Source organism: Erinaceus europaeus, chromosome 1, assembly GCF_950295315.1.
Source record: "Erinaceus europaeus chromosome 1, mEriEur2.1, whole genome shotgun sequence".
Lineage (NCBI taxonomy): Eukaryota > Metazoa > Chordata > Mammalia > Eulipotyphla > Erinaceidae > Erinaceus > Erinaceus europaeus.
The window spans coordinates 76,937,706-77,226,063 of NC_080162.1; the positions used below are offsets into that span (position 1 = coordinate 76,937,706).

The 288,358-nt window shown below is 41.6% G+C and overlaps 3 protein-coding genes across 8 annotated transcripts in view; 1 reads left to right on the forward strand and 2 right to left on the reverse strand.

Annotated features, from left to right (window-relative positions):
* The first annotated feature begins 6,049 nt into the window (after positions 1–6,049).
* On the forward strand, positions 6,050–100,173 carry RALY (RALY heterogeneous nuclear ribonucleoprotein). 5 transcript variants are annotated; one of them, XM_060188626.1, is made up of 9 exons: positions 6,050–6,203; positions 47,341–47,423; positions 92,704–92,968; positions 94,289–94,361; positions 94,927–95,093; positions 95,837–95,950; positions 96,157–96,407; positions 98,066–98,114; positions 99,828–100,173. In XM_060188626.1, the coding sequence occupies exons 3-8, from the start codon at positions 92,713–92,715 to the stop codon at positions 98,108–98,110; spliced, it is 906 nt and encodes a 301-aa protein (XP_060044609.1). In that variant the 5' UTR covers positions 6,050–6,203; positions 47,341–47,423; positions 92,704–92,712; the 3' UTR covers positions 98,111–98,114; positions 99,828–100,173. The 5 variants fall into 5 exon arrangements, with proteins under 5 accessions (XP_060044609.1, XP_007522734.1, XP_060044613.1 ...); XM_007522672.3 differs by having other exon boundaries at positions 6,056–6,513; XM_060188628.1 differs by lacking the exon at positions 6,050–6,203 and adding an exon at positions 6,874–7,281.
* A 5,736-nt stretch (positions 100,174–105,909) lies between these two features.
* Positions 105,910–130,750, reverse strand: EIF2S2 (eukaryotic translation initiation factor 2 subunit beta). Of its 2 annotated transcripts, none has more exons than XM_016187963.2 (9): positions 130,588–130,750; positions 124,392–124,572; positions 120,941–121,044; positions 115,987–116,122; positions 115,131–115,231; positions 114,057–114,205; positions 109,950–110,006; positions 107,085–107,170; positions 105,910–106,380 (listed from the first exon to the last, which is right to left on the reverse strand). In XM_016187963.2, the coding sequence occupies exons 1-9, from the start codon at positions 130,600–130,602 to the stop codon at positions 106,205–106,207; spliced, it is 1,005 nt and encodes a 334-aa protein (XP_016043449.1). In that variant the 5' UTR covers positions 130,603–130,750; the 3' UTR covers positions 105,910–106,204. The 2 variants fall into 2 exon arrangements, with proteins under 2 accessions (XP_016043449.1, XP_007522733.1); XM_007522671.3 differs by having other exon boundaries at positions 124,392–124,569; positions 130,588–130,749.
* A 138,003-nt stretch (positions 130,751–268,753) lies between these two features.
* The window catches only part of AHCY (adenosylhomocysteinase), a 21,473-nt gene continuing 1,868 nt past the window's right edge, over positions 268,754–288,358 (reverse strand). The window contains exons 2-10 of the mRNA XM_007522670.3: positions 280,386–280,576; positions 278,812–278,887; positions 278,523–278,672; positions 277,276–277,388; positions 276,515–276,722; positions 276,334–276,421; positions 276,122–276,239; positions 271,802–271,996; positions 268,754–269,620 (exon numbers count right to left, since the gene is read on the reverse strand). Coding sequence (XP_007522732.1) covers positions 269,489–269,620; positions 271,802–271,996; positions 276,122–276,239; positions 276,334–276,421; positions 276,515–276,722; positions 277,276–277,388; positions 278,523–278,672; positions 278,812–278,887; positions 280,386–280,576 — 1,271 coding nt within the window. The 3' untranslated portion in view covers positions 268,754–269,488. The remainder of the gene's footprint in view (positions 269,621–271,801; positions 271,997–276,121; positions 276,240–276,333; positions 276,422–276,514; positions 276,723–277,275; positions 277,389–278,522; positions 278,673–278,811; positions 278,888–280,385; positions 280,577–288,358) is intronic.

Consider the following 288,358-nt stretch of genomic DNA (forward strand, 5'->3'; position numbering starts at 1 on the left):
TTTCAGATGGCAGATTGGCTGATGGCTGATGGCTGCAGATTTGGACTCTCTGTGTATGGTTTCTCCAGCATCACTTCTTACAAGGTAGTTCAGTGCTCCCAAGGACAAGATTTACAAGAGGACAAGCCAATATGTAAGAATTTTTTTGTCTCTATTTATAGCCTGTTTGCTGATGCTCTATGAACCAACGCTTGTCATATGGCTAAGTTAGGAAGAGACTTTATCAGAGTGTGACATCAGGGAAGTGTGGTTCATTGGAGGTCTCTAAAATAATGGCCTCCCATCACCATTTTCACCTGCAGTGTGAAATTTGCTAGTTCCTGAGTCTTTTTGTTCAGCATTCTCTCCTGATGAGCTGAGCCAGAATCTGGCATTTGCCTTTGATTTGTAGCTTTGTAGTTTTGTACTGGCAAGACCAGATTTTCAGAATCCAGATTAGGTCTCAACTCAGAGTACTAATCCAGTGATTGATATGTGTGGAGGAGGGTTCCATAGTGGGAACAGGGACAGAATGTCATGAGTGGTCAGGCCTGGTGAAGGGAGAGAAGAATCAGTTAGCTTAGAATGCATCATAGTAATGTTAATAGTGACATTTAACTAATGTTTACTATGTGCCAGGCTTTCTTCTAAACACTCACGTGAATGAACACATCTAATCCTCTTAACAGCTAGCTCTAGAAGCTTGATATTTTTCTCCATGTTTCTAACATGAGGCACAGAAAAGTTAGGAAACTTGCCCAGATTCACACAGCTAGTAAAATGGTTGAGTGAGGATTCAAACCTAGGCAGTTTGACTTTAGTATCAATATCCTGTATGTCTTGGACTGAGAATGAGTATGCAGGTTCATAGAAAAACTAATATCAAGAAGAGGGGGAAATGTACTGTGCTGGTAAAAGCAGTATCTGAGGGAGTCAGGTGGTAGCGCAGTGGGTTGAGCACAGGTGGCGCAAAGCGCAAGGACCAGCATAAGGATCCCGGTTGAAGCCCCCGGCTCCCCACCTGCAGGGGAGTTGCTTCACAAGTGGTGAAACATGTCTGCAGGTGTCTATCTTTCTCTTGCCCTCCTCTCTCCATTTCTCTCTGTCCTACCCAACAATGACAACAACGATAATAACTACAACAATAAAATAAATAACAAGGGCAACAAAAGGGAATAAATAAATATTTTAAAAAAGTAGTATCTGAAGAGGCCTGGGAGATGGTGCAGTAGATAGACTCTCAGACATGAGGTCCCAAGTTCAATCCCTGGCATCCCATGTGCCAGAGTGATGTTCTTGTGTTCCCCCCATTCATTAATAAATAAATACATCTTTTAAGAAATTAGTATCTGGGGAGTTGGGCGTTAGCACAGTGGGTTAAGCTCAGGTGGCGCAAAGTACAAGGACTGGCGTAAGGTGACTGTCTTTCTCTCCCCTTCTCTGTTTTCTCCTCCTCTTTCCATTTCTCTCTGTCCTACCCAACAACAATGACATCAATGACAACAACAATAATAACTACAACAATAAAACAAAAAGGGCAACAAAAGGGAATAAACAAATATTTAAAAAAAGAAATTAGTATCTGAAATCCACAATCACCTATAGGTACCCATAAAAATATGATGTGTTATTTTGCATACAATTCAAAAAGATCTATTACGTTCCTTATGCAAATGTTTGAGTACTTTCTTTACATCAGTTGGAATTCCTGTAGTCTCAGAGGTCCTGGATTGAATTTAAAACTGAGAAGTTCTTAGGCTGCTGTGGTCAAGAATTCCTGAGGCACAGTCAATAAGAACCTCTGATCAAGAACTCTTAAAATGATGTGGTGAGGAGGTAGTTGGAAAAACAGAAAGAGAATATATATATATGTAATGACTTCTGCAGAATGCACCTGGGTGGTCAGGATGAAAGCAAGGCTGTTTGAAAAGTACAACTTTTATGAATATTGGGGGCAAGGTGGGGGTGAAAAGTCTCATGTTATCTGTCATATTCTGGAAACTCAATTCATTTTGAATATGATGTTCTAAAGATGGGTTTTCTCATTAGGACAAATGCCACAGATGCAAAGCCTTTCTCTTTTTATTTCTTCTAATGTGCTTCTGCTTGAGCAAGTGAGCCCTTAATGTCAATTTCAATTAATGCCACTGCATCTAATCTCTGTCAGATCTTGGTGCTGTTGTTCATGGAAGGGACTGAGGGAAGATTGCTGGAAAGTGGGATGAGTATCTCCTCTTGCTAGAAGGCTAGGAGGCTCTGGTGATGGAAGCATTAGCAGAGAAGGTATGGAATGATTTGTTCCCTACTTAATGAAGACCACTAAGATGATAAAGATGCCAGTCTCTTAGCACCTCATTTCCAGCAACAGCTGACAGAGGCTAGGTGACCTGACTTCTATCTATATGCACATGGTCTCTGGTCTCTCACAATCCCTCCATCCCCCTCCAGCTTTCTTACTTCTGCAAGAGTTTGGTTTTTTTTTTTTTATGGTGGTATCTTTTTTTTTTTTAATTAGGGGATTAATGTTTTACAGTTGACAGTAAATACAATAGTCTGTATATGCATAACATTTCCCAGTTTTCCACATAACAATACAACCCAGGGTTCAGGTCCTGGAACATGATGGCAGAGGACCTAGTAGGGATTGTATTGTTATGTGGTATTTGGATTTTTGATTCTTGCTGTTGAGGAGTCATTCAAGATTTTGAGCAAGGGAGTGATAAGAACTGAGCAGTGAGTAATGTTTTGTGTGAAGGGTGATTCTAGGACATGGGTAGTGGCAATTACTCTTCTATACACATATTTTTAATGAAAGAGAGTGATACAAAGAGAAAGATACATAGGGAGAGACCAGAGCATTGCTCATCTCTGGTTTCTGGTGGTACAGGGGATTGAACCTGGAACTCTTGGAGCCTCAGGCAAGAAAGTCAGACAATTATCCTTTCAGTTGAGCAGAACCATGGACTCCATCTTTTGGGAAATGTTTCTTCCTCTTCTCTGACCATATGGTTCCTGTGAGGATTGCCATCTTCTTAAATACTTCACCTCTTTTTGTATTCACCATGACAGGCATTTGGCTTTAGCTGGGCCAGTCAGAATATCGGGACCATCAGTCACAGGTGATTGCACTATAAATGAATACTGGCTTGTGCTGAACCAATTAAGGTGCTTCCCTAAAATGTCATCCTTAGGACAAATACATTGGAGAGTTGATAGTGATGACAGTTGCTGCAGCAAGATGTCCAGCCTTGAGGAGAAAAGCTCATAATCAGAAAAGGAGCCCATGACTGGGGGAGTGGTAAAAACATACAAGTGTCTGTTCCTATCACTTCAGTTCTCTGAACCTAGTTCACCAGATTCTAATTATTCTGAGGGTTCCCAGATGCCCTCCTGTTAAATTTTGTTTCTTTTTTGCCTGAATTCCCCCCCCCCCCCGAAATCTGCAACCAAGAACCCTGGCTATATCCTGGGGGCTCTCAGGTAATGCTGGGACTGGGACTCCTCACCCCAATCAGGGAGAGGCTGAGAGTAAATTTATTGTCTTGCAAGACAGGAAGGAGGGAGTGCCATTAGCCTGGGAGAGAGAAATCCCTCATTACTGATTTTCTGCAGAACCTTAGGCACATCTCTTCGCCTTTGTGGTTTTAATCTCAAAGTGGTTTTAATTTGCATTTCTCTAATGGTAAGTGATGTGTATTTTTCATGTTTGTGGGCCATCTGTATATCTTTAGAGAACTGTATATTCAGATATTTCACTTCATTTATTCATTATTTCTCAACAGCACTGCTCAATTCTGGCTTAACTTTGGTAGTGCTGAAGAGTGAATCTGAGACCACAGAGCCTCTGTTCCGAGATGAAAGAATTTTTGCATAACCGATACGATTTCTCCCCATCCTTTGCTTTTTTTTTTTTAACATGTGTGATTTCTTTGTATATTTTTAATATCAATCTTTTTTGTCAGATATGTGGTGTGCAAAATAACTTTCCCCAGTGACTAGGTTGCCTTTTTAACTTTTTTTTTTTTCCCCCAGAGCACTACTCAGCTCTGGCTTGTGGTAGTGTGGGGATTGAATCTGGGATTTTGGAGCCTCGGGTTTAGCAGTCTCTTTGCATAACCATTATGCCATCTTCCTGCCCACCTTTTAAAATCTGATATAATCCCAATTTTTTTTCTTTTTGGTTATTTTTTTGAAATATTTATTTTGATAGAACAGAGAGAAATTGAGAGGGGAAGGAGATAGGGAGAGAAAAAGAGACACACCTGTGTTCCTGCTTCACCACTTGGGAAGCTTCCCCCTTGCATGTAGGGACTGGAGGCTTGAACTCTAGTCCTTGCATGCTAATGTATGCACCACCACTTGGCCTGTTAATTCTTTCTTTAGTTTTCCTTGCCAATGAGGTTAAATCTCTAAATAGTCTTTTTTCCTTTTTTTTTTTTTTGTCTCTTCGAGGACCCTGCTCAATTTGGTCGCTCCCTCCTCGACGCTCCGCTTCTGGCCCGCCTCCCGCTCCGCAGCGATCTCACCCCCTCTCCCCCATCAGGTGCGGTCCCTCCAGCCTCGTCCCGACTTTCCTCCAACCTCGGATTGAAACTGAGGCTTGGAGCTTCAGTTTGAAAGACTTTTTTTGCATAACCATAGCGCTATCTACCTATCCCTACCAAGTATGTGTGATGTTAAGGTTAGACCGTTCTTTTTAAAAATAGATTTGGATTTTTTTTTTTTTTTTTTACAAATATTTATTGAGACAGAACCAGAGTACCACTTTGGCACGTAAGGTTCTGGGAACTGAACTTGGGACCTCATTTATGCTTACGGGTTCAGTGCTTTACTGTGCCATCTCCTGAGCCTTGAACCCACATTGATTTAAAGGCATGAATTGGCTGGCACAGACCAAACCCAGTGTTAAGATGTGTTTTTTTGGACAGCATAATGCTTGATTTTTCAAAAAAGCTTTATTTACTTTGAGAATGGCAGAGAGCTATCTGGAGTATGAGATGCCAAGGATTAAACTTGGGGCCTCAAATATTGGAGAAATGCACTGCCGACCACCTCCCTAGTTACCTTTTTTCTTCTTCCTTTTAGAATCTAAATTAGGGCAGACTTCTTGCCTGCCCTTCCTTTCCGGAGGGTGTACTATCCTCTTAAACTCTATTTTATAGTCCGTCTGCAGTGCTTTTTCTTATTCTGAATCAAACTCACACTCGGTGCTTTCTTTCTTTCCTTAATTATTTTTCACACTTCGTGGAGCTTGGAGTCAGGCTTCCCCCGTTGTTGACACTTTTTTTTTTTGAAACCGGAGCACGGCTCAGCTCTGGTTCATGGCGGAGCAGGTGATGGGGACTGAACCTGAGAGCTTGGAGCTCCAGGCATGAAGAGTTTCTCTGCATGACCATTATGTTATCTCTCACCCGCCCCCCGCCCATGTAACTATTGAATTTTAATTATCAGGTGGGAGCAGCACCTCCTCCTGAGGCTCCGCGCAGGCTCCTTCACAGCAGGCCAGACCACGCGCCCGGCTCTCGGCAAAGTGAAAGGACCTGCTGCTCCAGCCCGCTTCGCCTCTTCCGCATCCACGGCGCCGCCTACTCCAAGCGCTACCCGCGAGCTCGCCCTGGGTCCCGCCTCCTTCCGGCTCCTCCCGGGAGTGACCACCTTAGCGCCCCCTCCTCGACGCTCCGCTTCCGGCCCGCCTCCCGCTCCGCCGCGACCTCACCCCCTCCGCCCCCTCAGGCCCGCGGTCCCTGCAGCCTCGCCCCGACTTTCCTCCAACCTCGGCTCCTCCTCCCGGCAGGCCTCGCCCACGGGCCCTCCTCTCGCGAGGTGCCCAGGCTCGCGCCCCCCGGCGTCCCCCGCCCCGCCCGCTTTCCCTAACGGTCTCGCGCGCCTCTCTTCGTCGTCGTCATCGCCCTCCGGCCCCGTCCCGCCTTCTCCTCCCGGGGGTTTACTGGTGAAGGCGACCCGCTCCTCCCGCCCCGCCCCTCACCCTCCCGGCCAGGCCCCGCCCCCACCCCGCCCCCGCCCCCGCCCCGCCTTCCTCCTGTCCCCGCCGAAGCGCGGACGTTTCTACCGCGGGGCTGACGGGGTGGGGAGAGCGCGCGCGCTCGGGGAGTCGGACGGTGTCGGGACGGTCTGCGGGCTCCTCGAGCTCCCCGGCGCCGAGTCCTTCGCGGGAGACCGGGGCTGAGGGTCGGGAGGACCCGGCGCCAGGGCCGGAGCGGCGGGTAGGGCTGAGCTGAGGGGAGCCGCTCGGGACGCCCCCACCCCCGGGCGCCTCAGTGGTGCGGGCCGAGGGAGGGACTCGCGGCTGCGGGGCTCGCGCCGCTGTCAGTGCGGCGGGGCGCGCGAGCGGCGCGGGACGCTGAGCCGGCGGAGCCGAGGGGGCGACTCCGGCGCGTGTGCTCGGCTTCGGCTCCTCACGACGCGGCGGCGGGGGCGGCCTTCCCGCTCCCCCCTCCTCCTCTCTTCCGTCTCGAGCGCAGCGGCGCCGCCTCCGTCCCCGCGGCGCGGCTCCCTCCAGACCTTCCTGCGCCGGTGAGTGGGGGGCCGCGGGCGTCGCCCTGGGGGTGCGGGGGGCGGCCCCGGCCCCTCTCGGGTCACCCGTCTCTCCGGCGCGGGCCGCTGCCTATTTTTAGAAACTCTTTTCGGGCCCTCGGGTGACTCCCGGAGCCTGGGTAACTCCCGCCGCCTCCCCCCGCCCCGGGCTCGGACCCGGCTCTCACCGCCCCCCACACCCCGCAGTGTCGCCGCCGCCCCCGGCCGCCCCGGCGCCTCCCGCCGCCTCCCGCCGCCGCACCCCTGCGGGCCGGGCCTGGCGCAGGAGTTGGCGGGGTGGGCCCGCACCGCTCGGAAGTTGGAGTCTTTGTGCTCGCGCCCCGCCCCGCCCGGCGAGGGGAGGGAAGGGAGGGAGCGGAGGCCGCGGGCGGCGGGCCTGGGCTGGGCCCCAGCACCCCGGGCCGAGGCGAGCGGCCGCCCCCTCCCCTCCTCTCCCCTCCCCTCGCCTCGCCCCCCACCCCGCTTCCTCCGCCCCCGCTCCTGGGCCGGGTCTGCGGGCTCTCGCTCCCGGAGGCGCGAAAACCGGGTCTTGCTTCCCGCCACGGCCCGAGCGGGACCCCGGCCGCGCACCCCCGCCTCAGCCCGGACCTCGGACCCTGGGCCGGGACGTGCGCTCCGCCCTGCCCGCAGCCCCCCCTTCCCCACACGCTCCTAGAAAATGGGCGAAAGAAAGAAAGTCGCCTCCCGAAGGTGTTTCGTGGGCCCGGGGAGGGAAGCTAATGTGAGAGAAGCGCTTAATACCAACAGGTAACATTTAATGAGAAAGGACCCGGGAACTTTTTTTTTTTTTTTTTTAAGCCTTGTTTGTTGTAATGCTTACAACAGCTTTCGGGGTTTATCCCCGCTGATAGAAACAGAGATCAAGGTGCAGCCTGGGCCGACGTTTTTTCTTCCACGTCAGTTACTTATTTTTAATTCTTTTTTTCATCTTTATCTATTGGATAGGGACAGCCATAAATTGAGAGGAAGGGGAAGACATGAAGGGGGAGAGACACCTGCAGCCCTGCTTCACCACTTGTGAAGCTTTCCTCCTGCAGGTGGGGGCCAAGGGCTTGAACCCGCGCTCTGTGCGCTCTACCAGGTGCGCCACCTCCCGGCCTGGTCTCCTGGAGCCGCTGCCTGTTACTCGGCTTACCCTGTTAGCTTGTGTAATCTACTAGCCAAGTGAGGATTTGACATGCTCTTGGGTCACACCATTTGTTAGAGACATTAACTTGGCTCTCTGTGGACTCCTGGGCCAGTGTCACCCGATCTTTGGTTGAAATCCCATTCTGGGGCTGGGTCCGAGAGGAAAGTGAAGATGAATTTTTCTCTGGTATTGTCTTTAGAAGTTGATGGATGCAGGGGACTCCAGATCTCTAGCACCACTCAAGTTCTCTGGGGACTTAGCTCTACGAAGTCATAATAGAGAGGACCATTCTTTATTTTGATAATGCTCCTTCTTTCCCTCAAACCTTGCTTTTTTTCTGTGATGTTTAAGTTTAGAGATCCTACTTGGGGGAAGAGGTGCAGGAATTTGCTCAAGTCAACTGCTTCAACTGCCTGTTTTCAATGAATAAGGCTTTATCTTGCCTGTTTTTCAGATAAGGTCCTGAAGGGTAAAAGCAGAAATTAACTTTGGCAAATGTTCTAGTTTTCCAGTTTGTTTGATCCCAGGTGTAGGGATTGTCTAAAAATTAGGTGGGGTTCTTCGGGTTCAGGCCTTGAGGAGTCTTCTGATGTTTCCTCTAGTTCTTTTGAATCTGGAGTTCTGCTGTTCTGCTTTTAGCAAGAGTTTGGATATAGGACTGCAAAGGAGTCTTATATGATCTGATTCAGCTTTATCTGTTCACCCCCTTCTCTGTGAACTGAATCTTGGGAAATTGTCTAAATTCAGACCCTGCTTCAGAGATAGAATCATAACTAGAATCCCCAGTCTTCTGCATCCCATTCCTACAGCATTTATATATATATTTTTACCACTTCTTCCCTCCTCAAAAAAGGGCGCAAAACCATTTATTCAGGTCTTAAGACTTAGAGTCTTGACTAAACTGAAGTCACTAGGAAGTTGTGTTGTATCAGCCACTTTTCCATGTCTCAGAGTTTGTGGATAAGCATACCAGTTCTCATAAGTTGTCATTTTTATTGTATAGTACTTTATGGATTACAGTACTTTTTTTTTTTGCCTCCAGGGTTATTCCCAGGGCTCGGTGATTCCACTGCTCCTGGAGACCATTTTTCCCCTTTTGTTTTATCATTGTTGTGGTTATTATTGTTGTTGTTGGGTAGGACAGAGAGAAATCAAGAGAGGAGGGGAAGACAGATGGGGAGAGAAAGATAGACACCTGCAGACCTGCTTCACTGCCTGCGAACCGACTCCCCTGCAGGTGGAGAGCCAGGTGCTCGAACCAGGATCCTTACACCCGGTCCTTGTACTTTGTGCCACAAGCGCTTAACCTGCTGAGCTATCGCCCGACTCCCTACAGTACTGTTAAGTAACCATTATTTGATTTTGTTTCTCATCCAATTCTTTGAGGAGATGCTTGAGTTTAGTTTGTATCTCCCTTTTCACAGCTGTAATTGAAACTCAGGGTTATGGCCCTAGCCTTAGATCACCAGAGTAACTTAACTGGTGAAGGGAGAGACTTCTCATGGGCAGAGAACTTGATGTGGTATTGTGAACTGAATCACTCATTGTGGGTGTCTGACCCTGTTTCCTTATCTGTAAACTACCACAGGGTTGTTTTAGGCACTGTAAGAAATGACCATGAATAACAACAACAATAACTACAACAATAAAACAAGGGCAACAAAAGGGAAAATAAATAAATATACAAAAAGAACCTAAGGAAAAAAAAAGACCATGAAAGTGCTTTGTAGTAATATAATTTTAATACAAAGGTAATTGTATAGGAATAATAGCCAACATTAGGTACCTATCATTGTATCAGTGGACTAAGGGATTTTTGTGAAGTATCTCAGTTCTGAGAGCAATGTGTAAATTAAGTTACTCCTGTTTAGAAGATGAAAAAATAGGCTTATAGAGGTTAAATAGCTTGTCATTGTTGTGCAATGATAATTTAAAAGCTATATGTTTTTTAGGGGAGGGGTGTTAGGGGGTGGGAGGCAGCTTACCTAGTAGAAGACACACTTTACCTAATGTGAGGACCTAGGGTTGAGCCTCCAACCACCACATGAAAGTACCTGTACAGAGGAAATTTCACCAGCCTTGAAACAATGTTGCAACGTTCCTTTCTGTCTCACTCTAAAAACAAACAAAAAGTCAGTTACCTGTACAGTGTTAGAAATGAGGCTCATTCTCTTTGTTTCTTCTTTCTCATGAATAAATAATTCTTTTAAAAAAATCGAAGTGAAGGATTTGTGCAGGTGTGGAACCCCAGAGGTAACCCTGGTGGCAAAACAACCCCCCTCCCAAACTGACTGCGTATCTATTATCTTGTCTATCTTAACTAGAATACTGCACAGCTTTGGCATATGATGGTGGTGGTTGAACCTGGGAGCCTCAGACAAAATTTTTTTAGAAAAATATTTTAACGAGAGAGGTAAGTATACAGGCATACTCAGCTCTGGTTTATGGTGATGCTGGGGATTGAACCTGGGACCTCAGAGCCTCAGTCTTACTGTCTCCCCAGCCCAGCATGAACATTTATTGCATGACCATTGTGTTTTCTCCTTGACCCAAAGCTACATTTCGTTCTATTAATTTTTTTTTAAATTATTTGTTGGATAGAGACAGCCAGAAATAGGGAAGGGGAAGTAGGGAGGGAAAGAAATAGACACCTGTAGCACTGCTTCATCACTAGCAAAGCTTTCCCCCTGCAAGTGGGGACTAAGGGCTTGAATCCAGGTCCTTGCACATTGTAACGTGTACTCAACCAAGTGTGCTACCACCCAGCCTATTTTACTTTTTTCGATACTGTGAAAGAAACAAGACCAGATTTTTTTTTTTTTTTTAATGTGGTGGCGGCTGGACTCAAACCTGGGTGGCGTACATGGCAAAGCAGTACTTTCCAATTGAACTGTTTCATGGTCCCCAAAGTTTACTTTTTTTTTTAACCCTGAATCAAAGCTAACAGTTTGTTAAAATTGTTGGTTTCAGGGAGTCAGACACAATGGGTTAAACGCACGTGGCACAAAGCGCAGGGACTGGTGGAAGGATCCCAGGCTCCCCACCTGCAGGGGAGTCACTTCACAGGCAGTGAAGCGGGTCTGCAGGTGTCTATCTGTCTCTCCCCCTCTGTCTTCCCTTCCTCTCTCCAAGTTCTTGCTGTCCTATACAACAATGACGACATCAATAACTACAACAACAATAGAAAACAGCAAGGGTTTGAACCCAGGTCCTTGTACATTGTAATGTGCGCTTAACCAGATGCACCACCACCTGGCCCCTGAACGTCTGTTAAACATACATACTATATCCCCTCACCCGCTCAAAAAAAAAAGTCTGAATTTGACTACTCGAGATACTTGAAGTAAGTGAAATTATGTATAAAGGGGCAGAGAAGAGAAAACACATATTTTTACCAGGACACCCGCTCAGCTTTCTGGTTATGGTACTGCTGGGGTTTGAACCTGGAATCCTTAGTGCCTCAGCCATGAAAACCTTTTTGCATAAGTATTAATGCTATCTTTCCAGCCCAGAATTTGTTCTTTTGACAGTGCAAAACTGTCCCTAGGGGCCAGGTGGTGTGAGCATCTGGTTAAGTGCTCACATTACTGTGTGCAAGGATCTAGGTTCAAGCCCCTGGACCCCACCTGCAGGGGGAAAACTTTACAAGTGGTGAAGCAGGACTGCAGGTGTCTCTCTCCCTATCTCCCCCTCCTCTCTCAATGTCTATCCAATAATAAATGTTTATTAAAAAAACAAAGTCTTTAGTAGTGCCTCCCTTAACCTGAGTGCTCTGCATATGCAAAATTATTATTAGTTCTTTGTAGCAGGGTGTGGGGTGTGCATGTGCGCAGCTCAAGTAGGAACTCAGACCTAGTGTACCTCTGGCTACACTGCTTCCTGCTTCCTCCTACCCCCAGTTTATCATTGAAACTTTTTTTTTTTTTTTTTTACTAGAGCACTGCTCAGCTCTGGCTTCTCTAATCTTGAAAGAGAATCCAGATAACTCCTTCCCTTTGTTTATGCTGGCATTTCAACTTATTCAGAGTTTGGTCATATGGGGTTGTAGTGATCAAGAATAGCTGCTGTTAGAGCAGCTGGAATCAGAAACTACTTAGTAAATGAAATGTTCTCTCTCAGCGCCCTCCTCTTTCCATATAGGCATGCAAGAGGGACTTTGTGGTTTTTGCAAGAGGGTGTTTATGGATTTTTACTGCTTGCAAGAGGTTAAGGAGAAGTTTAGTTTTGTATTGAGCTTTTTAAAAGATGATTTTGGGGTTGACAGTTTCCATGTCAGATGAAGGGTGAGATATAGTTGTTGTTTTTATTTTTGCTAGTTTTGTTTTGGCTTATTTAATTTTTTATTATAATCTTTATTTATTGGATAGGACAGTCAGAAATCAAGAGGGAAGGGAGTGATAGGGAGAGAGACAGAGACACCTGCAACCCTGCTTCACCATTCGTAAAGCTTTCCCCCTGCAGGTGGGAACAGGGGCTCAAACCCGGGTTCTTGTGCATTGTAATACATGCGCTCAACCAGGTGCGCCACCACTGGCGCCATTTATTTTGGTTTTTTTTTTACCAGAGCACTGATTGCTGTGGTATATTGTGGCACCTGGAACTTTGAAGGCTCAGGCATGAGATTCTCTTTGCATAATAACCATTATGTGACTCTTCTGGAAGAGTGGGATTATTTTCTCTTAGTTCTAGTCTTTTCAAAGAGAGAACCCTTTTAAGTTGAGTCCACTGCCTCCTGCTTTCTGCTTTCTACACTGGGGTAGGGGATGGAAAGTTGTAGTTGGACAGATTACTTAAGGCTCAGGCAAATGTTTGACGTATCCCACTGGCTATTTTTTTTTATTGTTGTTTGTTTTTTATGTGCAAGTCTGGTCATATGCCACACTCTGCAATTTCACTGGGGGAAAATAATATTCAGTGGGCTTTTGATGTTTGCCAGTTCACATTAATTGCAGCTACTAAAATATTCTCTGTGGTCCCATTCTTTTGTCAGTGAAACAGCAGTTGGACTACATCTGAATTTCTGTTTTTGTGGAAGTGGCTTAAGGATTTGTCTTTAGGAGAAATGACTTTGCTAGAACACTGGGAATACCTCAGAGGGTTAAATTTCTGGGTTCACTGATACCTTTCAGTATGCAAACAGATGGATATTGCTTTTTAGAGGGGACAGATTGCTGAAAAATTGCTTGTGAGATGAATTTATCAGATTGGCTGCTGAGATCTGTTATAAACTTGGAACTGTTGTCCCGTGGGATAAAGTTAGAGCCCAAGACTATAAATTATACTTAAATATGTCACAAACTTTATTGTATAAAGGGAAAATAATGATAATAATAAAAACCACTATAAGATTCCCAAACAGAACTAGTACTGGAAAAACACTAGACCAGAAATATGCATTTTCTTAGAGCTTTAGTTTTATGAACTAGATACCTCTGAGGTTATCTAGTCCTTGAAATGCCATTTGTAGAGACTGAAGTGTAGAATTGTAGAGACTGTTTATTTGTTAGAGTCATTGCTTCATTACAATTAAGTATTGACTTACAAAAGGTCAGGTTTGGAGGCTTATGTTACTGAGAGGGTTTTCTTCTATCACTTGTGAAGCTTTCCCCTTGCAGGTGGGGGTTGGGAGGTTGAACCTGGGTCCTTACACATTGTAACGTGTGTACTCAACCAAAAAAAAAAAAAAAAAAACCAAACATGTATGTCTTAGGTATAAAGCATTCTTTGCTACTTACATATACTACATCAAAATATTACCTATTGTTTTATTAAGACTTCTGGTAAAGACACTATCTACATATATCTGTTGATCTATTTAACTAGTTTCCTTTGTAATACTTTGTGCTAGTTAGAGCAAACTCTGCAGTACTATGTATTTTTTCTCAGCAATAGATTTTTTTCCCCATTTGTTGCCCTTGTTTTTTATTGTTGTTATTGATGTTGTCGTCGTTAGGCCAGCAAGAAATGGAGAGAGGAGGGGAAGACGGAGAGAAAGATAGACACCTGCAGACCTGCTTCGCCGCCTGTGAAGTGACTCCCCTGCAGGCGGGGAGCCCAGGGCTGGAACCGGGATCTTTACTGGTCCTTGCCCTTCGTGCCACATGCGCTTAACCCACTGCTGCGCTACCGCCTGACTCCCAGCAATAGATTTAAAATAATAATTTCCGTACTCATTATTTCTCTAAGTCTAGAATGTATGTGCTGCACTAGGAAGTCAAATGTTGTCATGCTTACACGAACCATTGTAAGGCTTTGGGGTTTTGTTCTTGCATGTGTCTGTAAACCATTAATGAGGAATGGCACTTAAATTTTTTAAAAAAAATTTTCCCTTTTGTTGCCCTTGTTTTTGTTGTTGTTGTAGTTATGATGCCGTTGTTGTTAGATAGGACAGAGAGAAATGGAGAGAGGAGGAGAAGACGGGGAGAGAGACACCAGCAGACCTGCTTCACCGCTTGTGAAGCGACTCCCCCGCAGGTGGGAAGCCAGGGGCTCAAACCGGGATCTTTACGCCAGTCCTTGCGCTTTGCTCCATGTGCGCTTAACCCGCTGAGCTACTGCTTGACTCCCAGAATGGCACTTGTGATGTATTAATGATAGTTCCTTGAATTAGTTGAGTACAGGAATAACTTTTCTTCACTTAAAAAATATTTATTGGGGCCGGGTGGTAGCACAGCAGATTAAGCACAAAGCTTGGCGCAAAGCTCAAGGACCGGTGTAAGGATCCCTGTTCGAGCCCCTGGCTCCCCACCTGCAGGGGGTGGGAGGGTTGCTTCACAAGCGGTGAAGCAGGTCTGCAGGTGACTGTCTTTCTCTTCCCCACCTCTCTACATTTCTCTGTCCTATCCAACAATGACAGCAACAACAACAATAATAATAACAGCGATAAACAAGGGCAACAAAATGGGGTAAATGGCCTCCAGAAGCAGTGGATTCGTAGTGCAGGCACTGAGCCCCAGCAATAACCCTGGAGGCAATAAAAAAAAAAATGTTTTAATGAGAGATACAGAGAGAAGGATACAAAGAGACCAGAGCATTGCCCAGCTCTGGCTTACAGTGGTGCTGGGGATTGAACCTAGGACTTCAGTGCCTCAGACATGAATAACCATTATGCTATCTCCTCAGCCATTTTCTTCAGACTTTAAAAATTCACTCTAAACTGATTGACATAGCAATCAAAATTAACCTTACTAAAATTAGGGTCTTAGAGCTATCTAGCTACTGTAACATAATTATACTTGAGGTATGTTTTATCCTTTCAGCCTTTCATCCCTAAATTCGACCATTTATTTTCAGAAAATTGCAGGACATACATGTCTTGCTGTAGAAAAGGACTGGGGAGATAACTCAGTAGTAGCTCTCCTGGATCATATGCCTGCTTTGTCATGTGCACAGCCTGTGTTGGCCTAGCTCCCACTGCAGTGGAGGAAAGAAGCTTGTGCTGTGGTTGTACCCTCCCCTTCCCCCTTCCCCACCCTTTGCAATCTGAAAAAATGGTGAAGCTGGCAGTGACAAAATGAATAAAGGAAAAACTAGCAAGACAGGATTCCTGGCCTCAAGTTACTTTCAGTCTTGAGAGGATGACAGATAAGTACAACAAATCTTAACATCTGCTGCTGCCCTGGCCTACATATTTGGGCTGTGGGTTGAGACTGCAAAAAGCAGAATTGATAGATATGTAAGTAGACAGGGAAACCTGTTTGATTATCTGATTTCTAGTTTTTAGATTTATTTATATGGGGCAATGATGGAGTAAGACTATAGACAGAACAGTTTGGGGATTGCTGCACAATCTCCCCAGCACCACATATGCCAGAGTGATGCTATCTATGGTCATTCTCTCTCTTCTATTTATGTATATGTATATATATGTATGTATGTATATATATATATAATTTATTAATGAGAAAGATAGAAGAGAAGGAACCAGATATCACTCTGGTACATGTGCTGCTGCTGGAGATTGAACTCTGGACCTCATGCTTGAGAGTCCAATGCTTTAACCACTTCACCTCCCAGACCACAAGAAATCCTTTTAAAAAAATAAAATAAAAAATAAAAATTCATACATACCAACCAGAGTTGCTGAACATAAAATTTTAAAAATATAGACTGTTAAACATTGAGAAGACATGGAACAACAGGAAATCTCTTATACACCATTGATGAGTATGATCTAGTATATTTTTAAAAACTGTCTGGCAATAATTACCAATATTTAAATTGATCATAGATAGCATCACTCTGGCATATGTGGTGCTGGGGATCAAGCTTAATGTCATCATATGCTTACAAGTTCAAAACTGCCATTGTGCTACTTCCTGGGCTGCTAGAAGAGAAGGAAGGAGGAAAGAAAGAAAAAGAAAAATTGGGTGGTGGCTCACCTGGTTGAGTGCACGTTATAATGTGCAAAGACCCAGATTTGAGCCCCTGGTACTCACCTGCAGGGGGAATGCTTAGAAAGTGGTGAAGCAGTGCTGCAGGTGTCTGTCTTTCTCCCATCTCTGTTATATTCTTCCCTCTTGATTTTGGCTGTCTCTCCAATAAATAAAGATAATGAAAAAATCTAAAAAAAAGATATTGTCACGAGAGATAGCATAATGGTTATGCAATATATTCCAGTGCCTGAGATCTCAAGGTCCCAGGTTCAATGCCCTATACCACCAGAGTCAGAGCTGAGTAGTACTGGTAAAAATAAAAAAACATATATATAAAATACATAATTAAAAAAGTTTTTTTGAGAGACAGACACCAAAGCACTACTCAGCTCTAGTGCTAGTGTTGGGGATTGAACAAGGGCCTTCAGACATGCAAGTCCTATAGTCTGTTGCACTTAACTGTCTCCTCAGTGTTATATGATTTTTTTTTTGTTTTATTAGTAATTTAATATTGACTTACCTGATGGTATGAATTAATTAAAAAATTTTTTATCAACACCAAGGTTATCACTGGGGCTTGATGCCTGCACTATGAATCATCTGCTCCTTTCAGCCATTTCCCCCCTTTTTTCTTCCTATTTTTAGATAGGACAGAGAAATTGAGAGGGAAGGCAAGGATAGAGAGGGAGAAAGAAAGACATCTGCATGCCTACTTCCCCTCTTGTGAAGCACCCTCCCCTCGTGAAGATGGGGAGCAGAGGCTTGAACCCAGGTCCTTGTGCTTATGTGCACTCAAATGGCTGCACCACCTCCTTCCCTCTGAATTTTAAGAATCAGTACATTCTCTTGGGGTAGCAGTACCATAAAGTGATCATATATAGGAAGCCCCACCCTAATTTCTCACTTGTTTGGTCATATTTATAAATAATGGAGCACCAGTATTAGTGTGTCTGGACTGTTATATCTCAGAAGCAACATTTAGGTAATCTTTGCTCAGTTGCTATACTTTTTGCTTGCTCCCCTCCCACATTTTTTCCCCTAGTGAGTATAGTCATAGGATATTTCGGCTGTGAAGATGTAGAAAGGACATTCTGTGAACTGCTTGAGTAGAACTATGGGTGAGTGACTCCCAAATCCCTGCTAAAGAACGCAGTGAGGGCTGGGGAGATGGCATAATGGTTATGAAAGCAACTTTCATGTCTGAGACTCTTGAGATCCCAAGTTCAGTCCCCAGCACCACCATAAGCCAGAGCTGAGCAGTGCTCTGGTAACAACAAAACACGATGGAGAGGCAGGATGTGATATCTAACAGCCTTCTGGAGCAAGTGGAAAAGGCCATACCATTCCTAAATCAGTTTGTATTTAAGCAGGATTAAAGCATGACAGTGACCTCTTTGCCTTAATAATATCATCTCGGAAGCATTTAATCCAGTAAATCACTGCATGTGGAAAGAAGTTTTATTTTCTCTTAAGGTGGAGGAGAGAGGGAAAAGCCAAAGCTTGAAGAGCTTCATCTCTCAGAGTTCGCCTATTACATTTGCTCAGGTTTCCCTGCCATTTCTTTGGCAGTTTTTATCCTGCCAGGTGAGCCCTAGCTGGATGTTTATTTTCTGTAGTTTTGCCGACTAACTTTGAAGGCTGGCATGAACAGTGATGTTTCAGAGCCTCTCTTCTTTGTTCTGTCAGCAAATATTAGAAAATGTACCTTAAATTACCTGGTTGGGGGAAATACGGTGGCCTTGTCTACTCCCAGAGAGTAACACTTTCATGTTAAACATTAATCAGCTCCTGATCCTGTGTTAGGTTGGGGATCTTTGTTAGGAGAAATTGGGTGTGTTAGAACTGCCACAGGGAACATTACTAGAGGGTAACCAGGAAATCTGACAAGTTTTAGACCTGTCTTTGCCTTTCATATTAATAATAGGTACCATGAATTGGATGCTCACTATGTGGAGATAACATGTCCTGTGTGCATGCTAATAGATTTGATATTTACTGAGAGTTACTTTGTATGTACATGTGAATATATTTTTAAAATAAAAATAGCTTAGAAGATATTTTACCTATAAAACATACTTAAATATTTCATTTATGTGTTCTATAGGAGGTACATATATACAATGTTATATCAAAATTGTATTTCTCAATTCACAAAAAATCTATACACTCTTGATCCTTACATATAGATGGGAATCTGAGAGATTTAGAGGTTTTTCTTTAATTAAATTTATTTTGAATAGAGACAAAGAAATTGATAGGGAAGGGGGAGATAGACCTGTAGCTTTTACTGTTTGTGAAGCTTCCCTCCCCCTTGTAGGTGGGAGACAGGCTTGAACCCCAGGCCTTGGGCATTAATGTATTTGTGTTACCAGGTTTGCCTTTCCCTGGTGTGTGCTTTTTACTAGAGCACTGCTCAGCTCTAATTTATGGTGGTACAGGAGATTATTGAATTTGGGACTTTAGAGCCTCAGGCATGAGAGTCTCTTTGCATAACCATAACCATTATGTTATCCACCCCACCCTGATTTATTAGAGTTTTTTTTTTTTAATTTTATTATCTTTATTTATGGAGACATCCAGAAATTGAGAGGAAGGGGGAGATACAGAGAGGGAGAGACAGATACTTGGCAGCACTGTTTCACCATCTGTGAAGCTTTCCCCCTACAGGTGAGAACTGGGGGCTTGAACCCGGATCCATGCGCATTGTAATTTGTGTGCTCAAGTCAGGTGTGCCACCACCTGGCCTCACCCTGATTTAGAGTTTCTAAAGGACATTAAGAAATTTGTCCATAGTCATACTGCTAATAATGGAGTTGGCAAAATTGAAAACTTAAAACTATTCTCCTCCTCCCTTTTTTCTTCTGGTGTATTGGGCATTAAACCTTGAACCTTAGGGGTCATCTTTGTTTTTATTTTTTTCCCATTTGTTGCCCTTGTTTATCATTGTGGTTATTATTGTTGTTATTGCTATCGTTGTTGTTGGATAGGACAGAAATGGAGAGAGGAGGAGAAGACAGGGGGAGAGAATGATAGACACCTGCAGACCTGCTTCACCGCCCGTGAAGCAAACCCCCTGCAGGTGGGGAGCCGAGGGCTTGAACCGGGATCCTTATGCTGGTCCTTGCACTTTGCACCATATGCGCTTAACATCTTTGTTTTTAATATGGATATTTTCAAACATACACAAAGAAGACAGTAGATTCATAAAGTACTATCATAGTCTTTGTGATAACCCTACAAAATGTAGATATTCTTATTTTGAAGATGAGAGTACAGAGTGAGAATGGGTGACTTGTCCAGTCCTCGTAGCAGCTTTGTTTTTTAACAGACTTAGTACTTGTCTTCAGAACCATTGTTCTTTCTTTTTCCCCACTCACCTGTTCTGTGTGAGCTTGGGCATCATTTTAAGTTCTCTGGGCCTTGGTTTCTTTTGATATGTACATTAGTCTTTTGAGTAAAACTATCTTGAGGAGCATGCAGGCAGCCAGGGACTGAGACATTACTACTGTTTCATTTACAGAACCTACTTTGATTATTGTAGGGGCTATAGGATCATTAATCTTCCACAGGAATCTCCTAACTAGTCTCTGTATCTTTTTCATGCAATGCTCTTCACTCTTACCAGGTAACATTTTCTAAAACAAAGAAAAAACTTTTTTTCCCCCTCTGCTTATAAATCTCCCTGAGTGACCTAGTAAAAAAGATAGTTTTTCCATCAATAAACCTTCCTTTCTTGAATTAAGTCACTGTTTCAAGGGCCATTCCCCTTGGCAAAGGTGCCATTGCTTTTATGGGAAAGAATCTGGTAATGATAGAATAATCATGGAGTGAAGCATAGAGAATGCCATCTTGCTTCAGGGGAGAGTATATGTTTAGCATTTTACTGTTTTCACTCCCAAGGACATGACTATAATGGGGCAATTGTGTTCTTTTGCAAAGAAAAGGAACTTTTTTTTTCCCTTTCTTTCTTGATAGTGAGATACTTGCAGCATTGTTCTACCACATGTGAAGTTTCCCCCTGCAGGTGGGAACTAGAGGACTTGAGCTAAGGTGATTTAGTGAATGGTGATGTGTGTGCTTACCAGGTGCTCTACCATCTGGCCTCTGCATGCACGCATGTGTATATATACATACATACACACACACACACACACACACACACACACACACACACACACACACACGTATATATCCATCCACCAGGGTCATGACTGGGGCTCAGTGCTGATACCAATTCCAGTGGTGGCCAGTTTTCTCAGTATTTTAGGATAGAGAAATTCAGAGGGAAGGGGGAGGTACAGAGAGAAAGAAAGACCCTTGAAGACCTGCTTCATGGCTTGTGAAGCATCCCCCTTATAGTTGGGGATCTGGGGCTTGAACCCAGGTCCTTGAGCATGATAATGTGAAACTTAACCATATGTACCACATGCACTACTGCTTGACCCCCCTGCATATTCTTTTTTTAAAAATTAAAAAAAAATTTATTTATTTATTCCCTTTTGTTGCCCTTGTTGATTTATTGTTCTAATTGTTATTGTCGTTGTTGGATAGGACAGAGAGAAATGGAGAGAGGAGGAGAAAACAGATAGGGGGAGAGAAAGACAGACACCTGCAGACCTACTTCACCCCTTGTGAAGCGACTTCCCTTACAGGGTGGGGAGCCGGGGGCTTGAACCGGGATCCTTCCGCAGGTCCTTGCGCTTAGCGCCATGTGCACTTAAGCCACTTCAATACCGCCTGACTCTCTGCATATTAGTTCTTTAAGCTAACATTAGACCAAGCATCTTTGTTCTAAAATCTATCAAAGCCCACTTCATTTCCAATTATCTTTTTGATACTGATGTTATGGCAGTCACCAGACTACCACTGTTGCCTTTGAACCAGTTAGATGCACTTACTTTCCCCATCTGCTTGGTATATATGGGTCAACACAATTCTAGATGGAACTCTTTAATATTGAAGAGATGTTTTAGTTTTCTGGGACTTAGTGAACTCTTCATTTTGCTAGGTCATTTTGGTTGTTGGCTAGTAAGTTTGCCTGACCTGTTGTACTTCACAAGGTCAATAAATGAGTAAAGATTCAGTGAACCTTGTCTTTTTTTTTTTTTTTTTTGCCTCCAGGGTTATATACTACAAATCCATTGCTCCTGGTAGCCATTTTTTTCCATTTTATCGGATAGGACAGAGAAATTGAGAGTGGAGGGGGAGACAGGGAGAGAGAGAGAGGCATCTGCAGACTTGCTTCACCACTTATGAAGTAACCCCCCTGCAGGTGGGGAACTGGGGGCTCAAACTGGGATCCTTGCTCGGGTCCTTGCTTTACATACTATATGTGCTTAACCTTGTGTGTCACTGCTTGGCCTTCAATCTTGTCCTTTTAAAATTAATAAGTTTGTTTGTTGTTTGTTTTGCTAGTAACACAAACTGGGGGTAAATAGTTCTGATGCCCCATGAAAGAAACTACAATATTTACTACAAATTAAAATGTATTTGTGAGTTTGTACCTGGCCTTTCCTTTATTAAATGCAAAGAGGTATGTATTGAAAGTCAGTGACTTTTTAAATAAATAGTTTTATATTTATTTTCCCTTTTGTTGCCTTTTAAAAAAATATTTATTTGTTAATGATAAAGATAGGAGGAAAGACAGAAAGAACAAGACATCACTCTGGTACATGTGCTGCCGGCGATTGAACTCAGGACCTCATGCTTGAGAGTCCAATGCTTTATCCACTGCGCCACCTCAAGAGCACTATGGTGGTTTCTGTGTCAACTGATAATGGTTTCTCAGATTAAAGGAGAAAGCTACTAAGTACTAGGAACTTAAAAAAGGGGGTGATGGTGGTGGTGGGGTGTGTATTGAACTAAATTCGTGTGATGTTAGTGGAATTTTTAGATGGAAAGGATTTTTCATCAATAACTGCCTATTTTAACTTTTTTTCTTTTTCTTTTGTTTATTTTTACCTCTACCGTATATGACTCCCCCTATCCCCAACAACAATATCCCACTGGAACATGAGTCCCATGAAGACAGAACTTCCCTCTCCCCCCCCATTTTGAGACCAACCAGAGCACTGTTCAACTATGGCATATGTGGTAAACTATCTCTCTAGCCCCACCGTCTTAACTAATATTTCCCTCAAGCCTGCTGTGGGATCTAAGTATTGGGTTGTCGGAAAAGTCATGACATGTTTTTCTTCTTTTTTAAAATTTTTAAATTTATTTTCTCTTTTGTTGCCCTTATTTTTTTATTGTTGTTGTAGTTATTATTGCTGTTGTTATTGATGTCATCGTTGTTAAATAGGACAGAGAGAGAAGGGGAAGATAGAGGGGGAGAGAAAGACTGACACCTGCAGACCTGCTTCACTGCCTGTGAAGTGACTACCCTGCAGGTGGGGAGCCGAGGGCTCGAACCGGGATGCTTACACTTGCCCTGGTACTTTGCGCCACCCTGCACTTAACCTGCTGCACTATCGCCCAACTCCCTGTTTTAATTTCTTTATTGGGAATTAATGGTTTACAGTCAACAGTAAAATATAACACAATAGTTTGTACATTTGTAACATTTTTTCCAATTTTTTTTTTTTTTGAATGAAGAAGCTATGTTGGACTTTCTGTCAAACTGCTTTAAGACTGCATATTGAATGAAAGTCTAACTTTCTGAGGTCAATGTACTCAGTTTTTTTGGAATCTGATTCATTTAAATATTATAGCTAAGGGCTGGTAAGACAGCACAATGATTATGCAAAGAGCCTTTCAAGTGAAACTAGATGGGGCCAGGCAGTGGCGGAAGTTTGAGTACACATATTATGTGTAAGGACTGTTATGAGCCTCTGCTCTGCCTGTAGAGGTGATGCTTTATGAGAAGTGAAGTATGTCTGCAAGTGTCTCCCTTTATCTGCCCTGCCCCTCTTAATTTCTCTCTGTCCTATCTAATAAAATAGAAAGTGAGGGGAGGGGGAATAAAAATGGCCACCAGGAGTAGTGGATTCATACTGCTGGCACTGAGTCTCAGCAGTAACCCTAGTGACAATTAAAAAGAGAGAAGCTAGAAATCTAGTAAAAAAAAAGAGAGACCTGAGTTTTAAATGTTGGTGGTTAACTCAAGCTTTAAAAATAATTTTGTGTAGGTCAGATTAAAACAGGTCCTTGGACTTGAACATCTGTGAACTATAAGATAAAACGGCAGGGGGGGGAGTCGGGCTGTAGCGCAGCGGGTTAAGCGCAGGTGGCGCAAAGCACAAGGACCAGCATAAGGATCCCGGTTCGAGCCCCGGCTCCCTACCTGCAGGGGAGTCACTTCACAGGCGGTGAAGCAGGTCTGCAGGTGTCTGTCTTTCTCTCCTCCTCTCTCTGTCTTCCCCTCCTCTCTCCATTTCTCTCTGTCCTATCCAACAACGATGACAACAACAATAATAACTACAACAATAAAACAACAAGGGCAACAAAAGGGAATAAATAAAATAAATTTAAAAAAAAACGGCAGGGGGTCGGGCATTAGCGCAGCGGTGCAAAGCTCAAGGACCCCGGAAGGATCCCAGTTCGAGCCCCTGGCTCCCCACCTGCAGGGGAGTCGCTTCAGCTTCACGGGTGGTGAAGCAGGTCTGTAGGTGTCTATCTTTCTCTCCTCTCTGTCTTCCCCTCCTCTCTCCATTTCTCTCTGTCCTATCAAAAACAAAACAAAACAAAACAAAACATCATCAATAGCAATGATGATAATAACCACAACAATGATAAAAACAACCAAGGGTAACTTCAAAAGGGAAAAAATGGCCTCTAGGAGCAGTGGCACCGAGCCCCAGCAATAATCCTGGAGGCAAAAATAAAAAAATAAAAATAAAAAATGGCAATCTTAAATTTATTTTTCTTTTTTTTTTTTTATATTTATTTTTATTTATTTATTCCCTTTTGTTGCCCTTGTTGTTTTATTGTTGTAGTTATTATTGTTGTCATTGTTGTTGGATAGGACAGAGAGAAATGGAGAGGGGAGGGGGAAGACAGAGAGAGGGAGAGAAAGATAGACACCTGCAGACCTGTTTCACCACTTGTGAAGCGACACCCCTGCAGGTGGGGAGCCAGGGCTTGAACCAGGATCCTTATGCGGGTCCTTGTGCTTAGCGCCACCTGCGCTTAACCTGCTGCGCTACAGCCCGACTCCCTTATTTTTCTTTTTTAAAAGACTTATTCATCTATTTTGTGTGAGAGAACAGACACTATTCAGACATGGGCAGTGATCTCAGCCCTTTGAGAGTATCATATTTTCCTCATTTTGAATATGAAACTAAGGTCCAAGAGAAGGAAGTGGCAGCCATAGGTCCTAGACAGACCCTGCTTCATGTGCACTCTACTGGGTGTGCCATGGACTGGCCCTGACAGACCCTGCTTTATACTCTGCCTCACAGTACATTAGGGCATTGGACAAGGGAATTCTGGATTTTTGGGGATTATTGGTAGAGCTGGGTGAATTCTAATTCTTAATACAGATCCATCCTGAGCAAAGGGAGAGTTGAGTAATAGTTATATGTTCAGCCTCATCTTGGTATCAAAGGTCTGGTCTGTTTCAGTTACTAGCATCAAGTTGACATGATTATACCTAGAAAGGTGTAGAGGGGCAGCTCAGCAAATGTGCCTCTGTGCCAAATTAGATCTGTTCCTCCTTGTGCCTTTTCTTCTTCCCTTCCAGTTCCTTCATACTTTGTGCTACCCTCTCTTCTACATCCCACCTACTGTGGGCTTGTCAGTCACCTCACTTTGCTATCTACTGTCAGCAGCACAGTGCTTGATACATACCCACTGTTTGCCTATGTTCCTGCCTTTGTAGAAAGCTCTACCTCCCAGTCAGTCAGTCTCCTTTACCTGGCAAAGTCTTCATCTTTTCTTTCTTTCTTTTTTTTTTTTTTTTTAATAAAAAGGAAACATTGACTAAACCATAGGATAAAAGGGATACAACTTCACACAATTCCCACCACCAGAACTCTGCATCCCATCCCCTCTCCTGATAACCATCCTATTCTTTAACCCTCTAGGAGTATAGACACAAGGTCATTGTGGGATGCAGAAGGTTGAAGGTCTGGCTTCTGTAATTGCTTCCCCGCTGAACATGGGCGTTGACAGTCAATCCATACTCCCAGCCTGTCTTTCTCTTTGCCTAGTGGGGTGGGGCTCTGGTGAAGGGGAGCTCCAGGACACATTGGTGGGATTGTCTGTCCAGGGAAGTCTGGTCAGCATCATGCTAGCATCTGGAACCTGGTGGTTGAAAAGAGAGTTAACATACAAATCCAAACATATTGTTGACCAGTCATGGACCTAAAGGCTGGAATAGTGCAGATGAAGAGTTGGGGGCCCTCCATTTTGTAGATAGCTAGTAGGCATATTTTCGTTATATTCCAAAGGGCCTGCAGCTATACTAGTGTTTTTTTGTTTTTGTTTGTTTGTTTTTTTGCCTGAGCTTGAAATCTGATATGCAGGTGGATCCTAATTATTGTCTGGGGAGGTGATGTCATGGCTGGCAGAAGGACCAGAAAGCTGGATCAGGGAAGAGAATAGCTCCTAAATATGGGAAAGGTGTATAAATATTGTTGACTGTCCTTATCTTTTCATATCATTTCATATGCCACCTCCTCAAAGCAGCTATCCCTGATCACTATAAGCAGGATTAATTTTGATCTTAGCACTTTGCTTCTACTTTTGTAGTTGTACTCTGCTGTATCATATCCAATCCTGCTCTCATTAATGAAATTGAGACCTTATAGGCTGAGGGACAGTGTAATCTTTAGCTGCTTCTCATGTGCCTCGGTAATACTGAAATAGGTCTAGCACAAATACTACTTGTAGAGTGAATGATATAAATGTATGTATACTAGTAACCATGTTGTTTATTATCTAATCTGTTAATTGGGATGATTTCTATTCATCTTGAGTTATGGTGCTTTAAGTGCTGCATCTGTCTGAAGGGGCATTCTTCTGTGTAATCCTTTTCCCCTGTAGACTTGTGGAGGATAGTGGAACACCAACACACAAAGTTACCATTTATACATGACTAAAGACTGGTGATTTTACTGCATTCTAAGAATTTCATATTCATTAACCAGGAATTGAGGTTCTTTTCTTTTTCTTTTTTTTTTTTTTTTTTTTTTTACCAGAGCACTGTTCCACTCTGGCTTATGGTGGTGCGGGAGGATTGAACCTGGGACTTTGGAGCCTCAGGTATGAGAGTCTGTTTGCATAGCCATTATGCTATCTACCCTCCGCTGAGGTTCTTTTTTAATTAAAAATTTTTTATTTGATAGGACAGAGGGAACTTGAGAAGGGAGGGTAAGGTAGAGAAGCAGAGAGACAGAGAAGTAACTGCAGTACTTGCTTCACTGTTCATGAAACTCCCCCCCCACAGGTGGGGAGTAGGGGCTCAAACCCTGGTTTTTTAGCATAATAATGTGTGTGTTTAACCAGATGTGCCACCACATCATCTCTTGAGATTTGGAGATCCTTCATAACCAGTATATTAAAAAAAATTTTTTATTATCTTTATTTATTGGATGGAGACAACCAGAATTCAAGAGGGGAGATAGGAGAGAGAAAGACATCTACAGACCTGCTTCACTGCTTATGAAGCTTTCCCCCTGCTGGTGGGGACCAGGGGCTCGAACCTGGGTCCTTCAGCACTAACGTGTGCTCAACCCGGCCCCCAAACAGTATATTCTTTAAAAAAAAAAAAAAAAAGGTCACCTGCCAGGAGCAGTGAATTTGTAGTGCCAGCACTGAGCTCTAGTGGTAACTCTGGAGGGGGAAAATCATTAATTTCCAATTTCACTTTATTGAAGGTATGTTGATTTACAGGATTGTTGTCAAGAGAACATTTGCACAGAAAAAGGCATGCACTTATAGGGCAGGGGGATGTTATCTCTGGAAAGGCTAAAGTTAAATGTTAAATGCTACAGGTAAATTAAGACAGTGCTCAGAAAGTGAAAGGAATAGATAATTTCCAATTAGGAGCCTGGAAGCATCTTAAATAAATACCCGAAGATTCAGAAGCGTCCAAGTAGGCAAGGATGTTAGGAAGAACACTCCAGATGCAGGGAATAATGACTAGAGTAAAAACAATGAGAAAGTAAAGAATTCAGACCTTACTTATTACTGTACCCTTTGTTTTATTCAGAATTGCTGGATGTGTGAATTACTAGGTTAGTGAAAAGGAAGGTTTCTTATTTCTCTTTTTTTCTTTATTTTTTCTCCTTCCTGTTTCCTTGTCTCTTGTAACTTTGTCTCATTTTTGCTTCTTTTAAAAACCTTTCCCTTTGTCTCATCTTTGCATTAAAAAAAACTTTATTGTTTATCATTATTTATCTACTTTTTGCATTTTTCCTCAATCAACCTAGGGAATCCAGGCCTTTCATTTAAGATGTGAATCAGCTATACACTATTTAACACCGAGTAATACCTTCTCTAGTGAAGCCAAGAAGTAATCATGGCATAATTGCTTCTCATCTGTCTCTTGTGTTTTATTTTCATTGACTTTTTCTAACCTCCCACCATGCTGGAAGTGTCATTATCATTTTATTTTATTTTTTAGTAGTTGTCAAAATGTCAATTTTAATGAGAATTCTTTGTAGACAGACATGTCTATGAGTCTTCAGGCAAAGCCAGTACTGAATGAGTCAGAAAAGCTTATGAATGTACTTTCTCATGCTTATAGGTGTCTAGGCCACAAGCACACACATTCCCTCCTTTCCCTACAGGTTTGTATCCTTCGCAACACACCAGGGAGACAGACAGCTCAGCGAATACATGATGTATACATTGTGTGCCTGATTGTCCAGATTTGGCCCCTGATTCTTCAGAGATGAGTCGTGTTTTTTTTTGTTGTTGTTTTTGTTTTTTTTGGTCTCTGTCCTCTCTTTTCTCTTTTATTGCCACCAAGGTTATCACTGGGGCTTGATGCTAGCACTACCGATCCATCACTCCTAGTGGCCATGTTTTCCTTTTTCTTCTTGTTTATTAGATAGGACAGAGAGAAATTGAGAGGAGGGAGAGAGAAACAAGACACCTGCAGACCTGCTTCGCTGCTTGTGAAGTCCCCCCCCACACACAGGTGGGGGGCCAGGGGTTCAAACCCAGGTCCATGAGCATGGTAATGTTTACACTCAACTGGGTAGGTGACTTCCTAACCCCCTCTTAAATACACATTTATTACAATTTTCTTTACTCTTTGAATTTACTTTCCCCCCCCATCCTTTGGTTTTCTGTGCAGATAATCTGGATTATGTGTGCCACTAAATCTCTGCAAGCTTGTCTACCAGATACCACACTGTTCATTTCCCTTCTGTGTCCACGCCAGTTCCTCCCTACAGATACAGTCATCTGCCCACACTCCAGGTGCCACAGATTCAGTATCATGACATCTCCTGTTGCTCCTTACACACGGCCCTTCTGTTTGCCTAACATTTAGACATTTTTGCTTCAGACTAGTTTTAAAAAGCAATGTCTTTGTTTACATCCAGTTTAGTGAACTATCTGAACTATTTATGACTTTTCTGTGTGTCCCTAGAGTAGCCCTGTTACATGGGACTTAAGGATCAGATCAGACTTTAGTATCCATTGCTTCACAAGGATACTGTTGTGACCCAAGATAGATTTGAACTTAAGTTCAAACTGGGTTCTGTGGTCTCAGGGTTCAGTTTGATTACATGCTTAGCAAAAGGGCTTGGTACAAAGATCCAAATCAGACTATGTGGTGAGAGAAAGAGAACTGTTTTTCAGGCTGGGAGTATGGATCAACCTGTCAATGCTCATGCTCAGTGGAGAAGCAATTATAGAAGCCAGAACTCCTACCTTTTGCACCCCAAAAACAACTGATCTATACTTCCAGTGGAGGAGAATTGATAGGATGAAGATAAGAGAGCTCTAAACTTCAGCTCCATCAGCACCCAGAGAGAGAGAAGGAAAGGGAGAGGGACATATGAAGGTAGTTATGTTGTCATGAGTGGCTTGGAGGGGAAGAGAGGATTGAATCAGGAGAAAAAGGTGGCAGATATGTGTAAATATGACAAATAGTTATAGAGATAATGGTTAGCCCATGTCTACAACCTTAGGGGAACTGTGGTGGATTGCAGTGGGGAGACTGAAGATTCAGAACTCTGGTGGTGGAAATGAGGTGGATTTAAACCCCTGTTGACATTGATAGTGTAAAATGAAAAAAGAAAACTTTTTTGTTGTCACAGGATTTCACTGCTCTAAGCTAACTTTTTCAGATAGGGACAGGGAGAGAGGAAAAGATACTATAGCACTGAGGCTTCCTCTAGTATAGTGGGGGCTGGGCTATGTGTGTAACAAACTATAGAAATGATCTGCGGGTTAAGTGCATATGGCACAAAGCCCAAGTACCTGCGTAAGGATCCCTGTTCGAGCCCCTGGCTCCCCACCTGCAGGGGAGTCGCTTCACAGGTGGTGAAGCAGGTCTGCAGGTGTCTGTCTTTCTCTCCCACTCTCTGTCTTCCCCTCCTCTCTCCATTTCTCTCTGTCCTATCCAACAACGATGACATCAATAACAACAATAATTACAACAATAAAAAACAACTAGGGCAGCAAAAGGGAATAAATAAATAAATAAATAATAAAAAAAAAAAAAGAAATGATCCCTGAAAGTATAGTCTTTTGGGCTATGTGTGTAACAAAGCAGACATACTTCACAGGTAAACTATCTTGCTGACCCAGACAACTGGTTCCTTTTTTTTTTTTTTTTTTTTGCCTTCAGGGTTATTGCTGGGGCTCAGTGCCTGCACCATGAATCCACTGTTCCTGGAGGCCATTTTTCCCCCTTTTGTTGCCCTTGTTGTTGTAGCATTGTTGTGGTTATTATTGTTGATGTTGTTCATTGTTGGATAGGAAAGAGAGAAGTGGAGAGAGGAGGGGAAGACAGGGGGAGAGAATGACAGACACCTGCAGACCTGCTTCACTACTTGTGAAGCTACTCCCCTGCAGGTGGGGAGCCGGGGGCTCCAACCGGGACCCTTCAGCTGGTCCTTGAGCTTTGTGCCACATGTGCTTAACCCGCTGCACTGCTGCCCGACCCCCCCAACAACTGTTTTTTTTTTCTTGAATTTTCTTTAATTTTCTCTTTTCTTTTATTAGTGATTTAATAATGATGAACACGATTGTGGGGTAAGAGGGGTACAATTCTATACAATTTCCACCACCAGAGTTCCATATCCCATCCCCCTCCATTGGAAACTTCCCTGTTCTTTATCCCTCTGGGAATATGGACCAAAGATCTCTCTGGGGTGCAGAAGTTGGAAGGTCTGGCTTATCTTTGCCTAGTGGGGTAGGGCTCTGGAGAGATGGGGTTTCAGGACATACAGGTGAGACTGCTCAGGGAAGTCAGGTTGGCATCATGGTAGCATCTGCAATTTGGTGACTGAAAAGCATCTGTAGTTTGCTTTATATTAAGATATAAAGCAGAACAATTTCTTTAGTAATCAGGAACCTGAAGTTAAGAATATACCAGGTAAGATTTGGGTTCTTCATATTGGAAGAAGCTAGGAAATTATTTTAGGCATATTCCAAGGGGCCCGTGACTTTATTAATTTTGCCTGAGCCCAGCAGCTAACATACAGGTAGACTGAAAGTATCGTCTGGGAGGATTGTGTCAGAGTTGGGAATAGGATTAGAAAGCTGTTCAGGGCAGAGGGTAGCTCCCAAATATGGGAAGAATATATAAATACCGTTAACTCTAATAAAGCCCATTGATCTGATATAGGGCCCATGTCTATTCATAGCACAGGTGCCTGTGTAAACTCTGCATCCCTCTTGGTCTGAACTTGCATCCTGTGGTCATAGCTAGGAACATTCTAGGCTACACTCATTTCATGACCAGTCTTCCTTGGTTAGCAGAGTATGTTGACCCACTAACTGTATTTCTAACAGGTCACTTGAATCCACTATTGTGTAGCCTCATTGGGAAACACTTAACCTAAAGGAAAGAGCTAATAGTAAGAACACCTGTGTTATTGTTCCTTTACCATCTTGAACTGAACAAGTTTCTTTTCTGGACTTCATTTTTCTCAGCTATAATATAGCAAAACTCAGTCTTATAATTGACTTGAGTTTAGTTTACTTTCACCTCAAGTGTATCCATTTTCTGGGTCTGCTCTGATTAAGGCATGTAGGGCTTTGGTTAGAGGCAAGCCAGGCCTTGACTGTCTGTCATCTCCTAATTAGAAATGGATCAATAAGAGCCTACAGCCAGAACTAGGGAGCTGCGAGGAAGCCAGTGGAGTGTTGCTACTAGGAAGAATCAGATTACCATGAAATGGACCTGGTTATACTTGTCAGCATAATAGTTCTGCTGGTATAGCTCTTCTCTGAGTAGTAGGCAGGATAGTAGGTAGGACTGCTCTGAGCAAATGGGGGAATATTTAATCTGCATTTTCCTCTAATCTGAATTCTTCACCTTTACAAATGCGTACATAACATTGCTAAGTACAGTGGCCCTAAGATGGAAAGATCATTGTTAAATATTGGGTTAAGCTTGGCATGTTGCTCCAAAGTAAAAGACTCTGGGGTGGGTGGGTGGGGGAATACAGGTCCAAAAAGGATGACAGAGGACCTAGTAGGGGTTGTATTGTTATATGGAAAACTGGGAAATGTCATGCATGTACGAACTATTGTGCTTACTGTTGAATGTAAAACATTAATTCCTCAATAAAGAAATTTAAAAAATATATATTAGGTTAAGCTTGTTTATGGATCTGTTTCTTTTAACAACCATAGATGGTCAGTTTGGAAAAGGAAACCAGCTCAGTAAAGTGAAATGGCCTGTTTGTTTTATGTCATAGCATGCTCTCCTTTTATTATAGTACTTCTGAGCACTTGCAACACTGACTTAAGTCATATGAGCTATTTTCTTTTTGTTTATTTGTTCTTTTTTTTTAAAATACTTTTTTTTTATTCTCTTTTTATTTTATTTTATTTATTTATTCCCTTTTGTTGCCCTTGTTGTTTTATTGTTGTAGTTATTGTTGTTGTTGTCGTCGTTGTTGGATAGGACAAAGAGAAATGGAGAGAGGAGGGGAAGACAGGGAGGAGAGAAAGATAGACACCTGCAGACCTGCTTCACCGCCTGTGAAGCGACTCCCCTGCAGGTGGGGAGCTGGGGTTCGAACCGGGATCCTTATGCCGGTCCTTGTGCTTTGCGCCACCTGCGCTTAACCCGCTGCGCTACAGCCCGACTCCCCTATTTGTTATTCTTTATGCAGACCATCCCTTACTTTTTGCAGACTGTACTGCAGCTCAGTACTTCTTCCTGAAGCCCCTCTGAGGCTGAAAGGAATTTGTTAAAACTTGTGGTAAGGAGGGTGGGAGGTGGTGCTCTGCTTGCTTTTGCTTTTCCATCTCCTTTCCAAGGTCTCAAGGAATGAGCAGACTCTAATGGGAGAGATCAATCATCATTTGGGATCAATAAGACGGCTTCCTCCTACTTGGACTGCAGAGTCAGGTTTCTGAACTGACCCTGTGCAAGGAGGAGGAAGGAATTCTTGACTAGCTGTTGCTAGGCTTGTAGAACTGAGGACTTAACATGCTCATCTCCTAGTGTAGTCAAATCATACTTCCCTACTTTTGGTCAATCAACAAATATATGTTGATGTGTGTGTCATGGCTTTGTGTTAGTGCTGAAGGTTCCTAAAAGAAGATTCAGCCCCTGCTTTAAGAGACCTTACAATCTAGCATCAGTCAGACTAGGATATCTATATCTATATCTGTATCTGTATCTGTATCTGTATCTGTATCTGTATATCTGTATCTGTATCTATCTATCTATCTACAGAGAGAGAGAGAGTCTTAGTAGAGACATGTACAAAGGATTCTGTGATTAGAGGCATGAAGGTCAACTTTCCTGGGTGGTGTGGAGTGTAGTGGAGGGGATAACTTAGAAGGAAGAAAAAGATAAGCAGGTAAAGCAAGAGTGACACTCTAGACCAGGAAATGAGCACAAAGAAAAACCTAAAGATATATCTAGCTGTGTCTTAGGCTCACATATAATGGATTTCACTGGCCTGGGTTGCTTTCCACTCAGAGAGATAAAGAGAGAGCATGGCACCAGAGCATCAAAACTTCCTCTAGTGCCATAGCCTCTGCTGAGTGTTGCTGGGGGCCACATGTATGTTCCTTCCTAGTGAATTATCTCTTTATCCATGCCCAGGAACTCTCTGACAAAGGGTATACATTACACTAGGTGCTAACATATAACAAATCATATATTGGGTTGTTAGAAAAGTCATGATGTGCTTTTGCATAGAAAAATGTCATGACAATTCTGACAACCCAATAGAAGACCCCTTGCCAGGCACAGGGCAGTAGCCATATCATGGCAATAACACAAGCACAGCAGATGGAAGGAGCTGGTTGATTTATTAAATAGCAGGTACTGACTGAAATTTCACTTTTGGGGGAGGAGTGGCATCCGTTTATCCTCTGTGCCAACACTGCAGAGCTGCTATGGGCTCTTGCTAGTGATTTGATGGTTTTTTTTGGCTCAAGCACATGATGGCTTGTTTCTCTGACGGCAAAATCTTTTACTTGCTCTACTCAGCCTGCCCCTTTTTTCTGTGATCTGGAGAGAAGGGGAGGAAAAAAAAAGTTAATGGAATCTGTTCAAAATACTTCTGAAAATGAAATTACATTTTTAACTCTAATTACCCTAATTAAAACTTGACAGCCATAATCCTGGAGTGGCAGATATGCTAAGTACCCCATGCCTGTGACAAGCTTACTTACTCAAATGAAATGTTCTGTTCTGGTCTTAGGAGAAAATTTTGTGTGTGCATGGTATGTGTGTTTCTTGCAGAAATTTAGTGTTAGGCTTCACAACTTCTCAGAGATAGTATAGCTAAACTTATGAGCTACAGACTTCAAGACCCAAAGGGACTTGTTAATTCTTGTATTTTTGAATTCTGTCTTTAACTGAGGTTGAACCTGCATGCTTGGAATCTTTGTGTGAAATTCTAAGTTCTGTACTTGTTAGAAAGATCTACTGTTTTGGGTTATGCTAAATTGGGATCAGTTGATAGCTGGCATCAAGAATACAGTTTGGTTGGGGGGAGGGGGTAAAATTTGAGGTCAGGGTAAAGAAGCTCCGAAAACCTGATCCTCCTTGTCTTTATACATGTCAACACAGTCTAGATCCGCAGTGATTAATTTTGTCTCTTATCCTATCTATTTACCTTGCCAGATTCAAGAAGTTTGATGAACCATACTGTTAGCCTTGAAATTAACTGAGATACCATCTCATGATACAATTAGAGCCAGTCATTTCCATGTTTTAGTGATCTTTCAGCATGAATCCTAGTGAGTCAGTGGATACTGGGTGCTATGTATATACTGCAAGGGGTATACAATCAGATTAGACATAGCCATTACCACTGAAAAGTTTTAAAGTTGGAGGAGAGTGAGAAAGCAGTGGTGGGTGGTGGATGGATATACATATGCATATACATATATTTTTCTCCCATCCCACCAATTGTGTAAGGCAGAACAAGCAAAGACTTGTTAACAGGCGTTGACGGTTAAGTGTATCCTTGAATAGGTAAAATTGACAAGAGTGGAGAAGGGCAATGCAGGTGCTAGGAAACAGTATGGGAAAGGGTAGTTGCGAGGTGACAGTCTACTCATTGGAGTACGGAGTGGATATGATATAAGATAAGGATAGAATACAAATTCTGTTTTGTAGGCAAGGAGGGGGTGTCTACCACTGAGGCGACAGGTAAGGTGTCTGTGATGAATTGGAGGTAGAGTGATTGGAGACAGATTAGTTAGAATAGGTGCCTGTTGACTGAATCTAGTCTGCTACTTTTCTTTCTTTTTCTTTCTTTTTTTTTTTTTTTTTTACCCCCATCCTGCTGCCTCTTTTCATTAAAACTGTTAGGAATACAGTCACACTCATTGGTTTCTCTTATCACTGTTCATACTTGATATGACACAGTTGACTTTTTTAAAAATTTATTTCTTTATTGGGGAATTAATGTTTTACATTCAACAGTAAATACAATAGTTTGTATATGCATAACATTCCCCAGTTTCCCATTTAACAATACAACCCCCACTATGTCATCTATCATCCTTCATGGACATGTATTCTCCCCACCCACCCACCCCAGAGTCTTTTACTTTGGTGTAATACGCCAATTCCATTTCAGGTTCTACTTGTGTTTTCTTTTCTGATCTTGTTTTTCAACTTCTGCCTGAGAGTGAGATCATCCCATATTCATCCTTCTGTTTCTGACTTATTTCACTTAACATGAAATTTTCAAGGTCCATCCAAGATCGGCTGAAAATGGTGAAGTCACCATTTTTTACAGCTGAGTAGTGTTCCATTGTAAATATATACCACCACTTGCTCAGCCACTCATCTGTTGTTGGACACCTGGGTTGCTTCCGGGTTTTGGCTATTACAAATTGTGCTGCCAAGAACATATGTGTACACAAATCTTTTTGGATGGATGTGTTGGGTTCCTTAGGATATATCCCCAGGAGAGGAATTGCAGGGTCATAGGATAGGTCCATTTCTAGCCTTCTGAGAGTTCTCTAGACTGTTCTCCACAGAAGTTGGACCAATTGATATTCCCACCAGCAGTGCAGGAGGGTTCCTTTGACCCCACACCCTCTCCAGCATTTGCTGCTGTTACCTTTTCTGATGTATGACATTCTCACAGGAGTGAAGTGATATCTCATTGTTGTCTTGATTTGCATTTCTCTGACAATCAGAGACTTGGAGCATTTTTTCATGTGTTTCTCGGCCTTTTGGATCTCTTCTGTGGTGAATATTCTGTCCAAGCCCTTCCCCCATTTTTGGATGGGGTTATTTGTTGTCTTGTTGTGTTGACTTTTTTTTAATCTTATTTATTTATTTTCCCTTTTGTTGCCCTTGGTTTTTTTTTTTTTATTGTTGTTGTTATTGATGTTATCATTGTTAGATAGGACATCGAGAAATGGAGAGAAGAGGGGAAGACGGGGTGGGGGAGAGAAAGACACATTTGCAGACCTGCTTCACCGCCTGTGAAGCGAACCCCCTACAGGTGGGGAGCCGGGGCCTCAAACTGGGATCTTTATGCTGGTCCTTGTGCTTTGCACCATGTGCACTTAACCCTCTGTGCTACCACCCAACTCCCAACACAGTTGACTCTTAATGCCTACAATGCTTACTATCTGGTCCTATGTAGGAAGAAATTGTGTGGTCCAACAGATGGCTCAGTGGATAAAGCACTGAACTCAAAAACTTTGTATAGGTCAAACTTGCTGAAAGTTACAAAAGGATAGTCACAAAGGGGACCCAAGAATATAGGCAAGTCCTGATTTACCATTTTTAGCTATGTGGCATTTAGGCAAGTCACTTAACTTCCCAGAAGTTCAGGAGAATAGAAAAAAACAGGTAATTCTTCCTCATGGAGCACAACTTGTGCCTCTTCTCTATACTTAATCCCCAATTTAAATATTCTATCTATTAGAGACAGAAATTGAGAGGGGAGAGAGACAGACAAATCTGCAGCTCTACTTCACCACTTGTGATGCTTTCCCCCTGCAGGTGGGGACCAGGGGGTTGAAACTGTGTCCTTGTACAGTGTAGTGTGTGCGCTTAACCAGGTGCGCCACTTGGCTTGGCCCCTTTATCCCTATTTTGCAAGTCTGAAGATTTCTGGGAATAGATATCTTAGAAACATGGGAGTCGGGCGGTAGTGCAGTGGGTTAAGCACAGGTGGCGCAAAGTGCAAGGATCTGCGTAAGGATCTGGGTTCAAGCCCCGGGCTCCCCACCTGCAGGGGAGTCGCTTCACAGGCGGTGAAGCAGGTCTGCAGGTGTCTTTCTCTTCCCCTCTCTGTCTTCCCCTCCTCTCCATTTCTTTCTGTCCTATCCAAGAACAATGACAACAACAATAAAACCAAGGGCAACAAAAGGGAATAAATAAATATCTTTAATAAAAAAAGGAGATATGGGGAACATAGTTTGAGATGAGAAGTTGGAAATGAACAGAATTTTTATCACCTAAAGTAGCTGTTGTAAGAGGGATTTAAAATACTCATATTGGGGAGTCCGGCAGTAGCACAGCGGGCTAAGCGCATGTGGTGCAAAGGGCAAGGGCCAGCGTAAGGATCCTGGTTTGAGCCTCTGGCTCCCCACCTGCAGGGGAGTCGCTTCACAGGCGGTGAAGCGGTGAAGCAGGTTTGCAGGTGTCTTTAACTTTCTCTCCCCCTCTGTCTTCCCCTCCTCTCTCCATTTCTCTCTGTCCTATCCAACAACAACAACATCAATAACAACAACAATAACTACAACAATAAAACAACAAGGGCAACAAAAGGGAATAAATATTTAAATAAATATTACACACACACACACACAAAAGAATAGGACAGGGACTTGCACCCATTCTATCCTACCCCCACAAAGCAGAACACTAGATGGGAACCACAGTGATTGTTTTTCCCTTCTGTTTACTGTGTGGCCTCAGTTAATTAGTCTCATATCTCTGACCCTTGTGCAGGCTCCAGACTCTAGCCACTTTTTGGAATTTGGGTTAATTTTCCAAGATCCTTAACCCGAGTACAGTTCAGTTTTACTTTTATCTAGAATATTAATATATGCTCACATCACAGTTACTTGAAATTTACTACCTTTGACTATGAAGAAAGTAGTCATAGTCCTGTTTTTTTTTCCCCCCTGCTGGCAAGGTTCCAGGAATTGTCACTCTGTCTAATTACTGGAGTGAAACAGACCTTGGAGGTCAGATCAAGCTGACTACTGAGGTTCAGCAAGGCATGCGGGGCAGTCTAATTCAGTACCGGCAAACATTTGGCCCTGGGTGTCCAGTGATAAGAATAGAAGAGCTGGGTGCTGATCCTGGTAACTTACACATTTTTTTTTCTTAATTTATCTCACAGCTCTGACTTAGGTGCTATCTCTATTTTATAGAATTAGTAACTGTAGAGGATCATTCAGTAGACAGCAACTGATTTACTGTATATATAGGGGAACACCCGAATAATCCCATCTCCCAAGCAGGGGAGATTGTTAGAAGAGACAGAGTGATCAAAGACTTAGGAAAATAATACATGGAAGCAGTTAAGTATTATTGCCCAAGGGTACCCAGTTTAGGGATCAGGTCCAAGACCAGGTTTTTCTACATGCTATCTGTACTATGCTATGCTACCTTCTCTCCCCCCTTTTTTGTTTAATTTTAATTTTAACTATTTTGCCTCCAGGTTTATCACTGGGGCTCTGTGCCTGTACTATGAATCCACTGCTTCTGCGGCCATTTTTTCAATAGGACAGAGACAGATTGAGGAGAAGAGAGAAAAATTTGCCATCTGTGAAGTGACTCTCCTGTCTTTTCATACTATGTATGCTTAACCTGGTGTGCCACTGCCTGACCCCCCTATGGTACCTTCTTACAAAAGTGTGGGGAGAACAGCAGACTGATGTGACTGATGTTTAAGTCCAGGTTGGCAGGTAGTCTCAAGACTGACTATTGATGGAAGCCTAGACCTTGATTTGGTGCCTATTGCTTAGTCCTAGAAGTGGGGCATATGGTCCAAGGCAGGTGACTAAGATAGGGGCTCTCACATGGACTTAGACCCATTAGTAGACCAGAACGCAATTTCAGAACACAGTTTTGTGCACACTAGAAGACGAAGCTTGGTCTGTACTTCTGATATTTTTAGTACTACAAGGGAGCCTCATAGTCAACTCTAGAATAGAAGAGGAAGAAAGCGTTGCTATCCAGGCCCTGTGGTTATGGTATAGAAATTATGGCTAAGACTTTTAAATATTTCCTGCTTAGAGTCAGAATTTGAGAATTATATTTGAGTTGATGAATTCCATCTGAAACGATAGAGCTAAGGTAGTAAGAGGCAAGACTTGTGAAAGCTAACAAGCACCATTCTTAAAGTTGAAAAAAATACGTCTTTCTACATTCTACAGGTTATTCCACTTTAGAAAGAAAAAGAAAAAAAATATTCCAGTTTAAGAATCTGAACCATTTTCTTATTTTTTTTGTTCTCTAGGGTTTTCACTGGGGCTCGGTGCTAGCACTATTAATCCATTTCTCCTGGCAGCCATTTTTTTCCGATAGGACAGAAATTGAGAGGGGAGGGGTTGATAGAGAGGGAGAAAAAGATAGACACCTGCAGATGTTTCACTGCTCATGAAGCATCTTCTCTGCTACAGGTGGGGAGTGGTGGCTCGTACTTGTATCCTGTGCAGGTCTTTCCACATAGTACTATGTGTACTTAACTGGGTGCACCACTGCCTGCCCCCCTTGAAATGTTTTTTTTGGCATGCTCTTTACAGACTGGCTTCTTTTCCCCGAGATGCATTTCTTTTTCTCTGGTCATGGTTAGATAGGCAGGCAGGCCATGACTAAGTTCGGAGCTACAGCATCTACTGCTTTATGTAGGGTGTTAAGTAATCCCCAGTACTGCTAGATTTGACTTCATATGTGAGGTAAGAGATTGGTCTAGTGGACTTAAGTTGTTGTGTTCTATACTCAGGAGCTCCTTTTATCCACCAGACTTGAAGTTTTTCGGAAGATTAGAGAGGACAGCTTTCCCACCCCCTTTCTGGAGAGCTAACTGAGCTAAATTCTAAATGAAATTCAGATCCTTTTTTGGCTTTTCCAGACAATTTTTAAGAAAATTGGCATTATCTTTTAGTTAGATCCTAGTCTTCTACCCCAGAACCAGATTCTTGAGCTAAGTTCACATCAGGAGAGCATTATATATCTTGAGAATGGGGGGGGGGGAGCACTGTCTGACCCAAGATTTGGTGTGTAGGTTATAGATTATAAAGCCTTAGATTTCATTTCCAATTCAGGAGGGAGAAGGGGATGCATCCAACTGTCTCATTAGCATGGAGAAAAGAAAACAGTAATTACTGTGCCTCCCTTGATGATTCCTGTGGGTTTGTTCTTCAAGAGAAGGCGGAGGGGGAAACTGGAGACAGCTTCAGCTGAGGAAGGAGAAATTCTGTTAGCTGCACAGAAAGTGAAATTGTATTGCATTTCTTCTGTGAACATTCCTTCAGTCAGCCTGGAAAACAACCTGGATTAAATTTCATCTATTTATGGCATACATACTATTTTCATTACATGGACATGGATTGCGCTTAAGAGAGCCTGATGTCACCTGTCATTAAGAAATCAGCTGCCCTTCGGGGTCTCTTTTTGTGATATATTGAGCATCCCGACACTTGTCTGTTGGGGACTAAAGGAGGATTTACTCAGCCATTTTGTGGCATGGCTGCATTTTAATTATGTTGAGGTCACCTCTTTAATCTTTGTAACAACATAGCCAGTTGGTTTATTATGCCAGAGCATAGACACCATGTAATAGAGCCAGTCATACGGTCAGGTATCTTTGTGAGTGGATTGAGTCTGGCAGAACTGCAAGACCATGGAGTTTAGTCAAGGCTGGGAAAATAGACTTCACAAGGGTTGAAGCAGTTAAAGACTTGAAGCCAAAAGGGTTAAACCAGGGACAGCTAACAAATAGATTGTCAGGCTTGGTTTCTAGATAACTTTCTCTGAGGCCAGTGTTGTTCTCCCTGCTGGAGTGAGTGTATTCTCAAGTGCTGACTGTAGTAGAAGTGGTTCTGAGACCATTCTTAATCGAGCCCTGCTGACTTAGCCAGGAGCTGTTATGCTATGATTAATCTCCTGAGGCTGCTCATTCCTGCCTTGGTTGCCACCCTAGAGGCCTAGAGAACCACTTTAGCTTCTCCTCTTCTCCCAAGGAAGATACCACTTCAGATACACTTGTTTCCATCAGTGTTCTTATAGGCCCTGCTCTGATCCATAAAAGTTCTCTGGGGAGGGGCCGGGTAGTGAGTGGCACAACTGGTTGAGTACACAAATTACAATGCATGAGGACCCTGGGTCAAAGTCCCCCAGGCCCCACCTCCAGGGGGGAAGCTTCACAAATGGTGAAATAGTACTGCAGGTGTGTGTGTCTTACACTCTTAATTTCTCTGTATCCAAAATAAATAAACAAACATACAAAAAATTTCTAGGGGGTATGCTTTTGCTTTGAGAAACTAAGGGTTAAACCTTGGATCTTGCATATGTATCACTGATGAGTGGCCTCCCTGGGCCAATTTAAAAATTTTTGGTTTGGGAGACAGGAGAGAGACAATAGTACTTCACCAACCATGACCTCCCTCAGATGTTACCCATGGCACTCCCACGTGGTGCTGGGACTCAGATCCAAGGCCACATATGTGGCAATGTGCTTGCTTTAACCAGTAAACTATCTTCCAGCTTTTGGGGCATGATAGATATATTAAGTCTTACAGATGTAGATGATTCCTTCTGTTAAAATCGCTCCATAGCTCTGTAGTGCTCCCATTCTCTTGTCCAAAGCCATTGCTTCCTACCCTAATGAAAGTTTTGATGTCCATGCTGCTTTTCATCCTGAGGTTTTCCCTTAATTTCTTGACTTTTTAAATTTTAGTTTTCTTTATTTATTGGATAGAGACAACCAGAAATAAAGAGGGTAGGGGGAGATAGAGACACCTGTAGCACTGCTTCATCACTCGCAAAGCTTTCCCCCTGCAGGTAGGGGCCAGGGACTTGAACCCAGGTCCTTCCTTGTGCATTATAACGTGCGTTCAACCAGATGCACCACCACCTGGCCCTTTTCCCCCATTTCTAGAACCAATAACTTAATTTTTTTTAATTAACATCAGTAGTATTAATCCTTCTTCACTAATTTTAAATAAAGGAAACTTTGTATGTCCAAGCTCCAAATAGACATGATGGGCTTAGACCTCGAATAAATCCCTCTCTCCATTGTTACCAGCCATCCCTATCAGGAACAACAAAATAGACCCTTTTGGGTCCCCGTAGGACCTTACCTTCAATTGGATCAACAACTATAGAGAATGTTCCATCCTCCAAAGGGAGGCGGGACAACAGACTCTATGCTACACCTGAGGAAGATGGGTCCTGCTGTTGGGGCAGCCTGGAATGTTCCTACTCATGACCACAGAATGTGAGCTCAGATCTACAGGGATGCAGAGGTCACATAGGCTCCTAAGCTGAATATGGGCCCCTGATCACATCAGATCAGTGAGGTTTTATAGTCAACAATATTTATACACCTTTCCCATATTAGGGAGCTACTCTCTTCCCTGATCCAGCTCTCTGGTCCTTTATGCAGCCGTGACATCATCTTCCCAGACAGTAACTTGGATCCACCTGCATATCAGATTTCAGGCTCGGGGGGGGGGGGGGAACCCAAAAGCTAGTATAGCCACAGGCCCTTTGGAATATAACTAAAATATGCCTACTAGCTATCTACAGAACGGAGACCCCCCCCCCCCAACTCTCTTCATCTGTACTATTCCAGCCTTTAGGTTCATGATTAGTCAGCAACTTGTTTGGCTTTATATGTTAACTCTCTTTTCAGCCACCAGGTTCCAGATGCTAAGATAATGCCAACCAGGGTTCCCTGGACAGACAACCCCACCAATGTGTCCTGGAGCCCCACTTCCCCAGAGCCCTGCCCCACTAGGGAAAGAGAGAGACAGGCTGGGAGTATGGATAGACCTGCCAATGCTCATGTTCAGTGAGGAAGCAATTTCAGAAGCCAGACCTTCAACCTTCTGCATTCCACAATGACTTTGGGTCCATGCTCCCAGAGGGTTAAAGAATAGGAAAGCTATCAAGGAAGGGGATGGGATAAGGAGTTCTGGTGGTGGGAATTGTGTGGAGTTTATCCCTCTTATCCTATGGTTTTGTCAGTGTTTCCTTTTTTATTTTTTTTAATTTTTAAAACATTTAATTTTAAAGATTTTATTTATTTATTAATGAGAAAGATAGGAGAGAAAGAACCAGACATCACTCTGGTACATGTGCTGCCAGTGATTGAACTCAGGACCTCATGCTTGAGAGTCTAGTGCCTTAGCCACTGCGCTACCTCCTGGACCACACCAATTTTTCCTTTTTTTTTTTTTTCCTCCTCCAGGGTTATTGCTGGGCTCGGTGCCTGCACCATGAATCCACCGCTCCTGGAGGCCATTTTTTTTTCCCCCTTTTGTTGCCCTTGTTGTAGCTTCGTTGTGGTTATTATTATTGCCCTTGTTGACGCAATTCGTTGTTGGATAGGACAGAGAGAAATGGAGAGAGGAGGGGAAGATAGAGAGGGGGAGAGAAAGATAGACACCTGCAGACCTGCTTCACCGCCTGTGAAGCGACTCCCCTGCAGGTGGGGAGCCGGAGGCTGGAACCGGGATCCTTACTCCGGTCCCTGCGCTTTGCGCCACATGCGCTTAACCCACTGCGCCACCGCCCGACCCCCCAATTTTTCCTTTTTATAAATAAAATAAATAAAAGTTTCCAGCAATAAGGTTAGTAAGACCCCAAGTCATAAGATGATAGCCCTTTTTTTTTTTTCTTTAACTTTTAAAATACCTGCTTAGGGAGAGATAGAAACCCAGAGCATTACTCTGGCACATGCAGTACTGGGGTTCAAACTCAGGACCCCATGTTTGAGAATCCAACACTTTATACATTTTGTCCTACCTGTTGGGCTGCAGATGGCAGTCTTATGGGAAGATAAGCAGCATACCCTACCCACCTTTCAAATAAGTGGGTTTTGAAGTAGAAATAACTTTAGAGTTTATTTGGTGCTTCTTTTCATGAAGTGTCTTAATAAAACAGGGCAGACCTTGAAACAAGCAGACATAAAGGATTTGGACTAAATGGCATGCTTAGCCTCTCACCCATCTTCAGTTAATTTGGCTGTGAAATGGGTATGCCATCACTTGCTTCATAGGATATTATGAGGGCTAGCAGTATAACACGTAGTCCTGCACTTAGTGCATAATAGCCTGTGTCTTTTTAATTGCTGTGCATCAAGACCTAACTTAAGTTCTTATTCCTTCTACAAAGCTTCTTAGGCTACTTGTGGCCTGCCTGATTTTATTTATCTCATTTTAAGATTAATAGCATATGTTGAATTTACCTACTATTAGTAATCTTTTTGTAGGAAGTTGCTACAACCCCACCCTACACTGCCACATGCTAAGAATAAGGACTGTTGTTAATCATTCCTGTATCTGTGACTCCTAGCAGACTTTGTGACCATGTCAACCAGGCTCAGGAAGTGTGTTTTGGCTAATTGGCTAGAAGCCTTCTATATATACACAGTGTATTGTGGCTCATAAAAAGCTGTTAAAGGGGGAGTCGGGCTGTTGCATAGTAGGTTAAGCGCATGTGGCACAAAGCGCAAGGACCGGCAGAAGGATCCCGGTTCGAGCCCTGGATCTCCACCTGCAGGGGAGTCGCTTTACAGGTGGTGAAGCAGGTCTGCAGGTATCTATCTTTCTCTCCCCCTCTCTATCTTCCCCTCCTCTCTTCATTTCTCTCTGTCCTATCTAACAATGACGACATCAATAATAACTACAACAACAATGAAAAACAACAAGGACAACAAAAGGGGAAAAATTTTTTTAAAAAGCTGTTAAAGATCTGACTAGGAGTTTCTCATCCTCCTTTTCCTTTTCTCAACTTTTATCACATGAATTTTCTTAAAATCCATGTATTATAGGCAGGAAGAAGATTGCATCCCGATTTTTTGTAGATGAGAAATGTGAGGCATAGATTAGAACTCATGCCATTTGCTAGGAAATGGATACAGAGTAAAATAAGAGTTGCAGAAACAACAAGATAATGTGGTGTACATGGCAAAGCCAGTGCATTCCCAGGAGAACTGTCTTTCTGGCTCCTTATCATTTACTGAGCAAGGAAGGGGCATTAGGAATATAGGTCTGGCAGTGCAGACCCAACCAAGCATGACGGTGGGGGAAAACTAGTGAAAGATAGACAGACTAAGGAGGTGGCTGCTGTGACAGCCTGTCCTTGTAATGTCAATAGGGTTTAAGAAGTATTCCAGCAGTGCAGACAAGAGATAATGAGGTCCTGAACCAAGAGGAAGTTGACACAGTAGGGAATAAAGAGTGGTTTGGATGTAGAGCTTTTAGAACAAATAAAAAATGAAACAAAAAACAACCCACAAGGACTTGGCAACTGTGGGAATGAGGAGAGGAGGGAATGTAGACTCAAGTTTATGCAGTCTAAATACTTAAGAGAATTTGTCATACCCTTCACTTTACTGTGGAGGCTGGGAAACTAGAGATGGTTCAGTTCATTGGCTTGTTGAATTAGAGATGATGATGGTCCTCCCTTTTACTTAATGAAGAAATCTGCTTCAGTCTATGTGTTTGCTGCTTTGTTCCAGGCCCAGGCTCTTCTCTTCCTCCAACCTTCTACCTATATCTTAGAACAACTCTTGAGCCTCATGTAAGATGCTTAGTCCAGTATGTAATGTTAGTGGTTACTAATGGTTAGTATTGGGGCTGCATCATACCTTTGTGACTATATATAGTGGCTAGAGGTTAGGGAAGCTCTGGAACTACGTGACTGAAGGACTCCGGCACTATCCAAATGGTATTACTTATGCTGGTTTATAAGTACACGGTGAGGAGTTCAGGAATGAGTGTAAATGGAGGTCTGAACCATGTTATCTTGGACTAGAGAACATACTTCTTTATTTTTCTGTTTGTGAAAATAGTATAGCATTTTGTTAAGAGTTTAGCCCCAGGAAGTTGGGAGTTCCTCGGTTCATGTTTCAGCTTTGCCATTTATTAGCTCTTTGACTTAGACAAATTTCTTTACCTTTTTTTTTTTAAATTTTTTAATTTTATTATTTATTTATTCCTTTTTGTTGCCCTTGCTGTTTTATTGTTGTAGTCACCATTGATGTCATTGTTGTTGGATAGGACAGAGAGAAATGGAGAGGAGGGGAAGAAAGAGGGGGAGAGAAAGACAAGACACCTACAGACCTGCTTCACCGCTTGTGATGCGACTCCCCTGCAGGTGGGGAGCTGGGGGCTTGAACCGGGATCCTTAAACCGGTCCTTGCGCTTTGCGCCACTTGCGCTTAACCTGCTGCACTACAGCCCGACTCCCTCTTTACCTTTTGTGTCTTAATTTTCCCATTAGTAAAACATGGACACCAGTCTTAAAGGATTGTTGTAAGACTTAACTGAATCAACAGAAATAAAGGGTAATATTACTGCTTGGCATGTGCTGCCTTTGCCCTAAAGTGATTCCCACCTCACATTCTAGAAATTTCTGTGCTCAACGTTATTCACCCAACGTTATTCACCCAACAAAAGGGAGTAAGTGGAAGAACCTGAAGTTGCTATCAGAGTGTTTGAAAATGTGTTCTCAGTGGCATCCAGGTTATTGTGGAGATTATCTGGCTTCCCCCACTCTCCAGTGAGGTGCATATGAAGTTGGAGATTGAAAACCTAAATTAATAAATATATTTTTTGGCTCCAGGGTTATCACTGGGACTCGGTGCCTGTACTACGAATCCTGGATGACTCATGGAGACTATTTTTTCCCTTTTGTTGCCCTTGTTGTTTATTATTGTTGTTGTCATTGGATAGGACAGAGAGAAATTGAGGTGAGGAAGACAGATGGGAAGAGAAAGACGGACACCTGGACACCTGCTTCACCACTTGTGAAGCGACCCCCCTGCAGGTGGGGAGCTGGGGGCTTGAACTAGGATCCTTATGCTGGTCCTTGCTTTGTGCCATGTGTGCTTAACCCGCTGTGCCACCACCCGGCCCCCAGAAGACCTAAATTCTATTTGTATTTCTGCCACTGATCCAGTTTGATCTTGGACATGTCATTTAACCACTGAGCCTGTTTTCTCATATATAAAATCTTCACATATATCTTGAACTTTATTCTTGCTTTCACTTTGTTTATATAACATAGTTTCTTTTTTTAAAAAAAAAAAAGTTCATTGTTTCCTAATTAGTATTGCGTTGGTAACACCCTGTCCTTTGCAGTGGTCACTTTTGGAGAGGCCTTCTCTGACCATTTTATTTTATCTTATTTTTTAAATATTTATTTAATGAGAGAGAGAGAGAGAGACATCAGAGTACAGCTCAGCTCTGGGGTATGTTGGTGTTGGAGATTGAACCTGGGACCTCAGAGCGACAGGCATCAAAGTCTTTTGCATTATCATTATACTACCTGCCCAGCCTGCACCCTTTCATTTAAGCCAGATCCATATTTACCCTGTCACTCTCTGCTTTATTTTTCTCTAAAGTATTTGTTACAACCTGAAATTAAATACTTACTAACTTGTCTTAAGATACTTAAGACATAGTACATAAGATACTTTCGAATGCTTGCACTAAGTTAATGCCTGTCCTACAGAGTAGATCTGAGTTTTGTCTTTGTTCCTATAGGAGAACCCTTCTCCCAGAGACAGCTGGTGTTGATCCTGTATCTCAAAGGAGGAAATTACTGACTGACCTCAGCCTTGGTATTGGTAAGTGAGAATGTCTAGGCATATTTTAACCCAGATACTGGGTAACTAGTTGGGGGGGCTTATTTTTACCTTTAGTTGAGAAAACTTATAGGTGATTACTCTTCTGCTTTATATCTAAGAGATTGAGTGGTAAACATTTGTTGAACTGAGAAGAGAGTTGAACTTATTCTTCTGGAACTGGTAGGAGATGACCTGAAATCATTTGCCATCATCAAGGCAGGACAGACTTGGTTCTTCTTGCTTGTTACCAGCCATTTTCTGCTGGGGTGGGTTGTGTCCTTAATCTAGCAGTTAAATCTGCCATAAACTCCTTTGACTATGACAGACTATATTCAGTTTCTTCATCATTCTTACAAAATGTGATCATGAGCAGTGGCGAGGATGAAATGATGGGTGTGTTATTTGTGCTTGTGTGTGGGGGGGGATAAAGTGAAGGGGAGGTCTAGAGTGAAGATTGAAGATGAGAATGAAAGGAAGTTCATTCCTTGGCAACCAACGGTATTATGAATCTCACCATAGATAAAGGAATTGAGGCTCAGAAAGTCGAAATCTGGGAACCCATAAAGCTGATATTCAAACCTAGGTCAGTCTGACTTTAAAAAAACAAAGAAACAAAAAACAAGAAACATTGTTCTTCCTGATTTGATAGGTTTTTCTGGGATTTCTCTTCTACCTGGAATCCTATTTTTTCCTTGGTTCACTTTGAGAGGCCTTGCAAGACAGAACAGGAGTATTGGCATTCTTTTGAGCTATGTCATTCGTATTGAGGTAGTCCAGGACATGAAAGATAGGAAGAATCTTCAAGCAGGAATAGACTCAGGAGAATTAAATGTGTAACACAAAAGCTCCTATAAACACTTAGATTAGCTCTGAGAAGAGTCTGGAGATCTGTGTTGGAGTAGGGAAATCTGGGTTTTTATCAGTATATGCCCTTAGAAAGTCTACTTCTCTGTGTAAAATATGTGTTGCGTGTAAAAATGGAATGTCTCTCCATACCTCACAGAGCCTATTGTTTGCACATCAACCATGCAGGGATGTAATAGAGGCTTAAATGAGAAATACAAAAGTAGGAACCTTTGTGAATTGTAAAGCTGCATGATGTAAGAGAGAGAAAGTGAATAAAAAGCATTATAAGTATCTTTGGTCTCTTAGTCTCTCTGACCTATTTGCCAACTGCCATCCTGCTCCCCAGTGGTTTAAGAGAGGATTTTTCTTTGGAAAACTGCACTGTCAGTCTTCAACTATTGTCTTTTCTCCTCCTCCTCCTGCAGGTCTTACCAGAAGCATAATCTTTCTTTAAGAGAAATGTTTCCTTTCGTAAGGGCACAGATGACAAAGCCAGACAGCATCAGCACCCATATTTGCAGCATGTGGCCTGCAGAGTACTGGCTTAAATGCACTCACTCAGTCTGGCTCCAAGGCCACTGCCAGCAGATAGTAATACAGTTTCAGGAGTCCGTCATCAGCATTTATTTGAATAGCTTAACTGCAATGTAACCTTGTTCTCTACTATCTTCTTGTAAGAGCAAGGTTATTTCATTTTGACTCAAGGCTTTCTGTTTTTCACTACCTCTTATTCTACAACTACAAATGAGAAAGGGCACTTACGCTGAAATTTCATTATCTTATCTAAAGGCATGATTTTCCCACCCTCTTTTTCTATCCTCTGGCTAGTGATACAGGCACTTTCTTCTTCTCTGTAATAATGACCATTCAGTTCTTCCTATATCTGCCTGAGGAGGAACAGAGAAGGGTCTGTCACCCATCTGGGACTCTTAGACCTCACTTTGGCCAACTCCAACCTTCCCATCTACTCTGAATCTCCAGACTCTTATGCCATTTCTTTTTGTCTGTTTAAAGTTCTACTGCTTCTGACTTTCCTGTGGCCTGGATACTAAACTTGGATCTTAGCTGTTCTTGTAACAGTTGCCCTGTGAAAAAGTCCCATTGTTGACTATTTTAAAATATAAATGATTCTAAGCAAAAGAAATGATGTAATACTCACAGTAGCTTATTTATCTACATCTTCAGCTTTCCAGAGCCCAATTGGAAAACAAGGAGACAAAGCATTGCCATCTTTAAGCCCTTGCACAGCACTAATTTATTATTTTTATGTGATGTTAAGCAAATTTAGCACTCTGATTTCCAAACCTCCATAAAATTAAAAGCAGCATATAAAAAAGGGAAGAGGAACTGCTATACTAATATCAGCTTAGAGGTGAGATCTGAGAACGAATAAGGAATGAGTGAAAGAATAAGTTAAAATGAGTACCTATGATTTAGGGATAATAGTGTGTTTCACTAAGGTGGGGCTAGTTGTAGATTTCTTTTGGATCCTGGAGATAGTGGAAGATATTATAGTGTCTGCTGTAACACCAGGTGCTATGCTGAATGCTCTATGTAAACTGATTTTTTTAAAGGATTTTATTTATTCATGAGAAAGATAGGTAAAGAGAGAAAGAACCAGATATCACTCTGGTACATGTGCTGCTGGGGATTAAACTCTGGACCTCATGCTTGAGGGTCCGATGACTTATCCACTGTGCCACTTCCTGGACCACATGTAAACTGATTTTTTTTCCCCCTTTATTTTCTTGCCACTTCTGTTTTTCCTTTTGTCCACCAGCTATTGCTGGGGCTCTGTACCTATGTGACTCTTTAACTATTAATGGCCTTTTTTTCCTCTCTTTCTTTCTTTTTTTTTTTTAGAGGTTGAGAGATAGGCAGAGAGAGAAAACACTAACATTGTCCTACTGTGGGTAAAGCATACTACCTATGCAGGTGCTTCCATGTGATGGCCAGGGGCTGGACTTGGGTCCTTGTACATAGCAAAGTGTACACTCTACTGGATGAGCCACTTCTTGACCCTACATAAATTGATGTTTCATAGCAGCTTGGGAGGCAGATGGTGATTTTCATGTTATACTGAGACATTGAAAGAACATATAAAGAACGGTTGGAAGAAGCATGCTTGAAAACTTTTGACTCCACAGAAATAGGTTATTTTCTTCTTTTCTTAAAAAAAAAAATTATGGGGGGATTAATGGTTTACAGTCAACAGTAAATACAGTTGTTGGTACATGTGTAAAACTTCTCAGTTTTCTGAAAAATACTCTATCCCCTTCCCCCACCTAGATCCTCCTCCACCATCATGCTCCCCAGGACCTGAAAGTTCCCACCTCCCCAAGTCCTTTACTTTAGTTAATACACCAAACCCAATCCAAGTTCTACTTTGTGTTTCCTCTTTCTGTTTTTACTTATTCATCTTTCTCTTCATGGCTTATCTTACTTAACACGATTCATTCAAGCTTAATGTTTTACAGTCGACAGTAAATACAATAGTTTGTACGTGCATAACATTTCCCAGTTTTCCACATAACAATGCAACCCCCACTAGGTCGTCTGCCATCATGTTCCAGAACCTGAACCCTGCCCCCACCCACCCACACCAAAGTCTTTTACTTTAGTGCAGTATACCAAGGACCAGGTTTTTTTTTTCTGCTGTTCTGTGTTGGCAGTTTTCCTGTGACCTAAAATTCTGGTTCCTTTTCAGCCTCTTTTGCCAGTGTTAGTCCTTCTACTTCTCTTCCCCATCACCACCTCCTTCTATTCCCCCCCCCCAGCTCTGTATTGATTCTATTATGCCTTTTATTTTTTTGAGGGAGGGGCTACCAAAGTTATTGCTGGGGCTTGGTGCCAGCACTATGCACCCACTGCTCCTGATGGCCTTCCCCTCCCCCCATTATATTGAATAGGACAGAGAAAGTGAGAGGAGAGGTGCTAGAGAGGGATAGAGAAAGATAGACAACTGTAGACCTGCTTCACTGCTCATAATGCATCTCCTCTGCAGGTGGGGAGCAGGGGCTTGAACCCAGGTCCTTGTGCATATTCACTTAACTGGATACCACTGCCCAGCCCCTTACTACTGTGAAATTAAAAAAAAAAAAAAAAAAAGATTCAGTGAGAGTATTGTCCATGTGCTGGGTATTGTGGACTACATTCTTTTTTTTTTTAATCTTTGTTTATTGGATAGAGACATGCAGAAATTGAAATAAAAGAGAGAGAGAGACAGACAGAGAGAGAGAAAGAGAGAGAGAGAGATGCAGTCCTGCTTTACCACTCACAAAGCTTTCCCCCTGCAGGTGGGGACTGGGGGCTTGAACCCTGGTCCTTGTTCCATGTTACCACATGGGAGTTCCTGCAGCGGGGGACATTTCATGAGCAGTGGAGCATTACTGCTGTATCTCTTCTTTCTTTCACCCTCTGTGTACAGAAAAGGAATGACCACTGGGAGCAGTGGTGTCATGCAGGCAGCCTGAGTAATAACCCTGGTGGCAAAAAGATGGGCCAGGTGGTGGCACACTTGGTTGAGCACACATATTACTGTGTGCAAGGACCTGGGCTCCACCTGCAGGGTGAAAGCTTTGTGATTGGTGAAGTAGTGCTGCAGGTGTGTGTCTATCTCCCCCTTCCCTCTTAATTTCTGGCAGTCTATCCAATAAATAAATAAAGGTGAAAAATAGAAAGAAAACAACTTATCTGAGTGAATAGGAAGGTACTAAAGAGTTCTGATTAGCAGAATGACAATCTGATGCCCATTGGGGGTGGAGGAGGGGAATCCTTACTGATTGTACTTGCTAGGACCTCCACTATAATGTTGAATAGAATTGATGAGAGTGAACAGTTTCACACCCCCCACCCAATTTTAAATAGTACTTAGTATCCATTAACTGGTTTTAACTGTATTTTTTATTTGTTTTCTGGTAGATAGCTTCTTACTAGGCTAAGTGAGTTTCTTTTCCATTTCTACTTTATTAAGTGAGGAAGCCCCACTCTGCCAGAATGGGGGATAAGGGTGGAGTCCTTGCAAGGGTTTCTGTCACTCTGAGCTCAGATTTTTTAGATGAAGAGACAGAAGAGAAAGTGAAAGACACCATAGCACTAAAGCTTCTCCCGGTGCAGTGGGGCCAGACTTGAATCTGAGCTAAGCACACTGAAAGATTTCAATATAAATATTTGTATGTTTGACTTTCTTGATTGTGTTTTTGTCCTTTATTCTCCTAGCATGGCATTGCATTAACTGTACCACTTGGTGGTAGTAGACTATATATAATCCTTTTAATGTGGTGTTAGATTTGATTTACTAATAATTTGTTGAAGTTTTCTTCATCTATATGAAGAATATTAGTCAATAGTTTTCATGTGATGTTTTTATCAGGGTCATACTGACTTCATAGAGTGAGCTGCAGAAAGATAAAATTGTTCCTATTCATTCCCACCCAGGTATTTCAGGTTTTTTAGGCCACATTTTATTATCTTGCTTTCAGAAGCAGCTGAATTTCTTGAGGGTGGTGCTATTGAGTTTAAAATTTTCCTTTCCCAGTTATCATTAAAACTAAGGTGTAACTTTTGTTCCATTTGAGCAGTGGGATAGATTGAAGACTGGTTTTGTAGTTTAGATCAACTAGAGAGCAATTAGTTCTAGGGAGGTTGATTTAGGACAGGGTCATAATCCAGGGCTTTAGATTAAGGTCAGGACACTACAAACATTACATCAGGGAACGATGTAGCAACTGTGCTGCAGTCATCCTGAGATAAGTATAAGAATAAGGGAACATGGGGGTCGGGCGGTGGCACAGTTGGTTGAGTGCATGTGGCGCAAAGCGCAAGGACTGGCATAGGGATCCTGGTTCGGGCCCCCGGCTCCCCACCTGCAGGGGAGTCGCTTCACAGGCGGTAGAGTGGGTCTGCAGGTGTCTTATCTTTCTCTCCCCCTCTCTGTCTTCCCCTCCTCTCTCCATTTCTCTCTGTCCTATCCAACAACGAACAGTGTCAGCAATGGCAATAATAATAACCACAACGAGGCTGCAACAACAAGGGCAACAAAAAGGGGGGAAAATGGCCTCCAGGAGCGGTGGATTCATGGTGCAGGCTGCCAGCCCAGCAAAACCCTGGAGGAAAAAAAAAAAAGAATAAGGGAACATATGATCCAATTGTGCAAATGTAGAGAAAAACAAAACTGTCCTACAAAGATTCTGTTAACACTGAAACTTCTTTTGAATTATTTGTCATATTATCTGGTTTCTTTTTTTCCTCCAGGGTTATTGCTGTGGCTCTGTGCTTGCACTACAAAACCACTGCTCCTGGCAACCATCTTTTCCCCCCATTGTTGTTGTTGCGTTGTTGTTGAATAGGACAGAGAGAAATTGAGAAAGGAGGGGAAGACTGAGGGGAAAGAGAGGTAGACACTGCTTCACTGCTTTCAAAGTGACTCCCCTGCAGGTGGGGAGGCAGGGGCTCAAACCAGGATACTTGCACTGGGCTATGCTTTGTACTATGTGTGCTTAAATATATTTTATTTATTTTGTTTGGCTTACCAGAGCACTGCTCAACTCTAGCTTATGATGGTGCGGGGGAATTCAGTTTGGGACTTTGGAGTCTCAGGCATGAGAGTCTCTTTGGATAACCATTATACTGTCTACCATTGCCCATATTTTATTTATCTTTTTAATGAGAGAGAAGAGCTCTACTAAGTTCTGGTTTATGGTGGTGCTGGAGATTGAACCTGGGACTTCAGAGCCTTAGGCATGTGTCATTTGTTTGACCATTATACCGTCTCCCCAGACTCAATTATCTGAATTTCTACTTTCCTCTGCCTTTCCTATATTACCCGGTTACCTCCCCAGTTAGCATAACTGTATCAAGAGTTAGTAGAGTTAGCATAATAACTCACTTGAATAGTGTGCTGGTTTACTATGTACACAACCCAAGTTTGAGTTTGGCCCCTACCACATGAAGCTGTGGTCTCTGACTCTGTCTTAAAAAAAGTTTTATGGAAAGGGGTCGGGTGGTAGCGCAGCGGGTTAAGCGCACGTGGCGCATAGCGCAAGGGCTGGAGTAAGGATCCTGGTTCGAGCCCAGGCAGTGAAGCAGGTCTGCAGGTGTCTGTCTTTCTCTCACCCTCTCTGTCTCCCCCCTCCTCCATTTCTCTCTGTCCTATCCAATAACAACGGCATTAATAACAATAATAACAAGGGCAACAAAAATGGGGGGAGGGAATAGCCTCCAGGAGCAGTGGATTCACAGTGCCAGCACCTAGTCCCAGCAATAACCCCAGAGGCAAAAAAAAAAAAGTTTTATGGATTAGTTAAGAAACAAAGGTGTAGTTCGCCTTTGGGAAGGTTAGTTGTATCTTTATGTATGGAGTTTTAGGGGGCTGGGGAGACAGCATAGTGGTTATACAAACAACTTTCATGCCTTAGACTCTGAGCTCCCAGGTTCAATCCCAGTATCACCATAAACTAGAGCTGAGTAGTGCTCTGGTTTTAAAAAAATAAAGTTTTAGGTTACATGAAGCTGGGGAAATGGGAAGGCTACTTTAAAACCAGAGATTTGAATCTTTGTTCTGGTATGAAATTATGATTTATTTCCATGTTGTCAGATTGTATAATGTGAGTATTATAACCCAGACTCTCTTACCCAGTTCTAACTTAGCTTTGGGAAAACACTTATTTCTATACCTTAGTTTCCTTGGTTCTAAAAGGAGGGAATGAGGTAGAAAGTTATGATTGTAGATGTCTCTTGGTTCTAGTCCTCCAAAGACACATTTGTTGGTAATTCAAAGGCATCAGAAAGTCAAGAGAAAAAAAAATTAGGAGTAGACCAGAGGAACAGAGACTTTAGTCTGGCTCAGGGCTTCAATAGGAAAAGTTAAAAAGAAAGAACCCTTACCTATATGGAGAAGGTATTGATAGTGTTTGGGAGTCACCTGCAGGGCAAGTGACTTTGCCTGTTATTCATCATTGGGAAAAATATCAGAGAAAATCAGAATGACCCAGAAGGTTGAAGACTAAAAGAAGTGTGAGAGAGACCATGTACTTAGAGCCTAGCTTGTACTCCACTACCTACTTTCTGGTGTTCCCAGTCAAGCTATTTCTCATTTTGCAGTTAGTTCTGGTAATTTATTTTCCAAAGGCCTCCATGACTCTCTCAAATTTTGTTATCCAATCTCATCTGGCTCGCAAGTTCTATTTGTACCCACCAACTTTTGCCCTTGGTGTTTCTTTAGCATTTTACTTACATGAAATCAAGTCATGCTTGGGGGGGAGGGCAAGCACCTGGTTGAGTACACACATTATAGTGCACAAGAACCTGAGTTCAAGTCCCCAGTCCCACCTGCAGGGGTGCCTGATCAGTGAAGCAATGCTACAGGAATCTCTCTGTCTCCCCCTTCCCTCTCAATTTCTCTTGACAGTCTAATAGATTTAAAAAAAAAAAAAAAAAAGACATGTCTTGACCAGATAGACTTTTTCTAGCCCTAGAGTACTTAGAATTCTTTTATAGCAGGGGCCAGGTGGTGGCATACCTGGTTAAGCGCTCACTTTAAATTGCACAAGGACCTAGGTTTAAGCTCCTGGTCCCTTTCTACATGGGGAAAGTTTCTTGAGTTGTGAAGCAAAGCTACAGGTGTCTCTTTCTCTCTCCCTCTCTCCCCCCTCCTCCCCTCTCAATATCTCTCTGTATTTATGCAATAATAAATAAATTAAAATATTTAAAAATTCTTTTATAGCTAGAGCAACCACTGTTTTAGGCCATCAATAATCACTAATTTTGAATTTGAGAAATGCCTTGGTCCACCTCATCTAATTCTTCTCTCATTTAACACTGACAGATTAATATGGCAGAGTAGAATGACTCTGTCTTTTCCCAACAGACTAGCAAACTCATGTTGATTTCAGTATTTTCTCTCTGAATCATAGTAGTGTCTAAAAATAAAGACAAAATAATGGATATGGGAAGCACATAAAACTTTTTTTGTTTTGAGGGGAAAAGAAAGAACTTTGCCTGAGAAGCAAAGCCACCTACCTGCTCAGAGTTAAGATCAGACCAGAGAGACTTTAGATAGTAGCTCAGTGGGTAGGGCCCATGCCTTACTGTGTGTAAGGTCTTGAATTTAGTCCTCAACATCACATGAGAGTACTATGGTTAGTAGCAGCAGAACTCCATGGATGGGGGAACAGTGCAGTGGTTTCTTTTTTAAAATTTATTTTTAATTTCTTTTAGAAATGAAAAGAGACAGAAACAGAGAGGAATGAGGAAAGGGAAAGAGAGGGAGAGAGATGGAAACCCTATAGCATTACACTCCTGCTTGTGAAACTTTGCTCCCTGCAGGGACTTGAGCCCAGGTCCATATGCATGGTATCTGGTCTCTTTTGGTCTTCTTATCTCTCCCTTCACCCAGGATATTTAAAAAAAAAAATAGGTCAGGTGATATTGTATATGGATATCCTCAGTTCATTACCCAGCACCTCATAAAGTTTATTTTTATTTGAAATTTTCATTTGTGATTATGACTGTAAGATTACAGGGTATAATAGTTCCCAGCCATACTCGCCACCAAGTTATGTGTTCCCACCCCTTTCCTGTTCCCCCATATCCCAAAGATAACTACCATAATTTAAAGACACAAACACATCTATTGTTCCTCAGTCTAAGCTTTTCTTCTTAAGAGCCAAGGTCATTTGCACCTGATATGTATGTAGAAAAGAATAGAAGAGAAAGCATGCCAGCTTTCTTAGCATCCCCACCAATAGCCTTCTCAGTTCCCCTGGGGTGTATGTCAGTAACAGGCTGTACTTGTTTTTAGAAACACACACTCCATAAGCACTCTCGTTTGATTTGCTTTGGCTAGTACAGGATCCAGATGCACTTAGAATAACTCAACAGACTCTCCATATCAGCCCATTCGCATTCTAAGCCACTCCTAGCTATGAATCTGCTGCTGGCTGGGACCTGTCCCCAAGTCCTCCCTATCTGTCTTGTAAATCTCATTCAGTCTTTTACTAGTTTGCTTTTCCTCTTGAGAGGAAATAACACTTACAGGGTGCCTACTGTGTGTCAGGTATTGTGAAATGTTCAGTGAATTTATTACCTTTTAAATACCTTCAGTGCATTTTCCCCATGAGTTGATCTTTGCCTTATCTCAAACCAACTTTACTAGGATCCACATGGTAGCTCAGAGATCTAAGTACTAAAACAGGAGGCTAGGGATTGTTGAATCAGAGGAATATTTTAAGCAATAACCTGGCATTATACTCCCAGCTCTGAAGTACAGAGAAGACTGTACAACAAATCTCTTTCAGAGACCTGGCGGAAAGTATATACTTGTAAATGATTTAGGAATATTGTTCTCATAGATCCTCAAATCTGCACTCATTTCTTAGTTTATAAAGCACTATATTTGCAGAAAATTTTCTGTGAGGAATCTGAAAGTATTTGCCTTTATGTGGCAGAACCAGGTATTAGATCCCAAGTCCCTAGTATAAAGTCCTTCTGGGAGATGGGTTCTCTTCCTCACCTTGGATCCAGCCAGTCTTCACTTGCAAAAGAGGCAGAACTCATAGTCTATGCCCTTTTTGATTCCTTTTCTGCACATTTGTCATTTTCTTTACATACTCATACTCAATTTGCTATGACTTTCTTAATGAGACCTTTTTCTTTATTTATTTTAAATTTTTTAAAAATGGAAATATTGACAAGACTATAAGATAAGAGGGGTACAATTCCCACCCCCAGAACTCTGTATCAAATCCCCTTCCTTGATAACTTTCCTTTTTTAAAAAAATTTATTTATTTATTTTCCCTTTTTAAAAATATTTATTTATTCGTTCCCTTTTGTTGTTTTATTGTTGTGGTTATTATTGCTGTTGATGTCGTCATTGTTGGATAGGACAGAGAGAAATGGAGAGAGGAGGGAGAGAAAAAGACAGACACCTGCAGACCTGCTTCACCGCTTGTGAAGCGACTCCCCTGCAGGTGGAGATCTGGGGGCTCGAACCCGGATCCTTATGCCGGTTCTTGTGCTTTGCGCCACGTGCGCTTAACCCACTGAACTACCGCCCGACTCCCTTATTTTCCCTTTTGTTGCCCTTGTTTTTTATTGTTGTTACTGATGTCGTCATTGTTAGATAGGACAGAGAAAAATGGAGAGATGAGGGGAAGATGGGGAGAGAAAGACACCTGCAGACCTGCTTCACTGCTTGTGAAGCGACTCCCCTGTAGGTGGGGAGCTGGGGGCTTGAACTGGAATCCTTACCCCGTCCTTGAGCTTTGTGCCACATGCGCTTAACCTGCTGCACTACCGCAACTTCCCTATTCTTTATCCCTCTGGGAGTATGGACTCAAGGTCATTGTAGGATGCAGAAGGTGGAAGGTCTGGCTTCTGAAATTGCTTCCTCACCGAATATGGGCATTGACAGGTCAATCCATATTCCCAGCCTGTCTCTCTCTTTTCCTAGTGGGGCAGGGCTCTGGGGAGGCAGGGCTCCAGGACACATGATGGGGTCATCTGCCCAGGGAAGTCAGGTTGGCATCATGGTTATCATCTGGTGGCTGAAAAAAACCTAGTGACTGAAAAAGAGTTAAGATATAAAGCAGAACAAATTGTTGACCTATCAGGAACCTACAGGCAAGAATATTAAAGATGAAGATTTGGGGTCTCCATTTTGGAAAAAGCTAATAGGTCTATTTTAGGTATATTCCAAGGGGCCCATGACTACTAGTTTTTGCCTGAGCGTGACAGCTACTATGCAGATGGATGGACCCAGGTTATTGTCTGGGGGCATGGTGTTATAGTTGGAAAAAGGACTAGAAGGCTGGATCAGGGAAGAGAGTAGCTCCCAAATCTGGGGAAAGCATATAAATATTGTTATATTTATAGACACCAAAGTATATAAATATTGTTATAATATGGACCCCATTGATTTGATCTGGGGCCCATAGTCAGCACAGGAACCAATGTAACCTCTGCATCCTTGTAGGTCTGAGCTCACATTCTGTGGTCATGGCTAAGAACATTCCAGGCTGCAGTAATTTCAGGACCCATCTTCCTCAGTTAGTAAGAAGAGTATGTTGCACAAGCTCCCTTCGGAGAATGGAACATTCCACACCATTGTTGATCCACATTGAGGGCAAGGTCCTGTAGGGGCCCAAAAAGGGGTCCATTGTATTGTTCCTGATTGAGATGACCAGTGACAGTGGTGAGAGGGACCTGTTAAAGAGACCTTTCTAATATGTAAATGTTACGGGGCCAGGCAGTGGTACACCTGGTTAAGCGCACACTACAGCACGCAAGGACCTGGGTTCAAGCCCCTGGTCCTGAGCTGCAGGTGTCTCTCTACCCACCCCCCACCCCCATTTTATTTTCAAACCAGAGCACTGCTCAGCCTTGGCTTATGGTGGTGCAGGGGATTGAGTTGGGAGCCTAAAGACATGAGAGTCTCTTTGCATAACCATTATGCTGTCAACCCACACCCTCTCTCTCTTTCTGTCTTCCCTTCCCCTCTTAATTTCTCTCTGTCTCTATCCAATAATAAATAAACAAACATTTTAAAAAATGAATATTAGGCACAAGGTAAAAGATAATTTGGCTTTGCAAATTCCCCAGGATCATTTGCCATAAAATGATGAAATTTTAGGGTGTCAAGAAGTAGAAAAAGACCATCATTGACAATTACCAGGCTTATAAAGAAAACTTTTTTTAAATATATAATCCAGCTTCCCACACAGAGTTGTTCTAGTTGAAATGGCATTAGGCGTCCAGTCATATTGTAAATTAATGGCAGGTCTATTGACTTTCAGCCCAGTACCCTTCTTACGTAACTGAGCTTTATGTCATCATGTCATTTCATAAGTTACCATCTGTTACATTTTATTAACATCTTGTGCCTTGATGTCAGGCTTCTTTTACCTCTTAGTATTAGCTTTCTGTGAGGTGGGCAGGCGGTGTGGATGTATGCAGGATTCTTTTGCATGTGGTTATAGGCATGTGTCAAATAATGCTTATTAATGAAACCAGCAGAAAGGGAGTAACAGAAAACTGGTGTGATGTTAGTGGGAAGACAGATGGCTTGCTATTTAATGAATATATGTATTTAATGAAAGAGGAAGAAAGAGAAAACCAGATCATTGCTCTGGCATATGTAATGCCAGGGATCAAACTTGATACCTCATGTTTGCAAGCCCAATGCCTTATCCATTGTTCTGTCTCATGGATGACCAGAGTTGACTATGTTAAAAAATAAAAAATCTGTACCATCTCAGTTTTCTACATGCTAACAGGTAACATTGCAGAGTTTTAAAGCATTTGAATATTACTCATTTGTGAACAGTAAGTCTAACTAAATTCTACTTTCCAAGAATCAAATGATTCTCAGGTGCATATTTTAAAGTGACTTTAAAATATCACACAGTCTTTTTTCCCCCCTCTTACTTACAGCTTTTGCATAACTTTCCTTAATATATCATACTGGAAATGATCAGAACTTCTTTGTAAAGCCAGGTAGAGCTGTCACAATTTCTCAGATATTTTTGCATGGCCAGGGAGTAGGTGTAATAATCAGAGCACTGGACTTGAGAGCATGAGGTCCTGAGTTTTGATCCCAGCATTGCATGTGCCAGGATAGTGTTATGGTTCCATCCTATCTCTTTCTTTAGTGTTAATAAATAATTTTTTTGCTCAGGACATTAGATTTCTTTGCTGAAATTTCTGCAAGTAGTAGCCATTAATAAGGTCTTGAGCTTTCCTATAGCGTTATTCACTGTCCTGGGGATTTTTTTTTAGCCTTTGCTAATCTTAGACTTGCCTCTTCCCTTTCTGTGGTCAAGAAGGCTTTCCCCCCAATTCTTGGTTACCTTCAGGGACAACTTAGCTATAAGGAATTAACAGTTCCATCTAAAAGTTATTGTTGAGCATAGGTTCAGTTCTTGCAAGTAAAGTAGGCAACTATTTTCATTGTGTGGTTTTGCTTCTAAATCTGTTTTGCCCATCTTCTCATCTCCGTTATTACCATCCAATGCCAATCTTAATTATCTTTTACTAGGGCTGTTTTCATTGTTTCCTAACTCATGACTAATAATTCATTGTGTCCAGAATATAGGATTTCAGAAATGCAGTATGGTTAGGGATACATTATTAAAGTAAATCTAGGGTCAATTGTGTTATGTTCAAGAGTCAGGAAATAATATTGTGCTTTGCACATAGTATAGGACATTTCTTGAAGTAAGTGAGATGCATTTGTTTGTGGATTTGTATAGCTATTTGTTAGATTGAGTGCATTTTGGAGGTGATTTTTGAAGACACCTGAGACCCCTGGCAAAGCAGATAACAAAAAGTAAAGTAGGTCAGACCTATCCTCACTCAGGCCTGAACTTCTGAAGTGTTTATTCACTAGTTCCTCAAGCCCAGAAATTAATCATAGAACACTAGTATTTGCAGGGACTGATACGTGTACACCTGTTCAGTCATCCATTCAGTAAATATTTAGGCTAGAGTAGTAAACCAAAGACTGCCTTCATGGAACTTTTTTTTAAATATATATATATATTTTTATTTTTTTAAATATTTATTTATTCCCTTTTTGTTGCCCTTGTTTTATTGTTGTAGTTATTATTATTGTTGTTATTGATGTCATCATTGTTGGATAGGACAGAGAGAAATGGAGAGAGGAGGAGGAGACAGGGGGAGAGAAAGATAGACACCTGCAGACTTGCTTCACTACTTGTGAAGTGACTCCCCTGTAGGTGGGGAGCCAGGGGCTCGAACCAGGATCCTCACACCGGTCCTTGTGTTTGGCGCCACATGTGGTTTAACCCGGTGTGCTACTGCCCAACTCCCAATATTTTATTTTTTAAGATTTTATTTATTGGTGTGGGGGTAGATAGCATAATGTTTATGCAAAGAGACTCATGCCTGAGGCTCCCCCACACCACCATAAACCAGAGTTGAGCAGTGTTCTGGTGTTTCTCTGGTCTTTCTCTTTCTGCATCTCTCTCAAAAAATAAAATAAAATACTAAAAAAAAATTATTTATTGACGAGAAAGATAGGAGAGAGAATGAACCAGACATTTCTCTGGTAATTGTGCTTCCAGGGATTGAACTAAAGACCTTATGCTTGAAAGTCTCTTAATGTTTTATCCACTGCACCACCACCCAGACCACCATAGAACTTGTTTTAATGGGGGAAGTAGAGGATGAGGAAATCATTAATTATTTGTTTTTGTTTATTTTTTTGATAGAAATTGAGAGGGGGCAATTCAGGAGAGAGAAAGACACTTGCAGTACTACTTCACTGCTTGTTGAAGCTTCCTCTTAACAAGTGAAGATCATGGGCTTGAACCTGAGTCCTTGCACATGGTAATATGTGTGCTCAACCAGGTGTGCTACAGCCCAGCCCCTTAAATCATTAATCGTTGTATTGTTTCACATGTGTTTGGAAAATAAAAGGTAAGCAGGGGTAATGGGTTAAAAATGGCCAGGAAAGACTTGAAGAGAAAAATAATTTTTAGCTGATTGAAGGTAGGAAAAACGTGAGGTAAGAGTATATTTGTAGAAAAACAAAAAGGCAGATAGTATGGTTGGAATAGTACCTGTGTGGGAGATAGCAGGAAGAGATAAAGTTCTTGAAAGGACTATTGAGGCCAGGATACCTGAAGGGATACTGAGGTACATTTGACCAGTGAGGAAATGATACTAATAGCCAGACAACACATCTCAAGTCCATAGCAGGGACAGGATTAGTATCATCCTGGTTTAGCCTTCTTTCTTTTGTCTCTCTGCTATCTCCTGGCTTTTACTTAAAGATGACCTTGAATCCTATGCAGTACATTCATTGTCCTTTCTCATCCTCTACAGTCTTTTCCTTCTGTGCTCAAGTGTCTCTGGTACTTCATTGTCCTGGTTATCTCCCACCTGCCCTCCCATTGTTTTGCTTTATCATTAACATTTCTCAGGCTCACATTTGCACATATGACTAAGTAATGGAGAGATAACTATTCATGGATGGATATCTTTTAGTTTGACCCTCTGGAGTTAGAAACTGGGAGAAGGCAAAAAATAATAATGTGGAAAAAAAAATGTGTGTAGAGAACCAAAATATCACTTTGGCTTATGAGCTTTCAGGGATCAATCTCATACATGCCGTCTGTGTGCTGTCCCTTTTGATCACTCAGAAGAGCAAGAACTTGAGCTCAAGGCCACTTACCTAATTAGTAGCAGAACTTGATTAATAATAATAGTTATGATTTTTATTTATTTCCTTTTGTTGCGCTTTTTTATTGTTGTAGTTATTGCTGTTGTTATTGATGTTGTTGTTAGATGGGACAGAGAGGAGGGGAAGATAGAGGGTGAAAGACAGACACCTGCAGACCTGCTTCACCGCCTGTGAAGCGACTCCCCTGCAGGTGGGGAGCTGGGGACTCGAACTCGGATCCTTACATAGGTCCTTGTGCTTTGCACCACTTGCGCTTAACCCGTTGTGCTACCTCCTGACTCCCAATAGTTATGATTTTTATGGCTTATGGCCATGCCATGGCTTGAACCTTGCACCTCTAACCTCTAAGCTTTAGGCATGAAAGTCTTTTGCATAACTCTAATGCTATTTCCCAACCCCAGAACCTGATTTTCTTTCCCTCCCAGCCTCTTACTTTATTTATTTTTTAAACCAGAGCGCTCAGCTCTTGTTTATGGTATTACGAGAGATTGATGCTCAGCCCTGGTTTATGGTGGTATGGGAGAGTGAATTTGTGACTTTGGAGCCTCAGATATGAGAATTTCTTTGCATAACCATTAGGTTATCACCTTACCTCTCTTTCTTTAGTGTCCAGCAGAGGAGAGTTATATTGTGGCCTATATACAGGACAAGAGCAGCTTGCATCCAAGGGTTCTCTGCCATTTGTAGAGAACTTTGGCTTTTTATTTCCTCTTTGTCATATGAGCTTATTGCTGTATTCTGGCCAGTGTCTTTGAACCCCCCTTTATAAAGACACCCATGTTCATACTACCCCCACACTTGAAATAGTATTCTGCTCTTAACTACCAGTTTGTATCTAGGCTTGTCCTTTAATTCCATCCCAAGTCGTACTTCTGGAGAAGCAGAGTAGACAATATGAGGTTTGGAGTGGATAATCTTGAATAAGTTACTCGAATGTGTAAACACCAGGCATTCTGTAAAGGGAAATGTTTTTCTTCAGTGTTTTTCTTTTCATACCTATCTACCAATTGTCATTTGTTGGGTGGGTTTCTTTGTGCCAGGAACTGTGTTAATGCTTTTTAAAAATACTTAGGACTGGAACCAGGTGAGACAGAAAGCATACTGGGTATGCAGATGGTTTTCATGCCTGAGGCTTCAAGGTCCCAGGTTCAATTCCCTGCACCACCATAAACCAGAGCTGAGCAGTGCTTTGGTCTCTCTCTCTCTATCTTTCCTGCTTACATAAAAATAAATTAAAAATATTAAAAATAATGCTTAGGGCTTGGAAGATAACATAATGGTTATTTATGTAAACAACTTTCATGCCTGAGGTTCTGGGTTCCCATGTTCAGTCTCTACCACCATAAACCATAGCAAAGTATGCTCTAGTGAACAAAATGAAAACAAAAAAAAAACCTATAAACTTATTTCTATGTATGAATTGACTGCATGATTCCACTGTTCTTATGTGGTACTGAGAGCTCAAACCTGGGTAAAATGTGCACTATACTGGGTAAACTGTCTCCCGATCCCTTGCAGTTAATCTTAACACATGGGGGCAGGGGAGATAATGGTTACACAAAAAGATTTTCTGGGGGTCGGGCGGTGGCACAGCAGGTTAAGCGCATGTGGCGCAAAGCGCAAGTACCGGTGTAAGGATCCTGGTTCGAGCCCCTGGCTCCCCACCTCAGGGGAGTCACTTCACAAGCGGTGAAGCAGGTTTGAGGTATCTATCTTTCTCTCTTCCTCTCTGTTTCCCCCTCATCTCTCCATTTCTCTCTGTCCTATCCAACAATAACATCAGTAACCACAACAATGTGAAACAAGGGTAGCAAAGGGGAAAACAAAATTAAAATAAAAAAAAGAGAAAGATTTTCTGTCCAAGGATCTAAAATCCCAGTTTCAACTACCTCAACCACCATAAGTTAGAGCTGAACAGTGCTTTGATAATAAGTAACATTTTTAAAAAATGTAACATGGGTTAGGGTTGTTTGTGCCTGGGCCAAATGCAGTGTATTGGTGGCAACTGTCCAGCATGACTGTGGCTGCCACTGGCCATTTTTGCCATTCAGTCCCATAAGCAGCTGACCTATGTGTCATCCCTTGGACTAAGCTACTGTGGTTTAATAGAAAGAGTCCATAGTCTCTGGAATTGTAGATTCGAGTCTAAAATCCCTGCTTTCCAATTGCTACATGTGTTTTTAATGTTAATTCTTATTTTTAGCGTTAGTTTCCCTGCCTGTAAAATATCACTATTGATACCTACTTTTGAGTTTAAAGTGAGAATTCAAAATAACTTAGTTAAATAAGTGCCACACAATATCTGATATTACTCTCACCAGGTAGCATATTTGAATAAGCAATATTTTTACATAGCACACATATAGGGCTTGGGGCAGGTAGCTCAGGCAGTAGTTGATTAAAAAAAAAAAAAAACACCTCTTTTGTTTCCAATAAATTGGTCCCTAGGGATTCTAGCTTTGAAATTCTGATGCAGGAAGGAAAAAATTCATTAGGCTCTGGACTCATTAAAATGCTCTGCTGCTCACCTACAAATTATTCTTGGCACTTTATCAGGAGGAATTAAGTAAACCAACAGGCTGGGAGGCTGCTGACAGTAAGTCTGATGTGACTAGTGCTGCTCATGAGTTTAGGATGTTGAGTCTCCCATATAATGGAGCACATTTGGCTCCAGAAGCTTCTCACCCCATTGTCTGAGTCTCATAAAATGTCATTCAAAGGGCCTTTTGAGACCATTCATAGATGCTAACTCCTTCAGGAGTGATTCAAAGAAAACTCAGGGTTCCAGTATTACCTTGCATAGTAGTGGTGGACCTTGAATCAGAATCAGCTAGATCTCCTGACTCACTCTTCATCAGTCAGTTTGAATCTCTAGATCCAGTATTTCATTTATTCACTGGTCAACAGAACAGACTTTCTTTCTTTCTCTCTTTCTTTTTTTTTTTTTTTGTAATTACCTGATATCTGCTCAGCTCTGGCTTATAGTGCTTCTGGAAGTTGAATTTGGGATGTTTGTTGTCTTAGCTGTGGAAGTCTGTTGTGCTATCTCCCTAGCCCAACAGATACTTTTGATACATTCTCTATACCAGAACTCTGATAAACAAAGCAGATATGGTGGGAGGATACCTTACTCCATATTAGGGGTGGTTAGGAAGACCTCCAAGTTTGAGGGTTAAATAGGAATTAGCTCAGCAGAGAAGCAGATGAATAGTGTTCCAAAGCTTAGGGACCAAGCCCTGACTCCTAGAGACTTTCCAAGAATGGAAAACCGACTCTTAAAACAAATCTATAAAATTTAGGCTGTTTAAGTTTGGGTTCTAACCACCCTAGACCTGGGATTAGGAGTTATACCTATCTATTATAATATACATTATATATACTCAGGATATAATCTTTTAGGTGTGCCATGCTGTGCATTGTGGTACAGAAATATGTATGCTAATCTCTCAAAATTGTGCCAGTATTAGCAGACTAATAAATCCTATAAGAAGTCAAGAGTGTCCTGGAGGTGGCATACCTCACTGAGTGCATGTGTTACTTGCAAGGACCATGGTTAAATTCCCTGATCTCCTGGAGTGGGGTGGGGTGGGGAAGCTTCACAAGTGGTAAAGTAGTGCTGTAGGTTGCTGTCTTTCTACCTTTCTGTCTCCCTCCTCCCACTCCATTTCTCTTTGCCTCGATCCAAGAAAGAAAGAAGTCAAAAGAACACTTAACTTCTGAGGAAGTTAAAGTTGAACTGTTTATTTTAATTTTTCTTGTCATCACTAGTGCCTCATCACTCTAGGATGACTTTTTTTTTAATTGGGATTAATGGTTTACATTAAATACAGTTATTGATATATGTATAAAAATTCTTAATTTTCTGTAAAACTTTCGCATACCTAGTCTACCTGGGTCCTCCTCTACATCATGCACCAGAACCTGAAATCGCCCCTCCCCCAATCTTTTCCTTTGGTACAATACACCAGATCCAACAATACACCAGACCCAGTCCAAGTTCTACTTTGTATTTCCCTTTTCCATTAGTGAAATCATCCTATGTTAGGATGACATTTTTAGCTAGAGAGAGAGACACACACACAAACACACTATAGCACCAAAGCTTCCTTCAACATGGTGGGAAACAGGCTTGAACCTGGATCATATACATGGCAAAACACACTATTCAAGTGATAAGAATAAAATATTTTAGTATTTTCTCTGACCTTTAATCGCCCCGTGATGTGATGACAACCACTGTCTGGTATAACTTGTGAACTGAAGTTGGTGTGCTTTTGTTTTTAAAGATTTTATCAGTGAAAAAGAGAACCAGAATATCACTCAGGTAGTGTGATGTTGGGGATTGAACTCAGGAACTCATGCTCTTAGATCCAACACTATATTCACTTATGCTACTTTTGGACTGTTGGGAGATGACTTTGTATTAACTGTTATTTGCGTAGCAATTTTGAAGCTGGGTAGGTGACTCTACATGCAGAATGCATGCATGAAGCCCCAGATTCAACTCCTGGCACTGCATATGTCAGAATAGTGCTCTGGTATGTCTATTTTTGTGTCTGTTATAGAATTAATCTTTTTTTTAATTTAAGAAACACTTTTATCATTAATCAATTGAATCTTAATTGCTATTTTATAATGTAGAAAATTTTCTTACAATTTAAAAATAAAATAAGACTCAGAGATTGAAGATTGTTCATGGCTTGCTGCTTTTGATTAACAAAAACTAGGTCTATAAATCTTGTGCTCTGCAGTAGAGAGGAGCCAAACAAAAACTGAAAAATGGGAAGATGTCATCCTTTTTATTGCCTACTAAGTGGCAAATTTCTCCATTCCTTCATTACAAATGCAGAGAATATATCCAGCGTGAGAAAAGCAGATCAAAATTTTGCTGGGGCAAAAGAAAAGGAGTTTATTTCAAGTTCTTCTCCAGAAGGGACTCCAGTGACTCATCAGCTCCAACTATTCCATTGCATAGTATTTAGAGAGTGCTGTCTCAACCATTATCTGTTGGCTATACACAGCATCTTGTGGAATGATGCGCGCCTGGTTGGCAGGTGGGCAGACTAAGGTCCATAGAAATTAACTTCCTAGAACCACTGAATATTTATGTCAGAATGAGGACTCTTGTCCAGTATCCAGGACGCTTGACTCTAAGCAGATACTCTTTAAGTCACAGACAACAAGCTCCTTTCATTCTAGTCAGAAGAGTCTTCAGTAAGGCTCAAACTACCTAGGTGCAGTGTCTTTCTTAAGAGCAGACTTGTGTTGTTTACTTCTTTGTCCATAGCCAGACATTCTTTGTTCCAAGAATGCTCTACTGTTGTTTTTGGCCTTAATCTGCCAGATGCGAGAGGAAGCAGATGGACATAACAGTTGTGGATCATGAGGGTGTGATTGCAAGAAGGACTGGAGGATGAGTTGAAAGTTCTATACTATACCATCTACTACTGTTCTGTGTCTAGTTCCTTGTGGAGGTATTCTCCACTCTGGAACAAAGTGAAACTGGCAACTCTACTCCCATCTGTTATCTCCTGCTTGCTCTCTCTGTGATACCGCCCCCTCCCCATACTTAACTGTAATATTCTTAGACTTGATACTGAGACTTACTGTCCCAATTGACCCTTTGCAACTGTCATCTATTCATGTTTCAAATGTCCCTGATTTATATCTTTGTACATTATAAAAACTCTTCATACCTGTTACTGCTTTGAGTCTTAGAGCAACTCTGTAAGCAGTGTAAGAATTATTCTTCACTGACAGATCAGGAAACTGAAGCCCAGGGAACTTTAGGGATGGTTAGTGACCATCTGATAACAATAATGGCATAGCCAAAAACAACCACAGTTCAGGAGGCAAGTCACCCTGGATTTGAAATTTGGTGTTCATCACTTTCTATCCACATAACTTTGGTCAAGTTATTTAGCCTTTCCAAGCCTCAGTTTCCCTTTCTTTCATATGAGGATAGCATCATCTACCTTTTATGCTTGTCTATAGATCAGATGTGTGGAAAATGCCAATTTGGCATAGAACAAGTATTAGGTTTCCTATCTCAGTATTTTGTGTACATTATATTCTTGGTTTTTTAAAAAAATTATTCTACTACAGTAAAATGAACGACATAACAAATTTCTAGTAGTCAGTATCATTTAAGTGCCTTACTGTGTTAAGGGAATTGGATTAGTAGGAAGAAGGGGTATTTCAGGCACTGACTTTTTTCTTAAAAATTCACAGTGGGTTAGAGCTAGCTGATAGGAACCCTAGGTATCTGTTCTACTGTATGTTTCCCAGAAGAGATGTTAATAGTTTGAAAAAGATCAGATGGAATAACATGTCATGCATTTCTTTTGTGATTTTGTATTTTGACAAGAGAAAGTGAGAACCGTAGTACCATATTAGCACTGCTTTTATAAGTCCCAAGTTCTACCAGCTGCACCATTTCTTTACTACTGACTTCTCAGTCTTAAGGACATGTGTGACTCTAGGGTGGGGGCAGTAGAGTGTGCCAAGCATACAATCTTTATTTTACCTTGGAGTGACTTTTCTTCAGAACTTTTAATGATATCTTGAGGACACTTGGTTTTCCATGGATGAGCTTGTACAGCACTGATGTCCATTTCTCCTTGGGGAAGGGGGTGAGATAGCTCACCTGTCAGGGTGTCTCTATTGTCATGGGTGTGGCCCAGGTTCAAGTCCCTGGCATACCACGTGGGAGTGCATGGCACTGAGGGAAACTTCAGTGGTGTGGTGTCTCTTCCTTTCTGTTTTCTGTCTGGGAAAAAAAAAAGTTTCAGTGGTGAAATCACATTTACATGAAACTCAAGCAATGTAGGAAGGAAGGAAGGAAGGGGAAGGAAAAAAGAGAGAAAGGAGACAGGTGGTGACACACCTGGTTCAGCGCATATGTTACAGCAAGCAAGGACTCAGGTTCAAGCCTCGGGTCCCCACCTGATGGGGAGAAGCTTCACTAGTGGTGAAACAGTGTTGCAGGTGTCTCTCTACCTCTCTTCCTCTCTGTCACCCTTTCCCTCTCAATTTCTGGCTGTCTATCCAATAAATAAAGATAATAAAAAAATTTTAAAAAAAGAAAAAAAGGGAAAGGAAGAAAGAAGGAAAGCAAGAATTCAGAGTGAATGCATGCTTCCTTCTTGGACCACATCATTGTCTGTTCTCCAATATCCTCCCTCTTTTAGCCAGCAAATTATAAAATTACAGAGAATTCTGAAAACCACTAATCAGCATTGTTAGAGTACTAAGCTTTCTGTTTTGATGTGTTTATCTAGTACAGAAGAAAATGAAACAACAGGCTTAACGACCATCAAATGTTTCCACACAGTTAGACTGAAGGTTGGGGAATTAGCTCAGTGTTTGGAAGGGTGCCTCTGATTCTTGAAGTTTTAAGCCTGCGCTTGCTTTAAGAAACTTAGGGGGGACTCACTTACGGGGTTCACAGCATAGTTCCCAATGATAAACTGTTGACACAGTTAACTATGGTAGACATCATGAGAGAGACTGGAAGATAATCCCATCCCCATCATGAAAGTCTAGGACTGTGCTGCTGGATTTTAAATCAGACCTTGGCAGAAGGAGTTGTCCTTGGTATTTGGTGGGCTCTCTCCTTGAATTTTACTAAGACTTCTTGTTTAGAGCTAGTAAAAATAATACTTTTACATTTCTACCCTAGACTTTTAAGAACATATCTGATATTAAAAAAAGGCCATGTGTCATATAAAAACACAAGGTCTCATTGAATGGTTCCTGTCAGATTTGACAACAAAGCAGTTATATGTACATTGTGTAATACAATCCTGTTATATGGTAGATTTCATGAAATACTTACTTTTTGAAGATTCAGGGGGCCAGGCAGTGGCACACCAGGTTAAGCGCACATAGTATGAAGCGCAAGGACCCATGCAAGGATCCTGGTTCGAGCCCTAGGTTCCCCACCTGTAGGGGGGTCATTTCACAAGTAGTGAAGCAAGTCTGTAGGTATCTATCTTTCTCTACTCCTTTCTGTGTTCCCTTCCCCCCTCAATTTCTCTCTGTCCTATCCAAAAAGTGGAGACAATGGCCTCCAAGAGCAGTGGATTCGTAGTGCAGGGCACTAAGCCCTAGCGATAACCCTGGAGGTTTAAAAAAAAAAAAGAAGATTCAGATTCAGCACATTGTTCATCGTGAACTTCAGGTCTTTTTATTTATTTATTTTTATTTCTTTATTGGGGAATTAATGCTTTACATTCAACAGTAAATACAATAGTTTGTACATGCATAACATTTCCCATATTCCCATTTAACAATACAACCCCCACTATGTCATTCATCATCTTTCATGGGCCTGTATTCTCCCCACCCACCCACCCACCCCAGAGTCTTTTACTTTGGTGTAATACTCCAACTCCAGTTCAGGTTCTAATTGTGTTTTCTTTTCTAATCTTGTTTTTCAACTTCGGCCTGAGAGTGAGATCATCCCATATTCATCTGTTTCTGACTTATTTCACTAAACATGATTTTTTCAAGGTCCATCCAAGATCGGCTGAAAACGGTGAAGTCACCATTTTTTACAGCTGAGTAGTATTCCATTGTGTATATATACCACCACTTGCTCAGCCACTCATCTGTTGTTGGACACGTGGGTTGCTTCCAGGTTTTGGCTATTACAAATTGTGCTGCCAAGAACATATGTGTACACAGATCTTTTTGGATGGATGTGTTGGGTTCCTTAGGATATATCCCCAAGAGGGGAATTGCAGGGTCATAGGGTAGGTCCATTTCTAGCCTTCTGAGAGTTCTCCAGACTGTTCTCCACAGAGGTTGGACCAATTGACATTCCCACCAGCAGTGTAGGAGGGTTCCTTTGACCCCACACCCTCTCCAGCATTTGCTGCTGTTACCTTTTCTGATGTATGACATTCTCACAGGAGTGAAGTGATATCTCATTGTTGTCTTGATTTGCATTTCTCTGACAATCAGAGACTTGGAGCATTTTTTCTCGGCCTTTTGGATCTCTTCTGTGGTGAATATTCTGTCCAAGTCCTCCCCCCATTTTTGGATGGGGTTATTTGTTGTCTTGTTGTTGAGTCTGGCAAGCTCTTTATATATGTTGGTTATTAAACTCTTATCTGATGTATGGCATGTAAAGATCTTCTCCCATTCTGTGAGGGGTCTCTTGGTTTGGGTAGTGGTTTTTTTTTTGCTGTGAAGAAGCTTTTTAATTTGATGTAGTCCCATAGGTTTATACTTGCCTTAGTCTTCCTTGTAATTGGATTCGTTTCATTGAAAATGTCTTTAAAATTTATGTGGAAAAGAGTTCTGCCAGTATTTTCCTCTAAGTATCTGATAGTTTCTGGTCTAACATCCAAGTCCTTGATCCACTTGGAATTTACTTTTGTATTTGGTGAAATACAGTGATTCAGTTTCATTCTTCTGCATGTTTCATCCCATTGTTTCCAACACCATTTGTTGAAGAGACTCTGCTTTCCCCATGTAATAGTCTGGGCCCCTTTGTCAAAGATTAGATGTCCATAGGTGTAGGTCTTTTTTTTCTTTAATTTTTTTTTAAATGGGATTGGAGAGTTTTTTTTTTTTTTTTGCATTGTCTTTATTTATTTATTGGATAGAGACAGCCAGAAATTGAGAGGGAAGGGAGTGATAGAGAGGGAGAGAGACAGAGAGACACCTGTACCACTTGCAAAGCTTTCCCCCTACAGGTGGCAACTGGGGGCTCAAACCTGGGTCCCTGAACACTGTAACATGTGCACTCAACCAGGTGTGCCACCACCCAGCCCCTATTTATTTCTTTATTCCCCTTTGTTGCCCGTGTTGTTTTATTGTTGTAGTTATTATTGTTGTCGTTGTTGGATAGGACAGAGAGAAATCGAGAGAGGAGGGGAAGACAGGGGGAGAGAAAGACAGACACCTGCAGCCTGCATCCCCGCTTGTGAAACGATTTCCCCTGCAGGTGGGGAGCCGGGGACTCGAACCAGGATCCTTATGCCAGTCCTTGCGCTTTGTGCCACGTGCACTTAACCCGCTGCGTTTAACCCGCTGCACTACCGCCCAACTCCCCTTGAGGTCTTGTTTTGGACTAGTGTTCTTTTCCGTTAAGCCATTAGACCCTATGATTGGGCTCCTCTCAGAGTCAGCAGATAACACAGAGGAAGGGCTGCGTATCCTATGTTGAAGGCTGACAAGGATGATGATGGGTTTTGTCTTTTGTTGCTATCTGCTTGGTGAGGACTTCATGTGTCTTCCTGACTATAGAAAGCCCAGATTCAGCAATCTCTTGGTTGCATATTTAGCCTCTTTTTCGAGCCTCTGCTTCCTGAACACCAGTAGCTCCTAGCTTGTTTTTGCCCCTCCTTTGTTTACACTCTCCTCACATCTGTCTGCAATGTTCGACTGATGGGTGAGGAACTTGCACTCATCTCTATGAACATTAAACTTCAATTATACAGCTTACTTTTATTTATTTATTTATTTTTTAAGAAAAGAGACAGAGACCACAGCACCAAAGCTTCCTTCCGTGCAGTGGGGACCTGGCTCAACCTGGGTCTCTCACATGACAAAGCAGAACATTATTCAGATGAGCTATTCCCATTCACCTTATTACTTCTTTGGAGTTTTCTTCTCAGGAACACTGGGAAATGAATTACTAAGACAGTGCACATCTATAGGATTCTTTGACCTGAGTTAGAAATTCACTGAACATATACTGGTTGCCAGGGCAGAGATGGAACCTGAGATTGCAAAGATTAATAGAGGTTTCTGACTTCAAGGAGCTCAGGTTTCCCTCCCCCTAAATTATATATATGATAAAGAAATAGAGCATCACTCTGGTATATGTGATGCCAAGGATTGAATTCATGACCCTGTGCTTGTAAGCTCAGTGCTTTAGCCACTAAGCCATCTCCCACACTGCAAGGAGTTCAGAAGGAGGGAGACAGATGAGTAGATACAAAAATGCAGCAAGTATTGTTTCTTTTTATTTTATTTTATTTATAAAAAGGAAACACTAGGGAGTTGGGCGGTAGCGCAGCGGGTTAAGCTCACTTGGCACAAAGGACCGGTTAGGATCTCAGTTCAAGCCCCCAGCTCCCCACATTCAGGGGAGTTGCTTCACAGGTGGTGAAGCAGGTCTGCAGGTGTCACTCTGTCTCTCTTCCTCTCTATCTCCCCCTTCTCTCTCAATTTCTCTCTGTCTCTATCCAATAACAAATAAAAAATAAATAAAAATAAAAAATGTTAAAAAAAAAAAAGGAAACACTGACAAAACCACAGGATAAGAGGGGTAAAACTCCATACTATTCCCACCACCAGAACTCCGTATCCCATCCCCTCCCTTAATAGCTTTCCTATTCTTTATCCCTCTGGGAGTATGGACCCAAGGTCATTGTGGGATGCAGAAGGTTGATGGTATGGCTTCTGTAATTGTTTCCCTGCTGAACATGGGCGCTGACAGGTGGATCCATACTCCCAGTCTGTGCCTCTCTCTTTCCCTTGTGGTGTGGGGTTCTGGAGAATCAGAGCTCCAGGACATATTGGTGGGGTTATCTGTCCAGGGAAGTCTGATTGGCATCATGCTAGCATCTGGAACCTGGTGGCTGAAAAGAGAGTTAACATATAAAGCCAAACAAGTTGTTGACTAATCATGAACCTAAAGGCTGGGATAGTATAGATGAAGAGTTGGGGAGGGGATGAATCCACTGCTCCTGGAGGCCATTTCCCTCCATTTTGTTGCCTTTGTTATTGTTGCCATTTCTGTTGTTGTTGTATAGGGCATAAAGAAATTGAGAGAGAAGGGGAAGACAGAGAGGGAGAAGAGAAAAATCGACACCTGCAAACCTGCTTCACCACCAGTGAAGCGACCCCCCCCCCCCCGCAGGTGGGGAGTGGGGGCTGGAATCAGGATCCTTATTAGTCCTTGTACTTCGCGCCATGTGTGCTTAACCTGCTGTGCTACCTCCCGGCCCCCTGCCTATTAACATTATCAAATACGAATTGGTTTTGGGGTGTCTGCAGGTGTCTGTCTTTCTCTCCCCCTCTCTGTCTTCCCCTCCTCTCTCCATTTCTCTCTGTCCTATCCATCAACAACAACAATAACTACAACAACAATAAAAACAAGGGCAACAAAAAGGAAAATAAATAAATAAAATAAATATTTATCAATTAAAAGAATTGGTTTTGGTCCCATTTTATTTTTGGTCCCATTTTACTTTTTTTGGTCCTGCTTTATTGGTAAAAACAACCAGTCTTACTCAGTGTTAAAGAGTGTGGTATTTGGAGCTATTAATTAAATAAATGAAGCCAATAATAATACTTGCATTTTTTCATGGATTCTTTTTTTTCTTTTTCAAGATTTTCTTTTCTTTATTTCTTTATTTTTGCCTCCAGGGTTATCGCTGGGGCTTGGTGCTAGTGCTACAAGTCCTCTTAGTGGTTGTTTTTTCCTTTTCTTTTTTTCTCCTATTTTTTTATGTAGGACAGATAGAAATTGGGGGGTGGTGGGTGCAGGCAGTGGCACACTTGGTTAAGTGCTTACATTATAGTCTGCAAGGAACCAGGTTCAAGCTCCTGGTCCCTACCTGCTGGGGTAAAACTTTGCAAGAGGTGAAATAGGACTGCAGGTGCCTTTCTATCTCTCTTAATCTCTATCACCCCCTTCCTCTTGATTTCTGGTCATCTCTGTTCAATAAATAAAGATAATAAAAATTTAAAAAGATTGAGAAGAAAGGAGGAAGGAGACAGGGAGAGAGAAAGACACCTGCAGGCAGACACGATGCAGGTGGGGAGCAGGGGCTTGAACCCAGATCATTACGCACAGTACTATGTGTGCTTAACCAGGTGTACCACCACCTGGTCCCAAGATTTTCTTTCTTTCTTTCTTTCTTTCTTTCTTTCTTTCTTTCTTTCTTTCTTTCCTTCCTTCCTTCCTTCCTTCCTTCCTTCCTTCCTTCCTTCCTTTCTTTCTTTCTTTCTTTCTTTCTTTCTTTCTTTCTTTCTTTCTTTCTTTTTTTAAAGATTTTATTTATTCATGAAAAAGATAGGAAGAGAGAACCTCACTCGGGTATATGTCCTGCCAGGGACTGAACTCCGGACCTCATGCTTGAGAGTCCAATGCTTAATCTATTGCGCCACCTCCTGGACCACTCCAAGATTTTCTTTATTAATGAGAGAGAGAGAAGGATAGAGAAATGCTTAAGACTCCCAACACTTTATTCATGGTACCACCTCTTGGGCCACCCAATAATAATACTTTTCATTAAAGAAAATTGCTTGCTGGTACATTCTCTCATTGAATTCTTACAATTATTGAGAAGGTACTGTAATATGGGTACATTATGGGGAAAAGGTATTGTAATATTTCCATTTTTCAAATGAGAAAACTAAACAGAGAGGTCAAGTTATTTACTTAGGATCATAGAGCTCATACATAGCAAAGCTGGGACTTGGAAACCCAGGTATAATGACTATAGATCCATTCTCCCAAAAGGATCTCAGAAAGAACCATTATGATCTTAAATTTTTTAATTTTATTTAGTTATTCTCAGAGTATTGCTCAGTTCTGGCTTATAGTGGTGTTGGTCATTGGATTTGAAACTTCAGAGTCTCAGGCATGAATATCTGTTGCCATAACCCTTATTCACTAAGACTTTGATATTCTTTTTTTTTTTTTTTAATTTTTTTCTTTTTTTTTAAGATTTTGATATTCTTTTACATATATATATTTAATTATTATTGCATAGGCAGAGAAAAGTTGAGAGGGAAGGAAGGTAGAGATAGAGGGAGGAAGAGAGACAGACAGACGCCCTGCTCTACTACTCGTGAAGCTTTCCCCCTGCAGGTGGAGACCAAAGACTTGAACCTGGATCCTTGCGCACTAATGTGAATGATTAAACAGGTGCTCCACCCACCACCTGGTCCCAAGATCTTAATTTTTTTTTTTAATTTTTTAATCTTATTTGATAGAGATAGCCAGATATTTAGAGGAAGGGGGAGACAGAGAGACGCCTGTAGCACTGCGACACTACTTGTGAAGCTTTCCCCCTGCAGGTGGGGACTGGGGGCTTGAACCCAGGTCTTTGTGCACTTTAACATGTGCGCTCTACCAGGTGTGCCACCACCCAGCTCCAATCTTGGTATTCTTAATCAAAGAATTATAATAATGCTGTGGCCAAGAGGCAGGTTAACCAGTAGAAAGCACATTTTACCATGTGCAAGGACTTGTGTTCAAATCCCTGGCACTACATGGGAAAACCATGCACAACACTAGAAAAAGCTTCATGGACAGTGGAGTGGTGTTGCGGTGTCTCTCTTCTCTCTGTTTCTACCTGAAATTAAAAGAGAATGTGGGGCTGCCCACACAAAAGCATCTCTAGCAAGCCTCCCCCCAAAAACAAAAATTTAACAATATGTGACCCAGAAGTAGTATAGTAGATAAATGTTTGAATCTCAAGCATGAGGTGCTGAGGTCAGTTCCTGACATTGAAGTACCAGAGTGGTGGTCTAGTCCTCCCTTGTTCTCGCCCTCCCTTCCTTATAATAGTAAGTAAATATATTTTAAAAGGTTTTATTTATTTATGATAAAGGAGAGGATGAACCAGAATATCACTCTGGTACACAGGATATCAGGGGTTGAACTTGGCTCCTCATGCTTATAAGTCCTGCACTTTGGCCATTGCAACATCTCCTGGTCCTAAATAAACACTAAAAAATTAATTTATATTTATCTATTTGATAGATCAAATTGAGGGGGGAAAGGGAGTTAGAAGGAGACATACCTGCAGCACTGCTTCATTGCTTAAGAAGGTTCCCTCCTGCAGGTGGGATCTGGGAGCTTGAACCTGGGCCCTTGTGCATGGTAACAGGTGTGCTCAACCAAGTGTGCTATCATTGGCTCCTAAATTAATATTTTTAAAATAAAGATACTTAGCAATACATCTACCACATTAATTAATTAAAAGATAAAAGTAATTAAATTATAGAATAGCCTTCTAAAAAGTGTGGTGGATTAGGATTTATCACTCTCTCCCAATCTCTCTTGGCTTTATTATTATGCAGCATGCTTTTTGTTTCTTAAAAAATGTAGCTGGGTAACGGGGCAGGTGTTGTACTGTTAAATGCTATTCAATTCAGCATACAGTCCCTGAGTACCATGTTGGGCTGTGACCTACCCTAAAATGCAAGTGGGATGCAGAGATGAAGGACGTTGTGTTCCTTGCCATATCGAAGTCTAGGAATTCACTTGGTCTAGGAGGGGAGGTAACACAGAAGCAGATCATCTTAGTGTGGTCTCCTCAGATGAATCATCACACCCCATGGCCCCCAGCTCATACCACAAATAGTAGGGAAGAGTGACTTTCTATTACCTTATTGAAATAATCATTAATTTTCTTGTCATAATTAAGGGAGTTTAAAATTAAAGGTATCAGTGTAGGAAGTAGTAGTAACACCTTGGGGTTAACAGCATCAGAGGAGACTTTAAAATTTTTTTTTTATTGTTGTAGTTTTTTGTCGGGATAGCCTGAGGGTGCTTCTTCCCAAGCAAGTGCTCTCTGGGTTGGAGAGAACTTGACTGGAGCCAATCTAGTTACACTCTGGAACTCTAGGAGCCGGAAAGCAATTCCAAGTGTGTTTACTCAGAAAAGCAGCTTGTTTATATACTCACCAAGTAGGGTGGAAACAGGATGTGAAGTAGAGAGGGTGGAGCAAAAAGAGATTGGTGAAAATCAGGGTGTGACAAAGAGAGGGGGCGGACCAAAAAAAGTATGAACCAGCGGGATTAAACCAATGCCCCGGAGGCAGGGTAGTGCTTAGTTAACAGTGGTTTATGTAAATAGAATACAGTGTTAAGCAGGGGGGATTAAACCAATGAAACAGAAGGAGTTTTAGAAGCAGAATTAGAAGCATACCAACAGTTATTGATGTCGTTATAAGATAATGGGTATAATTCCACATCTTTTCCACAACCAGAGAAGACTAGGCTTTACTCTTTTGTAAAGTGAATATAATTTAAAATACCTCCAGGTGTTGTGTGAATTTGGTAGCCTCAGTTTACAAAGGGATATAAAAACCCCACTAAAGGGTCTAGATTTGATTCTTAAACATTATTTATTTATTTGTTTATTCCCTTTTGTTGCTCTTGTTGTTTTATTGTTGTAGTTCTTGATGTTGTTGTTGGATAGGACAGAGAGAAATGGAGAGAGGAGGGGAAGACAGAGAGTGGGAGAGAAAGACAGACACCTGCAGACCTGCTTCACCGCTTGTGAAGCGACTCCCCTGCAGGTGGGGAGCCTGGGGCTCGAACTGGGATCCTTATTCCGGTCCTTGTGCTTTGCGCCATGTGTGCTTAACCCACTGCGCTATGGCCCGACTCCCTAGATTTGATTCTTGTTTGGGAGGTCCCTGAAGGGTGTTGTCTTGAATGGGAGCTGACAGGGACACACTTGCTTGATCCCTCAAGAGGCAGGCAGATGCTTAGAAGTATTTGTGGATTTAATATCATTACCAGAAGGAAAAAGGAAAAAAGTCAGAGTGACTGGCTGTGACTATGATGCTCTTCTAATAGTCAAACGTGTCTTGGGCTGATGCTTAGGAGCCCTAAGTTACATATATATAACAAAATCCTGAGAGAGTTCAGCTTTTCCTCCTCCTTCCTGTGTGGCTACAGGTATTATTATTATTACTATTATTATAAAATAGCACTTCACATACTGCCTGTAGAATCAGATGTTTGTAGTGTTGTAAAAAGTGGCATTTTGGTGTTTCCAAAAAGTATTGTTGTAATGAGGAAATTATTGATTTCCACATGAAGGGATTTTAATCATCTGCTGTTATACCTGAGGGACACAGTTTGGCTCCAGTGCCAAGTTATGCCCAGGCACCTTTGTCTGAAAATACCTCCCCAGGAAATATTTCTTCTTCATTTATGTAGCACATCGTAGATAGCAGAACATTCCTTTGATCCTCACAATATCCTGTCCTGCAAATGGACTGGAGTGGGCAAGGACTTTTATCCCTGTGTCTTAGAAGTTCACAACTGGATAAATGACATAGTGGGGGTTGTATTGTTAAATGGGAAACTGGGGAATGTTATGCATGTACAAACTATTGTATTTACTGTTGAATGTAAAACATTAATTCCCCAATAAAGGAATAAATTTAAAAAAAAAAGTTCACAACTGGAAGTCAGGCGGTAGTGCATTGGGTTAAACAGAAAGCACAAGGACCGGCGTAAGGATCCCAGTTGGAGTCCCTAGCTCCCCACCTACAGGGGAGTCGCTTCACAGACGGTGAAGCAGGTCTGCAGGTGTCTGTCTTTCTCTCCCCCTCTGTCTTCCCCTCCTCTCTCCATTTCTCTCTGTCCTATCTAACAACAACGACATCAATAATAACTACAACAATAAAACAACAATAAAAGGGAAAATAAATAAATATAAAAAAAAATTTTTTTTAAAGTTCTCAACAAGGGAGTCCAGAGGTAAACAGGAATCCACAGCTAATATCTTTGCTATGTATGTAGCTCAGGTTTGAGCCTAGCCCCTATACTACATTGAAGGAAGATTTTATACTATCTGTCTCTCGCCCCCTTCTCCCTCCCTCCTTCTCCTTTCCTTTTTTTCTTTTAAAGACATTTATTTTTGGTAGAGACAAATTGAGAGGGAAGCAGGAGGGTGGGGGTGGAAAGAGACCTGCAGCATTATTTTACCACTCATGAAGCATTTCCCCTGCACAGAGGGACTGGAGGCTTGAACCCAGGTTCTTGTGCACTGTAATGTGTGTACTCAACCAGGCTTACCACCACCCAGCCTCGTTATATATAAGCAGTTTCACTCTCACTCTGCCTCTCTGCTTCATTATCTCAAAAAGAGAGAGAGAGAGAAGAAAAGAGAAGGGAAGAAAGAAATAACTAATAACCCCTACTGCTAATCTAACTTGGGGAGAGACCTCCCCCTATTGTGTTTCTCAGACTCTTAATTCCTCTGATACAGACTGGGAATAAGGACACACATGCACTACCACGGCTTTTCTGCAGCGTTACTCAGAATCAAGTAGTCACAGAATGTACAGGTTCTGTCAGAAACAAAACAGAGAGTAGAGGCTCTGTTGCCCAGAAGAGAGCTGATCTTGCCTTTTTGGTCCTCCAGTTATACAGAACCTTCCTGGGAACTGTGACTTAGGAGCCTCTTCCTGCTCTCCTTCTCAAGTGGCATTCTATGGAACACTTTACTGTAGATACTCATTTATCTGTTCATTCAACACTTCATGAATCTTACTCCATGATCCCTTTTTATTATTTATTTATTTATTTTTGCCTCCAGGATTAATGCTGGGGCTCGGTGCCTACACTGGTGCCTGCACTACAAATCCACTGCTCCTGGAGGCCATTTTTTTCCTTTTGTTGCCCTTGTTTATTGTTGTTGTTGCTGGATAGGATAGCAAGAAGTCAAGAGAGGAGGTGAAGAGAAAGACACTTGCAGCAGACCTGCTTCACTGCTTGTGAAGTGACCCTGGGGGCCACCTGCACTTAATCTGCTACACTACCGCCCGACTCCCACTTTCAATAGTATTTTTACAGGTGTATTTGTAATGGGTTTGAAATTTAAAAACCCAAACAAAAAGCAGGTCTTTGGTAATAGATCGTTTTGAAAAAGCACTTGATTATTTAGTATGACAAAGTAAAGAAAAGCGTCTTTCTTGTGTCTTAAGTGCTACTTATAATACCTACCCCAAGGAGTTATGATAAAAAAATATTTGGGAATATTTAATGCGTGCCTTCTGCTTTACATTGTATATAAATTACCTTATTTGGTCTATAGCATAACACTAGAATGACTTTTATCATCATCCTTATTTTTCTAAGATTAAGGAACCTGCCCAGAATTCAAACCTGTAGTTGCTATGTAGGTGGAGTATGAGTAGGAGCTGACACTTTTTTTTTTTTTTTTTAAACGAGCACTACTCAGCCCTGGCTTATGGTGGTGCTGGAGGTTGAACTTGGGCCCTTTGATTGCCTTAGGCATGAAAGTCTTTTTGCATGACAGTCTGCTGTAGCTAACACTTGTAATTATTAAAACTATGCCAAGTTCTGCATAAAGAGCTTGGCACAAGGAGGGGAGGGGTTCCTCAGTCACTTTACTTTCTCTGCTTGACTCTAGAGGCCTAGAGAACTGCATTTGCATCCTACCAGTGTTGATCTTATTTTGTGACATTTGATAAGCCACTACTTTAGTTCTTAATTCTTCTAGCCTTCAGTGACAGGAACTATATTTTATGTTCATCTTTGATATTCCAGTATTTAGCTGAATAGCATTTGGCATATGGTGAGTATTGAATGCTGAGGCGATAGATTATATTAGATGCTCTCTTAGGGGTCTACACAGTCTTTGCTTTCTCTGAACATCCTAGGTACTTTAGCTTCATCACTGTTTCCTAAGCATCACATTCCTCACCTACTCCACCTGACAGCATGACCTTATTTCCTGATGGTTGTGTGTCTTAGACCTGATCCTGGGTGCTCTGAAACAGCCTGTATGATCCTTATGTTTTACTCACTTGTGAAATGTGTCTAGAAGTCTGTGCTCCACCCCCACCCCCTGTCACACTAGTAAGGGATGGAGGGACTGATTCCGAGTCAGAAATATGCTCTAACTCCACTCTTACCCAGTGGGGCCTGGACTTCAGGCAGCCCTACTAGCAGCCCTGCCAGACCTGAGTAATGTCTACAGCATAGAGCAGGGTTTTCCATGTGCTCCATCGGGGTCTTCAATAATTGGAACATGGCACCTTCCAACTTAAAATAGATGGTGGAATGAGAGCAGCATTTGTCACTGCCCGACTTCCCTGCAGGAAAGAGACTCATAAGTCACAGCTGACAAACCTTTTGATGACTTTTAAACTTCATTTACAGAAAAGAATAGCTATAATCAACCAACAGCAAGCAGTGACTAATCTTGCCACATTATCCCTGCAAGGAACCAGCCACTCAAGGAATGGAAAGGAGGAGGAGCCATCCCCACAGGCTCACAGCAAAGTGCTCATTGGCTCCTGAACTTGAGACAGTGTTGAAAAATGCTAGGAGGAAGAAGCTGACCATTTTGGTTTGTATAGGATAGCCTTCCATTCCATAGTCATGCCACCATCACCACCCCCTTTAAAAATAGAGACAGAAGCAGAGAGAGACCACAGCACTGAGGCTTCCTTCTATGTGGTGGGGACTGGGCTTGAACACAACAGAACAGCACATTATTCAAGTGAGTTATTTCATCAGCATACAGCTCTAATTTTTTCATCACTGAAATGGGCGCATTACACATCATTGCCTATCTTACAGCAGAAGATTTGGTGCAGCTCCTAACATATAGTTAGTACTCAATAAATTCAGCTAATAATTATCGTCACACCCAGGGTCATGTGGCACACCAGCAGGAAGCTGGTGTGGGTGGGGAGAAATGTGTCAGAGCAATGTAATTGAATGGGAAAACTTTAGACCCAGATGAGCTTAGAGTCTTTTTGTTCTAATTATGCTACTTACTGTAACTGTAGACAAAGGATGTTGTCTGAGCCTCATTTTCTATACCTGAAAAATGAAGATGACTGTGCTTATTAGGCCATGGTCAGGATTCTAAAAGATTTATACGTGTAAAGTTTATAACAAGTGTTCTGCTACAACTGAGCCACACATTAAGTTGTGAATTCCCTTTTTGTTTTCCCCTAAAGACAAAAATTACTAGGAGTGTATCTGGGAAAGGAAATAGCACTGAAGGAATTCTCCTACTTCAAACTTTTATTTCCACTCTTGCATTCACTTTAGGAGAAAGGACAGAAGAAAGAATGTATAGAGTAGTAAGAGGCAGGTTTTAGTTGTCATTTCTGCAGTTCCTCCAGCCAGGTATAGCCATCCCCATGTCACTGCTCAAGGGGGAATTCATCTTAAACATATTCTCTTTTTGTTGAGCCTTCTTCTTCTTCTTCTTCTTCTTCTTCTTCTTCTTCTTCTTCTTCTTCTTCTTCTTCTTCTTCTTCTTCTTCTTCTTCTTCTTCTTCTTCCTCTTCTTCCTCTTCTTCCTCTTCTTCCTCTTCTTCCTCTTCTTCCTCTTCCTCTTCTTCGTCTTCTCTCCCCCCTCCTCCTCCCTCCTCCTCCTCCTCCTCCTCCTCCTTCTCCTCCTTCTTCTTTTTCCTCCCCTCCTCCTCCTCCTTTTTTTTTTTTTTTTTTTTTGCCTCCAGGATTATTGCCGGGGCTCAGTGCACCACGAATCCACTGCTCCTGGAGGCCATTTTTTCCCTTTTGTTAACCTGGTTGTTTTTTTACCATTGTTGTGGTTATTATTATCATTGTTATTGATGTCATTGTTGTTGGATAGGACAGAGAGAAATGGAGAGAGGAGGGGAAGACAAGGGGAGGAGATAAAGATAGACACCTGCAGACCTGCTTCACCACCTGTGAAGTGACTCCCCTGTCGGTGGGGAGCCAGGGGCTCGAACCGGGATCCTTAAACCAGTCCTTGCACTTTGCATCATGTGCACTTAACCCACTGCGCTACCGCCCAACCCCCTTTGTTGATTCTATGATGCTCTTAGGTTTCTCTGCTACCACAGATTGTAGCCCAGAGCATATATGCTTTATGACATGGTGACTTTGCTGAAATAGAAATTCTCAGATCATCAGGTACCAAACCATTTTCTAGATAAATGATTGAATTTGTTAAGTAACTACTGGTCTATAGTTGACCTAGTGAGTATTTGGAGATCTTTAATTATGATTGAATAGGTAGGACATTTGGAAAGCTTCCTTGGAAAAATAAATAGGTTCTGCATTTGGGATTGTCTGAAGCTGTTATCTACCTCAATGACTCAGTGGTTCATCAAGACCTGGAGCCCAGGACCTGTGGTTCTTTCCTTTGTAGCCTCATATAGTAGTGATTTGACAGGCACAGGGGAGGAAACACCTTTATGAAGTTTGGGATTTGGTTCTAGATATTAGGACAAAGAAGAAAGCATGTGTAAGCCCCTGATTCTTATTCTAGGCAAGTATGAAACACTGGGAGACAACATGGGGAGTGGGGGAGATAGCATAGTGGTTATGCAAACAAACTTTCATGTCTGAGATTCCAAGGTTGCAGGTTCAGTTCCCTCCTACACCACCATAAGCCAGAGCTGAGCAGTGCTCTGGTTAAAAACAAAACCAGAACAACAACAGAAAAAGAATGTGTAAAGGACATTAGGGCTGGACTGATCTAGAGTGATGGGTGGATTCCACATGTTTAAATAGGACATCTAGGTTATCTTTATATTTATTTATTTATTTATTTTCCCTTTTGTTGCCCTTGTCATTATTGCTGTAGTTATTGTTGTTATTGATGTCATCGTCGTTAGATAGGACAGAGAAATGGAGAGGGGAAGACAGAGGGAGAGAGAAAGAGAGACACCTGCAGACCTGCTTCACTGCTTGTGAAGTGACTCCTCTGTAGGTGGGTAGCCGGGGGCTCGAACCGGGATCCTTCTGCCAGTCCTTACACTTTGCACCACCTGCGCTTAACCCACTGCGCTACTGCCCAACTCCCTACATTCATTATCTCTAATGCCTACCCTAATCCTGAAAGGTTAATGTAATTCTCATTTTGTAGTTGAGACACTGTGAAGTTAAGGGATATGTTCAAGGCTACAGCTCTTAAATCATAGGGCTCAGATTGGAACTAAGTCCTCTCTGTCCCCAGATCCTGTGCTTTTCCTGCTACTCCACATGTGTTCTTCCTACATTATTAGGAAACAATCAAGAAACATGCTTCTGGAGAGAGCTTTCTTGAGAAGCAAGTAGCTATTTCACCAGTCTAGCTGATTAGATTTTTTTTTTTTATGTCGGGCCTGAGATATAATTGGGGAGAAATTATTTCTGTTTCTAGAATAAGGTGATATGGCTCAGAGAACTTAAATGACTTGATATATAGGTCACTTGATTAAGTGGTGCCAGGGTCTATAACACATGGACTCCCACCCATCCCGGGAGCCCTCTTCACTGTTCAGCTTGCTAGGAACTGTGGTTTCTTTTAGGAGTGGGAATGGTCGGGAACTAAAAAGCACTCCTTGGGAAATTACTCCTGTCTAGTCAGAAATAATCATTTGGGCAATGCTAATTAATGAGCTGTGGCCCGAGGAGCTTAATGAGATTAATAGATGTTCTGTCAACCCTGACTGCCTGGTAACCAGGAGCATCTGGACCAAGGAGGGCCCTGGGCTCCGATTGGTCTAATTGCTTGATTTTCACTATAAGTAGCTTCTCTGTCGCTGATTTCCCTTCAAAGGCAGAAACTGATCATAGGGTTTAACTCTCATTCATTCCCATGCTGGAGAATAGGGTTCAGGGTGTGCAGCAAGACCAACAAAATACTTTAAATAGCTCTAAGAGAGGGGGAAGGAATCAGGACCAAGACTACTAGCTCATCCTTTGAAATGAGATTTCAAGAGTAAGAGATTTGGTGTGGGGACTATTTATAGTTGGGAGATTGTTATGATGGCTGAGTGCCTGAAAGTTTAGACTGAAGAAAAGACTTACATTCCGCCTCTAATAGGCATGATTTGGGAAGTGCATGAGGGGTGACATGAGAGGCAGAGGCTTAGGACAGGGACATGTAGTGTCAAATGTGAAGCAGGTTCAAGTCTCCTAGCTACTCTCCTCACTGTCATTGCTGATAACCTTAAGCTTTTTTGATCTAGAAAGTGGGACTAACAATGTCAGAATAGAGGGTATAAACTGCAAACTGAAATTCTGTGCAGATGTGCAATTTTAGAAGAAAAACAAGGAAGAGAAGGATGACTGGCTTGAGGGTAGACACATTCTTTTCCACAGGAATCAATACCAAGGCTTCTATTTGTATTTTTTTTTAAATTTTTTATTTTCCCTTTTGTTGCCCTTGTTGTTTTTTGTTGTTGTAGTTATTATTGTTGTTGATGTCGTCATTGTTAGGTAGGGAAGAGAGAAATGGAGAGAGGAGAGGAAGACAGAGAGGGGGAGAGAAAGATAGACACCTGAAGACCTGCTTTCACCGCCTGTGAAGAGACTCCCCTGCAGGTGGGGAGACGGGGCTCGAAGCAGCATCCTTGAGCCAGTCCTTGTGCTTTGTGCCACGTGCACTTAACCTGCTGGTATTTGTATTTTTATGGGTAAGTTTTTGGAGGCAACTAGACCTGGGTTCCTTTTCTTTTTCATGTATTTATTTTGTGGAGCTGGGTATGTACGGTCTCACTCTGGGCCATGTAGAGTGAAAGAGATACACAGAGGTATACCACAGCACCAGAGGAAAGCTCAGGTGCCATAGCACCACCAGGGTAGTGAGTGTCTAGCTTGAATCTAGTGCATGCACATCAGGATTCTGGTACCTTTTTCTGTGAGCTATCTCTGACCCACCATTTATTTATTTATATATAATATCTGAGCACTATACAAGGGTCTGGGCAGTGGCACACGTGGTTGAACATACATGCTACCATGTATAAGGACCCATATTGAAGCCCCTCTAGCCCCGACCTGCAGGGGGGAAACTTCACAAATGGTGAAGCAATGCTGCCGGTGTATTTCTCTCCCTGTCTTCCTCTTCCCCCACTCAATTCCTCTCTATCTCTATCCAATAAAATAATAAGTAAATGAGTACCATATAGTTGGCACAAAGTAAGCTCTTTTTTTTTTTTTTTTTTTTTTTTTTTTTGGTCTCCAGGCTTATTGCTGGGGCTCAGTGCCCACACTACAAATCCACTGCTCCTGGAGGCCATTCCCCCCCCCTTTTTTGCTGCCCTTGCTGTTGTTATTATTATTATTATTGCTGTTGTTGGATTGGACAGAGAGAAATTGAGAGAGATGGGGAGACAGAGGGAGAGAAAGACAGACACCTGCAGGCCTGGTTCACTGCTTGTGAAGCGACCCCCCTGCAGGTGGCGATCTGGGGGCTCGAACCGAGATCCTTATGCTGGTCCTTGCACTTTGTGCCATGTGCGCTAAACCCACTGTGCTACCGCCTGACCCACACACAGTAAGCTCTTACTGTGATGGCCCTCTGAGAACCTCATTTACTCAAAGTTCAGAGTGGTATTACTTTTTAGGGCCTAAATTATTGTTGTTGTTGTTAATGAAAGAGGGAAGAAAGAGGAGTAGAGAGAGAACCAGGGCATCACTCTGGCATATGGAGTGGCAGGGTGTTGAACCTCATGCTTGAACCTAATACCTTTAACCACTGTGCCACCCTCTAGGCTGCTAGTTAAAAGGGGGGGGAGGGGAATTACACCTCTCTGTTCACTAAGACCCTGCTGATCTGACATTGAAGAATTCTCTAGAAACAAATTTGGCTCTTTTTCTTCCTCCCTTTACCTACTTACCCCCCACCAAGAACATTTCTCTACCCACCTCTCCAACTCATTGCGGAGCTTGAAGCCTCTGGGGGGTTACAGACACCTTGCTCTCAATTACACAGTTAATTTGTGAAGCAGAGCTTGGCCTAGGGTGGGGGAAATAGCTTATCAAGTCAAGCAGCTTGTGCTGAATAGGATGTCATTTTTTTTCTAGGACTTTCATTCCAAGCTTAGGGGTGGGGTGGGGGGGACCTTAAGGAGCCAAGAAGGAATTGCATGAGGATTGAGTGGAGGTGGTTGCTCCACAAAGGGTAGTGTGTAGATCAGAGACTAGAAAATGGTGCTGGGATCTCACTCCCCAGTGTTTCCCACCATATGAGACAGGGACACAGCTCTGCTTACAGTCTCTTAGAACATTATCCTTGCTGTTTCCTTTGTCCTCAGAGGAGTGCAGACCTAGAAAGTTGAATTGGGGACTTTTTAGAGGGAGTTCAGGGGGTTAGGTATTTGGAGCATGCTTTAAGGTGGTTATTTCTTCTTGACTGCGAATTTCCTCATCTAAAACATCCATTTATATACACTTATTTTTTATTTTACTTTATTATTGGATAGAGACAGATAAATTGAGAGGGGAGGGGGAGGTAGACACCCACAGTTCCACTTCACTATTTGTGAAGCTTTCCTCCTGCAGATGGGGACTAGGGACTTGAACCCAGGTCCTTGCACACTGTAATGTGTGCACTTAACCAGGTGTGCTACTGTCTGGCCCCTCACTTCATTTTTAATTGCCAGCAGGGTTATCGCTGGGACTAGGTGCCGGCACTATGAATCCACTGCTCCTGGAGGCCATTTTCCTTTCTCTATTTTGTTTGTTAGGACAGAGAAATTTAGAGAAGATGGGGAGGTAGCAAGCATTATTCAGAATATGCTCTGGTCAGAATGTGCTTCATTTAGAAAGATCCCACAGACGGCATTGTTAGAACTGGCTAGAATAATTATTAGTTCTTATAAAGAGTTTTACAACTTCCAAAATCCTTTTATGTATGTTGTCCCAAACTATAGGTTATAGAAATGACTGAGGACTGGGGAATAGCAACTCCCTGTGTTAGAGCACAAGATTTGCATGCCTGCAACTCCCGTGTGTGTTTAATCCTTGAAACCACCATAAGCCAGAGCCGAGCAGTGTTCTCTTCTTTGAAACATAAATAAATAAGTCTTGAGCAGCTGAGAAGTATTGATTTTAGTAATACTTAGCATAGGTGATCAGCAAATGCTTCCTGCTTAGTGGTATCAGAGGTTTCTGGTAGAGGTCTAAGGAAACCCAGCCACTCTTAACTTCTGATGACAATAATCTTGACCCTAATAAGCTGTCACTTCTGTCTGAATCTACATCGCAGGCCTGGTCAGTGCCTCTTACTCCCCCTCCTCCAAGGCCTATTGCATCTCCCTGGCCAAAGCTTGATGGCATTGAATTAAATCAATTGGCAGAGAGTTATCTTATGTTCATGGAAGATCCCTCCCTTCCCCAAACTTCTTGTACACCCATGAGTGGATTAGAAATTAAACTTGAATGATTTTGTTATCCAGGTAGGAAAGAGGTTATCAGTGATAACTAATAAGGGATGAGAAGCCTAGACAAACCCATAGTCACTGAGCATTTTCTTCTAAATATAAGCAGGTATTTATTTATTCCCTTTTGTTGCCCTTATTGTAGTTGTTGTTGGATAGGACAGAGAGAAATGGAGAGAAAGACACCCACAGACCTGCTTCACCACCTGTGAAGGGATTCCCCTGCAGGTGGGGAGCTGGGGGCTTGAACCAGGGTCCTTATGCCAGTCCTTGCGCTTTGCACCACCTATGCTTAACTTGCCGCGCTACAGCCCGACTCCCATAAGCAGGTATTTTTATGGGTAGTCTGATTTAATAAAAGATGATGGGGGAGTGGGCGCTGGGTGGTGGTGCACCTAATTGAGCGCACACGTTATAATGTGCAAGGACCCAGGTTCAAACCCCAAGTCCCCAACCGCAGAGGAAAGCTTCATGAATGAAGCAGGTCTGCACAAGTCTCTCTGCCTCTCTATCTCCCCTTCCCATCTGAGTTTTTGGCTGTTTTTACCCAATAAACAAAGATTTAAAAAAAAAAAAGATAAGGTACAAAGGTAAATTGAATAAACAGGAAGTGAGCCTGTTCCTCCTTTTTAATACTTTATTTACTATTGGATAGAGACAGGGAGATAGAGATGGAGAGAAAGATACCTGCAGCATTGCTTCCACCACTCATGAAGCTTGCCCTCTGCAGGTGGGGACCAGGGGCTTGAGCCTGGTTCCTTACGCTCTATAAAGTGGGCACTTAACCAGGTGCACCACCACCTGGTCTCTAAGCCTGTCCTTTCTAAACCAGATCTAAAGCTGCCACTAGCTACTTTATCAGTAATAGCCCTCTCAGCCTCCTTTCTATTTTTTTTTTTTTAATATAGAGACAGTTTGTGAGTGGAGGGGAGACAGAAGGAGGGAGAGAGAGAGATGCCTACAGCACTGCCTCACCACTCATGCAGCCCCTACGAGCTTGAACGTAGGTCCTTGAGCATGTTAACGTGCGCTCCACCAGGTGCACCACTACCTGCCTCATAGAATGGGTATACTCAACCCTAATATAGCCACGGAATTACTGTAGTTCTCTTGGAATCAGCAGGCTCATCCTTTAATTTTCTTGAAAACAGTGCCATCTGCTGATCTGAATGTGAGCTTTCAAACCATGAGAAGAGGGGGAAAATGCCCCCCAAAACAAGTAACAACAATAAACAGACTTCTGAGCTTATATTCAACTTTTCTCAGATTTTCTGAAAAGCGCACTCTGCCCAAACTTTTTTGTTAAATAAGAAAGTGTTTAGAGTTATGTTAAGACTGGTGAAAATTTTTAGCACCTAAATGGCTTTAGGGTGGGAATTTGAGTTAGGAGTTCTACAGTAGAGTTGCAGCAACCCTTGACAAAGAGCAGAAGACTGGATCAGGAAGTATAAGTTCAAGACTTAATGCTAATCTTTTCCCATTGGAGTTAAGCCTTCTTTCCTTTTCCATCTGGAACCTGTGCCCATATAAGGCCTGTCCACAAGGGAGGAATAGTGGCAGGAGAGGTTTAGATTGCCAGAGTATGAGAACAAATAGTAGGCATAGTATCTCTAAGCCAAACAACAAAATTTGAATGAATATAAAGAAGGCTAATTCTAAAAAATTAATTTATTAAGAACAGTTCTCAGATCTATACGATGATTTATTGCCAGCTTTAAATTGGCCTTAGCTCTGGGAAGGAGAGAAGTAAAGTTGAAAGAAATGGGTCTTAGAGACCAACTGACCTGGATTTGATTGCCTGTTTTTAGTAAGTTAATGAGTTTGTTGGGAGTTTTGTTTCTGGTAAAATAGGAATAATGATAATACTCTTGGGCTTATTCAATATTGCATGCTACTTTTAGCTCACAGTGGGTGTTCAGCAAGACTGAGTTAGCTCAGCTTTTTCAAAATGACTGCCGCTAATAAAGACAGCTATATGTAGGTCCATGTCTGCACTGGAGTACTATTTGAAATGAGCATTTGTACAAGAGTGAATTTTTAAAAATTTGGAATCAAGCAGACCAGTATTCAAATTCCATCGGTGCCATCTAGTAACATCTTGACTTCAGAATGTGTTTCCTCTCTTTACAAAATATCCTGGTTCTGCTTATTATGTCAGTCACCTGGCCTGAGGTAATAAACCAATGTTATTCGCAAAAATGGGAGTCTGAATGCTATAGGGCTAAGAGTGTATAGAAGGGGAAAGGCACAGTGCAATCCAGTTTAGCCAGGATATGGGCTGACCTGAGGACCCCCCCCCCCCCATCCTGACTTTCTCCATCTCTCTTCAGGTAACCACCATGTCCTTGAAGATTCAAGCAAGCAATGTAACCAACAAGAATGATCCCAAGTCTATCAACTCTCGGGTCTTCATTGGAAACCTGAACACAGCCCTGGTGACCAAGTCAGATGTGGAGACCATCTTCTCCAAGTATGGCCGTGTGGCTGGCTGTTCTGTGCATAAGGGCTATGCCTTTGTCCAGTATGCCAATGAGCGTCATGCCCGGGCGGCAGTGCTGGGAGAGAATGGGCGGGTACTGGCTGGACAAAACTTGGGTAAGTATTTCTCTATGACGCTGATGTTGGTATTCTCTCTTTTGTTTATGTACTTATTTACTTATCTGAATAGAGACAGAAATTGAGAGCAGGGGAGATAGGGAGGGAGAAAGACAGAGATACCTGCAGCCCTGCTTCATCACTCGTGAAGCTTTTTCCCTACAGGTGGGGATGAGAGGCTTGAACTTGGGTCCTTGTACATTGTAGTGGAAGCACTTAACCAGGTGTGCCACCACCTGGCCCCTGGTCTTGGTATTCTCTAGAACAGCTGCTGATGTTCACTTTTCATCTTCTAAGCCCCAGTTTTGTTTTCCTCACCACTACCACTGATTTGAAGTATTATAACATAGATAGTGGTTATATTTAAATTGCAAATTAAGCAGTTATAAAATCAGTGCTAGTAGGGGAGAGTTTTAGAACCTTCTGGTTCTGGAAAAGCTTCTGCCTCTTGTCCTTCTCCTGCTTTCTCTATGATTCTTAATTTTAAACCTCACAGTTTCAGTTATAGATTCCCCAGAGAAGGAAAACAATGGATTAACATAAGCCATTACATTGGGCTACAGGTGACTTAGGTTAAAGACATTTTCTGAAAGCCTAGAGGAAGGGCAAGGAGTACAAGGTGAAATAGGTGCCTTTGCTTTTAATTATATAAATATGATCATGCTGGTGGTCTGCCTTGAAGTATGTACAGTGTGTGTATAGTGCACATTCTTCTGTGTATATGTATGAGCATCAATATATATATGCATTTCTGAGTAAATGATATGTGGGTGTAGCTGGACAGTAGAAACTTTGGATACATACCTAAGGTATGTATAGAAAAAAATGTAAGTCACAATATACTTAGAGTTTGTAAGCAGATATACATATATTCATTTACCAAATATTTACGGAGCTATTGACTTGCACTAAGCACTGCTCAAGACATACGTTAACTTACTTGTATGTGGGCTATAAAGTATATGATATTAGAACCCAGTCTGAGTATATATGAGTATGCTTTTTTACATATTTTGTCACCTGGATATGAAAATGTATATATGATTGTGTTTCTGGCATATGCTCACATAAGTGTGCTTGAGGATATGTATGATGTATATGAGGTATGTGTGAATGAGCATGTATATATGGATATATCTGAATTTGAACATGTAAGTAGTCATATCCACGAAATATGGGTAAACATCTGGTGTTTAAAGACCATTTGCCACATCAGTGAGTAAAGTCCATGCATACATCCATGTAATTAGTGCGTGTACTCGAGAGTGATGTGTATAGAGGCACCATGCTGTCCTGACTCTGCCTGCTTCCTCCATACAGACATCAACATGGCTGGAGAGCCCAAGCCCGACAGACCCAAGGGAGTAAAGAGAGCAGAAACTACCATATACAGGTATGATACTCTTTCTTCTCTCTTTCCATGGAGGGAAAGAACACTAGTGGTCACAGTATGCTAAGCAAAGAAAGATGGGGAACTGCATGGTCGCATACTTCCTAGTCGAGTTGCACACGTTACTGTGTGCAAGAGCCTGGGTTCAAGCCCCCCTGCCGCCCCATCCCCATCACATGGAATAAGTTTCATTGAGTGGTGAAGCAATGCTATAGATACCCTCTTTTCTCCCTCCCTCTCTATATCTCCACTTCCCTCTCAGTTGCTCTCTGCCCCATCAAATAAAACAAATGTTTTAAAAATTAGGCATTTAGAGATGAGAACCTGTGTCATGTAAGATAGTAAGCAGGCTTGGTGTTAGGGTGATCCAGGGAAGACTGCTTTCTGGAGCTGATCTCAGTTTTGCTACTCTGTTGATGGGAGCTGTAACCAGTACCACCTGAGACCTCAGCTGCTCCTACTCAACCTGGCTGGTCTGTGGCAAAGGCTGCCCATCCCTTCAACACTTTGTTGGCTAGAGCTACAGTGGCCCTGTGCTGCAGCCTCTGGTCCATTTGCCCCCTTACAGGCTCTTTGACTATCGGAACCGCCTGTCACCAGTGCCAGTACCCAGGGCAGTCCCTGTGAAGCGACCAAGGGTCACAGTCCCTCTGGTCAGGCGTGTCAAAACCACCATACCTGTCAAGCTCCTGGCCCGTTCTCCAGCCAATACACCAGGCGCAGGCAAGATCAAATGTAAGTAACTTTATCTTCTTCCTAGCTAATTTTTATTTTTGTCATTGGCAAAATAATAGAATCACATTTTTTTACATTGGAAAATAGATAAAAGAACAAATCACCCACAGTTCTGCAGCTCTATCATAATCAAGTGAGTATTTTCATGCATTTCTAAGAAAAAAAAAGTTGATCCTTGAGGTTTTTGGGTTGGTCAGTCTATTGCTAAGACATGGAACCCAGGCCAAGAAGATAGCATATTGGTTATGCAAAAGACTTTCATGCCTGAAGCCCCCAGGTCCCCAGTTCAATCTCAGGTACCACCATAAACCAGAGCTGAGCAGTACTCTGGTACAAACAAACAAAAAACATGGAGCCCAGTGAAGAGAAGGCAGATTTACATAGACGATGCTCCACATTCACTGATCAGGCACCTATTGCCAGACACCCACATTACATCTACACCTTTGAGGGATAGAAACCATACTTTAATAGATGCAAAAACATATACTTGTTCACCTCCTCTCACTTTCATAGTTAAGAGGTTGGAAGGAAGATATCCAAGTTCAGAAGTATAAGCTAATGACAAAGAGAATGGTCTACACAAAGTCTCTTGGGGCATTTCCAACCTTTTCCTTGGCCAGAAGAAAAAACTATGGACAAGGACAGCTCCTGTTACTGATTTGCCTTCCTAGTTGACAGGATGGGGGTAGGGTCTTGTACCCAGATCCCAGTGACAGCCCTGTGTTTTCCTCTACTCCCAGTAAAGAGCAGTGAGCTGCAGACCATCAAGACAGAGCTGGCACAGATAAAGTCCAACATTGATGCCCTGCTGGGCCGCTTGGAGCAGATCGCTGCAGAGCAAAGGGCCAACCCAGGTCAGTTCTGAACTTCCCTACTCAGTTCATTGAGTCAGTGCTTGGGGCAGAGTGAGGAGGATATAATACCATGGGGGCATAGAGGGGCTATGACTTCTAATTCCATTTGGACCTACTCTGCTGAGGCCTAGCTTTTGCTAAAGTGCTGCCTTGGGTAGCTGCTCCAGGCTGAGTTTTATTCTCTTTCCCACTCCTCCCTTCTCAAGATGGCAAGAAGAAAGGTGATAGCACCAGCACTAATAGTGGTGGTACCAGTGGCAATGGCAGTGGTGCCAGTGGCAGTGGCAATAGTGCTGGTGCCAGTGCCAATGTCAGCGGCAGCGGCAATGGTGGTGGAAGCAACCGACCACTGGCCCCCAAAGAGGATACAACTTCTGAAGCAGGTGTGCTCCAAGGGGAAAGACAGGCTCGAGAAGGTGATGAGGAGGGACTGCTGACACACAGCGAAGAGGAACAGGTGAGGGTATGGATGGGGAGAACCTTGAAGCAGCTGACCCCTTTCTACTCTCTTTGGGGATGGGGATGGGGATGGGGATGGGGATGAGGATGGGGATGGGGTGGGGAGCAGGGAGCATGTACCTATTTCACTTGCCTGTCATTAAGTTTCTGAGCACTGGGAGCAACTCTGCTTAAACTCAGGAGCTTCTAGGCTCAGTTTTCCACACCGACAGAAGGACTAAGGGGAGCTTACACAGTCTGTAAAATTCTAGAGAGCAAGATTGTGTGTGTGTGTGTGTGGGGGGGGGGGGATATAGAGATTGAGAAGTGGATATCCACTCCACCTGAAAGTTTTCTCAGTGTCACTGCTGTCTGAGCATGAAACAGGCTTAGGAGTAAGCTACCTGTCTGGTACGGTAATTCTGGGGAGCCATTTGGTAAGGAGCTTATATTAAATGGGAATGTGTACCAAATCTCTCCCCTTCTTCCAGAGCACTGCTCAGCTCTGGCTTATGGTGGTGTTGGAGTATTGAACCTGGGGCCTTGCAACCTCAGGCATCAAAGGCTTTTGCATAACCATTATGCTAACTTTCTCATCCCCTAGCCTTTACCTTCTAACTTCATTTAACCTTAACAACAGTTTCACAGTACAAAGTAATACTACCTTTCACATTTTACCTCTTGAGGAAACACTCAGAATTGCTCGTGGTCTTTTTGTTTATAAATTCTGATTCAGGATTACACCTCAGACTTCTCTTTCACCACTGTTGGGTTTTGAAATACGGATAGAATGTCTCATGGCCATGAATTAGTTTCTTCTTTTTAAAAATTTTATTATTTTGTCTACTTATTGGATTGAGATAGAAATAAGAGGGAAGGGGAAAGTTGAGACACCTACAACATCACTTCACCACTTGTGATGCTTCCCCCCTATAGTTGGGGACAGGGAGCTTAAACCCAGGCCCTTGAATTCATGCACACTCTACTGGGTGCACCACCACCTGGCCCCAGCAGGTCTCTTTTTTTTTAATATTTATTTTCCCTTTTGTTGCCCTTGTTGTTTTTCATTGTTGTTGTAGTTATTATTGTTATGGATGTCGTCCTTGCTGGACAGGATAGAGGGAAATGGAGAGGAGGGGAAGAGAGAGGGGGAGAGAAAGATAGACACCTGCAGACCTGCTTCACCATCTGTGAAGCGACTCCCCTGCAGGTGGGGAGCTGTGGGCTTGAACTGGGATCCTTACACTGGTCCTTGCGCTTTGCGCCACGTGCGCTTAACCCACTGCGCTACCACCTGACTCCCAGCAGGTCTCTTTTTAAAGCCCAGCTGGTATCTCTTTTGAACCAAACCTGATCAAGTATATCTATTCCCTTAAGCGTAATAGTCTCCATAAATTTAGCCTTAGAGGCTCCAAATGTGGGGAGCTTTCTCATTCAAGCTCTATGCGAAACACGCCTCCTGCCAATATCTAGAACTCATTAACTGGTTCTTTCACTCTCCTGAGAGGTCTTCCTTACCACCCTGCCTAAATTCTAAGTCAAGCTTGTTTAGGCTTATCCCCTAGTCATTTCCCTTCTGTCTCACCCCCTTTCTGAATGTTCTTCCAAATGTGCTCTGGTCCTGGGGCAGGACTCAGAGCTCACAGTGTGGTCTCTTGTTGCCTCTTTCTGATTCAGGAGCACAGCCAGGACACAGATGCAGAAGATGGAACCTTGCAGTAAACAGGTATGGAGGGTTGTCTTGGTGATGGTAGGGGGTGGGAAGCAGTGAAGTGCAGGGCATACTATGAAGTGGATCTAGCAAGATAATAGTATGTGTCCAGTAAAGACCCTCCATCCTTAGCTATCTTACCCACCCCTTTGTGGTGGGAGCTTGGTGGGCTGTAGGGTCAATAGCCATGAATGACCTAGCCAGGTTCACCCAGCATAAGTTCCCTCAGTACACTCTTGAGCTATATTGCCTCTTTTTGAGGAACTTTGAGGCTGGTGGAAGAAGGCATCTACCATTATCACCCAGCATGAGTAGCAGGATGGGTTAGAAAAGGCTGGAGATGGTAATATATAGCTGAGACTGCTCAGGACTGAGGAAGTGATATTTCTTTCTGAAGAAACAGCCAAAACGGGCACAGAGCTCTAGGATTCCTGGTGTGGGGGAAATAGCCAAGAGTTCGTGGCTAGTTCCAGTGCTGTGGAGTAGGGAGAAAGAGCTGCTTCTCAGAGTGATGATTGTGCCAGGCATAGGGGCTTGCATTTGATCCTGTTGGGAGGAAATGCTGTTGTATCAGGAGCTGCCTTAGCCCAAGACTGATTGTAACAGATGTTGAAACAGATCCTGAAGAGGGTGGGAGAGACCACGTCTTACAGTTCCCAGAGTGGTGATGGGCACAGTGTGGTTTGATTTTTTTTTTTTTTCACCAGAGCACTGCTCAGCTCTGGTTTATGGTAGTACAGGGGACTGAATTTGGGACTTTAAAGCCTCAGGCACGAGAGTCTATTTGCATAACCATTATGCTATCTACCCCCACCCTGCAGCAGTGTAGTTTTTAATCTAAACAGTGGTCTGAAGCATCAAAAGCCTACTCTTTGGCTAGTTTTCGCCACTCTGCTCTGTCACACCCTAGAGGAATGCCAAGACTTTTGGACCCATCCCTTCAGGAGGCTGTTTTAAGTTAGGCAGACTTGGGTGGAGGAAGGTCTCCAAAGTTGTCTTGAAATGTCCTGTGTTTATGCTGTGAGGTGCTCCAGCAGCAAGAGCTTCCCAGATAATGTTTAGGAAATTCTGCTCATGTAATCTTTCCTCCTGGAGCTTTATGGTATGGCTTTTTTTACTAGGGAGTTTTTCTTTTAATTTATTATCTTTATTTATTGGATAGATACAGCCAAAAATCAAGAAGGAAAGAGTGATAAGAGATACCTGCAACACTGTTTCACCACTTGCAAAGCTTTCCCCCTGCAGAGGCTCGAACCTATGTCCATAAGCAGTGTAATGTGCCCTCAACTGGGTGCACCACAACCCGGCTCTGGGAGTTTAAGTTTTAACTAAATTCACAGGCCAAGTGCTGACTGCTTACATAAGAAAGTAGATTCAGGGAGAGTGAGAAGGGTCTTAACAAAGGTTGTATGGGAGCGGGGGTAGATAGCATAATGGTTATACAAAGACTCTCATACCTGAGGCTCCAAGGTCCCAGGTTCAGTCTCCACAGCATAAGCCAGAGATGAGCAGTACTCTGGTCACTTTCACTCTGTATCTCTCTTTCATTAAAAATAAATATTTTTCAAAGGTTGTATGGCCAGAAAATTGAGGCCAGAGTCAGCATAGCCATTAATTAGCCATATTTATATTTACAACCACCACACTTTTTCTTTTTCCAAGGTTCTGCTATTAAGAACAGAGTTGCTCTTTTTCTTAGTCTTAGTTTCTCTTTTGTCTCTCTCTCAGCCTGACAGCAGCGATGACCACCTACAGGAGAAGTATATGCACTGCCTCAGGCCTTGAGTTGGGCACCCACCCCTGGACGCCACCCCCAGCGGGTCCCAGAGGAGCTGGCAGCAGGCACCTCCTCCCCCACACATCCCAGCCAGTGCCACATCCTGTGTATGTGGAGTTACCGACCTCTCCTCCCCACATACCCTGTCAGCACTGCCTAGAACAGAAGGCAGAGCACAGAGGTTTCCCCACATTCTGCCTCCCCTCCCTGGGACACTCCCAGGCTTGGGCTTTTTCTATAGATGAGGGTGGGGGGATATAGGGGGGGGACCCTGAAAATAAAGAGATTGGATTCCAACCTGCTCTGAGATGGGATGGTTTGTTTTCTCACAAAGGTATCCTGACTTCGTTATCCAAACAAAAAGGTGGACTGATGCCCCCTATCTTGTTCCTCCCTCACTCTTCCTTCCTGGGTAGTACTGTGGCGTGTGTCTAATACTGATCTGTGTGGGCCTCCCATGGCTAAATTAATGTGGGTAAGCATGGTCAGTGAGGTTATTGGGGAGGGTCAGCTGTGCCAGTCCCCATGAGAGCACCTTGCTGCTTGCAGTGCCAAGTGATTGTGACTCACTACTACTTCACCCAGTAGAGATCCAGGCTGTATGTCTTGCCTCCACTTCTCCCAGCTATAAGATAATTGAAGAATGTCATTTTTCTCTTTCTTTTTTGGTTTAGGGCAGTTTGTCTTCACCTGGGCTTTGTTCACTCAGCAGGTTTCCCATCTTTAGAACTTCTCCACACTCTATTTTATACTGGCCACTGTCACTGACCACCCAACAGTGTTATTTCTGAAATTCCATGGGAAATCCTTTCCTGACTCCTCATGGTCAGGACAAAACCCCAGCTCCTGAATGTGAGGTGTGACCCTACTTGACACTATCCTCCTAGTTTTTACCATCACTTCTCCCACCTCTTACCCATACTGAAGCTACACACAAAAAAAATTAGTAATAGTAACAATCAGTCTTGGTAGCAAGGAAAAGATTCCCCACTACAATTAACCAGTAGAAAGTTCATGTCGAAATATGAGATCTGGCTGTATCTATCCTAGACCATCTCTCTAGACATTTGCTATTTTCTAGCAAATGGCTAGGAAATTAAAATATAAGCTTGTTATTGTCTTTTATGGGTAAGGAACTGAAATGTGGGTATATTCCAAGTACCAGACAGCTCTGGTCATATAGACCCTTAAAGTCATCTTCTGTTCTGTAAGGACATTATACGTATGTTGTGGGTTCATCTTGAGACCACAGGATTATAGAAGATAGAGCAGGACAAAAGGTTCTGGGCTAGACACCATGAGTCTGAACCCAGTGTATGCCATTCATTAAAATTGGGCAAATTAAATCCTCCTGCCTGTGGACACATTCTTCTTTTTTTTTTGCTACATTCTTGATAATGAAGTTGCTCCAGGGGCCAGATGGTGGCATACCTGGTTGAGTGCACATGCTACAATGTACAAGGACCTGGGTTCAAGCCACTGGCTCCTACTGCAGGGGCAAAGCTCCACAAGTGATGAAGTAGTGCTGCAAGTGTCTCTGTCTCTATCTCCCCAACCTCTCTTCAATTTCTGTCTCTACTGAAATATAACATTTTTTTAAAATAATGAAATCACTCTACTGTAATTAATTATAAACCAGTTTTTAGTACCTGCTGAATAAAAGGCACATTTTACAGTCAACCAACCTTAGGTGGATTTATTGTAAACTTTTATATAGAAAACTTAACTCAAACCCACTTAATAAACAGGAGGAAATTTACTGTTTCACAAACTGAAAAACCTACAAGCAGAACTTCAAACTTAATAAAATTCAAGACATCAAGAACTGTCATTGGGGGCTGGTGCTGTGGTGCACCTGGTTGAGCACACCACAAAGACCTAGATCCCCACTTGCAAGGGGAAAGTTTTGTAAGTGGCAAAGCAGTGTTGCAGGTGTCTTATCACCCCCTACCATCTCAATTTCTGTCTTTCCAGTAAATAGAGATAATAAAAAAGAAAAAGAATTTTAAAAGTTTCTCTTTTCCTATTGTTTCCTCATGTTGGAATTATCAGAGTCTAAGTGGCAGCAGAGCATGGCCACAAGGCCTGTAAGGGTGAAGAAGAATTTCTAAAAGGAACATGTGTTGCTGGAAGACAAAGTAGGCTAACAGAAACAAGAGGTCCTTGTGTAGTTTTCCCCATTTTATAGCTGTGAAGTTCTAAAACATGACCTCATTGACAGGCGACCGACACCTGTATTTTTGCCCCTTTATTTGGCTTCTGTGAGGGTTTGGCCAGCAGACTGTGGTGATGGTCTCCCATGCTGTGAAGAAGCCCAGGTCACACTGATCATGTGTACATATTCTCACTGATAGCCAGTATCAACGGTCAGAAATCCAAAAGCCTTTGAAATTATTCCAGCCCACTCACCATCTGAGAACCAAATAACTGCAAAAGGCCCAGACTTACGAGGGAAGAATGATCAAATCTAAATAAAATCTTAACTCATTTTTGTGAGACCAGACACAGTTCAACTCTGATATGTGGGAGGGCCAGGGACTCAAGTTGGGTTCTCCACAACTTCAGGCTCTAGTGTTGAGCTTTGTGGTGTGGCTTGCTTTACTAGGGAGATTAATTTTTACCTCCACTCCATTAATTAATTTTTGTTTTTCCAGAGCACTGCTCAGCTTTGGCTTATTATAGTGCTGCCAAATCTGTGAATTCACATAGCTTTGCTGTGGTGTTATATATGTATTATTAGATGTGATCACAAGGTAAATGTTGAGACTCAGAAGTTAAGATGCTTGCTTTATTTGGAGGCTCTGGCTTAAGAGTACAGACTTTGTGTGAAACTATCTGTTGTATATATATATATTTTAAGTAAATGCTATAGAATATTAATTTTTAAAAAATATATACTTAATGAAAAAAGGAAAGACACTGCTGAGCTGACATGGTGGCGACTAATCTCAGAGCCTCAGGCATGAAAATCTTGCATAACCACACAACCATTAATGTTTGTTAATGAGAGAACTAGAGCATTACTGTGGTTTATAAGGTGTCAAGTTAAACTTGTGCTTGTTGTCCAACATTTTTTCCTACTGTACCACCTAATCCTGAAAATGCAGACAAGGGAACATAAAATAATTACATGCATCAGAGAGGTCTGGGTAAATCTTTATACCCAAAACCTCACGAATTCTCTTTGAAGTAGTAAGCATTTTCTCATTTTACAGATGAGAATGAATCATCGACAAGAATTGACAATGCCCTAGTTCATAGTATTAACCAAGGCAAAATGGATAGACTTTCTAAAGATTTTATTTATTAATGAGAAACAGAAGAGCCAGACATGACTCTGGTACATGTGCTGCCAGGGATTGAACTCAGGACCTCATGCTTGAGAGTCCAGTGCTTTATCCACTGCGCCACCTCCCGGACCACTCGATACTAGATTTTATGGTGATGGGATTATGGGAGTTTGATGTGTGAAGCTTCTAGTTTGATCCCTGATATTCTGCCTTTCATGGTGTGTGTGTGTGTATATATATATATATTTTTTAAATATTCCCTTTTAGGACAGAGAGAAATGGAGAGAGGAAGACGGGGAGAAAAAGATAAGACACCTGCAGACCTGCTTCACTGCCTGTGAAGTAACTCCCCTGCAGGTGAGGAGCCGGGGACTCGAATGGGATCCTTAAGCTGGTCCTTGCACTTCACACCACATGCACTTAACCCGCTGTGCTACCACCTGACTCCCAAGTATGTGACATTTCTAAAAAATTTATTATGGAAAAAGCACCACCAGCACATTCTTATGTTGGGATCAAACTGCCACATCCTGGCCTATGCAATTTTTTTTTAAATCTACTTAATGAGAGGAAGAACACAAGCTACAAAAAGCAGCTTCTAAAAATGCACTGCAAAACCTAATGTTCTGTTCAAATGTGAAGCCTTAGCATTGTCAGGTTAAAGGATCTAGAAAAGGAAGGTCAGATCAGAGCTGAGGCCTCACCACAACACTTCTAAGCTATCTAGACCATTATCTTTCCTAGAAGACTAGGAGAGAATAACAGCGGATATTCCATGCTTCTTTAAACTCATTTTTCTATAACACCTACAACTTAGGCATTGCTTATTGTAGTAATGGGGATACATGAGCAAATGAAATTTTGGGGACCTTCCCTTATGGTGGGTTGGGAGGTCAGTATTTTACATATAGAGTAGGAAGTAAACTTTTCTGTAGGCGGGGTGGAGGCAGATAAGGAGAAAGATTTTCTAAAGACTAAAGGTGTGACTGTTTTATGTGCTGTTGAAAATGTATGTCAGATAAGCATTCTTATACTACCACCCCTTGCATAGTTAGGAACACTTCTTAACATTTTAGAAACGGATTCCATTCCAGATCTTGATTCTTTTTTTCTTTTGTTGTCACCGAGGTTATTGCAGGTGCTGGTGGCAGCACTACAAACCCACCACTGGCTTCTCCCTCCTCCCCCCCCCATTTTATTGGATAGGACAGAGAAATTGAGAAGAGAGGGAGAGAGATTAAGACGACACCTGTAAACCTGCTTCATCAATTGTGAAGCATCCTCACTGCAGGTGGGGAGTAGAGGCTCAAACCTAAGGCCTTGCACATGTGTTTAGAAGGGTATGCCACCTTCTGGCCCCCAGATCTTGTTTCTTAAATGTCACTCCACAGAGTATCCCTGTTAGCTGAACTGTGATTGTCGTGGATTGTAGCGACAGAGGTCAACACTGTGAACTAGGGCAACCCATCATTTTGAGTGATTTAATATTGTTGGTCCAATTTTAACCAAATCGTACCTGTTTGGGATCAGTACTGGATGTTTTGAGAATGAAGTTAAAACACTGAATTACCAATGTAACTATGCCAACCTGCTGCCAAACAGCCCTAAGGGGTCCCCATAAAGTAAATAAATGAACAAAACACACATCCCATACACACATAAGTACTGGAGTGCTAATTACTGGAGTGCTTTATTCACGCAGTAATATCCAACACGGAATCACGTGGGTGTTGATACAAAAGAAGGGAGATGGTCACAAATAGCAGTTGCCTTATCAGGGCAGTGGTGATAATTTAGAACAGTATGTGGTTCCTTAAGGACCCACTAGGTTGAGGGAATGTGCTACTTTTCCTACCACTTTATAGCCAAGAAAAGCACGTTGCGGCCCTTGGCCTGTTAAGGGTCACAGTGATTAAAAACATGACATTTAGGGCCGAGTGACTACATCCAAGCCACCAAAAAACAGTCTTGAGAAAGGAGCAATGTCTCCTTATCCTTGCCAAGTGCACACAAGGTAGGTAGGTAGGTAGGTCACTGCAGACACCTAAGATAATTTTTCTTAGGCTTAAAGGAGAAATAACCTTTATACCCTTTTTGCCAAATCCTCATAAGGCAGAACTAGAAGCACTGTACCTCTGATTTCTCATGGTCACATTAAAAGCATTTGTGATGGGCCTTTTCAAACCCATTAGCAAGTTGGGGGTAGACAAAAGGAAGCAGCATTTAGACTCAGAAAAATTTCCTGTGCAGCGTGTCCTCATCAACAGATGTCCAACTAGGTTTTTCTTAGTGTACTAGTTAGAAGACAAGTTTTAGTCTTTCTATGATCCTTAATGGCCATAAGGAAAAATTCTAAGGAGGGGGGGGTACATAGCACCTTGTGTTCCCTCCTCGTGTTAACAGCTAGAGGACTTGGCAGTGAGGTAGTAGCAACAATCCTCACATAGTGAAAAGAATTCAAATCTATGTAATCATTCCCTGGACACTGGAAACAGGTTGTCCTCCCATATTCATGCTTTAACATGCCCCCCCCCCACCCACATGTGGAACAGTATCTGATTTCTGTATCTCAGAAGAAGCTGAGAAGGAAAATGGCTGCCCAGCTGAAAGCCTACTAATACCCAGTTTCTCAGAACAACTGGGACCTCACCATAGCCAAACTGTTTTTGTTGAACTCAGCAAGCACAGATTTTATAGGGGAAAAACAAAACAAAACTGAAAGACAAAACCAAATTGAAAGAAATCATTGTTATAATAACTTTAATTTATCTTGCATTTTCCAGAAGTCTACGAACGATTTTAAAAAAGCACCTCCTTACCCCATTTATGTTTCTTTGACAGTTGTTAAAGTAGGCAATGAGTATGACAACAGCTTGAGCATCGGCATCTTGCAAAGGTTTCAGACCAACCGGCCACATGCCAGAACTTGGCAACTCTGCTATCTTGTTTTTTAATATAATGGGATATCCACTCTGATGATAAACCTGTCCAGCCAAATCTCCACAACACTTGGAAAAAAATCAGTGGTGATTAGCAAATTAGTTAGCTTTGGCACGGAGCTGCGCTCGCTTGCCTGTGACAGCCTGGAAGCCAGTTTTGATGCTGGCAACAGAGCATCGAGAATGACAGGTTTCGCACTGTAAGAAATAGAGTCGGGTGTCCTTTTGCAGGATTGTGTCTGGTGATCGGCACGTGTGACAGGTGACATATTCCTCTGCAGAAAAACAATAATATGATTTACCTTGTGGACACAGTGAACTAGAGGTTTGTTCTCTCTGTATTACATCTATGCTGAACTTCATGTGTGCAGGCTGGCACCCAATCAGGAGAAATTTAGCTAAGCCTGGCTTTTCCAGGGCTAAGAAAAAAAAACAAGCTGTCTGCTCTGAAAGTATGAGCTCGAAGACAAAAACTCCAAATGTCCAAGGAGGCAGGATATTAGATGCCTACTCCTGATCCTAACAATAACAGAGTCACTTAGAGAAAACTTACTTTCCTAAGTGTAAACAGACCTACCAGTTTTAAGAGATAACAAAGAAGGGCCAGGTTTAAATGTCTGTTCTGATTTGGCCTTCAACCTGGAACCAACAAATAGCATTAACTGGCTTGCTCTTCATAGGAAATCCAAACCTTTCAACTCCAAGAGCCACCTAGCTAGCACTAGAATTTTTCACCAACCTCCTCCCAACCCTTTTCCCCAGCCCACTTCTTTTTAATCAGACCACTGCTCAGATCTGGCTTACAATGGTATGGAGGAGTGAACCCAGGAATCTGGAGCCACAATGCTGTCTACCCCATCTCATTTTTACTTATCTTTTAGGACAGCCTTCCAAGTTTCACTACCAATCAAATGGCTATTCCCAAAGCACTGTGTAGTATGGTAAGAACAGTAAGAGTGATGTGTTAAATTATACTCACTTATATATCTTCTCAAAACATTTTCTATCTGTTTCTGTTGGAATCTTCCTTTGATTACAAGTTGGTTATTACCATCTATAGAACCACTGTGAAAGAAAGCAACATAGTCCATTACTGTCACTTTTTCCCATAAAGCAGTAAATCCCAGGACTTTCACGTTTACTGATTTAAAATATATTCAATGATATATAATGTCCTAGAAGCAGTGCCATACTACCTGACCTACCCATATTTCTTAACATTAAATCTATTAGGCACCTAGCAACAAGTCTGACTTATAACCGATTTATAATCTTATTATTGGATAGAGACAAAGAAATTGAGAGGGGGAAGAAAAGAAGGGATGAGAGAGAAACACCTGCAGCCCTGCTTTACCACTTGTAAACCTTTTCTCCTGAAGTTGGAGACCAGGGTCTTGAACCTGAGTCTTTGCCACATTAATGTGTGTGCTTAACCAGGTACCCCACAGCCTGGCCCACTGATTTATAATAGATTTTAAGTCTAAAACTAGTTTCTTTCTTTTTTTTAAATATTTATTTATTATTATTTATTCCCTTTTGTTGCCCTTGTTGTTTTGTTGTTATAGTTATGATTGATGTCGTCGTTGTTGGATAGGACAGAGAGAAATGGAGACAGGAGGGGAAGACAGAGAGGGGGAGAGAAAGGTAGACACCTGCAGACCTCTTCACCACTTGTGAAGCAACTCTCCTGCAGGTGGGGAGCCGGGGGCTTGAAATGGGATCCTTAGGCTGGTTCTTGTGCTTTGCGCCACGTGCACTTAACCTGCTGTGCAACCGCCCGACTCCCTAAAACTAATTTCTAACTGTGCAAGATAGTGCATTCATTGCCAACAAAGAAAAAACCCAGTGTGTGTGTGTGTGTGGGGGGGGGTTGATAGCATAACAGTTATGCAGAGACTCTTTTTTTTTTAAATTAATCTTTATTTATTGGATAGAGACAGCCAGAAATCGAGAGGGGGTGATAGAGAGGGAGAGAGACAGACACCTGCAGCCCTGCTTCACCACTCATAAAGCTTTCCCCCCTGCAGGTGGGGACCGGGGGCTCGAACCCAGGTCCTTGCACATTGAATATATGCTCTCAACCAGGTGTGCCACCACCTGACCCCTATGCAGAGACTCTTAAGCCTGAGGCTTCAAAGTCCCAGGTTCAATCCCCCACAAAACTGTAAACTAAGTGAGCAGCACTCTGGTAGATAAAAATAAGAAATCCACACTTGTACTGAATGTGAAAAGCAAAGACAGGATTATTATTATGCCAGGACTTAAATATGTTAAAAATTATGAATCACAAAATGAAACAAGAATTCATCTAGGTAGCACTAAATTCTTATCTTCATAATCCGGCTTTTTAGAAATTCTCCTGTGGTTCTTCTTTAAAGGTTTATCATCATCCTCTATGGATTATAACACTGCCTCTAATATAATTGAGGAATCTTTCTTTAGTGACTCAAAAGAAATTAATATTTTTCTCAACAACTATAATTTAACCTAGCAGCTGTAGATGCACTAGTCACAGCTTGTTCTATTTTATTCCACCTCTACAAAAACAAGATTGTTCTGAGCAGTGGTTAGTTTCTAATCCATCACTTTATGCAAATTAAAGGTCATAGCAAATATACATGTAAAACATAATTCTTCTATACCTGAACCTACATATACTATTGGTCAATAAACCTAGTTTCAAGAGCAGAAAGAGAACAGAACATTTTAGTCTATTTCTGTAAGACCAGAAACCATAGGATTAAATCTTTAGTAGGAGTTTAACTCCAGAGAGTAAACAGACATGTGTCTAACTGTACCTGTAGCTAGCTATGTGACCCAACCAAGTTTCCAGACAGGTAATATTAGTCTCTCTTTCATAAAGTTACAGATCTTGAAATGGTATCTAAAAAAGTGGTTAGCATGTAACAGGTGTTCATTACGTCCGTTGCTGTCATTAAGATGCCACGAGTCTATAGTCAATGTTTCAAAGGAACATTTGGCTTCCTAGAATTTACTGTAAACTCAATGGGATGAGCTCTATGGGATCCTAAATAAGGATAAATTGGCTTGGTCCCTTCAACAGGTGAGTCCTGATGACCAGAAAGTAACTGTATTTAATCCCTGTTAAGAGTGCTTCTCCTGGGGGCCAGGTGGTGGCGCACCTGGTTGAGCGCACATGTTACAATGTGCAAGGACCCAGGTTCAATCCCCTGGTTCCCACCTGCAGGGGGAAAGCTTCACAAGTGGTAAAGCAGGGCTGTAGGTGTCTCTCTGTCTCTCCCTCCCTATCATTCCCTTCCCTCTCGATTTCTACCTGTCTCAAATAAATAAAGATAATTAAAAATTAAAAAAAAAAAAAAAGTGTGCTTCTCCTGGCCAATTTATGGGTTATTTCTTCAGTGATTCATTTACAATCTATAAAATAACTCCTGACCTAAGAAAATGGCTTCCTCTAAAATTTGTTTCATGAAAGACTACTAAAGTTGTGGTCTGGTAGGTGGCGCAGTGGCTAAGGCACTGGACTCTCAAGCATGAGGTCCTGAGTTCGATCCCTGGCAGCACATGTACCAGAGTAATGGCTGGTTCTTTCTCTCCGCGTATCGTTCTCATGAATAAATAAATTCTTTACAAAAAAAAAAAATCTAAGTAATGACAGGAAACTAAATATGGCAATCACTGTGATATATTCTGGTATACCAGTAGACCTGTTCAGATGAGCCACTACATCCTATTTCTAAGCAGGCTCCCACAGAAATAAAATTGATTTCCTTCCTTCACTACCTAAGTTCCCCTGATAATCAAGCAATCTTATGATGTGCCCTGTAAAACTACCTAACTATATAAATGGGAATAGTTATCTTACCTTGTGCCCAACTCAGCCAATAAAAATGCAAGGAGATGTTTGGGCTGACGATGTAATCTAAAAAAAGAGTAAAACATATTTTTCATGAAAATATCACCAAATTTAACTTTGAAGTAAAGGCATTTACATTTCAAAGCCCAGAAAATACTACATTATTTATAAACATGCATACTTCCCATGGATAATGTTTGCGAAGGAAAGTTAAAAATAGCAGAAAGATAAAAACTGTTACCTTTAAAAAAAAAAACTGTTACCTTTTTAAAGAAATGAAGCATCAAAGTGCAAGTTTGGCAATGGACACTTGATACCTGGGTGTTGATACCTAATGCATTTCCTGTTTGGCAATCTCATTAAGGAAAGAGCACATAGAGAAGTATTTCATGCTAGCATAATGAATCTGAACACAGCTTAAATATTCCACTCTCTCCAGACTCAAGAGTTTTCTCTGCTTTATCTCCATATGTATAAAAGTGAGTATGGGGCGCTGGGCAGTAGCGCAGTGGGTTAAGCGCAAATAAGGATTGTTTCAAGCCACTGGCTCCCCAACTGCAGGGTAGTCTCTCTTCCTCTCCTCTCTTGATTTTTCTCTCTCCTATCCAATAACAATAGCAATAATAACAACGATAAACAAGGTTAACAAGAGAAAAAATAGCCTCCACGAGCAGTGGATTCATAGTGCAAGCCCCAAGTCCCAGCAATAACCCTGGAGGCAAAAAGACAGCTCAGAGTAGTTACTATTATGCACAGAGTCTAGGATTGAGTCCCAACTCCACATGGGATTACCATAGGTGTGATCTTTCTCCCCTCCATTCTAAACAAAAAACATCTAGAGCAATGAAATGGACATGGCTCTAGCTCCTCAAGAAAAAAGCAAAGTGGCTGGGTGGTGGTACACTTGGTTAAGTACACATATGCCATGTAAGGACCCAGGTTCAAGACCCCAGCCCTCACCAGCAGGGGGCTTCATGAATGGTGAAGGGTGAAGCAGGTATTCCCCTCCTCTCTCTCTTTTTTTACCTCCAAGGTCATCACTGGGGCTCAGTGCCATCACTACAAATCCACTAGTGGCCATTTTTTCCATTTTATTGGATAGGACAGAGAGAAATGAAGAGGTGAGGGGGAGATAGAGGAGACCAGCTTTGCTGTTTGTGAAGAGTTCTCCCTGTTCTCTCTCCATGCAATAAATGAATAATCTTTAAAAATAAAAAGGCAAATGGCAATATAATTCAGTATTTTGATTTACTCAGCACTATTTTAAATTTATTTCAGTAACCATAAAAAATTTTAATTTCTTTAACTATCAAAATTCAAGTTTCCCCCCAACCCCACACCGCGTAATGAGTAAAATATAAAACAAAGGGTGGGGAATATGGGGCTAGGTGGTAGCACAGTGGGTTAAGCGCACAGACTGGCGTAAGGATTCCGGTTCAAGTCCCTAGCTCCCCATCCGCAGGGTGGTCACTTCACAAGCGGTGAAGCAGGTCTGCAAGTGTCTATCTTTCTCTCCCCCTCTCTGTCCTATCCAACAATGACAATAATAATAATAACCACAACAAGCGCAACAAAAGGGAAAAATAGCATCTAGGAGCAATGCATTTGTAGTGCAGGCATCAAGCCCCAGCAATAACCCTAGAGGCCAAAAAGGGGGGGGGGGGTGTGATAAAACAACATAATGGCAATGCAAAAGACTTTTGTGCATGAGGCTCCAAAGCCTCAGATTCAATCCCCCACAGCACCAAAGTTGAGCATCACTCTGGTAAAAAAAAAAATAAAATAAAAGGTAAAATAAGGGAGGTGGTAGTGCAGCAGGGTTAAGCGCATGTGGCGCAAAGCACAAGGACCAGCATAAGGATCCCAGTTCAAGCCCCCAGCTCCCCACCTGCAGGGATGTCGCTTCACAAGCAGCGAAGCAGGTCTGCAGGTCTCCCTTTCTCTCCTCTCTCGATTTCTCTGTCTTATCCAACAACAACGACATCAATAACAGTAACTACAACAATAAAACAGGGCAACAAAAGGGAATAAATATATTTTTAAAGAAGGTAAAATAAATACTAATTACTAGTGGGAATGTAAATTGGCATCAGATTATTAGAAAGTTGTTTGCAAATAATTGCCATAAAGAAACATCCATTTCTTTTGATTCAGTAATTTCACTTTCGGAATTTTTCCTAATGATCTATTCTGAGTTACTCCCAAAATACATGTTACAAGGATGTTCCCTAAAGGTTTATCTGATGGGGGAGGAGAATACAAGTCCAGGAAGGATTAGAGGACCTAGTGGGGGGTTGTATTGTTGTATGGAAAACTGAGAAATGTTAATGCATGTACAAACTATTGTATGTACTGTTGAATGTAAAACATTAATTCCCAAATAAATAAATGTTTATCTGATAATAAAAACCTGGGTGGGGCTACCTAGCATAATGGTTTTCCAAAGAGACTCATGCCTTAAGTTCCAAAGTCCCAGGTTCAATGCCCTACATCACCTTAAACCAGAGCTGAGCAGTACTCTAATAAACAGTTTTGTAACCAGGTTCAACTAAGGAACTAGTATGGGGTTGTAGGAAAAGTTATAATTTTTCTATATAAAATATCATGCTTTTTCCAATACTCAAGTATAATGTTCTGCTAAAAACTTATGAAGACAATTTAATGATCTATGTAGAAGTTTCACAATAGTATTATCTATTAACATTGAACATCTGATTTTTCATTTTCTTTAACATAGGTCTATATTTTTGGTAACAAGCATTTGTTGTCAGAGGCAAAAAAAAAAAAAAGTGCTATCAAAAAGGGTGGTGATACCACTCCTCCCAGGCCAACTTTCTTTTCCTCTTCATTTTAGAGGTGAGAAATGGAGACACCCCCACAGCACTGCTTCACTGCTCAGAGCTCCCCTGGTGCCCTGGTTCTCACATCTGGTATGGGGGCTTGAACCCAGGGCTCTGAAGTCCCAGGTTCAACCCCTCACACCACCAACAGCCAGAGCTGATCAGTGTGCTCTGGTTAAAAAACAAACAAACAAAAAAAACCTTGACTCATGCTCTATAGGGTGAGTCACTTCCATGTGCTTTAAGGTATAAAATCTTTTAAGTAATGCCTGTAAGCGATGAAAACAAGAGGTTATCTCTAGTGGTGGGACTGTATGTGTAATTATTATCCCCCCCACACACACACACCAGAGCACTCTTCAGCTCTGGCTTATGGCAGTTGTGGGGTGGAGGAGACAAGACACTGCACCTAGAACTTTGGAGCCTCAGGCATGAGAATCTCTTTGCATAACATCATTATGCTTTCTCTCCAGCTAGTCTCCTTTTTACTTAGTGTGTTTCCCTATTATCTGCAGTGCATATATCTTTATATGAAGCTCAAAATGGGGCCCATCCCAAACTGATGAATATTTTTCACTTCCTTAGGCTCCCATCCCACTTTTCTCACTCTCATCTGGGTAGGGTCCAATTTAGTGAGTCAGCTTGAGTGGGCTTCTCTTACCTCTGGCTGTCTGATAAAGTGAACCTTGAAACCTATGATACCATGAACAGTCTCAAAACTATAATCTTCTTTAACACTATCTTCTAGACATTCTTTTTTCTTATCTGTAACAAAGTCCATTGTTGGATAGTATGCCAGCTCCCCCTGGCTTCTGCTTAACCATATGCCTATATAGGGATAGATTTAATCCCATTCAAAGCTTTGGTCTATTTACATAAATCACTTTTACATTTACATAAAGCACTCCAGGGCATTGGTGGTTCAGTGATAGGATTCTCACCTGCTCTGCCCCCTCCTTGTCACACTCTGATTTTCACCAGTCACTTTTCTCTCCACCCTCTCTATGTCACATCCTGTTTCCACCCTACTTGGCAAGTATATATAAAGACAACATTGTGAGTTTTAGGGTACTTGAGTTTAGCTTAGCTCATCTTAGATTGTGCTGCGTCCTGCATGAATAAAGAGATACTGCCTACAGCTCAACCATGAGTCCCTAGTCGTCTGTTACCCGCCCGTGAAGCTAGCCCGGAGAAAACAACAGTCCATAATAGACACAACACAGATATACTCCATTGAGATCTAGTATTTAGTAAGGAAATTCTCCAACCAACTTACAGTTTACAGATATCTGTGAAGTTGACAAAAGAAGTTTTCTTGGTTCCTACTCGGACAACCTGTGGAGGTTTCATCACAAATTTCCTTTTTTCTCCAGCAACCATGTCTGGATTCTTCTCCCTCATGATGTTGAACACTCGATTCAGTAGCTACCGAGAAAATGATTTGCATACAAATTAACAGAAAAGTATAAAGTTCCCACTAAAGTCACTTTACCTTTATACAGACCAAATATACTGTACATTCTGCTAATTCCTTGTGAGTAGTACTCAGTTATCAACCAGAATCTCTTTTATTGTGGATGTTTAACTTTGAATACTTGGAGAGAACACCCCTCGCTCCAACTAAGTTCTGTTTAAAAAAGTTCAGGTAGGAAGTCAGGCGGTGGCGCAGTGGGTTAAGCGCACGTGGCGCAAAGCGCAGGGACCGGCGTAAGGATCCCGGTTCAAGCCTAAGGATCCCGGTTCGAGCCCCCGGCTCCCCACCTGCAGGGGAGTCGCTTCACAGGCAGTGAAGCAGGTCTGCAGGTGTCTATCTTTCTCTCCCCTCTCTCTCTGTCTTCCCCTCCTCTCTCCATTTCTCTCTGTCCTATCTAACAACAAAGCAACGTCAACAATGGCAATAATAACCGCAACGAGGCTGCAACAACTAGGGCAACAAAAAGGGGGAAAAATGGCCTCCAGGAGCGGTGGATTCATGGTGCAGGCACCGAGCCCAGCAATAACCCTGGAGGAAAAAAAAAAAAAGTTCAGGAAAGCTCAAACAAGAACATTTTAGATAGCTGTGGCCCCAATTAGCCACTCCTTTTACTGTACTTCACCTCACCCTCCCAATTTAAGGGGACTAGATGTCCTCAGGAATTCACCATCAAACAATTAAATACCATAATAACTTACATTTGGGGGGAGGTTGTCCTATATACAAGCATATAGCAGTAGCACTGATAGCTACATGAGCTCTCTAGGTTTATTTCACTACCAATGGCCTCTCCAATTAAGGGAATGTTTATCTTGCTTTTTCTTTCAGTTCTAGTAAATAGCTGAACACCATTCTCATAATAGATTTTTGTCTTACCTCCTCATATGTGTAGTCTCTTTCTGAGCCTGCCCAAGCAGGGCCTGTCTGGTTACTGAATGAGATACCATCATCTTTTTTGCTGTCCTCATCTTCTAAAGCTACAAATAACAAAAGACTATAAGAATAAGGGGGTAGGGTTCTGATACAGTAACAAAAGGGTGGGGAGTATGTGAAGAGAGAAGTGGAAGCTTCAAAAATTATGTTTTCTCTCCCACAACCAAATTCACAATGGCATCAAGCACAAAGGCTATCAAAACTTCATTAATAATTCTTTTCTCCTTATAGATGATGTTACAACTTGTATAAGCTATCCTTAATAGAGTTTTTAAAAAAAAGTTTATCTTGAAGCATTTCAGAAACCTCCATATCTATAAAAACCCATCTGCTAACTATACTGAGTATTCTCTAAAGATAGCACATAGAAACTAATGGTAACTTAACAAGATTACATTTAAACTTGTTACAGTAATTTTCCTGATAGCATGAATCAGTATGTTTTTAGTGTAATCAAAACTGAGAAATTCTCCCCACATGAAATCTTTTAACCATCAGTATCAAGTTAGATACTATTTCCTTTTAACTTTCATTATCAGAAAGTAAAGGGGTTAAGCGCACACAGTGCACAAGGGCCCAGGTTTAAGCCCCCCCAGTCCCCACCTGCAGGAGGAAAGCTTCACAAGAGGTAAAGCAGTGCCACAGGTATCTTTCTCTTTCCTTCCTTACTTCCCCTCCCTTCTCAACTTCTGTCTCTACCTAATAAAAAAAATATTTTTAAAAATAATAAAAAGGGCGGGGAAAATATGAAATTAAGACCTCCACCCTCACAACACCCTCACTCCCCAATAGTCTCTACCTTCATCTTTCTCTAATATTTCATCCTCATCTGGGAATTTGACATTCTTCCTTTTCTTCTTCTTATTGCCGAGCATAATGTCAAGATCATCCTCTGGTTCAGCTGGTTCTTGAATATCACTTTCAATTTTGAGCTCCTAAGAAATTGAGACAGTCTTATAGTCGTCGTTGGATAGACAGAGATATGGAGAGAGGAGGGGAAGGGGGCGGGGGGAAGATAGACACCTGCAGAACTGCTTCACACCATCTGTGAAGTGACTCCCCTGCAGGTGGGGAGTTGGGGGCTCGAAATGGGATCCTTATGATGGTCCTTGTGCTTTGCGCCACCTGCACTTAACCCACTGCACTACGGCCCAACTCTCATTGTTTATTTGTTTTTTTTTTTTTATTGACATGGACTTCATTTTGGGGGAAAAACAATACTCAAATATTCAAAATAGAAGTTACAGATAATTTTTTTTTAACCTTTAGGGTTATCACTGATAACTGATGCTTAGTGCTGGTACTATGAAGCCAGCTGCCACTTTTCCTTTCCCCCCTCCCCATTTTTATCAATAGGACAGAAACTGAAAGGGGAGAGGAAGCTAAAAAGATAAGACACCTACAGACCTGCTTCACCACTTGTGATGCCTCCCAGCTGCAGGTGGGGAAAAATTTATTTTATATTATATATTATTATATTATATTATAAATTTATTTTAATTATTTTAACTTATACTCAATTCCACTTACAATCAAACCTAAAAAGATAAAAGTGCCTTGGGGTGAATCTCACAAAAGGAGGTGAAAGACCTTTACAATGAAAACTATAGGACACTGTTAAATAAAATATAGAAGGACAAACAGAAATGGAAGGATGTTAGTTCCTTATTCTTAGATTAGAAGAATACACATTATTAAAATAGTGATTCTACCAAAAGCAATCTACAGTTTCAGTGCAATCTCTATCAAAATTCCAACTGCATTTTCCAAATTAAACAACTTAAACAAATTGTGTGGAATCACAAAAACAACAAAAATAGCCAAAGCATTTCTTTCTTTTCCTCCTCTTTTACTAGAACACTGATCAGCTCTGGCTTAGCACTTCTCAGAAAAAAGGAAAAATATGGAGATATCACACCCCCCAATTTCAGTTTATACTATAAAGCAATAGTAATAAAAGCAGCATGGTACTGGAATAAAAATGGACACTTTGATCAATGAAACAGAACTGGGAGCCCAGAAATAAGCCTAGACAATACAACCTCCCATATGACACAGGAGCCAAAACCATTCAATGAGGTAAAGAAGGTCTACGGGAAAACTGAGTATCTGCACATCACACTTCTGATAAATGACTGATATCAAACATCTATACAGAATTGGTACAAATCTACAAAAGAAGTAAAAATAACCCAATAAAAAAGTGGGCCAAAGAAAGAACTGAATAGTTTTCTTTTTTTTTCTTTTTTTCTTTTCTTCCTCCAGGGTTACTGCTGGGCTCGGTGCCTGCACCATGAATCCACCGCTCCTGGAGGCCATTTTTTCCCCTTTTTGTTGCCCTTGTTGTAGCTTCGTTGTGGTTATATTATTGCCCTTGTTGACGCAATTCGTTGTTGGATAGGACAGAGAGAAATGGAGAGAGGAGGGGAAGACAGAAAAGGGGAGAGAAAGACAGACACCTGCAGACCTGCTTCACCGCCTGTGAAGCGACTCCCCTGCAGGTGGGGAGCCGGGGGTTCGAACCGGGATCCTTATGCCGGTCCCTGCGCTTTGCGCCACATACGCTTAACCCACTGCGCCACCACCCGACCCCCCTGAATAGTTTTCTTAATACACATAGCCCACAAATGAAGAAATGCTCCACTTCTCTTACCACTACAGAAATGTGAATTAAAACTACACTGAGATACCATGTGAGAATGGCTTCCATCAACAAATCAGGAAATGACGGGTGTTGGAACAGCTGTAGAAAGAAAGGAACTCTGCTACACTGCTGGTGAGAATTCAAACTGGTACAGCCCCTTTGGAAAACTGTACAAAGAGTTCTTAAACGTGTAAAAATGTCACTACCTTGTGATCTAGTAATACCACTCTTAGGCATTTATCCAAAGGCTACTGAAACACTAATTAGAAGGGAATATACACCCCACTCCTATGTTCATAACTGCATTACTCACAATAGCCAAAGAGTGGGTGGACAATGTCCATTAACAGATGACTGGCTTGAAGAAGTTATGAGATATATATCTCATGGAAAACTACTCTGCAATAAAAAAAAAAAAATCCTGTGTTCTTTGGGACAAAAATATATGGAACTGGATGTGGTTATGCTTAGTTAAGTATACTGTAATCTTAAGTATACTGTAATCTTACAGTTGTAACCTACTAATGACAATTTTTTTTTTAAATGTCTTTTATAGGTGAGTCAGGCAGGCTGAGACTTTTAAACTGGGATTTCCTCAAGACATTGGTTTATCTAACATCAATGTTGGGATCTTATAATTATTGACTATCCCAAGTTTCCAAATTAGGTTAACTGGAAAGTTTTAAAAACCTCTCTCTCTTTTAAAGATTTATTAACACAAGAGAGCGAAACAGAGCATCACTCTGGCACATGTGATGTCAAGGACTTAGCTTGGGACCTCAGATCCCAAAGGCTTAGGACTCAGGCTGCAAGTTCAGTTTTTACTTCAGAAGTCAATCAAATAGTATAACCCCTTATCCAAACTTCTTTCTGACTTGGCTACAAATCCAAAAGTTCTCATAATCCCTACTTAACTCAAAGTCTAGTAATTTTTTTCAGGATAATTCAAAGAACCCAGGACAGCACTTTATTACTGATTTACTATTAAGGATACAAATAAATAGTCAAATGAAAGAGATGCATAGAGTAAGGAGTGTAGGGAGGGAGAACGAAAATTCCTATGAAGTCAGGGATGATGTTTTACTTGCTTCTGCACTCTGGCAGTGAACAACTTGTTATAACAAAAAACACATATTTGCTAAACTAACCAAGTCATCAAAACAGTGATCACCTAAACTCAGTAAAAAGTTGTATTTTCAGGGGTCGGGTGGTAGCGCAGCAGGTTAAGCGCATGTGGCGCAAAGTGCAAGAACCGGTAAGAATCCTGTTTCGAGCCCCTGGCTCCCCACCTGTAGGGGAGTCGCTTCATAGGTGGTGAAGCAAGTCTGCAGGTGTCTATCTTTCTCTCCTCCTCTCTCGGTTTCTGTCTGTCCTATCCAACAACAAAGGAAATCAACATCAACAATAATAATAACCACAACAAGGCTACAACAACTAGGGCACCAAAAGGGGGGAAAAATGGCCTCCAGGAGCAGTGGATTCATGGTACAGGCACTGAGCCCCAGCAATAACCCTGGAGGCAAAAAAAAAAGTTGTATTTTCTTGCTACAATGGTTTTTTTTTTTAATTACTCCTTTTTTATATTCTTATTTTATCATTAGATACAGAGAAATTGAGAGGGGAGGGGTAGAGAGGAAAAGAGACAGAGAGACACCTGTAGCCCTGCTCTCTATTCATAAAACTGCTACTTTCCTAGGTTTTATAAATAGATATGTAGGTTCTGATTAAGACCACTAGTCAGGGTCTTCCTAAAGAAGTCTACGTCAGGGGGTCGGGCGGTGGCGCAGTGGGTTAATCATATGTGGTGCAAAGCGCAGGGACTGGCATAAGGATCCCGGTTCGAGCCCCCGGCTCCCCACCTGCAGGGTAGTCGCTTCACAGGCAATAAAGCAGGTCCACAGGTGTCTATCTTTGTTTCCCCCTCTCTGTCTTCCATTCCTCTCTCCATTTCTCTCTGTCCTATCCAACAACGAACAACATCAACAATGGCAATAAAATAACCACAATGTGGCTACAAGGGCAACAAAAAGGGGGGAAAACGGCCTCCAGGAGCGGTGGATTCATGGTGCAGGCACCGAGCCCAGCAATAACCCTGGAGGGGAAAGAAAAAAAAAGAAAAGAAAAAGAAGTCTACGTCAATCCAGTAATAAGGCCTCAAAAGTCTCCACAAGATCAGAGAACTCTAGAATAAACTAACCTCAATGCTCTAATTCTTCTACAATTCATAAGATCACTAGTCACCAACCAATAAAAATACAACTCATCAAAAGCTCTATGGTGCTTTAAAAAAAAATCTCTATGATGCTGAGAGGTACATATATATGTTTGTATATCTTTGTCTTAATAAAGTTTACTAAGTCACAGAAATTTTGCTTTATAGAATTTCTCATATAAATAACTCCCCTCTCCCCACTTGCAGGGTAGGATCTTCATAAGTGGTGAAGAAGTATTATAGGTATCTCTCCTTTTTATTCTCCCCCTCCCCTCTCAATTTGTTTGAATTCCAAATACATAAATAAACAAAAAAAAATTAATAGAAAAAACACCTCCCCTCAACCAATTTGTCTACATTTAAGAGTAAGGAGTTAGTGGTCTGGGAGGTGACGCAGTGGATAATGCATTGGATTCTCAACCATGAGTTCCTGAGTTCAATCCCGGGCACCACATGTACCAGAGTGGCGTCTGCTCCTCTGTCTCTCCCATCTTTCTCATGAATAAATTATTAAAAAAAAAAAAAAAGGGAATAAGGAGTTAATGGCAGAAGGTACAACATATAACAACTATATTGAACCAAAATAATCAGACATAATTTCAAGAAAATAAACTGAAGCAGGTCCCAGGGTGATAGCTCAGCAGTGGTGCACACAATTTATATGCCTAAGGCCCCAGATACAAGACATGGCTCAACAATGTGCCAGAGTTGAGTGGTGCTATGGCCTCTCTCATAAAAATCCATCTGAGGAAAAAACAAACAAAAACAACAGTGATTAGATACTTAATACTTAGTAAAAGTAAAACTATAATAGTAAGCGATGAGGCAAAGAGGGAGAAATGCCAGCCATTTCAACCTTTCAAGAGAGCAAATTTTGCCTTCAAAAAGAAATTTTACCTTTACACCTTCCTCAGCTTCATCAATATCAAATATCTTTTTTGTTTTTTTCTTCTTTTTCTTCTGATTAAAGAAGTTCAAATCATCTAGATCATCAGAGGCATCTGAAAAGGGGGGAAAAAAAGCAATCAAGTTTTTAAAAAATATTTACTTATTCCCTTTTGTTGCCCTTGTTGTTTTATTGTTGTAGTTATTATTGTTGTTGTCATTGTTGGGATAGGACAGAGAGAAATGGAGATGGGGAAGACAGAGAGGGGGAGAGAAAAATAAGACACCTGCAGACCTGCTTCACCGCTTGTGAAGCAACTCCCCTGCAGATGGGGAGCCGGGGGCTCGAACTGGGATCCTTACGTTGGTCCTTGCACTTTGTGCCACCTGCGTTATACCATGTTTCAGCTCTAAATTAATCAAATCATTAGAATAAAGAGATTGGGTATAACACTGTAGTTCCTTGCCATAAAGGTACCTCTGAAAAACACAATGGCAGGTCAACTCAAAGTTTTGAAAAAGGAACCTGGAGGTGGTGCACCTGGTTAAGTGCACACATTACAGTGCATAAGAACCCCAGTTCAAGTCCCTATTCCTCACCTGCAGGGGGAAGCTTCACAAGTGAAGCAGGGCTACAGGAGTCTCTCTGTCTCTTCCCCTCTATTTCCCCCTCCCTCCCAAATTTTCTCTCTTGACCTAGTAATAAATAGATAAAAATGGCTATTAAAAAGTTTTGAAAGAAAAATCTGGTTAAGTAAGGGTCTATGTTGGGGCATATTTCTTTAGTAATCTGACCATGACTCATTGTTATTAAGGCAAAGTAAGATCTCTAAGGTAATTTCCAAACCCCCCAGCTTTACCTTTCCACTCCTACCCAATCTCACAATAGTACTTGGCTCTAGCCCTAATGACCAACTTCTAAAACTCTCTCTTTTTAAGTAGAATAGGATAGAGAAAAATTAGGGGGGAGGGATAGAGAAGGGGAGACAAAGACACCTGAAGACCTGCTTCACCATCTATGAAGCGACTCCCCTGCAGGTGGGGAGCTGGGGGCTTGAACTGGGATTTTTTTTTTTAATATTTATGGATTCTCTTTGGTTGCCCTTGTTTTATTGTTGGAGTTATTATTGATGTCGTCGTTGGATAGGACAGAGAGAAATGGAGAGAGGAGGGGAAGACAGAGAGGGGGAGAGAAAGATAAGACACCTACAGACCTGCTTCACTGCTTGTGAAGCGACTCCCCTGCAGGTGGGGGAGCTGGGGGCTCATGAACTGGGATTCTTATGCGAGTCCTTGCCCTTTGTACAGTATGCACTTAAGCACTTAACCTGATGTGCTACTACCGCCCAGACCCCAAACTTCTTAGTGTCACTATGTGTAGACCCCAAACTTCTTAGTGTCACTATGTGTAGTCTTTAAGTCCTCCCACATAGTCATTATCTCCATTCCACAGGATCTCAGACAACATCTCCACCAAAAAAAAACCCTTTCCACCAATTCGGTTAGATGCCTCCCATGGTCTGGTAATGCCTTTTTTTTTTTTTTTTTTTAAGATTTTATTTATTAATGAGAAAGAACCAGACATCACCCTGCTACATGTGCTGCTGGGGATTGAACTCAAAACCTCATGTTTGAGAGTCTAATGCTTTATGCACTGAACCACCTCCTGGACTGTTACTAATCATAGTTTGGCTGTCTAACTTCCTACTGGATACTATTAGACCACAACTTTCTCAACTAAATCCTAGTACCTAGCTCAACATTTATTGACTTATACAGCTACCAAATCAAGCAAGCAAACACAGAAGGCCTTACAAAGTATTTCATATTTATTAAAACAAGGTTGTCATATGAATAAAAAAAATTTCATCTACCATTAGTGGGTAAAAATGGGATATACTGAGTTAAGTTTTCTGTTGTCTTATATACTAGGGATGTTTTAGAATTCCTCTACTACAGAGTTTTTCAAGGAGCTTTTATGAATTTATCTTATAAAAATGATTTATTTTCTAAGTATGTCTTAAACATGTACAAGATGTTCATGCTCAAACTATTATCTGTTCTCTATACCTACCACAATGTTTCACCTCTAATAGACAAATTATGTTTACTGAATCGATCTCCTTAATAGTCAAATGGTGTGTATGTTAGAGCACATAAGTAACTAATGCTGGTGTCTTAATCTTGGGTGTGCCACTGCCTGGTCCCTTAGGTTGTAATTTTAGTCTCTCCAATACATCTGCAGATTTGCTAAAACACACTGTATACTTGGGCCCTATTTCTTCTTATATTCAAATACAACCACTATTAAAAGTAGAGAAGAGACCTGACAGGTTAGACTGGAAAACCAGCCCTGGAATCATGAGGTTTTGTCATCTCGGCAACTTGTAAATTCAGTGGAGATTTCCCTGGAAAAAGTATTATTAGAAATCTGGTATGGTCCAGCACACAGACTGCTGATGGCCTCAACTTCAGTGGAACTGTTTTATCAGGCTCAGAGGTCACAATATGTACAAAAACCCAAAACACCAATGGTTAAGAACAAGGCATCTCTGCTCAACAATTGGTTTGGCTTCGTATGTTAACTCTCTTTTCAGTCACCAGGTTCCAGATGCCATCAGGATGCTGGCCAGGCTTCCCTGGATTGAAGACCTCACCAATGTGTCCTGGAGCTCAGCTTCCCCAGAGACACACCCTACTAGGGAAAGAGAGAGGCAGAGTGGGAATATGGACCGACCAGTCAACGCCCATGTTCAGTGGGGAAGCAATTACAGAAGCCAGACCTTCTACCTTCTGCAACCCACAATGACCCTGGGTCCATACTCCCAGAGGGATAGAGAATGGGAAAGCTATCAGGGGAGGGGATGGGATATGGAGATTGGGTGGTGGGAATTGTGTGGAGTTGTACCCCTCCTACCCTATGGTTTTGTTAATTAATCCTTTCTTAAAAAAAAAAAAAAGTTGAGTCTGAGCAAAGTAACCTTCAGCACAAGCAGATTTGGTCATTTCTGAGGGGAAGCACCTGAGTTCATGAAATACAGTATTTTTCTGTAACCTCTTATGGTGGAAAAGATGGAGTGGATGCACTCTCTGTAGTCTCTTCTACAAGGGCACTAATACTACTCATGTAGATTCCACCTTCAAAAGAATCCAGTCTTCATAACTAACCACTTCCCAAAAGTACTACCTCCAAATCCCATCACACTTTCACATTGTGGATTAAATATCAATATATGTGGATTAATGTGTCCTGGAGCTCCGCTTCCCCAGAGACCCACCCTACTAGGGAAAGAGAGAGGCAGACTGGGAGTATGGACCGACCAGTCAATGCCCATGTTCAGCGGGGAAGCAATTACAGAAGCCAGACCTTCCACCTTCTGCAACCCACAATGACCAATAAAAAATAAATAAATAAATAAATAAATAAGAACAAGGCATCTCAGGACAAGTAACTACAACTGACCTTTTTTCCTACTGTCCTCTTCATCAGCTTCTACATCTTTGTCTTCAGTTGGCTCTGGCTCCACTTCCTTTGTTTCTGAGGGCTGAGTTTCTTCTGTCTGGGCATCCCCTTCCTCATCTAACATAAAAGGCTTCTTCTTCTTCTTTTTCTTCTTACTCATAGTGGGGTCAAAAATCATCTGCTTAAAAAGAATATAAAAAGTTTTTTGTTTTTTTTTTTTAACCAGAGTATTGTTCAGTTTTGGCTTATGGTGATGCTGTAATGGAACCTGAGATCTTGAATCCTCAGACACAAAAGTCTTTATTGTATAACCATTATACTGTCTCCCTGGTCCAAGTTAACAATAATAATATTAATAATGTTAACTCTTCATATTTAAAAAACTCTTAAGGATAAGTTCTATAAAACCTTTTACTCTAATTTTGTATCTGGAATGCATAGTATGGCACTGCTCAGCTCTGGCTTATGGTGGTGCTGGGGATTGAACCTGGGGCTTCAGAGCCTCAGGTACGAAAGTTATTTGCAGAATCATTATGCTGTCTCCCCAGCCCTTAAAAATTTTATTTTACTTATTACATGACATTTTCACATGAGGCAAAGAGAAAAGAAAGAAGTCAGAGCATCATTCCAGTATAAGCAAGGCTGAGGATCAAACCAGGAACCAGGCATGAAAGTCTGATGCTCTATCAAACCATTTCACCAGTAGCCCAAATTAATTCCAAGCAACTTAAATTTATGTTCAAGCACATTAAAACCAAGTTATAGGTGGGGGAAATAGCATAATGATCATGCAAAATATTCTCATGCCTGAGGTTCTGGGTCCTACGTTCAATTCCCCACACCACCATAAGCCAGAGCTGAGCAGTGCTCTGGTAGAACACACCACTACCACCAGCAGAGTTATACTAAAAGCAAACTACAATCTAAAATAAAGAGTAGTTTTCTTTTTATATATATTTATTTTATTTATTTATTCCCTTTTGTTGCCCTTGTTGTTTTATTGTTGTAGTTATTGTTGTTGTTGTTGTTGGATAGGACGGAGAGAAATGGAGAGAGGGAGGGGAAGACAGAGAGGAGGAGAGAAAGATAGACACCTGCAGACCTGCTTCACCACCTGTGAAGCGACTCCCCTGCAGGTGGGGAGCCAGGGTTCAAACCGGGATCCTTATGCCGGTCCTTGTGCTTTGCGCCACCTGCGCTTAGCCCGCTGCACTACAGCCCGACTCCCAAAGAGTAGTTTTCATCCTCACGTAATAAAGATCTTCAATGCATTATAAAAATTAAATTGACCTCATTTCAAAGTTTTTTCCCCCTACTATAACAAGGATCTAAATGTATAAATCAGTAATTTTAACATGGAGTCAGTCAGAAAAAAACATCACTTGGAAAACTTAAAAAGAACAGAAAAGGGAGACTATTCCGGAAGATGGCGGAATGAGAAGCTGCTAGTGGCTTGAGCTCCGACCACATCTACTGGAAATGCCACCAGGTGCCAGATGCCATCAGGATGCCAGCCAGGCTTCCCTGGACTGAAGACCCCACCAAAGTGTCCTGGAGCTCAGCTTCCCCAGAGACCCATCCTACTAGGGAAAGAGAGAGACAGACTGGGAGTATGGACCAACCAGTCAACGTCCATGTTCAGCGGGGAAGCAATTACAGAAGCCAGACCTTCCACCTTCTGCAAACCAAAACGACCATGGGTCCATGCTCCCAGAGGGATAGAGAATGGGAAAGCTATCAGGGGAGGGGATGGGATACGGAGATTGGGTGGTGGGAATTGTGTGGAGTTGTACCCCTCCTACCCTATGGTTTTGTTAATTTATCCTTTCTTAAATAAATAAAAAATTAAAAAAAAAAAAAGAAAGAACAGAAAAGGATTAGTAAAATAGTGCACCTGGACAGTGCACTGCTTGGCCATGTGTGCAACCCAGGTTCAAGTCCAGCCCCCACAGCACTCTTTCCCTCTGCCTGTCTCTGAAAAAGTCAGCCCAGAGCTGTGAACTCCCAGAGATGAAAACAGAAGAGCCAAAAGGAAGGAATTCTCCAAGGCTGAATTACTGGGCCAAGCAAATATGTTATGCTTCTTTACACAGATGAAGCTACAATTCACCTTCATTCCCAAATGAATGTATCTAGATTTGGCAAAAGGACAGATAGCACTTCAGGCACTATAAAATGGGTTGTCTGGAAGGACTTAATATTCATTTCTTGCTTTTTTTCAAGTATCAAGTTCCTCAAAATAAATTTAAACTATTACTTGGCAAAGAAGACCAAAGATAGGAGGGATTTTGAAGTCAAAGGACAGTCTTATGATTGCCTCTTATCCTCTGAAAAAGCACAAGTTTTTATCTATAGGAAAACTATTCTGATCAACAGTTTGGCTGAGTGTAGTAAAGAGTAATAAGCAAGCAAAGGATTATACACTGTAATAATTTAAAAAACATCACATATTTAAGACACATACTCAGCAGCTCAATTTACATTATCCAGTAGAGTTAAAAAAAATATGGACATTAGGGCTAGAGATAGGTCACTGGGTAGAGCACATGGTCCATGTCTGAGCACTGGCATGTGATGGGAGAGCAGAAGCATGGGGCAAGCACAAGTGTCATGTCTCTCCCTCTCTGGATGAAAAAGTTGCTCCACAAACAGTGACATCGTACATATGCTCTGAAAAAATACTAAAAGTAAAATAAGGAAAACATGTATTCCAAAGTAATGTTTAAAGTCAACATCCCCCAAGGATTATGTCAGTCCTAATTTAAAGAATATTTAAGGTGTTGAACTAAGGAAGATAGTACCATAGGAAACACAACAGACTTGATAAAGCCAGAGAGAACTGAGGTCCCAGGTTCAATTCCTGGCACAAGTCAGAAGTTGAGTTAGCTACCTGGTTTAAATGAAAACAAATTAATTATGTGTATATGACTTTCATATCCAACTTCCAAATTACAGTATTCCCAGTGTACATGAACTTTAGATTTGAGCAGATATGCCACAGCACTTATGGGGAAAAGTGCAGAGAATCTCTTGAGCTTTTATTTCCCCCTTGAGTTCATAACAAAGACTTTAGGTGAAGCTTTCCATTTTCCACTTCCCAATTAGGACTGGGTAAGAGAAAAAGGAGACCAGCAAAAATCACTGTCAATAGCCTCAAGTGTCACATAAAATTGGAAAGCTATCCCATCATGCCTTACTTTATAGCCACACGACTCTCAGGAGGTACGTGCAACCAGAGAGAAGCAAGGTATGCAGAGCAAAAGTGCAGTAGTGTCTGCATAGTAAGATGGGGGTGGGGGGCGAGGCACAGCAGGTTAAGCTCTCATAGCGAAAAGCGCAAGGACTGCCCAAAGGATCCTGGTTCAAGCACCCAGCTCCCCACCCACAAGGGGGTCACCTCACAAGCAGTGAAGCAGGTCTGCAAGTGTCTCCTTCTCTCCCCCTCCTCTCGATTTCTCTGTCCTATCCAAAACAATGACAGCAATAACAACAATAAAGATTTTCTTTGTTCTTTCATGGGATGTCCATTTTTTTTTTAGATTTTTTTATTATCTTTATTTATTACTGGATAGAGACAGAAATCAAGAGGGAAGGGGAAGAGAGAGAGGGAGAGAGACGGAGAGACACCTGCAGCCCTGCTTCACCACTCATAAAGCTTCCCCCTGCAGGTGGGGACTGGGGGCCCGAACCTGGGTCCTTGTGCACTGTAACACATGTTCTCAAATAGGTGCACCACCACCCGGTCCCGGGATGTCCATTTTTAACTAAAAAATTTCTTTTGTAAAACAGTTTTCTTTTGTGAAAATTTAATGTTCTGACACATTGTGAGTCAGGCCTAGTAGTAAGTAATAATTAGCTATTGATACCACTTTAAAAAGGGATGGGCAGGTCTAAAAAATACTGGCTGTCTGCAAATTATCTGATTTTTCTTTGCTAGCTATCAGACATTTCTAGAATACCACTTTGTAAATATCACTATTATACTCAGGTTAAAAGGGTTTTTTTGGTGAGTTTTGGGCTTTGCTATCAACTTTTTTTAAGTGCCTGCAGTTTATATTACTTGTGTATTAAGCTCTGGAGCATCTCTGGCAGTTTATAAACTATTTCATGTCAGTATTTCTGCTTGATCCTTATATGACCGTGAAATAGTCAGAAGATAAGAACTGACCCAAGAATACTTAACTACTGGGTTATTGGGAAAGTCTCAATGCATTTTTGCATAGGAAAACAGAAAGATACATCATGACATCCCCGACAACCCAACAGTCAACAGCACTAAAGAAACCTACCTCCAAAGCAGAACTCAGAGAATTAGTTCTAACTTGCTGTGTGATTTTGAACACATTAACTAGTTTCCTCTCTATAAAAATGCAGTTAAGACTACCTGAGAACTGCCAAGCAGGTCAATAACTTTATTCTCCTGACTCTCCTAGAATGCCAGGTTCTGCCTCTTCTGCTTGACACGCCTCAGTTCCTTCTGTAATTATGTTTTCATATTCCACTTTCTTCAGAACCTGACCCCACTTCTAAAAACAAACTCTGACACACCTAATTCCCTAACTCAATGGCTCTATTTCTACCTCTTGTAGCAATCAGAGACAGATAGACCTCTTACTTCCTCCACACTTGTGAGCACTTTACCATGCAAACTATACATATAACAGTACCTTACAATACCTCACATTAAGGCAGGTAGTGCACTTGGTAAAGTTGTGAGAGTGTACTGCACCCAAGTAAAGAACTCTGGGGTGAGGAGAAGGGTTCAGGTCCTGGAATGTGATCTCACTGTTATGTGGAAAACCGAAATGTTATACATGTACAAACTACTGTATTTTATTGTTGACTGTAAACTATTAATCCCCCAGTAAAGAAAATGTTAATAGAAATTTAAAATGGGTGAAAACGAGTGTAAAACAATGCCCATCCAGGAATATTTACATCCTCTCGACTCTCCATTTCTCTAGGACAGTGAGAGGCTCTTACAATCCCAGAAGGAGGCAGCACTGAATAGATCTGGAACTCTACACCTGGTTCACAGACCTTATACAGCGCAAACCTCAGTTCTTTGTTGTTGTTGTTGTTCTCTAAAGTGGATCTAGCACTCTCTAATGGGACTGTTAGGAAAACGAAACCAGAGTTTCATCCCCTCCAGGATAAAATCCACATTCCTTAATGTGGTCTTCAGACCCCTCCATGAACTAACCCACATTTCAAGGGACTAACTGCACCCAAGCTGGAGAACATTCCGCTTTCTGTCAGCATGTTCACGCGCCGCCCAAGCTGCTCGCTTAGGACTCCAGCAAAGTCTAAGCATCCTTCAGGGCCTTTTTCTAAAGCCCGCGCCCAGGAAAGCCTCCAGTTTTCCCTCTTCCTTCTCCACGAAGTCCTCCATGTCAAGCACTCGAAGGTGTCCCGTCGTGAGCACAAACTGGCGAGCCTGTCTGTATCTGGTGGGGCCCTGACCGGCCGGTGGCAGCTCTGCCCCCACCACCCCCGCGTTAGCGGCCACAAGCATGAAAGTCCAACCTCACTTTGGGCCGTCTGGTTTTACACGAACTGGGGTAAATCCAGACCCAAGGGGCAGATCTGCTCAAGTGCAAGCACGAAGGCGGAACGAGGTTCCCTGAGCAGCCCAGCCCGGACTCCCCGTCTCTGAAGGTTCTTCGCGGCGTTCGCCTCCCCGCCCCCGCCGCAGTCCTCCCCGGGGTCCGTCGTCGTGAGAGGCCCGGGAGGCGGGGGGTGTCTCGGCCTCTCGTCCCGGCTCCCTCACCCCTGAGCCTTCACGCACAAGGCTCCAGGCGGAGACCGGCCAGCACCAGCCAACCGGCAAAGTTTTCACCGAGGCAAGTCCCGGGGAGCCGGCGCCGGCTCCCTCCGCCCGACGAGACGCGCCGGACCCGCAGCGTCGGGAGGAAGGGGGCGCAGCCACGACCTCGCGCGGGCGGGACCTCCACCCGGCATTCAAAGCCCCTTGTCGGCGGGCGACTCAAAGTGCTCTGCCTGCCGGAAACGCCGGCCGCCGGCCTCACAGCCGCCACCGCGAAGACACTCGGGCGCCGCAAGCCCACGGCTCCGGAGTCCGCGCGGCCCCACATGGCGGCGTCCGGCAACTAGGCCGCAGGCCTCATCTCCACACTGGAGTGGGTTTGACTCCCGCCTCAGTCCCTAGCTCCCGCGCCAGGTCCAAGAGCCTCACCTCGTCCCCGGACATGGCTGCAACTCGAGTGGGTTCGCCACGGACGGCAAGTCGGACGGATCAGCTCCACGCCCCGTGGGCAGCGGTGCTCCAGACGACACTTCTCCGTCCACCGCACTAGGCTCTTGCATCAGCGAAAGGGAACTACACCCCGCCCTCACTTCCGAAGCGTGGAGAATGCGCCTGCGCAGGGTCCTCCAATGCGCAAGCGCGCAGAGGGGTCTGGCGCGAGTTTCCAGGCGACGCCGCGACGCGAGGCAATCTGGAATTTGTAGTTCGCCCGGAAAAGGCGGCTTTGGCGGAGCGAATACCCAGAGATCCGTGCGGGCGCGTGACGTCTGAGGTACTGCGGGCCGAGTGGTTTGCTCTTGTAAGCGGCGCGTCAGACTCCGGCCTTTAGCGCTACAGAGCCGATTTCCGGCTCTTTCACCCGCTCAAGGTGTGAGTTGGGCCGTGGCTCCTGAACTAGTGTGGTGGGTAACACATACCCTGGTAGCAGTTCCTTGGGACAGCTGCTACTCCGCCCTGTCCCTTTGGAGTTTTTCCGAATGTGAGGAACTCGGAAGTTGGAACTGAATGCGCGACCCCCACCGTGGGATCTCACGTCACTTGCTGGGGTCCCACCTGGGAGGTGGGAAACCAGAAGCCTTGTCCCCCCCAAGGTAGACTGAGGAAAGCTGACTGCCCCCTAAAGAGAGAGGGCCTGGTTTTGGAAAAAAGAAGTAAACAAAATTTAAAATATTTAAAAAGGAGCCAGGTGGTGGCGCATCTGGTTGAGGGCACACATTCCAGTGCTCACAGGCTCCAGTGCCTACTGCAGGGGGAAAGCTTCATAAGCGGTGAAGCAATGCTCCTGCTGCCGCGCTCCCCCCCCACCCCCCTCAATTCCTGTCCTTATACAAAAGAAAAAACGTTGGGGCCTAGGCAGTAGAGCACCTGGTTAAGCGCACACATTACAGTGCACAAGGACCCGGGTTCAAGCCCCAGGTCTCCACCTGCAGGGGGAAAACTTCACGAGCGGTGAAGCAGGGCTGTAGGTATCTGTCTCTCTCCCATTCTATCTCCCCGCCCCTCTCAATTTCTGTCTCTATCCAATAATAAATAAAAATATCTAAAAGTAAACAATAGTACATTCTTTTTATAGTTTTATTTATTATTTTTATTTTATTTATTTTTTTTTTTTTTTTACCAGAGCACTGCTCAGCTCTGGTTTACTGTGGTGCGGGGGGATTGAACCTGGGACTTTGGAACCTCAGGCACAAGAGTCTCTTTGCATAACCATTATGCTATCTATCCCCGCCCAGTAGTAAATTATTTTTTAAAAAGGGCGGGGTAATTAAAAAAAATTGAGGAAGGGATAGATAGCATAATGGTTATACAAAGAGACTCTCATGCCTAAGGCTCCAAAGTCCCAGGTTCAGTCCCTTCACCATAAACCAGAGCTGAGCAGTGCTGTGGTAAAATAATAATAACAAAGTAAGAAAAAAGGAAAGTCCTTTTGTCTGCATTGGATATAGGAGGTGAAAATATGTTTGATGTGGCATTTCAATTATTTTTTGAAAAATGTTTTATTCATTTATTAGACAGAGACAGAGAAAAACTGAGATGGGAGGGGGAGACAGGGAGAGAGACACCTACAAACCTACTTTGGCACTTGTGAGACCCCACACACACACAGGTGGGAACCAGGGGTTGAACCCAAGTCCTTGTGCACTGTAAATATGTGCACTTAACTAGGTGTGCCACCAATTGGCCTCTCATTTCATTTTATTTGACCAGTGGCATCCTTCCTCCAGTTGGGACAAAAGTGTCTCTAGACAAAATCATCCCTGAATGAAATTCACTGGTACATACACCTTTTGTATCCTCCTTGGTCTGTCAGTGGTAACAGACATTTGGGGGTATTACAGTCCCCAAATCTCCCCAAATCATTTTGAAAGGGGATTTTTTTTTTTGTCCTGGAAGTCGGGCGGTAGCGCACCGGGTTAAGTGCAGGTGGCACAAAGCACAAGGACCAGCATAAGGATAGCGGTTCGAACCCCCCCTGGGGGGGGGGGTTGCTTCACAAGCGGTGAAGCAGGTCTGCAGGTGTCTTTCTCTCCCCCTCTCTGTCTTCCCCTCCTCTCTCCATTTCTCTCTGTCCTATCCAGTAATGACAACAACAACAATAATAACTACAATAATAAAATAACAAGGGCAACAAAAGTGAATTAATTAATTAAAAAGAAAAAAATTGTCCTGTTTGAAAAAAAACCCATTTGACTGACACAAAAAGAGACAGATGAAGTGGAAAACAAAAATAGGTGGAGGGGGAGGGAGATTAGGAGGAAGATCTCAATGATTTTAGGTTTCTCCCAAGATATAGTGCCTTGTTTTCTAGGCAAAGCCAATTTCACTGGGGAGTTAGCAAAAGTCACAAAGCAGTGGTAGCTAATATCTTCCAGATTTCCAAGCAATAGATATGACTTAACCAATAAGAGCATTAGAATCTGCTCTTTGATCTAGGAATCTGCAAAACATGTAATTTTCTCCTCATAACGTAAGGGAAATAATTGATTTTCCTGTTTTATAGATACAAAAACCAAATTATGGGATCCGCAGTATATAGTGAGAAGCTCAGAAGCAGGCAACTGGAATCTTTACTCTGGACCATTCTTTATACTCTGTACCACTTGATATCTCCGGAAGTCCAATAGTAAGCTGATGATGATCATTCAGTTGTATACTAAAGTACATGTATCATAGGTTTTAAAATATCCATAGTCTCTTCACTTGGTCCATAAAATGAGCTGAAAAAAGTTATGACTTAAACAGATTTAGGTGCTGTACCTGAGCTAGAACCTAAATCTCATGATTATTTTTTGTTTCAAAAATTTGAAAGTATTTTTTTTTAATATTTATTTAAGAGAGGGAATGAAAGAGACAATAGAGCACCGCTCCTGCTCAGCTCTGGCATATGGTGGTGCCAGGGATTGAACTTTGGACCTCTAGGTCCTCAGATTTTATTAATTTATTTATTTATACTAGAGCACTGTTCAGAATTTTTCTTTCTTTTTTTTTACCAGATCACTGCTCAGCTCTGACTTGTGGTGGTAAGGATTAAACTTAGGACCTTGGAGCCTCAGGCATGAGAGTTTTATTATTTTTTTTGTTTATATTTTAAAGATTTTTTTCTATTATCTTTATTTATTTATTGGCTAGAGACAGAAATTGAGAGGGAAAGAGAAGATAGAGAGGGAGAGACACAGACACCTGTAGCCCTGCTTCACCACTTGTGAAGCTTTTCCCCTGCAGATGGGGAACGGGCTCAAACCTGGGTCCTTGTGCATTGTAACATGCGCTCAAGCAGTTGCACCACCACCCGGTCCCTGGAGTCTTTTGGTGTAACCATTATGCTATCTGTCCTGCCTGATTATTTTTTTAAATATATTTATGTTCATGAGAGAGATAAAGAGACCAGAGTACCACTCAGCTCTGGTATTATTCCATGCCTTGCCAGGGCTTGAACTTGGTACCTTTTGAAAGCAAGTCCTGTGAATTACTAGTGTACTGTCACTACAGCCCTTATGACTTAGTCCAGTACTCTTTCTTGAAACAAATTACTACATTCTTGTGTGTGATATTTAACTTACAAAAAACATTCTTAAGATAGGAAATCTAATCCACATAGAAATATAGATCTATTAAAAGAGACATACAGACTTATAGTCTCTTATTACCTGCGACTTTATGAGTTAGCTATGTGGGGTCGGGCAGTGGCACACGGGGGGGGGGGGGGGGGGTTAAGTGCACGTAGTATGAAGTGCAAGGACCCGCACACAGATTCCAGTTCGAGGGGGTCGCTTCACAAGCCATGAAGCAGGTCTGCAGGTGTCTATCTTTCTGTCCCCTCTCTGTCTTCCCTTCCTCTCTCAATTTCTTTCTGCTGAAGCCAACAACAATGGAAAAAAGATGGCTGCCAGGAGTGGATTCGTAATACAGGCACTGAGCCCCAGCGGTAACACTGAAGGCAAAAATTAATCAATTAATTAGGAAATTAGCTATGCAAGGTGCCAGTCAATGGCTCATCTGGTTAAATGCACAAGCACCCAGGTTCAAGCTCCTGGTCCCCACCTGCAGGAGGAAAGCTTCACAAGTGGTGAAGCAGAGCTACAGGTGTCTCTCTGCATCTCTCCCTATCTCCTTTCCCCTCTCAATTTCTCTTTGTCCTATTAAAAAAAAAAAAATAGAAAAAGTGGCCACAGGAGGGAGTCAGGCAGTAGTGCAGTGGGTTAAGCGCGCCACACGTGGTGCAAAGCACAAGGACCCGCAGAAGGATCCCAGTTCGAGCCTCCACTCCCCACCTGCAGGGGAGTCGCTTCACAAGTGGTGAAGCGGGTCTGCAGGTGTCTATCTTTCTCTCCCCTACTCTGTCTTCCCCTCCTCTCTCCATTTCTCTCTGTCCTGTCCAACAATGATGATATCAATAACTACAACAATAGAATAAGGGCAACAAAAGGGAATAGATAAATATTTTTTAAAAAAGAATGTTAAAAAAAAAAGTGGCCACAGGAGCAGTAGATTCATAGTAAGGCACAAAGCCCTGGTGTGCCCAGCAATAATCCTAGAGGCAAAACAAAACAAACAAACAAAAAGAATTAGCTATTCACAGGATTTATATGTAAAACAATATGTCACTAGGAGGTTTAGGTATCATCAATTCTAAGCAAGTTGACCAAGTTGTAGTCTAATAAAAACGCTATTTCAAATGCTGTCATGATGTCAGTGATTCCTTTATTCATACTCGTTAGATCTTTCTTCTGAGTTCCAGCATCACATATCCAGTTCCTGCTTCTCTATATTTGTGTGTCTCCCAGAGACTTCAAAGTTACTTGAGTTGTGGCTATTTCCTACTGTAGATCTTCCTTATTAAGGATATTGCTCTCTACCCAGTTGTGTATGTTAAAAACTCAGAGGAGTTATACCCTGGATACTTTCTTTTCCTCACATTTTTCATCGAATCCATGATTAAATCTGTTGATTCTTTATCTCCATTTCTACTAGCCCAATCTAGGCAGTTGTCATCATTTGACTGGATAGTGTAACACTCTTCCTTTGCCCTTTTCCTTCATAACTCTTGAAGTGGTGTATTAATTTATTAATCAATTACTTAATTGAGATTTTCACAATTTTACTTCATTTTTAATATAAATTCTTTGAAAATAGGTACAAAAATCTGTCTACTGTGATATTCCCAGCACTTGCTCATTGCAGGCAAGTAAATATTTATTGAATTAATTATTAAAAAATCCAGAAATATTCAGAGGCTGGGAGGTGGCACCTGCCGGCGGCCAGCCCCAGCAGGTTATTAGGGTTAGCCTGGAGAAGAAGGGGCATCGGCGAAGAATGAAGAATGAGAGACGAGTGAGTTTATGCTGAATCAAGCTCAAGCAGACATCTCTGTCTTACTTAAGCAGAACTTTATTTTTATAGTCTCATAAGGATTATATCATTAAAAAAACACCAAGATAATGATTATTAAAACAAAAATCACCAAGTAAGAACAGCACAGGTAGGGAATACCTCCTGCTTTGTGAAACATTTACATTCCAGGAGCACTTTCCGCCCTAGAGATCACATCACTGTTTCTGTGTCTTTTGTTTTTCCTGTACCTGTGTGCTAGGCAAATGTCCTATTGATTAAGATTAATATTCTACCTTTTATTGCCATTCTCTTGGCCCTATGCATCAGAAGACAATGGTTCATAGAAAATTCAAGCTTGTTATGTTTCTAGGGGCCTTAAACAAATTGAGCAGCCCAGTTTTCATAAAATCTGTTCCATTGTTTGATCAAGGAGTTTTGTTTTGTTCTGTTCCTTACTGAGAAGGCACCAAGGTGGTGCTGACCTGGCCAGCCTCTCCATAAAGTTAAACTCTCTAGCTAGAATCCATCTTCTGTGTATGCTCACTATATGACCTAGGTTCTTGTGTACTATTCCTGCATAAGGAGGTGGGAACATAGTGGTGGATAGTAGATTAAAAGGCCCATTGTAGAGGAAAAAAAAAAAAGGCCCATTGTATCTAGGCAGGTACCATAACTTTCTATTAATTATTTATGCTATGTAAGGTGGCCCCTCCACTGTGGGAACCACCAATCTTTATATTTTAGGAGGAATACTAAAGGAAGTGGTGTTGATAAAGGGGAAAACATTTTTTCCTATTGAGGTCTCCTGAAAAATTCTGCATTACTGATACTGCTTGTTCCATTATGATCAATCTTACAGAGTGCAGTGCAGGTTTTGTCATTATTTTTGTCATTTGGTCAGGCTCTGAGCCTGGCCATAGGTAAATATTATTAAGACCACACAGAGCTTAATCATGGCAAAAGGCGAGATGGTTTCAGTTTGGCCTGGAGAGTCCAGCCGTGCTGAACTTCCTGCGAAGCTGGTACCGTGTCAAGCAGCTCGCATGGCGGCGCCTACACCAGGCACCCAATAAAGTGCACACATTACCATGCTCAAGGACTTGGGTTCAAACCCCTGGTCCATACCTATAGGGAGGGAAATTTCACAAGTGGTGAAGCAGTGCTGCAAGTCTCTCTCTCTCTCTCTCTCTCTCTCTCTCTCCCTTCTTCTCCCTCCTTATATACCTTTCCTTCCCCTCTCATTTAAGACAGAGGCAGAGAAAGAAAGTGAAAGAGACCATAGCTACGAAGCTTCCTTCAATGGAGGCCACGTTTGAGTCTGGATTGCAGACATAGTAAAGCTCACTATCCAAGTGAGCTATTTCATTACTGTCCCCTTTCCCTCTAAACTGTCTGTAGCAACAAAAGAAAGGGGGAAGAAATGACCGCTGGGAGCAGAGAATTGGAACCTTTATTTAACCAAAATCGGTAAAAATTACTAAAGCTGGCCCTATGTAAATAAATATATTATCAACTTAAAGAAAAAAAAGACTAAAACTAAAATAAGTGAAGTCAGTTTTATGATATTACATCTGAAATAATGTGTTAGAATTGAAGTAATTTATATGGAACCCAGAAAAGGAAGAAACCTACCAAAATCTCACCATATTTTTCCATCCAACAATGTTCAGGATAGAGAAATTCAAAATCCAAAGGATACTGTTACGCTGGTCATTAAATAGGTACATTTTTTTCTAAAGCATAGATCTTTCTTGCCAGATACATTAAGGAAACTAGATTTCTACCTTTCAGGCCAAACCAATTCTTGTATTCTATCATAAGGATCTGTGAGACCCTATTTGGTTGAGAGCTCACCTCCTTATCAGATGTCCACTCTGAATCCACTTTATCTTTCATCTAGCCCTGAGTTTCCTTTAAAAAAATTTAGTCATGGGGCTAGATGATGGCACACCTGATTGAGCACACACATTATAGTATGTAAGGATCTGGGTTCAAGCCCTTATTCCCCACCTGCAGGAGGAAAGCTTCATAAGTGGTAAAGCATTGTTACAGCTCTCTTTCTCTCTCTTTCTCAACCTGTCTCTCTCTCTCCCTCCCTCTCTCTCTCTTTCCCCCTTCCTGTTCAACTTCTCTCTGTCCCTATACAAAATAAGTAAAATCTATATATTTTTAAAAATCTAGTCATATCGTGCATGATGATAGAGGAGGGCCTAAGTTGGGGCTGAGAGTGTTTTGTAGACACATATCATGAGGAGATGAGAAATTGTACTTGTGTCAACAACTGTTCTGTAAACCATTAACTCCTCCAAGGTGCCACTTTGCTGTTCCAGTTATCTATTTCTCTCTTCAATTTGAGCACAAGAGACAATGCCTCTCATCTTCTAAAGGCACGAGTGTCATCAGAATAACAGCTCCGTTCACTCCTGAGACAAACCGCAAGGTGACTGGCTTCAAGGATCCAGGAACCAGCAGACCACAGGCTACCTCACACCATACCTGAATCGCAACACCCAGAACACAGATTTCAAAGGGCATGAAATATAATGGTCAAACCAAAAAGAACTACTGCAGCAATGAGCCAGGACTGAAGCCCAGAAAAAAAATACAAGCCAGAAGCAAATAAGAGTGAGGAAAATATCCAAACATTAATTGATGCAGTAATCACAGGAGTGAGGAGAGCTTTTGAGTGAAATGTCATCAGAAATGGAAAAACAACAAATGGGTCTCTGAAAAAGAAAACTTGAACTATCTCGAGGTAATTAAAGAGCTAAAAGCTGAAATATCTGAATTAAATAACTGAACAAGTTAATACAGTAACTGAACATGGTAACAAAATAGCTTATTTTGGGAAGCATAGTCACTTCTGTGCTATCCATTTTGTCCCAAAGGACACAATATCATCTCATTTGATTGTAGGCTAATGTTCCATGGAATATATATTCTATAGCTTCTTTATTCAGTCATCTGAAAATGAGCATTTAGGCTGCTTCCCTTCTTTCACTATTGTGAATAATGCAGCTATAAACAGAGGAGGTACATATATCCCATTGAATTGGTATTTTCATGTCCTTTGGATAAATGCCTAAGAATGGTATTGTTGGATCATAAGGTATTTCTGTATTTCCGTTTTTATTTGTTTAAGGATGCTCCATACTGTATTCCAATAGGCCACTCAAGTTTGCATTCCCACCATTAGTGTAACAGAGTCCTTTTCTCCACATCCTTGCCAACACTTGTCATTTCCTGTTTTGTTGATGCTATTCTCACAGCTGTGAAGTGAAAAGAAATTTCAGTATAGTTTTAATGTATCTAATTTAGCTAATGATAAATAAAGTGAATCTTTTTTTTTTTTTGATAGGACAGATAGAAATTGAGAGAAGCAGCAGGAGAGAGGAAAAGAGAGACTTGCAGACCTGCTTCACTGCTTGTGAAGCTTCCCCCTTGCAGGTGAGGGAGTGGGGGCTAGAACCTGGGCCCTTGAGCATGGTAATGTGTGTATTCAACCAGGTGTACCACTACCTGGATCCCAATAGTTGTTTTTCTTTCTTTTCTTCTTCTTTTTTTTTTTCCTTCAAAACCATTGCTCATTCCTGGTTATGGTGGTACTAAGACTTGAACCCAGGACCTCTGGTGCCTCAGGCTGTTGAGCTACCAATGGTGCTTTCTCCTCAGCCAACTGTTTCTTCGTATGCCTGTTGGCTTTGTGGCTTCTCTTTAGAAAACTGTATTCAAATTGTACCACCCAATTTTTGGTGTTTTCCTTTCATTGAGCTGCATGATTTCTTTATAAATGAGTGACATTAATTGCTTGTCAGATGTGTGATGTTCACATATCTTCTTACTGGATTGCTTGCTTATCCATGTGTCATTTGCTTTCAATGTGCAGGAGCTTTTTAGTTTGATGTAGTCCTATTTACTTAATCTTGTTTTTGTTTCACATGCTCCTGGAGTTGAGTTCTTGAGGGGTTTTGAAACCCCAGCAGCCATGACAGCATCTAGAGCACTTATGAGGACCACAATAAATGTTTACTGAAGGAATGCATACTTTTAAATAAATGAAATAATAATACATATATTTTCTCTCCTCTTGGGGTAATTTAAACTCTCCCTTTGAAATTGTTCTAGATGCCATTTGCTCTTTAAAACCTTACACAATCATTTCTGGATGTGAGGGCAATCTGACTGTGACATCTTTCACCCCATCAACTGCCAAGGTTGAATCACTGGCTTATCTAACTGGCTTATCCACTGGCTAGGTGGGTTTCCCCCTTCTCCCTCACTGCTCCATGTGCATCCCTGCTGAAGCTGCAGGGACAATCTTCCCTGAATAGAGATGGGCCAGTCTTCAGTCAAGAGCTGAGTTTGAGTAGCTGTGTTCCTCTGCTAGAACCTCCAAACAAGTTCTCAAGATCTAGAGTATTTGTAGTATTGTCCTTTTCTGTCCTTACATAATACTAAACAATTTTATGTATTTAACATGTAAACTATGATATCCTGCATTGTTAATTATTTTAAGTACATGTGCCCTTTTTTTCTAAGTAGATTATAAAATCCTGGGAGTCGGGCTGTAGCGCAGCGGGTTAAGTGCACGTGGCGCAAAGCACAAGGACCAGCATAAGGATACCGGTTCCAGCTCCCAGTTCCTCACCTGCAGGGGAGTCGCTTCACAAGTGGTGAAGCAGGTCTGCAGGTGTCTATCTTTCTCTCCCCCTCTCTGTCTTCCCCTCCTCCATTTCTCTCTGCCCTATCCAATAACAACGACGTCAATAACGACAACAATAAAACAACAGGGGCAACAAAAGGGAATAAATAAATAAATAAATATTTTTTAAAAAAAGATTATAAACTCCTGGAGAGCAGAGTCAGTGTGTACTATTGCCTCCTACATAGTTTTAAATGTAGTAAGATATTTTTAAAGAAAAAGATCCTATTATTATTATTTTTTTGCCTTCAGGGTTATCTCTTTGCCTACATGATGAATCCACTTCTCCAGATTGCATTTTCTCCTTTTTTCTTCTTTCTTTTATTGGATAGGACAAAGAAATTGAGAAGGGAGGGGGAGATAAAGACGGGAAAAAAAGAGACACCTGCAGACCTGCTTCACCATTCATGAAGCTTCCCCCTTGCAGGTGGGAACCAGGGGCTTGAACTCAGGTTCTTGCACATGGGAATATGTGTACTACTGCTTGACCTCCACTCCCCAAAAAAGTTTTTTGTTTATTTAAGTGAGGGAGGATGAATATGAATAATAGCAAGAACCAGTGCACCATTCTAGCACATGTGGCTCTGGGGATTCTCTATCACTGAGTCACCCCTCTGGTTGCTTTGTAGGATATTTATTTACTTATCAACATATGAGAGAGGACCAGAATATCACTCTGGCACCTGTGATGGCAGTGATCAAACTCAGGACCTTATTATTTTTTTATTATCTTTATTGAATAGAGACATTCAGAAATTGAGAGGGAAGAGGGTGATAGAATAAGAGAAACAGAGAGACACCTGCAGCATTGCTTCACCACTCACAAAGCTTTCCTCCTGCAGGTGGGGACTGGGGGCTTAAACCTTGGTCCTTGTACATTGTAAATGTGCACTCAGCCAGGTGTGCCACTACCTGGCTCCAGACCTTATTCTTTTATTATTTTTATTTATTTATTTATTTGCCTCCAGGGTTATCACTGGGGCTCGGTGCCTACACTATGAACTATGAATCCACTGCTCCTGGAGGCCATTTTTCCCATTTTGTTGTCCTTCTTATTGTTGCCATTGCTGTTGTTGGATAGGACAGAGAGAAATCAATAGAGGAGGGGAAGACGGGGTGGGGGGGAGATAGACACCTGCAGCCCTGCTTCACAACTTGTGAAGTGAACCCCCGTACAGGTGGGGAACCGAGGGCTCAAATAGGGATCCCTACACCCTGTCCTTGCGCTTCACGCCATGTGCGCTTATCCCACTGCGCTACTGCCTGGCCCCCCAGACCCTATTCTTTTAAGCCCACAGCTCTAGCCACTGTGCAACCTTCTGGGCTGTGCCCTTGTAGTATATTTTCAGGGGGGGGGATTAGTGGTTTACAGTATACACAGTTGTTGGTACATATGTAAAATTTCTCCATTTTCTGCAAAATGGGAACCAGGGGCTTGAACCTAGGTCTTTGTGCATGGTGATATGTATGCTCAACTGGGTGAGCCACCACCTGGACACTCTCACTGTTGTCTTAATTTGCATTTATCTGACAATCAATGAGTTGGAGTATTTTTTCATATGTGTGTTGGGCTTTTATATTTCTTCTTTGGCGAATATTCTGTTCATATCCTTTCCCCACTTTTGGATGGGGTCATTTGTTTTTTTGTTGCTGATTTTAGTGAGCTCTTTATATATTTTGGTTATTAGCCTTTTGTCTGATGTATGGCATATAAAGATCTCCTATTCTGTAAGGACTCTCTATGTTTGGGTGATGGTTTCTTTTGCTATGATGTAGCCCCATTGGTTTATTTTTGTTTTAGTCCTCTTTGGCAATTGGGCTTGTGCCATTAAAGATGCCTATAAAACTTAGATGGAAAAAGGTTCTGTTAGTATTTTCCTCTAAGTATTTGATAGTTCCTTTTTTAAAAAAGTATTTTTTAATATTTATTTATTTATTCCCTTTTGTTGCCCTTGTTTTATTGTTGTAGTTATTATTGTTGTTGTTATTGATGTTGGAGAGGACAGAGAGAAATGGAGTAAGGAGGGGAAGACAAAGATGGAGAGAGAAAGATAGACCTGCTTCACTGCCTGTGAAGCAACTCTTCTGCAGGTGAGGAGCCCTGGGCTCGAACCGGGATTCTTAAGCTGGTCCTTGCACTTTGCGCCATGTGCACTTAACCCGCTGTGCTACCGCCCAGCTCCTTGTATTTGATGGTTTCTGATCTAACATCCAAGTTCTTGATCCATTTGGGTTTACTTGTGTGTGTGATAAAATGTCATGGTTCAATTTCATTCTTCTGCACTTTTCAACCTGATTTCCCCAACACCATTTGTTGGAGAAACTCTCCTTTCTAGTAGGACCTTAATGCTGTAATTTGTTTGTGATGTCACTGAGTCTCATCATTTCTACATCAAAACACACTCTCCCTCTCCCTCCCCACCCCCCCGCTCGAGAAAGGCAGAGAGAGAGTGAAAGAGAACATAGCACCAAGGTTTCATTCAATGTGGTGGGCTTGAACCTGGGTTGCATACATGGCAAAACAGCCTACTGTGAGCTGTTTCACCAGCCCCAGAACTCTTCCTTCTTGCTATTTCCAGGACTTTACTAATTTGGGATAACTTTTTTCAGGTACATACATACATACATACATACATACATACATACATAACATGAATGAAAGAGAAGGAGAAGTAAGCTTTCCCCGGTGCTGTAGAACTCTCATGTGGCATGCCAGGGCTTGAATTTGGACTCATGGCAATGTGGGTATCCTACCAGGTAAGCTTTCTTGCTGTCCCTCACATCACTGCTTTGGGCTGAGTTTTTTTTTTTTTTAATTGTTATTTATTTATTGGATAGAGACAGCCAGAAATTGAGAGGAGGAGGAGGAGATAGAGAGGGAGAGAGACAGAGATACCTGCAGCACTGCTTCACCACTTGTGAAGCTTTCCCCCTGCAGGTGGGAATGGGGGCTTGAACCTGGGTCCTTGTGCATTGTAACATGTATGTTCAACCAGGTGCACCACCACCCAGCCCCTCTGCACTGACTTTTTCAGATAGAGTAAGAGTAGTGAAGACACCACAGCACTGAAACTTCCTCCAGTGAGATGAATATTAAAGATATATGTGTATTGTCTTGTTCATAGAAGAATTAATCATACTACACAGGAGGTAAAAGAAACCCCAATATCTCTTTTCTTTCTTTTTTATTTTATTATTTATTTTCCCTTTTGTTGCCCTTGTTTTTGTAGTTGTAGGTATTGTTGGTGGTGGTGTTGATGTCATTGTTGGATAGGACAGAGATAAATAGACAGAAGAGGGGAAGACAGGTGGAGAGAAAGACAGACACCTGCAGACCTTCTTCACCACCTGTGAAGCGACTTCCCCTGCAGGTGGGGAGCTGGACGGGGATCCTTACACCAGTCCTTGCGATTTGCACCACGTGCGTTTAACCTATTGCACTACACCCAACTCCCCCCAATATCTCTTAATGCATGAATTAATTAACAAAATGTAGTATGTACATACAATAAAATATTATTCAACCTTAGGGAGTCTGGTGGTAGCGCAGAGGGTTAAGCGCACGTGGCACGAAGTGAAAGGACCAGCTTAAGGATCCTGGTTCGAGCCCCCTGCTCCCCACCTGCAGGGGCGTTGCTTCACAGGTGGTGAAGCGGGTCTGCAGGTGTCTGTCTTTCTCTCCTCTTCTCTGTTTTCCCTTCCTCTCTCCATTTCTCTCTGTCCTATCTAACAATGACAATAGCAATAATAACTACAGCAACAATAAAAAAACAATGGCAACAAAAGGGAAAATAAATAAATAAATATAAAATTAAAAAAAAATATTTTTCACCCTTAAAAAGGAGGAAAATTCTGACACTTGCTATAATATGTATAAACCTTGAGGACTAGCCACTAAGCAAGGGCTGGTAAACTAACTCACTTGGATAGTGCACTACTTTGCCATGTGCACGACCCAGCCTCAAGACCTGCCTGTACCACATTGAAGGAAGCTTTGGTGCTGTGGTCCCCTTCAGTCTTTCTATGTATGTATGTGTACTAGACAAAAGCCAGTCACAAAAAGACAAACACTCTCTGATACCAAATATGTGAGGTGCCTGGAGTAGTCAAATTTATAGAAATAAATATATGGTAGGCCCAGGAGCTAGCACAATGGTTATGTAAAATATTACAAATTTTTTAATGTTTTTTTTTTTTTAGTTTATTCATTTGTTAGAGACAGAGAAACTGAGAATGAAAGGGAGGGAGAAACAAGACTGGGTGGTAGTGTATCTGGTTAAGTGTTTCACCATGCACAGGTTTTGGGTCCCAGTCCCCACCTGCAGTGGGGGGGGGAGCTTCATGAGTGGTGAAGTTGTGCTGCAGGTGTCTCCCTGCCTTTCTCTCTTTCCCTCACCATCCCCTTTCCCTAGATTTATCTCTGTCCTATTAAATAAAATAAAGTTAAAAAAGAGAGAGAGTGAAGAGAGAGAGACCTGAAGCATTACTTCACTGCTCATGAAGTTTTCTACCTGCAGGTGGGGGCTGGGAACTTGAACCCAAGTCCTTGTGTTGTAACATGTGCGCTCAACCAAGTGCACAGTCACCTGGCCCCTGCAAAAGACTTTCATACCTGAGGCTCCAAGGCCCCAGATTCAATTCCTGGGATCACAATAAGCTGGAGCTCATCAGAGCTGATAAGTTCTCTGGAAAAACAAAACTCAATCACACACTCATCCAAAAAGATCTGTGTATACCTATATTCATAGCAGCACAATTTATAATAGCCAAAACTTGGAAGCAACTTACATGACCAACAACAAATGGGTAGCTAATAAAGTTGTGGTATATATATATATATATATATATATATATATATGTATATATATATATATATATATATACATACAATGGAATACTACTAAGCTATTAAGAATTATGAATTCCAGGGTGGGGTGGTAGCTCAGTGGGTTAAGCATATTTAACATGAAGCCCAAGGACCAGGGCAAGGATCCCAGTTAGAACCTCTTGCTTCCCACCTGCCGGGGGGTTGCTTCACAGGCAGTGAAGCAGGTCTGCAGGTATCTATCTTTCTCTCCCCCTCTCTGTTTTCCCCTCCTCTCTCAATTTATGTCCTATCCAATAACAACAAGGGCAACAAAAGTGGTAAAAATGGCCTCCAGGAGCAGTAGATTCGTAGTGCAGGCACTGAGCTTCCTGGAGGCAAAAAAAAAAAAAAAGACAAATTCACTTTCTTCACTTCATCCTGGATGGAGTTTGAAGGGATCATGTTAAGTGAGATAATCCAGAAAGAGAAAGATTAGTATGGGATGATCTCTTTCATGGACAGAAGTTGAAAAATAACAATAGAAAAGGGAAACACAAAGTAGAACTTAGACTGGGTTTGGTGTATTGCACCATAGTAAAGGACCCCAGAGGGTATAGGGAGGCAGGTCCTGGTGCATGGTGGTGGAGAAGGACCTATGCTGTGGGTGAGAATGTTTTTCAGAAAATTGAGAAAAGTTTAAACATGTATTAACTGTATTTACTGTAAAGTATTAATCCCCCAACAAAAAAAATATGTTAAGGACCCAGGTTCATACTCCAGTCCCCACCTGCAACAGGGAAGCTTCACAAATGATGAAACAGTGTTACAGGTGTCTCTGTTTCTCCTTCTTTATCTCCCCCTTATATCTTGATTTCTCTCTGTCTGTATCCAATAAATGAATAAATAAAATACTAAAAAACAAACAAACTAAAACTAAAATGAGTGTCCTGGGAGGTGGAGGTGGTGTAGTGGGCCAGCATGAGGCCCTCAGATCTATCCCCATACACATACAGTTTCACATATAGCAGAACGATACTCTAGTTCTATTTCTCATTGATAAAAAACTAAGTAAATATGGGAGTCAGGCGGTAGCGCAGCGGGTCAAGCACAGGTGGCCCAAAGCGCAAGGACCGGCCTAAGGATCCTGGTTGGAGCCTCTGGCTCCCCACCTGCAGGGGGGTCGCTTTACAAGCAGTGAAGCTAGTCTGCAGGTGTCTATCTTTCTCTACCCTTCTTCCCCTCTCTCCATTTCTCTTTGTCCTATCCAACAACAGTGACATCAATAGTAACTACAACAATAAAACAACAAGGGCAACAAAAGGGAATAAATGAGTATTAAGAAATAAATAAATAGAAGTATGTTTGCCAGTGATAGGGATAAAGATGGAAAATGGAAGTACTTATTTAAACTGTATACTGACTAATAAATTTTGTTATGTGTGTTTAACCACAATTGGAAACAACAACTTGGTTAGGGAGTTAAAAGAGCAGGGATAGATTTCTTCATTTTCCCTCCATGACTAATGAATCTTGAACAATCACTTCTTCATTTGTGCTTTTGTTTCTTCATCTCTAAACAAGATTATAAAATCTGCCCTGTTTCTGGGTTTGTGTGAGGTTCAAATAGGAAAGAAAAAAAACTCTTGTAATTTTTTAAGTTGTAGTTTTCCCAGCTTTCCAGTGTCCCTGATCTCTCTTAATGGCCTTTACAAGTTCCACATCTTATTTTATAATTAAATATTCTTAAAGATGGCTTAACATTAGCTTGTTATGTTACCACATCAAAGGATATGTATGTGAAACTCTTTCAGTTTGAGCTTCTCACCTAGTTATTTAGTCCCAGGAACACAGCAAATAAATCAGTTTTTATGAGGACTACTGATGACCTAAAGTACTAATTACTAACATGGTTTATCTTCAGTTGAAGAAATACATACTCAGTATTTTCATAATAGAACAAAAAAAGTTAGTCTCAGACATTAGCTTAAGAAGGTAAGAGGAAGAATTAAAATCTACTAAGTAAAAGACCTTGCAGCACGTATGTTGCATGCATTATCTCATTTAATTCTTGTAAGAACCCTGTCAGGCTAATATTATACACATTTTATAAATAGGAAATATGAAGTTCAGAGGAGTTAAATCACACATCCAACTTTCCACAGTAAATGGCAGCGATGGAATTTAAGTCCAGCTCTTTGTAACTCCGAAGCCCGTACTTTTTCTACTCTGTAAAAAAAGAAAAACTTCAAAATATATTTAACTATGCTTATTGTTACTAGAGCTAATGTGGTAGAATATGTGTATATTTATATAATTTATCTTAATAGGTTACAAGAAGTTAGATAGAATGTTTAGGGATAATTCCTACTACTGTACAGATGAGCAACTAAATAGTAAGAAAATTTAACTTACCTAACATCAAACAATTAAAAATAGTAATAACATCAATTGAAAATAGGTGCTGTAATTCTCAGACCCATATTTTTTCTGCATGAAATTCACAAAGCCAGAAATTTTCTGGTTCTGACTTTATGTTATTTTATTTTTTTGCCAGAGCACTGCTTATAGCACTTGGTCTTGTAGTGGTGCTGAGGACCTCTGGTGATTCAAGTCTGAAAAATCTGATGCACTACTGCTAGTGCTTCTCTCCATCCTGGTTCTGAATTTTTGAAGAAAAAAAAATTCCACCAAGCTTATCACTGGGGCTCAGTGTCTGTATGATGGATCCACCTTCCTTTTTTGATAAGAGATAGAATTTGAGAGGAAGTGGGTGAGAGAAAGACACTTGGCAAAATGGTTGCAAAACTCATGAAACTTCTTCTTCCTTGCTGGTAGGGACTAGGAATTTGAACTTAGGTTCTCAAGCATGGTAACATATGTGCTCTACCGGATACACCACTGCCTGCCTCCTGACATTTACAAATATTTATGTACTATTAAGAGAGGGGGAAGGAGGTAGGAGAAAAAAGAGAGAATCAGAGTATCATTCTGGCACATGTGATGCCAGGGGTTAAACTCAGGACCTCATGCTTGAGAATTCAAGGCTTTATCCACTCACCACACTACCTCCTGGACCTCACAGTTCTGTCATTTTTTATGAGAGCAAAATGGTGAGCATCTTGGTAGTCTTTTTGTTTCTGATTATAGTTGGACATTTTAAACACACATGCTTTTTCCTATTCTTTCCCCCCAAATCACTAAATTAAGACTAATAGTTTTGACATTAGCAGTCCACAAAGACAAAAGGAATACGAAGGCAATAGTAGATGTGGTGTATTAACAAATTTGGGCAAAGACAGAGACCCGTAGTTGAGCTGAGAAAATGGAATTCCAAATGCTCACAGAGGCACATACTAAGAAGCTTCATAATGCAGGATACTAAAAACATTAGGAATTGGAAGGAGAAGATGCTACAGAAACAGAACTAATGTAAGGAGATACAGAAGGGGGTTACTTGAATGTCAGTATGATAAGAACTACCAGATATTTTTCTTTATTTTTTTCTTTCCTCCAGGGTTATCACTGGGGCTCCATGTCTGTGCTATGAATCCACTGCTCCTGGAGGCCATTTTTTCCATTTTTGTTGCCATTATTGTCATTACTGTTCTTGGATAAGACAGACAGAAATTGAGAGAGGAGAAGACAGACACCTGCAGACCTGCTTCACTGCTTGTGAAGTGACCCTCCTGCAGGTGGGGAGCTGGGGCTGGAGTTGGGATCCTTAATGTTGGTCCTTAAGATTTACACCATATGCGATTAACCTACTGCAGTACTGCGTGGGTCCCTACCAAATCCTTTTCTTAGACACCTAGCCATCCACCTCCTTAGAATAATTCTGGGTGTTTCTGCTGTGAAAAAATTAAACTCTCATGAACAAGAGAAGTTCTAGTCTGAGCCATAGCTTGAGATTATATATGAATAGAAGGATATTTTACTAAAAGCAGATGAGTATCTCCTTAGTAAATAATGAAATTCACCCAGTCCTTTTGCTCTAATTAAAAAGGCTTACATTCTACAGGCAGAGCATCAGTGAATTAATTTTTAGAGAAACCTTAAAATGAACAATCCCAGATGAGAAATCCACAGATGCTGTTAATTATGTGTCTCTCAAAGAGATAAAAAAGAAATAGATGCCCATTTCATTATCCTGCAATAAAATTCAGCAACTTACAGACACTTCTGATTAACACAGAGCTTCCAAATATATTTGTAGCTACTTACTTAAGAACATGTAATACTAGGGACCAAACTCAGAATCTCATGTCCATAAAGGCACTATAATCACTGTACCACCTCTCAGGCTACTGTGATACGTTACTTTTAAGGAAGTTATTTATTTGTCTACTTGTTTGTCAGAGAAAGAAAGAGGATAGAACCAGTCCATCACTCTGACACATGCAATGCCAAGGATTAAACTCGACCTCATGCTCAAGAATATGTTGTTGTTTTTTTTTTCCCCTTCCAGGGTTATTACTGGGGCTTGGTGCCTGCACCATGAACCTACTGTGCTGGGAAATTGTGCCGATGCAGTCACATCTGCCATGTTGTCCCCTCAGGCTACTGCTAGTTCCCTCGAGAGTTGGGGACATTCTCGGAGTGCCTGTTCAGCCATGTTGTGCCCTCAGGGCATTGTCTATATCCCCACGATATTTGGAGTGCTTTGGTCACTCCTCCCCCCCTCCCATTCTCACGAGAGTTATTATCCTATCCTGGAGTGCTATGGTTACTCCTCCCCCTTCCCATTCTTGCGAAAGCTACTCCTATAAAAGCCCTTCTTCTTCAGCACCTCGCTCTCTTGCCAGCGCTTCACAGGAAAGGTTACTGCGTGAGGAGGCCATTTTCGCTATCTCCACGTGGCCCAACCTGCCTCTCTAGCACCCAACTCTGAGGTGCCAGCGCAAATAAAGATTTGTGTTTCCTCTTCGCTCCAGACCCCCTCTCTCTCTTCTCCGCGGCCCGCGCACAACAACACTACTGCTCCTGGAGGCTATTTTTCTTCCCTTTTGTTGCCCTTGTTTTATCATTATTGTGGTTATTATTATTATTGTTATTGATGTCATTGTTGGATAGGACAGAGAGAAATGGAGAGGTGAGGGGAAGACAGAGAGAGAGAGAAAGATAGATACCTGCAGACCTGCTTCACCATTCATAAAGTGACCCCTTACAGGTGGGAAGACAGGGCTCAAACTGGGATCCTTGATCTGTTTCTTGTGCTTTGCGCCATGTGCACTTAACCTGCTGTGCTACCACCTTACCCCACCAAGAATATGTTTTATCCTCTGTGTTAGCTCGCAGGTCATATAACTTTTTTTTCCCTTGCTACCAGGATTATTGCTGGGACTCAAGTGGCTGCACAAGTCCACTGTTCTTGGTGGCATCCCCCTCATTTTTTTCTCTTTGATAGAGAGGGGAAAAGAGAAAGCAAAGAGATAGAAAAAAGAGACATTTGTAGCACTGCTCCACTGATCATGAAACTTTCCTCCTGCAGGTGAGGACCAGGGACTTGAACCCAGGTCCTGGTGCATGATAATGTATGTGCTCTTATCAGGTGTGCTACCACCCAACCTTTTGTGTGACTTATGCACCAGGTAGTTGAGGTAAACCTTCACTACTAGAAACAGCATCAAATAAAATGGAAAATGAAAACTCAGAGGATCCAGAGAAAGAGTGAAGCTCTTTTTCAGTCCTTCAAACCTAGTTAGAAACCTAGTTGTGGGTGTCTTTCTTCATTCAAAACTTACAGTATGTCCTGTCAGTCTTTTTACACCTTTAGAGTTTTTGTTAAGAAATCATTTTGATGAGTATCCTTAGGTACACAGCTTGGAAGTCTTCTTTAGTAAGTTTATATAACTCTGTTGAATTTTGGGGTGGATTTATTTATTTATTTTACCAAATCACTGCTCAGCTCTGCCTTATGGTGATGCTAAGGAGCTTGGAGATTTATGCATGAAAGTCTGTTATTGCTGTCTCCTTGACTGAAGTTTTCTTCAAGCTTCTTTCTTGGCCCATAAGTGCAGGGTATTTCTTTTTTAAAGTTTAGTAGGGTGGGGGAGATAGCATAATAGTTATGCAAAAAAGATTCTCATGCTTGAGATTCCAAGGTCCCAGGTTCAATTCCTAGCGTGACCACCATCAGCCAGAGCTGAGCAGTGCCCTGGTAAGAAAAAAAAAATTAATACATTTTATTAGTGATTTAACAATGGCTTATACAATTACAGGAGTATAATCCCACACTGCAACTACCATCAAAGTTCTATGCATATCCCCCATCCCCAAGGATAACCACCATAGTTCTCACAAGTACAGGTGATTTCATTTGTGTTTCCACTAAATTTGATTCTCCATGAGACTCAGAGCCCTCTAGGGGGCCTATATTTGAGTAGGCCTAAGTAGTAAGCAGAGGTTTAAAGTCACAAGTGCCTGACCAAGTAGTACTGAGGTTGAGCCAAACTGGGTAGTGATCAGAAGGTTGAAGTTGCAGGTACTTCACAGGCTGGCATGAAAACAGACTCTGGCAGGCTTTGCATCATATATGGGACAGTTCTCCCAAGCTCTAGCCCCAAGGATTTTACTATGGAAACTAAATTACGGTGTGGTTGTATAGTGCTCTTTGCAAACTAAAGGTATCAATGCAACTCCTATGTAATTTATAAATAGTTCTTATTACCTGATTCCATTGTTGTAAAGTTGTAGGTACAAAAATTTAATAGAATTGGGTTGCTGGGATTTTGGCACAGCCTGTCCTATGATCACCAGATTAAAATTCTGTGTCTTGTAGCACTTTTCTCAATTGTGGCTTATTGTCAGATGGAGCAACTTTTTATCTATGATGAGAACTGGACACTGAGTTTTTGACCCTTGCTATATAAGCTTGTTTGAGAGGCCAGCCTATTTCTATGTGGAATTTTTCATGTTTGTTGTGTCTTTGTTGGTTTCTTTCTTTTATCTTTTAGATAGAGACATACAGGGAGAGAGAGAGAGAGATATCCCTTCAGTATAGTAGGGACTGGGCTCAAATCTGGGTTGCACACATATCAAAGCAGCACACTATCCAAGTGAGCTATTTCACTGGCCCTTTTGTGTCTTTGTTGTGGGAGGCAAAGGAAAACAGACTTATTATTTTTTTCCCTTTTGTTGTCCTTGTTGTTTTTCATTGTTGTTGTAGTTATTATTGTTGTTATTGATGTCATCATTGCTGGATAGGACAGAGAGAAATAGAGGGAGATGGGGAAGACAGACAGGGACAGAGAAAGATAGACACCTACAGACCTGCTTCACCACCTGTGAAACAACTCCCCTGCAAGTAGGGAGCCGGGGGCTTGAACCAGGATCCTTACGCTGGTCCTTGCACTTTGCACCACATGCGCTTAACCTACTGCGCTACCACCCGACTCCCGAAAAACAGACTTCTATTCAGCCATCTTCTGGTTGCACTTTTAAAATTGTGAATTAAATCACTGTTATAAATCTTTTTTAAAAATAATATTTATTTATTCCCTTTTGTCGCCCTTGTTTTATTGTTGTAGTTATTGATGTCACTGTTGTTGGATATGACAGAGAGAAATGGAGAGAGGAGGGGAAAACAGAGAGGGGAGATAAAGATAGACACCTGCAAACCTGCTTCACCACTTGTGAAGTGACTCCCTTGCAGGTGGGGAGCTGGGGTCTTGAACCAGGATCCTTGCACCAGTCCTTGTGCTTTGTGCCACCTGCACTGAACCTGCTGCACTTCTGCCCAACTCCCTGTTATAAATCTTTTGAAACTTTAATAAGATGTGTCAAAGGCAATGTGACACTTTTATATACATATGGAATTAAGAGAATTAGTTAAAAGTCTCCTTTCTACAGTTTATTGACACTGGGACTTTAGCTATAATATTTTTTCTGGCACTTTCATTTCTTCTGTTTATCACAGAAGCTAAATTGAAAATGAACAATGTTCAAAACATATTGCTTCATACTAAAGTCTTCTAATAGTAAATCTGCTTTAATGTGCTTATTAGGGAATTTAGTTTCCTGTATTATGCTATAAGACCTTTAATGTACCAACTATGCCTTTGATTTTTTCCATATATCCTATTATTACTGTTCTCTGATTTTAATGGGCACAGTATTAATGTTTCCAGAAATTTATTGGATGACATAGAGAGGAGATAATGTCATTAAATATTCTGTAATTACTGTTTTACATAAAACAGAAAGCTCCATATGTCCCAGGAAAATTTCATTTTCAACTTTTCACTGTAAAATTGTTTTAAGTTGGAACTAAGCAATAAAGTAGAAATGAGTCAATTTTCATACAAAAATTAGTTGTGACATACTGCTGGGAATACTGTGAGAACCAGGTTGAACATGGTGAGGCTTTTCCCATTGAAAAATGGGGAACTGAGGAATCTCCCTGTCAGACTCCCTCTTGTTAAGGTAGAGCAGGGAGAAAATAGGGATCCCAGTTTTTGCTTCCCTGTCAGCTACTCCTTGTCTCCAGAAACCCTGCATTTTTCTGCCTCCAGAGGCTTGACACTCCTTAAAACATTAAGCCAGTCCCCCTGCTTTACCCTGCATTCCTTGAAACAATGGTCTGCCCTTTTATTATCTACATATCAATATTCTGCTTTGTCTAACAAATGACTTAAGGCCTCCTCCCTATTCCCCCCCAGGGTATTATTAATCCTATCAGTCAAACCCCTAGCAACAGTTGCTAAGGAAGTCCCTACCTTTCCCAGCGTCTTTTACCTTTCTCCACTCCTTTCCTAACCATGTATGGTATTGTCAAACCACTTCCATTTGACTGGGGGCCTAGAGAAGCATGCACAGACCAGGAAGCTGACACAGGAGGCTGACACCAGACCTTGAGGTTTTGCACGTGACTTAACCAGGTGTGCTACCACCTGACTCTGGGGGCTTGGATGAATAAAGATTTGAATGGCCTTGCCACCACAAGATTGGTTCCTGGGTTATCTCTTTCACACATCGCTAGCCCGACAATATACTTTTATGAAAAATATCCAGGGCTGACAAAATAGTTTACCAAGATAGTGCTACTGCTTTGCTATACACATGACACAGATTCAAACTCAGCCCTCGCCACACTGGAGAGAACTTCAGTGCTGTGGCTCACCCTGCCTCCTTTCTCTAGCTGAAAAGTTGGCCTGGAGCAGTGAAGCCTCACTGATATAAAAAAAGAAATAAAGTGGGAGTCGGGCAGTGGTGCAACGGGTTAAGCACACATGGTGCGAAGGGCAAGGAGCAGCATAAGGATCCCAGTTTGAGCCCCCAGCTCCCCACCTGCAGGGGAGTAGCTTCACAAGCAGTGAAGCAGGACTGCAGGTGTCTATCTTTCTCTCCCCCTCTGTCTTCCCCTCCTCTCCCCATTTCTGTCTGTCCTATCCAACAACAATGACATCAATAATAATAATTACAACAATAAAAAAAGGGCAACAAAAATAAATAAATAAATAAATAAATGTATTGAAAAAATTTAAAAAAGGAGACTTCCAGAGGCAGAGGTACGAGCAGCAGCAGATCACTTTCTCTCTTCTCCTCTCCTCTCCTCTCCTCTCCTCTCCTCTCCTCTCCTCTCCTCTCCTCTCCTCTCCTCTCCTCTCCTCTCCCGGATCAACTAGGATTACCAAAGGAGACCACCTGGACCGAAACAAGACAGGACTAGAATGACCACAGAAACCCACTAAATCACCGGTGAGTGGCTGGTGACAGAAAGGAGAGAGGAGCGTAAGGAGAGATTAAGTGACTGCTAACAGTACAGCAGTTTATCAGTTGAGACACCACCTCCAGTCGACTCCACCAACAAGGGGACAGCTGAAGGGAGGAGAGGACTCCCCAGAGACTCACCAAGTGCAACTCTGAGTCTCCATTGCTACTACCCTCAGAATCTGGAGCAGTGACAGGGAGGGACACCAGGGGACAGAGATCTAACCAGGAAACTCAGGAGAAGACCTATACCTCAGTGGCATAGCTGAGGGGCTGTGAAAGTCTCTTTGCATAACCACTGGATTATCTCTGCCACACCCTGCTTTATCTCTTGGTCTGGAGTCAGTGATTTAGCTGAAGCCTATTGATAGTTTAAAAGCCCTCAGGGAAGAAAACAAAAAGAGGCTTTTAAACCACTGAGCTCCAACTCAGGGATTAAAATACTATTGAAACAACTGTTAACTTCCACCACTGTGAATTCACACAAGGAATTAAAGGGATACAGATTGGAAGAGAAGACGTCAAACTCTCCTTATTTGCAGATGACATGATAGCATACATGGAAAAACCTAAGGAATCCAGCAAGAAGCTTCTGGAAATCATCAGGAAATACAGTAAGGTGTCAGGCTATAAAATTAACATTCAAAAGTCAGTGGCATTCCTCTATGCAAACACTAAGTTAGAAGAAATTGAAATCCAGAAATCAATTCCTTTTACTATAGCAACAAAAACAATAAAATATCTAGGAGTAAATCTAACCAAAGAAGTGAAAGACTTGTATACTGAAAATTATGAGTCACTACTCAAAGAAATTGAAAAAGACACAAAGAAGTGGAAAGATATTCCATGCTCATGGGTTGGAAGAATTAACATCATCAAAATGAATATATTACCCAGAGCCATCTACAAATTTAATGCTATCCACATCAAGATCCCAAGCACATTTTTTAGGAGAATAGAACAAATCCTACAAATGTTTATCTGGAACCAGAAAAGACCTAGAATTGCCAAAACAATCTTGAGAAAAAAGAACAGAACTGGAGGCATCACACTCCCAGATCTCAAACTGTATTATAGGGCCATTGTCATCAAAACTGCTTGGTACTGGAACATGAATAGACACACTGACCAGTGGAATAGAATTGAGAGCCCAGAAATGAGGCCCCACATCTATGGACATCTAATCTTTGACAAAGGGGCCCAGACTATTACATGGGGAAAGCAGAGTCTCTTCAACAAATGGTGTTGGAAACAATGGGTTGAAACATGCAGAAGAATGAAGATGAATCACTGTATTTCACCAAATACAAAAGTAAATTCCAAGTGGACCAAGGACTTGGATGTTAGACCACAAACTATCAAACACTTAGAGGAAAATATTGGCAGAACTCTTTTCCACATAAATTTTAAAGACATCTTCAATGAAACGAATCCAATTACAAAGAAGACTAAGGCAAGTATAAACCTATGGGACTACATCAAATTAAAAAGCTTCTTCATAGCAAAAGAAACCACTACCCAAACCAAGAGACCCCTCACAGAATGGGAGATCTTTACATGCCATACATCAGATAAGAGTTTAATAACCAACATATATAAAGAGTTTGCCAGACTCAACAACAAGACAACAAATAACACTATCCAAAAATGGGGGGAGGACTTGGACAGAATATTCACCACAGAAGAGATCCAAAAGGCCGAGAAACACATGAAAAAATGCTCCAAGTCTCTGATTGTCAGAGAAATGCAAATAAAGACAACAATGAGATACCACTTCACTCCTGTGAGAATGTCATACATCAGAAAAGGTAACAGCAGCAAATGCTGGCGAGGGTGTGGGGTCAAAGGAACCCTCCTACACTGCTGGTGGGAATGTAAATTGGTCCAACCTCTGTGGAGAATAGTCTGGAGAACTCTCAGAAGGCTAGAAATGGACCTACCCAATGACCCTGCAATTCCTCTCCTGGGGATATATCCGAAGGAACCCAACACATCCATCCAAAAAGATCTGTGTACACATATGTTTTTGGCAGCACAATTTGTAATAGCCAAAACCTGGAAACAACCCAGGTGTCCAACAACAGATGAGTGCCTGAGCAAGTGGTGGTATATATACACAATGGAATACTACTCAGCTGTGAAAAATGGTGACTTCACCGTTTTCAGCCGATCTCGGATGGACCTTGAAAAATTCATGTTATGTGAGATAAGTCAGAAACAGAAGGATGAATATGGGATGATCTCACTCTCAGGCAGAAGTTGAACAACAAGATCAGAAACGAAAACACAATTAGAACCTGAAATGGAATTGGCATATTGCACCCAAGTAAAAGACTCTGGGGTGGGTGGGTGGGGAGAATACAGGTCCATGAAGGACAATAAATGACATAGTGGGGGTTGTATTGTTAAATGGGAAACTGGGGGATGTTATGCATGAACAAACTAATGTATTTACTGTTGAATGTAAAACATTAATTCCCCAATAAAGAAATTAAAAAAAAAATTAAGCGCCATGTGCGCTTAACCTGCTGCACTACCTCCTGACTCCCTTATTATGATTTTTTAAGCACCTCTACCTGGTGTGCCACCACATGACCCCTGTAGGAGGCTATATTATTGTAGTTAATATTTATTCAGTCTTCCCTCACGTTAACTTTAACATCACAAATTTTTTAAAGTATCCATGAAATAGATACTGTAATTTCAACCTTTTTACAAATAAGAACATCGACTAGGGGTGGTGGGTGGCTGGCGGTAGCACACAGGGATAAGCACACATGGAGGGAAGTGCAAGGACCAGCATGTTAGAATCCCAGTAGGAGCCCCTGGCTCCCCACCTTCAAGGGGGATGCCTCACAAGCAGTGAAGCAGGTCTACAGATGTCTCCCCTCTCTCTTGATTTCTCTCTCTCTCTCTCTCGTCCCCTGGAGGCAAAGCAAAAAACAAAACAAACAAACAAAACAACCATGAACTCAGACACGTGCAAGGACCCTGTTCAGCCCCTGCTTCCCACCTGCAGGGGGGACTCTTCAGAAGCAGTGAAGCAGGTCTGCATGTGTTTTTTCGCTTTATCTCTCCGTCTCTCAATTTCTCTCAGTCCTATCCAATAAAATGGGGGGGGAAATGGTCACCAGGAGCAGTGGATTTATGTAGGCACCAAGCCCTGGCAATAACCTTGCAGGCAAAACAAAACAAACAAAAAAAACATTGACTCAAGGAGATTAATTAAATATTATATTCCAGATATGATCTAGTCAGTTTCTAGATGCTTCAGACCAGAGGACTTTCTGTTTTCTTTTTTAACCAGAGCACCGTTCAGCTCTGGCTTATGGTGGTGCAGGGCATTGAACCTGGGACTTTGGAGGCTCAGGTATGAATCTCTTTGCATAACCATTATGCTGTCTACTCTCCACCCTCTAGATCTTTTAAATATGGCAACTTTTTTCTTTTTTTTTTTTTTTTTATTAAAGAAAGGATTAATTAACAAAACCATAGGGTAGGAGGGGTACAACTCCACACAATTTCCACCGCCCAATCTCCATATCCCACCCCCTCCCCCGATAGCTTTCCCATTCTCTATCCCTCTGGGAGCATGGACCCAGGGTCATTGTGGATTGCAGAAGGTAGAAGGTCTGGCTTCTGTAATTGCTTCCTCGCTGAACATGGGCGTTGACTGGTCGGTCCATACTCCCAGTCTGCCTCTCTCTTTCCCTAGTAGGATGGGTCTCTGGGGAAGCTGAGCTCCAGGACACATTGGTGGGGTCTTCAATCCAGGGAAGTCTGGCCGGCATCCTGATGACACCTGGAACCTGGTGACTGAAAAGAGAGTTAACATACAAAGCCAAACAAATTGTTGAGCAATCATGGACCCAAAGCTTGGAAAAGTGGAGAGGAAGTATTAGGGAGGTACTCACTGCAAACTCTAGTATACTTCTGCTTTCTTACTTTGGTGCCATACTCCAAACTCAGTCAATTTCTGCTTTGCGTTTCTACTTCTTTTTTTTTTTTTTTTTTACATGCATAACATTCCCCAGATTCCCATTTAGCAATACAACCCCCACTATTTCATTCATCATTTTTCATGGACCTGTATTCTCTCCACCCACCCACCCACCCCAGAGTCTTTTACTTTGGTGTAATACTCCAATTCCATTTCAGGTTCGACTTGTGTTTTCTTTTCTAATCTTGTTTTTCAACTTCGGCCTGAGAGTGAGATCATCCCATATTCATCCTTCTGTTTCTGACTTATTTCACTCAACATGATTTTTTCAAGGTCCATCCAAGATCGGCTGAAAACGGTGAAGTCACCATTTTTCACAGCTGAGTAGTATTCCATTGTGTATATATACCACAACTTGCTCAGCCACTCATCTGTTGTTGGACACCTGGGTTGTTTCCAGGATTTGGCTATTACAAATTGTGCTGCCAAGAACATATGTGTACACAGATCTTTTTGGATGGAATGGATGTGTTGGGTTCCTTAGGATATATCCCCAGGAGGGGAATTGCAGGGTCATAGGGTAGGTCCATTTCTAGCCTTCGGAGAGTTCTCCAGACTGTTCTCCACAGAGGTTGGACCAATTGACATTCCCACCAGCAGTGCAGGAGAGTTCCTTTGACCCCACACCCTCTCCAGCATTTGCTGCTGTTACCTTTTCTGATGTGTGACATTCTCACAGGAGTGAAGTGATATCTCATTGTTGTCTTGATTTGCATTTCTCTGACAATCAGAGACTTGGAGCATTTTTTCATGTGTTTCTCGGCCTTTTGGATCTCTTCTGTGGTGAATATTCTGTCCAATTCCTCCCCCCACTTTTGGATGGGGTTATTTGTTGTCTTGTTGTTGAGTCTGGTAAGCTCTTTATATATGTTGGTTATTAAACTCTTATCTGATGTATGGCATGTAAAGATCTTCTCCCATTCTGTGAGGGGTCTCTTGATTTGGATAGTGGTTTCTTTTGCTGTGAAGAAGCTTTTTAATTTGATGTAGTCCCATAGGTTTATACTTGCCTTAGTCTTCCTTGTGATTGGATTCGTTTCATTGAAAATGTCTTTAAAATTTATGCGGAAAAAAGTTCTTCCAATATTTTCCTCTAAGTATCTGATAGTTTCTGGTCTAACATCCAAGTCCTTGATCCACTTGGAATTTACTTTTGTATTTGGTGAAATACAGTGATTCATCTTCATTCTTCTGCATGTTTCAACCCATTGTTTCCAACACCATTTGTTGAAGAGACTCTGCTTCCCCCATATAATAGTCTGGGCCCCTTTGTCAAAGATTAGATGTCCATACGTGTGGGGCCTCATTTCTGGGCTCTCAATTCTATTCCACTGGTCAGTGTGTCTGTTCTTGTTCCAGTACCAAGCAGTTTTGATGACAATGGCCCTATAATATAGTTTGAGATCTGGCAGTGTGATGCCTCCAGTTCTGTTCTTTTTTCTCAAGATTGTTTTGGCAATTCTAGGTCTTTTCTGGTTCCAGATAAACATTTGTAGGATTTGTTCTATTCTCCTAAAAAATGTGCTTGGGATCTTGATGGGGATAGCATTAAATTTGTAGATGGCTCTGGGTAATATATTCATTTTGATGATGTTAATTCTTCCAACCCATGAGCATGGAATATCTTTCCACTTCTTTGTGTCTTTTTCAATTTCTTTGAGTAGTGACTCATAATTTTCAGTATACAAGTCTTTCACTTCTTTGGTTAGGTTTATTCCTAGATATTTTATAGTTTTTGTTGCTATAGAAAAAGGAACTGATTTCTGGATTTCAATTTCTTCTAACTTAGTGTTTGCATAGAGGAATGCCACTGACTTTTGAATGTTAATTTTATAGCCTGACACCTTACTGTATTTCCTGATGATTTCCAAAAGCTTCTTGCTAGATTCCTTAGGTTTTTCCATGTATACTATCATGTCATCTGCAAATAAGGAGAGTTTGACTTCTTCTCTTCCAATCTGTATTCCTTTAATTCCTTGCTCCTGCCTGATTGCTATGGCAAGAACTTCCAACACTATGTTGAATAGTAATGGTGATAGTGGGCAGCCCTGTCTAGTACCTGATCTGAGGGGAAATGCTTCCAGTTTTTCACCATTGAGTATGATGTTGGCTGTAGGTTTGCTATATATAGACTCCACTATCTTCAGGAATTTTCCATCTATTCCTATTTTTTGTAGTGTTTTGATCATAAAGGGATGTTGTATTTTGTCAAAGGCTTTCTCTGCATCTATTGATATGACCATGTGGTTTTTGGTCTTGCTTTTGTTGATGTGGTGGATCACATTGATTGACTTACGTATATTAAACCAACCTTGCATGCCTGGGATAAACCCCACTTGGTCATGATGAACAATTTTTTTGATATACTGCTGTAACCGGTTGGCTAGAATTTTGTTCAATATTTTCGCATCTATGTTCATCAGAGATATTGGTCTGTAGTTTTCTTTTTTGGTTGTGTCCCTGTCTGCTTTTGGTATCAGGGTGATGTTGGCTTCATAGAAGCTGGCAGGGAGTATTCCAGTGTCTTCAATCTTCTGGAAGACTTTTAAAAGTAGAGGTATTAGTTCTTCTTTGAAAGTTTTGTAGAATTCATTTGTAAAACCATCTGGTCCAGGACTTTTATTTTTGGGAAGATTTTTGATAACTGTTTCAATTTCATTAGCTGTGATGGGCCTGTTCATGTTATCCACTTCCTCTTTACTTAGTTTTGGAAGTTGGTAGGTATCTAGGAAATCATTCATTTCTTCCAGGTTCTCTAACTTGGTGGCATATAGTTGTTCATAGAAGCCTCGCATGATATGTTGAATTTCTGCGGTGTCTGTTGTGATTTCTCCTCTTTCATTTACTATCCGATTTATTTGGGTCTTCTCCCTTTTTTGTTTTGTGAGTCTGGCTAAAGTTTTGTCGATTTTGTTTACTCTTTCGAAGAACCAACATTTACTTTCATTGATCTTTTGTATGGTTTTCCTATTCTCAATGTTATTTATTTCTGCCCTAACTTTAGTAATTTCTGTCCTTCTGGTTGCTTTAGGGTTCCTTTGTTGTTCTTCTTCTAGGTCTTTAAGATGTGCAATCAGGCTGTTTATTTGTGCCTTTTCTTGTTTCCTAATGTGTGCTTGTATAGCTATGAACTTCCCTCTTAGGACTGCTTTAGCTGTGTCCCAAATATTTTGATAGCTTGTGTCTTCATTTTCATTGAACTCTTGAAACATTTTGATTTCTTCCTTGATTTCCTCTTTGACCCAGAAGTTGTTAAGAAGTGTACTGTTGAGCTTCCACATTTTGGTACTGTTACTATTCTTTTGTTGATTGTTAAGTGTTAGTTTAATTCCACTGTGGTCTGAGAAGATGCTTGGGATGATTTCAGTGCTCTTGAATAGGCTGATGCTGTCTTTGTGGCCTAACATATGGTCTATTCTTGAGAATGATCCATGTGGATTTGAGTAAAATGTGTATTCCAGTTTCTTGGGATGAATGACTCTGAAAATGTCCAATAGTTCTAGTTTATCTATCTCTTCATTTAGCTCCCTTATGTCTTTACTGATTTTCTTCCTGGATGATCTGTCAAGTTGAGAGAGTGGGGTGTTGAAGTCCCCTACTATGATTGTGTTACTGTTAATATATTGCTGTAGCTCTTTCAGTAGAAGTTTGATGTATTTAGATGGCTTCTCATTGGGTGCATAGATATTAATAATTGTTAAGTCCTCTTGATTGACTGATCCTCTGAGCATTAAGTAGTGTCCATTCCTATCTTTTTTAATCTTATCTATTTTAAAGTCTATCATGTCAGATATGAGAATAGCTGTTCCTGCCCTTTTTTGTGGGCCATTGGCTTGAATGATAGTTTTCCATCCTTTCACTTTAAGTCTGTGTTTGTCTTGTTGCGTTAGGTGAGTTTCCTGTAGACAACATATTGTTGGGTTGTGTTTTCTGATCCATCTTCCTACTCTGTGTCTTTTAATAGGTGAATTCAGGCCATTCACATTTATTGATATCAAAGATTGAAGATATTTTAATGCCATTCTTGTAGAGTTTTAGAGTGTTTTGATATATGTTTTATTTGTGGTGGTCTGGTTGTTTATAGGAAACCTTTCAGAACTTCTTTCAAGGCAGGCTTGGTGATGGTTGCTTCCTTCAACTGTTGCTTGTCTGAGAAGGTTTTGATGCTTCCATCTAGTCTGAATGACAGTCTAGCAGGATATAGTATTCTTGGCTGAAAGCCTTTCTCATTGAGCACTCGATAGATATCTTGCCATTCTCTTCTGGCCTGTAGTGTTTGTATGGAGAAGTCTGCTGCTAATCTTATGGGTTTTCCTTTGTAGGTGACTCTTTGTTTTTCTCTTGCAGCCTTGAGGATCCTTTCTTTATCCTTATTCCTTTCCAATCTAAGTATGACATGTCTTGGTGTCTTTAGGTCTGGGTTAATTCTGTTTGGGACCCTCTGGGCTTCTTGAATCTTTATGTCTTTGGTGTTGTCTAGACTAGAGAAATTTTCAGCTATTATGGCCTGGAGAACGCTTTCTTCCTCCCTTTCTCTTTCTTCCTCTGGTAAGCCAATAATGCGTATATTGTTTCTTTTGAAGTCATCCCATAGGACTCTGTTGTTGTTTTCAGCATCTCTTAATCTCTTTTTGAGATCTCTTACTTCTTTTTTAGTTGTCTCTAATTCATCCTCAATCTTGCTAATTTTGTCTTCAGCCTCATTGATTCTATTCTCTCTGCCCTCTACTGCTTTCTGGAGTTCATCTATTTTGTTGCCCTGCTCTGATACTGTTTTAGCTTGTTCAGCTAGTTGCCTTCTTAGCTCAGCAATTTCAGCTTTCAGCTCTCTAATAACCATGAGATTATTAGAATTTTCTTCCATATTCTCATTTGTTGTTCCTGCAGTTCTGATTACAATTTTTTCAAATTCTTTACTCACTCCTGTTATTATTTCCTTAGCTAATGTTTGGATGTTGAACTCGTTGTTTTGTGCTTCGCCCTCTGGAGGACTTTTAGCTGGACTCTTGTCATGGTTCGAGTCTCCATTATTTTTTCTTGTTGTTTTAACCATTTTATATAAATTAACAGTTTTTTCAATCCCTGAGTTGGAGTTCAGTGTTGTAAAAGCCTTTTTTTTTTTTCCCCTGTAGGCTTTGGTAGCCTGAGGGCTTTTAAACTATCAATAGGCTTTTTGGCTTAATCACTGACTCCTGACCAAGAGATAAAGCAGGGTGTGGCAGAGATAATCCAGTGGTTATGCAAAGAGACTTTCACAGCCCTTCAGCTATGCCACCGAGGTATAGGTCTTCTCCTGAGTTTCCCGGTTAGATCTCTGTACCCTGGTGTCCCTCCCTGTTGCTGCTCCAGATTCTGAGGGTAGTAGCAATGGAGACTCAGAGTTGCACTTGGTGAGTCTCTGGGGAGTCCTTTCCTCCCTTCAGCTGTCCCCTTGTTGGTGGAGCAGACTGGAGGTGGTGTCTCCACTGACAAACTGTCAAACTGTTAGCAATCACTTAATCTCTCCTTAGGCCCCTCTCTCCTCTCTGTCTCCAGCCACGCGTGTTTGTACTCACGGGTGATTTACTGGGTTTCTGTGGTCATTCTAGTCCTGTCTTGTTTCGGTCCGGGTGGTCTCCTTTGGTATTCCTAGTTGATCCAGGAGAGGAGAGGAGAGGAGAGAAAGCGATCTGCTGCTCGTAGCTCCGCCTCCGGAAGTCAAAAAAATCCAACTTTTTTCTTTTTATAAGTAGTAGTATAATACTGCTAGTTCAGCCCCCAAGATTTTAAAAAATATTGAATTATTTTTTTATTTTTAAACGTTTTTTAAATTTTTTATTTATAAAAAAGAAACATTGACAAAACCATAGGTTAAGAGGGGTACAACTTTGCACAATTCCCACCACCAGACCTCTGTATCCCATCCCCTCCCCTGATAACTTTCCTGTTCTTTAACCCTCTGGGAGTATGGACCCAAGATCATTGTGGGATGCAGAAGGTGGAAGGTCTGGCTTCTGTAATTGCTTTCCCACTGAACATGGGCATTGATAGTCAATCCATACTCCCAGTCTGCCTCTCTCTTTCCCTAGTGGGGAAGGGCTCTGGGGAAGCAGAGCTCCACGGCACATTGGTGGTGTTGTCTGTCCAGGGAAGTTTGGTCACATCCTGCTAGCATCTGGAAACTGATGGCTGAAAAGAGAGTTAACACACAAATCCAACAAATTGTTGACCAATCATGGACCTAAAGGCTAGAATACTGCAGATGAAGAGTTGGGGGGGTCCTCTGTCTTGTAGGTAGCTAGTAGGCATATTTTAGTTATCTCTCAAAGGGCCTGTAGCTATACTAGTGTTTTTTTTTTTTTTTTTTTTTTTTGCCTGAGACTGAAATCTGATATGCAGGTGGATCCAAGTTATTGTCTGGGGAGATGATGTCATTGCTGGGAAAATCATGGCTGGGAAAAGGACCAGAAAGCTGGATCAGGGAAGACAGTAGCTCCCTAATATGGGAAAGGGGTATAAATATTGTTGAGTGTAAACCCCATTGATTTGATGTGATCTGGGCCCATAATTAACTTAGGAGCCTGTGTGACCTCTGCATCCCTCTAGATCTGAGCTCACATTCTGTGGTCATGAACAGGAACATTCCATGCTGCTCCAGTATCGACCCATCTTCCTCAGGTGTAGCATAGAGTCTGTTGTCCATCCTCCCTTTGGAGGATGGAACATTCTCTACCATTGTTGGTCCAAGTTGAAAATACTTGTGGTCCAGGAGGTGGCGCAGTGATAAAGCTTTGGACTCTCAAGCATGAGGTCTTGAGTTCGGTCCCCAGCAGCACATGTTCCAGAGTGATGTCTGGTTCTTTCTCTCTCCTCCTGTCTTTCTCATGAATAAATAAAATCTTTAAAAAATTTTTTTTTAGGAAAAAGAAAATACTTAAGTTTGGCAAGATAGCTTAACTAGAAGGGTATCTGCTTTACCCTGAGTGCAGGTTTGAGCTTGGCCCCTGCCACACTGGGGGAAATTTGAGTGCTGTGATGTTTTCCTTCTTTGTCTCTTTCAGTCTTAAAAAAAAAATGTCAGCCAGAGTGGTGATGACCAAAAGAAAAGGAAAAAGAAAGACAAAGGTCTGTTTATCTTATTTTTGCTAGAGAGAGACCAGTGCACTACTCAGCTCTGGCATATGGTGGCGCCAGAGGTCAGGCATGTCAGGTCTTGAGCTCTAACACAAGCATCTCTCTGGTTCTGCTTACCAATCTTTATACATTTTCTGTACACGTCCTTCACTTAATTTTAAAATTTGATTTCTTTTATCTCTTTTTTTAAAATACAGAGGGAGAGATCAGAGCACTTTCCTACTATATGGTATTCTATTTGTTTTTGTCTTTTTGTTTTTATCCAGTGTCAGGCATGCAAGACAACAGCTCATTACTGAACCACTCCTTGTTTTTGATTACTGATTTAGAGAACTCCTTATATATCCTTATGTTATTCACTTCCTTTTATATATGCTATGTATTTTTCCAGTTTGAAAAAAAGCTTAATCTGTGCAAAATATATTTTTCTACCGAGAAATGATTTTTGCATTCAAATTTGTCAATCTTTCATAAATTTTAGCTTTTATATCATTGCTCAGGTTTACGTAGTGTAATCAAGAGTTTCTAGAAATAAAATAAAAATAAATTAGAAAAAATGTATTGTGCTCGGGGGCTGGGTTCAACACACATAGTACAAAGCGCAAGGACCCGCTCAAGGATCATATATATATGAATTTTTAACCAGAGCACTGTTCAGCTCTGGCATATGGTGGTGCAGGGGATTGAACCTGGGACTACAGAACCTCAGGCATGAAAGTCTTTTGCACAACCATTATGCTACCTCCCAACCCCCCTTTCTTTTTTAAATATTTATTTATTCCCTTTTATTGCCATTGTTGTAGTTATTACTGTTGTTATTGATGTCATTATTGTTGGACAGGACAGAGAGAAATGGATAGAGGAGGGGAAGACAGAGAGGGGGATAGAAAGACAGACACCTGCAGACCTGCTTCACCGTCTGTAAAATGACTCCCCTGCAAGTGGGGAGCCAGGAGCTTGAACCAGGATCCTTATGCCAGTCCTTGTGCTTTGTGCCACGTGCGCTTAACCCACTACACTACCACCCGACTCCCCCAAACCCCCTTTCTTCTCTCTTCTGTATAAATTAAATGTGCAATTTAGGTATTTCAGCAGCACCATCTACTTCCGTTCACTATTTCTATTGCATTTACTCTTAGGTCCATTTTCCTTTTTCATAAAGTGTATCTCTTGGTAGTTCCTTTGGTAGATATCTGCTAGTGTTAAGTTCTTCATTTCCTCTGTCTGAGCATATCCATATTTTGTATGAAAGATAAACTCTAGCCCCTTGATGATATTATTCCACTACCTAGATTCTAATTGTTATTCTGTAGGCATCTATTGTAATGTATCATTCCTTTGTCCATCAACTGGTTTTATTTCTTTTTGGGTGCTTTTTGTTAAAATTCTCTTTATTCCTTGAAAAAACTTTTTTACACACAATTTATATAACAAAAGCTAACCACTGTAAGTGTATATTTCAGTGGGGTTAGAGTACTGTGTTGTGCAAGCATTGCTGGTTAGTTTTTGTTAATTTTAAATGGTTCTGTCTATAAAACAAAACACATACATCTATAAAGCTCAATAAATTACAAAGTGAGCTCTTCTTGCCCTATATCAACATTAAAGAGTAAAACTGTTTCTTTTCTTTTTATATTTTATTTATTTATTTTCCTTTTTTGTTGCCCTTGTTTTTATCATTGTTGTGGTTATTATTATTGTTATTGATGATGTTGTTGTAGGACAGAGAGGAACGGAGAGAGGAGGGGAAGACAGGGGGAGGGGGAGAAAGATAGACACCTGCAGACCTGCTTCACCGCTTGTGAAGCGTCACCCCCATGCAGTGGGGAGCCAGGGGCTCTAACCCGGATCATTAGCACTGGTCCTTGCACGTTGCACCACCTGCGTTTAACCCGCTGCGCTACCGCCTGACTCCTGTAAAACTGTTTCTTTCTTTTTCTTTTTTTATTTATTTTATTTTATTTATTTATTCCTTTTTGTTGCCCTTGTTGTTTTATTGTTGTAGTTATTATTGCTGTTGTCGTCGTTGTTGGATAGGACAGAGAGAAATGGAGAGAGGAGGGGAAGACAGAGAGGGGGAGAGAAAGATAGACACCTGCAGACCTGCTTCACCGTCTGTGAAGCGACTCCCCTGCAGGTGGGGAGCTGGGGTTCGAACCAGGATCCTTATGCCGGTCCTTGTGCTTTGTGCCACCTGCGCTTAACCCGCTGCGCTACAGCCCGACTCCCGTAAAACTGTTTCTTAAGAATTCTTCCTTGTTCTTTTATTCTACCCATGAGCATGACTTCCTATTAAAAATAAGCCCACCATCATGACTTATACAGCAATAATTTCTTTGCATTTCTTTATAACATTACTGCCTGAACATGATACCACAACTTAGTCTTTCCCATTAAAAAACAGTTCATATTTTCTTTTTTTGTTTTTGTTCTTAAAAGATTTTCTTTATTCATGAGAAAGATAGGAGGAGAGAGAAAGAACCAGACATCACTCTGGTACATGTGCTGCCGGGGATTGAACTTGGAACCTCACGCTTGAAAGTCCAATGCTTTATCCACTACGCCACCTCCCAGACCACAAGTTCATATTTTCTTTTGCTCTATATTTTATTTTATTTTATTTTTTTTTTGCTTTTTATTTATTTATTTTTTTTGATAGAAACATGAAATTATATTACAGAAAATTGACAAAATAAAATCACCCATACTCCTGTCATCTTAATTTAACCATTATTATCTTTTTTTTTTTTTTTTTTTTTCATGGACCTGTATTCTCCCCACCCACCCACCCACCCCAGAGTCTTTTACTTTGGTGTAATACTCCAATTCCATTTCAGGTTCGACTTGTGTTTTCTTTTCTAATCTTGTTTTTCAACTTCGGCCTGAGAGTGAGATCATCCCATATTCATCCTTCTGTTTCTGACTTATTTCACTCAACATGATTTTTTCAAGGTCCATCCAAGATCGGCTGAAAATGGTGAAGTCACCATTTTTTACAGCTGAGTAGTATTCCATTGTGTATATATACCACAACTTGCTCTGAATGACTCTGAAAATGTCCAATAGTTCTAGGTTATCTATCTCTTCATTTAGCTTCCTTATGTCTTTACTGATTTTCTTCCTGGATGATCTGTCAAGTTGAGAGAGTGGGGTGTTGAAGTCCCCTACTATGATTGTGTTACTGTTAATATATTGCTGTAGCTCTTTCAGTAGAAGTTTGATGTATTTAGATGGCTTCTCATTGGGTGCATAGATATTAATAATTGTTAAGTCCTCTTGATTGACTGATCCTCTGAGCATTAAGTAGTGTCCATTCCTATCTTTTTTAATCTTATGTATTTTAAAGTCTATCATGTCAGACATGAGAATAGCTGTTCCTGCCCTTTTTTGTGGGCCATTGGCTTGAATGATAGTTTTCCATCCTTTCACTTTAAGTCTGTGTTTGTCTTGTTGCGTTAGGTGAGTTTCCTGTAGACAACATATTGTTGGGTTGTGTTTTCTGATCCATCTTCCTACTCTGTGTCTTTTAATAGGTGAATTCAGGCCATTCACATTTATTGATATCAAAGATTGAAGATATTTTAACGCCATTCTTGTAGAGTTTTAGAGTGTTTTGATATATGTTCTATTTGTGGTGGTCTGGTTGTTTATAGGAAACCTTTCAGAACTTCTTTCAAGGCAGGCTTGGTGATGGTTGCTTCCTTCAACTGTTGCTTGTCTGAGAAGGTTTTGATGCTTCCATCTAGTCTGAATGACAGTCTAGCAGGATATAGTATTCTTGGCTGAAAGCCTTTCTCATTGAGCACTCGATAGATATCTTGCCATTCTCTTCTGGCCTGTAGTGTTTGTATGGAGAAGTCTGCTGCTAATCTTATGGGTTTTCCTTTGTAGGTGACTCTTTGTTTTTCTCTTGCAGCCTTGAGGATCCTTTCTTTATCCTTATTCCTTTCCAATCTAAGTATGACATGTCTTGGTGTCTTTAGGTCTGGGTTAATTCTGTTTGGGACCCTCTGGGCTTCTTGAATCTTTATGTCTTTGGTGTTGTCTAGACTAGAGAAATTTAAAGCTATTATGGCCTGGAGAACGCTTTCTTCCTCCCCTTCTCTTTCTTCCTCTGGTAAGCCAATAATGTGTATATTGTTTCTTTTGAAGTCATCCCATAGGACTCTGTTGTTGTTTTCAGCATCTCTTAATCTCTTTTTGAGATCTCTTACTTCTTCTTTAGTTGTCTCTAATTCATCCTCAGTCTTGCTAATTCTGTCTTCAGCCTCATTGATTCTGTTCTCTCTGCCCTCTACTGCTTTCTGGAGTTCATCTATTTTGTTGCCCTGCTCTGATACTGTTTTAGCTTGTTCAGCTAGTTGCCTTCTTAGCTCAGCAATTTCAGCTTTCAGCTCTCTAATAACCATGAGATTATTAGAATTTTCTTCCATATTCTCATTTGTTGTTCCTGCAGTTCTGATTACAATTTTTTCAAATTCTTTACTCACTCCTGTCATTATTTCCTTAGCTAATGTTTGGATGTTGAACTCGTTGTTTTGTGCTTTGCCCTCTGGAGGACTTTTAGCTGGACTCTTGTCCTGGTTCGAGTCTCCATTATTTTTTCTTGTTGTTTTAACCATTTTATATAAGTTAAGAGGTTTTTCAATCCCTGAGTTGGAGTTCAGTGGTGTAAAAGCCTTTTTTTTTCCCCTGTAGGCTATGGTAGCCTGAGGGCTTTTAAACTATCAATAGGCTTCTTGGCTTAATCAATGACTCCTGACCAAGAGATAAAGCAGGGTGTGGCAGAGATAATCCAGTGGTTATGCAAAGAGACTTTCACAGCCCTTCAGCTATGCCACCGAGGTATAGGTCTTCTCCTGAGTTTCCCGGTTAGATCTCTGTGCCCTGGTGTCCCTCCCTGTTGCTCCAGATTCTGAGGGTAGTAGCAATGGAGACTCAGAGTTGTACTTGGTGAGTCTCTGGGGAGTCCTTTCCTCCCTTTAGCTGTCCCCTTGTTGGTGGAGCAGACTGGAGGTGGTGTCTCCACTGACAAACTGTCAAACTGTTAGCAGTCACTTAATCTCTCCTTAGGCCCCTCTCTCCTCTCTGTCACCAGCCACGCGTGTTTGTACTCACGGGTGATTTACTGGGTTTCTGTGGTCATTCTAGTCCTGTCTTGTTTCGGTCCGGGTGGTCTCCTTTGGTATTCCTAGTTGATCCGGGAGAGGAGAGGAGAGGTTGCTCTATATTTTAAATCACTTTAATTTATAATTTCTTCCTCTATTCCTTTCTTTTTCCCTAAAGTTTTAGTTTGAAGAACTTGAGCCATTTAAGTTGTAGAATTCCCATGGTCTTGATGTTACTAACTGCATATTCAAAGTGTTGTTCAGGATTGCCCTATGTCTATTGTATTGTCTACAAATTATCAACAGGATGTGGAGGCTGGGTCAGACTCTGGCTCAATTCTATGACATTAGTGACCAAGGAGGTGGTATAGTGTGTAAAACTGAACTTGCAAACATGAGGCCCCAAGTTTGATCCACAATATTGCATATAGTAAAATAAAACTTAAGAAAAAAAAGAAATACTAGGGGGGCCAGGTGGTGACACACCTGGTTAAACACACATCCTACCTACTTGCGGGGGGGTGGGGGGGGTGGGGGAAGCTTCACAAGGGATGATGCAAGTCTGTAGATGTCTTTTTTTTCTTCCTTTCTAACTCCCTCTTCCTCTCAATTTATCTCTGTTCTATCAAATACAGTGGAAAAAAAAAGAGAAAAAAATGGCTGCCAGAAACACTGGGCTTGTAGTGCTGGCACTGAGCCCTAGCAATAACCTTGGTGACAGTACAAATAATAAAATAATAAAAATAAAAGAAAGAAATACTTGAACCCAGGAGAGAGCTCATCTGGTAGAATGCATACTTTGCCTTGTGTAAGAACCTGAGTTTGAACCACAGTACCACATGGGAGCAACTGCACAGTGAAGCTTCCCCATCAATGGAACAGTGCTGTGGTATCTCTCCTTCACTCTCTGTCTGATATTGGATAGAGAGGAGGTGCGTGAGTCAGCAGGAGCAGTGTAATCATACAGGTACAAACACTCCGGTGGTGATCCACTGCCTCTCCACTCAACACATGGTTATTGTTTGTTTATTTTAGTAGCGCTAGCTATAGGGTGTTAGAAAGTAGTGATTTTTAATCCTTTCATTTAAATTTATTTACTGATATACATCTACAAAGAGATGCTTATAATTATCTAGTATTTATTTACTCAATGAATGATCCATAGCATGTCTCTTTATTGGCCAAATTTTGGGATAATTAATTTGTTTCCAGTCATACTCCAAAAAATGTGACAAATTAATTTTTTTTCAAGGTTATAGATGGGGTTAGGTGCCAATTTTTCTCTTTTCTATTTTATTTGATAGGCCAGAGATAAAAAGAGAGGGTGGAAGAAGATAGAGAGGGCTCCACATCTGCTTCACCACCTTGGAAACTTCTACCCTGCTGATGGGGAATGAAGGCTTGACATGGGCCCTTGAGTATGGTAATGTGTGCCACAGCCTGGCACCCTGACCAGTAAATTTTTAGTATCTGTTAGTTCATATTTAATCAATTTTAATAAATGTAATCAACATTTATATGGATGCTCTAATTGTTCCATTTTTGCTCAGTGAGAATGTCTTCATTTTTTCCCAAGTTAATTTGACATGGTTCCTTGCTAGATGGTATGATAAAATGTTTCAGGTTCAGGAGTTGGGCGGTAACACAATGGGTTAAGTGCAGGTGGCACAAAATGCAAGAACTGGAGTAAAGATCCTGGTTGGAGCCCCCGGCTCCCCACCTGCAGGGGAGTCGCTTCACAGGCGGTGAAGCAGGTCTACAGGCATCTATCTTTCTCTCCCCGTCTCTGTCTTCCCCTCCTCTCTCCGTTTCTCTCTGTCCTGTCCAACAATGATGACATCAATAACAACAACAATAATAACTACAACAATAAGGCAACAAAAGGAAATAAATAAATAAAAATGTAAAAAAAAGATAAAGACTTCCCTAAAATGTCTTTTATTTCAGATTTTTTATTTATAGTTAATTTCTTTTTTTAAATTTTTAAAAAATATTTATTTATTCCTGTTGTATGCTTTACATTGGTTTGTTCTAGCCCTCCCCCGCCAAGAGAATTGGATCAGTCCAGTTAATTTCGCAGGCCGCTTGGCCCCGCCCCAAGGAACCCCGGGAGAGGGTTCCTGAGTTCGAGAGTGCCAGAGTTTCAGAGGGTTCCCCAGTACGAGAGTTCCAGAGTTCCAGAGTTGGAGAGTTCCTGAGTTCCTGAGTTCGAGAGTAAGAGAGAGAGTGCTTGCGCCGCCGCAAAGAGACAGCAGAGTTCTGTTTGGTAATTAGTTTGTTTTAGTTTATGAATCGTTGTTCCTGAATAAAGAAATACAGCTTCCCTGCCCAGCTGTTGTCTCCGCGTCTCTGTTACCCGCTCGTGAAGCTAGCTGGCCCGGCAAGAGCCACCGAGAATTTTAACAACATATTCCCTTTTGTTGCCCTTGTTGTTTTATTGTTGTCATTATTATTGTTCTTGTCATTGTTGGATAGGACAGAGAGAAATGGAGAGAGGTGGGGGAAGACAGAGAGGGGGAGAGAAAGATAGACACCTGCAGACCTCCTTCACTACCTGTGAAGGGACTCCCCCGCAGGTGGGGAGCCCAGGTCTCAAACCGGGATCCTTCTGCTGCCCCTTGCACTTTGCATCACCTGCGCTTAACCCACTGAGCTACTGCCCGACTCCCAGTTAATTTCTTTTTTTAAAAAATATTTATTTTATTTATTTCCTTTTGTTGCCCTTGTTGTTTTATTGTTGTAGTTATTATTATTATTGTCGTTGTTGGATAGGACAGAGAGAAATGGAGAGAGGAGGGGAAGACAGAGAGGAGGAGAGAAAGATAGACACCTGCAGACCTGCTTCACCGCCTGTGAAGCAACTCCCCTGCAGATGGGGAGCCGGGGTTCGAACCGGGAGCCTTATGCTGGTCCTTGTTCTTTGCGCAACCTGGGCTTAATCCGCTGCGCTACAGCCCGACTCCCCATTCCCAGTTAATTTCTTAAAGTACAAAAACTTTAAGGGCAATGAAGAGGAACTGCTATTTTTCCCCATGAGAGGAATTGCAGGATCATAGGGTAGGTCCATTTCTAGACTTCTAAGAGTTCTCCAGACTGTTCTCCACAGAGGTTGGACCAATTTACATTCCCACCAGCAGTGTAGGAGGGTTCCTTTGACCCCACAACCTCTCCAGCATTTGCTGCTGTTCCCTTTTCTGATGTATGACATTCTTACAGGAGTGAAGTGGTATCTCATTGTTGTCTTTATTTGCATTTCTCTGACAGTCAAAGACTTGGAGCATTTTTTCATGTGTTTCTCGGCCTTTTGGATCTCTTCTGTGGTGAATATTCTGTCCATGTCCTCTCCCCATTTTTGGAGGGGGTTATATGCTGTCTTGTTATTGAGTTTGGCAAGCTCTTTATATATTTTGGTTATTAGCCTCTTAATGCTAGAGGTCCCAGGATACATTCCCTGCACTGACATAGTCAGAGCTGATCTCGGCCTTTTGGATCTCTTCTGTGGTGAATATTCTGTCCATGTCCTCTCCCCATTTTTGGATGGGGTTATTTGCTGTCTTGTTGTTGAGTTTGGCAAGCTCTTTATATATTTTGGTTATTAGCCTCTTAATGCTAGAGGTCCCAGGATACATTCCCTGCACTGACATAGTCAGAGCTGATCAGTGCTCTGGTAATCATCATTATCATCATCATCATCATCATCATCATCATCATCATCATCATCATCATCTTTTATTTTTCCTACCTTCCAATCCCTCTCTGAATTAACGGACCTTTCTTCATCCTTTTCAATGTCAGTTCTGGCTTGTCTTCAGGGAAATTCCCTTTGTGCTACCAGCCAGCCCTTAGTACTTTTTTCCCTCTGTTTTAACATTTATCAAGTTATATTTCAATAGCTGTTTATTAGACAGGGAATCCCTTCATGGTGAGAACTCTCATTTATCTTTATATCCTCAGACATTTTTACTTAGTGTTTATTTCTTTTTTTATGTGGTGCTTGCAGTAGCACTCAGAAGTTCATATATCATGTGTCTTACCACTGACTGAGCCACCGCCCTCACTCAATTTTTATTTTATTGAATTTTTAAATAAGAGATACAGACACAAAACAAATACATAATCACCATTCTATTGTTCATAATTTGTGTTTGTTGCTCACTCACATGGTACCAAGGACCAAAACAAGGACTCACACCTGTAAGGTATGCATACATACACTCTTTTACAGAGCCCCATCCTATCCCCCTAAGTGTCCATTGTGAATGAATGAACATGCAAACAAACTAAAGGAAATCATTATGATAAAACAAAAAGAAAAGGAAACAAAAGCCTTTCCTAATGTTACCAATAGCTTCAAAATTGCTAAAAGACAACTTTCTTTTTTTAAATTTTTAAAAATATTTATTTATTCCCTTTTTTGCCCTTGTTGTTTTATTGTTGTAGCTATTATTGATGTCGTTGTTGTTGGATAGGACAGAGAGAAATGGTCCTCTCCTCTCCCGGATCAACTAGGAATACCAAAGGAGACCACCCGGACTGAAACAAGACAGGACTAGAATGACCACAGAAACCCAGTAAATCACCCGTGAGTACAAACACGCGTGGCTGGTGACAGAGAGGAGAGAGGGGCCTAAGGAGAGATTAAGTGACTGCTAACAGTTCGACAGTTTGTCAGTGGAGACACCATCTTCAGTCTGCTCCACCAACAAGGGGACAGCTGAAGGGAGGAAAGGACTCCCCAGAGACTCACCAAGTGCAACTCTGAGTCTCCATTGCTACTACCCTCAGAATCTGGAGCAGCAACAGGGAGGGACACCAGGGTACAGAGATCTAACCGGGAAACTCAGAAGACCTATACCTCGGTGGCATAGCTGAGGGGCTGTGAAAGTCTCTTTGCATAACCACTGTATTATTTCTGCCACACCCTGCTTTATCTCTTGGTCAGGAGTCAGTGATTAAGCTAAGAATCCTATTGATAGTTTAAAAGCCCTCAGGCTCCCATAGCCTACAGGGGAAAAAAAAAAGGCTTTTACACCACTGAACTCCAACTCAGGGATTGAAAAAACTGTTAACTTATTTAAAATGGTTAAAACAACAAGAAAAAATATTGGAGACTCGAACCAGGACAAGAGTCCAGCTAAAAGTCCTCCAGAGGGTGAAGCACAAAACAACGAGTTCAACATCCAAACATTAGCTAAGGAAATAATAACAGGAGTGAGTAAAGAATTTGAAAAAATTGTAATCAGAACTGCAGGAACAACAAATGAGAATATGGAAGAAAATTCTAATAATCTCATGGTTATTAGAGAGCTGAAAGCTGAAATTGCTGAGCTAAGAAGGCAACTAGCTGAACAAGCTAAAACAGTATCAGAGCAGGGCAACAAAATAGATGAACTCCAGAAAGCAGTAGAGGGCAGAGAGAATAGAATCAATGAGGCTGAAGACAAAATTAGCAAGATTGAGGATGAATTAGAGACAACTAAAAAAGAAGTAAGAGATCTCAAAAAGAGATTAAGAGATGCTGAAAACAACAACAGAGTCCTATGGGATGACTTCAAAAGAAACAATATACGCATTATTGGCTTACCAGAGGAAGAAAGAGAAGGGGAGGAAGAAAGCGTTCTCCAGGCCATAATAGCTGAAAATTTCTCTAGTCTAGACAACACCAAAGACATAAAGATTCAAGAAGCCCAGAGGGTCCCAAACAGAATTAACCCAGACCTAAAGACACCAAGACATGTCATACTTAGATTGGAAAGGAATAAGGATAAAGAAAGGATCCTCAAGGCTGCAAGAGAAAAACAAAGAGTCACCTACAAAGGAAAACCCGTAAGATTAGCAGCAGACTTCTCCATACAAACACTACAGGTCAGAAGAGAATGGCAAGATATCTATCGAGTGCTCAATGAGAAAGGCTTTCAGCCAAGAATACTATATCCTGCTAGATTGTCATTCAGACTAGATGGAAGCATCAAAACCTTCTCAGACAAGCAACAGTGGAAGGAAGCAACCATCACCAAGCCTGCCTTGAACGAAGTTCTGAAAGGTCTCCTATAAACAGTCAGACCACCACAAATAGGACATATATCAAAACACTCTAAAACTCTACAAGAATGGCGTTAAAATATCTTCAATCTTTGATATCAATAAATGTGAATGGCCTGAATTCACCTATTAAAAGACACAGAGTAGGAAGATGGATCAGAAAACACAACCCAACAATATGTTGTCTACAGGAAACTCACCTAACTCAACAAGACAAACACAGACTTAAAGTGAAAGGATGGAAAACTATCATTCAAGCCAATGGCCCACAAAAAAGGGCAGGAACAGCTATTCTCATATCTGACATGATAGACTTTAAAATAGATAAGATTAAAAAAGATAGGAATGGACACTACTTAATGTTCAGAGGATCAGTCAATCAAGAGGACTTAACAATTATTAATATCTATGCACCCAATGAGAAGCCATCTAAATACATCAAACTTCTACTGAAAGAGCTACAGCAATATATTAACAGTAACACAATCATAGTAGGGGACTTCAACACCCCACTATCTCAACTTGACAGATCATCCAGGCAGAAAATCAGTAAAGACATAAGGGAGCTAAATGAAGAGATAGATAAACTAGAACTATTGGACATTTTCAGAGTCATTCATCCCAAGAAACTGGAATACACATTTTACTCAAATCCACATGGATCATTCTCAAGGATAGACCATATGTTAGGCCACAAAGACAGCATCAGCCTATTCAAGAGCACTGAAATCATCCCAAGCATCTTCTCAGACCACAGTGGAATTAAACTAACATTTAACAATCAACAAAAGATTAGTAACAGTGCCAAAATGTGGAAGCTCAACAGTACACTTCTTAACAACTTCTGGGTCAAAGAGGAAATCAAGGAAGAAATCAAAATGTTTCGAGAGTTCAATGAAAATGAAGACACAAGCTATCAAAATATTTGGGACACAGCTAAAGCAGTCCTAAGAGGGAAGTTCATAGCTATACAAGCACACATTAGGAAACAAGAAAAGGCACAAATAAACAGCCTGATTTCACATCTCAAAGACCTAGAAGAAGAACAACAAAGGAATCCTAAAGCAACCAGAAGGACAGAAATTACTAAAGTTAGGGCAGAAATAAATAACATTGAGAATAGGAAAACCATACAAAAGATCAATGAAAGTAAATGTTGGTTCTTCGAAAGAGTAAACAAAATCGACAAACCTTTAGCCAGACTCACAAAACAAAAAAGGGAGAAGACCCAAATAAATCGGATAGTAAATGAAAGAGGAGAAATCACAACAGACACTGCAGAAATTCAACATATCATGCGAGGCTTCTATGAACAACTATATGCCACCAAGCTAGAGAACCTGGAAGAAATGAATGATTTCCTAGATACCTACCAACTTCCAAAACTAAGTAAAGAGGAAGTGGATAACACGAACAGGCCCATCACAGCTAATGAAATTGAAACAGTTATCAAAAATCTTCCCAAAAATAAAAGTCCTGGACCAGATGGTTTTACAAATGAATTCTACAAAACTTTCAAAGAAGAACTAATACCTCTACTTTTAAAAGTCTTCCAGAAGATTGAAGACACTGGAATACTCCCTGCCAGCTTCTATGAAGCCAACATCACCCTGATACCAAAAGCAGACAGGGACACAACCAAAAAAGAAAACTACAGACCAATATCTCTGATGAACATAGATGCGAAAATATTGAACAAAATTCTAGCCAACCGGTTACAGCAGTATATCAAAAAAATTGTTCATCATGACCAAGTGGGGTTTATCCCAGGCATGCAAGGTTGGTTTAATATACGTAAGTCAATCAATGTGATCCACCACATCAACAAAAGCAAGACCAAAAACCACATGGTCATATCAATAGATGCAGAGAAAGCCTTTGACAAAATACAACATCCCTTTATGATCAAAACACTACAAAAAATAGGAATAGATGGAAAATTCCTGAAGATAGTGGAGTCTATATATAGCAAACCTACAGCCAACATCATACTCAATGGTGAAAAACTGGAAGCATTTCCCCTCAGATCAGGTACTAGACAGGGCTGCCCACTATCACCATTACTATTCAACATAGTGTTGGAAGTTCTTGCCATAGCAATCAGGCAGGAGCAAGGAATTAAAGGCATACAGATTGGAAGAGAAGAAGTCAAACTCTCCTTATTTGCAGATGACATGATAGTATACATGGAAAAACCTAAGGAATCCAGCAACAAGCTTTTGGAAATCATCAGGCAATACAGTAATGTGTCAGGCTATAAAATTAACATTCAAAAGTCAGTGGCATTCCTCTATGCAAACACTAAGTTAGAAGAAATTGAAATCCAGAAATCAGTTCCTTTTTCTATAGCAACAAAAACTATAAAATATCTAGGAATAAACCTAACCAAAGAAGTGAAAGACTTGTATACTGAAAATTATGAGTCACTACTCAAAGAAATTGAAAAAGACACAAAGAAGTGGAAAGATATTCCATGTTCATGGGTTGGAAGAATTAACATCATCAAAATGAATATATTACCCAGAGCCATCTACAAATTTAATGCTATCCCCATCAAGATCCCAAGCACATTTTTTAGGAGAATAGAAAAAATGCTACAAATGTTTATCTGGAACCAGAAAAGACCTAGAATTGCCAAAACGATCTTGAGAAAAAAGAACAGAACCGGAGGCATCACACTGCCAGATCTCAAACTGTATTATAGGGCCATTGTCATCAAAACTGCTTGGTACTGGAACATGAACAGACACACTGACCAGTGGAATAGAATTGAAGCCCAGAAATGAGGCCCCACACGTATGGACATCTAATCTTTGACAAAGGGGCCCAGACTATTATATGGGGGAAGCAGAGTCTCTTCAACAAATGGTGTTGGAAACAATGGGTTGAAACATGCAGAAGAATGAAACTGAATCACTGTATTTCACCAAATACAAAAGTAAATTACAAGTGGATCAAGGACTTGGATGTTAGACCAGAAACTATCAGATACTTAGAGGAAAATATTGGCAGAACTTTTTTCCGCATAAATTTTAAAGACATTTTCAATGAAACGAATCCAATTACAAGGAAGACTAAGGCAAGTATAAACCTATGGGACTACATCAAATTAAAAAGCTTCTTCACAGCAAAAGAAACCACTACCCAAATCAAGAGACCCCTCACAGAATGGGAGAAGATCTTTACATGCCATACATCAGATAAGAGTTTAATAACCAACATATATAAAGAGCTTGCCAGACTCAACAACAAGACAACAAATAACCCCATCCAAAAATGGGGGGAGGACTTGGACAGAATATTCACCACAGAAGAGATCCAAAAGGCCGAGAAACACATGAAAAAATGCTCCAAGTCTCTGATTGTCAGAGAAATGCAAATCAAGACAACAATGAGATATCACTTCACTCCTGTGAGAATGTCACACATCAGAAAAGGTAACAGCAGCAAATGCTGGAGAGGGTGTGGGGTCAAAGGAACCCTCCTGCACTGCTGGTGGGAATGTCAATTGGTCCAACCTCTGTGGAGAACAGTCTGGAGAACTCTCAGAAGGCTAGAAATGGACCTACCCTATGACCCTGCAATTCCCCTCCTGGGGATATATCCTAAGGAACCCAAAACAGCCATCCAAAAAGATCTGTGTACACATATGTTCTTGGCAGCACAATTTGTAATAGCCAAAACCTGGAAGCAACCCAGGTGTCCAACAACAGATGAGTGGCTGAGCAAGTGGTGGTATATATACACAATGGAATACTACTCAGCTGTAAAAAATGGTGACTTCACCGTTTTCAGCCGATCTTGGATGGACCTTGAAAAAATCATGTTGAGTGAAATAAGTCAGAAACAGAAGGATGAATACGGGATGATCTCACTCTCAGGCAGAAGTTGAAAAACAAGATCAGAAAAGAAAACACAAGTCGAACCTGAAATGGAATTGGAGTATTACACCAAAGTAAAAGACTCTGGGGTGGGTGGGTGGGTGGGGAGAATACAGGTTCATGAAAAATGATGAATGAAATAGTGGGGGTTGTATTGTTAAATGGGAATCTGGGGAATGTTATGCATGTAAAAAAAAAAAAAGAAGTAGAAACGCAAAGCAGAAATTGACTGAGTTTGGAGTATGGCACCAAAGTAAGAAAGCAGAAGTACACTAGAGTTTGCAGTGAGTACCTCCCTAATATTTCCTCTCCACTTTTCCAAGCTTTGGGTCCATGATTGCTCAACAATTTGTTTGGCTTTGTATGTTAACTCTCTTTTCAGTCACCAGGTTCCAGGTGTCATCAGGATGCCGGCCAGACTTCCCTGGATTGAAGACCCCACCAATGTGTCCTGGAGCTCAGCTTCCCCAGAGACCCACCCTACTAGGGAAAGAGAGAGGCAGACTGGGAGTATGGACCGACCAGTCAACGCCCATGTTCAGCGAGGAAGCAATTACAGAAGCCAGACCTTCTACCTTCTGCAACCCACAATGACCCTGGGTCCATGCTCCCAGAGGGATAGAGAATGGGAAAGCTATCGGGGGAGGGGGTGGGATATGGAGATTGGGCGGTGGGAATTGTGTGGGGTTGTACCCCTCCTACCCTATGGTTTTGTTAATTAATCCTTTCTTAAATAAAAAAAATTAAAAAAAAAAGGGACAGAGAGAAATGGAGAGAGGAGGGGAAGATAGAGAGGGGGAAAGAGACACCTGCAGACCTGCTTCACCACCAGTGAAGCGACTCCCCTGCAGGTGGGGAGCCGGGGGCTCAAACCAGGATCCTTACATGGGTCCTTGTGCTTTGTCCCACATGTGCTTAACCCGCTGCACTACCGCCAGACTCCCTATCCCTGTGCTTTAATACTTATTTCCCTGACAATCTTCGGTGTTCTTCTTTCTTGATCCTTCTGAGGCATTAGACATTTATGGACTACCCTTTTTTCTCTTACCTCTTTTTTAAAAGTTTAAAAAAAAGAATTAGTTATTGGATAGAGACAGACAAAAATGGGGGAGGGGAGAGATAGAAAGAGAGAGAGAGAGGCACATGCAGCACCGCTTTCCCACTTGCAAAGTCTCCCCCCTGAAAGTGGGGACTACTGGGGACTTGAACTTGAATCCTTGAACATTATAAGATGTACATGCAACCAGACATGTCACTGTCCACCACCACCACCCCTTATCTCTTGATTATATTGGAAATTCTCTTCTGGTGCTCTTCCTTTTCCATGTGCTCAACTTCCTTTCCTTCTTTTTTTAAAAAAATATTTATTTATTTATTCCCTCTTGTTGCCCTTGTTGTTTTTTATTGTTGTAATTATTATTGTTATTGATATTGATGTTGTTGTTGTTGGATAGGACAGAGAGAAATGGAGAGAGGAGGGGAAGACAGAGAGGGGGAGAGAAAGATAGACACCTGCAGACCTGCTTCACCGCCTGTGAAGGGACTCCCCTGCAGATGGGGAGCCGGGGGCTTGAACCGGGATCCTTACCCCAGTCCTCGCTGTGTGCGCTTAACCTGCTGTGCTACCACTCGACTCCTGCTTTCCTTCTTCTTTCTACCCTCTTTTCATTTTAAGCAATACTCCATGAATGACCTAATAATGGCTTCAGAATCCATACTCCTGTCTCCAGTGTATCCATTTCTGACATATTTGTTCACTATGAGCACAGAAAGCTTATATTTGCTTGTCTGTGTCTGCAAGAATCTTGACTTTAACATACCCTAGGTCAAACTCTATTTTTCCTATCTGTTCAGTTCTTTATGTAGCTCCCAACTTAGGGGGTGATGTTATTGTTCTGTTCATGACATTAGCTCTGGCTTATGGTAGTGTGGGGGATTGAACCTAGGACTTCCAAATTGCAAAAAATTACAAATTGCACTGTGTATATATAAATCTTTTTTGGATATGTGCTTTTGTGTTCTTTGGTCAGATACCCAAAAGAAGAATTGTTAAGTCATACAGTATATCCATTACATATGTAAATATGTCATATATATACATATATACACATATATAAATATGTTTAGACACCAGAGCTATTAATGGGGCTCAGTGCTTGCATTATGACTCCACCTTTCCTGGTGACCATTTTTTCCTCTTCCTTTCTTTCTTCCTTCCTTCCTTCTTTTCTCTTTCTCCTCCTCCTATTCCCTCTCTCCTTCTGACAGAGCTGAGACTAATGGGGCGGGGGAAGTAGAGGTAGAGAGAAGTCACTGCTCCTGAAACTTCCCTCCTATAAGTGGCAGGGAACTTAAACCAGGGTCCTTGTGCATGGTAATTTGTGCACTCTTTTGGGTAATCCATCATCCAGCCCCCATTTTTAATATTTCTAAGGAATCCTCAGACTACTTTGCACATAAACTGAACCAATTTACATTTCCACCAATAGTGTGAAAGTGTTCCCTTTTCACAAAGCAGAATTTGGACTGGATTTGGTGTATTGCACCAAAGTAAAGGATTGTGGGGTTGGAGGTAGTGTTCAGGTCCTGGAACATGATGATGGAGAAGGACCTAGGTGGGGGGGCGGTTAGAGTGTTATGCAGAAAACAGAAATGTTACACATGCACCAATCAACTACTACATTCTACTGTCCAGTGTAAACCACCTCAACAAAGAAAAAAGAAGTGTTCCCTTTTCTCCACACCTGAGTCAACATTTATTTTTATTCTCTGGGAGGTGGTATCTCATTGTTGTGTTGACTTATATTTTTTCATATGCCTGTTTGTTGGCCATCTGAATCTCTTTTAAAAAATTTTTTATTATCTTTATTTATTGGATCAAAACAGTCATAAACCGAAAAGGTAGGGAAGATAGGGAGAGAGAAAGAGAGACACCTACAACCCTGCTTCACCACTTGCGAAGCTTTCCTTCTGCAGGTGGGGACCGGGGGCTCGAACCCAGGTCCTTGTGCACTGTAACATGTGTACTCAACCAGGTGCGCCACCACCCAGTCCCCTGAATCTCTCTCTCTCTCTCTCTTTTTTTTTTTTTTTGGTGGAATCTGTTCAGATCCTTTCACCATTTTTTAAATGAGGTTGCCTGTTTTTCTTTTTTGTTGTTGAATTATCTAAACTGCTGTCTTTCTCTTGCTTTTACTACCACCAGGGCAATCACTGGGGGCTTGCTGTGGCACACAAATCTACCACTCCCAGCAACCATTTTTCTTAGTTTTTAAAAAATTTTTTTTTTATTTGATAGGATAGAGATAAGTTGAGAGGGGAGAGAAAGATAGACACCTGCAGACCTGCTTCACCGCTCATGAAGCCCTTCCTCCCACCCCCAAAGGTGGGGGTAGGGGGCTTGAATCCGGGTCCTTGTGTTTGGTAACATGTGTGTGCAACTGGGTGCACCACTGCCCGCCCTCCCCCCGTCTATATGTTTTGATTATTGTCTTTTGTTTGATATATGGTGTGTAAAAATCTTTTGCCATTCAGTAGGTGTCTTTTGTCTTGGTGATGGTTCCTTTTTTGTGCAGAAGCATTTTAGTTTGAAGTAGTCCCATGGAGAGAAACTGTTGAATTCCACCAGGGTCCTCTCTCCAGCAGCAGGACTTCTAGTAGCAATATACCATGGAGGGGTGGGGGTAGAAAGCATAATGGTTATACAAAGAGACTCGAGTGCTTGCTCTTGTGGCCATTTTTTCAAAATTTTTTTGGGGGGTGGATAGGACAGAGAGAAATTGAGAGGGGAGGGGAAGATAGAGAGGGAGAGAGAAAGATAGACACTTGCAGACCTGCTTCACCGCTTATGAAGGGGACCCCTCCCCACTGCAGATAGGGAGCTGAGGGCTTGAATCAGGATTCTTTCATGGTCTTTACACACTACAACTTGGATGGGACTTGAAGGACTCATATTAAATGAAATAAGCCAGCAGGTGAAGGATGAATAATAAATTATCTCACTCATAGGTGAGACTTAAGAAACAAAAAATAGAGAAATACAATGTGAAACTTTAATTAGCTATAACCTATTGCAGCAGATTCAAAAACTTCAAAGGGGGTTGAGGACCAAATATCCTGTGGCAGAGGAAGATGACAAGTTGGTAGAAGATGTGGTATGTGATTACAGTTGCCTAGTAAATCATCATTTCCCCTAATAAACTTATTTTTTTAAAGAGTCATCAGTTTATAATGTGAGAATTGAAGCTTCAAGAATGTATGAGTTTACTCAAAGAGAGTGTATGAAGCTGGAAGAAAACAATTAAATCATTTTATCAGCTATCTATTGAATGATTTTTACTACTTGCTAATCATATGTCATGTACTTAAGTACTACAGACTTACTTCATCACCACTAGGTGCTCTGGAACTATGGGCAATGACAGCGTTTGGACAAGATCAGTTGTGTTCAGAGTGGTATGGCTGGAGACAATGCCAGCATTCAGGATGCTAGCATACCAAGAGGGTATGAAAAGAGAGTCAGCAGAAAAGCAGAACAAGGAGGGAGTGATGTTATAAAATAACTATATCTCCCACTCCCAATCTTGCTGGGTTTTTCAATTTTTATTATTATTACTTTTATTTAACCAGAGCTGTTCTGGTTTATGGTGGTGCTGGGGATTGAACCTGAGAGCTCAGAGCCTCAGACATGAAAGTCATTTGCATAACCATTACACTGTCTCCCCAATCCCTTTGCTGTATTTTCAGTTTCAAGAATATACTAGTCTTATGACTGGGAAAATGACTCAGTGGTAGATCTCAAGATTTGTTTATGTGTGGTCTGGGATTTGATCCCCAGTACTGGATGTGGCAGAATGATGCCTCCTCTCTCTTTCTCTCTCTCTCTCTCTCTCTTTCACTTTAAATAACTCTTTAAAAAAGAGTATGGTAGGGGCTGGGCAGTGATGCACCTAGTTGAATGCACACATTACAATGAGCTGGGACCCAGGTTCAAATCCCTAGTCCCCACCTACAGGGGTGGGGAGAAGCTTCACAAAGAGTGAAGCAGTGCTTCAAGTCTCTCTCTCTCACTCCTTCCCCTCTCAATTTCTCTCTGTCTCTATCCTAAATAATATCTTTAAAAAAGACTATGATAGTCTCATAAAGTAATATGATTTATCAAAATGTTTCAACCTTTGCCCACCTTTTCTTCTTACATGTCCCTGTTTCCTCCTTGGTTTGTGTTTAATGCTTTGAGTGCCTTCCATAACAGCTCTGGTAATAGCAAGAGTGTTTTGGTAGTAAACTTTGTTTTTGAACAACTTTAAAATTTGCTTTTACTTATAGATTATAAAGGTTTTCTACTTCAGCTTGTATTGCTTTGTTTGCCAGAATTTCTTTTTTTTTAAATTTAATTATTGGGTGATTGATGGTTTAGTTGACAGTAAAATATAATACTTTGTACATGTGTAACATTTTCTAGTTTTCTACATAACAATTCAACCCCCACTAGGTTCTCTGCCTTCATGTTCCAGGACCTGTACCCACCCCACCCACCCCAGAGTCTTTTACTTTGGTGCAATACACCAACTCCAGTCCAAGTTCTGCTTAGTGTTTTCTCTTCTGATCTAGTTTTTCAAACTTCTGTCTGTGAGAGAGATCATCCCATATTCATCCTTCCATTTCTGACTTATCTCACTTAATGTGAGTCCTTCAAGCTCCGTCCAAGATGGGGTGAAGAAGGTGAATTCATTATTATTTAAAAATATATTTATTTATTTATTCCCTTTTGTTGCCCTTGTTGTTTTATTGTTGTAGTTATTATTGCTCTTATTGATGTTATCGTTGTTGGATAGGACAGAGAGAAATGGAGAAAGGAGGGGAAGACAGAGAGGGAGAGAGAAAGATAGACACCTGCAGACCTGCTTCACCATCCGTGAAGCTACTCCCCTGCAGGTGGGGAGCCGGGGGCTCGACTAGTCCTTGCGCTTTGCACCACCTGTGCTTAATCCAGTGCGCTACCACCTGACTCCCCCTGAATTCATTGTTTTTATAGATGAGTAGTATTCCATTATGTATATATACCACAACTTGCTCAGCCACTAGTCTGTTGTTGGATACCTGGGTTGCTTCCAGGTTTGGGCTATTATGAATTGTGCTGCTGTGAACATAGATATACACAAATATTTTTGGATGGGTATGTTTGGTTCCTTAGGCTATATCCCTAGAAGAAGAATTGCAGGATTATAAGGTAGGTCCACTTATAGCCTTCTGAGAGTTCTCCAGACTGCTCTCTACAGGGGTTGGACTAATTGACATTCCCACCAGCAGTGCAAAAGGGCTCCTTTGTCCTCACAACCTCTCCAGCATTTGTTGCTGCTACCTTTTCTGATGTATGACATTCTCACAAGAATGACATGGTATTTCATTGTTGTCTTTTTTTTTTTTTTTTTGCATTCCTCTGGCAATTAGTGACTTGGAGAGTTTTCTCATATTTTTGTTAGCCTTTTGGATCTTTTCTGTGGTGAATACTCTGTTCATATCCTCTCCTCATTTTTGGATAGAGTTATTTGTTTTCTTGTTGCTGAGTTTGGTGAGCTCTTTATATAATATTTTGGTTATTAAACTCTTGTCTTATGTATGGCATGTAAAGATTTTTCATTCTGTGGGCAGTCTCTTTGTTTAGGTGGTGGTTTTTTTTTTTGTTTTTTTTTTGCTGTGCAGAAGATTTTTAATTTGGTGTAGTCCCATTGTTTTATTTTGTTTTCGTCTTCTTTGTAATTGCATTTGTTTATTTTTAATCTTTTTTAAAAAATTATTTATTTATTTGTTATTGGATAGAGACATAAATTGAGAGAGAAGGGGGAGATAAAGAGGAAGAGATACAGAGAGATGCCTGCAGACCTGCTTCACTGCCTGTGAAGTGGCTCCCCTGCAGGTGGGAAGCCGGGGGCTCGAACCAGGATCTTAACCGGTCCTTTGTAATTGTATTTGTATCATTGAAGATGCTTTTAAAACTTATATGGGAAAGAGATCTGCCAATATTTTCCTCTAAGTATTTGATAGTTTCTGGTCTAACATCCAAGTTCTTGTTCCATTTAGAATTTACTTTTGTGTTTGGTGAAATATAGTGGTTCATTTTCATCCTTCTGCAGGTTTCAACCCAATTTTTCCAACACCGTTTGTTGCAGAAACTCTCTTTTCCCCCGTGCACCTTTGTTAAAGCTTAGATGCCCATAGGTTGTCTGCCATAATTTCTATATATGCTAACCCTCTCTTCTACCTATTGCTACGCCTCCAAAATTTCAATAAGTTTTATTCTGACTTCTTTCCCATCTTAGGGCCTTTGTAATAGTTCTTATTTTTTATTTTTTATTTTATTTAATTTATAAAAAGGGAACACTGACAAAACCATAGGATGCGAGGGATACAACTCCACACAATTTCCACCACCGTATCCCATCCCCTCCCCTGATAGCTTCCCTTTTCTTTAACCCTCTGGGAGTATGACCCAAGGTCATTGTGGAATGCAGAAGGTGCGAGGTCTGGCTTCTGTAATTGCTTCCCCACTGAACATGGGCATTGGCAGGTTGATCCATACTCCCAGTCTGTCGCTCTCTTTCCCTAGTGGGCCGGGGTTCTGGGGAATCAGAGCTCCAGGACACATTGGTGGGGTCATCTGTCCAGGGAAGTCTGATTGGCATCATGTTAGCATCTGGAACCTGGTGGCTGAAAAGAGAGTTAACATATAAAGCCAAACAAATTGTTGACTAATCATGAACCTAAAGGCTGGAATAGTGTAGATAAAGAGTTAGGGGAAGGTCTCCATTTACAGATAGCTAGTAGTCCTATTTTAGTTATATTCCAAAGAGCCCATGACTATACTAGTTGTTTTTTTTTTCCCTTGAGCCTGAAATCTGATATGCAGGTGGATCCAAATTATTGTCTGGGGGAGATGATGTCATGGCTGGAAAAAGGACCAGAAAGCTAGATCAGGGAAGACAGTAGCTCCCAAATATGGGAAAGGTTTATAAATATTGTTAACTGTAAACCCCATTGATTTGATATGATCTGGGGCCCATATTCAGCTTAAGAGCCTATGTGACCTTTGCATCCCTATAGATCTGAGCTCACATTCTGTGGTCATGAACCATCGAAATAGTTCTTCTTTTCTTTCTTTATTTTGATTTATTTATTTATTTATTTATTTTACCAGAGCGTAGCTTAGTTCTGGCTTGTGGTAGTGCTGGGGATTGAACCTGAGACTTTGGAGCCTCAAGCGTAATAGTCTCGTTGTATAACCATTGTGCTAGCTCCCTGAAATAGTTCTTCTCTAAATCTTCATGTGACTGAGAATTTCTTGTCACTGGAGTCAAATATCACCAAGAGCTTCCCAAACAATTCAGTCTAATATATCCCTCTAATGTATCCCTCCTTACCCACACAGTCTACCCATCATCTTTTTGTTTTCTTTACAGCATCTCCACATTTTTGGGTGAGACCTTACTTTCTGGATTCTGTTCAAAATGGGTGGTGTTAACTGGGTCCCTAGCTTTCACCACTGTACGATGTACTGATTTTGTTCTTTCTCGTATGCTGATGGCATATATTCAGTCTTGATTCCTATGGATTGAGAGGCATTGAATTTCATTTAGTAATGGGGTTGTTATCTTATGCAAACTTTCTCCATTCCTAGTTCTTTTTTCTTTTGATTTCCTTTTTTTTTTTTTTTTAACCAGAGCACTTCCCAACTCTGGTTTATGATGGTGCTGGGGATTAAACCTGGGACCTTTGGTGCCTCTGGCATGAGAAACTTCTTGCATAACTATCATGCTGTTTCCGTAGCCCCTCTCCTTGTTTTGAACTAGAGTCCCAGATTTAACTCAGTCTCTCTCACTATCTCTCATCTATCCACTTATCCTAACTACTTAGATATAATATGTATATATGTATATGTGATTCTCTCTCTCTCTCTCTCTTTCTTTCTTCCTTTTTTTTTTTTTTCCCCTTCATGATTGTCACTGGGATTCGGTACCTGCACTATGAATCCACTGCTCCTGAAGGCTATTTTTCCCATTTTGTTGCCCTTGTTGTTATTGCCATTTTTGTTATTGGGTAGGACAGAGAGAAATCAAGAGAGGAGGAGAGGCAGAGAGGGGAAGAGAAAGACAGACACCTGCAGACCTGCTTCACCGTACGTGAAGCAACACCCCCTGCAGGTGGGGAGCTCGGGGCTCAAACCGGGATCCTCGCTCTGGTTCTTGACGCCATGTGCGTTAAACCCACTGCGCTACTGCCCACCCCCTGTATATGTAATTTTCTATATTCTAGGGGCTTATAGAAGAAGAGACATTAAATCTAGCAGTCTGGGACCAGCAAGATATTGGGCTGTCAGAAAAGTCATAATGTATTTTTACATAGAAAAGCATAGAAAAATACACCATGACTTTTCCTACAAACTAGTCCACCTGGAATCCCTGCTTTGTCATGCCCATGGCCTATATCTAAGCATAGCCCCCCATAGCACTGGAGAAAACACCAGTGCTATGATATCTTTCCTTTTCTCCTTTGGTCTCTGTCTCTCTTTTTAGCTGAAAAAGTCATCTCAGAGCTGTGAAGTCCCAGAGAAAACAAAACAAACAATAAAACCAGCAACTTGTCACATAAGTCACAGATAGACTTTATAAAATGAAGTGATCGTACCAGGTGATGCTCAAGTACCCATGTTTGAGTCCCTGGTCCTCACTTGCAGAGAGAAAGCTTTCCAAGTGGTGAAGCAGTATTGCAGGTCTCTCTCTCTCTCTCCACCCCCTTCCCCTTCCCTCTCCATTTCTGTCTGTTTCTATCCAATAATGAATAAAAATTTTAAAAATTAAATGTAGTGATCTTCCTATATATAATTGGTATTTTTCAATAAATAATGATTCCTTTGATGAAATACAGAATTTAGACAAGTGTAGGAACAACAGTGGGAGTTCTTTCCCTCTTTTAAAAAATTTTATTTATAAAAAGGAAACACTGACAAAAAACATAGCATAAGAGGAGTACAACTCCACACAGTTCCCACCACCAGAACTCTGTATTTATCCCTTTCCCTGACAGCTTCCCTATTCTTTATCCCTGTGGGAGCATGGACCCAGAGTCATTGTGGGATGCAGAAGTTTGAAGATCTGGCTTCTGTAATTCTTCCCCGCTAAACATGGGCGTTGACAGGTCGATCCATACTCCCAGCCTATCTCTCTCTTTCCCTAGTGGGGCAGGGCTCTGGGGAAGCAGGATTCCAGGACACACTGGTAGGGTCATCTGTACAGAAAAGTCTGGCTGGCATCATGGTAACATCTGGAACCTGGTGGTTGAAAAAAGAGTTAACATAATAGAGCCAAACAAATTGTTGACTAATCATGAACCTAAAGGCTGGAATAGTTCAGATGATGAGTTGGGTGGTCTCCATTTTGTAGATAGTTAGTAGTCCTATTTTATATTCCAAAGGGCTCATGACTATACTAGTTTTTTTTTTTTTTTCTCCTGAGCCTGACATCTGATATGCAGGTGGATCCAAGTTATTGTCTGGGGAGATGATGTCATGGCTGCAAAATCTTTCCCTCTTCTAATGAACTAATCAGAATTCACTAAAATAGAGTCTGCTTTTATGACCTCATACCTATTTCTTTCTTTCTACTCACTGAAGTGTTACAGTGAGTTACAGATTCATTGAGATCCTCCCAGCTGCACTCTATCACTATTTGACCTGTTTTCTGCCATCCATGAACATTTACAGTTTTTCCTTCACCTTTACTTCCTGTCTCATCACTATAGAACACACACACACACACACAAAATAACATCTGATTCTCTTTGTTTTCTACCACTGTTTATCACTGGAATAATTTCCTCCACTCCCAGTGTGCTACTTTTTTTAATGTTTCTATAGAGCATGAGGAGAGAGATACACAGGGAGAAGGAGACACACCACTACACTGCTCCACTGTTCTTGAAGCCCCACTACCACCTGGGTGCTCCCTTAGAATCTGAGACATCAAAATATAATCAGAAAAGAGGCCAAATATTACCCATCTCCTTTTTTTTTAAAATTAAATTCTACTAGAGTGCAGACATGTCCACTTCTTTATTTCTGTAGCAGAATAGAGCAGTTGCCACTAAGATCATATAGCCCCACAAAGCCTTTTAGAAAGTTTGCTAGTCCCTGAGACAGGCAGCACAGTTAATGAAAGTAGAACTTATAGACAAAAACTTTGATGAACAATTTAATCTAAGACTGCTGGTCCTAGTTTGGGGCGACAGATGCCGGGCTAGCTTCACAGGTGGGAGAGAGATGACCAGGGACTCATGGTTGAGGTAGGAACACAGTTCAATCTTTATTGACGAGCGGGGATGCAGTTCTCATCTTTATAGATGAGTAATGCAGTGCAAGCTAGCTAGCTCTAATCAATTCTGTCTTATATATATCTCCTGAGGCGGAAGTGTCAGGTTAGAAGAGGATGTACATAGGATAGGGGGTGGGGAGAAGAAAAAAATGCCCGAACCAGTGGAGATTAAACCAGTGCGAACAAAAAAATGATTTCATAAATAGACCACAAGCAATGCAACAGAAGTGGTCTTAGAAGCAGAATTTAGAAGCAGACCAACATAAGACTATTTGCTAAAAAATGATCAAAGACTCAAGGTGTTTTAAGAAGCTGCTGCATTCAAAGGATGAGAATCTTGGGCCAAAGAATAGGGAAATATAAAATTCTCTAATGTGGAAGAGAATTGTTTTGTTGAAGACAATTATTTAAAGGTTGGTATATTTACAGCCTCTTAAATAAAACTCCAAGGTAGGTTTAGAAAACTTTAATTGAAATATTTTTCTAGTTTGCAGAAAATGTGCTTTAAGGGATAGTGTAGGTTGAGATGTGTTGTATGCTTTACATTGGGTTGTTCTAGCTCTCCCCTGCCAAGAAAATTGGATCAGTCCTGCTAATTTCACGGCCCGCTTGGCCCCGCCCCAAGGAACCCAGAGAGGCTTCCAGAGTTCCAGAGTTGGAGAGGTGGAGAGTTGCAGAGTTAGAGAGAGTGCTTGGCGCCGCCACGGGGGGGGGGGGGGGGGGGGGAGAGGCAGCAGAGTTCTGTTTGGTGATTAGTTTGTCTTAGTTTATGAATCGTTGTTCCTGAATAAAGAAATACAGCTTCTCTGCCCAGCCGTATGTCTCTGGTCGTCTCTGTTACCCGCCCGTGAAGCTAGCCCGGCCAGCTGGAGCCTCCGAATTTTAACAACAGAGATGAATCTTACTGTCTTGCTTTAATTGTTCTTGAATTTCATTCCCCCATCCCTTTGTTTCTGAGTCTTTCCTAATCCAACTGGGGTCAATTATCTTCCATACAATTAAAATAAAATCTTTTGTGTTAAGAAGCTTATTTATTTATTTGCCTTTATATTTTACTGAATAGGACAGAGAGAAATTGAAAGAGGAGGGGGAGATAGAAAAGGAAAGAGAGGGAGTCGGGTGGTAGCACAGCAGGTTAAGTGCATGTGGCACAAAGCACAAGAACTGGCTTAGGATCCCAGTTCAAGCCCCCAGCTCCCCATCTGCAGGGCAATCATTTCACAAGCGGTGAAGCAGGTCTGCAGGTGTCTATCTTTCTCTCCCCCTCTCTGTCTTCCCCTCCTCTCTCCATTTCTCTGTCCTAGCTAACATGGACAGCATCAATAACAACAACAATAATAACTATAACGATAAAACAAGGCCAACAAAAGGAAATAAATACTTTAAAAATATTTTTAAAAAAAAGAAAGAAAGAAAGAGAGAGGGAAAGAAAGAAAAAAATAAAAGGGAAAAAAATGACAGTGGATTTATAGTGCCAGCATGGAGCCCCAGCAATAGCCCTGGTGGCAATAAAAAATACAAATAAATAAATAAATAAATAAATAACTCCCCTTTAAATCCTGGGTGACAGGTCAGTTTTGCTCTTAACCATGAGTTTCAAGTCTCCTTGGGAATCATACTGTAACATACTAACCTGAGCTGTTTCAGAGTATAGGGACGATCAGGAAAAGTACCGTTTCTGTATCTCCTGCTCATCCTATGGATCAGAACTGATGCAATCTTGGTGTCAATCATCACAGTCACACCTGGCGTTACCAGCTAGTTTTCAGGAACCCTTGTGGGAACTGAGTAAGATAATAGAGATGAGTAAAATAATGAATATTAAAGTAGTTGTAAATGTCAAAAGAAATATACATGATGATATTACCAAAGTTTCCCTAGCTTGTTCTAGAGTTACGATCTTGGATTTCTATCCTTTTCTCTCTGAGTGGCCTCATCTGTGCCCTTAGTTTTAATCTATATGCTAGTAACACACAAATCTGTATGTCTGATTTAGATCTCTTTCCAGAACTTTAGTTTTTATTTCTAACAGATTTCTAGATATCTCTATTTCAGTGTGTCCCACAGATAAATTAGAGTTAACAAGAATTCATTACCTTTGTTACTAAATCATGTTCTTCCTTTGGGATTCTGCATCTAATTGGTGATACCATTAGCCATACAGTCACTTAAACTATATACTGGGGTGTGGGGACAGGCAGTAGTGCACCAGGTTAAGACACATAGTATGAAGCACAAGGATCCTGGTTCAAGCCCTTGCTCCCCACCTGCAGAGGGGTCATGTGACAAGCAGTGAAGCAGGTCTGTAGGTGTCTATCTATCCTCCCCTTCTCTCTTGATTTCTCTGTCCTATCAAAAAAAAAAAAAAAAAAAAAAAAAAGCCCTGTATACTGAGTAGCCTTCCTTGATATTTTTGTTTGTTTTGCCTCCAGGGTTATTGCTGGGGCTCAGTGCCTGCACCATGAATCCACTGCTCCTGGGCTCCTGGAGGCCATTTATCCCCCCTTTGTTGCCCTTGTAGCTTTGTTGTGGTTATTATTGTTGTTGTTGATGCCGTTCATTGTTGGATAGGACAGAGAGAAATGGAGAGAGGAGAGGAAGACAGAGAGGAGGAGAGAAAGATAGATACTTGCAGACCTACTTCACCGCCTGTGAAGTGAATCCCCTTCAGGTGGGAAGCTGGGGGCTCAAACCAGGATCCTTACGCAGATCCTTGCGCCACGTGCGCTTAACCCGCTGCGCTACTGCCCGACCCCCAGCCTTCCTTAATTTTTTTCCTCTGCCCTCCAGCCTGTTGTATCCAAAACCCTTCAACCTCCCCAACTTCACTACTTCAGACACTATGCTTCCCATGTAGTCTGCTTTAACTTAATTTTATTTTCTCTGGTCTCATTATCTTCATTAATCTGTTAGCACGATAGTTGTAAACTTAAATCTGACTGTGTTGTTCCCCTGCTTATAATCCTTTGATGTTTTCAGTGGTAAAAATGGGAAATTATGAAGGCCTCAGTCTTGCCTGGGCCACCAGGTTCCAGATGCTAACACGATGACAACCAGACTTCCCTGGACAGATGACCCCACCAGTGTGTCCTGCAGCTCTGCTCCCTCAGAGCCCTTCCCCACTAGGGAAAGAGAGAGACAGGTTAAAAGTATGGATCGACCTGTCAACACCCATGTTCAGCGGGGAAGCAATTACAGAAGCCAGACCTTTCATCTTCTGCACCCCATAATGACCCTGGGTCCATACTCCCATGGGGTTAAAGAATAGAAAAGCTATCAGGGGAAGGGATGGGATATGGAGCTCTGGTGGTGGGAATTGTACCCCTCTTTTCCTATGGTATTATCATCATTTCCATTTTATAAATAAATAAATTTTTAAAAAGGGAAATTATTTAAATTCTTTTTTGGTTTGTTTTTTATTTTGCCAGAGCATTCCTTCTGCTACTGCTTGAACCCAGAATAATCTTTCTTTCTTTCTTAATTTTTTAATTATCTTGTTTATTTGCTGAATACAGACAGCCAGAAATGGAGAAGGAAGGGGGAGATAAAGAGGGAGAGAGATAGAGAGATACCTGCAACACCGTTCAAACTGAGGTCCTTCCACATTATAACATGTGTGCTCAACCAAGTGTGCCATCACCTGACCCCTTTTTCTTTCTTTTTATTGACATTTCAGATAGATAAGTAGAGAATACAAAAAGCGAGAGGCAAAGGGAGAGGGAGAGGCACCACAGCACCACTCCACCATCTGTGAAGCTTCTTCAATGCCATGGTGCTCCCATGTGATACCTGGGAGTACTAAGGATATCACAGTGGGGAGGGGTGGCAGAGGGGGTGCCCCATGAACAGTGACACAGTGCAGTATAGTTATGGTTGAAACATGGCCTTTGTGCATGGCAAGGTGTGGGCCCTAGCAGTTGAGCTACCTTTAGTCGGAAAAAAACATTTTAGATATACTTAAGCTACCTAACATTAGTGAATTGAATTGATTTCTCTGAATATATATATATATATTTAAATTTATTTATTTATTCCCTTTTGTTGCCCTTGTTTTTGTCATCGTTGTTGGATAAAACAGAGAGAAATGGAGAGAGGAGGGGAAGACAGAGAGGGGGAGAGAAAGATAGGCACCTGCAGACCAGCTTCACCGCCTGTGAAGCGACTCCCCTGAAGGTGGGGAGCCAGAGGCTCGAACTGGGATCCTTACACCGGTCCTTGTGCTTTGCGCCACCTGCGCTTAACCGACTATGCTACCGCCCGACTCCCGATTTCTCTGAATATATTTAAGTTTATGACAACAGTTATGTAATGACATTACCAAAAAGGACATTCCTTAAACATTTTAGTGCTCAACTTAACTTAGGAGTTGTAGCTCTTGATTTCTTCTCTTGCTTCCCCGCTCCCCCCCCATTCTCCCTAAACCAAGTACAGAGCGAAGTGCCAATATAGCCACCTGAGGGCAGTGCAGACTTGTGAATGGGTTTCATTACAGGCCTGGCAGACTGAACAATCCCAGTATTGTATACCCTTTTGCTTGGCTGGCCAGCCTGCCTGCCTGCCTTCTTTCTTCTTTCCTTCCCTCCTCCTTCTTCATTATTTACTTATTTATTTATTTATTTATTTATTTATTTATTTTTATAGAGACAGAGAATCTGAGAGGGAAGGAAGAGCTAGAGGGGGAGAGACACCTGCAACACTGCTTCACTGCTTGTGACTCTTTCCCCCTGCAGGTAGGGGCTTGGGGCTAGAACCAGGGTCCTTGTACATTGTAACAAGTACTCTCTACCAGATGTGCCACAACCTAGCCCCCTTAGCTTCCTTTTATTCCACTATAGGGGATGACCATTTTTGACTGAGGATCCCATTTGTTTTGTTTGTTAGTTTGTTTTTCAGTGGGTGTGGGTGGGAGGTACTGCCTCTTTTGCAGATAGTAAGTGAGGGATTACTATGATGCTCATGTCTGAGGCATGCATATAAGATCAGTGAACATATCTGTATAAGCTTATCCTGAAACTCTTCTAGGCCTCAATTCCTGAATTTAAGTAAGTCAAGCTGGAAGTTTCTTTGAAACTTAAAAAGAAATGGCAAATATTGGTATTAAGCACCGTTAACAGAAATAACTTAGTTCCATGACATACATATAATTGGGAATGCCACATTACTTGAGTTTCCTAAACTAAATATCCTTGACTCTCACCTACCAATGAGCAGGTAGTCCGATCACTATTATTTTTCAGGAGTTTACAGGTATTTGGCAGAAGATAACTGTCAGTTAGTGCCTGCCACCCTAAGTGGTTTTTGTCCATGAAGAGTTGTCCGTTTCTCTAAATCTAACCCAGAGCCTCTCCAGGAAAAAGTAATAGACCCACCTGTGATTGCATATCCACAGTAATATAGTTCCAGCCTTTGCCTGGTGTAGGATTTTCAGGATTTCTTCAATTGAACCAGGAAACAGACAATTAGTAGGAAAAAGAAATTTTAACTACTTAAGTAGATTATTTACATGATTGTAAATCCTAGTATAAATGTCTAGCATTTCCTCCATGTGGAGTTTGCTCTGATCACAGAGAACAATTTGGTCTGCTTACTGTTTTCCATGTATATTAAGTAATTGCCATATCTCCATGCCTTTGCTGTTTCTTTGGAACATTCTCTGCCTGATGAACTCTTTACTTATAATAAAGGTTCAAATCGTATATTCATTTCCTATTTCTTCTCACATGTTCCCTCTATTAAAGTTCGATAGTGCTACTGACAGTACTTTCACACTTTCATGTAATTAAAAAAGTTTTTTTTTCTTTCCTATGTGTTCCCTTGCTAGAGAACTCCAGGATGAGCAATTTCCTACTTATTCTTCCCATCTTTGTCAACATATGACTTCATTCATCTGTATATCTGCAATTGTTAGCATAATAGGTACAAAAAAATACTTAGCAAATATTTGTTGAGTGTGATGAAAGGTGGAAGGCATCAGGTAAAATGTGGTAGCATTTTATTTTTCTTTCTTTTTTTTTTTTTTAATTTGAACCCTACAATTTTTAAATTCACTTCTCGCGTCGGGGTGGGTGTGCGAGAGCGCCAGCTATCCTGAGGGAAACTTCGGAGGGAACCAGCTACTAGATGGTTCGATTAGTCTTTCTCCCCTATACCCAGGTCGGACGACCGATTTGCACGTCAGGACTGCTACGGACCTCCACCAGAGTTTCCTCTGGCTTCGCCCTGCCCAGGCATAGTTCACCATCTTTCGGGTCCTAACACAAGCATTTTATTTTTCACTTTCTATTTCCACTCCTGGGGAGATTTTGGTTCCTGGTCCTAATTTCCTTTCCTGATCATTTCTGACTCTCTCACCATATGCTTCCTATTTCCAATTTCCAATAACCTTGTTTCTTTTAGTTTCCCAGCCCTAACACTCCAACCATTTACACCCTCATTCAGCCCTTGTTTATTGAACACCTGCTGCTCTGCAGGAGCTATCCAACACATTGAGAATATAGCTGTGAATGAGTCAGATGTAATACTTTCATGGAAATTACACATTAGGATTAGTTAACTAGATCAAAGAAACAGACAAGATAATTTCACATAATCATGGGTTCTAGACAGGAAGTAAGGTGATGGTGGCTTATCCTGTTGAGCACACATAACAATGTACAAGGACCTAAGTTCAAGCTCTTGGTCCCCACCTGCACTGGGGAAACTTCACAAGTGGTAAAGCAATGTTTTAGGTGTCTCTACCCATCTTTTTTTTGCTGGGATTTGGTGCCTGCTCTACGATTCTACCTTTTCTAGAGGCCATTTCCTCCCTCCTTTTTTTTTTTTTTTTTGCCCTTCTTATTATTGTTATTGCTGCTATTGTTGGATAGGACAGAGAGAAATCAAGAAAAGAGGGGAAGACAGAGAGGGAAGAAAAGGATAGACACCTGCAGACCTGCTTAACCATTTGTAAAGCAACCTCTCTGAGGAGGGGAGGAGGATCGACCCCAGATAATTAAGCTTGTCTTTGTGCTTCTCATTATGTGGGCTTAACCTGCTGTGCTATCGCCTGGCTGCTGTCTTTATCCATCTTTATCTCCTTATCCCTTTCAATGTCTCTCTGTCTCAATAAAAAAAAAAAAAAAACAGGGCATGGGCGGTAGCACAGTGGATTAAGCACACATAGCATGAAGTGCAAGGACTGGAATAAAGATCTGGGTTCGAGCCCCCGGCTCCCCAACTGCACAGGGGTTGCTTCACAATCTTTCTCTCTCCCTCTGTGCCTTCCCCTCCCCTCTCGATTTCTTTCTGTCCTATCCAACAACAATGACAACAACAATAACAACAAGGGCAACAAAATGGAAAAAATGGCCTCCAGGAGCAGTGGATTCGTAGTGCAGGGCACTGAGTGATAATCCTGGAGGCAAAAAAAAAAAAAAATAGAGAAATAAATAAAGAAAACCAATATTTATCTTTATTTTTTCAGAAAAGGAGATAAGCATATGAGGATATACACAAAAAAAAATTCAAATGGAAAAGTTAGCATGTTCACAGAACCTGAGATAAGGTTAAGTAACTAAAAATTATAAAGCATTATCTGAATAAATAAAATGAGCTTATGATTTGCCTTAGCCATTCATTATCCCTTCAACTCTTTCATTCAAGAGTATCTTTGTTCCCTTCTGAGAAGTGACTGACTTCTAGTCTTCACCATTCCTAATAGTTAAATCACAGAATTTTCTCCCAATAAATCTAACTGAAGCTTGTCTGAAGTTTATCTGACTACAACCACCTTATAACTGATGATACATTTATGCTTCCTGGAGCAGTGGATTTGTAGTGCAGATACCAAGGCCCAGCAATATCCCTGGAGGCAAAAAAAAAAAAAAAAGCCAGCATTTGTTCCAGTGGGTTCCTGTATCCAATGGCATATGCACAGAGATTGTTTGTGGATAGGTTGGTTGGAGGAGATAACTATATGCCTAGAACTGGGATATGCAAGGTCTTCTGATGTGTACTTAGAGACTAGTAGCAGAATTGCTTGCTACTCAGATCAAAGCTAACACACTTGAGGAATGGCTAAATCCCAGTTCCCACTGTCATGTACTTCCTTGCTATTCCTCTCTCTACAACACTGTTTTAATGGGTCCATGAAAAAACTACACTTGGAGAGAATGATTTATCTCTATTGTATCCATGTCCCTGTGGAAGAGTCTGAGACAGATGCTATCTGAGACATCTGAGACAGATGCTTTAGTGTTCAGGCCAATACTTCTATGGAAGGAACATTCCAGACAGTCCTTTGCTATAAGAGGTGGGTACAGCTTTAGTGTCTCAGAGTTGAAAGACTAATCCACATGCTTCTCCCCTGATTTGTTCCATCAGGGCAGGTCTGCAAGGTCATGGAAGAAAAAGAAAAGGAAAAACAAAGAGAAAAAAAATTATATACATGTTCTTTCTTCTGCAGGTATTTTCTTGGATCAAAAGAGAAACTAGGGTAGGGGGATAGATAATGGTTATATAATGGTTATGCAAATAGACTCTCATGCCTGAGGCTCTAAAGTCCCAGGTTCAATCCCCTGCACCACCATAAGCCAGAGCTGAGCAGCACTCTGATAAAAGATAAAATAAAATTTAAAAAAAGGTTTGGTTAAGAGTATTATCCTACTGGGCCACTACTTCAAATAGACCTCTCAATTCTGATCATCAACGACATGACTGTGGTTTAGAAGTTTCAACTGTATACAGAGGATTGAGGAAAACTTAAGCTCAGCCTCTGCTTATCTCCTGGTGTTATTTCGCATTGCCTTAAAATTTTTTTTTTATTATTTATAAAAAGGAAACATTGACTAAACAATAGGATAAGAGGGGTGCAACTCCATACAATTCTCACCACCAGAACTCTGTATCCCATCCCCTCCCCTGATAGCTTTCCTATTCTTTAACCCTTTCATTGCCATTTAAGGAGTATACATAAAACTCATGGGGCTGGCTAATTTGAATAATTTCAGTAGTGATATTGTCAGTTATAATTCTTTCTTATTACAGAAATAGTTTTAGAGAAGCTTACTAGTGTATATTAGGTATTACTAGGTTGGCAGGCTTGTTTCCAGGGTTTTGACCAAAATAAGCTCCACTTATATATTTTATAAACCCCCATCTTATTTCAACTTCACATTAATACTATTATTTGTAAAGGAAAAGATGAATGATGCTTTTATATGGATGAAGACACTAACAAAGATATTAAATAACTTGCCCAAACTGCCACCAAAATCAATACTAGTAACCCTTTAACCTAAATTCTAGGTCAGTGCTTTTTCCATCACTCTACTTAATTTTTTTAATTGAAGCAACATTGTTTCGTAACATTTCATAGGTTCAAGGCTTATAGCATTATAATTCAGCATCTGTATGCACCATTTTATGATCTTCACCAAAAATCCAGCATCCATCTACCACTATATAATTGACCCACTTTACTCATTTTGGTTACCTTTAGCCCCCTCCCTTTCTGGTAATTAGCATTCTGTTGTCAGAATCTCACCTTAGATTAGATTCGTTTATTTGTTTGCATGTTTTTCTTCTTTCTTCCTTCCTTCCTTTCTCTTTTCTCTCTTACTCTTTTTTCTTCCTTCCTCTTCCTTCCTTCCTCTCTTCCTTCCTACTTCATTTCTTTTCCTCTTTCTCTCTTTCTTACTTTCTCTCAAGTTTTAGCTAGACAGTTTCATATTTTCACATCTGCATGTACTACATTTTGATCCCCACGAAACGTCTAGTTTTCACGCGGCACCAGATGATTGACCCTCTTTAGTCATTCACATCCCTGCTCCCCATCTGGTAACCACCATTCTGTTATATAAACCAAAGGGTTTTTTGTTTGTTTGCTTGTTTATTTTATTTGTTCATTTTCTTTGTCTCTTTATCTACATATACTTGAAATCATGCTTTCTCCATATGATTTATTTCACTTAAATAAATACCCTCCAGAATGTTGCAGTAAGATAAGATAGTTAACAATCATTAGACCCCTTTCTGGGCTTTCATTTATAACTGTGAAGTTCTGTTCTTTCTAGATGGAGTCTTCCTTTGCCACAATGTGCTCCTGCAGATTCCTATGCATTTCATGTGCATGGATCGCCATCATGTACTGTGTCTACCATTATTTCTCAGTTTAGTCCCTACTATCATTATGGAGGACCTTATTTACTCACAATACCAAAAAAAAAAAAAAAAGATACTAAAGTTCAGAAACTAAAGCTAGATAAATTTGTTCAAAATGATAGAGCTTGTATGTGGCAGTCAGAGCTGAAACCAGACCTTTTGAAACTTTGGCCATTTTTTTCCCTCTATACCATAGGTTTCAGAAACATTATCACAATAGAAAACAAACACAGTGGTTCCAGGAGGTGGTGTAATGGATAAAGCATTGGATTCTCAAGCATGAGGTTCCAAGTTCAACCCCCCGCAGCACATGTACCAGAGTGATACCTGGTTCTTTCTCTCTCTCCTCCTATCTTTCTCATTAATAAATAAATAAAATATTTTTTAAAAAAAAAGAAAGAAAGAAAACAAACACAGATCTCTCAAACATGTGAATGGATTTGTGGACTTCATCTACATGAGGAAGATTATAGAGCTGGGATACAATGTAATACAGTAGAGAACCTCTAGTAGTGGAAATAACAAATAGCATTCCTACTCAGTATATGCACAGAAACATGTGATATGCTTATGTGGTGTATATTGCCCCACCTCCCTCTGCCAGGGGTTTTGTCACAGCTATAGCATCTTTTTTTTTTTTTTTTGGGTGCACTTAACCAGGTGTGCCACCTCTTGGCCCTTCCGTTTCTTTCTTTCTTTTTTTTTTTTTAAATAACTTATTTCTTTATTGGGGAATTAATGTTTTACATTCAACAGTAAATACAATAGTTTGTACGCATAACATTTCCCAGATTCCCATTTAACAATACAACCCCCACAGCTATAGCATCTTGATGACCTATTTAAACCAACTTGGAGCAACTAGCAGCAAAATATCATTTTTCCCACAGGCTGAGTCATTGAACCTCTGCAGACTTTAGAAGAGGGAATCATTAGCCAAAACATTCAAGAGCCAGGAGGCTGTAGAGAGGTATGTAATAAATTCCATCCAGATGTTGGAAATGGTTTTTTTTCTTTCTTTTTCCTCCTTTCTTTTTCTTTTTTAAAAATCACATGGGAAGAGCAAAGAAGTTATCTTCACTTTATCAAACAAGGTGAGAAGAATATTGTTTCTTTATTCTTAGGTGGGTCTGTACCAAAGGATTAAGGGTGCTAACAGCATGTGGGTAGTGCAGGGTGACATCTAAATTAATTGAGAGCACTTTGTACTCACAACAAAATTATCTAGACTGGTAAATGGTATTACAAACAGCAGAATCCTGTGAGACGCCTCCAAATCCACTCTAATTGACAATTTCCACCTTGTTTGCCTTTGTATAGGTAAACCGTCTGTTTTGAAACAGATTTCTGTGTAAACTGATCTAACAAATAGCTGAAAGTGCATCATTTCCCCATGAGAGAGGGACAAACAGACTAGCCATAAGTACTAAAATTTATCTCATGTATCTGAGCAGCCTAGATGGCCCGACAACTGTGTTGTGGTATATAGCTAACAACTGGGTCATTAGATAACTCACAAAACTCCACTCCAGCACCCTAGCCTCTCTTAGGGTTAACTCTTACTATAGGTCTAGGATGAAGAAAAGCAGATCTTCCCTAGCTGCAGCAGCAATTGACAGCCCCTTCACCTCACACCTGAGAAAAAGAAACCTTTAGTCAAGACAGTGGTGACAACAGAAAGGGGCTCTTTTTGGCAATGGCTGCTTCTAACATCAGAGCTATGGGAACTGGGCAGTGTGGAAAGACAGGACCAGGAGTAAATTACTCCGGAAAATGGGAAGTTCAGGGAAGAAAAGACTTGACTCTCTTCCCCTCAAAAACATATTCATTGTGAAGTTAATATTTTCACAGGAATAAGTGAGTCTTATAATTTTTAATCCTTAGGCTACTGGAGAAAACAAAAGAGTCATACTTCTTTGCTAGATTAAATATAAAAAACTTGCCAACAAACATATTTGAGGTATTTTTACTGATCTTTAGGATTACTTGTAGTTCCCTTTAAATGTTTGCTTTAGTGCATTTAAGTTTTGATTGAAATCCACAGTGGAAAATAATGCTTCAAAAGTAAAAACAAACAAACAACAACAACAACAAAAAACTACCCAACACACTTCTGTGCCTTAGCCCACAGAATGATTGAAAGAATCTTTGTAGACCCATCAGAGATCTCCAGTTTCTACTTGGAGAACCATTGATCTAAAATACAGCATCTTGATTTCAAATCCCTTCTTTCTATTTGGAATTATCTGTCCTTGATTGCAAAGAGCTGCCACTGACAATTCCTGGGACGGGCCCTATGTAGCGAGAGGTGAGCTCTAGTGCAAGAAGAAGAAATCTTTCTTTTTCAGCGAATGTTTTGGTATGGTATGATATCTATGCTACATAGTAAGATGTCTATGGGCTCAATTTCTTCTTCTTCCTTCTCCTTACCTTCTACTTTTTTTGTTTGTTTGTTCTGTAGTAAAAATTTCTTCCAGCCCTCAATGCCTAGATGATTTTTACCTTCTACTTTGTATTAAGTTTCACAATTGCAGTTTCTTATTTGGGAGCAGAGCTTCTATAAATATTCAAACACCTAAACTGTCTAAATTGTTTGTGGCTTGTAGAAAGTAGCTAAGATGGTACTAGAGAACAGGATATAAATCTGTACCACTCCCTGTACCAGTATACAGTATACAGAGCTCTACTGAGATATGTGTAGGAAAGAAGAACTCTTATGGAGGGAGCAGCCATGTTACAGAGAGCCGAGAACATGGAGAATATGTGAAGAACAATTCCAGGAAGGAAAGGATTTATGCCCTGGAAGAATCCAGTTGGAAATCTTCCAGTTCTTTTGGTCAAACTGCTTGGTGAGAATAAAGGAAAAGACTAACTTACACTGAAGGTAGGGAGTGTGGCTGCATCTCTTCTACTTAAACCACAGGGATTTCATTAAGGGTCTGGGCACAACCCTCTATAGGATGGCCCCATGCAAAGGTAATTACCAGAATGGGGGCACATTGTTACCTTTTGATATGGTCATTCCAATATTCTGTTGAACAGATGTAGAAAAGAGACAACAAAAAAATCTATAAACTGAAGTATTTGGTTTCAGTATCTGTCAGATCAAGGCTTATTTAAAAACTAGACCTGTTGGTCTAGGAAACCACATCCTGGATTCTATTGCTTTGGAGCTTTACAAATTGAAACAATTATACTTAATTAGCTTTTACTGTTGAGTGCAGTAAGCCCCATTTTGTATAAGTAACTCAGAGTTGAAATACAATCTGGGAAGAGGGCTGTTTCTGGTTCTTCAAGATGTCGGTAGCAATCTCACACACTAAAATAACACAAAACTTGTCATCTCTCAATTGTACCGTGAAAGTTTCTCTCTTCTAAGCACTTCTACATATGGGTTAGCAATATAGCCAAGATGCCGTTATAGTTCGGCACGGGGAAGCAAAGGGTTTAGAGTTGTAAAGGGAAGCAAAGGGCTCAAAGCAAGTGCTTAGAGTTGTACCAAAGATTAAGGTAAGGACCTGAGCCAGGACTGTAGTCAAAAAGAGAGAAGAGAGAAGAGTTCTTGTAGGAGAAAAATAAAAGATAGAAATCAAAATTATCAGATTGTTGTGTGTGTGTGTGTGTGTGCAGTATATCAGCTTTAAGATAAGAAAGAATATAACCGATGAGACATTGGGTTTAGTATCTAGATAACAATTAAGAAAAGAAAAGAAAGGAAGGAAGGACAAAGAAAGTAAGAGAGAGAAAGAGGAAGGAAGCAAAAGTAATATAATTGAAAGGAAAATGTACATAAAGGAATAGGTTGTGAGATGAGAAAGAACTGACTTCACTTGGACTGGGAAGATTTATTCAGATTTTGGAAAGCAAAAAAAAAAAAAAACCTATAAAGCTAGAGTCTAGTATCCAATAGTATCCAATTTAAATACCTGTATATGTGAGTCTGTGAACAAAGTAGTCTCTAGAGACCTTAGAGGTCTACATTTTGCTCAGAGGACAACTAGCATGAGAACAAAGAAGCTGAATGAGGATGTTGCTTCACTAGCCCCTCTGATGGCCCCCACAAAGTAGGATCAGGCCATAAATTGCCTGCTAAACAGTTGCCATTGTTCTCTCCAGCTATTCTTCAAACCCATGCATATGGAGTTGTATGTGTGTGTGTTTCCCAATATTCAGCTGTTTTAAAGGAGAATCAGTTTGCAGCACAGTACTAAATTCAAAATATTTTAAACCACAATTTAATGATGAGAAGTGTGATTATATTCATCTGTTTAGAAATAGTTGTTGCAGATAGGGCCCCAGACTTTCTATGTTCTCGCTTTGCCCTTGGTTTATTTTGCTTTTAGGTGCCATTAAGTCTCATTCAGTACCGACTGTCAGTAATTTAGTTATTAAAAGGAGGGGGGAGGTGGTTATTTAAAATTGCCTTCTTATGCTGGAGAGGTTGTGGGGTCAAAGGAACCCTCCTGTACTGCTGGTGGGAATGTAAATTGGTCCAACCTTTGTGGATAACAGTCTGGAGAAGGCTAGAAATGGACCTACCCTATGATCCTGCAATTCCTCTCCTGGGGATATATCCTAAAGAGCCCAACACATCCATCCAAAAAGATCTGTGTACACATATGTTCTTGGAAGCACAATTTGTAATAGCCAAAACCTGGAAGCAACCCAGGTGTCCAACAACAGTTGAGTGGCTGAGCAAGTTGTGGTATATATACACAATGGAATACTACTCAGCTGTAAAAAATGGTGACTTCACCGTTTTCAGCCGATCTTGGATGGACCTTGAAAAAATCATGTTGAGTGAAATAAGTCAGAAACAGAAGGATGAATATGGGATCATCTCACTCTCAGGCAGAAGTTGAAAAACAAGATCAGAAAAGAAAACACAAGTAGAACCTGAGCTGGAATTGACGTATTGCACCAAAGTAAAAAATTCTGGGGTTGGTGGGTGTGGAGAATACATCCAAAAAGGATGACAGAGGACCTAGTGGGGGATATATTGTTATGTGGAAAACTGGGAAATGTTATGCATGTACAAACTATTGTATTTACTGTCGAATGTAAAACATTAATTCCACAATAAAGAAATAAAAAAATAAAACAAAAGTCACCTATTTTCACTTTATTATTATTATTATTATTATATGTAAGCAGAGACTGAAAAGCAGAGATAATAAAAGAGACCACACCACTGAAACTTTCTTCAAAACTGTGGGGATCAGGCTTATACCTGGGCCCCACACATGACAAAGCAGTACACTCTCCAAGTGAGTTATTTCATGCGACTTTATTTTTGTGGATTTTTTGTTTGTTTTCTTTTTGCCACCAGGTTATCACTGGGGCTTGGTGCCTAGACTATGAATCCATCACTACTGGTGGCCATTTTTCCTATTTTTTTCTTTTCTATTTTTTTTTTTTTTTTGGTCAAGACAGAAAGAAATTGAGAAGACAAGGGAGAAAGAGAGGGGCCAGGTGGTGGCACACCTGTTTGAGTGCACATGCTACAGTGTACAAGGACTTGGGTTCAAGCTCCTCGGACCCCACCTGCAGGAGGAAAGCTTCACAAGTGGTAAAGCAGGGTTGCAGGTGTCTCTATGTCTCTCTCCCTCTCTATCTCCACACCCTCCTCTCAATTTTTTCTGTCTCTTCCCAAATAAATAAATAAATAAATAATTAAAACATGTCTATTTTAAAAAAAGAGGTGAGAGGGGAGAAAGACACCTTCAGATATGCTTCACTGCTCATGAAGTATTCCCCCTGCAAGTGAAGAGCTGGGGCTTGAACCTGGGTCCTTGTGCTTGGTGATATGTGCACTTAACCAGGTACACCACCACCTGGCCCCATCATTTTTTAACATTCAATTTTACAGCATCACTTACTGAAGAGACTTTCTTTTCTTCCTTTTATGCTTTTGGTTCCTGTGTCATCAGTTAGTTGTCCATGTATATGTGAGGTTTTTTTTTTCTGAACTCCCAATTTTCTTACATTAATTTGTGTATTTGTTTCCATTCCAATGCCATGTTGTTCTGATTACTACTTTTCCAGTATAATTTGTAGTCAGAAAATATGATACCTTCATTTTTTATCCCTCAGAGTTGTTGTTGGCTATTTGGGATCTTTTGTGGTTCCATAGAAATTTTAGGATGTGTTGATCCATTTATGTAAAGAATGCTGTTGGGATTTTGATAAGTCTCACACTGAGTCTATATATTGTTGTAGGCATATGGTCATTTTTATTGAAGTTCAATTTTTCACTTTTTAGTTTCATGATTAGCAAATTTTTGTTATATAAGAAAGCTTTACCTTCTGCATGGTTACCTTCTTCATGGTTGCTAAAATATTCTTCTAGTGGTCAGGGATGTAGTTTAGCAGGTAGAATGAGACCCCAGGTTTGATCCCTGGCACAAGTTATGATGCTTTCTTCTCTCTCTCTCTTCCTCTCCCTGTCTCTCTCTTCCTCTCTCCCTCTCTCTCACTTCTCTCTCACACACAGTACTCTGTTCTCTCTCAAAATGAATAAGTCTCTCTCTTTTTTTTTTTTTACCTCAGTGTTATCACTGGGGCTTGGTGCCTGCACTATGAATCCACTGCTCCTGCGGCCATTTTTTGGATAGGACGGAGATAAATTGAGAGGGGGGAGAGGAAGATAAAGAGGGAATGAGAAGGATAGATACCTGTAGACCTTCTTCACTGCTTGTGAAGCACCCCCCCTTCAGGTGGGGAGCTGGGATCTCAAACCGAGATCCTTGCACAGGTCCTTATGCTTTGTACTATGTGCACTTAACCTGTGCACCACAGCTCAGCCACCAGTAAGTCTTTTTTTAAGATATTATTATTTTTTAAATATATTTATTTATTGGGGAATTAATGTTTTACATTCAACAGTAAATACAATAGTTTGTACATGCATAACATTTCCCAGTTTCCTTCATGGACCTGTATTCTCCCCACCCACCCACCCACCCCAGAGTCTTTTACTTTGGTGCAATATGCCAATTCCATTTCAGGTTCTACTTGTGTTTTCTTTTCTGATCTTGTTTTTCAACTTCTGCCTGAGAGTGAGATCATCCCATATTCATCCTTCTGTTTCTGACTTATTTCACTCAACATGATTTTTTCAAGGTCCATCCAAGATCGGCTGAAAATGGTGAAGTCACCATTTTTTTACAGCTGAGTAGTATTCCATTGTGTATATATACCACAACTTGCTCAGCCACTCATCTGTTGTTGGACACCTGGGTTGTTTCCTGGTTTTGGCTATTACAAATTGTGCTGCCAAAAACATATGTGTACACAGATCTTTTTGGATGGATGTGTTGGGTTCCTTAGGATATATCCCCAGGAGAGGAATTGCAGGGTCATAGGGTAGGTCCATTTCTAGCCTTCTGAGAGTTCTCCAGACTGTTCTCCACAGAGGTTGGACCAATCTGCATTTCCACCAGCAGTGTAGGAGGGTTCCTTTGACCCCACACCCTCGCCAGCATTTGCTGCTGTTACCTTTTCTGATGTATGACATTCTCACAGGAGTGAAGTGGTATCTCATTGTTGTCTTTATTTGCATTTCTCTGACAATCAGAGACTCGGAGCATTTTTTCATGTGTTTCTCGGCCTTTTGGATCTCTTCTGTGGTGAATATTCTGTCCATGTCCTCCCCCCATTTTGGGATGGGGTTATTTGTTGTCTTGTTGTTGAGTCTGGCAAGCTCTTTATATATATTGGTTATTAAACTCTTATCTGATGTATGGCATGTAAAGATCTTCTCCCATTCTGTGAGGGGTCTCTTGGTTTGGGTAGTGGTTTCTTTTGCTGTGAAGAAGCTTTTTAATTTGATGTAGTCCCATAGGTTTATACTTGCCTTAGTCTTCCTTGTAATTGGATTCGTTTCATTGAAAATGTCTTTAAAATTTATGTGGAAAAGAGTTCTGCCAATATTTTCCTCTAAGTATTTGATAGTCTGTGGTCTAACATCCAAGTCCTTGATCCACTTGTAATTTACTTTTGTATTTGGTGAAATACAGTGATTCAGTTTCATTCTTCTGCATGTTTCAACCCATTGTTTCCAACACCATTTGTTGAAGAGACTCTGCTTTCCCCATTTAATAGTCTGGGCACCTTTGTCAAGGATTAGATGTCCATAGGTGTGGGGCTTCATTTATGGGCTCTCAATTCTATTCCACTGGTCAGTGTGTCTATTCATGTTCCAGTACCAAGCAGTTTTGATGACAGCGGCCCTATAATATAGTTTGAGATCTGGGAGTGTGATGCCTCCGGTTCTGTTCTTTTTTCTCAAGATTGTTTTGGCAATTCTAAGTCTTTTCTGGTTCCAGATAAACATTTGTAGCATTTTTTCTGTTCTCCTAAAAAATGTGCTTGGGATCTTGATGGGGATAGCATTAAATTTGTAGATAGCTCTGGGTAATATATTCATTTTGATTATGTTAATTCTTCCAACCCATGAGCATGGAATATCTTTCCACTTCTTTGTGTCTTTTTCAATTTCTTTGAGTAGTGACTCATAATTTTCAGTATACAAGTCTTTCACTTCTTTGGTTAGGTTTACTCCTAGATATTTTATTGTTTTTGTTGCTATAGAAAAAGGAACTGATTTCTGGATTTCAATTTCTTCTAACTTAGTGTTTGCATAGAGGAATGCCACTGACTTTTGAATGTTAATTTTATAGCCTGACACCTTACTGTATTTCCTGATGATTTCCAAAAGCTTCTTGCTGGATTCCTTAGGTTTTTCCATGTATACTATCATGTCATCTGCAAATAAGGAGAGTTTGACTTCTTCTCTTCCAATCTGTATTCCTTTAATTCCTTGCTCCTGCCTGATTGCTATGGCAAGAACTTCCAACACTATGTTGAATAGGAATGGTGATAGTGGGCATCCCTGTCTAGTACCTGATCTGAGTGGAAATGCTTCCAGTTTTTCACCATTGAGTATGATGTTGGCTGTAGGTTTGCTATATATAGACTCCACTATCTTCAGGAATTTTCCATCTATTCCTATTTTTTGTAATGTTTTGATCATAAAGGGATGTTGTATTTTGTCAAAGGCTTTCTCTGCATCTATTGATATGACCATGTGGTTTTTGGTCTTGCTTTTGTTGATGTGGTGGATCACATTGATTGATTTACGTATATTAAACCAACCTTGCATGCCTGGGATAAACCTCACTTAGTCATGATGAACAATCTTTTTGATATACTGTTGTATCCGGTTGGCTAGAATTTTGTTTAATATTTTCGCATCTATGTTCATCAGAGATATTGGTCTGTAGTTTTCTTTTTTGGTTGTGTCCCTGTCTGCTTTTGGTATCAGGGTGATGTTGGCTTCATAGAAGCTGGCAGGGAGTATTCCAGTGTCTTCAATCTTCTGGAAGACTTTTAAAAGTAGAGGTATTAGTTCTTCTTTGAAGGTTTTGTAGAATTAATTTGTAAAACCATCTGGTCCAGGACTTTTATTTTTGGGGAGATTTTTGATAACTGTTTCAATTTCATTAGCTGATGGGCCTGTTCATGTTATCCATTTCCTCTTTACTTAGTTTTGGAAGTTGGTAGGTATCTAGGAAATCGTCCATTTCTTCCAGGTTCTCTAGCTTGGTGGCATATAGTTGTTCATAGAAGCCTCGCGTGATATGTTGAATTTCTGCAGTGTCTGTTGTGATATCTCCTCTTTCATTTACTATCCGATTTATTTGGGTCTTCTCCCTTTTTTGTTTTGTGAGTCTGGCTAAAGGTTTGTCAATTTTGTTTACTCTTTCGAAGAACCAACATTTACTTTCATTGATCTTTTGTATGGTTTTCCTATTCTCAATGTTATTTATTTCTGCCCTAACTTTAGTGATTTCTGTCCTTCCGGTTGCTTTAGGGTTCCTTTGTTGTTCTTCTTCTAGGTCTTTAAGATGTGCAATCAGGCTGTTTATTTGTGATTTTTCTTGTTTCCTAATGTGTGCTTGTATAGCTATAAACTTCCCTCTTAGGACTGCTTTAGCTGTGTCCCAAATATTTTGATAGCTTGTGTCTTCATTTTCATTGAACTCTCGAAACATTTTGATTTCTTCCTTGATTTCCTCTTTGACCCAGGAGATATTATTTTTTTTTATTTCTTCATTGGGGAATTAATGTTTTACATTCAACAGTAAATACAATAGTTTGTACATGCATAACATTTCTCAGTTTTCCATATAACAAAACAACCCCAACTAGGTCCTCTGTCATCCTTCTTGGGCCTGTATTCTCCCCACCCATCCCACCCCATCCCTCGCCACCAAAGATATGCTTGAGACTGAAGCAGTGATGCAGTGGTAGAGTGTAGGACCAGAAGTGTGAGGATCCAGGTTTAGTTCTGGCACTGCATGTGCTGGAGTGATGCTCTGCTCACTTTAATAAATACATCTTTGAAAAAGGCACTCTACAAGTTTTCTGCTCCTAACTATTACATCTAGTTAATTTTGCACTAGGTTTTGTATATAGAGTACACTATTAGAAGAAAATGTATCTTTTAAAAATTTTTTTTAGTTACCTTTAATTTTTTTGTTTTACTTTAAATAATGTTCCACTTTCCTTTATTTCTGTATGCATATAGGGTGGTTGGAGAATTATCTTTATTTATTAATTAGATAGGGACAGCCAGAAATCAAGAGGGTAGTGAGCTGATAGAGGGAGAGAGACAGAGAGACACCTGCAACAATGCTTCACCATTCACAAAACTTTCTCCAGTGGGGACCAGGGACTCCAACCTGGGTCCTTGTGCGTTGTATCATGTGCACTCAACCAGACGCACTACTTATTATTTTTTCCCCTTTTTGTTGCCCTTGTTGTTTTATGGTTGTTGTGGTTATTATTGTTGTTATTGATGTCATTGTTGTTGGTTAGGACAGAGAGAAATAGAGAGGGGGAAGACAGAGAGGGGGAAAGAAAGACACCTGCAGACCTGCTTCATCAGTTGTGAAGCTGCACTACCGCCCAACACCCCCCCCTGCCCTGAAGAAATGCTACAAGAACTATCTTCATTAAGAAAGACAACATAAGGATAATGGGTATCTCAGAAAGTAAAGAAGCAGAGAAGGAATGAGAGGTATTAAAAAAAAGAGAGACAGTAGCTGAGAACTTTCCAGACCTAAGAAAGAAATAAAGATATAATAATTTCATAAAGCTGACAGAACATTTGATTATCTATTTTTTATTTTTTTATTATCTTTATTTATTGGATAGAGACAGCAAGAAATCGAGAGGCTAGGGGGAGATAGTGAGGGAGAGAGCCAGAGAGACACCTGCAGCCATGCTTCACCACTAACAAAGCTTTCCCCCTGCAGGTGGGGACCAGGGACTTGAACCTGGGTCCTTGAGCATTGTAACATGTGTGCTGAGCCAGGTGCACCACCACCTGGCCCCCCTTTAATTACACGCAAAGATATCTAGATCAAGAAACATAATAGTAAAAATAAAATTACCCTTTTTTTGCACTTAACTGAGTATGATACCAGCTGGCCTCCAACACTTTTTGTAGTAAGTATTTAAGAAGGGTTGGGGAGGGAGTCAGGTGCTAGCACAGCAGGTTAAGTGCACGTGGCACCAAGGCAAGGTCTGGTGTAAGGATCCTGGTGTGAGCCCCTCGATCCCCACCTGTAGGGGAATTGCTTCACAGGCGATGAAGCAGGTCTGCAGGTGTATTTCTTTCTCTCCTCCTCTCTGTCTTCCCCTCCTCTCTCCATTTCTCTCTGTCCTATCCAACAATGACGACATCAATAACAACAATAATAACTACAAAACAAAACAAAACAAAACAACAAGGGTAACAAAAGGGAAAATAAATAAATATAATTTTTTTTAAAAAATAAGGGTTGAGGAGATAGTTTAACCTGTTAGGGCACCAATTTGCATGGCTGAGGCTCCAATAATTACATGTTCAATCCCTGGCACCATCTTCTACACTGGTATTCAGGGCCTCTTTCTTTCACTCCTCTTTCTCTCTCTCTTAATAAATAAGCCCTTTATAAATCTTTGAGGTACTTAAATGTGGGTTTCAGTCTTTATGAGGGCCTAGTCTTTTTCTAATTCACTTTTATTCTTCTATAAAGAGTGCCGTGTCTGAGGCACCACAGGCTGTAGGTTCAATCTCCAGCATCACCAGAAGCCAGAGTTTAGCTATGTTCTGAAACAAGCAAACAAATACCTAGGGAGAGTGCCATACCACAGTGCTGCTGCACCATGCATGGAGTTTACCCTGGTGTTATTTGTGGTGCCAGAGCTCAAAACCAGGGAGCATACTCTTCCAGGTGAGTTAACACCAGTCCCTTCACTACAGTTCATGTCTTACTATTCCTGACTAGTTAATTGCTGGAAGTTTTATAGTTTTTTAGTGCTGCTTTTGTTTTTGGAATCAGCAATTATCTTTGGGTAAAATTTTCCCCCCAAACCAGCTCACTTTTGCTATGTCTTTTAATTCATATCTTGGACCAATAAATTCTCACTGCCTCTGCTATGTCCTCAAATTTATGTTTAAAAATAATAAATTTGTTAAACTTTTCTAGTTGTTCCCAGCAAGAGGTCTGTAACAACATAATTATCCAGCTTTGTGGGAAGTAGAACTTCCTAACGTGTGTGTGTGTGTGTGTGTGTATACATATATATTTCTAAATGTAATTAAAATTAACTTTGCTGGGGGCCAAGCAGTAGCGCAGTGGGTTAAGCGCACATGGCGCAAAGCTCAAGGACCAGCAAGGATCCTGGTTTGAGCCCCTGGCTCCCCACCTACAGGGGGGTCACTTCACAAGCAGTGAAGCAGGTCTGCAGATATCTATTTTTCTCTCTCCTTCTCTGTCTTCCCCATCTCTCTCAATTTCTCTCTGTCCTATCCAACAACAACAACAGCAACAACAACAATAATAATAACAACAACAATGATAAAACAAGGGCAATAAAAGGGAAAAAATGGTCTCCTGGAGCAGTGGATTTGTAGTGCAGCACTGAGCCCCAGCAATAGCCCTGGAGGCAAAACAACAACAACAAAAAAAAACCTTTTCTTTGTAAAGTGATTTCAGACAGTCCTAATGATTCTGAAAATATTTGACAATTAGCTTATGGGTGGAAATTGCTAACATGAAAGATTGGCTTTAGCATCATTGGGTAGAGAGGAAAACTACCACAAACTCTCAGACCATAATGAGAGAAGACACAAACAAAACATGATGTCTGGAACTATTCAGTAAGATTATTTGATGTGTTTTATAAAATTTTCAGTGCTGGGCCCAGGTGATAATTCACTTGGTAGAGCATACACTTTACTACATGAAGATCCAGGTTTGAGTCTCAGGCACTGCATAGGAATACCAAGCATGGCACCAAGTGGAACAGAGCTGTGATGTCTCTCCTTTTTCTCTGTCTCTGCATTTTTCTTCCTGTCTTTTATTTGAAAGGAAAACAAAAGTCCACCAGGAACAGTGGGATCATGCAGGTATGACGTCTTTGTATCATAAAGTTGTCACTCCATTGCTTCATCCCTCACCTCCACAAACAATATCTTCAGTATCTTCCTATTCCCCCCCCCAACCATTTAATTAGAGAAATAATGATTTACAGTATGGCTATTGACATAAGGGTCCAAGTCCTTATCTCCCCTTGACAGGTGTCTGCACAACACTTCCACTACCAACACAAGTCCTTCTTCACCATCATACACTGGCTCCCCAATGCCCTCTTTACCCACTCCTTCTCTTCCTAGGCCAGAATCTTTTGATTTGCTGCAATACACCACATCCAGTCCAAGCTTCACCCTGTGTCTGCCTTTTCTTTCCTTGTTTCTTAAGTACCACTATAAGTGAGATCACCTAGTAGTCATCCTTCCCTTGTTGACTTATCTCACTTTTCATGATCCTTTCAAGTTCCATTCAAGATATGGAAAAGGAGAAATTTTCATCATTTCTTACAGCTAAGTATTCCATTATGTGAATACACCATAACTTAGTTTTAAAAAATATTTTATTTACTTATTTTACTCATTATTATTATTATTATTTTACCAAAGTACTGATAAGCTCTGGCTTATGGTGGTGTGGGGCTTTGGAGCCTTAGGCATAAGTCTCTTTCCATAACCATTATGCTATCTACCCGTGCCCTCTACTACAACTTTTTTTTAACCAATCATCTATCATTGTACATCTGGGTTGCTTCCAGGATTGCTTGGGCAATTATAAACTGTAAGCACTCCAGACTGTTTTCCATAGAGTTTGATTCGATTTATATTCCCATCAACAGTGTATAGTGTTCCTCCTTACCCACATTTTCACTAGCACTTGTTACTTCTATCCTGAAAATATCCCTTTGGTCATTCTCTTCACTCAGACCCAATGAGGCAAAGTGGCACCACCCACTTCCCATTATTGAGCTATGGTAGCATGTGACTTTTATAGCTCGTTAATACTGGAGAATATTCCTATTTCCTTTTGGATATTGATGGTAGAATCTGCTCACCCTAATTAGTTCTAAGGCACTTCTCTCTATGCTGTCATTTAACAAAGGGAATCAGGTTAGTGCAGATGAAAGCAGTAAGAGAGGAGAATGTGCGATTTTAATTTAAGCCTCTGAAACCCCCCTAAAAAAATGAAGATAGCTAGAAGTCTATCACTGTTGTGTGCCAGTTTGCAGTCATGTAGACAGCCATATACATTTTATGACAGAGGCATGTAAATATAGACTTATTGTTTCTAGAGAGCAGGTAGAATGAGACTAGAAAGTCTAGACTAATTACTTAGACTTAGTAATTACTAATTACTTAGACTAATCAAAGTAATACCATGTAATAATGCACTAAATAATACATGAGAAACGGTGAACCAAATGACCTTGTTGAGGAAGAATAGAATCAGAAATCAGGAGCTAGCTTTGGTTAATGCCTTGATGATACTAAGACATGTTGTATGTATTATCACATTCAGTTTTCATAATTATCATTTAGAATATGTACTACCATTCCTATTTTAAAGTTAAGCCTCTATAAAAGTATACCCAAAGTCAAATATCTAGTATGTTTGCAAATCAAAGTATAATACTGCCTGGCATCAAACCTTATTTTCTGAAAGAATAAAAGAGAGGCCAACACTCTTATTCAAATAATTAGACTGTGCAGTATAGTTTCTACATAGGAATATAATTATTGAAATTGTTTATTATTTCTCACAGTAGACACTAGGATTAGCCCCAGTTAATAAGAGTCTATTAAACACTTACTAAATGTGAATTAGTAAGGTTTGATGGGGAAACAGTAAGGTAATGTTTGGATATTAAAAGGAACAAAACACGAAAGTGTTAACATTAACAAATGTTTTCAGGGGGCTGAGTGGTGGCACACCCATTGAGTGCACATGTCATTATGCACAAAGACCCAGGTTCAAGCCCCCATTCCCTGCTTGCAGGAGAGATTCTTCATGACTGTACTTGTGTCTTTTTTTTTTTTTTTACTTGTGTCTTATCTTTCTTTTTAAATTTTTTTTTATTATCTGTATTTATTTGTTGGATAGAGACAGCCTGAAACTGACAGGGAAATGGGAGTTAGAGAAGGAGAAGGACAGACAGACACCTTGAGTACTGTTTCACCACTTGCAAAACTTACCGCCTGCAGGTGGGGATCGGAGGCTCCAACCTAGGTCTTTGCGCATTGTAACATGTACGCTCAACCAGGTGAGCTACCACCTGGTCCCGGTCTTTCTCGCTCTTCAGCTTCCCTTCCCTCTCAACTTCTCTCTGTCCTATCAAGGAAAAAGGGAAGTCGGGCGGTAACGCAGCGGATTAAGCGCACACGGCGCAAAGCACAAGGACTGGTTTAAGGATCCCGATTCGAGGCCCCGGGCTCCCCACCTGCAGGGGAGTCACTTCACAAGTAGTGAAGCAGGTCTTCCCCTCCTATCTCCATGTCTCTCTGTCCTATCCAACAACGATGATATCAATAACAACAACAATAATAACTACAACAATAAAACAACAAAAAGGGATAAATAAATAAATGAATTAAAAAAAAAAGGGGGGGGGAAGCACTGAGCCCCAGCAGTAACCCTGGTGGCAATACAAAATTAAATTAAAAAATTTTTCTGAACACCTAAGTATTGATCTGGCTACTTGGGATACAAATATCTTATATAGGGAGTTGGGCAGTAGCACAACGGGTTAAGCACACGTGGCACAAAGCACAAGGACTGGCATTAAGGATCCTGGTTCGAGCCCCTGGCTGCCCACCTGCACGGGGTCACTTCACAAGTGGTGAAGCAGGTCTGCAGGTGTCTTTCTCTCCCCCCTCTGTCTACCCCTCCTCTCTCCATTTCTCTCTGTCCTATCCAACGATGACAATATTAACTATAACAATAATGAAAAACAACAGGAGCAACAAAAGGGGAAATAAATAAATATTTAAAAAACAAATATCTTATATGTCATTGAGTATATTTTCAGACAAGAAGTATAAAACATGAAACTCATGCACCAAAGCTTACAGTTTAGTTACTTCAGTCATTGTTTACATAGCATGTGTATGTACAGAATCTACATTCTATAAAAGGTACAGAAAAGACAAAGATAAGTAAGCCTGGGTATTATCTCATGAAACTCACAGTCTAAGGATAAGTCACACTCATAAACAGGCACTTTCTTTTTTTTTAAATCTTTTAAAAAATATTTATTTATTCCCTTTTGTTTCCCTTGTTGTTTTATTGTTGTTATCATTGTTGGATAGGACAGAGAGAAATGGAGAGAGGAGGGGAAGACAGAGAGGGGGAGAGAAAGACAGACACCTGCAGACCTGCTTCACCGCCTGTGAAGCGACTCCCCTGTAGGTGGGGAGCCGGGGGCTTGAACTGGGATCCTTACACTGGTCCTTGAGCTTTGCGCCACATGCGCTTAACCTGCTGCGCTACCACCAGACTCCCAAACAGGCTCTTTCAATATTAAATATTGAATTAAAACTAAGCACAGGATATCATGAAAGCATGGAGTGGGCAATCAGTTCAGTATGTCAGGGGAGGGGATCATGGATGCAAAAGAAAATGACTTGTGAACTAACATAAGGAAGGCAGTTTCTAAACTCTTAGCAAGGAACTCTGCCAATGTATATGTTCTGAGCAGACTATATTGCACTATATAATGTCAATAAATATTCCACAACTGACGCCTTTCCTTGAATAACTTCAGAGGGAGAGCTATCAGATTAGTAGCCTTTCCTTTTCTTCCCTTTGTTTTTGAGAAGTATAAGGTAGAGAGAGGAGAAGGGCACTTTTAAAAGTTACAGACTAATGATGATACTATAACCACTGTGATCTGCAACTAATAAGTAGCCCAAACCTTAGGTGTCTTCGAGGAAGGCTTAAGGCTCAAAACCTATACAATATCTTTTTTAAAAACTAAGGGCCCTAGAATATGAGAACCATATTCAGAGGGAAGTATCACCAGACGAAGCAACTCTGAAATATGAGATAGTGGAAAGGGCTTTGCAGAAGCTTGACATGCAAAAAGCTCCTGGGAAAAATAAAATGTTTAAGCACCGAAGTCCCAAGATTCCAATTTGAAGATCTGAGATGAAACTCAGGAATAATTTCTGTGAGATTTATCTATGAGAGAGAGAGAGAAAAAAAAAAAAAACTGAGCATTATTCTGATAGCACACTCAGAACCTGATACTTGCAAGTCCATTGCAGTACTTGCTACATTATCTCCTGGTCCACAGGATCCAAGCATCTTTAACAAGACCTTAAGGTGATGCTAATGCAAAATGTGCCCTGGAGACCCTTCAGGAAACATTTATGAAAAGAAAATCTGCCTCCTCAGAAAGATTAGGCTGGTATCTGCATAGATGCCTTCTCAGGAGCCACACTACTTCCCCACACCCAGTCTCAGGATTGCCCGACCATTCATTTGGATAAAGACTATTCTGCTCCACTGACCATGAAGAAGGAGATATTCATGTTCCAGGAGACTAGCTCAGACCAACCTATTGAGTTACTCTAAAGGCTTGTAGACGTCAAAGGGTTTCTAACAGTGATCATCATAACGTAGTAATGAATCAGAAATATGTGTACATTTTCTTAACTGACCCTGTGGGGACTGGAGTCAAAAAGAAAGAAATTGCCTAGACCCAGGGAACTAGTAGAATGAACTTGCTTTAGAAAATCAAGCAAGACAACCAAAAAGGTCCCATCAAGACTTCTGAGCAAATTCTAAGAAATAACTTAAAAGTGTGGCAACATAGCCTCTGTGCTCCCACAATGGCCTAATACTAGTTGAAATTGCACAACTGGGGCCAGGGAAATAGCATAATGATTATGCAAGTCTTTCATTCTTGATGTTCTGAGGTCCCAGGTTCAACTTCCCCCACCACCATAAGCCAGAGGTAAGCATTGCTATGAACTATCTCTCTACCAAATCTATCTCAATAAGATAAATAAAATATTAAAAAGAAAGGAAGGAAGGGAGGAAAGAAGAGAAGAAGAAAGAAAGAAAGAAAGAGAAAGTAAGAGAAATAAACAAAGGAAGAAAGAAAGAAGGAAAGAAAGAGAAACTGAGGGGGCAGGTGATGGCCACCTGGTTGAGTGAATACATTATTATCCTCAAGGACCTGGGTTTGAGCCTCCACTTCTCATCTGCAGGAGGACACTTCACAAAACAGTGAAGCAGACTTGCAGGTGTCTTTCTTTCTCCATCTCTATCTACCCCTCCCCTCTCAATTTCTCTCTATCTTACCCAAAAAATATATATGGAGAAATGGCTGCTGATAGTGGTGGATTGGGAGTGCCAGCACTGAGCCCCAGCAATAACAGTAATGGCAATAAAATATATTTTAATTGAATAATCAAGAGTAAATCTTTGGGACATAAAACAATGTCTAACATCCAAAGCTTGGCAGACTTGACCAAGATATTTGTCTGCCACCTTTAAGTTTTTTTGTTACTTTTTTAAAATTCTGGGTGGGTGGGTGGTGGTGTACCTGATTGAGTGCACATGTCACAGTGCACAAGAACCCCGATTCAAGCCCCCAGTCCTCACCTGCAGGGGGAAAGCTTCACAAGTGGCAAAGCAGGATTGCAAAGTGTCTCTCTCCCTCTCTATCTCCCCTTCCCCTCTCAATTTCTCTCTATCTAATAATAAATAGATAAAAATATTTAAGTAAATAAATAAAAATTCTGTATTAGAATCTGTGCTTCTATTTCAACCTTCCTTCTTGATTGGATACTGCAGCTTTTTCATCTTTATAATCCCCGTAGCCCTGCCAACTAGACTTTGAGATGTGTAGTCATCTTTGTTATGCAGAAATCCCTCAAATAATATTGAGTAGAAACTGATGCTGCATGACTAAGTGGTGGTATACCTTGTTAAGTGCTCATATCACAGGGCACAAGAACCCAGGTTCAAGCCCCCGGTCCCTACCTGCAGGGAGAAAGCTTCACAAGCAGTGAAGCAGACCTGCATGTGTCTCTCTTCCTCCCTCTTTATCTCCTTCTCCCCTCTCAATTTCTCTCTGTCTCTATCCAATAATAAATAAGTAAATAGTATTTATATAAAAAAATTAACTGGGGAGCTGGGCTGTAGCACAGCGAGTTAAGCGCAGGTGGCGCAAAGTGCAAGGTCCGATGTAAGCATCCCAGTTTGAGGCCCCAGCTCCCCACCTGCAGGGGAGTCACTTCACAGGCAGTGAAGCAGGTCTGCAGGTGTCTGTCTTTCTCTCCCCCTCTCTGTCTTCCCCTCCTCTCTCCATTTCTCTCTGTCCTATCCAACAATAATAACTACAACAATAAAACAACAAGGGCAACAAAAGGGAATAAATAAATAACATAAATAAAAATTTAAAAAAATAAATAAACTGGGGGAATTGGGTGGTAGCGCAGCAGGTTAAGTGCAAGTGGTGCAAAGCACAAGGACCAGGTGGAAGGATCCCATTTAGAGCCCCCCAGCTCCCCACATGCAGGGGAGTCACTTCACAGGTGGTGAAGCAGGTCTACAGGTGTCTATCTTTCTCTTTCCCTCTCTGTCTTTCCCTTCTCTCTCCATTTCTCTCTGTACTATATCCAATAACAACAACATCAGTAACAACAACAATAACCACAACAACAATAAAAAACAACAAGGGCAACAAAAGGGAAAATAAGTAAATAAATTTTTTTTTAAAAAACTACAGAAAAGAAAAATTTAAAAAAAATTGATGGTGCTAGTAAGACAAGTACTTTTGATAGTAACAGCTGTCATTAATTGAAACTTCTTCAAGGAAGTTCATCTACGCCGATGACATCTGCTGTGCAACTCAGGCATCCAAGTTCGACATCCTCGAGGAAACACTCACAAAAGACATGTCTCTGATATCTGATTACTATAAAAAATGGCGACTAATCCCTAGCGGTATCATCTGTTTTCCATCTACACCATGCCTCGGCCTCGCATGAGCTTAATGTGCAGCTTGATGATACGAGAATCCGGCATGAAGCCCAGCCAGTCTATCTTGGCGTTACTCTCGATCGCACTCTGTCATTTCACAAACATCTCATAAAAACTGCAGCAAAGGTGGGCGTGAGGAGTAACATCATTGCAAGACTGGCCAGCTCCTCATGGGGCGCGAGCGCTTCCACACTACGATCATCATCTCTGGCATTATGCTATTCCACTGCAGAATACTGTGCCCCAGTATGGTTCCGTAGCCCCCATGTCCACTTGGTCGATTCCAAATTATATTCCTCCATGAGGATAATTTCTGGAACCATCCGTTCCACCCCAGTTCCATGGCTGCCAGTTCTTAGCAACATCGCCCCGCCAGATATTTGTCGGGATGCGGCATCATCTAAGTTCATTTCCCACGTCTACGCTCGACCGGACCTGCCAATATACGCGGCTATCTTCGCCCACCCTGTCCAACGCTTGACGTCTCGTCATCCAATCTGGTCCCCTACGCCTACACTGAACTTCTGTGTTCCAGACTCTTGGAAACAGAGCTGGCAGTCAGCTGAGGTAAAGAACAAACACCTCATCACAGACCCCTGCAAGCATCAACCCGGCTTTGACCTAGCACGTTATGATTGGGCCCTCTTCAATCGCTATCGAACAGGCCATGGCTGGTGCGCCGCTATGTTCCATCGCTGGGGAGCCAGAGAGGACCCCGAACTGCCCCTGCGGCTCCAGACAGACTATGACCCACATAGTCAACGACTGCCACCTCTCCAGATTCAAAGGAGGTCTCGAAACTTTACATCAGGCTCAACCTGACGCTGTTGACTGGCTATGGAAGAAGGGCAAACGCTAGAAGAAGAAGAATTGAATATAAATCTACCATTATAATGAACATTTTGTATTAGAAATTTTAAGTAATACTCTCAATAACTCTAATAGATAGATACTATTATCCTCATTTTATGGATGAGAAAACTGAAGTTCAAGAAACTAAAATTTCCTGCCTATGACTGCTTAGCTAGTGATGATAAAGACTGAATTTAAACCCAGAAGTTTAACTCCAAAGGCATGCTTTGATACTAGAATAGTACCCAAAGAGGTATAATACTATAAATTCATCATTTACGCTGGTAATGAGAATTTAGTATATATTTATTTAACTCTTACATATAGTTAAGAACACAGCTTCCTCCTATTCAGAATTTTAGTTTTATTACTGTAAATAGAATAAATATAACCGGGGCCAGGCAGTGGTGCACCTGGTTAAGCACACACATTACAGTGCACAAGGTCCCAGGCTCAAGCCCCTGGTCCCCGCCTGTAGTGGGAAAGCTTCACAAGTGGTAAAGTAGGGCTGCAGGTGTCTCTCTGTCTTCCTCTCTCTCTCTATCTCCCCCACTCCTCTCAGTGTCTCTCTATCTCTATCCAAATAAATGAATAAAAAAATAAAAATTTAAAAATAATAAATATAATCAAGAAAGACAGAATGACTGGAACTAAATTTACCCTTCCCACTTGAAACAATTAAAAAGGGAACATAATATGTGAAGCAATGGTTCTCAAGATATTGAGCACTAGATAATGAAAGCCAGCTATACTTAAAAAGTAGGGAGCGGGGAGTGAGTCTTAGAGTTTTCTTAGCTTAATGACTGCAGAGAGTTTTCAGAAGTGGAGTAGAAGTGGATATAAACAAGTAGCAAAGACAAGGAGACAAAACTGGGTACCTCTGAGGCTTAAGTATATAGAATCTGCAAAAAAGTATACTCAAGAAGAAGCTGAGAAAGAAACTCAAGATTTTCAGAAGATTTACCCCAAGAGTATATAGCGTCATATGAAGAAACATCCTGAGATTAGGGGCTTTGAGAGCTTGTTTGGAGGTTCTAGCAGAGGAGTACAGCTACCTGTAGACTCTCATCTGAAGACTGGGCCTGTCTCTATTCAGTCATCTTTGAGCTCAAAGCTTTGGGAGGGACACACATGGAATAGTGAAGGAGGAAAGGGACCTGCCTAGCCGGCCAGGTCAGCTGAATCAACCCTGGTGATCAATGGGGTGACAAATGTCACAGCCAGATCACCCTCATATTCTGAGGGTGGGGAAAGAATCACTGAAAGGGATTAGTGTGAAAACACCAGTGATCATCGCACAGGTTGATGATTCTGGGACTAATACCTATTCCTAACCACTCAATGAAAAAAAAAAAAACCTCAGAAATCACAACAGGAAAAGTATAAGATAGGATTTGGTATTGAATTGGCCCTAGATTGATGATTGCTCTGGGTCTGCCTAACACTGCTTAAGATTAGGACTGAAAGAACAAAACCTTTTCAAAGTAGCTTAACTGCGTTACAGAACAGAACTCAAGAATATCTATGCGAATAGGACATACACATCATCCAATCATCCTGAAGCAACTGGCTTGACAGGATGGTGGAATGACCTTTTGAAGACTCATTTGCAGTGCATATAGGTTACAGTATCTTGCAGGGCTAGAGAAAGGACCCTGGGTCGAGGTGGATAGCATAATGGATATGCAAAGGTACTCTCATGCCTGAGGCTCCAGTGTCCCAGGTTCAATCCCCTGCACTACCATAAACCAGAGATGAGCAGTGCTCTGGTAAAAAATAAATAAATAGATAAATAAATAAATAAAAATAAATATTTTTTAAAAATCATAAATAAAGAGAAAGGATCTCTATAAGGCTCTGTATGTTCTGAATCAATGTCCAATATAGGGTACTGTTTCTCTGCTAATAAGGATTCACAGTTCTAGGAATCAAAGTGTGGAGAGGTACAACTCACTAGTAGCCACTGACAAAATTGTTGCTTCCCATTTTCATAACTTTATCTTCTGCTAGAGGTCAGAGTACCAAAAGGAAGAATACTTTCATCAGGTGACACAATAATTCAGCTGAACTGGAAATTATAGCCTGATTCAGTCAAGTATTACATTCTTTATAACACATAATATGTATATGTGTATATCTTACTGGTTCTATTTCTCTGGAATAGGACATACTGTGTAGAATACTATCACAGTGAATAAAACATTCTGCAAGTCCACTGATTTTAGCAGAAATATTGTATATAGGAAAGGCAAATCCATATCCAGAATAAGTTTCTATTCCAATAAGAACAAAATTCTGTTCCTTCTATGAAAGAGGCAGTCCAGTGTAATCAACCTGTCATCAGGTAGTTGTCTGATCACACAAGGAAATTGTGCCATATTGGGGATGCAGTATTGGTCTCTGCTGCTGATACAACAGATATTCTTGAGACCATAGGCAAGTTGACCTTTGTGAGTGGAAGTTAATGTTGTTTATCATATGCATAAAATGAAACACCGTCACAGACACACCCAGAAATAGGGATTCACCAAATATCTGGCCACCATGTGGTCCCATTAACTTGACACATAAAAATAAACCATAACAGTACTGGCATAAGAATAAACATGTAGATCAGTGGAACAGAATTGAATGTTTAAAAATAACCCCGGGGGCCAGGCGGTGGCGCAGTGGGTTAAGCGCATGTGGCGCAAAGCGCAGGGACCTGCGTAAGGATCCTGGTTGGAGGCCCCTGCAGGGGAGTCGCTTCACAGGCAGTGAAGCAAGTCTGCAGGTGTCTTTCTCTCCCCCTCTCTGTCTTCCCCTCCTCTCTCCATTTCTCTCTGTCCTATCCAACAACGAACAACATCAACAATGGCAATAATAATAACCACAGTGAGGCTACAACAACAAGGGCAACAAAAAGGGGGGGGGGGAAATGGCCTCCAGGAGCCGTGGATTCATGGTGCAGGCACCGAGTCCAGCAAAACCCTGGAGGGGAAAAAAAAAAATAATCCCAGGGCCAGGTGGTGGTGCACCTAGTTAATTGCACACATTGCAGTGCATAAGGACCTGGGTTCAAGCCCCCAGTCCCCACCTGCAGGGGAAAGCTTTGTAAGTGATGAAGCAGGGCTGCAGGTGTTTCTCTGTCTCTTTGCCTCTCTATCGCCCCCTTCCCTTTTGGTTTCTGGCTGTCTATCCAATAAATGAAGATGATAAAAATAAATAAGTAAATAAATAATCCCATACAACGATTGTTAGTTGATGGGGGGCGGAGCCAAGATGATGACTCGGAAGCAGCTGCTGACTTTAGCTCTGACGACAACTGCTACAAAGCATCGGATCCTGGCCTTCAGCAGGTCTGTGAACACAAGACGTTCTAAGCCTGACACCAAGGAGGTGACTATAGCTCAATTTGGATTAGAAATTAGAGCAAAAAGAAAGGAATTTTTTTTTATTATTTCTCTCCCCGCCTCCCCCCATTGCTAGACCCCAGGAGTAGGGAGCTGCTGCTAGCAGGCTTCCCCCTGACCTTTTTTGTTTACCAAGATTGTTAGTGCTCAATCAGATACACTACTGTCCAGCCCTCAAATAATTACTTTTAAGGAAATAATTTTTGATTACTCACTTCCCATTGTTCCATACTCAAAGAGGTTTATCTGTGTCAGTCAGCACCAGAGTCAAAGCTATATCTAGCTCTATCTAAACACTTAATGTCTTACCTGTTTTTTTCTCTCTCTCTTTTTTTCTCCACTTGATGCCACCTACTATCACCCTTCATTCCAGTCACCTAACAACATCCATCAGACGAAGAAAAATGCTCCCTCCTCCCAAGTCCCTATTCACATTCTCTATCCAAAGAGTTTATTTGATGGATCATATAATGAACTGTGATTTGGACGTTCACATTTTTGGAGTATTTCATAGTTTGAAGGGTGTCTATTTGAGTTCATCTGATGCTCTTTTCAGCCCAACAATAGACAGATGAGGTAATGAGTTCAAATAGTCAATGTGCTGCTACTGGGGAACTATTCTTACTGGTAGAACCATTAGACTTTAATATCTGAGGCTTCTGATTCAATCTCTAGCACAGCATGTACTGGAGTGATACTTTGGCCTCTCTCTCTCTCTGCCTCATGAGAAACTCTCATACATATGTAATAAATAAAATATCTTTTAAAAAAATATAGTGAATGTACGGTGCCCAAGATCACACAGAGAAAATAATGAGGCCTGAACTAGGATTCAGGTCTCCTGACTCCTTGTTCACTTCTCTTTTCAAGTCTGTATAAACTACCAGAAAGAGACTGATCCTTAGACATAAGAATAAATTAATGTAGAGCTAAACCATCTTTTTCCCCATTTTCCACTTTCATCCCATGAGAACAGACAAAGGTTTCTGCATTGCACAGAAGCAGAAATTGATTTTTTTCTACAGAGCTCTCAAACTTTATATTATTTAGGGGATCATAAATTATGACCTTACATATTTTAGTTTGTTCACATAAAATCAAGTGAGGAGAGTTGTGATCTAATAATTTATAAAATCGACAGAAAGACTCTTCAACTGATGAAATTCACATGGAAATTTGAAAACTGTGAAACCACACTTGAAAGGCCCAAAAGGGATTGCATTTATAAGGTTGGCCAGGCCACAACAATCTGCCCACCTAGATTAACTTTACTCCCAAAATGCTCCTTAGCCCACCCAGAATTCCTTTAAGAAGTTGGATTAAACTTTTCTCTGGCCACATTGTCTTTTCTCGCTAACTCATTAGGTCAAGGTTTTATTCTGTCTGTTTCCTAGAATTCATCCTAAATTAAATTTGCAATAAATCTTACCCAAGAATATTCTCAGCAAAACCACTTCCCTTCAACCCCTTCTAACCTCAGTGTCAACACCAATTCCAACTCCAAAGACCAGGGAGAAATACAGAAAGGCTTGACAAGACTTGTTGTCACCAGGATGAGTATGAAGCCTCAACCTCTGCTTGACTGGAGCAAAAATATGACATGGGCAGTCAACTGCTGAGAGCTCCTGGGGTCTTTAAAAAATCTCAGAGCACCACATTTTATCCCTGCTGGCAGAGGACAGGGAAAATGACCCTGCCCTCTGGCTTCCCGTAGAGAGACTGATAAAGGACACTCAATGTAAGTAAAAGAGACAATTTTATTTTTCCTTTCCTTTTTTTTTTTTTTTTTACCCCCTGCTGCCAATGGAGAGTCTGTCTTCTTTCCTATGACCTAAGTTGCTACAGATCCCCTCTGTAAAGTCAAGTCTACCCTTTATTTTTGTGTGAAACATGCTTTTCTTGTCTGCTTACTGTTGCTTTTCAGCTAATAAAATTTCTACATTTCATGAAACATTCCTTATTTTCATTGTGGACTGGTGAGAATATTCATACCTATGGTATGGAAGGAAATTTGAAATATAGATTTGAAATGCTTGGTTGTTTTCTTGTTCTTGTCTTTAAAATTATAGACAAGCAAATAGCAAACTTCCTCTGCTGCTGCAGGTTGAGAAGTGGCTGCCACTCCATGAGGGGAAACATATGAGTTTAGTTGGCAATTTTAATATGCTCCCAGTGTAAATGAAGCTGTGGCTACTCTAGAAAGTTAAAAAAAAATTACTCATCAGTAATTTTCTTTTCAGAAAAGCTAAACAGATTTAATGATCAGGTAGGAGTTTAGCATAATGGGGTAATTTGCCTTTTGCTATTCTTATTTCTCTCTTTTTTTTAATTTTTAAGTTTTTTAAATATTTATTCCCTTTTGTTGCCCTTATTGTTTTATTGTTGTAGTTACTGTTATTGATGCTGTCGTTGTTGGATAGGACAGAGAGAAATGGAGGGAGGAGGGGAAGACAGAGAGGGAGAGAAAGATAGACACCTGTAGACCTGTTTCACCACCTGTGAAGCGACTCCCCTGCAGGTGGGGAGCCAGGGGCTCAAACCGGGATCCTTATACTGGTCCTTGCGCTTTGAGCCACCTGTACTTAATCCACTGCACTACTGCCCAACTCCCCTCTCTTTCTTTACCCAAGTTTTTTAGTAGTTGAAAAAAATCTTAACAAAATATAGGTTTTCTCCTATATTCAAAAGTAGAGAGTTTCCATGAAAACTTTCATAAGTTGAAATGACCTAAGCCAAAGAAACAATTACCCTTAACTTATTTAAAAGTTTCTAACATTCCTAGACTCCAAAAATAACCTATCAAATACTACCTGAAACCTAAAATAGTGCTAACTTCTAGTAAAAGCAAGAATGATGTGATAAATATACAAACTGGGAAGGAACTTGGCAGTGTCACTCTGGCTGCTCTAAATTCTCTGTAAAGCCATTGCTGAACACTATTTTACTTTCCTCTTAAAAGTGAAAATCTGGGGGAGTCGGGCTGTAACGCAGCGGGTTAAGCGCAGGTGGCGCAAAGCACAAGGACTGGCATAAGGATCCCGGTTCGAACCCCGGCTCCCCACCTGCAGGGGAGTCGCTTCACAGGCGGTGAAGCAGGTCTGCAGGCGGTGAAGCAGGTCTGCAGGTGTCTATCTTTCTCTCCTCCTCTCTGTCTTCCCCTCCTCTCTCCATTTCTCTCTGTCCTATCCAACAACGACAACAACAATAACTACAACAATAAAGAAACAACAAGGGCAACAAAAGGGAATAAATAAATAAAATAAATATTTTTTTAAAAAAAGTGAAAATCTGGGGGGTCGGGCGGTGGCACAGTGGGTTAAGCCCATGTTGCGCAAAGTGCAGGGACGGGCATAAGGATCCCGGTTCGAGCCCCCGGCTCCCCACCTGCAGGGGCGTCGCTTCACAGGCGGTGAAGCAGGTCTGCAGGTGTCTTTCTCTCCCCCTCTCTGTCTTCCATTCCTCTCTCCATTTCTCTCTGTCCTATTCAACAACGAACAACATCAACAATGGCAATAATGATAACCACAACGAGGCTACTACAACAAGGGCAACAAAAAGGGGGAAAAAATGGCCTCCAGGAGCGGTGGATTCATGGTGCAGGCACCGAGCCCAGCAATAACCCTGGAGGGAAACAAAAAAAGTGAAAATCTGAGGGCTGGGTGGTGGCATACCTGGTTGAGCGCACATGTTACAATGCGCAAGGACCTGGCTTCGAGCTCCTATTCCCACCTGCAGCGGGAAAGCTTTACAATGGCAACACAGTACTGTAGGAGTCTCGCTTTTTGTCTCCCTCTTTATCTCCCCCTTCCGTTTTGATTTCTGGATGTCTCTATCAAATAAATAAAGATAATAAAAAAATTTAAGTGAAAATCGTAGGCAGGAGAGATTGCATAATGGCTGTGCAAAATCATCATCATTATCATTATTATCATCATCATTATCATTCTTGAAGCTCCAAGGTCTCTGGTTTAGTCTGCAATACCACCATAACCAGAGCTGAAAGTTCTGGTGAAGGGAGAAAAATTATGTATTTATTTATTGTTTGTTTGAAGTGAAAATCTTCTGACTTCTTGCAGATAGCAAAAATAGGTATTAACATTGGTTTTTTGGTAAAAATGAAGTGGCATAATGCAAACTTTGAAAAAAGCTGGAGATGGGTGAGGGAGATAGTTCACCTGTAAGAGCATAAATATACATGCCTGAGACCACCTTTTACCAGAGCTCAGTGGTGCCCTGGTTTCCCATTCTCTGTCTCATAATAAACAAATAAATAAGGGAGTCGGGCTGTAGCACAGCGGGTTAAGCGCAGGTGGCGCAAAGCACAAGGACCGGCATAAGGATCCTGGTTCCAACCCCGGCTCCCCACCTGCAGGGGAGTCCCTTCACAGGCGGTGAAGCAGGTCTGCAGGTGTCTGTCTTTCTCTCCTCCTCTCTGTCTTCCCCTCCTCTCTCCATTTCTCTCTGTCCTATCCAACAACGACAACAACAATAATAACTACAACAATAAAACAACAAGGGCAACAAAAGGGAATAAATAAAATAAATATAAAAAATTTAAAAAAAAAGTAAATAAATATTTTTTAAAAGGGAAGGGAATGCCTGTATTCTAAAATGTGACTCCAGAGTCACATTTTAGCACTTCTTTTCTAAAAAATACTTTTTATTTATTTATTTATTTATTACTGGATAAAGACAAAGAGAAATTGAGAAGAGAGGGGAAGATAGAGAGGAAAAGAGACAGAGAGACACCTGCATCCCTGCTTCACCACTTGTGAAGCTCTCCCCATGCAAGTGGGGACCAGGGGCTTGAACCTGGGTCCTTGAACACTGTAATATGTGCACTTAACCAGGTGTGCCACTGCTTGACCCCCATTTTAGCACTTCTTAAAGAAACTTGTAGATATGATATGACTCTGATGGAGCAGAATTTAGGATTTAGGATTGGTCTGCCTGGAAAGAATTGGTTCATTTCACATCTATTAGAGTTGAAAGAGATGACCTTATTGTAAACCTTCCTTTTTCTGAGTGATCTGGGCACATGCTTATGCCATTAGAGGAAAACTCAGGTTAATATTTTTAGATTGTGGGTGAATTTTCCCTGCTTTAATGACATTAGTTATTTGCTCTACTGTTAACATTGAAGAGATTTTAGGAATGGGTGCCACACTGAAGTCAATTTTGGTTCCTTTGATTACTTTGGAGGTTTCTGTGGAGTCAAAAGTATTTGACTACTCCATGGGCCTGGGGTGGTGGCCCAGGTAGAACATGTGTCTTATATTCATTGAGCCCTGGGCTTGACCCCTTGCATCATACAAAAAAGCCACAAAGAGGGAGTCGGGCGGTAGCGCAGCGAGCTAAGCGCACGTGGCGCAAAGCATAAGGACCGGTGTAAGGAGCCCAGTTCGAGCCCCTGGCTCCCCACCTGCCGGGGAGTCTCTTCACAGGCGGTGAAGCAGGTCTGCAGGTGTCTGTCTTTCTCTCCTCCTCTCTGTCTTCCCCTTCCTCTCTCCATTTCTCTCTGTCCTATCCAACAACGACATCAATAACAACAATAATAACTACAATAATAAAACAATGGCAACAAAAGGAAATAAATAAATATAAAAATATTTTTTAAAAAAAGCCACAAAGACAAAATAAGTGTTACTACAGGGATATTAGAGGGTTTTTTTTTTTTTTTTTTGGTCTTTTTCTCTCTCTGCTACCTGTCTCTGTCACTCTCATAAAATAAAATAAAAAGCTGGCCATGAAGCGACTCAGCAGTATACTACATGCCTTATATATACTGGGCTCTGGATTCAATCCTTAGCACCATAATAATTAAAAAAAAAAAAAAAAAGATCTTGTTTCACAGCCAGTGAAGCAGGGCTGCAGGTGTCTATCTTTCTCTCCCCCTCTCTGTCTTCCCCTCCTCTCTCCATTTCTCTCTGTCCTAACAACATCGACAACAATAATAACTGCAACAACAATGAAAAAAAACAAGGGCAACAATAGGGAAAATAAATAAATATTTAAAAAAAAGATCTTGACCATTCCAAAAAATAAATAAAATACTTTCATAGGTGTCTGTCTCAAAGCCTTCTCTATTTTCTTTAAATAAAACCAATTAACACTATTTTACTTGGTTCTTTCTTCATCTGGAATGAAAAGTTTCTTCCAGGGTCAGGGAATAGCTCACTGAATAGGGTACCTGTCTTATTATGAGTGGCATATGGAGAATACCATAACCTTGTTCATGTGTATGTGTTGGGGGAAGAGGCGAGTTTCAGTGTTGTTGTCTTCCTCTGTTCCCATTTCTCTACTTAAATGGAAGATGTGGGCATTGAGGGGTAAAATCATGCATGTATGAGGCCATAGCAACACACACACACACACACACACACACACACACACACACACACACACACACACACACACCTTCTTTCCCTCTGTCTGCTATAAGTTGCTAAGCTCTGTACCAAACCATTAACCCAGCTTTGAGCCATGCTTCATGAGTGCAAATTACACTCATAGTAAAAGAAATTCAGGTAGGGATGGGTGGTGGTGCACCTGGTTAAATGCACATCTTACAGTGTGGAAGGACCTGGGTTCAAGCCCTTAGTCCCCACCTGCAGAGGGAAAGCTTTACAAGTGGTGAAGCAGGGCTTTAGGTGTCTCTCTACCTTTCTATCTCCCCCTTTCTTCTCAATTTCTCGCTGTTTCTATCTAAAAAAATAATAAAGATAATAAAAAAATAAAAAAGAAATTCAGGTCATCCAGGAGGTGGCGCAGTAGCTAAGGCACTATTACTCTCAAGCATGAGGCAGCACATGTACCAGAATGATGTCTGGTTCTTTCTCTCTCTCCTATCTTTCTCATAAATAAATAAATAAATAAATAATCTTTTAAAAGAAATTCAGAAAAATCAAGACATCAAATTATTGGGGGAAAGAAGTGGTTTCTGGAAGACAAAACAAAGTTAATAAAGTCCCCACTAAGGTCTTTATTGAGTGATAGGCATTAAATCATGCTGAAGGGGATGATATCAAGAGATTTGTCATTTTTACTGTTTCTCCAAGCATTATACTTCTTGTATACTGTGTGAATGAATATCTGGGAATCCTCAGCTCTGACCCTGTTTCAGTGAAACAGAGATTCATGCTGACAAGCAGTTGCCTGAGTAATTTGTGTCTTTGTGTTTCTTGAGAAGGAACACAGCCTCAAGCCTTCTCTCAAATTCTGAGCGCTCTTTAGGCAGAGCCTGGGTCTACCACATGGTTCTTGGTCTCAGAAAAGTCTATAGTAGATCATCCCCATAACACCCAAATGACCCATTATGTTCAATTTGGCATCTGTAATGCCCAAGAATTTGTCATTTAAGTCATAACAATTAAATTGGTCTGTGTGAGAGATCAAGTCATTTTAGTTTTGTTAAAGAAAAACTTATTCAAACACACGTTCAGTGATAATAAAAATATAAATTCAAGGCTATAGAAGTAGGGGAAGGAAATCAGGCCAAACTTCTAAGACAACAAAGGTAACAGGATTTATAGCCAGCTACCAGAGTAAGGGGCTAGTTTATGGAAATTGACTAAGCATGAACATCAAGGATAGGGCATTTCTTGCTAAACTTAATGGAATTCTTGGTAAAGGAAAGACAAACGCTTAAATGTTACAGATGGATGATGAGGAGCTTAAACGAATCTGAAAGGTGGAGGAGATTCTCACTAGACTGAAGAATTCTTGCTAACACTGGCCTCAAAGCAAACCACAAGCAGAATGAAGGCAGGGATGAAGGCCTGCATAGGATATGTGCTTTGCCATGCACGAGGCCCAGGTTTGAACCACAACATCACAGGGGAGGTGCCATGGCACTAGATGAAATTCTGGTGCTGTGATGTCTCCCTCAGTTTATTCTCTCATTTCTCTCTGTGAATGAAAAGTCAGCCCAGGAGCAGTGAAACTGAATATGCATAATACCCTAGTTCTAGGGGGAAAAAAAAAAGTGAGTCTAGCAGTATCCATAAACTTTCTGCTGTTCTTCCTCATCCTTTCCTATACTGCTCCTCCAGTACCAACAGTTACAACAGAGGTGTCTCTACTTTCATCAGGCAACATTATCCCTTATACTTCCCAGGTTCCCTCATTATTTAAACAACAAAAACAAGATGCCATACAAACAGGACACCAGATAGAGCATCTCAGCTAGTAGGTATATCTCTGACTCATTACTGTTCATTATACTAGGTCTGTGTACTTCCTCGAGGAAGAGTCAAGGCCTCTCCACCTTGAAAAACTTCTTTCTCATATATGAAAAGCCTCCCTAGAAGCACTTGTGGCCACCACCACTGGGAAAAGACTTGTTAATCAAGGATTTATAGCTAATGATTTAAGAAGCTGTATACATTTTTAGTCAACAGTCAATAGTGTTCAGCGCTGAAATACTAAGTGTGCAGGACTGAAGAAGCTCTAAAACCAGGGCCTCAGACATGAGATAAACACTGTCTTGTTTGGTTTTCTTCCTTCTACCTTAGCAAACTAGAGTGGGTAAGAATGACAGATCCCCAAACAGCTATTGGATTTGTGTTTTCCTTCCCTCACTTCTCTTCCCTACCTGGGCAAGCTAGAGCCAATTTAGGAATGAGCAACACCAAGTCACAAATCTTGGTTTTGTGTTTGGTGTGAGCTAAATTTTCTTTATTCTTGTTAAAGAGAATTGTTCCACTCCGAAAGAAAAAGAATCTCCATCTTGACCTGCTTGTAAATAATTTTCCTACTCAGAAAAAGCTTAAAGATTCAAGAGCTACAGCTGGGGAGGTGGCTCAGTGGGTAAAGTGCAGGATTTGTCTGTGAATCCTGGGTTGGATCCCTGACAGTAAATGTTAGATCTGGTCTTCCTCTCTTTTTCTCTGTCATTAAATAAATCTTTTTTTTAATTCAAGAGTTCTGATCCTTTTTATCATCACTTCAAAGGACCATAATATACTGGAGATCAGATTGGAATATACAATTCACTTCTTTTGTTCATATATATTGCTTTTAAATATAAAATTTCATATAACTTCCACTCAGACTCATCTTTATTTATTACCATGTTTGTTTCAAGTTCTTTTATTTATAAAAAAAATTACAGTTAAAGTTGATGTTTCCTTTGTTTCCTAGCTCTAGTCTTCATAGCTCTTTTTCTCTTTGCCTTTTCCTTGCTACTTTTCTTTTTTTTTTACTCTACTTTTCTGTATATTTTATTCTCCTCTTATTAATTCTAAAATCTAGTGTAGTTAACATTTTATGTGCTATTCTCCCTTCTAAATAGTTTTTTAAGAAGATAAATGTAAATTATCTTGATTACTTTTGGGGGTACATGGCTGGTCCTCAACTGAAATCAGCTTTCATTCTGAGATTAAAGATATGATTATTAAGTCACATGGTGGTTTTTTATGACTTTTATATTGTCTCTAAAGAAAATCTAGTTCTAAAGGTATTTTAAGCAATTTGCAGTGGTAGAATAAATCTGTGGCCTCTGGCCTTTGATGAAATATACTAAATTACCTAAATTCTGATTATGTTAGCTAGAAACTATTGATAAAATCTTTTTAAAAATAATTTTACTTATAAAATGGAAATACTGATAAGGCCATAGGATGAGAGGGGTACAATTCCACACAATTCGCACCACCTGAACTCCGTATCCAATCCCCTCCCTTGATAGCTTTCCTATTCTTTATCCCTCTGGGAGTATGGACTCAGGGTAATTATGGGTGCAGAAGGTGGAAGGTCTGGCTTCTGTAATTGTTACCCCACTGGACATGGGCGTTAGCAGGACAATCCATACTCCCAGCCTGTCTCTCTTTTTCCCTAGTGAGGCAGGAGTCTGGGGAGGTGGGGCTCCAGGACACATGGGTGGGGTCGTCTGCCCAGGGAAGTCAAGTTGGCATCATGATAGCATCTGGAACCTGGTGGCTGAAAAAGAGTTAAAATATAAAGCAGAACAAATTGTTGACTAACCATGAACCTAAAGGCAAGAATATTACAGATGAAAATTTGGGGGTCTCCATTTTGGAAAAAGCTAATAGGTCTATTTTAGGTATATTCCAAGGGTCCTATGACTACTATTTTTTGCCTGAGACTGACATCTGATATACAGGTGGATCCAAGTTATTGTCTGGGGAGATGGTGTCATAGTTGGAAAAAAGGACCAGAAAGCTGGATAAGGGAAGAGAGTAGCTTCCAAATATGGGGAAAGTATGTAAATATTGTTAACTGTAAACCCCATTGATTTGATCTGGGGCCCATATTCAGCACAGGAGCCATTGCAACCTCTGCATCCCTGTAGGTCTGAACTCAAATTCTGTGATCACGGCTAAGAACATTCCAGGCTGCAGTAATTTCAGGACCCATCACCCTTATGTGATAGGTAGAGTATGTATCCAACCTCCCTTAGGAGAATGGAACATTCTTTACCATTGTTGATCCACATTAAGGGCAAGGTCCTATAGGGGGAAAAATCTGTTTTTTTGTTATTTTTTTAAAAATATTTATTCCCTTTTGTTGCCCTTATTGTTTTATTGTTATAGTTATTATTGTCGTCATTGTTGGATAGGATAGAAAGAAATGGAGAGAGGAGGGAAAGACAGAGGGGGGAGAGACAGATAAATACCTGCAGACCTGCTTCACCGCCTGTGAAGCGACTCTCCTGCAGGTGGGGAACCGGGGGCTTGAACCGGGATCCTTACACCAGTCCTTGTGCTTTGCACCACATGCACTTAACCTGCTGTACTACAACCCGACTCCCAAAATCTGTTTTTAATTATGAAACCCCATGACTTAGGTCACACATTACTATCAGAGTTAGCTACAAATCATTATCTATTTACAGAAAGAAAATATATTCTCAGAGAACAAACCTTTGCCTTCAAAAAGGAATATTCATGTAGTCCAGGAGGTAGCACAGTGGATAAAGCATTAGACTCTCAAGCATGAGGTCCTCAGTTCAGTCCCCAGCAGCACATGTAGCAGAGTCATGTTTGGTTCTTTCTCTCTCTTCATAAATAAAGATATTTTTTAAAAAGAATACTCATTAGAATGTGCTGCAGCCTCTTGAAAAGGGTTGTCACTCATTTGGAATCACAGCAAATTAGAGTTAGAAGAGAACCTGAAAAGTCAAGCCAACTCCTTCTCCATACAGTTGAAGAATAAGCTCTTCATGGAGAGAATGTAATTTTCCTGAAGACACGCAGTAAATTTAACTACTGGAAGCTCTGAATCTTGCATCCCAGATACTGGTCGATTCTTTTACCCCTGTTCTTTTTTAAATTTTATTTAATTTTCTATTGGGGAATTAATGGTTTACAGTAAATACGGTTGTTGACATGTGTAAGATTTCTCAATTCTGCAAAACACTCTCACCCCCAGCCTAGTTCCTCCTCCACCACCATGCACCAGAACTGAAAGCCACCCCCCCCCATCCCAAGTCCCTTACTTTGATGCAATACACCAAACTTAGTCCAAGTTCTGATTTGTGTTTCCCCTTTCTGTTCTTATTTCTCAACTTTTGTCCATGACTGAGATCATCCCATATTCATCCTTCTCTTTCTGGCCTATCTCACTTACCATGATTCCTTCAAGTTCCATCCAAGCCCCCTGCTCTACTGAAATGCCTGATGCCTGGAACACAAGTCAGACAGGGATAGGTTATTATAATAAGTAGTCTCATTGTTGTTTAACTCACTGCTGAAACTTTGCTGAGTGTAACTGAATGCTTCCCCCACTCCACAAACTTCTTCATAGGCAGCCATCATGTCACATCAGTGCTGTCTTTTTTCAGTCTTGTAACCAGAACTGGCTTTATGTACATGTGACTTGTCTTGTGCAGTTGCACAGAGGTCAGTGCTTAATGCTGTCCTGTCACCTTCTTGAAATTTTTTTTGTTTTGTTTTTAATATTTATTTTATTTATTTATTCCCTTTTGTTGCCCTTGTTGTTATTATTGTTGTTGTTCTTGATGTCGTCATTGGATAGGACAGAGAGAAATGAAGAGAGGAGGGGAAGACAGAGAGGGGGAGAGAAAGATAGACACCTGCAGACCTGCTTCACTGCCTGTGAAGGCAACTCCCCTGCAGATGGGGAGCCGGGGGCTTGAACCGGGATCCTTATGCCAGTCCTTGAGCCAAATACGCTTAACCTGGTGCACTACTGCCCGACTCCCGAAATTCTTAATTTTTTAACAAGTGATCCTACATTTTTATTTTGCACTAAGCCCTTCAAATTAAATAACCTGCCTGAAAATTTCATCCTGAGATATATTAAAAAGGAAATTGGTCTCCCTGTTTTATTGGGAGAGAAGTGATGAAAAGCTTATAATTATTCCTTAGGAAAGGACTAAGAACTTGGCACATAGATTCCTGACTCAGATCACGTATTATTTTCCACAACCCCAGGGCTACCTGTCTTATCTGGACAAGTAAGAGCAAATGGTCTCAGCATGAAATTTGGCTTCTCGGGAAAAGTTCCAACCAATATAACATACATAGGATATAAATCTCAATAATTGGTTTGACTGTGCACATCTGGCTACTGCTGGTCTGATGGCTATGAAAGAAAGTCACCCTCTAGAACAGGAAATTCAAAGAGATAGTTCAAGAGGAAGAGTAGCAGAGCCTGGGAAGGAAATGCACCTCTTTCAATATACAGAGGAGAAAGAACTCTGCAAGAATTGCATAGAGGTGGGTGTGGTACATTCCAATAGACACAACCCAAAACTGGAAGAAGGCTGAGGAAGTTAGATTCTTGTGTAAGAATAACACCTCACAAAATTATCCAAGATGCTGTACTATTTAACCAGCCTTTCCCTGCCTGCCCAAAGCATTTATTTACTTTTTTTTTTAATTGGCACTACAAATCCACTACTCCCACTGACCATTCTGTCCTTTTTGGATGAGAAAAAGAGAAATTGAGGGCTGGGAAAGACAGCATAATGGTGTGCCACCAGCAGGCCCCTGGATATCTTCTTTAGGGAATGTTCTTTTCCTCATTTTTTAACATGTCTGTATGGTTTTTTTTGTTTGTTTCTGAGTTTTTGTGAGTTACTTATATATTTTTATTATTAGCCCTTTGTCTTACACATGTAAAATCTCTCATTCAATATAGTTCCTTTTATTTTGCTAATAATCCCTTTTGCTGTGCAGAAGTTTTCAGTTAAATGTAACCCAATTATTTTATTTTTTATTTTGTTTTCCCTGTTGTTAGACTGAAGTCTCAGAAGAATTTTTTAAAATATTTGTTTATTTATTCCCTTTTTGTTGCCCTTGTTTTATTGTTGTAGTTCTTATTGTTGTTGTTGATGTTGTTGTTGGATAGGACAGAGAGAACTGGAGAGAGGAGGGGAAGACAGAGATGGGGAGAGAAAGACACCTGTAGACCTGCTTCACTGCCTGTGAAGCAACTCCCCTGCAGGTGGGGAGCCGAGGCTCAAACCAGGATCCTTATGCTGGTCCTTGTGCTTTGCACCACCTGCGCTTAATCCTCTGCGCTATCGCCCGACTACCTCAGAAGACATTTTTGAGATGACTTTTGTTCACAGTGAGATGTGACTGTCCTCTTTTACCTTACTGCATGTTGCCTCCCCATGTAGTAAATAAATCATGATTATAGTTTCTTTATGAATTCTCAAGTTCCTCACTTAGATAATACTATATTCTAAATAATACATAAGTTTCTATGTATGTCTGTGATAACATATCAATGATACTACAAAAAAGAAAAGAAAATCATAAGAGAGAATGTATTTACCATACTGTATATGCCAATGTCGTAAATTTACATCATCTGTTTATAAGAAAATCTGCACATAAGTGGATGCATTAAGTCCAAACCGGTATTCAGAGATCAACTATAATTCTCTCTCTGTCTCACTTTATCATCATTTACTTTTTGACATAAGGTCCAAGAACATACAATGGAGAAAGGAATAAATAATGTTGGGAAGACTGGACTAATAATTTCATATACAAAGATAAATTAAAAAGAGATAAAAGGGGTGTCAGGGGGGAGTGGGCGAGGAGTCAGGCGGTAGCGCAGCGGGTTAAGCGCACATTGCGCAAAGCCCTCGGCTCCCCACCTACCGGGAAGTCGCTTCACAAGCGGTGAGCAGGTCTGCAGGTGTTTTTCTCTCCCCCTCTCTGTCTTCCTCTCTTCTCTCCATTTCTCTCTGTCCTATCGAACAACGAAGACAGACAACAATAATAACTCCAACAGTAAAACAAGGGCAACAAAAAGGGAATAAATAAATAAATAAATATTTAAATTTTTTTTTAAAAAAAGGGGAGTCGGGGCAGTAGTGCAGTGGGTTCAGTGCACGTGGTGCAAAGCACAAGGACCAGCAAGAATCTCTGTTCGAGCCCCCAGCTTCCCTCCTGCAGGGGAGTCACTTCACAAGTGGTGAAGCAGGTCTGCAGGTGTCTATCTTTCTCTCCCCCTCTGTCTTCCCCTCCTCTCTCCATTTCGCTCTGTCCTATACAACAACGATGACATCAATAGCAACAATAATAACTACAACAATAAAAAAACAAGGGCAACAAAAGGGAATAAACAAATAAATACTAAATAAAAACACTTTAAAAAAAGAGATAAAAGACCTGGACATAAGAACAAAAACCTTAAAGTACATGAATAACATATGTTAAGCACTTTTAGTTCACTGACATGCAGTTTCAGCTGCATCAACTGTAATTCTCTCTTTTTAAAATATTTTTTGTATTATCTTTATTTATTGTATAAACACAGCCAGAAATCGAGAGGGAAGGGGGGAAGATAGAGAGGCAGAGAGACAGACACCTGCAACACTGCTTCAGCATTTGCAAAGCTCTCCCCCTCTTGGTAGGAACTGGGGGCCCAAACCAGGTTCTTGTGTACTGTAACATGTGCACTCAAACCAGGTGCCTTACCACCTGGCCCTCATCAACTGTAATTCTCCATCCCGCTTATTTAAGCCTTTCAGTGAAGCCAGGGTGGTGACTCAGTGGCACAGTGCAAGACTTGCCCATATAAGTCCCCACATTAGGTCCTAGCACTACATATACTAGAGCAAGACTCTGCTTCTCTCTCTCCCCAGTATTTTATCTCTATCATATTTTATTGCTTTTTTCTATTTATTTATTTATTTATGTTAGGATAGAGACAAAGAGCAATTGAAAGGGAAGGAGGAGATAGAGAGGGAGAGAGATAGAGAGACAACTACAGCCCTGCTTCACCCCAGGGACTTGAACCTAGGTCCTTGCATACTGTAATGTGTGTGCTTAACCAGGTGCGCCACCCCCTGGCCCCACTTTTTAAAAATAATTTATTTTCTCTTTTGTTGCCTTGTTTTTTCATTGTTGTTGTAGTTATTATTGTTGTTGTTATTGATGTCGTCGTTGTTGGATAGAACAGAGAGAAATGGAGAGAGAAGGGGAAGACAGAAAGGGGGAGAGAAAGATAGACACCTGCAGACCTGCTTCACCGCCTGTGCATCAACTCCCCTACGGGTGGGGAGCTGGGGGCTCAAACCAGGATCCTTACTCCGGTTCTTGCATTTTGCACCACGTGCGCTTAACCTGGTGCACTACCACCCAACTCCCTTTTATTTTTAATTACAAAATACAAAATGTTTGTAAAAATTTAACTTGAAGCTAATGAGAAAGCATAGTGGTTATGCAAAAAGACATATGCCTGAGTCACCAAAGATTCCAGGTTCAGGTCCCTAGCACCTCCATAAGCCAGAGTTGAGTAGTGCTCTGATTAAAAAATAAGTAACATGTGCACTCAAGCAGGTGCACTACCAGCTGGCTCCCAAAAGGCTGATGCCTATGAAAAAAAAAATACTTTAATGCCTGAGGCTAAAGGTCCTAGGTTCAATTGTCAGCATCACCAAAAGTCAGAGCTTAGGATAAATGTGTGTGTGTGTGTGTGTGTAATTTAAATATAGAAGTATATGAAGATATGTATATCTCTACTTCACTTACTATCCTCAATTTTACTCCTAAGAAGTAATCACCACTAAAAATTTAATGGGGAGCAGCAAGTGAAAATAGCTCAACTGGCAGAAGGCCTTGCATGTCTTAGTCTCCCAGGATCATATGTACTGAAGAGATGCTCTAGTCTCTCTCTTTTCCCTATATTTCATAGGAATTAAATAAAAATAAATCCTTTTTAATCAAAGTATTACTCTTGTAGGCTTTTTTCTTTCCCTATACAAATATATACAGATTTGTGGTCCGGGAGGTGGCGCAGTGGATAAAGCATCAGACTCTCAAGCATGAGATCCTGAGTTCAATCACCGACAGCACATGTACTAGGGTGATGCCTGGTTCTTCCTCTCTCCTCCTATGTTTCTCATTAATAAATAAATAAAATCTTTAAAAAAAAACAAATATATACAGACTTGAGAATATTTTTATATTTGTTTATAAAACGTGATCACACTATATTCTTCAGTTCGCTTCAATATTAATTTCTATTGTCTCTTGTTATATTTATTTACTATATTCTCTTTTTTTTTTTTGCCTCCAGGGTTATTGCTGGAGCTCGGTGCCTGCACCACAAATCTATTGCTCCTGGTGGCCATTTTTCCCATTTTGTTGCCTTTGTCCTTGTGCTTCACGCCTTGTGTGCTTAACTCGCTGCGCTACTGCCCGACTCCCCTGTTCACTATATTCTAAACCAGCACTGTGGGAGTCAGGACCTCGGTTCAAGCCCCTGGCTCCCCACCTGCAAGGGAGTCGCTTCACAGGTGGTGAAGCAGGTCTGCAGTTGTCTCTCTGTCTTTCTTCCTCTCTATCTTCCCCTTCTCTCTCAATTTCTGTCTCTATCCAATAACAAATAAATAAATAAATAAAGTTTTTTAAAAAGTTTTAAAAAATAAGGCAGTGGGGCTGTAGCGCAGCAGGTTAAGCGCAGGTGGTGCCTCGCAAAGCACAAGGACCGGTGTAAGGATACCAGTTCGAGGCTCGGCTCCCCACCTGCAGCGGGTTAAGCGCAGGTGGCGCCACTCAAAGCACAAGGACCGGAGTAAGAATACCGGTTCGAGCCCCGGCTCCCCACCTGCAGGGGAGTCACTTCACAAGTGGTTCTGAAGCAGGTCTGCAGGTGTGAAAATAAATAAATAAATAAAAAATAAACCAGCACTGTTTAAACCAGTTCCCCTTCCAGCAAGCATATTTTCCTAACAATAGAATTGGATTATTGCCATCACAGGGAAAAAAACGACACTGTCCTCTACTCTCATGTGCCTATGTTTCTGAATGTGCCCCAGTTAAATTTCAGGAACATAATATATAAATATAATGCCTGAGGCTCCCATGTCCCAGGCGTAGTTCCCACTACTACTATAAGTCAGAGCTGAGTAGTGTAAATGTGTTTATAAATTTGTATAAATGTACATGCACACACACACACAAACACAAGTATAAAGAAGAGGTCTCTTTTAACTCTTAAAAGTTCAATTGTTCTGAGGTATTTTTTAGGAGACAGAGACTCCTTCACAAATCCAGAGAAATTGTGGGCCCTCTCCCTAGAAACATACATTTGCACAAAGTCTTGCAAAGAGTTCCAAAGTTCAGATCCTTTCCTGTTATATTTTTTCTTCCCATATGTTTTGTTCCAAAAGACTGATCAGGGGAGGTTTCATCCTTCATGAGTCTTTTGTAGTCTGCCATTTGCTCCTCCATCGTAGACCCCTACCAAACACTAATTTTCCTCTGGATACTTTTCTCCTCTGCAGGCATGATCTTTGCCCAGATCCCCAGGTTCCTGGCCACTGGTACTTGGCAGGGCTGGTAGAAATGCCTATTAAAATTCCCCCTGCAATTCAATTTACTGATTTACCAGACACCCTGACTCCCCTCTCTGGAACAAGCAGCAAAGCCTAGGGAATGCTGTGAGGGCTATTCCTCATTAATATCTAGTATGGGCGGTAGCTGATATTATCCACTGTCTTCACAAGATTCTGCTACTTTCACCTGTTCTTCAGTTCACATCACTCACTATACCTCTTTCCCAGTAGCTGGTTAACTATTACCCCACCTATGGGAAGTTATAATCCTTTCCTTTTCTTTGGTGACCAAAACTCTAGCCAAAAAGGATTAAGATATTAGGAAATTTCCAGTAAAAAAAAAAAAAAGTGGCTATGGATGTGGATGCTGTGTATCCTCACCTTACCTCATTGACTCATGATCTGAACACTGTTGTCTCCCAAATTCCCTCAGAGTCTTTACACATTAATACACATCCCTAACACACAGACAGACACACACAGAATCAGATTCACACTCTGTATTTGTAAATCTTTCAATCCTTTTTTATTTATTTATTTTACCAGAGCACTGCTCAGCTCTGGTTTATGGTGGCATAGGGGATTGAACCTGAGATTTAGAAGCTTCAGGCATGAGAGTCTTTTTGCATAACCACTATGCTGTCTCCCCTTTCTTTCTTTCTTTCTTTCTTTCTTTCTTTCTTTCTTTCCTACCTTCTCTCCATTCCTCCTTTCCTTCATTCCATCATCTCCTTTCCTCCATCCCTTCCATTCTTTCTTTTTGTAACACTGGGAACTCACACATATGTGATTTCACTACTCCTGGACCTTTTTTTCCCATTCTTTTCATTGCAGATAGGGAGATATATTATAGCCCCAGAGTTTCTCCCAAATGCTGTCGCACTCTCAGGTAGAGCCTGAGCTCAAACCCAATCAAGTAAGCTATCTTATGAACCTCAAATTGTTTTTAATTTTTATTTATAAAATAGAAATATTGACAAGACCATAGGATAAGAGAGGTACAATTCCCACCACCAGAACTCCGTATCCCCTCTCCTTCCTTGAAAGCTTTCCTATTCTTTATCCCTCTGGGAGTATGGACCCAGGATCATTATGGGGTGTAGAAAATGGAAGGTCTGGCTTCTGTAATTGCTTCCCCACTGGGTATGGGCGTTGGCAGGTCAATCTGTACTCCCAGCCTGTCTCTCTTTTTCCCTAATGGGGGAGGGGTCTTGGGAGGCAGGGCTCCAAGACACATTGGTGGGGTCATCTGCCCAGGGAAGTCAGGTTGGCATCATGATAGCATCTGGAACCTGGTGACTGAAAAAGAGTTAAGCTATAAAGCAGGGAGAATCAGGTGGTAGCACATCGGGTTAAGGGCAGGTGGCACAAAGGACCAGTGTTAAGGATCTCAGTTTGAGCCTCTGGCTCTCCACCTGCGGGGGGGTCGCTTCACAAGCGGTGAAGCAGGTCTGCAGGTGTCTGTCTTTCTCTCCTCTCTGTCTTCCTTTCTTCTCTCCATTTATCTCTGTCCTATCCAACAATGATGACATCAACAACAATAATAACTACAATTAAAAACAACAACAACAATAAAACAACAAGGGCAACAAAAATGAATAAATAAATATTTAAAGGGGGGATACAAAAGGGAATACATAAATAAATAAACATTTTTTTAAAAAAGATATAAAGCAGAACAAATTGTTGACTCACCATGAACCTAAAGGCAAGAATATTACAAATGAAGACTTGGGGGTCTCCATTTTGGAAAAAGCTAGTAGGTCTATTTTAGGTATAGTCCAAGGGGACCATGACTTTACTAGTTTTTGCCTAAGCCTAATATCTAATATTCAAGCTACTGTCTGAGGAGATGGTGTCATAGTTGGAAAAAGGACTAGAAAGCTGGATTAAGGAAGAGAGTAGCTTCCAAATATGAGGAAAGTATGCAAATACTATTAACTATAATTGATTTGATCTGGTGCCCATATTCAGTACAGGAGCCAGTGTAACCTCTGCATCCCTGTAAGTCTGAGCTCACCTTCTGAGCTAGGAACATTCCAGGTTGCAGTAATTTCAGGACCCATCTTCCTTGAGTAGTAGGTAGAGTATGCTATCCAACCTCCCTTCAGAGAATGGAACATTCCCTACCATTGTTGGTCCACATTGAGGGCAAGATCCTATAGGAACCCACAAAGGGGTACCTTATGTTGTTCCTAATAGAGATGACCAATGACAGTGGAGAGAGGGATCTGTTAGAGGTCTAGGCTCATCGTGTCTGTGTGGGAATCCCAGGACTCCCTGACTAGGGGCCCCAGCTGATGGGGTGGCCTGGTAGTGACTAAAGAGTCATCATTAAAGTATGCCAGTCTCTTGCCCTTATTCAGCTTTTATAGTCCTTACTTTATCTGACAAGGTTATCTTTGGAGTGATTGAGGGAAGTAGGTGAGGAAGTAGGTGAGGAGGGTATCTAGGTCTAAGTAGGAACTATTTCATTAGGTGCTTTATGGTGTCTTTTTAGGTCTTTCTATTTGCTTGCTTCATTTATTGGCTCATTGCAAACTATTGTGCACTTTTTCTTTAAGGTATATATTTTCCCCTAGCTTATGGATACATGTGTGCATATGCTCTATCTCATGGGCCTTGGTCTATATCTAGATTTTGAGGTTTTGTTAAGAAGTGCACCACCCAAAATGGAATTAAGGAGTCCTATGAGCTAGGTAAGGTCTCACCAGAGTAGTGAAGATGGAGGGTTGACATTCCCCATCTGATGTCTCTGGACACAGTCCAAGGTGAAGCATGCCCAGGTGATACTGGCTGCATTGATGAGGTTGGGATCAGCAGAAGCAATATCAATTGGTATGAATTGAGAGAAGCATGCAGGAAAGCAAGCCCCACCCTAGAGGTTCCAGGACTGGGAGAAATACGGGCTTTATATAGAGAATGGGGAAGGTTCCTACTATCTTAGAGTTTAAGAAGGCAATAGTTGGGACCAGGTGATAGCCCAGTGGGTTAAGTGCACATGGCACGAAATGCAAGGACTGGGGTAAGAATCCTGGTTCGAGCCCCTGGCTTCCCACCTGCAGGAGGATCGCTTCACGAGCGATGAAACAGGTCTTCAGGTGTCTTTCTCTACTCTCAACTCTCCATTTCTCTCTTTCCTATCCAATAACAATGACATCAATAACAACAATAATAATAACCCAAACAATGATAAAACAACAAGGGCAACAAAAGGGAAAAAAATAGCCTCCAGGAGCAGTGGATTCATGGTGCAGGCACCAGGCCCCAGCAACAACTGTGGAGGCAAAAAAGAAAGAAAGAAAGAAAGAAAGAAAGAAAGAAAGAAAGAAAGGAGCCAATAGTTATTGCTATACCCAAATTATTTGGCAACTGGGTTAACTTTGAAAATCCCTTGTTAGGATTTGCTGTATCATACAAAATTTATGTCATTTAATGCTATTTACATATAGTTGTATTTTATAAAGTAACAACACCAGTTGCTTGGACCTCAATTCTTTTTTTTTTTTAAAGATTTTATTTATTTACTAATGAGAAAGATAGGAGGAGAGAGAAAGAACCAGACATCACTCTGGCACGTGTGCTGCCGGGGATCGAACACAGGACCTCATGCTTGAGAGTCCAAAGCTTTTACCACTGCGCCACCTCCCGGACCACAGGACCTCAATTCTTAAGGATACACAAATTAACTTACAAAATCTTTCTTTGTACAACTTTACCAGGCTCCAAAGTTTGAGAAGCAAGAGTTAGAAATTGGGGAGTCAGGCGGTAGCGCAGCAGGTTAAGCACAGGTGGTGCAAAGCGCAAGGACCGGCATAAGGATCCTGGTTCAAGCCCCCGGTTCCCCACCTGCAGGGGAGTCGCTTCACAGGCGGTGAAGCAGGTCTGCAGGTGTCTGTCTTTCTCTCTCCTCTTTCTGTCTTCCCCTCCTCTCTCCATTTCTCTCTGTCCTATCTAACAATGACTACAACAATAAAACTACAAGGGCAACAAAAGAGAATAAATAAATAAATACTAAAAAAAGAGTTAGAAATTTAGAGTTCAGGGCAAGGGTAGATAGCATAATGGTTGTGCAAAGAGACTTTTATGCCTGAGGTTCCAAAGTCCCAGGTTCAATTCCCACACCACCATAAGCCAGACCTTAGCAATGCTCTGGCAAAAAGAAAAAATATATATAGTTTGTATAATTTTAGAACAGAAATATCCTTAGATATTTTCATTTAGTTAAAAAAAAATAGAGTTTCTGTTCTGTGCCTCATATTACACTGAGTCATGTTGTTCTAGCCTCACATTTTACAGATGAAAAGGCAGAGACATACCCAAGGTCACACAACCACTTGAATGGCAGGTGTGTCCACATGAACTGACTTCTTTCTGGACCTTTTATATTCACCATGCTAAAGATAAGCTTATCTTAAACCCAAGCAAGCAGATGATGAGTTTAAGAAGAGATAAACAATGGATCTATCAGTGGCACCAGAGATCAGAGAACAATCTTCACCACTACAGAGTAGGACAGATTACTTTTGAATAACACAATTAGGCTTGGGGAGCAAAGGGCATGAAATAGCATAATGGTTATACGATAAGAGTGCATGAGCACTTATCGAGTCAACATTTGTGGACAACTATTCTAGCCTGGTGACTGTTCCAGATTTCAGGCCTTAGAAATAAGTAAGACAAGGGAACCAGATGGTAGCGCAGCAGGTTGAGACAGGTGGCACAAAGTACAAGGACCAGTGTAAGGATCCTGCAGGGTTCAAGCCCCGGCTCCCCACCTGCAGGGGAGTGGTTTCACAGGCAGTGAAGCAGGTCTGCAGGTGTCTATGTTTCTCTCCCCCTCTGTCTTCTCCTCCTCTCTCCATTTCTCTCTGTCCTATCCAACAACAACAACAACAATAATAACTACAATAATAAAACAACAAGGGCAACAAAAGAGAATAAATAAATAAATATTTTTTAAAAGAAAGAAGTAAGACATGACTTCTCCTTTTATTAAGTGAGGGAGACAAGCACATAAACAATGTTGTAGGGACTTGAACACTACAGTACAAAGTTCTGAGGAGCAAAGAATGTAATAAATAACTCTGCCTCAGTCCACTGCCTTTTCTGATATAGATTTGTTTGGTTTAATTATTACTGACAGGAATTAAGAGCCTCAGAGATCAAAGAATATGAGCTGAAAACCTTCTGACCCGAGGAAATGTGTTATCCCACCACACAACACAGATACGAGCTACTTGAGAAACCTCTTTATTGGCTTATCTGTGAAGACTCAGTCATACTGAGATTGTACAAGTCAGATTCAAAGGAGGTCTCGAAACTTTACATCACGTTCAACCTAATGCTGTTGACTGGCTATGGAAGAAGGGCAAACGCTAGAAGAAGAAGAAGTGTTTATTTGAAGAAAGAGTTCCCTGCTCAGTGAACGAAATCCATTGATCTAGCCCACTCTCCTCATTTTACCAAGAAAAAAAAAAAAAAGAACAGATTTGTGTAAAGTTGCTCATCTTGGCTTCAGTCAAAACAAGAAGTCAGAGGTCCAGATTCCCATCCCTGTATTGAATCACTGCCAGACCTTAAGGAAAAAATGATGACCAGTTCATCATAGATGTTATGAAGGAAATTAACCACTCTCTCAGTTCTAATTCAAATTTTTCTGATTTTTCAGCTCCTTTCATCAATTAGGCAGTTACCTTAGAAAAGCTCTGAGAAATCAAGAGAACTTGCATTAGAACTGAGATAGAGGCTTGAGGAAGTTTATATGAGGCTGTGAGCTGGCTATTTGATTCCCCTCCTTATGGAATATTAAAAGACATGTAGAAAATTTTACTTCATGTGGTCTGTGAGGTGGCACAGTGGATAAAGCACTGGACTCTCAAGCATGAGGTCCTGAGTTCAATCCCTGGCAGCACATGTACCAGAGTGATGTCTGGTGCTCTCTTTCTCTCTTTCTATCTCTCTCTCTCTCTCTCTCTCTCTCTCTATATATATATATATATATATACCTTTCTAATGAATAAATAAATAAATTTTTTTTAAAAAAGAGAAAATTTTACTTCAGTCTGGCTGTGGACTGGAAGGAATAGGCTAAAAATCGCCAGGGTCCTATAAAGGGAATACAGGAGAGGGCACAACCATTATGAGTAAACTGCTGAGTTTCTTGTTGATTTTTAAATATTGTGCTAGGGAACAAACCCAGGACTATGTACATGCATGGTACTTCTTAGCCACCTCCCCAACCCAATAATCCTGTACTTCCAGAGAAAGAGATAGACCATAATGCTGCTTTACTATTCACAGAGGTTTTTTGGGCACTGCCATGTGGTGCCAGGGGTTGAGTCTAGGGCCTCATACATATGCAGTTTATGCTGGGCCATCTCCCAGCCCCTGCAAACATTTCTTTCTTTTTTTTTTTTTTTAACAATAATACTTTCTTTTTCTTTTTTTAAAGATTTTATTTATTTATTCATGAGAAAGATCAGAGGAGGGAGAGAAAGAACCAGACATCACTCTGGTACATGTGCTGCCAGGGATTGAACTTGGGATCTCATGCTTGAGAGTTCAGCACTCTATCCACTGTGCCACCTCCCTAACCACAGTGAACATTTCTTTTTTATTGAGAGAAAGAGATATGAGAGCACCACTCTATCATATTTTGTAGTGCTAGAGTAGAAGTGGATTCATCATGTATATAAAGTATTCATTCAAGGGGGTAGATAAAGCATAATGGTTATGCAAACAGACTATCATGCCTGAGGCTTCGAAGTCCCAGGTTTAATCCCCTGAACCACCATAAACCAGAGCTGATCAGTGCTCTGGTAAAAAAAATATATATATATATCATGAAAGATAAAGCATTCATTCAATCTACCCACTGACCCCTCTCTTTGGTCCTCATGAGCAAACTATTTTATTCTCTTCTTGCCCACAGTGACTTATGGTAGGACAGAGAGAACCCTGTAAAGGCAACCTGAAGTTTCCCTCCACCCCAAACACCAGAAAATACATATACAAGGAAAATAAAGAGTTAAGGATTCTGCACTCAGAGAAGATGAAAATACTGCTGAAGTACATTAAGAAGATGGTGCACCGGGAGCTGGGTGGTAGCACAGCGGGTTAAGCGCACATGGCTCAAAGTGCAAGGACCGGCGTAAGAATCCCGGTTCGAACCCCCGGCTCCCCACCTGCAGGGGAGTCCCTTCACAGGCGGTGAAGCAGGTCTGCAGGTGACTATCTTTCTCTCCTCATCTGTCTTTGCCTCCTTTCTCCATTTCTCTCTGTCCTATCCAACAATGATGACATCAGTAACAACAGTAATAACTACAACAATAAAATAACAAGGGCAACAAAAGGGAATAAATAAATAAATAAATATTAAAAAAAAAAGATTGTGCACCATAACCAAGTTGGCTTTATCACAGGCATTCAAGGCTGGTTAAATATATATAATCAATAAATGTGTGTGATTTACCACATTAACAAAAGGAACACCACATAATTATTTCAACAGATGCGGATAAATTATTTGACAAGATACAGCATCTTTAAAAAAAAAAAAATTTAGATTATTTATTTATTTGTTTCCTTTTTGTTGCCATGGTTATTATTGTTGTTGATGCCATTTTTGGATAGGACAAAGAGAAATGGAAAGAGAAGGGGAAGACATAAAGGGGGAGAGAAAGACACCTGCAGACCTGCTTCACCGCCTGTGAAGCGAATCCCCTGTAGGTGGAGATCCGGGGCTCGAACCGGGATCCTTATGCTGGTCCTCGTGCATTGCACCACGTGCGCTTAACCCGCTGTGCTACCGCCCAACTCCCAAGATACAGCATCTTTTCATGATCACATGAAAATGAATGAGGACAGATGGGAAAAGAAGTTAAACTGTCACTATTTGCAGATGATATGATTCTATATATAGAAAATTCTAAAGAATCTGGTAAAAAATTCCTGGAAAGTATTAAGCAATATAATCAACTGGCAGGCTACAAAGTCAATATACAAAAATTAGTGGCATTCCTCTATTCAAGCAGTAAACTAGAAGGAGACATTGAAAAATCAACTCCATTTTGTATAGCAGCAAAAACAATAAAATATTTAGGAATAAAATTAACATAAATGAAAGACAAATACACTGAAAAACTATGAGTCAGTCTTCAAGGAAATAAAGATACAAAGAAATTAAAAGATAACACATGTTATTGGATAGGAAGAATTAATATCTTCAAAATGACCATCATACCCAGAGCCATAAACAGATTCAATGCCATCCCCATCAAGGTACCACCAAATTTATTTAAAGGAATAAAACAAAAGCTACAAAAATTTACCTGGATTAAAAAATCCCTAAGATTGCCAAAGCAATCTTGAGAAAGAAAGAGAGAGAGAGAGAATGTGTCCTGTAACCCCACTTTTCCAGAGACCTACCCCATTAGGGAAAGATAGGAACAGGCTGGGGGTGTGAATCAACCTATCAACACCCACATCTAGCAGAAAAGCAATTAGAGAAGCCAGAACTCCCACCTTCTGCACCCCATAAAGATCTTTGTTCCACATTCCCAGAGGCATAAAGAATAGGGACACTTCCAATGGAGGGGAGGGGATATGGAACTCTGGGGATGGGAATTTTACCCCTTTCATCCCACAATTTTGTCAATAATTATTAAATCTCTAATAAAAAAGTTTTTTTTAATTAAGAAAGAAAAAAAAGCCTGCCTGTACCTGAAACGAAACAGATACACAGGCTAGTGGAATAGAACTGAAAGCCCAGAAATTAGCCTCTACGCCTATAAACAACTCATTTTTGACAAGGGGCCCAAAACATTAAATCTCTTTAACAAGTGGTGGTGGGAAAATTGGACTGAAACATGCAAAAGAAATTGGACCACCTGCATAAAAGTCAACTCCAAGTGTATCAAACACATTGACATTAGACCAGAAACTATTAAATACATAAGAGAAAACATTGGCAGAATACTTCATGATCTATGCTTCAAAAATGTCTTTTTTTTTTTTCCTCCAGGGTTATTGCTGGGCTCGGTGCCTGCACCATGAATCCACCGTTCCTAGAGGCCATTTTTCCCCCCTTTTTTTGCTGCCCTAGTTGTTGCAGCCTCGTTGCGGTTATTATTGCCATTGTTGACTTTGCTTTGTTGTTGGATAGGACAGAGAGAAATGGAGAGAGGAGGGGAAGACAGAGAGAGAGGGGAGAGAAAGATAGACACCTGCAGACCTGCTTCACCGCCCGTGAAGCGACTCCCCTGCAGGTGGGGAGCCGGGGGCTCTAACCGGGATCCTTACGCCGGTCCCTGCGCTTTGCGCCACGTGCGCTTAACCCACTGCGCCACCGCCCAACTCCCCAAAAATGTCTTTAAAGATTCAAATCCAACAGCAAAAAAAAGCAAAAACAGAAGTAAATCAATAAGGTGGAGGAGACAGTGTAATGCTTATGCAAATAAACTCTCATGCCTGAGGTTCCCAGGTCCCAGGTTCAATCCCCTATACCACCATAAGTCAGAGCTAAGCAGTACACTGGTATATATATATATATATATATATATATTCAATTAGACTACATCAAACTGAAAAGCTTGTGCACAGCAAAGGGTACCATCACCCAAACAGAAAGACAACCTACAGCGTGGAAGAAGATCTTTATACAACATACTTCAGGTAAAGAACTAATAACCAGGCAGGGGTAGATAACATAATGGTTATACAAACATACTGTCATACCTGAGGCTCTGAAGTCCCAGGTTCAATCCCCTGCACCACCATAAGCCAGAACTGAGTAGTGCTCTGGTATTAAAATAAACAAACAAAAAAAAAACACTAATAACCAAAATACATAAAGAGCTCAGTAAATTTAGCAACAAACAACCTCATGAGAAAATAGGGCAAGGACATGGACAGAAATGTTACTGAGGAAGAGATCTAGCAGGCCAACAGACACATGAGAAAGTGCTCAAAGTCACTGATTATCAGGGAAATGCAAATAAAGACAACAATGAGATACCACTTTACACCCATCAGAATGTCATACATTAGGAAAGACAGTAACCATCTATGGCCATACCACCCTGAACATGCCCTATCTTGTCTGATTGCAGAAGCTAAGCAGGGTCGGGTCTGGTTAGTACTTGGATGGGAGAAAAGACAGTAACAACAAATGTTGGAGAGGTTGTGAGGGGGAAAAGGACACTTCTGCACTACTGGTGGGAGTGTATATTGGTCCAACTTTGTGGAAAACAGTCTGAAGATTTCTCAGAACACTAGAAATGAACCTACTCTATGACTCTGCAATCTCCTTCCTGGGGATTTGCCCAACAAAAACATCTATCAGAAGACATCTATGCACAACTATGTTCATAGCAGAACAATTTGTAATAGCCAAAACTTGGAAGCAACCCAATGGCAGATGAGTGTAAAAAAAAAAAAGTGAAGAAGTGAGTCGGGTGGTAGCGCAGCGGGTTAAGCGCATGTGGTGCAAAGCATAAGGACCAGTTAGGATCCTGGTTCAAGCCCCCGGGTCCCCACCTGCAGGGGAGTCACTTCACAGGCAGTGAAGCAGGTCTGCAGGTGTCTCTCTTTCTCTCCCCCTCTCTGTCTTCCCCTTCTCTCTCCATTTCTCTCTGTCCTAACAACGACGACATCAATAACAACAATAGAAATAACTACAACAACAATAATAATAATAAAAAGGGCAACAAAAGGGAAAATAAATAAATTTAAAAAAAAATAAAAAACAAAAATGATGCTCTGGGCTAGACAGACAATTCTGTATACTAGGCAACTTGTGCTTCTATTTGCTTCTTTATAAAATGGGAAATAATCATCCTTGCTGTTCTTGTTATAAATCTGAGATAGTGTTACTTCTTGTACCTTCACATAATAAAAAACAGAGAGAAAAGCTGCCAACTGTTTTATTTTGTCACTTAGGCTGCAAGCTCACAGGACAAGAACCTTTTGTTCCTTGTACCATGGCTGCTGCTGACTAAATGTCATTAGTAATGACAATACTGAAAACATATTGCAGTTATCACTGTTTTCCAGTCACTTCTCACCAATCAGGCACCATTTGACCTTCTGGGAAATGCTAGGGAGACAGACTCAATTAATTAAAGACACATAGGACTGGAGAGGGAGAGCATAATAGTTATGCAAAAGATTCTTATACCTGAGGCTCTGAGGTAACAGGTTCAATCCCCAGCACCACCCACCATAAGCCAAAGCTTAGCAGTGTTGTGGTCTCCTCGCTCTGTGTCTGTATTTATCTCTTTCATTAAAATAAATAAAATATTTAAACACGCACAGGGCTCCTGGATCCAACCCATTCACTTACTTCACAAATGTATATTGAGTGTCTACTATATGCCAGGCATTGAGCCAAGTACTATGAATATGAATACTGTGGTTAACAAGTCTGATATACATTCTCTCTATATGGGTTCTTATGGTCCATTAGGCCATGACCATTGGTTTTTGCAGAAGACAGAATTGTTATTAACATGCAGATGGCTGGCCTGGTATGGTGGTCCTGTCCAGAAGCCCTCATGCCTAAGGCAGCGCAGCTTCAAGGTCAAACCCCGTGCTCTCTCTCACCCACCAGAAAATAAATATAAGTAAATTAATAAATAGAATTGTTAACACGTGTCAATAACATTATTAATGTATTAATTTTGTTTAGACTCTCAGTTATTGGTTTTGTTGATTCAGACCCTTAGATAGTATTTATCTGCCCAAGTTCCCCAAAAGCTTGATTTTTTAAATTATATATATATGAGAATAAGAGAAATTGAGAAGGAAGGGGCAAGTATAGGGGAGAGAGAAACAACTGCAGCACTGTTTCATCGTTTGTTAAGCTTCCCCCTTGCAGGTAGGGAATAGGGGCTTAAACCAACATTCTTTTTTAAAATTATTTTTTATTATTTATCATTATCATTATTTTTTTTTTGCTTCCAGGGTTATTGCTGGGGCTTGGTTCCTGCACCACAAATCTACTGCTCCTGGAGGCTATTTTTTCCCTTTTTTTTTTCCTTATTATTTTTGTCCTTATTATTGTTGTTGTTGCTGTCATTGTTGTTGTTGGATAAGACAGAGAGAAATGGAGAAAAGAGGGGGAGACAGAGAGGGAGAAAATAGACATCTGTAGATCTGCTTCACCTCTTGTGAAGTGACCCCCCTGCAGGTGGGGAGCTGGGAGCTTGAACCAGGATCCTTACACCGGTCCTTGCGCTTCGCGCCATATGTGCGCTTAACCCGCTGTGCTACCGCCCAACCCCCTAAACCCAGGTTCTTACACACCGTAATGTTTTATCTCTACCAGATGCTCTCCTCCACAGCTTTATATTCTAAGATTCTTCCACTTTTTCACAATTGCGCCTCAAAAAGAATGGTTCTGGGTCTCTGCAAAACCACTTCTGAGGGGGAACTGAGAGGAGGTGCAGCGGATAAAGTGTTGGACTTTCAAGCATCAGTCCACAAGCTTAACCCCCGAGCATCCTATAAAGGAGTGATGAGGAAGTCGGACAGTAGCGCAGCGGGTTAAGGGTACGTGGTGCAAAGCAAAAAGACCGGTGTAAGGATCCCGGTACAAGCCCCCCACTCCTCACCTGCAGGGGAGTCGCTTCACAGGCGATGAAGCAGGTCTACAGGTGTTTATCTTTCTCTTCCCCTCTCTGTCTTCCCCTCCTCTCTCCATTTCTCTCTGTCCTAACAATGACAACAGTAATAACTACTACAACAATAAAAAACAAGGGCAACAAAAGGGGGAAATAAATAAAAATTCACTTTAAAAAAAAGGAGTAATGCTTTGGCTCTTTCTGTGTGTCTCTCTCTCTTACTTGGAAATATCTGTCCCTCTTTTGTGACTATTATTCAGAATCATATTCTTCCTGTAGGGACATGATGTTAAAACTTGTGCCTAGTTTTCACAGCATGTCCTTGAACAAGACACTGACCTTTTGATGCTACTCTTTCCCCATTTGCAAAATGAAGAGAAAACCATATTTGCTGTACACAATTCTGGCTAGCCAAAGCAGAAATTAAAATAGGTTGATTATGGGAAGGAGGTCATTTTAGTGATGGGAAGGGAGGGGAATACTGGCAATCTGTAAGTCTGGGGGCCTCAAAAGTATCAAAGGAAAAGCCATCCAGCAGGCCTGAGAAAGTACAAGACCCTAAGTGTCAATAAGGCATCCAGGTCCCAGACACCAATGAACAACATTCTTGAGGGCAAGGCCACAGAAGGAGTCAGCTCCAGTCACTGGTTCTTGCACTGGACCTTTCAGAATTCAGCTTCCTAGAATAGAAACTGGTTGACTGAAATGATGACTGAAAAAGGATGGTCCATCTTGATTGACAGCCCCATAAAATCAAATCCTAATATTGAAGGAATAGCATTCTAAGAGAAAATAAAAAATGCAGTTTCTTGGGGAACAAAATCAATCTTCAGTTGACCACTATGAGGATTAGGACTTATTCTGAGATAGTTTCAGTCTCCAAAACTTAGCAACATAGTGTGTGTGTGTGTGTGTGTGTGTGTGTGTGTGTGTGTGTGTGTGTGTTATGTTAGAAGTATCCTTTTCTCAATTGAAGTCATTAGAGGACCTCATTATGTAACAGATATTGGAGTAGATTCAAGTTAGTATAAAGGCATAACCATGCACACAAAAATTGGAAATTAGAGAATAATAATTTTTTAATTTCTTTATTGGGGAATTAATGTTTTACATTCAACAGTAAATACAATAGTTTGTACATGCATAACATTTCTCAGCTTTTCACATAACAATCCAACCCCCACTAGCTCCTCTGTCATCCTTTTTGGACCTGTACTCTCCCTCCCACCCATCCCAGAGTCTTTTACTTTGGTGCAATACACCGAGTCCAGTTCAGGTTTTACTTGTGTTTTCTCTTCTGATCTTGTTTTTCAACTTCTGCCTGAGAGTGAGATTATTCCATACTCATCCTTCTCTTTCTTATTTCACTTAACATGATTTCTTCAAGCTCCATATTCAAGATCAGATGGAAATGGTGAAGTCACCATTTTTAATAGCTGAGTAGTATTCTATTGTGTGTATATATACCACAACTTGCTCAACCACTCATCTGTTGTCCAACAGCTGGGTTGCTTCCAGGTTTTGGCTATTACAAATTGTGCTATGAACATAGGTATACACAAATCTTTTTGGATGGTTGTGTTGGGTTCCTTAAGATGTATCCCCAGGAGAGGAATTGCAGGGTCATAGGGTAGGTCCATTTCTAGCCTTTTGAGAGTTCTCCAGACTGCTCTCCACAGAGGTTGGACCAATTTACATTCCCACCAGCAGTGAAGAAAGGTTCCTTTGACCCCACAGCCTCTCCAGCATTTGTTGCTGCTACCTTTTCTGATGTATGACATTCTCATAGGAGTGAAGTGGTATCTCATTGCTGTCTTTATTTGCATTTCTCTGACAATCAAAGACTTGTAGCATTTTTTCTTTTCTTTTTCTTTTTTTTTTTTATTTAAGAAAGGAGACATTAACAAAACCATATGATAAGAGGGGTACAGCTCCACACAATTCCCACCACCCAATCTCCATAACCCACCCCCTCCCCTGATGGCTTTCCCATTCTCTATCCCTCTGGGAGCATGGACCCAGGGTCGTTGTGGGTTGCAGAAGGTGGAAGGTCTGGCTTCTGTAATTGCTTCCCCCACTGTACATGGGTGTTGACTGGTCAATCCATACTCCCAGTCTGCCTCTCTCTTTCCCTAGCAGGGTGGGTCTCTGGGGAAGCAGAGCTCCAGGACACACTGGTGGGGTCGTCAGTCCAGGGAAGTCTGGTCGGCATCGTGCTGGCATCCGGAACCTGGTGGCTGAAAAGAGTTAGCATACAAAGCCAAATTGTTGAACAACCATGGACCTAAAGACTGGAATAGTGCAGATGAAGTGTTGGGGGGTACTCCCTGCAGGCTCTTGTGTACTTCTGCTTTCAGGTATATATTTTTCCCTAGTTTATGGGCACATGTGAACATATGCTCTATCTCAGGGGACCTGGACTATATCTAGGTTTGGGGACTTTATTGGGGAGTGGAACACTTAGAATGGAATTAGAGAATACTATGAAAGGAAAGGTCTCAGCCAAGTGATGAAGCTGAAGGGTTGTCATTCCACACCTGAAGTCTCTGGACACAGTCTGAAGTGAAGCATGCTAGGGTGGCACTCATTGCGTTGATTGGGTTGCGATCTGCAGATGCAATATTATTTTATTTGAATTAAGAGAAGCATGCAGGAAGGTGGGCCCCACCCTAAGGTTCCAGGACTGGGGGAAATATAGGCTCTATAGTGGAAATGTGAGGTTCCTGCTGTCTTAGGGTTCAAGAAGACAATGGATAGTTATTGTTATCATCACATTATTTGGTAATTGGGTTAACTTTGAAAAGTCCCTTTGTTAGTGTTTTGGGTATAATACCCAGCATCTTGTATATAGTTGTGCTACCGGTTGCTTCTGTTCTCCCTGGTCTAGGCTTTTGAGAGAGTCCACATATCAAAGACAGCCTATGTATTAAAAAGACTCAGTCTGTGTTTTTAAAAGTTCTAGACATATGATCAATTTTCCCCTCTCATATTAAATAGTGGTTTATATGTCTACACTTTAATAGGAGTGTACATAAACACCATTCCCACCACCAAAAGACTGTTCCCATCCCAACCACCACCACCACCACCCCCCCGCCATGCCAGGAAACCCAATGTCCACCCTCCCCCTCACCACAGGGTTTTTACTTTGGTGCCCTGCTCTCGATTTAATCAGATCCTACTTTTAGTTTCCCTTTCTGTTCTTCTCAATTTCTGTTGATGAGTGGGGACATCTCATACTTTTCTTTATCTTTCTGGCTTAGCTGATTTAACATAATTCCTTCTAGCTCTGTCCAAGATGGGTCAGATAAGGTGGGTTCATTGTTCTTAGTAGCTGCATATGTAGCATTTTTTTCATGTGTTTCTCAGTCTTTTGGATCTCTTCTGTGGTGAATATTCTTTTTTTTTTAATTTTTTATATTTATTTATTTTTCCCTTTTTGTTGCCCTTGTTGTTTGTCATTGTTGTTGTAGTTGTTATTGATGTCATCCTTGTTGGATAGGACAGAAATGGAGAGGCGGGGAAGACAGAGAGGGGAGAGAAAGATAGACACCTGCCGACCTGCTTTACTGCCTGTGAAGTGACTTCCCTGCAGGTGGGGAGCCCGGGGCTCAAACCGGGATCCTTTCGCCAGTCCTTGTGCTTTGTGCCACGTGTGCTTAACCCCTGCGCTACCACTGGACTCCCTGTGGTGAATATTCTGTCCATGTCCTCTCCCCACTTTTGGATGGGGTCATTTATTTTCTTGTTGAGTTTGGCAAGCTTTTTATATATTTTGGCTATTAAACTTTTGTCTGATGTATGGCATGTAAAGATCTTCTCCCATTCTGTGAGGGGTCTCTTGGTTTGGGTATTAGTTTCTTTTGCTGTGCAGAAGCTTTTAAATTTGATGCAGTCCCATAGGTTTATGCTTGCCTTAGTCTTCTTTGTAATAGGATTCATTTCACTGAAGATGTCTTTAAAATTTATGTGGAAAAGAGTCCTGTCAATATTTTCCTCTAAGTATCTGCTAGTTTCTGGTCTAGAGAGTAATATCTGTGTGGCCCAGGAAGGTGTGCGGCATAGTGCACAACTTGCAAGTGTGAGTTTGCACCCAGCACCACATATACCACAGTAATGACTCTGATTCTGTTAATAAATAAATGAATCTTCAAACAATAACCATATTTGCCCTCCCCTACTGGTCTTAGCAACCTGTCTTTTGGTTATAGTACTGGAAAAGGTCTAATTCAGAGAGAAGTTGTTGCAAAAAAGGCTTAACAGATCACTCTGTAAACTCAGAACAGTATTCTATTAAACAGAAACTTCAAGAAGTTTATTTCAAAATCTGGTCCAGGTGGCCTTCAATATGTTAAAATTTGGTGCATAGCACAAGCATACATGTTTAAGCATACATGTTTCTACTACATCTTTGAAAGACTTCAATTTTTTTTGAAGTAGGTATTGAAGCTTATGGTTCCACAGAAGCAATATACTTCAAAAACCACTATCAAGAGAGGTACCAGGGCCTTAGGACCTTGAATTGTGGACCATAGACCAACATATTGGCAATCATAGGATCTTTGTTCTAAGTTCATCCATGTGTTTGAACAACTAGACCTAATATATCCACCTTTTGTTGGAAATTATCTGCAGTTATACAATAGAATTTTTTATTTTTTATTTATTCCCTTTTGTTGCCCTTGTTGTTTTATTGTTGTAATTATTGTCGTCGTCGTTGTTGGATAGGACAGAGAGAAATGGAGAGAGGAGGGAAAGACAGAGAAGAGGAAAGATAGACACCTGCAGACCTGCTTCACTGCTTAAGAAGCAACTCCCCTGCAGGTGGGGAGCCACGGCTCGAACTGGGATCCTTATGCCAGTCCTTGCACTTTGTGCCACCTGCGCTTAACCTGCTGCGCTACAGCCAATTTCCCAGGAAATTTATAATTTAACATCAAAAGCCAACTCCCATGTGTGAAGGGGACAAGTAAAAAAATTTAATTTTAACTGAATTAATCAAGCCATGTGTAATAAATTTCAGATTAGTCCAAAGTAAACTTCCTCCTCCCTTTCTTCTTTTTACCATCAGAACACCTATCAGTCCTGGTTTACAGAGGTGCCAACAACTAAGCCTGGGACCAAGGAGTCTTAGGCATGAAGTATTTTATTATTTTTTTAATATTTATTTTCCCTTTTGTTGCCCTTGTTTTTTATTGTTGTAGTTATTGTTGTTGTTATTGATGTCATCGTTGTTGGATAGGACAGAGAGAAATGGAGGAGGGGAAGACAGAGAGGGGGAGAAATACATATACCTGCAGACCTACTTCACCGCCTGTGAAGTGACTCCCCTGCAGGTGTGGAGCCAGGGGCTGGAACCGGGATCCTTATGCCTGCCCTTGCGCTTTGCACCATGTGCGCCACCGCCCGACTCCCAGGCAGGAAGTCTTTTACACACTACTTTATTAACACCCCTGCCTTTTGCCTGATTTTCTTCCATGCACTAGATTTGTTTGTCATGGGGTAAAGGATGTGTGAATAGGTTTTGGAGAAAGGACAGGAATATCTATTGTTCATCAAATGCTTATGTTTACTACAGAATGGACTTTTTTATGATGACTTGCAGAGACAGTAGTTATTGTCAGCTCTCCCAGCTAACTGTGGTAGATGTAGAGCCCGGAAGTTGGCCCCATCTAATGATTATGTTGTGGTGGTGGTGGTGGTTGACTGTGCCTCAGAGTCTGGTAGCCCAACAAATAGCTTCATTTAGATTTTCATAGCCTCCTGAGCAGCTCTTTAGAATTCCAGAACCCAGTGTTGGTATAGGATACCACAGCCACAATGAAAACACAACTACTCACCATTTTCAGCCGATCTTGGATGGACCTTGAAAAATTCATGTTAAGTGAAATAAATCAGAAACAGAAGGATGAATATGGGGTGATCTCACTCTCAGGCAGAAGTTGAAAAACAAGATCAGAAGAGAAAACACAAGTAGAACCTGAACTGGAGTCGGTGTATTGCACCAAAGTAAAAGACTCTGGAATGGGTGGGAGGGAGAGTACAAGTCCAAGAAGGATGACAGAGGGCCTAGTGGGGGTTGTATTGTTATATGGAAAACTGGGAAATGTTATGCATATACAAACTATTGTACTTACTGTCAAATGTAAAACATTAATTCCCCAATAAAGAAATAAAAAAATTTCAAAAAAAAACACAACTACTAGAAAAGCAAATAAAATAACGAAGAAATCCCAAACCATCTGATGAGATTACATTTAGAAATCATTGGATAAGCTTATTCCTAATCAGTTCAAAAAGTAGAACCTTCTGTATTTGAGTTAACAAGCATTGCAGGAAATTTCAGCTTTTCTCTCATTATTTATCCCAGGTTATCAATATTCTGAAATGTATAGGCTGCAAAGAAAATAATAGAAATGGGGGCTAGAGAAAAGACAGGTCAGTGAATGAGCCCTTGGGATTCTGGGAAATAAAGAGGGAGACTTGGTGAAAGGAAGAAGAGGACACTAATGGATCCAGGGATAGCCCATTGGAAGCCCAAGGCAGCCTAGGTTTCCCACTTCTAAGTGATTTAGAAACTAGTTTCCCAACAGAGGCTCCTCAGAAGGTCCAGTAAATCTGTCATTTTACTAGCTCAAAAGCATGAAGCTCCCTGACTTGATGACTTCTCCAAAAGACCCCAAGACACACATGCCTCTCTTCCCCTTCTCAGATGCCCAAGTCTGCATCCTGTTTTTTTGCTAATAACCACAGGCTGCTGCTCATAAGCAGACTAACAGTGACTATATTTGAATTTTCTGACTGAGCAGCAAATTCATGCCATGATACCCAGTCTCCCTAATTTAGTTCTTGTGGTAGATATTCTAAGTAAGAGAGCTAGGGTAGGGTGCCGGGCAGTGGTGCAGCAGGTTAAGCGCACATGGCACTAAGTGCAAGGACCAGCGTAAGGATCCAGATTAGAGGCCCCAGCTCCCCACCTGCAGGGGGTTGATTCACAAGCAGTAAAGCAGGTCTGCAGGTGTCTCTCTCTCTCTCACTCTGTCTCCCCCTCCTCTCTACATTTCTCTGTCCTATCAAACAATAACAATGATACTAACAACAATAATAATAGCAACAATAAAACAAGGGCAACAAAAAGGGGAAAAAATGGCCTCTGGGAGCAGTAGATTTGTAGGGCATGCACCCAGCAATAACCTTGGAGGCAAAGAAAGAAAGAAAGGAAGGAAGAGTAGAAAGAGGCAAGTATTTGTGTCTGGTCCTAAACTTCACATCATTTATATTTCCCACCCAAACCACCTGATTTCAAAGTTCATGTCCTTAGTCAGTAGATCACTTGTATATTGAAAATAGGGAATTCTAGCTGGCTACAGCCAACACCTTGCAGAAGATTCAGTCCCAAGGCCTTTTCTTTTTCTGTTTTTCTATGACCCAGTAACATCTCTGTATTCATCTCAGCAGGGCTCTTGAAATTACTGGGGCAGCAACCCAGTTCAAATGAGTAAAGGGAAAAAGGGGAACTTTGTCTTGTTCACATCACTAAGAATATAAAAGGACAGATCTAGTTAATATAAAACGTGACTAGATTCAGATCCTAGGTCTTTCTGTAGCCTATTTCCTAAGTATTCAAAATACCCTCCCTCAAAACAGCTCCCTCCAGCCCACTGGAACATAATATGGTCCTTAAACTTAACATATGTATCAACAGTTTCACTTACTGTAAACCATTAATGCCCTAGTAAACAAACAAAAAAGCTTAACATAAAACTCTTCATATAGGGCTGGCAAAAAAAAAAAAGTTCACTTGGATAATGTACTTGCATGCAGTTCACTGCACTGGAGGAAGCTTCAGTGCTGTGGTGTGATATCCCTCCCTCACCATATATGTCAGCCCAGAAAAGTGAAGCAGTGCTGATGACAACAAAAACTTCATACAGTGGCTCATGAGGTGGCACAGTGGCTAGAATGTTAGATGCATAAAGTCCCAAGTTCAGTTCCAGGCATCACATGTGGCAAAGTTCTGCTCTGGTCCTCTCATGTTAATAAATGAATATTAAGGGGAAAAAAGAGAAAGAAAAACTCTTCATACATATATCACTTATCCTTAAAACAACCATCTGAGCTAGTTATTTCTGTCCCTACCTCAAACTGTATGGTGACATGACAGCAGAACTAGGTTTCCTTTCAAGTCCAGCCCACTACCAAACCCAATCCTCCATACCTTAATTCCACTTTTCTTAAAAAACAATCATGGGGGTCGGGTGGTAGTGCAGCAGGTTAAGCGCATGTGGCACAAAGCACAAGGACCGGCATAAGGATCCCGGTTCGGGTCCCCGGCTCCCCACCTGCAGGGGAGTCACTTCACAGATGGTGAAGCAGGTCTGCAGGTGTCTCTCTCTCTCTCCCCGCCTGCCTTCCCCTCCACTCTCCATTTCTCTCTGTCCTATCCAACAACAATGATATCATCAATAACAATAACTACAATAATAAAACAAGAGCAACAAAAGGGAAAATAAATAATAATTAAAAAAAACATCTTGTGGTCTGGGAGGTGGCGCAGTAGATAAAGCATGAGGTCCTGAGTTCAATCCCTGGCAGCACATATATCAGAGTAATATCTGGTTCTTTCTCCTCCTATCTTTCTCATGAATAAATAAATAAAATATTTTTAAAAAATCTTGTCAGGACCAGGCCAGATACTACAGGGCCTCAAATCAATCCCTTCTCTTTCCTTGAAGCTTTGGCTGGGGGTCCAGACATCTGGCATTGGGAAACTAGGAGATAACTCATCTTTCACTGTGGTATCTGGTCATTATCACACGAGACAGACTGGCAGACTGGAGATGAGAAGTAACACTGACACCAGATGTGAAAGGAGTTTTAAAGAAGAGGTTCTGAGAATCAGCAGAACATCTCCATAGGCAAAGGCTGGGATAACAGAAACCAGAACTCCTGGTGGACAGGAGATAGGGGGACAGCCCGGAACCTCACAGGAGGAAACATCTGGCAAGGTTATTTACCATGTCCCTGGAGGAGACAGACTTGAGGGAAGGAAACGGTTTTTTTGTTTTGGTTTGGATTTTTTGCCTCCAGGATTATCACTAGGGCTTGGTGCCTACACTACGAATCCACTGCTCATGGAGGCCATTTTTCCCATTTTGTTTCCCTTGTAGTTGTTATTGTTGTCATAGCTGTTGTTGCTGGATAGGACACAGAGAAGTCGAGAGAGGAGGGGAAGAGAGAAAGGAGGAAAGATAGACACCTGCAGACCTGCTTCACCACTTGTGAAGCAACCCCCTGCAGGTGGGGAGCTGGAGGCTCAAACCGGGATCCTTATGCCGCCACTTGCACTTTGTGCCATGTGTGCTTAATCCACTGCACTACCGCCCAGCCCCCAGGAAATGCTTTTATTCAGGGGCAGGAGTCCTTAGGAGGAAGCAGCAAGGCCACTGTGCAACCCAAGGAATTTAACCTCTCTCCAGTTTACATGAACAGAGTCTCCACTTTTTCCTCAGAGATGCTGTTGTCCCATAGACCACCATGGTAGGGTTGAGGTGGGCACTAGTTAGCAGCACTCTGGTGGCAGTTGTGCCTTTCAGGGACTTAGGTCATATAGTTCAAGGTATCACTCCAACCTGACCTTTTCATGATCTGAATCTGAAGCCTCTTTAAGCAGTGTGACTTTACAAAGGCCACGTAACCTCTAGTTTCCCTCATCTATAAAATTAGACTATTTCAAAGCTTGTAAGCATAAAGAAACACAACTATAAAACATATAGCACACAGTAGCTGCTCACTCACTGATAACTAAATAGTCCCAAGAAACAATAAGGCCAACCCAAAGTGGAAATAGAAAACACGTACCAGGACACAGAAATAAGGTAGAGAGAGATTATAATAAACATAAGCAGGTAAAATTCACTTAAGTGTGAGTCTTAGATTGGGTTAGAAAATAGACCAGGTCCAAGAGATAGTTCATTGAATAAAGTATACACCTTACCATGTGTGAATTTCATGGATAGTGGAATGGTGTCTTTGTGTCTCTTCCCTCCCCACCAAAAAACCGAATAAAAACATTGAGGTGATCTGGGAGGCAATGCAAGGGATAGGGCACTCAACTCTCAAGCATGAGGTCCCGAGTATATTACACATGTACCAGTGTGATGTCTGGTTCTTTCCCTCCTCCTATCATTCTCATTAGTTAAAAACAAACAAACAACAACAATAAAAAAACAACAACACTGAGTTAGAGGCAGAGGTAGATAGCATAATGGTTATGCAAAGAGACTCTCATGCCTGAGGCTCAATCATAGAGCTGAGCAGTGCTCTGGTAGAAAAAAAAAAAATGAAGCTAGGGAGGCAGCTCAGCTGTATAGCATGAGCCCGAGTCCACTCCTTTGCAGTGACTTAAATAAATAGGTTGTTCACAAGAAACATACCTGAAGAGCCAATTCCCCCTTGGCTAAGGACATTGATCATGAGTGGGGGAGAGAGTATAATGGTTATACAAACATTCTCATGTTCTGAGGCTCTGAGGCCCCAGGTTCAATCTCCTGCACCACCACAAACAAGAGCTGAGCAGTGCTCTGATAAAAAAAAAAAAAAAAAAATCAATCATTGTGTTAAGAGTACAGGGCTTGCCTTCCTAAGGGTCTGAGTTCAAACCCCAGCACTGCTATATGCCAAAGCTGAGCAGTGCTCTAATCTCGTCTCTCTCATAAACAAAAACATATCTTTGAAAAAGCCCCATCCTCTCATTCATTCAGCAACACACACCTATAACCTCTTTCTTATGTCAAACACTGTTGGCAGATTATATGATAAAGGCTCAAAAAGTTTTTAGGCACCAACATTTTTATTTATTCATTTTCCTGGTCTTTTTTTTTTTTTTTTTAACATTATAAACCAAATTTGATCCGAACTTGTGATAGGATCCATCATGTTAGAAAGTGGTGGCAGCTATGCCTGCTTCTTCCTTTCTCTAGCCACTTTCAACCTCTGGCTGTCATTTCTCTCCTTCTTTCCTGGCTATCCTTTAACAATATAGCCCAACCCCTTTAAAACAGGGACTAAAAGTACCAAATTCATTGTTCTGAGGTTTAAAAGCTCTCAAGGAACATTATAACTCAAACTCAAATTATAATTCTCCCCTGCACCCCATCTGTCACGGGCTGAGGAACCAGTGGACCTGTAAACCAAGAACATAGACATAGAGTCCGTAGGCCAAATGAGGGCTGAGAAGATGTGGGTTCTGTGGTCACCGCTGCCAGCTTCCAGCCTGAGGAAGGCTGAGGAAGGGCTGAGTGAGCAGCTCCAAGCAAGCTCAGGGCTCCCTGTAGGTGTCTTCCTTGTACCCTCATCATGACCAGGGTTTTAGGAGAAGATTCTCGACTCCCCAATACTTAAAACAGTATGAGGGACGCAGCAGAGGCCAAAGACCAAGTAATCAGCTCCAGGTAGTCTGAGAGACACTAACAAATTAACCACAAAGTTGGTGCCATTTGCTGCTGGGGAGGAGAGGTGGAGCCTAGACAAGGTCAGCAGCTGGGAGGCAAAGAGCAGGTGTGGTTCTCAGTAGCGGTAGTGATCAGGTTTGAAGGGGCCATCACGGGGCATGCCCAGGTACTGGGCCTGCTTCTCAGTCAGTTTGGTAAGCTTCACATTCAGCTTGCCCAGGTGGGCTTCAGCCACTGCTTCATCCAGCTGGGAGTGGAGGGGGAGACAGAAAGATCTGGAATTAGTGCCATGCTCTGAGATCCCTCACCCGCATTCAACTTATATCTGCCATGAGTGTGATGCATAGTCCCTCGTTCTGTCCTTACAGTCAGCCTCGGAGGTTGTATTGTTTTTGGCTTTCCAGTTCCCCTTGCTCATGAGATAATGGGACCGTGCTATAGCCTCCACTCCAGCTAACCCATAGGAGAGACCAGTTACATCTCTCTCCTCGCCCACCACCTACCCAAACAGCTATCCACAATGCTTCTCTGGAATTTATCTATCAGCAGGAAATATATTCCATGGCAGGTAGACAGGGCACTTCAACCCTTCTGGTTGAATGCCTAAATAGAGAGGGTGAGATATTAGTTTTGGATCACTAGAGGCAAAATTATTAACAGATGAATATAGAAGAAAGACAGAGGCAAAAGAAAGAGTACTGGCAATTGTAAATCTGAACTCCTCTATTATACAGCCAGTAGAGTTTCTTTGCAGATTAACCTGGCTGTGGTTATTTTAAAATGTCTAAAATTCTTTTGAGTTTATAACACTCCTTCCTTCAAGAGGTGAAGCCTAATTCCCCTTTGAGTGACTCATGTATAATGAAGAGAATAAAGCAGAAGTGATGTCATGTGACTTGGGACTAGGTTCTAAGGAACACCCACACAGCACATGATGCATGAAGTCAAGAATATTCTGTCCCCAATCATTCTTCGTAGTGGTGGAAGAACAAGGTAAGAATAGGTGAGGTGGGGGCCGGGCAGTTACGCAGCAAGTTAAGCGCACGTGGCGCAAAGCACAATGATGAGCTGCGTAAGGAACCCAGTTCGAGCCCCCAGCTCACCACCTGCAGGGGGGTTGTTTCACAAGTGGTGAAGCTGGTCTGCAGGTGTCTTTCTTTACCCCCGTCTTCCCCTCCTCTCTCAATTTCTCTCTGTCCTATCTAACAACAAAGACAACAATAACAACAATAATAACAACAATAAATAACAGGGGCAACAAAAGGGGGGGAAACAGCCTCCAGGAGTACTGGATTTATAGTGCAGGCGCTGAGCCCCAGCAATAACCCTGGAGGCAAAAAAAAAAAAAAGAATAGGTCAGGTGCTAGGGTAAGCGGAAAGATCTCTGGATCTTTCCTTTCACCCCAGCCTCATTTCAAAAGCCTGCCCAGTATTCACAACCATATTTCCTCCTCACACACGCAAGTCCTATGTTCAACCACTGAACCAGCTTCTGAACAACAACTCATACTTTTCCTAATTGGGGACCAGATGGAAGTCAAGTGAAACTTTCAAACCTCACAGCCAGTCTGAGGACCTGGCAGGGTAAGTGACAATGTTAAGTTCATTGGTGATAGTAACAAGATGGATATATATATATATACATAATTTTCAACCCTTATCTGTTACCTTGGGAGAACTACTGCAGTTTCCAATGGAGGGAATAGGGACACAGAACTCTGGTGGTGGGAATGATGTGGAATTCTACCCCTGTTATCTTGTAATTTTGTAAATCAATATTAAACCACTAATTTAAAAAAGAGAAAAGAAGGAGGAGAGACTACACTAAGCTTACAGACATGTTCAAGCTGATCTGCCTGTCTGATTATCCTGACAACTTTAATCAATTGCCTAGACTTTAAAACTGAGCAGTTTAGGGACTAAATATAGCTCACCAGGTATGTTCCCAGTTCAGTCCCTGGTGTCATATGTACCAGAGCAGTGCTCTGGCTTGTCTTTCTCTTTTTTATATTTAAAAAAAATATTTAATATATTAATTTTTAAAATGGCATTTTAAAATGTCACACAAAGATCTTAATATTTAGTTTCTTTTAAAGTGGCAGGAGTCAAAAAATAAATAAATATGCTACCTTTATTTTATAGAGGAAATGGAGACACGAAGAAGGTAAGTAACTTGATCCAGTTCCATAGCCTAAGTGGTGTCACTGAGATTTAAACATAGGTGTGTGTCATCCGTGCTCTGCTCACAACCCAGCCCTGCCACTCTGGGAGTTATTTCCTCCCCTATGAAATGGAATGACTCCTGCCTGTAGAGGATCCTGTGAGGACCTGAGGGCCAGTAAGCCACACACTTTATAAACCTTGGCAAGTCCTACATGGGGAGCAGTAGGTTGGACATGTAACACTCACAGCTGGGATGGAAACCCACCTTCTTGGGCAGGAAGTGAACTCCAACAGGGTACTTGTCCGAGTTGGTCCACAGCTCAATCTGTGCCAACACCTGGTTGGTGAACGAGTTGCTCATCACAAAGCTGGGGTGGCCCATGGCACAGCCCAGGTTGACCAAACGGCCCTCAGCCAGCAGGATAATGTGGCGCCCGTTCTTCAGCTGGTAGCGGTCCACCTACAAGTTGGAAGAGTAACTGTGAGGGCTTGTCCCGCTGTTCAGCCCTGCCACACCCTTACCCTTCATGCAGCAGGCCTCCATGTCTCCAGCAGTGCCAATGAAGGGCCTGGACTGCCTAGAATAATCTTCAGCGCTTCACGCAGCCCACACAACTAGTAATAATAGCCAGAGCATTTCAGCAACCCTGAGATGCTGACCTCACTGCTGTTAGAGCTGGCACACGGAAAGCACTTGGTACAAGGCTTCACACATACTAAGGACTAAGTATTAGATAACGTTGTAAGGATTATTTCCATTTTACCTGGGCTAAGAGCATCCATATAACTAGGAAGATGACTGATAGAGATTTAGGTACTACCATTACCTCATTTCATAGATAAACTGAAGGACTGAGTCACAAACTACAAAGTGGCTGCAGTTTGAGTCTCATTGAGCACTAACGTGTTCTCAAGAACAGTGCTTAGTAAAAGTTGAATGCAAAAGTGCCCAGCTTCAGCTGAACACATTTAAATCAGCCTGGGCCTTTGACAAATGGGGATGTGTTGACCTTACTGAGATTCCAGTTTAGGTGGACCATGGTACAGCTTTCTCTCCCAGGTTATTCTGCCTGCTATAGTGAGTAGACAGCATCACCCTCAACCCCCCACCCACACCCCAGTCCTTCATCTCTCCCACTGCATAAGTAAATACAAATTGTCTTTCTTCTTCACTCCTATCTTGTCACCATAAGCCCTCTCACACACTGCCTCCCAAATATTTCCCAAGCCTGGGTTTCTGGCTCCTTCAAGAGAGCTGTTATTATAGGGGCGAGGAAAGTCCATCAAGCATCCCTTCATTCAATAAATGTCCACTGGCATGTATCTGAGCCAGTGGTTCTGCAAGGACTATTTCAAACTGAACTCTGCCCATACCATACATGGAGGCAAAAATCAAAACCAGTGACTGCAGCTGCATCCCAATGGGTGCTGTGCAATTCAGGTGGTTCTAAACAAATGGGACGGTAGGTCACTGCCTGAGGAAAGGGGGCCCTAAGTCAAGGTCAAGAGGATGGACAAAGAAAAGGACAACCAATTCAGTTCCAAACAAAAGGAGTCTTTTAGACAAAAGAATACAAGCAGAATGGTGGTGGTATGTTTAAGAGGTATTCCAAAGTGACCTGAGTGTACAGTTCTTAGAACTGGGGGGGGGGGGGGGGCTGGGATGTAGGAGAGTAGCAGAGCACAGGCTTAGTGCGTACGATGCCCTGGGTCCAATTCCTGGCACCAAAAGCAAACAAGAAGCAATAAAGTTGGGAAGCAGGCAGGCAAGCAAGCCTGCCAAAGATTGAGGATAAAGCAAGTCCAGCATCAAGGGCAGTCTAGGGGAGTAACAACCACCATCTCAATGGAGGCCCATGTGACCTTTACAGGAGGTTGGCTGGCTGATTCTCAGGAGCACAGCTGCCAGGGAAGCATGCCTCATCCACCACCACCTGTGGTGAGTGCCAGGCCTCATAGGCAGACAGATATAGGTGTACTCTGTCTGGGCAGGAACTAGTACCTGTAGGCTAGTGCAAGACCTATTCAAGGATAATACCCACACTAGGGCAAAGGGTTCAAGGGGAGTGGGGTCAAGTCAGGTGGGTGGATATTCAAAGATGGATGTGTTTGTGACTCCCTGGGCCTGACCAGGCTCATGGCATGATCTATGGCTCTGTCAGGTGTATTTCTCTGTACCTTTTGTATAACACCTCACAGGTAATATGGGAACTATCCAAAGTGTTCCACTTAACATGTTAAGATAGCCTTCTATACAAATTATCTATTGAGAACCAGTTGCTAAAGATTGCTCAAAAGCTGGCTAACTCTCCACACCTATAGACATCTAATCTTTGACAAAGGTGCCCAGACTATTAAATGGGGAAAGCAGAGTCTCTTCAACAAATGGTGTTGGAAACAATGGGTTGAAACATGCAGAAGAATGAAACTGAATCACTGTATTTCACTAAATACAAAAGTAAATTCCAAGTGGATCAAGGACTTGGGTGTTAGACCACTAACTATCAGATACTTAGAGGAAAATATTGGCAAAACTCTTTTCCGCATAAATTTTAAAGACATCTTCAATGAAACAAATCCAATTACAAAGAAGACTAAGGCAAGTATAAACCTATGGGACTACATCAAATTAAAAAGCTTCTTCACAGCAAAAGAAACCACTACCCAAACCAAGAGACCCCTCACAGAATGGGAGAAGATCTTTACATACCATACACAGACAAGAGTTTAATAACCAACATATATAAAGAGCTTGCCAAACTCAACAACAAGACAACAAATAACCCCATCCAAAAATGGGGGGAGGACATGGACAGAATATTCACCACAGAAGAGATCCAAAAGGCTGAGAAACACATGAAAAAATGCTCCAAGTCCCTGATTGTCAGAGAAATGCAAATAAAGACAACAATGAGATACCACTTCACTCCTGTGAGAATGTTATACATCAGAAAAGGTAACAGCAGCAAATGCTGGAGAGGCTGTGGGGTCAAAGGAACCCTCCTACACTGCTGGTGGGAATGTCAGTTGGTCCAACCTCTGTGTAGAACAGTCTGGAGAACTCTCAGAAGGCTAGAAATGGACCTACCCTATGACCCTGCAATTCCTCTCCTGGGGATATATCCTAAGGAGTCCAACACATCCATCCAAAAAGGTCTGTGTACACATATGTTCTTGGCAGCACAATTTGTAATAGCCAAAACCTGGAAGCAACCCAGGTGTCCAACAACAGATGAGTGGCTGAGCAAGTTGTGGATACACAATGGAATACTACTCAGCTGTAAAAAATGGTGACTTCACCGTTTTCAGCCAATCTTGGATGGACCTTGAAAAATTCATGTTACGTGAAATAAGTCAGAAACAGAAGGATGAATATGGGATGATCTCACTCTCAGGCCGAAGTTGAAAAACAAGATCAGAAAAGAAAACACAAGTAGAACCTGAAATGGAATTGGCGTATCGCACCAAAGTAAAGGACTCTGGGGTGGGTGGGTGGGGAGAATACAGGTCCGAGAAGGATGACAGAAGACCTGGTGGAGGTTGTATTGTTATATGGGAAACTGGGAAATGTTATGCATGTAGAAACTATTGTATTTACTGTCGAATGTAAAACATTAATTTCCCAATAAAGAAATTAAAAAAAAAAAAAACACTAAGAAAAAAAAAAAAAGCTGGCTAACTCTAAAGCTCTAAAACCCAGATAATGCTCTCCCCACCAAAAATAAAAAAAACTTTTATAAGCAGAGGGGCTCTGCTTAGTCAGTAAATGGATCCAAACCTAGAGTCCTTTTCATATTCTTCCCCATTCTAACCCCATATTCAGCCTACTCATAATGGACCTTTCTCCGCTCCCCACTGCTCACCAAGCAGACTTCACCAGTCCTAGTGGGGACTGGGTGAGCATATTCTCTCTCTCTCTCAGTTTTCATTATCTTTATTTATTTATTTATTGGATAGAGATAGCCAGAAATCAAGAAGGGGAAGACAGGGAGAGACAGAGAGACACCTGCAGCCCTGCTTCACTGCTCATGAAGCTTTCCTCCTACAGGTGGGGACCAGGGGCCTGAACTCAGGTCCTTGTGAGCATTTACCCAGGTGTACCACCACCTGGCCCCGATAAGCCTTCTCCAGAAGCTTCCCTGCCTCCCACTCCACTGTTTTCCTCTCTAAACAGAATGGCCATTCTAAAGCAGTAGCTCTATCACACACATCTCTTACCTTTCTATTATCTTCAAGAATTCCAGCTGAAATTCAGGATAAAGCCTGAAACTGGAAGCCTGATTTTTAAACAAGGCCTTCTTTTCTCTCTCTGTCTCCTCCCTCCCCATCTTTATACCAGAGCACTGCTCAGCTCTGGCTTATGGTGGTGCAGGGGATTGAACCTGAGACTGGGGAGCCTCAGGCATAAGAGTCTCTTTGCATAACCATTATCCTATCTACCTTAGTCCTCAAGGCCTTCTTCTCCAGCCACCACTGACCAGGCTGAAAGAGCCTTCTCATCTGCCTTCCTTGGTGGCCAACCTGTGGGCATGGCCCTATCAGCCCTTCATCTGTCTGCCCTACTGACAGTGATAGGGTTTCTTACCTGGGGCTTAATGTTCACCTTCTTCATAGCATTCTCATTGAGCCACTTGACATCAATTTCTACATCAAAATGTCCGATGTTACACACAATGGCATCATCCTTCATCTGCTCAAAGTGCCTGTGAGGGAGGCCGAGTCCATGGCTGACCATCAGAGACAGCCCCCAATCCTGACCCTTCCCTCACTCCCCAGGATCCTCCTTCTGCTACCTACCGATCAAGGATAATGTCAACACAGCCCGTGGTGGTGACAAAGATGTTGCCCTCCTGACAGGCTTCATCCATGGTGGTCACCTCATAGCCTGTACATATACAATGGTGTTGGGTCATCCACAGTGGCCTTGTCCCTCCTCTAGTCCCAGTGGTCAACAGACATTCCTCACTCTATATCTTACCTTCCATGGCAGCCTGGAGTGCATTGATGGGGTCAATCTCAGTGATGATGACTCGGGCCCCAAAAGCCCTCAGGGCCTGTGCACAGCCCTTGCCCACGTCACCATAGCCTGCTACCACTGCCACCTTGCCGGCAATCATCACATCTGTAGCCCGCTTGATGCCATCCATGAGGGACTCTCGGCAGCCGTAGAGGTTGTCAAACTTGCTCTAAAAGGAGGGAAGTCTTACTGTTGACTGTAAAACATTAATCCCCCAATAAAGAAATAATAATAATAATAAAAGACACAGCCTTAACAAAAATAAATAAATAAAATAAAAGGAGAGAAGGTAATGGGTGATGGGGGCCTGAGAGTCATTCTTAGCACCTTAACCCAGTGGTCCCTGAACTGACTGGTCACTCCTGTAACTTCTCTGCCCCTCATCCTGATCAGCCCCAAGTCATTCTGCCTTGTCCTTCTCTGCCAGTCCAGAAGGATTTCAGAATTGATCACAGAAACAGACTGCAAGATCAAGAAAGTTGCTTCATTTCAAAGCTCTTGCTTGATGCCCAACTCTGAGTCTCCATACAGTCCACCCCACCTCCCTTAGTGAATTCATTACCCTCAGTCATCTTCATATCACTCATGAATCTCTTTCCATAACTCAAGGGAGAACATCATGACCCTAGCATAGAGCCTTCCCTGAGGCCCTTCCTCGAAGGCCTACTCCAGATCTGTACTAGAAACCAACAGCTGGAGCTGTCACTGTGCCATGAGCTCACCTTGGTGACAGAGTCATTGACATTGATGGCAGGCACCTTCAGGACCCCATTGGCCATCATCTTGTATAGGTTGTGGACCCCAGTTGTGGTCTCTTCAGAGATGCCCCGAATGCCTGAATAAGAGAGGGTGAACTTTAGGCCAGAGTAAGGGGTCGCCCAATGGTGGCTGTGGTGGTGGTGGGGTCTCAAGAGTGTTTCAGAACCCCTCACCGGAACTCACCCTAATTCCTCACTTTTGCCTCCTAAAGCCTCCTCTTCTGGGTTCCTACCTCTGTGATTGATAGGCCACAGGCAGGCATGAGAGACAAGCCACTACCATCACCAGATCGAATGATTCATCTCCCAACTCTTGAACTTGCCTTCTCCACTGCCACTCAGTAACTCAGTCCCTGCACCATCAGCTCTCACCTCATTTCCAGCCACAACACATCCACCAGTGGACAATTTTTTTTATTATATTTATTTCCCCTTTTGTTGCCCTTGTTGTTTTTCATTGTTGTTGTAGTTATTATCGTTATTGATGCCGTTGTTATTAGATAGGACAGAGAGAGGATGGAAAAAGGAGGGGAAGACAGAGAGGGGGACAGAAAGAAAGACACTGCAGACCTGCTTCACTGCCTGTGAAGTGACTTCCCTGCAGGTGGGGAGCCGGGGGCTCGAACTATGCTGGGATCCTTATGCTGGTTCTTGCGCTTTGTGCCACAAGCGCTTAACCTGCTGCACTACCGCCCAACTCCCCCAGTGGGCAATTTTTAACAAATTCATTTTTAGAGAAATCTTTTAAAAGCTTTCTAACTAATCCATTTGCTCTCAGGTTCAAGTCAAACTCTTTTCTCTTGGCTCATTATATTCCCACATGTTGTACATCCTATAGTATTTCCCCAGTGAAAGAAGCTGCCATGTTGACTTCTGTTTCCTGGTTAGCCTACCCTTCACCAGCTAAGGGCCTCTGTACTCACTAGCCACCCCCACCCCAACTCCTTTCCACCCTACATTTAACAAAGCTAACCCTTTCCTAGCTGTTCTAGCCCTCATCTTAACATTGACCTTGGACATAATCTCAGCCAGACCTGCCCCAGTCATCATACCAACACCACAGAAGTTAAGAGGCCTGACCTTAGATTCTATGACACAGATCCTTTGCTAAAAGCAGTAGGATTCCTGCTAAGTCATGCCTGCTGCCTTCACATGGGTGAACTTGTCCCATCTGACCATCAACACACAGCCTGCCCACCCATACTACTCACCTGACAGGAGTTGTGGGTACTTGGTGTGAATGAGGTTGGTGAGATCACCACCATCATCCAGAATCATGTTGAGGGGCCCATCCTTGAAGTACAGTGTCTGTTCAATGCACCACAGGTACTCCTCGTCCGTCTCACCCTTCCAGGCATACACTAGAAGGGAAAAGCATATCAGAGCCTGGCCAACCCACTAGCACCTGCTCCAGGGAACCACTTGGGCTGAGTCAAAAATACCTCTTCCTAATTCCTATCTAACACACCCATAGCTGCTCTGAAAACTCAACAGACTCACCTGGAATGCCAGCCTTGGCAATAGCGGCTGCTGCATGGTCCTGGGTGGAGAAGATGTTGCAGCTAGACCACTGTACCTAAAAGACAAACAAGACAAGAGTTGCCTATGACAAGTAATTCAAAAGCACCAGGATCACCAAACAGGGTTGGGGGAATGCCCTGGAGCTAGGGGTAAAATGGTAGGGATCTGATATAGCCAGATGTGCTTGATAGCCTAGGAAACCTGGTAAATGGATGAGAGCCAAGCAGTGACAAGACCAAACCTGTTTTACAATATCACATGGTGTGGTCCAGGAGGTGGCGCAGTGGCTAAGGCACTAGACTCTCAAGCATAAGGTCCGAGTTCAATCCCCTGCAGCACACGTACCAAAGTGATGGTTGGTTCTTTCTCTCCTCCTATCTTTCTCATGAATAAATAAATTCTTTTTAAAAAAAATATATCACATGGGAATATGGAGACAAAAAAAGTGCTTTTCGAATCAAAACAAGAAATGTAATGGTAGTAGTGGAGGTGATGAAGAGCAGTATAAATTATGATGATTATATTTTTAAAGCAGACAGAACTTGCTGAGGGATTAATTGTTGGTGTGAGAGAGTGGAATCAGGGATGACCCCAAGTTCTTGAACTCAGAGAACCTGAAAGCCTGGATTCATTTGCTAAGTAGGGAAAACTGCAGGAAAAGGAGGGGGTACGTAATCTTAAATTCGTCTAGACATGTTTAATAACTTAAGATGCCTATTAGATCTCCAAGTACAGATAACACATCAACAGTTGGATATAAAAACCTGGAATTCCAAGGACAAGTCCAGAATAGTACATCTATTTGGAAGTCATTGCCAATAAAGGCAGTATTCAAAGCAATAATACCAGAGCACCAAGAGATTGAACATTGCAGAGGTGGGGAAGGAGACAGCTCAGTTGGCAGAAGGCACACTTTACCATGCTCTTGGAACGCCAAGGTTCCAGTGCCTGTGGAGTTTCAAGTCTGTCTGTCTGTCTCTCTCTCTCGGTTTTACTTATTTACTTATGAGAAAAATAGGAGAAAAAGAAACAGATAACAGTCTGGGATTGAACTCGGGACCTCATACTTGAGAGTTCAATGCTTTCTTTATCTATTGTGCCACCTTCTGGATTACTGTCCCTCTCTCTAACATTAAGCAAATTGACAAAAAGTTTACTGGGTGCAGTTGAATTATGGAGGCTCAAAAAGCCCTGGCAGAAGAAAAAATAAAGGAGGTCCAAGAATTCCACTGATGCTGCTCTGCTGGAGGAGCTGTCAATCATTAAAACACCTGCCTGCACAGAACCAATCAGAGTATGCAACCACTTTGGCAAATATTATTGGCCCAAGACAGGCACGTGACCCTGGTGGAGGCCAATGGAGTTGAGGTTTTCTGTGAAAGCCTCTCAGGAAGATAACAGAAGGTAAGTGGAAGCCAATTTCCCTGTCAGGGAGAAAACACATAGAACAGTCACTGCAAAGAGTGGTGGTACTGCGATAGGCAGGCTTGCTGGGCCTGAGGGGACCAGCACAGGCCACCCCCTCACTCTGCTGGGGCAGCTTTGGGCCTCACCTCCGCACCCAGGGCAACCAGGGTTTCAATGAGGACGGCGGTCTCCACCGTCATGTGCAGGCAGCCGGCGATGCGGGCACCCTTCAGTGGCTTGGAGGCCGAGTACATCTCCCTCATGCGCATCAGGCCCGGCATCTCATTCTCGGCGATGTCCAGGGCTTTGCGTCCCCAGGAGGCCAGGCTGATGTCAGCTGCAGAGACACTGGTGTTAGTTCCATGTATGATTTCCATGTGCCACCAGCATGCATACACGTAGTCACTCATTCACTCACTCACTCACTCACTCACTCACTCACTCACTCACTCACTCAGCAAAGGGACCTATGGAGCCAGAGCAATGAAAAAAGGAACTACAGCTTACAACCATGTGGGGGAACACATCTAATCAAAGAGTAACACATGGATTGGGTAGACAGCATAATGGTCATGCACACGGCTTTCATGCCCGAGGCTCCGCTCCAAAAGTCCTAGGTTCAATCCCCAGCACCACCATAAACCAGAACAGAGAGCAGTACTCTGCAGAAGGAAGGTCATAGCATAGATCAATGTTCTTTTGAAAACTAGCTGTTAGCCAAGGTGTAATGGGGGGAAGAATAGCTAGTCAGGTAGATGCTACCTGCATGCCTGAGCACTGCTGCATGTACTCCCAAGTGTTACTCTGGCATTTCTCTTTCATGTGAAACTTGAAACTACTTACTTTATCTCATACGAAGTAATCAAATCTTAAAAATAAGTACCTGGGAGTTAGGCAGTAGCGCAGCAGGTTAAGTGCAGGTGGCACGAAGCGGAAGGACCTGCTTAAGGATCCCGGTTTGAGCCCCCGGCTCCCCTCCTGCAAGGGATTCCCTTCATAGGTGGTGAAGCAGGTCTGCAGGTGTCTGTCTTTCTCTCCCCCTCTGTCTTCCCCTCTTCTCTCCATTTCTCTCTGTCCTAACAACGACGACAACAATAACTACAACAATAAAACAACAAGGGGAAAAAATTAATAAGTACCTGTGAAAACTAACTATCTTGGGGCCAGAAAGATAGTTCACCAGGTAATGGCAGTGTGTCTTGCAATATGAGACCCAGATTGGAACCCCAATACCACATGGGAAGTGCCACAGCACTGGAGGAAGATGTGATTTCTCTCTATCTGAATAAAAAAATGACTCAGAGCTATCCACAAGGAAGAGGAGTCTAGCAGAAACCTTGGTATCAGATTATATGTAACTCACGCCACCTATAAACCAGATTCCCTAAAGCATTTAGCTCCTGGTTCCCCATTCTTTTTTTTTTTTTGGTAGTTTTTTTTTTTTAATTTTATTTATTCATAGGAAAGATAGGAGGAGAGAAAAGAAACAACCAGACATCACCCTGGTGCATGTGCTGAACTCAGGACCTCATGCTTGAGAGTCAATTCTTTTTTTTTTTAATTTTTATTTATTTATGAGAAAGACAAAGGGAGAGAGAAAGAACCAGACATCACTCTGGCACATGTGCTGCCGGGGATCGAACTCAGGACCTCATGCTTGAGAGTCCAAAGCTTTACCACTGCACCGCCTCCCGGACCACTTGAGAGTCAATTCTTTACCACTGTCCCACCTCCCAACCACTAATTCATCATTCTTGATGACTTCAATACTGGTAATTGATATTATCTACTATCTTAAAAATGACACAGAAATATCCATTCTAGATATTTTTTCCACATGAAGGGAACTTATCTGTGTATCTAATACTCTTGGCTTGTCTCTGCTCCAGGGAAGGTTGAAGGAATTGTCTGATTAGTAAACTTGGGAAGAATAAGCTGGGCATGTTCAGCTTAGTTCTGCCTTTTCCATGCAAGCAAGTAGTAGTCTGCCTTCAACTAGTAGGTGTTCTCTGCTCCACACAGAGACCTCCCCATATTCACCTTGCCTGTACCTAATGGATAAATTGCTGGATTTGAGTTCAGTTAGCAGGATCATTGGTGACACTAATCTACAACCTTTGGCATTGATATTATTAGTAATGATTATTTTTGGCCTCTTGTTACTCCAAATGTCTTAAATTTATCCAAATTCTCAGGCAGGACAGCATACTGTTATGACCCAGGTTCAAACCCCTCATCCCCATCTGTAAGGGGCAGGCTTTATAAGTGTTGAAGCAGGACTGCAGGTGTCTGTCTCCCTCTCTCAATTTCTGTCATTTCAAATAAAAAAATAAAAGTTAGGGCCAAGTGGTGGCACACCTGGTTAAATACACATATCGCAGTGTGCAAGGTTGCCAGCTCAAGCCCCTGGTCCTCTCCTGAAAGGGGGAAGCTTCACAAGCCATAAAGCAATACTGAAGTCTCTCTTTTGCTCTATCTGCCCTTTCCAATTTTTGTCTCTATCTTAAATTTTTTTTAATTAAAAAAATAAATTAAAGGGAAAAGTGGCCACAGGGAGAAGTAGATTCATTGTGCAGGCACCAAGCCCCAGTGATAACCCTAGTGGCAATAAAAAATAAGTAAAATAAGGGTGGAGGGTAATAGCATAATGGTTATGCAAAGAGACTCTCATGCCTGAGGCTCCAATTCCCAGGTTCAATCCCCGGCACCACCATAAGCCAGAGCTAAGCAATGCACTCTGGTAAGAAAGAAAGAAAGAAAGAAAGAAAGAAAGAAAGAAAGAAAGAAAGAAGAAAAAAACAAATAAATTAAGTAACTGCTCTTCTTAAAGTCTCCCAAAAAAGAAAGAAAGAAAGAAAGAAAGAAGAAAAAAACAAATAAATTAAGTAACTGCTCTTCTTAAAGTCTCCCAAAGCTGGCCTAAACCCCACATCTGGTCAGTTACATATGTTCATGTTTCTTACAGCAGCAGGATTCTTTTGAATCCTTTCGAAATTTACTTGGCTTCTCTACCTTTCTTCTGTGGTTTTCCTCCTACCTTCCTGGCTCATCTTCCTCTAAGACTCTAATGTTTAGAGGCCCTCAGGCCTCCCTCCACCAGCTCTCTCTTCTCTAAATGTCACCAGATGAGCTCATTCTGTCTTATAACTTTAAATACTTTATGGCAATAACTCCCACATACTTTTTCCCAGTCCAAGTTTCTCCCCTTAACTCAGATAATACAAAGCCTACTACTCAGCATCTCCACTTAGAAGCCAAACTGTATCTATTATGCTCCCCTATCCCTCCTCTCCCCGCCCAAAAAACCCCCATCAATTCCCCAACTTTTTCACTTTGGGAAATGAAACTACCATTCAAGCAGCCACACTGGTCATAAACTTTTGAGGATTTCTTGATTACTTCTCTCCTTTCACTCCCTTAAAACCCACCCACACACTGTTGGCTCAAAGTTCCAAATACACATACAATGCAACAGCATCTTCTAACTAATCTATATGACTTCTCAGTTGGATTGCTGAAGCCTCCATGTTCCCACACACTTGTCTCTCTACAGATGCCAAAGGAAGAAGCTTAAGTCTTAACTCCTCACCCAGCCTTTGAGGCCAATTCATTGACTGCCCACCTTGGAGGCCATTTTTCCCATTTTGTTGCCCTTGTTGTGGTTGTTATTGTTGTTATGGCTGTTGTTGTTGTTGGATAGGACAGAGAGAAATCGAGAGAGGAGAGTAAGACGGGGAGAGAAAGATAGACACCTGCAGACCAGCTTCACTGCTTGTGCAGGTGGGGGCTGGGGGCTCCAACCGGGATCCTTAAGCCGGTCCTTGTGCTTGGTGCCATTTAAAAAAAAAAAAAAAAAAAAAACAGAGCACAGCTCAGTTCTGGCTTATGGTGGTGTGGGGGATTGAACCAGGAACTTTGGAACCTCAGGCATGAGAATCTCTTTGCATAAATATTATGCTACCTACCCCCTCCCCCAGTTTGCTGAGTAGGGTTGAAGGAAAGAAGCCCATCAACAGGTCCATACTGTACCAGGCTTTGTCCATATAGTGTTGCCTAATTCCTCAAGGCTTACTGCAAGGTTAGGGATTATTTCTTCTTCTTTTTTAAATATTATTTATTTTTCCTTTTGTTGTCCTTTTTTATTGTTATAGTTATTACTGTTACTGATGTCATCATTGTTGGATAGGACAGAGAGAAATGGAGAGAGGAGGGGAAGGCAGAGGGGGAGAGAAAGATAGACACCTGTAGACCTGCTTCACTACCTGTGAAGCGACTCCCCTGCAGGTGGGGAGGGGGGGGTATCGAACAGAAATCCTTACGCCAGTCGCTTTGCGCCACCTGCGCTTAATCCTCTGCACTACCGCTTGACTCCCTAAGGTTAAGTATTATTTCCATTTTATAGATGAAAGAAACTGATACTGAGAGGGTCTGGACTTGTTTCCCAAGTGTTCTTGTATTTCAGGAAGTCCTCAGCTTGCATTAGCAAAAAGCACCAGATCTTGGAGCACTGAATCCTTCCCTGTGCCTTTGGAGTCATGGAGCTCTTGGGAAACTCTGGGGCTGAAACAGCTGTTATGAAGGTAGTGAACTAGTTATTTTTAGCTTGAGGGACAAGTGGTGGAGGGGGTAGAGTTTAGCAGGATCTCTACTACTGCTGGGCTCACCACCCATGAAGCTTCTAGACCTGGGTCTAGAGTGCCCTTCTCCCATATCTGTATTTGGAACCAAAGACAAATCCTTGTCTGGGTTCTTCACTCATTGGCAGATGTTGGGAGTTGGACTGTGTTGTTAAAATTCGGAAGGCTCTGGTCGGGCTGGCTTGCTTCACGGCGGGTAACAGAGACGCGGAGACAACGGCTGGGCAGGGCAGCTGTATTTCTTTATTCAGGAACAACGATTCACAAACTAAGACAAACTAATCACCAAACAGAACTCTGCTGTCTCTTTGCGGCGGCGCAAGCACTCTCTCTTTTACTCTGGAACTCAAGAACCCTCTCCCTTACTCTCGAACTCAGAAACTCTCGCACTCTCGCACTCTCGAACTCCGGAACTCAGGAACTCTGTCACTGGGGAACTCAGGAACTCTCGGACTCCGGAACCCTCTCCCAGGGTCCCTTGGGGCGGGGCCAAGCAGGCCCGCGAAATTAACAGGACTCATCCAATTCTCTTGGAGGGGGAGGGCTAGAACAAGCCAATGTAAAGCATACGACAATTCCCCCTTTTCTTTTTAACTAAATGACTATAGTATCAAGGGTGTGGGGTGAACAGAAACATATATTACAAAAACCAGCATGTTGCCAAGGGAAGGCCTGAGGGGGCCATATCTGAAAAAAAAAAATTTCTTGCCTCTGGGGGGCTACTTGCCTCGACGGGCAATTGCATGGGGGCGGGGAACGGCCTAGGGTCCCACAGGCAGCTGGCTGCAACTTACTTACTATGAAACAAAACTTGTTATTAGCATATCTACTGCAGGATCCAACGTTTCTAATAGAGAAGGAATTTGAGACTTTTACATATCAACAACGTCTTTTAACCTTTTGTTACACCCATTCAAGATGGAGACACACCCTAGGTGTGGGCCGGAGAGGAAACCTCAGGCATGAGAATAATTAGCATAGCCATTGTGCGATCTACCATTTCTAATAGAGAAGGTAGTGTTTTACATATCAACAAGTCTATTTAACCTTTTGTTTAGACCAACTTAGTTGAAATATATTGATTGTTAACTAATTTTTACCTCAGACTTTAAATGTAAGTTAATTTTTATCTTTATGAGAATTACGTTGAAAACCTTTTTCATTTATCTTTGACTAGTAAGAATTTAGCCTTAAAGCTACTGTTTACCAAACTTTAAACATACACATAAACATAGTCATTAATACACGAGGAGAGAAACCTTTGTTACGAAGACATGTCATTTTAAACACGAATTTAAATCTATATTGTCTTAGTTGTTGGGGGGGGGGGTTCACCATCCAGAGGTGGCTTCCCGCGCAGCTCCACTTCTAGGAATTGCAGGTTGCGATCTCTGCACAAATCTCTGCGTACTCCAGCTTGTCTGTCTTCAGACCAGACCGGCGGCTGGAGATCTCGTGTGCCCAGTTTTGGCAGGGAGCCCGGAGGTCCGGGAGGCCCGGGATGGTTCCAGAATTCATAGAAAGAGGGCAGGCAGGCCATCTTTGTAGAAGGCATGAGCCTAGGTGCCCAGGGGTGGCGGCCATGATAGAACGCCGCGGCCCTGCCCCATGGCCCTGCCATGTCTGCTGCCCTGTTCGCAGTGGCCGAGCAGCGTGGAGGGATCAAGCGTCCAGTGCCCTGCACCACGCGGTGGAGAGCCGGCTCCTGTGGGCTGGCCTCAGGCTCCAGCATGTTGGCATCGGGCTCCAGCATGTTGGCCTCAGGCTCCAGCATGTTGGCATCGGGCTCTAGCGTGCTGGCATCGGGCTCTTGCATGGTGGCGTAGGCCTCCTGCGGGCTGCGGGGCTGCGGGGTTGCTGGCGCGGTGCGCGGGGTTGTCTGGGCGCAGCCGGCTGGCTGGCTGTTTGACCAGGTGGAAACAGCAGCTCCGCGCCTTGCCTCCCGCCCGCTGGCTCTTCCCGCTGGCTGTTCTGAGTTCGCCCGAGCGAGTGGAAACCACAGAGTGGTCCAGAGATAAATGTTCCAGAAACAGCAAAACAGTCTCGTGAAGAAAGAGCAGAGGCCTTTGGAGATCTCTTCACAAGCAGAAGAGAAGGCCATCGTGCATAGGTAGCCAAATTGTCTTTACTTATCTGAGAGATGCGCAGGTCAGGTCCACGTGGGCGCCATTTGTTGTTAAAATTTTCAGAGGCTCTGGTCGGGCTGGCTTGCTTCACGGCGGGTAACAGAGACGCGGAGACAACGGCTGGGCAGGGCAGCTGTATTTCTTTATTCAGGAACAACGATTCACAAACTAAGACAAACTAATCACCAAACAGAACTCTGCTGTCTCTTTGCGGCGGCGCAAGCACTCTCTCTTTTACTCTGGAACTCAAGAACCCTCTCCCTTACTCTCGAACTCAGAAACTCTCGCACTCTCGCACTCTCGAACTCCGGAACTCAGGAACTCTGTCACTGGGGAACTCAGGAACTCTCGGACTCCGGAACCCTCTCCCAGGGTCCCTTGGGGCGGGGCCAAGCAGGCCCGCGAAATTAACAGGACTCATCCAATTCTCTTGGAGGGGGAGGGCTAGAACAAGCCAATGTAAAGCATACGACAGGACTGCAGTAAGATTTATTTAGCATGTTTTATTACTCTGCTCTGTGCCAGCTTTTTCGAGGAGCTTCTTTTAATTTAGTCCTAACAATCATGTGGTCAGTGAACATTTGTTGACCCTTCTCTGTGCCAGACCCAGCTGGGCACTGGAGATACAAAGATGACGTAAGGATGAATGCAGTGGCCAACATGATAGCACACTTGGATAGTGCACCTGCTGTCATTTGAGTCACGCAGGTTAGATCCTGATTCTCACGTCACCAGAGGAAGCTTATATGCTATGGTTTCTTTCCCTTTTCCCCTTTGTCTCTGTATGTATTTCTGTCTGAAAAAGCCCAAAGCTGTTAAGTCCAGGTGACAACCAAGAAAAGGGTAAGGGTAGGTTATATATACAATATAGTACCACCGTCTCCATTTTATAAATGAAATCTCTTCTCTAGCTCCCTGACTACCATGCCAGTCTAGCTCCTTCCTCACAGAACTCCCCTGAGTCTCTTGCTTTGTGGAACTATGCAACAGCTAGGGGGATATGTTAAACAGGTAGATGTAGTCATGGTAATCCTCCTAAAACTATAGGCTTCCCACCTTCTAGCCATAAAATCTTGACTTAACTAGGGTCAGGAGATGGCTCACATGGTAGATTCCACACTTTGGAGGACCATTTATAGGGGAAGCTTCCCAAGCAGTGGAGCAGTGTTGTGATGTCTGTTCTGTCTCTTCCCTCTGCCTCTGCATCCCTCTCTGACATTGAAAGGAAAAAGCCTGCTGGGAGGATCGAAAAGCCCTGTGACAGCCCAGGGTGTGGTGTACAGAGAAAGCATTGGAATAGCAAGCATGAGGTCATTAGTTCAGCCCCTGGCATCTTGTGTACCAACGTGATGTTCT

What these genes read in the sequence shown, in the direction of transcription:
- RALY (XM_060188626.1), top strand. Translation starts at nt 92,713, where the DNA reads ATGTCCTTGAAGATTCAAGCAAGCAATGTAACCAACAAGAATGATCCC. An exon ending in AGAGCAAAGGGCCAACCCAG is followed by an intron (nt 95,951 to 96,156) that starts GTCAGTTCTGAA and finishes TCCCTTCTCAAG; the next exon opens with ATGGCAAGAAGAAAGGTGAT. An exon ending in CACACAGCGAAGAGGAACAG is followed by an intron (nt 96,408 to 98,065) that starts GTGAGGGTATGG and finishes TTTCTGATTCAG; the next exon opens with GAGCACAGCCAGGACACAGA.
- EIF2S2 (XM_016187963.2), bottom strand. An exon ending in AATATTAGAGAAAGATGAAG is followed by an intron (nt 115,232 to 115,986) that starts GTAGAGACTATT and finishes TGTTATTTGTAG; the next exon opens with CTTTAGAAGATGAGGACAGC. An exon ending in GAGACTACACATATGAGGAG is followed by an intron (nt 114,206 to 115,130) that starts GTAAGACAAAAA and finishes TTTTCTCGGTAG; the next exon opens with CTACTGAATCGAGTGTTCAA.